This window comes from Dermacentor andersoni, chromosome 5 (assembly GCF_023375885.2).
Source record: "Dermacentor andersoni chromosome 5, qqDerAnde1_hic_scaffold, whole genome shotgun sequence".
NCBI classification, from domain to species: domain Eukaryota; kingdom Metazoa; phylum Arthropoda; class Arachnida; order Ixodida; family Ixodidae; genus Dermacentor; species Dermacentor andersoni.
In genome coordinates, this window is record NC_092818.1 from 63,645,564 (window position 1) to 63,933,921 (window position 288,358).

General features: G+C 50.0%; 1 protein-coding gene across 5 annotated transcripts; it reads right to left on the minus strand.

Moving 5' to 3' along the window:
* Positions 1-48,681: 48,681 nt before the first annotated feature.
* Positions 48,682-235,512, minus strand: LOC129384989 (uncharacterized). 5 transcript variants are annotated; one of them, XM_055070753.2, is made up of 9 exons: positions 235,372-235,510; positions 217,330-217,463; positions 213,587-213,687; positions 169,424-169,613; positions 148,736-148,790; positions 139,817-139,908; positions 93,852-93,937; positions 61,703-61,943; positions 48,682-48,799 (listed from the first exon to the last, which is right to left on the minus strand). In XM_055070753.2, the coding sequence occupies exons 2-9, from the start codon at positions 217,423-217,425 to the stop codon at positions 48,773-48,775; spliced, it is 888 nt and encodes a 295-aa protein (XP_054926728.1). In that variant the 5' UTR covers positions 217,426-217,463; positions 235,372-235,510; the 3' UTR covers positions 48,682-48,772. The 5 variants fall into 5 exon arrangements, with proteins under 5 accessions (XP_054926728.1, XP_054926729.1, XP_054926731.1 ...); XM_055070754.2 differs by lacking the exon at positions 235,372-235,510 and adding an exon at positions 234,124-234,246; XM_055070756.2 differs by lacking the exon at positions 61,703-61,943 and having other exon boundaries at positions 235,372-235,512.
* Positions 235,513-288,358: the final 52,846 nt, after the last annotated feature.

Sequence of the window (288,358 nt, forward strand, 5' to 3'; positions counted from 1 at the left end):
AAAAGCCTGAATGCAAGCCATATTGGGCTTCTAAGATAATGTCATGCTCGCATAGAATCAGTTATTTCGGGGTAATATAACCTTGCAGTTTACATGGTGTTGTTGCTAAATAAAGTGCTCCGTAATCGTTACCTAGCAAGGTGTCCTATCAATCGTTACCTAGCAATAAAGTGCTCCGATCGTTACCTAGCAAGGTGTCCGACTTGGCTAGCTGGTAATCAAAAGTACTGCGGAAAGAGCGCAGATGTGACACAAGGACGAGAACGACTCGTGAACAAGCACTGACCTCAAATTGACAATTTATTCGTAGCCAAAGAAAATTTACACGCATACACACTGATATCAGAACATTGGTTGCATGAAAACGTTAAGAAACATTAGGGCGGTACTCATCCACGATGAGTATTCAGGTATGCGAGTAGCTCAAACAATTTGTCTGCGAGGCACGTACTTCTGCCGGGATCCTCTCTAGCGCTTCCCTGTGGACACGCTGCATCATCTAGCGGCGCCGCCCATGCATAGCATCCGTGCACCCGTACGCGCATAGCCCGTGGCCTAAGTTGGCGTCAAAGAGATCGATTGAAGAGGGCCACCTATCAAGTGGCATACACCCAGTGGCGCATACACACGGGAACAGTCCACATTTTTGGGCTGCCCCACCTCCCCGTGTCCACTACTTTCTTGGGTACATGCATATATAGTTAGATGGCCTTTCTATATGGAGAAAAAAAATGGTCCACCAATGACATGTATGCTAATCGCATCAAACGCCGGTAAAATTATAATCGCCTGCTGCGGGTGCGGATCTGAATACTGGCGACCATCACTCGATGATCTCTATACTGTCATATCATTCCCGTACGTTTAGTGTAAGAGGTACAATCAGTCGGGAGTACTGGAACGAAGAGCCAGAAGACGTTGGTTCCTGCTACGGACATTTTTCGCATGCGCGCGCAGACGCTCACTGGGGCATCTGCTGTTTGGCTCACATAACACGAAACGCAAGACATGGGAAAAGTTGCCCGTAGGGATAAGACGCGCTGAAAGTGTCGAAGGCTTAGCAGTGTCGTCAGTGCTCACTTTGCTGTGTACTCTTGCCTTTGCTGGTTCACGTTTTATTCCTAACTTGTAACAGCCTGACAAAGTCTTACCTCTTCTTATTGTGGCTGTACAATATCTTCGTCCTCTTCAAACTTTCACCACTGCCGTTCTGCGTACGTATTCAGATAAAGTGGTAATACACGTATGAATCTTTTTCGGATAAGGTTTCAAATCATAACGGTGGAAGTAAGGGATAAAACTGGGACACAGAGGGAAGCTCTTAGAAGCATCAATTTATTAGGGATTCCGTCTATTTTCTTTAAGCAACTCGGCCGAGGCGGCTAAATTAAGCAACAATATCCTAAGTCAACATTCAAGCTGAGAAAAAGTATGAAGGAAGTAAAAAGTAACTCTTTCAAACTGTGAAAAATAATGGCAAATTAGATTCGTCATTTACTTAAAAAAATTATCTGCCGCATTCTATACATGGGCCTTTTTCAGTTCCAACGCCTAGGCCAGACTATATTTGTGATCTTAATTTGCGCCATACTACCACCGCAAGCGTACAAGAAACCTCAAAATAGAGGAGTGGGGGTGCAGGGTTCAGCACCATTTTACCGAAATGTCGCAGTGGTTTATAAATTCACATGGTCGTCAGCCGATCGTCAGTGTTCTTTTAATAAATTTCTAGATGAATAAAACGACTCCTACTTCTTCAACATGCTTACTAGCTATTTAAAAAAAAAAAAAGCTATCCGAAGGTCTATTTCACATACTGCTGAATGAAAGTAGTGTTCCGTCAGCGGTATTCAGTGCCGCCTCTGCTCATTGGAGAGGACAGCATCACTAACGCGTGCGCTCTGTAAACAAGTGAATTCCATATAGAGTCGCGAGTGTGACGGCCGGAGCAAGGGAAGAAGTGGCCGGGAAAGGAACAATAGGCAGCGCAATCCACTTACGAGGACAAAAGGCCTTCTTTCGGCCGGCGTGCTGAGTCACAAACAATGCGGGACCCAGGGATTCGGCTGAGCTGCGGGATCAAATAAGGAGCGAAAACTAAATCAACAACAACGAGAGCTATCGTGCAGGATAACCGGAAAGTGGTGAAAGCGGGTTACTTGGTTAGTGTGAGGGAAGTAGTGGAAAAGTACGAAAAGATAGCGAAAAGAAAATACAAAAGCGAACGTGTACAGTCGAGAAACGGCTAAAGTTAAGTTGTAATTTGCTACAAGAGCTACTCATTTGACAGCGTTCAAGTGGTACCTTGCAAAGAAAACAGCAAGAAATAAAACACCGTCAGAACTGGAGGGCGGGAGAGCGTTTTCGAACAGCGGAATGGCAAACTGCGCGGATGTACTCATGGTTCTCGTTCTAATGAAGCATTTGCGCTTTTCTCATTATCTCGTATCCGACGTTTGAGCCAAGTCGTTTATACATGAAGGTAATCCCGCTAAATTCTTATCTTTATTTCTTTTAACTTCTTTTTTCAAATGTGCAATGTCTGTTTGAGTTTGTTTTTACTTGTGACGAGTCTACCGATGTATAAAAAGAAATATCACGGGACCAAACATTATTGTTCAAGGGCTTTCACAAAACATACGATGGGGCATACGCATTAATAGCGGAATACGAACGGCCTACAGTATCATTTATACATTTTAAATAAAACCAACGGAAAATGATATGTATGGAGAGAAAATGCACACTAAAGCATGATTTTAACACAAGAAACTGCAGCATTCGTTAAATATTAGTTGTTCATAAGCGGACATATATAAGTTTACTGGAACACAGTAAAAATACGCTCATGGGACGCTATTATTTAAATAATTCCAGGTTGTTTTTATTATCGTTCTTTCAGCAGAGATAGGTCCCTATATGTCGCGCCGGCCAGGTCCCAAACCTCTCGTAGCGCTTATCCTTGATAAGTACAGAAGTAGTCTGATGTCTGACTATCATAGTTAGTGTGTATAATAAAGAAGAAACTTATGGCGCTGCGAAGTCTGAGTTGTTCGAGAAGAACAGACGAGGGATATTGCATTTAAACGCAATTTGTCATTGTTTAAAAAGTGAACGTTGCAATGATCAAGATCATAGATGTTATGCATATTCGAAACTGAAAACCGATTATTTGGGGTATGTGTCTGCACACTTGGGCCTGATTCGCTAAGTTCTTTTCTGATAATGCCCATCCTCCCCCCCTCGCCCCCCAAATCTTTTCCTTGGAGGCTAACGCACGGAGACGCTGGCACTTTGTACCACCATTGGGATCGGCGCAGGTCCAAACGAAACGGATTCCGGCGTCCCTTCGCAAGAGATTGCTGTCGCCGTCACACGATAGTCGTTCCCGTCGTCTTGCCGTAGCTGTCGTCTTAACAGACGCTCGCCTTACGCAAAGGCGTTAGTCCATCTCGTAACGTTTTGCAGAACCCCAAACCAACATTTGCTCTGCTTCTCCACCTGCTATGACGCCCTGCACCTTCTACTGAAATATTCTATTATAGAGCAAAACAATCGCCATGCATAAAAATGAGAAACTTACAACTGAAACTAAATGCTCTAAAACAACTTATTGTCTGACTCACTGATAATTCGCTCAACATTTGAGGAATGGGATATTTTATTAGTCAATACAACGTTGTTCGCCATTGTTATTCAGAGTAGTCCTGAATTCCATAGTTTTGCTTGATGGTGCTGCGGTAAGCGTTGTCCCTTGGCATTCTGAGCTATTGGTCAAAATTTCCATTGTTACTATTCTTGTGTGGAAAATGAACAAGTTTACCGAAAGCAGGTAATTGTTTCGAAAAACGTTATTGGCTGCGAGGCATATCTACATTTGACGCACGAGAGGGAACGGCAATATATGAACTTCTTTGAATAATGACATGGATTGCGTATACAAGTTCTGGAAGATAATTAAACGCAGAATTAAATTCATTTAAGCGCATAATCTATAACTCTTTCCTAGATGCGTATAGTAGGTCCAAATATGTTTTCGTAGTAGACATCCATGATTCGCCAGCATTTGGCCAAAAGACAACAAAACACGATAGATCAATTATTTTAAGAACACAAATACGAAGAGCACTCCCTTGTTCTAATCGGTGCGATGAGAGAGAATGTAAGTTTAATGCACATGTTTGTTATGGTGTAATTTTCATTGTAGAAGACAATCTAGTGTAACACCCAGATACTCAATAGACTGTATGCCTGTTCAAGTGAGCTTCCCTTGAAGTGTAGCTAAGGCTCAATCGAGAAATTGTAATTAGAAAGAAACATAATCGACGATTACGATACTTCCTGATGCAAAACTTGAGCAAATCTGTTTAGGCGTTTTGAATTCCCGACATATTCAGGCAAACAATTTGAATATGAACGGAAGGTGCTCTAGGCGGCGACGCTGAGCTTCTCCTCGGGCAGGTCGTCAAGCAGCAGCGGCGGGCGAAGCACTTACTTGCGTCGCTCATTGTTCACAAAGACAGCGTGAACACGGGCGTACGGGGCTTGGGCGGCGCGCATTCTACAGCGGCGGCAGCGCAGGCGAAGTAGCGCATGCGCAGGGGGTCCGAAGTCCACCTCAGAGCTTTGTTTCCATATATGGTACCAGCGTACATGCTCGCCGCATGCCTTAGTGATGATGTCATCGGCAACCGGGTGACGGCACACGCTACTCTGGCGCCATCTCGTAATGAGTCTCCACCGTGGAGCGCGTCTCGTGCGGCACTCCGATTTCCTACTCACCCTTTCGCCATGCTCTCCTCCTCCGCTTTCCTCCTCATGTTGTGCTCTGCCATGCCCCTCCACTTCCCTCCTCGCGCTCTCTTCGCTGTCGCCGTCTTTGTTCCTCTGTTGCGCTCCGCGTTCGCTCCTTTTTTTTATTTTTCGGTCGTGGAGCACGTCTTGTGCGGCACTCTGCTTTCATCCTCTCGCTTTCGCCATACTCTCATCCTGCGCTTTCCTCCTCAAGTTTCCGCTGTACCCTCCTCCTCCGCTTCCCTGTAAGCGATCTTTTTGCTGCTGTCCGCGAGTCTTTTATTTTCCTTATCAATAAAGTTTTCTACTACTACTACTACGCGTTCGCTCTCTTTCTTCAGCCTTCGGTGGGCCCACTGGTTGTGTCGGTTAGGCAGACGCCGAGGCGGACGCTCAACGCAGGAACGGGTGCCCAAAAGCTGCGCTCTAAAATCTATCTATACATATATTTTTTGTTTAACGTTAATTTGTTTCTTCGAAACTGCGATAGTGACGCACTTGATTGTTTTGCTACAGCAACACTTTATAACTAAAGGCAGGCCCTTATTAGAGGGTCCTCTTTGTGATTAGCGTGTACCAAGATTAAATGGTGCGCCCTACCAGGCATCTTTACTACCCCTACAAAACGGCGATTTATGATTCGCAATTATGGGAATCCAAGTTGCTTTTTCGGCTGCTTACGTCCAGCTTCAGCATTAGAAAAGGGTTTAGCGGTCTTTGGCAGTGCAGAAGTTGCCAGAAAGGATCACGCACATTTTAAGACAAGTTTATAAGGGAGTTGCCAGCACCCAACAGAAGCAGCATCGCGTCTGCATTGTTGAGTGGTGGTTAGAGAATCTGGCCTCCACGCCAAATTGCGGGGTTTGAATCCATATCCGCACGTCTGCTTTAGAGTGCAGTTCTTAGGCGCCCGTTCCTGGGTTGAGCATCGACGTACTTGTAACCACGCGAGCGTACTATAGCTCGCGCGTTCGTCGTCTACTATCTACCACGGCTGGCTCGTTGGTGCCCCTCTAAGTAACCGTACGAACGCGCTCCTGCCACTTCTCGGGCGCACGTCTTCTTTCACAGCTTGCTTCGATGCCGCTCATCATGCCAGCGTTCCCACACTGCCCCTCACGCTCTTGCCACTGCTCTCTCCTTCGTCGTCGTCGTCGTCGTCTTCCCCAGCTGGCTCCAATGCCGCTCAGCATGCCAGCTTTCCCGTATTGCCTCTCCGTCTGCGAAGGTGCCGACGGTACTGACCCACCGTCAGTCGGTGCGGTGATTTGGGTATCAAATCCTTTGCCTCACTATATCGCCAAATAAAAAAATTACCGACGATTACGTTACTTCCTAATGCGAAATTTGAGCGCAGCAAATAAGCTGTTTCACCTTTTCGATAGATTGAGGCAAAGAAATCGAGCAACACATGTATGCGCTATCACAGAATTTTTTTTTTATTTTTCACACGTATTCCTTTAACAAAGACTCCACTAACAGTTCTTGACAGTCATGAAGGAAGCTTTGTGGTCGGAGAAATAGACTGATATATGTTCGACTTGGTACACCAATGCTTGATTCTCAAAGACGAGATCTTTACAAGTGCCTCGCGAGGTTGTCACAGCCGTGGGACGCGTTACGAGCGAGAGGAACGGGATGTTCTCCCGCATAAGTGTTAGGAAATTGCTGTTTGTCTTTATGTCAACATTAAAGTCCCATCGGTCGTCTCGCTCATGGCTCAGAAAGAACTGGCAGATAATTTCGCAGTGGCGAACGGCAGCGGCAATTTCGGCTCGGGCGGTGCACATATACAGATCCGCCGCCACCGATCTGGCTCTCTGATTGCCACCGCACAGGGCGAACGGCAGCGGCAATTTCGGCTCGGGCGGTGCACATATACAGATCCGCCGCCACCGATCTGGCTCTCTGATTGCCACCGCACAGGGGTTGCATTGGAGGAGGAGCGAAGAAAGGAATTAAGTTCGAGCCGGCGCTTTGACAACCGGAGACTCGCAGGAAGAGGGGGGAGGGGGGCGGCGTGTACACCCAGCGGCAAACGATGGGGGCAGAAGCGCGCGCAGCAAGCGGACAACACGATAAAGGGAGGAGGGAAGAGATAGCAGCGACTGACTGATGCCGCTGACGCCGATAGTGAGTCAACCCCAGCTGCGGAGTTGGTTTCAGGGACAACGCCGCCGATGCCGACACAAACAATAAGATACCCTCGCTTCCGCAGCGCTAGGAACCAGGTCTAGCCGTGGGAAGGTGGTCACGTATTCGTCGACGTGCCGGGGCCTACGTGAAATAACCGGCGCGTCGGCAACTGAAGAGCACCCTATCCGCCACACAAGAACAGGGGGGGGGGGACCCTTTCCTCCTCTTTCTGCATGGCGGCGACGGTGTTCTATGCAGTCACGTTATCTTGACTCTCTAGCGGCGTCAGCGGCATCCAGCGGTATCAGTCGGTCGCTGCTAGCGCTGGGGGGATGAAAGGGGGGCGGAGCTGGTTACGAGGGCGACGACAACGCCGACGACGACGCGAAACCCAGGAACGGACGCCAAAGAGCTGCGCTCTAAAACACGTATAATGCTGCGCTCAAATTTTGCATTAGCGAGTATTGTAACAACCAATTTTTTTTTCTTTTTGCTTTTCTTAGAGCGGTGATTCCGTACACACACAAAACGACGCATCGCTTAAAAAATTTTGTATTGCAGGTGCGATGTGAATGTACTTTTTTTTTTTTCTGAAAGAAGTGTCAATCCACTCCGTGAAGGTGGATGACCAGCGAAGTTGTGTATGTGGGTCCGTTAATGGCGAAATGTTCATTGCCGTGTGTCAAATTCCGTACGCACTTAAATGTAAGACGAGGCGCAACTAGTCGCTCCTCCACAATGTTGAGCCTCGGAAGATGATGAATTATCGCCGTGTTGTGTTTTATTTTTTAATGCGTTAGCATTTATATGCCGACCCAACGACAAAAACCATCCATCTGTCCGTCACGTAACACGATCACTTTCAATATAAAGCCTGCAGCAGCGTGCGAATTTATTTTCGTGCTGCCTGTCACGTGAACGCGAACGAAGCAGCCAGAACACAGCGCTCGCGAAGCTTTCAGCACACGCCGCACCCTGCCACTTTCACAGATCGCTTTCGAGATATGGGCCTACGCGTCTCTCTTCAACGCGTAGCAGCGAAAACACAGCGCACAGAGCTATCAGCAGTTGGCGCCCTCTGTCCGCATCGCAGATTGCCGTCAAAATGTGGTCAGCGCGGCCGTACCATAAGCAGCAGCCGCCTGAGCACGTTTGCTCACGGCTCAAAATGGTTCGGCGTGGGCGGGTAATGCGCTAAAGAGCGATAATGGACTATAGTGAACGGAACGCCATCAGCACACCTGGCATTGGCACCTGCAGCAATTTTCCTGCGTTATCAATGCATCTTGCACCAGTTCGCGTCGCCGCAGCGCTGACGTTTGTGCAGGTAGGATCAAGTTTCATAACAGTGATAGTGACACCGGGATGCGCGGAGATTAGCAAGTGGCACAATACTTACGCATACTTAGACAACTCCAAGAGGAGTTTCTGCGTAAATTATTTCGCTTTGTACATGCTGACTTAGCGTTGTTACAAAATGTATGATGAGTACTAACCAACTCGTCAACCTTGCTATCTCGCTTCAGTGGTGAGCGGAAAATTGATGATCGTTGCAGGTGTCCAAGTACTCACGAAGCAATGCTTCATCCTCCGCGTCTCTCGAAAAGATGCGCGTCCGATTTACCACTGTCATCACGAAGCCATGTCCCAGTTGAATGTTACAGAAGAATAAGCGAGCATCGTTAGGAGGACTTACTAATTTTTGGCTTGTTCTCCAGTTTAATTACTTCCTAGCTAAATACGAGCACTCGAAATGCCGCGTGTCTGGCGTGACATTTATTCTGCGAAGCGCGTTCAAGCTTCAACAAGATTGCGGCGAGGAGAGAAGAGGTAGCAGGGGACGCAGAGATCCCGAAGGACCGAATGAGCACTCTCTCCAGTCCAGTCGCCAGCATAAAAGCCTCGAGGCGTCATCCCGCGAGACAATAAGAGTGCCGGCTAATTAAGGCGACGGCTGCACGTTTCACCTCCATCCAGGCTCAACGTCAGTCCGTGCTCTCTGCGTACGCGTGCCTTCGCTCCTCCTGATTAACCAAACTGCGCAGAAGCACACGCATTGAGGAAATAAAACGACAAAGAGCATGACATCGCGACTTTGGTCTTTGTCTGATACCAACATTGTCACATTTTCGAAGCGACTCCTCCTTTGTTAATTGGCGTTTCTTCATAATATTTTTTTCTTCTTGCACATCGTTTGCTGCTTTTTCGAGCGTTGCTTACTGCCAGACCAAAGTACCACAGCGTAAGTATGCGCTGTGCTGCTGGGTCACGCGCGAACCACTTTGTTTAGTGATTGTGGTTTCCTTCGTAGCATTCAACTTCAAGCCAGGCGTTCGATTCGGTGTGTTGTCGGACGCGGTGCTGTAAGTTCATGACAGCTTACCTTCCGCAAGTCGTTGCGTGTTTTCCGCATTGAGCGTAGACGCGTATTCACGGCTCTTCAACGTCAGAGCCTATTCCCGTTGGCCGCCATTTTGCACGATGAGCGGAAGAAGAAGTAAAATGTATTGCACGACGAGTCTAGTCCGAATCGTCCACGCTTGTAAAGGTGCGGCACTCTGCGGTGTTGGCCCGTCGATCAAAAGCGTTCCGACAATTGTAGCTAGCGGGTATAGCCAGTCCGCAATACAACTTGGTCTCACTGTTGAGAAATATTTTTCAATACAGTGGCCGCTGCGCTTACAGTTGTTCTCAACAGCACTCGTGCTGCTTTACTTTTTCAAATACAGGAAGTTTCGTCATAATAGACAGGGGTCCTTTGCGATTACTTAGACTTGAAATGACGCGTAGTTTGTCATTACTTGCGAGGAACTTCCTTGGTAAAGCACATCGAAAACAATTACACCGGCAAAACTTCATGTCGGTGGGATTTCACTATCTCCAAGACCAATAAATTGTGAACTTTCCTTCAAAGATTCGGGTTCCAAATCCATGAAATAATCAGCAAAACTTAGACTTATACACAACTTTGAGTTTTTCCATTATAGTCTTGTAGCGTTTATTTAAAAAAAAGTAACCTATAAAAATAAACCGGACCCAATTGTCATTGCATACTCCATTATTTAGTAGCAAAGTGATATTAAAAGCGATACTACCGTTAGTAAAAAGGTAAAAGTAAAGCATTTCTTAAAGACTTCAGTTCATAAAAGAATAGCTATAGAAGGAAAGACGGGCAGATATTACGCCTATATTTGACGGCGATGTGGAGGTTTGCATTTTGCAGAAAATAGAACATATGTAACCAACAGCAAACATAAAATGCTGAAATGTTGAATGTAATGTCAGGAGTCGCAACAAAGCCAATGGCACCATAGGTATTTTAGCCCAATAACTCATCTTTCACGTGCAAGACTCGTCAGTCCTTCAGCAGAAATATTGGAAATAGTCATTGTGCGTCCGTACACAGACACAAAAGGAGACAGTCAAAAATATTACAGCGAAGCCGTATATGCCTAGGCGAAGCACTTGTGGTCCGACCACAGAAACCCTACTGCGGGGGCATAAGCCATTGTTCAGGGAAGGTATGAGCCGTTGCATTGTCAGGTGATGGACGGACAAACTTCTCGTTGGGTAGGCATAGAAATGCTTACGCATTTAAAACATGTATATTTATCTACGTATTATTGCAGAAAAGGGACACGGGGGGGGGGGGGGGGTTAAAACAATGTAATGATGATATAATTATCTCGCAGCAGAGCGCGCGCGCAGCAGCCTCTCTCCAGCTTCGTAGTAAGTTCAAAAATGTGTCCCTTTCTTTAATTAAACAAAATGTGCGGTCCCATTGTGTGAGTTAGTAACCGGAGTGCATAATCGACTCATAAACACTATGATTAAGGCATTACAAAACACAAATGCGTAACATCATTCAGAAAGACTTTGATAAACCCGCTGAATTAGCACAATGAACCGTTCATTAAACCCCTCCGTGATGGTGATGATGGGAAACGTAATGTGTCACATGTCAAATAAACGATGTGATAAACCCAAGCCAAACGGGTGCGTAACCGCATTAAGAAACACATAGAACTAACCAATAATTGAGAAAGAGTTTGATATAACGTCGGAATTAACACAGCGATAAACACCGGGGCCGCACATTTCAGCTTCGATGGTTTACCATCTGTGCGGGGTGCATGGACGTTTATTTTCTTTTGTGGGGCTCTTTAAGGTCATTCTAAATATTTGTAAGTTGAATGCCCTAACGTTCACTTTAGCGAAAAGCACTGTCGCCCAATGTTTTCTTTGATATGCATTCGTACAATAGATTGCATACGGCAAAAATGTACCAAGTCATCTTTAGTTATCTCAAATTCACAAGCCAAGCTCAGTGCTCTTGAATGAAGGTGGCTGACTGGGCTAGTTGAAGATTTATTCTTAGTTAATGAACAGCGCAAAGGCGTACTCAGAAGTAAACTGGGACGAAGGAGAGTGCTGACTTCCAATTGAGGATTTGTTATTAGCTGCACCGAATTTATACAGTCAGTTGGCAATGTCAATCTCAGAAACGTTTCTAGTGACAAAGAAGTAGTAGAATATAGAAAATGGAATAAGCTTGAAAAAACGTGCATCATCAAGGTCACTTGCCGCCCTATGCTGGCTTCCTTCACAAAATCCAGTTTATATACCCAAAAAGAGAACGGATGGCTTGCGTCGCGGTACAAGCTCGGAAGGGTAAAAAAGCTTCGGCTTTGCCAGTTCAAGAAAGCTACAGAAATTGTGAGAATTGTCTTCTCGTGCGTAGGCATTGTTTGGCTCCGCTGTGACTTGGTATTCGCTCAGTTTTCCTTACTTGCTTTTCGTCGCTTATGCTCATCTACCCATGGCCTTTCCGGTGGCAAGGAATGCTTAGGCTTTAGTGGACGATTATCAGATTTTAACGCAACAGCGCCAAGAGCCCCGTGTAATAGAAAATGCGGTGTCGGCGTGAGGCGTCGGCGCCGGGGATCCTGTGAGCGAAAATGGTCGTTGTTGTTGTTGTTGTAGCCTGTGGCACGTGTGGCTCCTACCCACGATGGGGGATTGGAAAATGGTCGTGCATATTTTATACGAAGCTACACTTCTTCTACCACTAAACTTGCTCATACCTTGTCTTGCAGTTATCACAATCTTATCCCTCGGAATTTCGAGAATGACAGCCCACAAACAACCGTCATGAAACAAAGCGTTAGGCTCACCTTTGTATTTAATTCAAGCAAATGGCATTCCCCTATCACAGACACGAAGGCAAAAATTTAGATTAGAATTTGTTTTCCAACTCGGGGAAAACAAACTAGCTCTAGATGCATCAACATATTTGTCACCCTTAACTAGCAGGCCTACCCGACACCACAATGAAAATGCTCTAACCCCATATTTTGCTCGCACAGGCCTATTTAAGTTTTCTTATTTCCCGAGAACCACTAGTGTATGGAACTACCTTATCAAAGCAAGTGATCAAACAGTGAAGTAACCTATCTGAGCCTGTATTATTGTTGCTATTTTTTGTTGCTGTTTCCTTTGTATTTGTATCCACCACCCTGCTTGGACCATGAATCCGCAGTACTGTATAAATAAAGATATAAATAAAAAAACACTGACAACGCGTGCTTTTCATGTTAAATCTTCTCAGGCTGAAATATTAAAAGTGCTAAACAAGAACAAAAGATGGGCCCACGCCCGAGACCGCATTTCTATCAGCTTACCTTCGTGCACAGCTTTCGCTGCCAGCGTTAATTTACCGTTAAACATTACGGTTACAAAAGCTGCAGTTGCCGCGAAGCATGAGACGCAGTCAGGGGTCTTTGAATGCTGTCGCGTTCCACTCATAAAGGCGAAGCTTGAGCGTCCAACACATTTTTCTCGCCGCATCTTGCCCCATCAATGCAAACGTACCACTCAGTCGGAACGCCAGGCACAAGCGCGCTTCGACGCCGCAGAGCGGTCAAAAGGCAATACCAGCTGCCCCTGTAGCGAGTGAGGCGTTGCGTGAGGGGAGAGGGCATCACCGTGACGCGGTGTCACCGTCGCTGTCACTCTCACAAGTCTGTGTTAATTATGCGCGCGTTCCTTGTCCACGCGAGTTATCGCCTGCTTATTGGGATGCGTTCTGTAAGAGTCCACCTAGTACATGTCCATTACGTCTGCTGCTGAAGTGCTGATTAGCTGTGGCGCCTCGCTGCCGTGGTTGCGCAACGCAGCGCAGCCAATCCGAACTTCAGCAGCAGACTGAATAGACAAGTCCACTAGGTGGACTCGTACAGAATACCTCCCCTGATTGTGCCTCGGCAAGGCACAATGAAAACGCGCCAAGCATCTAACTGCGCTATCTTCCCTGTGAGGTGCTCATAAATGGAAGGTCGTTCAGCAGAGTTCATTTGGACATTGGGCCACTCCAAAATCTCTAGTTGAAGAGATTTTGGAGTGGCCCCTAAATTTGAAGTTGGCCCAACTCCACATTTCAGTTGAGCGAACCAAATTTCGAGTAAACCCGCCCCCAAATGTAAGTTGGGCCAGCCCCCACCCTCACACTTCTAATTGTCCCACCCCTAAATTTAGGTTGGCCTACATGCATACTTCAAGTTGACGCACCCCCAAATTTCAGTTGGCCAATCCCCAGATTCAAGTTGGCCCACGCCCAAATTTAAGTTGGCACGTCCCAAAATCTTAAGTTGGCTCATCCGCAAGTTTAACTTGGCCCACCCTCAGATTTAAATTGCCCCACTTCGAAATTTCAGTTGTTCCAACCCCAGATTTCATCTTGGTCCACCACCAAATTGCAGTTGGCCTACGTTCACATTCCAGATTGGCCTACCCCTAATATAAACTTGACCCACTTTTAAACTTAAATTGACCCACCCCTCAAATTTCTAGTTGGCCCACACCCGAATTTCCATTGGCCCAGCTCCAAATTTCATGTTCAGCTAACCCCAATTTTCAAGTTGAAACACGCCCAAATTTCAGTTGGCCCACCCCTACTATACGCATCCTTTGTATTTTCGAATGAATCCTACGTATCTGTATGGGTATTCTAAACATAAAATGCTTTTAACTCCCGTTGTCGGCGACCCTCACGTGACCTTCAGCCAAAAACCAGAGCCGCTATTCGGGCACTCAAACGAGAACACCCTGGTAAGTTGAGAGAAGAAAACGAGGTCATCTGGGCAATCAGTCAAGACAAAAGATTATGCGGTCTTTGTCCCCGGACACTTTTGTCTGTCTGTCTGTCTGTCTGTTCTACCCTCAAGGCTTTTCGGCATTATAGAGGGGAGTGGGGAGTGCAAGAAACTGGGAGGAAATATATTACGAGCTTACACACAACATTTCCAAATTATGCAATGGGAGCTGAAAGTTTGATAAATGTAGTAATAGAACATGGTATAATAAAACATTAAAAATAACCAACAGCAGTTCGTGGAAATGCTTGCTGTTATACAGTGTTAGTTAGCGCTTTTCGAAAATGTACATTGTTAATATTATAAACCTAAAATTAATGTAAACCCACTCCCAACACACATTTGGGGTTGGGTTTACTTGAAATTCGGGCTGGACCTACACAAATTTGGGGGTGGGCCAACTTGAGATTTGGGGGTAGGGGGGCAATGCCTAAAGGAACCCTGCTGAATGACCTTCCATTTATGATCAGCTCACGGGAAAGCGAACTCATTCGTTCCAATCTTTTAACGTACACGGCAAACATGAGTGCAAAACATATGTCGTGTTACATGCACCAATTGTAACTTTATGCTGATGATTAGTACGGTGAGATAAGTAATGTGGTCGCGACATGAATTTCTGATGAAGAGTGGGGTGGTGATACAGCTTATGAAGAAAGGCAAGCAATCCTTCAATGAATTGCCAGTGGCTGAAGACTCCGATTTGATTTCATTAAAGATACGCTCGCAGCAGGGTTGCAGTTCCAAGAGATAAAACGAGTTGCGTTGTTTCGGATTGTTTAGAAAAGTTTAATAGTTCAAGGGAAAGCATTAGGTTTCCGTAAAAGCGGTCCCAATAGCTGCAGCATAAGGTACTTTGTACAGGACCACATTACATACGCCAGGTACTGCCCAAACAAGTTACAGAAAATGTTGCTTCCGAGTTCTTCTTTATGTTTGTTCACAATAGCACTCAAGCTGTAACTTCTAGTTTGCTGAAGTTTTATTTGTCATTTCCAATAGGGGCGACATTCAAAAGGCAGATACAGGGCACCATACACTTGATTGTCATCTATTGGCGCTGAGAAAGGGTTGTCTTTTCAAAGCTAGCGGTACGCGACTTCCGTGACTCGAGAGATGACGCCACGCTGCGTGACCAAGCCGGCAGCGTCCGGCGCTGCAGGTGGCTGTTTCGCCGAGACGACACTGGCGTTGAGGTTCAGATCAAAACAGGTTCGTGTACTATGGTGTATTATGCTGGGGTGTGCAGTTGTGGACATGCGCTATGCCTATTTTAAGATTGTGGCTAGTATTATCACCTCCAACCAATGTGCTTTGCCGGCAGCCATTTCGGGCTCACATCTGGCGCCGTATTCTGAAACGATCCGCTTCGGCTATGCTATCGCCCCGGTGATAGTTTCGCCGCCAGGCGCGCGCTGATTGGCTGGTTGAGCAAAATCGGATGGCGTAGTTCATTCGACTTTGCTAAAACAGCCAATCAGTGCGCAGAGATGGCGAAGGCGTGGCCGAGGCATTAGTATCGCCGAAGTGGATCGTTTCAGAATATGGCCCCTACTCTCAATTACGGGTGAGCCAGCAATGTTCTTATTTTTACGCGCACGCGTTACTGGCCAGCTAGCGCAATCGGCGAATGTATGTTCGAAGACGTCTCGAGGTGAAGAAAATTGCGCAGCGGGGAAAGCACGAAGGAGCGGGCTAACACATCTAAATGAAATAAAAGTTATACCATCTTTTGAATATTGCCGCCGTCCTCCTCCCTCTGCGCCTTCCTTCGACTCTCGGCCCTACCATTTGCCACGCGCCATCACGTGCTCTAACGCTTTTTTCTTGTTTGTTTTTTGCTTCCGCCGACATCGCTGTGCCAGACATTGCGAGCGTTTCGTTCCTTCTTTGTGCTTTTCTTGCGCAGTTCCGTGTTCGCGACGCTCTGTTGTTGTACCTTAGGGTACAGCACACGTGCAACTGATGGCAAACGACTATTCCGAATTCCCCATGCCAAACGAGACATGGCGCGGAGGAAGGTGTGACTTAAAAGAATCAGCCGGGCTGATTTCAACCCAACGCGATGGTCCCGGATTCCCGGCTCAGTGAGGTAACCGAGCGATTCTTCGCTCATCACTAATCTCATATGCGTCCACTTTCTGTATGCGGCATCGTTAGTTTTTCGCTCTCCTAAGTGCCGCATGTTAACGCTGCGTTTATTTACGACTTTCATGCCCGAGTTCAATCAAGTCGTCTTCAAACGCACCTGCTTATTGTCGACTCAGCAATAGATTCCATGGCGTTGTCTTTATGCGGCCTGAATGTATGCCAACAGCCCCTTTTGAGTGCATCGCCGTATATGTTACGAAGCGGTAGTGGTACGTAGGCAAAAAGGGCCGCTCACCTGCGGAAAGACAAACTCATTGGGGTAACTTTGCTCCTTCGTTCTTGAGTTGTATGCGACTGTATACGCTGAAAAAAATTCACCCAGAAACACCCCCGGGAGTTCTTTAAGCGTGCGTAAGCATTGTGCCACTCGCTCATCTCCACGCAGCCCAGTGTCATTATCAACGACGTGAAATTTGATCAGGCCTGTAAAACGAGAGCACTGTGCTCACATGACCGGATGCGGACGGCATGCAGCGTCAGGTGCGCTGATGACGTTCCAATCATTATAAGCCGTTCTCGCTCTTTAGCGCCTTATCCACCGGCGTCGAACCATTGACAAAACGTGCGCGGGCGGCGGTCTGGTAGGGAACCGCCGCCCGGGCCGCACCTTGAAAGCGAGCTGCAGTGCGGACAGAGTGCCAGCTGCTGTTAGCTTCCGGCGCTGTGTTCTCGCTGGGTTAGCGCTGAAGAGAGACGTGGGGGCCCGTATCTTGGAAGCGATCTGCGAAAGTGGCATAGTGATGCGTGTGCTGAGATCTCCGTGAGCGCTGTTTTCTCGCACTCTTCGTTGGCGCTGAGGCGAGAGGCTGTACAAAGGTGAATCCACTCGCTGATGCGGAGTCTATCTCTGAAGCGGTCATCTTACAGGACGGACGGAGGGACGGTTTTCTCGTCGGGTAAGCAAGAAATAGTCACGCATTTAACAGAGCAGGAGAAGTGCTGTGTGTGACGTAAGTACATCACAGTGATGTCACATCCTACACCGAACGCTCATGCGCATGTATGAAGAAAAGAAAATATTGGCTCCACGTTTGAGTTTCTACAGCACAACATTATGTCACATAATAGACGATATAAAGAAATGTGGAAAGCGACAGCACTAAAAACAAATTATTTCAAAGAAAGGTTATCCTACTTAATGCCTACACTACATTTTAAATATGCGAAAGCCGGTATAGATTTTCTGCAGCGTACACCGATAGAATTGCAAAATTCGCATATGCTATGTTTTCAGAGTGCATTGCTTCTTTGACCTCACTAATACTCGTTGCTGTGCTTTGTTTGTTTATGAAACTGAGATATCCGCTGTATCTTTTGTTTCTTTCCATTTCTGTACGTTGTATATTAATGTAATTGCCGCTGTTGACTGTGTTGCGCAAAGGTAGCTGTGGGCCTTTGTCAAGCTGCCTCTACGTAGAGCAGCTTTTACCTACACCTTCTTTTATCAGTGCGATGACGAAAAATAAGTATTATTATTGTAACTGTTATTATATAACTGGGATCATAATTCTATCAACTTGCTGCTTCACTTTATATATATGACAGATTGCGTGTTGCGGGCGCGTTCATTCAGTTATCCCGTACTCGAAAACGAACAATCCCTCAGAAAAATGGCTGGTGTAATGAAGCAGACGCGCCCCTGCGTATGTGCCGTCTGAAGAGGAAGACGAAGGGCCGTGCCGTGATCGCGAGCGAGCCCCGTGCTACGGACAGCCCTTGCAGTGCTTTGATTTATCTAGCGTTCCACACCGTTGTGAACGACTATAAACCTCATCGCATTTGGTGGAGGTTGCTGAGATCCTTCGCCTCGTCCTGGAGCTCCGCACTCGAACCCTGCCAACAAGATCGCCCAGCACAATGCCTGATCCCGCCGCCTCGTTGCCTGCGCCCCCGGCTGCCACTGTCATCTGCGCCGGCGTCCCTTGTCAACGCGACCCACCCATTTTCAGTGGGACCGCCGAACACGACGTGGAAGACTGGCTGTCATCGTAGGAACGTGTAAGTGCCCATAACAGATGGGATGACCAGTCTAAGCTTACCCACGTGCCTTTCTACCTAGCCGACGTAGCCAAACTTTGGTTTTTCAACCACGAATCAGACTTTACGAGCTGGTCCGCGTTTAAGACTCTGTTTGCTGAAGTCTTTGATCGCCCAGCTGTGCGTAAGCTACGCGCTGAACAGCGTCTACGCCAGTGCGCACAGCAGCCTGGAGAGACATTCCACAGCTACAGCGAGGATGTTCTCGATTTGTGCAAGCGGGTAAATCCCAGCATGTCAGAGGATGACAAGATTAAACACATCCTCAAGGGCATCGAGGACAGCGCATTGCAGATGTTGCTGGCCAAAAGCCCAACTAGCGTATCAGTCCTCATTAACCTCTGCCAGAGCTTTGACGAGCTGCGCCGCCAACGTTCCATCGCCCGCCAGAACATTCAGCACGCCGATTCCGTCTCGAGCATCGCGGTTTCTACCGAAAAAACCAACTCGACCCTCTCGCAGCATATTAAAGATTTTATTCGTGAAGAGGTGGCCAGGCAGCTCTCGCTGCTCCCTCACAGCGACGCACCTACGGCAGCTTTGCCTCCAACACTGCAGCAAGCCATCCGAACTCAGATATCTGAAGCGCTTCCTGCAGCTCCTACAACACCCCTACCCAATCCTGTGAGTGTGCCGCTGGCCCATACCACCTTTGCCACTCACCCTACGTCGCTGCCGCTCAGTTATGCTGCCGTGGTTGCGCGGCCACCTGCACAGACAGCTTCCTTTTCATCGCCCATGCACCCGGCTTCATTTCCAGTTGCCCGACCGTCACCACAGTTTTTGCGTCCCACTGAGACGTGGCGCACTCAAGACAACCGGCCTATCTGCTTCGCCTGCGGCATTGCTGGTCATGTAGCGCGCTTCTGTTGCCGCCACGCCCCAACTGAGCGTACCAGCTTTGACACGCCCAGCTACGCGCCACAATACGCCGCCCCACCTCCATTTTCACCGCGACGTCTCGACAGTGATCGCCGGTCGGAAACTCGGCGCTCTTCTTCCCCTCGTCGGCGTTCGATTTCGCCCCTGCGTCGTCGAGTTCCCACTGAAGAGGGAAACTGCTGCAGTTCCTGAGGCAAGAACTGCAAATACATCGACGTTCTCAAGACCTCAATCTTCGCCGCAAAATGTTATTAGCATTTTTATAGAGGGAGTACCCACAGTCGCAATAGTCGATACCGGAGCAGCCGTTTCCGTCATTCACGAGAGCTTTTGCCGCAAGCTACGAAAAGCAGAGGGTGCTAAGAATCCCTGGCTCCGGACAGGCCGCCATTGGAATATGAACCTGGCAACGTTTAACGCTAGAACGTTATCTAGTGAGGCGAGTCTAGCAGTGCTGTTGGAAGAATTAGAGGGCAGTAAATGGGATATAATAGGGCTAAGTGAAGTTAGGAGGCCAAAAGAAGCATATACAGTGCTGAGAAGCGGGCACGTCCCATGCTACCGGGGCTTACCGGAGAGACGAGAACTAGGAGTCGGATTCCTGATTAATAAGAATATAGCTGGTAACATAGAGGAATTCTATAGCATTAACGAGAGGGTGGCATGTCTTGTTCTGAAACTTAATAAGAGGTACAATATGAAGGTTGTACAGGTCTACGCTCCTACATCCAGTCATGATGACCAGGAAGTCGAAAGCTTCTATGAAGACGTGGAATCGGCGATGGGTAGAGTGAAGACAAAATACACTATACTGATGGGCGATTTCAATGCCAAGGTAGGCAGGAAGCCGGCTGGAGACAAGGCAGTGGGGGAATACGGCATAGGCACTAGGAATAGCAGGGGAGAGTTATTAGCAGAGTTTGCGGAACAGAATAACATGCAGATAATGAATACTTTCTTCCGCAAGCGGGATAGCCGAAAGTGGACGTGGAGGAACCCGAACGGCGAGACTAGAAATGAAATAGACTTCATACTCTGCGCTAACCCTGGCATCATACAAGATGTGCACGTACTCGGTAAGGTGCGCTACAGTGACCACAGGATGGTAAGAACTCGAATTAGCCTAGACTTGAGGAGAACGGAAGAAACTGGTACATAAGAAGCCGATCAATGAGTTAACGGTAAGAGGGGAAATAGAGGAATTCCAGATCAAGCTACAGAACAGGTATTCGGCTTTAACTCAGGAAGAGGACCTTAGTGTTGAAGCAATGAACGACAGTCTTGTGGGCATCATTAAGGAGTGTGCAATAGATGTCGGCGGTAACTCTGTTAGACAGGATACCAGTAAGCTATCGCAGTAGACGAAAGATCTGATCAAGAAAGGCCAATGTATGAAAGCCTCTAACCCTACAGCTAGAATAGAACTGGCAGAACTTTCGAAGTGAATCAACAAGCGTAACACAGCTGACATAAGGAAGTATAATATGGATAGAATTGAACAAGCTCTCAGGAACGGAGGAAGCCTAAAAGCAGAGAAGAAGAAACTAGGAATTGGCAAGAATCAGATGTATGCGTTAAGGGACAAAGCCGGCAATATCATTACTAATATGGATGAGATAGTTCAAGTGGCTGAGGAGTTCTATAGAGATTTATACAGTACGAGTGGAACACACGATGATAATGGAAGAGAGAATAGTCTAGAGGAATTCGAAATCCCACAAGTAACGCCGGAAGAAGTAAGGAAAGCCTTGGGAGCTATGCAAAGGGGGAAGGCAGCTGGGGAGGATCAGGTAACAGCAGATTTGTTGAAGGACGGTGGGGAGATTGTTCTTGAAAAACTGGCCACCCTGTATACACAATGCATCATGACCTCGAGCGTACCGGAATCTTGGAAGAACGCTAACATAATCCTAATCCATAAGAAAGGGGACGCCAAAGACTTGAAAAATTACAGACCGATCAGCTTACTGTCCGTTGCCTACAAAGTATTTACTAAGGTAATTGCAAATAGAATCAGGAACACCTTAGACTTCCGTCAACCAAAGGACCAGGCAGGATTCCGTAAAGGCTACTCAACAATAGATCATATTCACACTATCAATCAGGTGATAGAAAAATGTGCGGAATATAACCAACCATTATATATAGCTTTCATTGATTATGAGCAGGCGTTTGATTCAGTCGAAACCTCAGCAGTCATGGAGGCATTGCGGAATCAGGGTGTAGACGAGCCGTACGTAAAAATACTGAAAGATATCTATAGCGGCTCCACAGCCACTGTAGTCCTCCATAAAGAAAGCAACAAAATCCCTATAAAGAAAGGCGTCAGGCAGGGAGATACGATCTCTCCAATGCTATTCACAGCATGTTTACAGGAAGTATTCAGAGACCTGGATTGGGAAGAATTGGGGATAAGAGTAAATGGAGAATACCTTAGTAACTTGCGCTTCGCTGATGATATTGCCTTGCTTAGTAACTCAGGGGACCAACTGCAATGCATGCTCACTGACCTGGAGAGGCAGAGCAGAAGGGTGGGACTAAAAATTTATCTGCAGAAAACTAAAGTAATGTTTAACAGTCTCGGAAGGGAACAGCAGTTTACGATAGGTAGCGAGGCACTGGAAGTGGTCAGAGAACACATCTACTTAGGACAGGTAGTGACTGCTGATCCGGATCATGAGAGTGAAATAATCAGAAGAATAAGAATGGGCTGGTGTGCATTTGGCAAGCATTTTGAGATCATGAACAGCAGGTTGCCATTATCCCTCAAGAGAAAAGTTTATAACAGCTGTGTCTTACCAGTACGCACGTACGGGGCAGAAACCCGGAGGCTTACGAGAAGGGTTCTACTTAAATTGAGGACGACGCAACGAGCTATGGAAAGAAGAATGATAGGTGTAACATTAAGGGATAAGAAAAGAGCAGATTGGGTGAGGGAACAAACGCGCGTTAATGACATCTTAGTTGAAATCAAGAAAAAGAAATGGGCATGGGCAGGACATGTAATGAGGAGGGAAGATAACCGATGGTCATTAAGGATTACGGACTGGATTCCGAGGGAAGGGAAGCGTAGCAGGGGGCGACAGAAAGTTAGGTGGGCAGATGAGATTAGGAAGTTTGGAGGGTCAACATGGCCACAATTAGTACATGACCGGGGCAGTTGGAGAAGTATTGGAGAGGCCTTTGCCCTGCAGTGGGCATAACCAGGCTGATGATGATGATGATGATGACGAAAAGTGACTACAGTTCGCTCTGGCCTGGTGCTCGCCACTGCCAGCGCGCAGCGAATTCACCCTTCAGCTGTATGCACGGCCCGTGTCGTCATCAACGACGTTCTGTACATTATCGAGTGTTTCGTGCTATCATCTTGCTCTCACGACCTCATCCTTGGTTGGGATTTCCTGTCACGTCATCATGCTGTCATTGACTGTTCGCGTGCAGAAGTGTCGCTTTTACCACTATGTGAATCACTTCCGACCAGCTCTCCTCACTTTGCCGACAAACTCACTGTTGATGCTGTCACAACCATACCTCCTGAGTCGTCGATGGCTGTTGTCTTGTCGTCTGATGCCACATCTGATGCCACTGTGGTGTTCACGCCATCCGATGTGTTTACTCAACGCAAGGGCATTGTTCTTCCGTTTGCCGTGCTTACTGTAACATCTGGGTCAACTGTGATGCTGGTCACCAACTACTACCAGTACCCGAGCAGCCTACTGCGTGGAGAGATCGTAGGATACTTCCAGGCGGTCGACTACGTCGACGACCTCGATGTTCCTACCGACTCCCTCCGTCATGTTGACGCCATCGCTTCGGCGTCCGGCTCATCACCTTCAGTGGTTTTTGACAACGCCATCGGCCCCGCTCTTTCCCCACCTCATCGCCGCCAACTTCTCGCTCTCCTTCATCAGTTTGTCAACTCCTTCGACTGTAATCAGACGTCACTGGGCCGTGCCACCGGTGTTTCTCACACCATCGAAACCGGTTCCCACTCCCCCTTGCGACAGCGCCCGTATCGTGTCTCCGCCGAAGAGCGCCGACTCATCACGAAGCAAGTGGATGACATGCTCAAACGTAGAGTCACCCGTCCCTCTCAAAGTCCTTGGTCTTCACCTGTCGTATTGATGAGAAAAAAAGATGGCTCCATTCGCTTTTGTGTCGACTACAGACGCCTAAACAAGCTAACGAGAAAATACGTTTATCCACTGCCTACGTTGAGAAATACGTTTATCCACTGTTTATCCATGTCGTGAATGATTTGACACTTAATGAGCTTCATCACGTCTTGCGATGACAGGGCTGGACCAAAGCCGATCATGTTGTACGGAAACAATCCTTGTTTCTCGATGTGCTCGGACATTCGATTGTGTATGACATGTTCCACTACTTTCCCCATGCAGGATGTGACGGAAATGGGTCTGAGGTTTGAGACACTCGGGGGCTTGCCAGGCTTTGGAATGAGGATGACCGAGGCCATTTTCCAGGACTCCGGGACAATCACTCGTTCCCATATTCTATTAATCCCCTCTGTCAACCATTCTATAGAGCAGTCGTCCAGGTTTCTGAGGGCCCGGTTGGGGATGCCATCAGGACCAGGGGCCGACCTGCCATTTAGATTTTGTAGAGCTTCCCCTACTTCGCATGCCTTGAAGGGGTTATCTAGCTCGGGGCAAGATGAGCCTTTGTAGGGGGGATAGTCTTCGTACTCGAGTTGCCCAGTGGGAGATACTTGCGAGCGAGTCTGTCAAGTACGGTCTGCAATGTCTCTGATTGTGATGCCTGGTGTAGAACCTTCTCTATCACTTGTCTTTGGTTTGACTTGATATTGGTATCATCGAGCAGATGCTTGAGTAGGTTCCGTTTAGCTCCAACTCTCATCTTGCCATTCACGGAATTGCAGACCTCATCCCACTGTTGTCTGCTCAAAGTTTGGCAGTGATCTTCTACAGTTTTGTTGAGCACCGCGATCTTTTTTCGGAGCCTTCGGTTGAGTTTCTGCCCGTTTGATCTGTTCAACAGTGACGTTTCAGCTCCTAAAAGATGAGCGAGGCGGCTATCCATCCTGTCCACCTCCAGTTCAGTTTGGATTTTCTTTGTCGCCGCGCTGATATACTCCTTTCTCTGTTCAGCCCACTGCTCTAGGCTAAATGCTGAAGCATGTGTTTGTGCTCGCTCTTTCCTAATCTTGCGAAAGTTATCCCAATCTGTAATAGCGAAGAGGAGGAGGAAGTAAACTTTATTGCCCTAGAAAGAGTAATTCAGCGGTCGGGCTGGATGTCTTCATCTTCTATTGGTTGATGCCGATCTCCGGCCTGCATGGTTGGCGCCCCTATTCCAGGGCACCACTGAGCGTGGCTGCTCGTCGGGCATGATCCACCAGCCTCCGTTGGAGGCTAGGGTCGCCGCTGGAGAGCACGCTCTCCCACTGCTCCGCACTCGGATTTTCTATTTTGTGGAATGCCTTATTCGTATTGCACTCCCATGTGATGTGATAAAGTGTGGGTATTGCGCCACACCACGGGCATGTGTCCCTGTATTGACCTGGGAACATTTTGTATAGTTTATGTAAATTTGGGAAAGTTCCTGTCTGCAGCTTTCGCCAGTAAACTGCCTGTTCTTGAGTGAGTGTATTGTGAGGCGGGGATATCTGATCCTCGTCCCTCTATGGTAATTTAGTATGCCAGAGTACGTTGGTATCACTGTCATGAAGTCCTCGGGATCTCTGTTTAGGTCCGCTCAGTTTGTATGCTCGCGAGCGATCCTATCTACCCTTTCGTTGCCCTCAATCTCAGTGTGCCCCGGTACCCAAAAGATGGTGTGTCTAATGCGTTTATTCTGTTGGCCAGCGCGGAGGAAAATTTGGAGCGCTTTTAGACCGACTCTGCCGTTAATGTAGTTTCGGCATGCTTCCTTGGAGTCTGTTGGAGGTTGGACCAAGATGCCGATTCCACATTCCGTATGAAAAAGAGCTCAGGTGTGGTATCCCTAGAGGAGAAGTTGCCGATCCTGGTCGGAAAAGCCGGATCTGTTATAAGCGTGAGGTTATTATTGACTGTAGTTTGCCATAGCTCAACGCCCTTGCGGTTAGCTTATTGATACCTCCATGCTTGATGCGGGGCGTTGAAGTCTCCGGCCACCAGGAGTGGGAATGTCTTGGCCTTGCTTGTAGTCCTGTTGATAATTGCCGCGCATATTTGCCTGAGGTCTTTGGGTGTACTGTATATGTTAAGTATAGATATACTTGTCTTGAACTGTACACTGGGAATGATTTCAACCAGCGAGTGTTCAACCTTATTGAATTCAAGATTCAGATCGTGGGCTATGAACGCAAATTCGTTGGTGACTAATGTGCTGATTCGCCTCTTCCCATCACCATATTGGGTATGCGATCTATAGCCTGGTAGGGTGGCCGTATCCGTGAGCGTTTCTTGTAATAGGATTACATAAAGCTTTTCCGGGTGGGTCCGAATGAACTTTTGGGGGACATTCCTTTTACGATGGAATGCCCTACAGTTCCACTGCCAGATATTTTTTACCCTGTGATGTGCAGCCATGGTGGGACGTAGCAGTTAGCTTGTATTATAAAATGCTGCGGAGCGCAGCCGCTGCCGAACTTTCAGTGTTGGTATTATTCAATTTGTCCAACGATGTAACTGTAGCCATTGCAGAAATGTGGCGCTCCAGATTATTGCATGTGATTCCTAGTGCTCTGACCGCCTCCGCGAGTTTGTCAATAACAATTTGAACTTTTTCGAGAGATTCATCAATTTTATCTATGGTTTTTTCCAATTTACGAACACTGGCGCTCTTGTCTGAGGCATGAACTGCCAGCGCCCTCTTCTTGGGTAGGCCATTGGCAGTCGGTTCCGCTACGGGGATTTCCATGGGCGTTTCTACTGCAGGGGCCTGAGTGGGTTGAACTGTCTCTCGCTTGCTGGCTTTTTTGAGTTCTGCAATTTCTGCTGTGAGCTGCTGCATTGCGTATTTTAACGAAGCGTTTTCTCTTTCCAATTGTGCAATCCTGTTGTGCTCTGGCGATTGACCCCCGTTATCTTTTTCGGTGATTCTTTGACCCCGTCAGCCCATGTGGTACCACAATCAGCAGGCTCCTGGATCTGAACTGCAAGTCCCCTGGAACTAGAGTGGCCCCTGTAGCGGGAGTGGGTCCCGGGGGCCTTGCGGCCCCTGGAAGACGAGAGTTCCGTCGAGCGACCCCTAGAAGGGGCACGGTCCTGGTAGCCGTCATCCTCGCCGCCGGCGTTTCGGGATCGGCTCCTGGATCTGTGTGAGCTCTTGAGGGCCGGCTTGAGAGGGGTTGGCGACCCAGTTGGTTGTTTGGATTGTTCGCGGTTGCGCTGTTCTTTTCTCCGTTGTCTAACTACAAACGGAATTTGGAACCTTTGCTTGCAGGTTCTGTCAGCCGTGGGATGAGGGCCACCGCAGATGGTGCACTTCGGTGTACATTCGTGCTTATCGTCCGGTTTGCTAGCGCCACAGCCGCGGCAGATTGCATTTTCAGGGGCTGGGCAAACGTCAGCTCTGTGGCCAAGCTTTCCACATGCATAGAAAACGTCAGTTTGTCTGCGATAAAAGAGCATTTAACCAAACTGGGACCGCATTTTACGTAGTCCGGGACTTTGAGTCCATCAAACAGGATGACTACCGTGCTTGTGTTCTTGATTCGTCTCACCTCGAGGGCGCTTGGATTCTTGGGTTGAATGATGAGGCGTTTGAGCTCTTCTCGATCAATGGTGGGATCAATGTCACGAATAACTCCCTTGCATGAGTTTTCGGGGGCTGCGATATGTGCACTAACTTCGTAGCTTGCTTGTCCAATAAGTATAGCTTTCACATTGGCGTAGGCCATGGCGTTGCGCTTTGATGGTGTGCTTGCCACCAATATGTTTGGCACCATGTTCGGATATATGATATCCTCCGCCATATCCGCCTCCGTAAGTCTAGCAGCCGTAGTGAGGGCTTGGGCAACTGTGAAGTGGCCCATCTTCTTGATGTCCAGTCCTCCACAGGAACGGATTATGATTCGAACATGCTCTTTCGGTAGTCGAGGCAATCTCGAAGCAGTCGTTAGCCGTGACTTGACAATCGCCGGACCCTGGCTTTTATTCTTTCGGCCGCTCTGCCCGAGCGGTTCCTGGATGATGGGTTTTCGCTTGTGTGATGCCGTGGTCCACCCAGCGCTTTCACTGACTTCGTCGAGAGAGATATTCTCACCCTCAACGGTGATTTGCATAGCCGTAGACACCGTGACTTGAGCGTGCGGAACCGCGCTGAGTTCGCCCGCGGAGCCTCTGCCGAGCAGAGGTCGCATAGAAAAGTCCTCGACCGATTGGGAAAATGTCCACCCTCCGTTGAAAACTTGGTATTGGCGGAATCCTTGCAACTTTAGCCGTCGATTGGTGCCGACATCTTGAAGATTGAAGCAAGTCCTCGACCTTAATCATATAGAGAAGTAAGAGAAGCAGATATTCACGCACGCTATCGTTTCTTCTTCGTCCCCCCATCCTCACTACCTAAGAGGAAAAAACGAAATCAGGAAAGAAACAATCTATGATAACTCAAAGGAAAGCTTATTACTTTTCGAAGCGAGATCGGGATGCCTTAGAACACGCACCTATAAAGCGAGGGATAAGAAGGAACAAGAAGCATGTGCTTGCTGCGGTAAAGTTAGGGAAACTATGGAGCATGTTTTATTAGGATGTGAAGACGTCTACCCAGAGGTCGATTTAGGCACTACTGGCCTCCTTGAAGCCCTTTGGTTCAGCGGGAGCAGTGGAAAAGTAAACATGTCCGCAATAGGCATTAGTAGGAGGCGATTGGTGGATTGGTGGACAAAAAGTAGAGAAACGACAAAAAGCGGAGACGTACAAAAGCACAGTTAGCAATAGGGGATCAGAAAATTTGGGTGTGGGAGGTCATAGTGTTTATTTTTTTATTATTTAACTTAGGTAGGACATTAGGCAGAATAATAGCAAGAGCTTGGTGGCGTAACCCACCGCCCCGTTCCAAAGGGGATGCCCATAACATCCATCCATCCAATTGTGGACGACTTCCTCCGTTCTTATTCTACCAAGCAAAAAATTACTAATGGATGCCATCCGCGGACGAATAGTCTTACGGAGCAGCTTAAACAAACAATTCTGATGACCAACAAACAATTTCTGATGACCATGGTGACTAGGATACTGTTCTCCCTCTTGTCTTATTCGCGTACAATTCATCACGCCACGACGCTGCACGTTACTCACCATTTTATTTGTTGTGCGGCTGAGATTCAGTATTGATTTTTAATAAAATACTGCCTACCGCTCAAGAGTCCATCACGTCGTTCAGGTCAGCCGCCCAAAACGCTTCAAGTTTTTTTCTGCCTGAAAAGCAGTGGGGCGGCGCTTCCACGCCAAGTGCAAATATGTTACGCAGCTCTGCACAACGCTGACGAAGATAAGCACGAGCTTAGCTCTGAAGAAGTGTACGCTTCAATGACTAGCCCGCTGTAGGCCTGGCTTTGTCAATTACTGTAAATTATTGTACATTCCGTAAATTAAAAAAATAAATTATGCAATTTTGTGTGCCAGAACCACGATCTCGTTATGAGGCACAGCGTAGTGGGGGAATCCGGAAAATTTCGACCACCAGAGTTTCTTTAACCTGCACCTAAGTCTACGTACACGTGCGTCTTCGCATTGCGCCCCCGTCGAAGTGCGGCCGCCACAATGTAAATACGCTACCCGTCTTGCTTCTTCTCTCAGCAAAAATATTATTATAAACCGAACTTAAGGGGAAGCTTTAGCTCCTACATGGGAAATCAACAATCCTTTCTTCTGACAATCACTGCACCAGAATTCATGAGTTATGTTTAACTTAAAAGAAACAGGTAAATTGAGATTTCAGAAAGCGAATTTTTATGTAGCTTCCACTTATTTTAATTCTCAGAAAACGCAAAATTTTAAAAAAACAATAATTTAAGTATACGACTCTGTCCATGAGGAACTAAAAACGATATCGGAATTCTGTAAACTGCACCTAATATGTAATTTATTGCGGACAAAAATGATATATCATATACCACCCTGGCATACACCTCTAACTGCTGAAAATGGCATTCGCAAAATCTTTACAGGCATTGTAACAACTTCACATAAGTTATACCAATTTGTCCGATTGTGATGCTCCAAAGGATGCAGTTCAAAGGGATGCGATATCAGTTTTTGATACAAAATAACGGATTTGTAAACTTCGTACTCCTATACTTTTTTCAGATTTACAGACTTCTGGTAATTGTTGTCAATTATGCCATTGCCTAAATCAAAATTATTTTTGCAGCGATCACTGTGATCTAACGTTCTCTCTAGAATGCATTCATTCTCATTCAGGTCGGTTGAGCGGTTGACCGACTTTCTCATAAAATCATTTATGCGTTTTACATGTGTTTGAGCAGCCGGCATAGAAAAAGAGCCCATGCTAAAGCTTACTTTTATTGCATCACAACGGTTTTATAGGAAACCCACGAAACATAACGCTGACTCTACGGAAGCCCGCAGCCGCAGTGGTGTACAAATAAGAAAAAAAAAGAATGAAGAAAGGAAACCCAACGAAAGATTCGCGGGCACCGTTATCTCGGCCAGACATCTCAGCCGGAATGCCGACGAGCTGTCTGGTAAGGTGTCTAGCAAAATCGTCGATTCATTGCAAGTCGAGGAAGTAGCAGGCTATCTTCAAGATAAAGCTGATACATAATCGCGCCCATTTCCAAGTACCGAGGTGAAGCAACGTCTCAGGGTGTGCTTCTTTATATTATGTTTTCTTTAGTTGTGCATCATGGCATAAGTCACGGCGCGAGTTTCAAATCTTTAAGGTCGGCATGCCACGTGGTGGCGAAAAAAGAGACTAAACGTGCATGCCCAGAATTCCTGCCTATGTGTTCTTATAGAGGAAATTTCCGGGCAGTCCCGTTGTGAGCACGAGTTGAAGCGAGGCGATCAGCCTCTACATTTCCAGCAATACACATGTGTGAATGTATCCACTGACCAGTGAAGGACACCCCACGAGAAGTTATTTTTCAGCGGACTGTATTATATACTGCGTATAATTGCACCATTGGCATCCTTTCTCAACAGCCTGCTAAGGGCAGCACGGAGTCAGCAAGGATGACAACCTTCGACGCGCTGATTTCTTCCTTTCCGTACTTCAGAGCAACATTATTCTCTGCCAGCTCCGCAGTTGTTGATTAGGATGAATGAGGTATTCGAAACCGCCTTCTTATGCCAGTCGAAGGGCAGAAGGAAGCTGCTGTAGCGCAGTGAGCGTCGCTGCTTACCGATGCGTCCGCAAATACACTAAGACGGTCTCCACATTTTTTCAAATAAGTGCAGCTTGGCCAACCGGAATAGTGCGGAAAGAGGCTGGTCAGATTTTCTGCGTATATCGGGAATTGCAAGATGAATAGGGAAGGGGCATTTGTTGTTGTGTTCTTTTGGAGCTGTCAGTGAGGTTGTATCTTCTGAATTGCCAGCAATGGCAACGAACAATGCCGCCATTTTCCCCATGCGGGAGAACCGTCACTGAATCAGCCGATTAAGATGTGGTTGTCCATCTGATGCTCGGTGCAGACGCTGTAGGTGATATAACGCTCTCCGGTTTGCTTGCAGCCCCAGGGGCAGCTGGCGTGCTGCAGTGAGTAATGGAACAGGCTGCGCCTCTCGAGGTAAGCCAAGAATGACTTGGAGGGCAATATGATTGTACCGTTCCAACTGAGACATCAAACTAGGCGGCACGTTCAGTATTGACAAGGCATATACCGCGCCAAAAAGTACAAACGATTGATATACCTGTACCGCTGTCATCTCGTCACAGCCGTCGCCCTTAGTAGTCAAGGTGGCCACATATCTGAGTAGGGACTATGATTTTCGCCGCACAGATGTGACAGCTGGGCGCCATGATAGGCGATCATAGATAGTTACGCGCCCTGGTAGCGGTGTTGCGGTACCCAATCTATTGGTGTATCTCCGCGGTATTGCCGGCTTATGATTCGACGTGCACATTGTCTAGAATGATAAGCAATTGCGGCTGACTTAGCGGGTGAAATCTGCAGACCAACTTCATCTATGCACTCTGATGTGACATTCAGGGCTCTTTGCAAGATTTCACGAAGGCATGGACCGAGGTGCGGAGGACCGCTAATCACAAGTGCGATGTCATAGCATAAATTGCTATGTCTATTGGAAAGTCAAATTCTTGAGGCAATCACCTTGGAAGTCCAGCAAGTACGCTGTTGAAGACAAGCGGCGATGAGACGCTGCCTTGCGAGACACGATTCTTAACAGCGCGAGATTCACTTGTTGTTTATCCAATGCGCACTTTAATTTTGCGCTGCGGTAAAAAATGGCGCACAAAACAAAACAAAGGACCCGGTATTCCCGCCGTCATAAGTGCGAAAACAATCGCTTTATGTGGTACCGAATGAAATGCTTGCTGTAGGTATTGGAATGGTATATATGCAGAGTGTTTCTTTTCTAGAGCAGTTTCCAGCAATGGCCAAAGCTACCGTGCATTAACCCCTAACACAAGTGCAAAGGCTGATGAGCTGATTAGACAAGAATGGAGGATAAGCATCGATGAACTGGCAGAACATGTGAACATCAGTCACGGTACGGTTCACACGAGAATTCATGAACATCTCGGTTATCGGCTAGTGTGTGCGCATAGGGTGCCCGAGATTTTGAGCTATTGCCAGGGACAGAGAGGTCCGGCGCTGCCTTGACTCATCTGACCCGCTATCGCAATACCGGTGACAACTTCTTGTCTGAAATTATCACCGGGGACGAATCATGGTTCTACTATTATGAGCCAGAAACACCACGGCAATGCTTACGGCGGAAATAATCGAATTCATCACCACCAAAGAAAGCAAAGGCCGTCATTTCCGTCAGAAAGGTGTTGTTCGCACTTTTTTATCTTGAGAGGCTATTGTTGACTGAATTTGCCAGACTTGGAGAGACTATCAATTGTTTCCGATATTGTGAAACCCCGGATCGGCTGCGTGTCGGAATGAAAAACAAACAATAGAAAATTGACGAATCGGGTCATCATCCTCCACGACAATGCCCGTACCCACGTCGCAGATGTTGTTAACACAAAACTGGCCAACATTAAGTGCGAAACGCTGCAACATCCGCCGTACAACCCAGGCCTGTCGCCTTGGGATTTCTACATCTTGGGGCAATTGAAGAAAACAGCTCAAGGGAACCTTATTCGCGTTGGACGACGACGTGAAAGAGTCAGTTACAGACTTTTTGAAGCTGTAGGATAAATGGCTAAACGTTCATGGAGACTACCTTTAAACAAAGTACCCCGTTTTTCATATATTCGCGTTGGCTCACTTCCATTTGACTCGCCCTCGGAGATTTTGCATAACTCCTGCTGTTGATATGTGCGCCCGGTTGCGACTATTTTTTAAGTGAAATTATTCAATACACTCCTGCGCAGTACACATGAACAAAGGACAGCGTCAATTAGATTTTTTTCCTGGCCGTCGCACATGTACGAAAAAGTAAACATGCTTCTTGAATGCCAAAATTTCATTGAAATATTTGTCCTCAACTTATTAATTTCATGTCTTACCCATTTTTCATATCAGCGGCATGCTGTGCTTTGCTGATTTCGAACCGATATAGTTCAAAAGTTCGTGTGAAATTTCCTTTACTTATTACATGGACAGAAAACATGGAAACATTGATATCAGTGATTTCGGGCAAAAGTTTTTGAACGTAGGAGTATATTCATTTATGAACAAATACATATTTTACTTCTCTTGAAAGTGCGTTGGGTTGAAGAATAGACTTGCGGCATATTTGGCTATGGCAATGCAGTTATTATTCATGTACTTGATCCCTCGACAAATATTATAAGGAGGGAGCCCAGCTGCAGCGTGAGCCTCCCCCCACCCCTGAACGAAATTTCTGGCTACAGCACTGGAATGCCACTGCCTCAAGGGGCGTTTGCAGATGTAAATGATGGCATGCGACACCCTTAACTATTATACCAACACCGCTTGACGAGGCGAAAGCGTCGTGGCGGCATATTGTCTGAGAAAGTTAGTGTGTGAAGGATTGGGGTGTGTCTCTGGCACACACAGTACCCTTAAATTGAACTTGCGCATGAGTTCCTTAATGTTGTCAGCATTGTGTATTAGACCTCTCCCATTCCGCTGCATTATCTGTGTGGCATATTGGAGATGTTTTGTTGGTAGTGTCAGGAGAAATCAATTAGGTTAGCTCACGAGAATTTTCCAGACGCCATGATACGTGATTTTTTTTTCTTGGCGCGCTCCACAAAGCTACGCCGTTCCTTCGGCGTCTGAGACTCCGGGGTACTGTTTGTTACAGCCGTCGCCGCTTCAGGGGCGCTGGATGACACCCGCTCGACGGGTACGTTGGGGTGTTTTTCGGGCTTGTTTGCTCGAGCACTGGCCCTGCGACCGGCAGGCCCGGAAGTCTGCTGGCCCTACGTGGCAGGGGGCGGAACACGAGTGGCTATTCCTGCCAGGGGGGTCGGGTGCCGTAACCGCCGTCACAATTCATGTGACTCGGGCAGCCGCCGGAAGATGTGGCGCTGCCCCCCTTCGCGTCACATCACTGTAGGACGGATTCGATTGATTGCGAGCATAAAAACACTTACGCGCTACTGGCAAAGAAATGTTTAGTTTGACCGTGAGTTTGATTATTTCCTTTTCTTTTTCCCATGACAGGCTTTGCACGGGCTGGGAAGCCGCGCTGCTCAGCCCCGCAGTAAAGTTTTGTTCGTCCTCTGTTGTCCTCGCTTTTCCGTTGGAACTTGAAGCTTCTCGGACGATGATCGGTAGTTGTTGATCAAACGCAGACAGGAAGCGATGGAGATGAGATGTACAAGAAATATTTATAGTTAAACTTTTCTATATACATGGCAGGTAAAACAAATACATTACAGACTTGAAGAATTGAGAAACAAAGTCTCACTCTTCGACTGTCTCAATGACTGTTAGAGCCCAGACTCATTTTAACGTACCTAGTACGGAGGCTCACTGATCTATCTGCAATTCTGATCTCAGCCAAGTCTAACGTACATGGTAAGGAGCCTCACTGATCTATCAGCAATCCTGATTTCAGCCAAGTCTGAGGGACAGTATGTCGTCCTGATTTTTATAGCTCAAATATACAAAGAAAACAAGGCGGTAGGGCCATTGGCCCGTCCCACAGGTTCAGTTGCCAATCAGAGTCAACCATTTGTTAAGCCACAACCCAAAGGGTTGGGCTTACTCTTAAAAATAAACATATTGGAAAACAAAGCCCTTTTCCTTCTTCCCTAAAACCCCGTTGCCCTCTCATTTCTACGTAGTTAGTGACGGGCTCAGCAAAACACGCCAGGCCCGAACAAGTTATCGCTAGACCACCTCAAACCGCAAGGGCATCTCTAGGCCGCAAATGTCTCGGAAGCAGGGGCATCGACACCCCGTAGTGCAGCTGCACTCAAGGTTTGTCCGCGTGGGAGGCTGATGACCGTCCTTGTCCTTCAAACTTATTGTCTACAAGACAAAGTTCTCCGAGTGCGTGTTTACAAGACGCCGCCGTCCGAATTCACTCCGCACGTGCGCACCGCATCTCTACAGCGTACACTGTAAGCTGCCCTTCGACACCACACAGGCAATCGCACCCAACTACCAAGGTTGACGATTGCCTTGCGGACGCGTAGAAGAATAAATCCCCGCTCCGTACATGCGGCACGTGGTCAAGGTTGCTAAGCCCTTCTTAACCTCGGCGGCTCCTCCAATTAGTCAGGTATTCGGGAGCCAGAACAACAATACCGCGTACAGCGGTCCCCTTCAAGGCTGGTCTGTGTGGACTCGTGTGACCATCGGCGGACTGCCAACACCGTGCGCACAATACCGACTTCCCGGAATCGGCATTCGCCCTCCTGGCGCCTACCGCGACGCGTCACCCAACACCGCGCGGTCTCTCTGACCCCTCATAACACATAACGGTTGCCCCGCTGACATGGGGGGGGGGAAGTGAACCCCCTCTCTATCCACAAAGCACGTGGCCGATTCGTGACACTTAAGAACACGAACAATCAGAGTGACATTACACCCACCCTCGAGGATCAACTATGGGCCGTCCAGCGGTCCGAGGATGCCGCCAGGACCCATGAACTCCTGGCCGTCACCTAGGCGGGGCCTTTGGCCCTCCTCGCCAACTCGCCAGGCACGCAGTAATGTTATTTCCTCCTCCTCACCCCATTATTGGCGTGACAGCGAATGGGCGTGGTTGTCTCCGTCACAGTTAGCACAGTGGGTTCGAGAAGCACATTTGTCATAGGTGTGTTCTTTAGATGCACATGTTGAGCAAGTGACACGCCCTCAGCGGCTCTTAGACCCATGGCCAAATCGCTGAACCTTCAAGCATCACCGCGGAATGGGAATGTACAGCCGTACGCGAAATTTGCAATATCCAGGCTCTATTGAATCAGGCAGTTCACTTGCTCGAAACGTTATTGCTACATGCTTTGCTGGAATTTTCTTGTCAACGCGTCTTAACTTAATCCGTTGCATCCTTACCACGTTTTGGTCTTGCCATCCATACAAGAGCTCCCTTTCAATGAGTTCAAGGAGGTCGTGGTCAGAAATGACACCACGCACAGTTTTCACGGACGGTGGGGGCCCACAGAGACAGGAATGTCGCCAAACGCATCAAGTTTTGTCAGTTTGCTGTATTGAAGCTTGTCACGCACTTCCAGAAGAATCTCGCCGCTTTCTATCTTAGTTGCTTTGTAAGCAGAGGTGATTGCTTCTGCGACATTTTGCGACAACAAATAGGGACATTGTACGGACTGTCTTGGCTTTCTGTTGTCTATGTATTACATGGTTATTTGGAAATATTTTTTTTTGTTTCATGAGAAAGTTGGTTTCATCGGTGCGCCTAATCTTCAGGAAGCAATGAGCGAGTGGAGGGAAACTAGAAGTCGTATATAGCATTACTGTATTAGGCAAGAACGCCCGCCGTCCACCTAAGAGCGCAACCTGCGGTCGTCAAAGGTTTAGAAATATCCTATTCTGCGTACGCCAGCGGTACGTTCCCTCTTTAACCTAACATATATACCCAAGACTGGATATATTACACAAGGTTAACCCTTGCCGTCCAGAAAATAGAAAGGTAAAGAATGCATAGAAAGCCGGAAAGATAGAAAAGTGGGTGAGGAAGACGAAAATTGGAGAGTAGGACAGGAAAAGTCGACTGCCTATCCTGCAGGTGGGTCAGTCTGGACGTGCTATCTACGTGAAAAAGAGACCTAAGAGGTGTGGTACCTCCGCTGGGGGGCCTTAATGGTCCCAACACCCGGCATAGGCGCCCCCTTTCCCCGGACACGGCTTAGCCCCGCACGGCTACACGCGGTAGGGTCTAGTCCTCGTGTGTTCGAGCACGTTGTGTCACAATACACTAAACGCCTGCTGGTGCAGGCGCCCCTGCGGGGGACCGATCAGTGTTGGACTATACCCGACGCCAACAGAAATACGACAACGCTTCGCGTTTGTCTGCGCGCGTTGGGAATCGTCGAGCATCGCTTTTCCGCTGGCAGATGAACTCTGCGTGATGAGAAATATCGAAGGTTCAACGCCTAACAACTGCTGCGCCTCAGTTGCGCTGGCACTTATCTGATTGGGAATAATGTGCAAGTGCTTTCTTTTTGAAAAAAAATAAGAGCACATGCAACAAATGGATCCGAGCCATTACTTGAAAAGATTTTGTACCAACATCGTACACCAAGGCAAAACTCTTTTGCAATCCATGAGCTCCGAAGAGGAAAGAAATAAAATAAGACAGGTCCTGTCTCAGGTTTTTTGTAGCCTGAAATGCAGGCATGCTGATGTGCCTTAATATTTTGCCCCTCCAATCAGCTCGCCGGTGTAGGTAGGCGCGAGATTTGAACTTGTGTTGTAGCGAGCCGCAGAAACTGCGGGCTGCCGACGCGCATCACAACAAAGCTACGAATCTTTTGTAACAGTTTTAGTGAAGCAGACGCGCCCCTGTGTTTATCGGTGGCACGTTGAAGAAGTTGACGAAGACCCACGCCGTGATTATGGGAGTGTCCCTGTTGTTGGCTCACACTGACACACACCGACCGCAAACACAACTTTCAAGCTTACACGCCACATGCAAACGTTAGATTATCCCGAGAACAGAATGGACTTCGATAATGACCATGGTCGAAAAATCTGGTCTCGCTTTCCGAAGGCCAAGACCGACAGCGAGATCTTCAGCTGCGCGGTTGTTCTGGCATCGTTGACGTTTGGGGTATGAGTCCCAGTCATGGAGGAAGGAAAAGAAAGAGGAGGGAGCATACCGCAACGAGATTGAAGGTTAAGACTGGTAGGCAAGCGGTGGCCCAACACGTGATCACACGTCGAAGAGCGCGGTTGGTTTTAATGTTCCCACTCTGCAGGCAGAGCCACGGCAGGAGAGCTGAACAAGCACGCACCAAATAAAAATTACTGACGTAGCTACTGGGAACCAAACGTCACAGCAAATCGTGATTCTTGCTCTTTGATCTCGACGCAAGAGGTCACGTTTTGGGGCACCACTGTGCCTTCGCGCAGGGTTCGCGTTCCGGCTGTCTGCGTGACGTAATGCTCCCTCCTGTGTGCCTTCCGCCATGGTCCCAGCGCTCCTTTGCGAAAAACAGCACATGACTTGAGCCACACTACTCAAATAATCCTAAGCATTCCTTCCTTCATGATTAGCGCTAACTATGGCCGTTCATATTATCCGTTTTAACTTCGATGTTTAGAGCAATCAGAGTTAAGGTTGTTTACGAATGAAATAATAATTTTGTGTTAATTAGCGTCACGCGCATAGGAATTCCTCCGATGGTACATACGACGTATACAGCATCGGATGAAGAAGCGCCGGAGGCGTCTTGTGAGGATTGTCACTTCGACGCAACCCGAAGCGTCTACTATATTGTAATTAAAAAGCATGCTGATATTAAAAACAGTCAGAGAAAATTAGTGGTGAGAAACAGCCTGAAGATGACCTTCAAACATGCCACTCGAGAAGGCAAACGTCGCATTTCAGAACGTAGCATTGCTACATACCCATAGCGAGAATATTAATCGTGGTAACTTGCTCCTCATTTACGTCGCCCATTATGTTTTCGCGTAGGTACGCGTTAAGCTTTTTGCCGCTTCATGTTTGGAGCAGAAAGCATCTTATGCTGATCCGCGGCCAAAAAGAATTCTGGAAATTATGTTGCCTGTCCTTTTCGTACTTTTCCAAGCGAGGACAAAGCCGAGGTGAAGCATCTGATGTAAAAACGAGGCGGGAAGATTCTTGAGAGCTTCCTCGGGCCCTCGAAGAATCTACGACAACCTAGGAGGTGCATCAGGAGAAGGTGGGCTTCTCAAAGCTTCATGAACTGAATGTTCGCCCCCAAACAACGTTGCAGCCTGAATTGTAGATTGTCACTGAGAAGAAGACGTGCACTATGTTTTTGAACTTTGTTGAGGAGTGCACGCCATGTCTGGAAACAGCTTTGACAAATTTAGATACCATTTAATACCCTGCTACTATGTAGCCCAGATTTAGCAGAGTAGGTTAGGCGGCGCTGTTTTGTCAAACAGTATTCGTTATATCAATAGCTTACTCAATTTGTTAGAAAAACTGCGCATGCTTTCTCATCAACCACAACATATTTCTCGGCTCATTGATTGAGTTTTACCTCTTGCTCAAAAGTTAGGAACTTCTCTTGATTAGAATCGAAACAGAAAGTGGAGCTGTTCAAAGAGCAGTTACTGCTCCCTAAAAAAGAATGCCTTCAGTACAGCTCACCTGTCATGGTACTTGCATATATCTGCGCACAATAGTAGCGCACGCCTCTAACTTTCAGTGAAGGACCAGTGCGCTTGCCTTGCCTGATTCCCGTAAACTAAGCGTATGCTTGTCTATAAAAATGTCCCCATAAAGAGAGCGCTTATAAAGCAGCTTTCTTGCTTATGTTGCACGAAGAATCAAGCAGCTAGGGACCCATAAACACTGTGTAACCATAATGCTGAATCAAATTAACGTCAAACTATTCCTTTCAACTTCCAGTTTAATTTGTTCTATACACGAACGCCATTCTGCTGCCTAATCGCAACTGAGGCTGTTCACATATCCAATCAACCGTTAACTAATTAGGCCGACCAAATATGGAGCGGTTTCCACTTGCTTGTCAAGCAGTAGATTGGGTGCTAGACGCAGACGACGTGATACCCTGGACCACAACAGCATCCCTCATTGAAAGAAAGAACGGCTACAAACTGCAGCTCACCTCATCCAAGAATATATCAGCCAATGGGGACTACAATGCTCCCCCAAGGAATCTTAACTCCTACGAGTCTGGCGAGGCCGGGGTAACTCCACGGTCCCCACAGACACAACAGGAAAACTCGAAGTGCTCCTGAACGGCGCCCTCATATTAGAGAAGGGATTCCTCAGGGTGCGGCGCTAGTGGCTGCAGTCTAAACAACAGGCAACCCCCACCTTTACGCCTCTCAAAATCAGTGTGAAGGCAATATACCACATGATGTCCCGCGCAACCTCCAAGAACAGAGGCATGAAGGAATTAAATACCCTGCGACTGGTCAGGAGCTTGGTCGTGAGCCGATTCAAATGCAGCCTGCCCTACTACCATCTCACACTCAGACATGAAACAGGCCGACACACTCTTGAGGATGGCTTTCAAGACCGCTCTCCATCTGCCGATTAGTGCATCGGCTGAGAAATTATTGACGTTGATGTTACACGACCCCCACAGCGAACTGACAGGTGCCCTTTGCGTCACGCCACAAAAGACTTACAGGGACTCGCACGAGCTCACAGATCCCACGAATTTAGGCTGCCAAGTTACAACACGAACCCAAGAAATCTGCTCGATACCTCGTCACGTCCAGGACAGGTATCACGTTTCCCCGATACACGCGTCACGGAACATTACGCGCGTCACGGAATGCCTTCCCGGCCGTCACCATGGGTAGGCCGCGGGTGCAGTGCACGGCAGAAGAGGCTGCCCTAAGCTAACGTAAGCTTCAGCGCGATCATGCCCGCAAGACCCGTCCTGTGTATCGGCAACGACATCCAGAAGCCATGAGACACACTTGAGCAGCCGAGATGCCTACTTGTCTTGTGATCGTCAGCGTGTACATAAGACTGTAGACGTCTCGTTGTGACGCGGAAACGTCTCTGGCAGAAACGATGAAGACCTTAAAGCCACATAGTACGATAGCAGAGCATCTGACCATCTGCCACAGTGATCACAAGGCTGGCACAAGTGTAGAGTCGTCCTTGAAAGTGTGATTGTATGTGCATAATCAACGGAGGTACAAAGTGAAGGTTATACAGGTCTACGCCCCTACATCCAGTCATGATGACAAGGAAGTCGAAAGCTTCTATGAAGACGTGGAATCGGCTATGGGTAAAGTCAAAACAAAATACACTATACTGATGGGTGACTTCAATGCCAAGGTAGGCAAGAAGCAGGCTGGAGACAAGGCAGTGGGGGAATATTGTATAGGCACTAGGAATAGCAGGGGAGAGTTATTAGTAGAGTTTGCGGAACAGAATAATATCCGGATAATGAATACCTTCTTCCGCAAGCGAGATAGCCGAAAGTGGACGTGAAGGAGCCCAAAAGGCGAGACTCGAAATGAGATAGACTTCATACTCTGCGCTAACCCTGGCATCATACAAGATGTGGACGTGCTCAGCAAGGTACGCTGCAGTGACCATAGGATGGTAAGAACTCGAATTAGCCTAGACCTGAGGAGGGAACGGAAGCAGCTGGTACATAAGATGTCCATCAATGAGTTAGCGGTAAGAGGGAAAATAGAGGAATTCTAGATCAAGCTACAGAACCGGTATTCGGCTTTAACTCAGGAAGAGGACCTTAGTGTTGAAGCAATGAACGACAATCTTGTGGGCATCATTAAGGAGTGTGCAACAGAAGTTAGTGGCAACTCCGTTAGACAGGATACCAGTAAGCTATCGCAGGAGACGAAAGATCTGATCAAGAAACGCCAATGTATGAAAGCCTCTAACCTTACAGCTAGAATAGAACTGGCAGAACTTTCGAAGTTAATCAACAAGCGTAAGACAGCTGACATAAGGAAGTATAATATGGATAGAATTGAACATGCTCTCGGGAACGGAGGAAGCCTAAAAGCAGTGAAGAAGAAACTAGTAATTGGCAAGAATCAGATGTATGCGTTAAGAGACAAAGCCGGCAATATCATTGCTAATATAGATGAGATTTGGATGAGATAGTGACCGCGGATCCGGATCATGAGACTGAAATAACCAGAAGAATAAGAATGGGCTGGGGTGCGTTTGGCAGGCATTCTCAGATCATGAACAGCAGGTGGCCATTATTCCTCAAGAGAAAAGTTTATAACAGCTGTGTCTTACCAGTACTCACGTACGGGGCAGAAACCTGGAGGCTTACGAAAAGGGTTCTACTTAAATTGAGGACGACGCAACGAGCTATGGAAAGGAGAATGATCGGTGTAACGTTAACGGATAAGAAAAGAGCAGATTGGGTGAGGAAACAAACGCGAGTTAATGATATCTTAGTTGAAATCAAGAAAAAGAAATGGGCATGGGCAGGACACGTAATGAGGAGGGAAGATAACTGATGGTCATTAAGAGTTACGGAATGAATTCCAATGGAAGGGAAGCGTAGCAGAGGGTGGCAGAAAGTTAGGTGGGCGGACGAGATTAAGAAGTTTGCAGGGACAACATGGCTACAATTAGTACATGACCGGGGTAGTTGGAGAAGTATGGCAGAGGCCTTTGCCCTGCAGTGGGCATAACCAGGCTGACGATGATGAATCAACGGCAACGTGATCTAAAATGAAGGGTATGAAACCTAATAAAATGTGTCTTTATTCAAGTGCAACGTTCAAAATATACAACCCTGAACACGCAATCAAATCACATGTGCATAGCATCGGGTCGCGCAGCGTTTCTTGGTTTCGTCGCGTGGTCGCTGGTTTTGGACTTAGAATTTGATTAGTTTACATTGGGGAAAGTTTCTCGTTCAGCTTTCTTTAAGAAAGAGGCTCTGACTTTGTCACTAAGGTTTCTTGCATAAAATTGCGAGAGTTCTGGTGAATAAACAGTTGGAAGTTGGCACTGGCTTGTGTCCTAGGTGTCTGACTTCATCGCCATAATCTTTGTTTTAATTGCCACAGAAGGGGTCGATTGCGATACCAAGCATCCCATGGAAAACGAATGACGTAGGATGCAGCTGCCTGGCGTAGGCTTCAGACAGGCATTTACACAAACCTAGACATATTACATCACATGCACTCCGCAGCCTACATGTGCGAATGCTCGTGGTGCGGGGCCACGCCAATCCTACATTAAATCACATGGGAGTGCTCGATACACAACATAGAACACTACAACAAAAACACCACGAGGCAGCAATGAGAGGCACTGCTGTGCATATTGGCCCTCGACGAACAGCTCCAGCTGATCCAGCCAGCTGAGAATATCGCAAGAGCCAGCTGAGCCCTGGATCAGAGACGCCGACAATTAGCGATTATTCTGAGGATTCTTTCTTTAAAGATTAATCTATCCTATCGCGGCAAAAAGCGCAATATTTAATAATTTGCTCGCAATCCGTTCGTGATGTAAAATTTAGAGCATTCAAAACGAAAAACAGATACTTTAAGAAAGAAACTGTTTATTATCTTGCTTGATGTAATGAGGTGTTCAATTGAGGGAAAGTGTAGGTACAATATTGCCCCGCATGTTGCCTGTTCGCATTCTACAGGGGACAGAACAACAATACCTGAAAGAGGAGGCACGCTGTTGACGCGCCCGAGAATGGCATGGCAAGCAGCTCGCTGTAAGTGCGCACATAGACAGCCGGGCAGTAATGGTATTGCTAAATTGCGATGATACGTTGATAACAATACGCGGCGCTGGCGCGTTTCGCTGCGCAGGCTCCTGTGCTTTAAACGCGGAAGCACTGTGCTGCTCAGGGAGCGCTTATGACGCCAACACCAGTTTTTCTGGACATTCTTTTTGCATGCTGTTTTTGGGCATTTCATGCTAGCTTCCGTTCACTGATTGCCATCGAGCAAACTCGGCTAAAACTGGGCGTATCTTGCATAGCGCCACGTGTAATCATTCTGCATGAGTAAACCATTTCTATGCGTGCCTGAGTGGATCACATAAGAGCAGTATCGTTTCACTCATTCATAATGCCGATAGTCCATCTGCTGTCAGTTAAAGACTTGTAATGAAGGGCTTGAGTGCGTGTTTGCTGGGTGGTGTATTTTAAACACTCTTTACATTGTCGGGGTGACATGTACAGCCAAGGCATGTAGTACCAATAATGAGACCAATTATAGGCTACTTCCTGTTTATGCATATGCATGTTGTCAAATTAAAACTATGCGGGTTAGCAAATAATCTGAGTGAAATACATGTATCGTACTCAGCCTTCTATAATATACAAAATATGTGCACCGTCATAATAGATGTGACAGAACGAAGTTCCGTATCCAGCTCGTGATGGTTAATAGTTTTCGCAATGATTTGCACCTTCTACAGTCGTTCGCTTACGATGTACAAATTTGTGCTGTTAATTCAAATTGCTTCTGCAGATTGATACTTTCGCAACGCGTGAAATCATCCTGTTCCCAATAAAAATATGTGAATAAATTCAAAAGCGTTGAACTTTTAGTGGGTTGAGTCTTGGCTGACTCAGAAATTGGCCATATTTAGTTGATCCATGTCACAACACATGAACAAAAATTACGAACGATGGTGCCAGGAAGTTATTTTCTTCATGCTAGCCGCCACTGCATCTGCGGAATAGTTGAACTGTGGTGCTAAAATTAACCACATGTTAGATATTTCAAAACGACTAGTATCTCGAAATGATGAAATGTAACACTTTAACAGCGAGGACTGGTAGTTAGCAACGGCAGTTTGCTACATAAATACTTCTCACTATACTTGCTTGGCGCTGTTGTTCACACACGATGTCCCAGCGCTTTAAAAAATGAATAGAAGTTGACAAGGTAAATGTCGCAGAAAAAAAGCGCTTCGTAAACACGGCACAGGTTCTGCTCCCTTGTTTGACCAATGCAGCCGGGCCGCCAGCGGACTTGCAAGAAAGCACGAATACATCCCACATGCATGCGAAGGCGGAAAAGAGGACTACCGGGGCAACACCTCTCCCCGGCGGGCACCCTCTCCCTCTACCTTACGACCTTATCAGTGACGTCACGAAGGCATTGTTTCGCTTAAGAATGTTTCACAGTTGAATACACGGCATTCGTCAGGGGTGGAAACGGCGCCGCCGCCGCATATCGGCATGCGACCGAGCGTATGAAGGGAGGTGGTTTAAGGAATTTGTTCACTGTGGTAAATAGTGTGACACTGGCATGGAAGATTGAGAAAGAGAGCATAAAAACCTGCAGTAACGGCAGATTTCATTTTCACGAGCACGAACGATACCAAGATCGCCCTAAAAGAGAGCCCACAGCTCCGTTCTGATTATTTTGGAGAAACAAGAATTTTCTCCTTCAATTTACCAGAGCTCTCGAAAGCAGGCATAAAGAAGCTACGCCCAAAACAAATGGATACGCCTTCTTCGCCTGCGCCACCTGAACCAGTGCGTCGCGAGGTGCTGCACTCTGCCCTTCCTTTCAACGGTGCGCCAATGGTGTTATGTGAACCGCGCCGTTCCTTTCAAAAGTTGCTGCAAATGTGCAGGGCTGGTTCACGATTTTGTTAATGTCGGTGCCGACTTTGTGCAGATGTATAGATGCGCAACAGCAGCGCAAGAGGCGACAAAGCACACATGCGCAGGCACCGTTGAAACCACGCCTACATCCGTCTTCCGTGTCTATGCAAGCACGGGTGTGTTTGTGCCTGCGGAGCCAATAATAACAGCGGTTCAGAACTTCTCAAACTTACGCATTCTGTGCACATTAGTCTGAAAAAAGAAACGCCGCCACCGCGTCTGCACTCTAGCATTCGTTCAGATTATTGCACCCTGCCCGCACCAAAAACTCGAGTTGGACAATTTTTGAACTTGTCGCGAACCGCCGTGAACTGGTACACAGTGCTGCAGGGGAATCGAACAGACCTAATAACAGCGGGACCCTCTGCCTTAAAGTCGGGGGCAAGGCGCCAGTCGGCGCCACTATCCAACTTGCGAAAGCGCTTGGCCATACTGAGCGAATTAGTCCTTTTACTATAGATGCGAAGAGAGCAAAGAGACTGTTTACAGAACAGTGCGAACAAAATTGTACAGCAAATGGTGATAACAATAGTAATAAAAGAATTTTTTAGCGAATGCACCGCATCGCGAACGAGGGAAGAAGCTCGCTGTGTGTCATGTTTTGTGTGCTATTAAGACTATTTGAAAGTCTTGGTAATCTGCCGCCGATAGCTTGCAAACCATAATTTGTTTAGAGAGTCGAATTTCCGATGGTTCTGTGCTACGTGTCTGATCACTTGTAAAGTACGTGTTTTTGTAAATTGCTAAGCGTTGTGAAGAAATGCTTCCGTGCTTTCGCTGTGCGTCCTAACTGTCCTACAAAAATATACTCGAACGGGTGTGTCGCAATAATACATTATATTTGGTCAATAGGGTGTTCGTCGGCTAAGGCACAGGTACCTCGACAATAGTCCTTAAGAATCCTCTTTTGCAACGCATCTATCGTATGTAAGTTTTCATGCGCCGTGGTTGCCGAAGCTATGTGAAAATTCTCCAATCTATAATAAAAGATTGTGTTCTGTATCATCATAATGCTAGATGGCAGTATGTGTCAATTACAGTCAGTAAGACCAAACGTTTGCGCCATCTTGGTCAGCAATAGATCGGCGGGGACATTCCCTGACATGTTTTTTTTTTAAATAGGACGCCTATCACGTCTCGAAGTAAATGAATGTCAACGTACGGTGATGTAAAGTAAGTATATTTATTTCCATATATACTCTTTTACTGGTTTACTGCATCATATAAGTCAACTTATTAACTGGTTAGTTGTTATTACTGGTTTAATGTTTGCGTAAATGCTTAATTTAAAGGTTGTATTAAGTTGCACGATATTCATTGTAACATATTAAATAGAAGTGGTTGCAAAAGCTTGCGTGTAGTGCCTATGAGAATAAAGAAAGGGAGTTGGAGAGCGGGACAAGAAATCGGACTGTTTCCGTCAGTTTTTCCAGACAATAACTTTTGAGAGAAGTGGCCTTCTGGCGTATGCCACATCGTTCAAGTTCTCTTAACAAGAGATTGTGAATCATAGCATTATAGGTTTTTGACAGGTCTACAAATATTCTGGGCACATCATTTCCGACTTAAAAGTGGCAAAATATTGGTTATTTCTGAGAGAGCAATACGTGCTGAGAACTAGGCATTTCCGGAATCCTTGTTCAGAGTTTGATGTCGGATTACGTTTATGCTGAACTCTTTCCAAAACAACTTACTTCTTCCAACATATTAAAAAAAAAAAGCCGAGCTAGTACATAACTCGGCCGATATAGCCTCCCATTATATTTTTACTCCCTTCTTTTATCAAAGCATTTATATGTGCTACAAAAAGGTGCAAGTGCGCAGACAAGAACGCGTGCAGAAGGAAACTGAAACCATAAACGCGAACTATCGACTGAAAGGTCGCACCATGGCGCATAAGAACGAAGCCCATGATTGACCTTTGGCACTGTCATTCATGATCATGAGCAGCTAAGTTTTGTGCCTACAGGCGTTTCCGTTACTCTGGTACTTTCGGTTCATAGTGGGCAAAAGTACAGTCCCATTTCCCTTACTTGAGTCTGTTTCGGTACGCTTGCCTTTTGCAAAGTTGAATCCCTACCAACTAGCTGGACTCTGTCGTTCTAATGTTGTACATGAGCTTTCGGAAAAGCATCCCAAAGCATATACCAATCTGCATCCTTTGGGAAAGATACCCTTGATCAACCTTGTATAAGCAATGCGTGTAATACAGGGTGCTGTTAAGGTACTTACGTGTTCATTCAAATAACTTTACTGAGTGCCCCGCCATCAAAACAGCTGAAGGAAGAATACTAATTACAATATCTATCTATCTATCTATCTATCTATCTATCTATCTATCTATCTATCTATCTATCTATCTATCTATCTATCTATCTATCTATCTATCTATCTATCTATCTATCTATCTATCTATCTATCTATCTATCTATCTATCTATCTATCTATCTATCTATCTATCTATCTATCTATCTATCTATCTATCTATCTATCTATCTATCTTCATCCCACTCCCGTCATACCGTTATCGTCATACAATTCTTGCTGTGTCATTGTAGTCTCGCTTTCGTTTTACCATCATCCTCCAGTCATCCACTCACTTCATCCCACTGTCGTGTTGCTGGTGTCGTCACATCGCCTTTGTCGTTCCATCATCCTTATTCCTCGTTCTATTGTAATTATTTTGACGTCATTCCACCGTGATTGTGCCACCATTCTCCTGCCATCGTCACCAATGCGTCGTAGACAGAAAGTCACTGCATGCATCTATTGTGATGCCATCACCGCCGTGCATTCATCGTTATTCCATTCCCCTCCCACAGCCCCCACGTCAACGTCATTAGGAATGTCGTTGTACCGTCGTCGTGATGCCCCCGGGGTCCTGCAATTGTTGTCGTTCTAGTTTCAACCGCTTACTCGTATCATGTTGTAGACACGCCATCATTTCGACACGCAGTCCCCATCATATCATTGTCGTCATAACATCACCATCACACCACCGTTTTACCGTCGTCTTCGCTCCAGTAACGTTGGCACATTCTCGTCCCAAATTTTCAAGCCACTAGACATTCGCAGACATCTACGACCAATTTGACATGTTTAGCAGCAATGAACTTATTTTCTACTTAGCTTTGAAGTGTTCTTAGCCCCACGACAAATCGAGGCCGGAGAATCTCTACGCTGTATGCCTAGACCTAGTCCAATTCTTTTTTTTAGTGGCGCTGATAGCGTTCACGTCGCGCTTACGTACTGTACTGGCATTTTTCTGAGATGAATCGCTATTCAGTTTATCAGATACTCCTGTGTGCAACCTTTTGCCTCGTTAGCTCATCCAGTGGATTTTGTTGCTTCAGTGCTGTGCCGATGTTGTTTTTTCTATGCACGATGTCGAGTGTACTCTGTGAATCGATTTGCGAGTTAATTTCTTTTCTTGTAGTGTACCTGCAAATTTCGTTTATATGTGCTATCCATTTCCCCTACTGTAATGCCGACGCGGCACTGTTTGGTATGAATAAATAAGTAACTAAATAAATAAATAAATAAATAAATAAATAAATAAATAAATAAATAAATAAATAAATAAATAAATACGTGGTATGCCATACATATGTACGCTTACCATTATGTGAGGCCATTGGTGAAATGTTCGCGTTATATTTCGCATTGGAGACAAGAACAAGCCAGGTTGTCTTTCATGCATGTTTATTGCAGAGAAACCGGAAGTATATGAATTCAATTAAGTTTAACGTTTAGTTGTATTTGTTTAGTAATGAACGCTAAATCTCCGCACCAAGTATAATGTACTGAAATATAAAAAAAGCACAAGATAATTATTGAAGTGGTTTATTTCAGTTATCTTTTGAAATATATTGCTGTTAGGGCACTGAAAGAAACAATACAAATACATACCTGTACCTTTTAGTACAGGAGACGTTGCTACAGAACTAGAAGATGTGTCATATCGAACCCACACCATTAAAATTTGCGTCAAGCGAAGCTTCGCTAAAATATTTGAATAAAAGTCCATGAAAATTGCCCATTATGCCTGCAATTTTATTCCCCTCTACGCGTAAGGAACGGTTCACGTTCTTCTTAAATCGCAGAAGCAGTCTAGTTTGCTTCGCGGTAACACTTAGAGCTGTTCGTAAGCCTGTTGTAAGAGTTCTAGCTTAATGCTACTTCTGCACATACCCGTTAACGCTGGTTTTTACGATCTCCGTACTAGCTCCCCCTCCCTTCACCACCGCTTCCGCCCAAAAGCTCGTATAAGACATAAAGATTGTGTTGGGCAATAAAAATTATTGAAAAATAAGAATAATTAAAAAAAAACTAAGCCCTGCCTGCTGCACCTAAGTATTGCAGGCTACGCGCATAAGACAGCGGATACAAAGTCTTCGTGATCTGCTTAGTTTTTGTTAAACGTATCCGGAATCGGCAAACATGATTGCACTGTCTCCAGGGCTGACCAAATTTGCATTTACACGTACGGCCCCATTTGGTGTGAACATTTACGATGTTTACAAGGTTAGCCTCTCGCTTCATTTATGAACGCTTCAAATGCGTAATTCGTCAACCAGTGTGCTGGAACCTGGAAACATGGAGCCACTATCTGGCCGAATAAAAACTGCCACAATAAATTTCTCTCACCAGCTTTTCTAAGGAAAGGAAATGAGTACAACCGCGCGACTATATAATTAAGGACACATCTCAAATTTCCCGCCTCAAACATAGCCAGTATATTAAACTAACAAATGCGCGAACAAATTTTTAAATGCCAATTTTTTTCCGAAATAGAACACTGATTGGAATGCCCTGGCCGGAAATTCTCGAAGGCTACAACCAACCATTTAGTGTATTTTGTTGACAAGCTTTTCGCGATCCTTGTATATTTTTGTAAGATCGCTGTTTATTGTATTTACTCATGTGGTCCCCTCCTGCTTGGATAGATGTTCGCAGTATCTTGAAAATAAGTATAAATAAAGTAACACCGAATGACAGTAAAATGTTGCGCGTGAGATTAGTGTCTGCAGTAACCATACTTGCACGTAACCAATTACATGTACAAAATTACATCCAAGATGGCTTCTGACTGCAAATTGCATCTGTTTTGCATAGGTAAGCGCTGAACACTGATTTATATTCTGTCCGTGCTGAAACTTGCGCGGCTACCAAACTCGGCGTGATTCCTGTCACTGTATATATTGAATGCGAAACCCTTATATGCGCCATTACGCGAAAATCTGGCGGTCTTACCAAAGGATGGTACCAAAAATCGCCGATGGCGTAAACAGTAAGAACAAGCCAAAAGTGCTCGGGTTGACATTACAGTACTCAGGTAGGTTCTTGTAAACAACGTAAGGAAATGGCTTTGAAGAGAACATTTGGTACATTTTGGTCTTGGCGGGAATCGAGCCCGGGACTCTGGGGTGGGACACAAGATCACCTCCCCGACTCCTTGGCGGGTCGCCGTTTCTGGCTGACTAGAGGTGGGGCCTAGTGCGTGCGACATTAGGCACTTGATGGTGCAGCCAATGAGAAGGATGTGGCGCCACGTCATGAGTGTATAAAATTAGCGTATTCGTGACGTTCCGAGGTCTACAAACAGTATAATGCTTTGGCAATGCCACACGTGAGCAGTCTTCAGTGTCGCTGCCGAATTTTTTTTGCCAATATGTATGGATAAAGAATCTGCAATAGCTTTTGAAACATTAAGACAGTAAATTAAATTTGAAATACGCAATTTCTAAAAACGCTAACATCCAAAATGACACCTGGGTCAAAGTGAAAAACTAGCAAATGCAATCAGGTCATAGCGCGATAAAGTGAGGGAAGCACGGAAAGTGAACGAGCAGCTACGAAGGAAAAGAAAGGAACTCCGTTAAAATATCGAAGAGATAGAATGCACACAAGGTCCAATAACGTAGAAATAAAGGGTGTTCCTAATGAAGGCGGTGAAACTAAAATTGTGCAAAACGTTTGTGGTGCTGTCGTTGAACAAACGATCAAAATGATCGGCCATCAGGGAAGAACTTGGGCGTCGGAAATCCAGGACTGGTTCTTGTCAATGAGAGGATTACAATACCTGTGGATTAACTGCTGGGTGGCGCAATACGAAAGAGAATAGAAGAGAAATGGTTATTTCTGTGGCTAAATATAGAGAAAATCTGTGTCCGCAAGCCAGAGCCCTGTGGGTCGTTAAATATCAATGACCTACGAGATATTTAACCCGAAACAAATAAACTGCTTTCATAGCTGCGGAAAACGGCTGTCTCTATTTGAATGCAAATAGATTTGCTTAGGCTTTTCTTGCCAGGAATAAACATTTTAGTGCATTATACCTAATATTCGCAGTTTCAGAAACGAAATAGAAAGGTTAGACATGCTTCTTTGTATGTTGGCTCTAAATTTCATGTGTTATCATACTGAGAGACATGGGTAACCATGAATGATGTTCTCCCACGATTGGAAGGTTACAGATATTATCGGCTACACACATATAAATCGCGGTAGCTCCACCACAATTTTCAGTGCATTACAAAAATAAAATACTTCTGCTCCATATTCTTCTTTAATTCAACGACATTTTGGCGAAATTTTGCGATTTAACGCTTGATTTGTTTACTAGGCAACGCTCAGTGTAAGTCAATCACATTGGCAGTAACCGGGGACAGTTAACAACTTACTTTATTGACGAGACAAGCTGTAGCACGCGAGTTAGCTTTAAGAATATGAATTTGGCGCGAACTGCAGTAGAACGACCCTACATCGTATCATGCAGCAGCCTCACGAGTTTGAATTACAAGACAAGAAAACCCGAGTGCTCAGTGTTTGTTTTCTCGTCCAAGCGCTCCACGAAACTTTCCGAATTAAAAATCAAATGATGCGGTTTTACGTGCCAGAACTACGATCTGATTATGAGGCAGGCTGTAGTGAGGGACTCCGGGAATTTGAAACACCTGGGGCTCTTTATGCTGCACCTAAATCGAAGCACAAGGGTGTTTTCGCATTTCCCTCCATTGAAATGCTGCTGCCGTGGTCGGGATTTGATCACGCGACCTGGTGCTAAGCAGCCAAGCACCGTAGGCACTAAGCAACTGCGGCGGCTCCACCAGGTGTCGGCCGATGAATTGAGCAAGTTCTGATATGTCTCATTGGCTGAATCAACTGAGGACATCATATAGGAAATATCACACAGACGATTTCGGAAGCATTTAATTGTCTCAATCGGGAAAGTGTTCTCCAAGTCCTTGCTACAAAGAAGCGCTGCGCGTTAGAGGATATAGTTGCTGATCGACCACGATATTCTGCTCAAGATCTCTGTACATAACAACACCACCCTACTACCCCTTCCCCCACCCCGTCATCTCCAGCGCACACATAAAGCGAACTGGAGAATTTCCATCCTTTCCCCTTTTTCCTCCTAGAGCAAGTTTTCCGAGTCGCTTCTGATGTCCTCACAACAAAATAGAGCAATGATGACGAACGAAATTCACTAAAAGCTATTGCTAGCGCAGATCAGCAACGTATAAAGGGCTGCAGAGGACAGACTTGCTCGTTCGTATTGCCGTATTTCTACGACGCTAAAGAAATAGTCAGGGGAAAGTAAGGAAGAAGTAATCAATCGCTTTTGTGTAATTTATTTTCGTGCGGTAGTTATGGGTAACTGTTATCAATTATATTTTCCAATGAAGTAATTCTAATATCTTGTTTTGTAATGTGTAGTGGATTGGCGTGCAAAGCTGCGCATATCTAGGAATCGCGACTGCGAGGTACCATTAGTAACCCCCGACGCCCGTCGGGGTTATAATTGGGCCGGTGAAGCAGGTTGTCGCGAAAGGAGAAAGTGGTGAGCATGACGACGCAGCGTACGAGTGGTTGGTGGCACTGATGAACCAGAAATCACGTCTATAAGAGAGGTGATCAAATGGTCCTTCCGCTGCTCAGACGCGATGGTGGTAAGGCCGAGCGAAGGAACGGTAAAGTGGGATAGGGAACAGCAGGCATTGTCGTCAGGCAAGGGAGAGCGCGAGAGGGCATCGGCGTCAGAACGCTGGAGTCCGCTGCAGTATGTAACGCGGATATCGTAGTCCTGCTGGCGAAGTTCCCATCAGGCAAGTAGGCCTGAGGGATCTTTGATGGACGACAGCCAACATAGTGCATGGTGGTCCACGACAGGCATGTCTTCCATTTTAACCACGCAAGACGGTGTTCAATATACTTTCAATTGTTGCTGGTGCATAAATTAGGCCGAAGGGCATAATATTGAATTCGTGCAGCCGATCCAGAGTTACGAAGGCAGTTCTCGGGCGATTGAATGGTGCCATAGGAAGTTATAGGAATATATAAGAAAAAGGTGGGGAGAAGTAATTACCATAGCTAAGTGCTCCTGTGGAGAACTTAGCTACGTTAGGGTGGATGTCTCATTTTCTCTTTATTAACTAAGCTGCAAGTGGTCCGTAGCGTCAGGGCGGAAGATGGAGGATAGCTCGAATGCCTGCATTATACGTTTACACTCTCCACTTTATAAGGTTGAGGGAACTGGCAATGGATTCGTAACAAACAAGGATGTAGTGCCGCTGGGCATGTCGATAACGACAAATGGCAACGCGAGATTCCTGCGGTGCTGAACGGCCTCAGAGGGTGTAAATAGCTCTGTGGAATCACCAACACCGGCCCAAGACTCGGGGACGAACGCCTTACTGCTGGGTGGTATGTGCGACTTGACAGCGACAAACAACTTTGCCAACGCGTGTTCACAAGACGCAGAACAGAACGCACAGAACGCCATCTCGGCACCAGCATAACCGATAACAGCATGAGGGCAAGAGAGAAGGTGCCAACCGAGGATGACATCGTGCGAACAGGCCGGTAGCACAAGAAACTCAATCGGATAAATGACGTCTTAAATGACGGCGCGCTTTGCAGGCGGCTGATGGCTGAAAATGGTGTGCGCTGGCGGTACGAAGGAACAATCCGTTTGTCGTTCTGGTAACCTTCCTAAGCAAGCGGCAAAATTTTCTTTCTGTTACTGAAACGGCAGCACCAGTCTTCATAAGCGCAAGGGTACGAAAGCCATCTGCAAAAACTTCGACGAGGTTTGCTGGAGAAATGTGAGGAATTAAATTTTTCTACAACGACGCAGTTCGTGCCTCGGGAACAGCAGCATCTAGTTTTCCGCGTCAGAAGGGCAGGGTCAACGAATTATATATATAGGCGAGAGCAGACGTTCGGGCGAAGAGGATTGTTTTAGCCTCGCTGAATGGTTAGAGCGTCTGGATCGTACGCAACGCTTACTATCAGTTTGAAAAGGAGGGCTGCAGTGACAGAAGGGTGCCACATGTGCTGCATAACTGCGAAAATAACATATGGGGCGATTGTCCGCAGTGCGCTATGGATTCGAAAACGTGGGGACTGGTCGGCCTAACCGAACTGCTGGTGGCCGAACTGGTCCTGACGCGGAAGGATAGATTGGGTGACGGGGCGACCCGGCCGCGACGACTTGGGCGTACGACAAAGACGCAGATTACAGAGCTGGTGGACGAGTGAAAGGCAAAGTGTCTGTGACGTCTTTCTGTATGCCTTTTCGTGTGACTGGGGCCAGATGTTGTGCCTCTGCTGGCTCGCTTGTGCTCGATAAAATGAAGGGCTGTCGGGCGACCTCCTCACGCACGAACAACTTCATCTGAATCAACACTGCATTATGGTCGCCCAGAGGCCGCGAGCGAGTCGTGCTGTTTCCGAAGGCGCTGCGTTTGGGCTCGTTGCTTGCGAACTTCGTCGAAACTAGGGCACATGCTGTCAACATCTGTGATGGTTTTTGAGCCTTAGGCTAATAACTGTTGAAACGTGTGACTTGCTATCCAATTGATGATGTGCTTTATCTTATCCGACTCGTGTATCGAAGGGGTGAGACGCTTACACAAGTCGACGACGTCACGAATATAACCGGGTTCCTGTTCCTGTTCTGCGCGAAGCTTGCGTACCGCGAGGCGGCTGAAGATTTGCGAAAACGTCTTGAATGACGCCGAGTTATTGATCCCCGCTTCGTGATTTCGGAACTAGAGACTGGCGACGCGAGTGAAGTAAAATAATACTTTGGTCAGCCTAGTTGCACCGTCCCATTTGTTGACTGCGCTCACCCTCTGGCAAGTTGCCAGCCAGTCTTCGACGACTTGGTCGTCCGTCCCGCTTAATATCGGTGGGTGACGCTGAGGCAGCATGTCGGCAGAGACGGTGGCTTTACTCTGCGAGCCTTGTGAAGTGGTTTCTTCACGTTCCGAGCAGAGCAGTCACACGCCCCGGAGTATCACCCACACGCTTGTGAAGGAGGAAACACAGAAACCTTAAACTTATACAGAGGGACGAGAGCCAAATATCCCCCACCGCACAAAGCTCTAACGAAGGAGGAAGCAACGAGTTGGCGCAGATTGCAGACAAACTCCTTCCCAAATTTATACATCTTAAACAAAATGTACCCAACTCAATACAGAGACACCTGCCCATGGTCAGGCGCCACACCCACACTATATCATGCCACATGGGAATGTAAACACAATCAATCATTCCACCAACACAATAACCCGAGTGCGGAGCAATGGGAGAGTCGGCTTACCAGCTGCGAGCTCACGGCCCAAAGGGCCTTAGTGCAGCACGCAAGTGAGGTAGCTAGGCTCATGGAGCCCTGGAATAGGGGCCCACCCTTGCCGGAAGAGGCTCCAAGTCGCCGGCGTCCAAGAAGAGGACGGAGACCTCGAGACGCTAAATCCTTGAAGGAACCAAATAAAGTTTTTCTCTCTCTCTCTCTCCGGCACACCTTCGTAAGTCCAGGTTGGGAAACTGCGAGATTACCCGGCACCTTTCACCGAACTATAAGGGGGTTTATTTAGAAGCAGGGCTACGCAACCAGCTTGGCCCAAGATTGTGGGTCGCTATATGGCCCTCTCCCTACAATATATTGTCGCGGCACAACGAAGATGGGAGACGAGGACACATACAACAAAACAGCTTGTTTTAGTAGTCGAGCTCAGAGATTATTTCTTCGTCTTCTAATCTCCGCTAGGCCAATGCACGAGATGTAGCCTACTAAAACTCCCGTCGTTGTCTTTTTCGTCGACATAGAAGAGACGCGACATTTCCCTCCCTCTGAAAAGGCGCATTGCCCCGATGCTAGAGGAGGTTACTGGTATGAAGTTCCTCGCACAGTCACTCGCTGACATACCGTTTCATGCGTACTACATGCGTCATTTCAGGCCGGTGTTGGCGGCGCCTCGTACAAAAGGAGCTGTCTGTGACCACCTCGTAGGTGGCGTCGCTTAGGTGACGTAGTACTCGATATGGTCCGAAGTATCGCTTTATTAGCTTCTCTCATAGTCCTCGTCTTCGGATGGGCGTCCAAACCCACACTCTGTCGCCCGTTTCGTCGGTTACTGTTTTATGGCTAGCATTGTAGCGGCCTGCGTCGTAGTCCTGCTGTTGACAGATGCGTATGCGTGCGAAGTATCTAGCTTCTTCGGCGCGTTGTGTAAAAGCATCCGCATCCCTGTCAGACCAATCGCATTCGTGTGGGAGCATTGCATCCAACATCGCCCGTACTTCTCGCCCGTGAGCAAGGCTTAACAGAGTGATCCGTGTTGTTTCTTAGAAGCCTTGTACGCAAAAGTAGTATGAGGCAAGATCTTGTCCCAATTCTTGTGTTCGACATCCACATACATGGAAAGCATGTCTTCTATAGTTTTGCTTAGGCGCTCTGTGAGTCCGTTAGTTTGTGGATGGTAGGCTGTTATCCTGGGGTGAGTCGTTCCATTAAGTATGAGTACATTACATAAAAGCGCGGCCATGGATGCGATTCCTCTTTCAGTGATTACGAAGGTTGGCGCACCATGCCTCAACACAACATTATCTATAAAAAATCTCACCCCTCTGCTGCTCTGCCTTGTGGAAGAGCCTTTTGTTTCGGCGTAGCGAGTCAGATAATCAGTCGCGAAAAACACCCAGCAGTTTCCTGCATTAGACGCAGGAAGTGGGCCCAAAAGGTCCATTCTGATCTGGTCAAATGGTGTGCGTGGGATCTGAGCGGGTTGTAGCAGGCCGGCTCGTATTGCTGGGGGTGACTTGCACCTCTGGCAATCGAGGCAAGTCCGTACATGATGTTTCACGGCTACGGCGAGTCATGGCCAGTAGTACCTTTGTCGTACTCTGTTCAATGTCCGCGTGTACCCCAAGTGGCCAGAAGTTACCTCATTGTGACATGCTTCGAGTACTTCAGTCCGAATGGGTGTAGGAGCAACCAGTAAATAGTTTTATACGATGGGTGAAAAGTTCCTTTCGTAGAGACCATCGCTACGTAAACAAAACGACGACAGTCCTCTTGAAAAAATTCTAGAAGCCTTGGGCGTTCGTCCGTCTAAAAAATTATTAAGGGTGGCCGGAATAAATGCCCGAATCGCCCGACATCCCTCTAGTCACGTTATCTTGATGCTCTTTTAGCGTCTCGCTGATGCGTCTGCCAGTTTGACCAACCGACGTTCTTACGCACCATATTCTAATTCATATTCTAATTTAATCGGCGCGCGATTGGGTGTGGGAGGGGGGGAGGTTCAGATAAAGAAATCAGCCGCGCCCAACGATTCTGTGTCTTACGGCATGAAATCATTGAATTATAGGTTGCTTAAACTATTTATCTCTGTCTAGAAATAGCCTACATACCGTTGAATTCTCAGCATCTCATCATCATAAAAAATCTTATGAACCTCTTACAGGTATCTGTCGAATTTCATTGTGTTATCACGAGTGCAACCCTTGCAGGAGATGGTAGCCAGACTGTAAACAAGAGCCCATGTGCTTGACTCGTATGAACACCTGATGGCAGAAATGAAAATTGTCATGAAACAGTGTGATGAGGGTGCAAGAGGTCGGCTGGGCATGAAGCAATATGGGATCAGGAAGGTGGCTCTTCTGATTATTGAAAATTCCGACTATTAAAAACGCCGACTATTAAAACATTCCCTAGTGTAAGTTTGAGTGCAGCAGTGAAGGTGTTTCATTTGTAGATATATTAGCTGGCACGGACAATCTGTCTGGTGCGGCACGTTGCAAACGGAGCGAAGTAGAGAACAACTTCTTCGCTAATCGGAAGATCGCGAGAGGCGGCGCGCGGGTGACTCGTGGGCGCGATTCAATACAGCCGCCGCCGACAGACATCCACTGAAGCAGCGCTGTTTCCATACAGATGGCGCTCGCTACTATGGCGCCATCTCGTAGACATCATCACCGCAAAACCCGCCTTGAGCGGAACTACGCTTTTCTTCTCACGCTTTCGCCATAACTTCTTTCTTCAATTTCCGCCTCATGGTTCAGCTGCACCCTCCTCCTCCGCTTTCCTGCCCGCGCTCTCTTCGTTACACTGTATTTCATCTTCCGCAGCGCTCCTGCTTCGCTTTCATCCTTCGCTGCGTTCGTTCACTCGGTTACGAGAGAGAGCACCGACGCTCGCTGCAGGAACGGCCGCCTAAGAACTGCGCTGTAGAAAGCGAGTCGTGCCCCCAGACATCTGAAGCATTGTGGCGACACTGAAGTGGTCATTGCTTCCTGGGAAACAATAGGAAAAAGGAGGCAGCAGTGCTTTTGATGGCTCGAGCTAGTGTTGCGAACTTGCTAATGTTGAGCACTTGCTAGCGTTGAGTAGTGTTTGGTGAAAACAGTGGTGACGCGGAGGCCCAGTAGGGTCGGAGGATTTGCAAGCTGAGGCCTCCAGAAGTTGCCAGGGTTAAAAGAGACCCCACAATCTAGAGGCCAATTGCAACGACACCATCCTTATTACGAATGGCCATGAAAGACCTGAAGTCACGGCTACCATGAGCGGAGGCTACAGGTGTTCAGCGGGAGTGACTCGTGGGCTACCGGCCGGTGTGTCCTTTTGAACACAGCGGTTTGATATTTACTCAGAGCGTAGAATTTGTGCTCAAGACAGGAAGCCCGCTGTACGAAGCCTTCATCATCGCCAAGGCACATAACTGGGTGGACCGCGAGATCCTATGGGTAATGCTGGAAGAGTTAGGCGTGGCCGTTGAAGACCTCAGGCTACTCAAGGCCATCGGCAGCAATGTGGTAGCAGAGGTGGAATGGGATGGATATAGGACCACGCAACTAGCTAGGCGACGAGGCTTTCTTTATAGCTGCCTACTGCCGCCACTACTGTTCATTGCGCATGTTACCCGGTGGTCGAACAACTAGAAGATTAAGGATGTGGTTTCACTTTCAGACCACGATAGGAGAGACAGCTACTGGTGAACCGTGTACTGACTCTGGTGATTGTCGACACCGTTAACGTCCTTGCTGGTTCGACAGGAGAGTCTCAGATACGCGTGAATGTACGCGACAGGAAGGTGGGGCCACCGCGATGTGCTTTAGCCCTACCAAGTGTGTGTTGTTGATGTGAGGGACACTCGTCGTGGGGCCAGACACAATGGGCTGCCTACAGGACGAGTTCATCCACAATACCAACTCGATAAAGTACTTGGGGATACGCTTGACTACAAGCCCAGGCTACCTCTCGGCATAGGAAAGAGAGCTAGCGGAGATGGAGAGCAGCCCCTTAAAGGGATTGCTATGTTAGGTTACTGTGGTCGTATAGCCAGTGTGAGGGGATTCGAAACCTGAGGAGGATGGTGGCATTGCGAGGCATCATGCTCGGCAACCTTGTGCTCTGCCTTCCATCGGGCTTACGGGAGTTTTCAGAGAGCCGTCAAAGGGAAATAGGCAGACTGGCACTGGGAATTTACAAGCACGCGCCAATAGCAGTGATACTGGGGGAGATGGGGTGGTCATCTTTCACTGCGAGAATGGCGGTGGAGCAGGCGGCATATATAAACCAGCTGTTCAGAATTTTAGAGAAAAATTTCGCACTCCGGGTGTAGCTACAGCATGTTGGCAGACGGGTCGACGCGATGTATAGGGTGAATGGCCGCACTACGTCGGCTCCTTGTACTCCTGAAGGTTTGTCTTGAGAGTGGCAGAGTAGCCTAGAGGCATGACGAGCAAGGAGGCGCGGCTCGAAGTACGACAGATATAGGCCGCGGCATGGCAGAAATCTGCCAAAACGGAATTTCCCTCGCAACGTGTTGCATCTAGAAGCTCGCGAACGCACTGAACTTTGCGACAACTGGAAGGGAAGTGCGCTGCAGGCAGAGGCGAGAGCTGGCGTTCTTCATACGTGTATATGGAGATCGGGCTTCACAAAAGGTATTGCAAGAAAGTGCGCCGTCTGTGGAAGGTCTGACGAGGCCGCTCAGTAATGTCCTCCTCGAGTGTTCAGGTATTCCTCAGACAGCCTGCATACCGGCTCTGCCAGCTGCTATTGGTGCCCACACGGGAGAAGAATGAGCTATCATTGATGCGACCAAGCGGCGCGTTGAGTACTGGTAGGAGTATCGAGCGCAGCGTGGATGAATCTTTTAGTTTTCGTTTTTAGTTTTGCCTGTGTTATCTTTTTTATGTGATAGTGTGCTTCTTTCGTTTTCCTTTTTTTGGTGGTGACGCCGGTTTCAGCACTTACTGCGGCTCGATACAAAGGGCTCGACCACATTTACCGTCATCAGCGGTTTATGTTCCAGTAAACGGGAAGCAGGAACATAAGAACGTCGAACACGCGAACAAACACGGAAATAAACAGATAAACCACAACGGTCCTTTTTCGTGCATATCTCGTACACCATCGAAATTGTACGCCTGCAGCGCTGCAGGTGGCATTTGTCTTAATGTCAAGGGCTCGCGGGCCTTGGTTCAATTGGTTCAAATCCCGGCCGCGACGGCCGAATTTCGATGAGGTTCAACTACAAAACCGGCCCTTACAGCGCAGTGACTGCACGTGTAAGAAGCTCCAGTGCTCTAAGGTACTCTGGAGTCCAGGCGTGCCCCATATATATATATCGCTGTGTTGACATCTAGCACCCAAGAATGAAATTATCATTCATGTTTAGCGAGCCAGCAATCAACTTTCGCGCGCTGGTTTCCTTAGGACGCCAGCGTTGCGAAATGTGTGACAGGTGGTAGGTCGCTATTGTGCTTACGGAACGACGATTGTAGCACCTGCCGCTTTGCGCCAACGTTCTTCGTATGCTGCTGGCCAGACTACATGTACGATTAGCACCGCGAGCGAGCCTATGTGGCAATAATAATAACAAAGAAAAAAGTAATCGTCCCCGAAATGCTTATGCCAGATATACTCGCCACAGGCTGCCTATGGTTACAACGGGATAGTCATCCTTTGGTTAGTCTCCGGCCAGTGTGCTATAGAATAGCTGTTTGGTCTACTCTACATAGGTGCATCGTAATTGGTTCGTTCGAAATGCAATATGTTTCTGTCTGAAAAGTGGAAAAAAACATTTTGTTCGTTCTCATCAAACGTAAGTTCTCAGAAGCGCTGCACTCATGGCTTGGATAAGCCAGAAGAGCCGTCGATGGCCACACATTCACCCTTCTCTGACACTGACAGGCAAATAATTTTGTAGGCCGTCTGTATCTTGCTTAGTTTTTAGAGAATCAATTTGTTACTTCATTTTGTATGATTTCGCGCATCGTAATGACGACATAACATGACAGAAAAATTTTCAGCTACGTATTTCTTAGTTAGCCAGTTGCAGGATTACAATGGGCATTTCGAAAGAAGTTTGCCAGAACAAATTGTGCATAATTGGAAGGTTACTTACCTGTGTCAAACGTAGGGTAGAGCAGTTTTCGGGGCGATAAAGATATATACTGTTCCTTGCCGCCTTATGGGGTATCTTTCTTGGTTCAGGGCTGAAACTTGTGGCCACCGTGTAGCCTTCCGGCAAGTTCCGGGCATACACAAAGAACGTCTGCATTTTCTTAAGGGCAGCAACTTTTCCATAGTTCACAGAATCTAAGCCACTGGTACCGCTGCCCTCAGTGTCAATAGACACCTTTGTTCTAATAAGAAAAACAAAAGTTTGATTAGTTAGGCACAATCACTCCACTGTGTTCCTTTGCAGATAAAAACTTGTTATAAAGAAGGAGCTATTCAGTTTGTATTTCACGCTGTCTTTTTGAAAGTCACACGTGCATCGTCCAAAGAAATAACTACACCCGGGGTCAATCAAATGTTTTTAGCAAAGAGGCCGGGTCTGTTCAAGAAACAAAAACTCCCTTGTCAGCATTCCCACATAATATGGCTTATATCACACATTTTTTTCAATACACCGCAGGTTAACTGTAATAGCATTCTGCACAAATGAAACAACCTATTTAAATAGGAAGAAAGGAGTATTGTGCAGCCTTACAGAGTCACGACCATGTTTCGACTGATACCTTTTAATTGAGCAGTTGCAGTAGGAATTGCAGTTGCCTCTCCAAATAAATCCCACAGGTATATGAATGGTCCATTTGAAACACTGCGCACATACAGCGCCCTTGAGCACGTTGCAAGAGATTTTTACAAAACGTAATTCTTCCAAACACCAGTCACATCGTCAAAAGCCCAACCATTATTGCCCCCTCCCTTTATTCTCGCTCAATTTGGTCTTGGCTGCGATCAGAATGCCTTCAGGGCAGCGACTATAGTTCTGTGCTTTCCATAAAACGCACTGATAAAGGTCAGGATTGCTGGCATACGAAATTTACTTCCAAGTACCTTATTAGCTTTCACACGTTAAACACTGCATTCACATTACGCACATTGTCTGTTCGCAGTTTCGGGCCAATACAAGGGGGCCTTTTAGTCAACCGTGTTCACCAGTGAAATCTGCTACAAACATTGTGTAATGCATAAAAAACAAGGACCTCTCCACAATTATTTGCAAGGCTTTTTATTATGCTAAGAACATTACAGTTTTGACACAGATTGCAATTATGTCTCCTATTTCAAGTGAACATAAAGTTGGCATAACGTAGATATATATCAGGACATTGCGAAACATAGCTGGTAGCGGCCACATGACACAAATTATAAAAACTTGCTTAACAAATACTTTGCTAAGGGTGTGCTTCTTTGAGACGAATTTCACTTCGCAGTGACATTCCCATTAAAACTGCTGGATATAGAACCAACGGCCGAATATCCTGTCCTGTGACGCATTGGGATACGTACAGGCACGGCCTAAACGAATCATCTGGAGACCTCTTCGCGGAAATGCTACGTAGCAAGAGATTGGCTACCGCTGAGCTGAAGCTACCCGACCACTTCCCCGCTCCGGATCTAAAGCTCAAAAATCTATGTGCTGCCCGTAGAAGAGCGGAACGGAGGCTGATGAGGACGAAGGGCTACCCACCACTGAAGACTATATATAACAGGATTAACGCAGTGATTCGACGTTATACAAAGAAACTAAGAAGAGGTCAATTGGCATCATTTTGTGCAAGCCTATCGGTCTTCACGCCAGTTGCAAGGATATGGTGGGTCGCTAATAAACTTTCTGGAAACTTTCGACCAAACAAGCCATTTGAAGCCCTAGCATTGAAGTTAGGCAAGACACACGCTTGTCTTGCGAATACCTTCGCTGAAATATACTCTTCCGGCAGGTCAGCCGGCACAACCAACCCGCCTCCGCCGCTATCGTCGTCTCTAATGGATGCTCCTTTCACACTCAGAGAGCTGGAACTAGCTATGAGCAACCTCCGACGTCTCTGTGCGGTGGGACCTGACCTTATCAGTAATCAGATGCTGACTAACCTACCGGTTGAGAGACGGCGTGATTTGCTGGTATTTTTTAACCAAGTCTGGGCCAGTGGGGCTATCCCACATTTATGGAAGGTAGCATGGGTGGTACCGGTTCTGAAGCCTGGAAAGAATCCTGCAGCTCTGGACTTATACAGACCGGTATCACTGACCTCGTGTGCAGCGAAGCTAATGGAGAAGATGGCGTGCACAAGACTCACTTGGTATGTCGCGCAGGGTCGAAAACTACCATCGTGCATGACTGGGTTTCGGCAGCGTCTAAGCGCTCAAGACAATGTGCTGGAGCTGCTAAGCCACATAGGACAATACAGTGCGGATGGCCTGTCGACACTTGCTGTTTTCATGGATGTTTCTAAGGCTTACGACTACGTGTCTCAAAGAGCCATCATCAGCCAGTTACAAGTTATAGGCGTCACAGGTCATCTCTTGCACTTCATACATACGTTCCTCAATGATCGTCGCATCAGAGTTCGTCTTGCCGACACTTTGAGCGATGAAATACGTATATTTCGCGGTGTGCCACAGGGGAGTGTTTTATCTCCCTTATTATTTAACACTGCCATGAGTAGCCTCCCAAGAGTACTAAACCATCGAACACCAGTGAAGATATCTATATATGCCGATGATATCTGCATATGGGTCTCCGGCTACCAGCATCGCCGCCTCACACGAATAGCCCAAGGAGCAGTAAAAGCCATTCAGGGCCACTTGGCAACGATTGGATTATCACTATCAGCAGAGAAATCATCATTCGTACTATTTCCTAGAGCGAAAAGAAAATCTACAAGCTTGACACTGAATTTGGACGGATACCAGATTCGACAAGTCACCAACGTCCGATTCCTGGGTGTCACCTTAGACCACAGGCTACTCTGGCCCCGCCGTGTTGACCACGTTGTGGCGTCATCGTCACCCAGGCTACCTGTGCTCAAGCGAGTCGCTGGCATACGCTGGGGCAACCACCCGACGTCAATGCTATGGCTACATGCAGCGTTGGTTACCAGTCGAATCCTGTATCAGCTACCTCTGATGTCACCCTGAGACAGCCAATACGAGCGCTTAGAAGCCATCCACAGAAAAGGTATCCGGCTTTGCCTTGGAGTCCCTCAGCCAGCGTCAAACAAGAAAGTGCTCTACGAAGCTGAGTCACGCCCTCTACGACTTCAGGCTTCCCAGGCTCTGATGATCCAGCTACTACGACTGAGTGAGCCTACGCCCGGTAGAGCCCTCTTGCGACGTACAGGTAACAGGCCGCGCTCACATTTTTATGCAGCATTGAGCACGCTTCGCGTATTAGGATTGCGCTGCTCGAGACAGAGAGAAAGGATAGAACCACTCAGGACATTCGAGGACATCACCTGCAACTTAAGTGTACCACGATTGCAGTCAAAGAGCTGCATTCCATCTGCAGAAGCCAAGTCATTAGTCCTGGAACACCTGAGCACGACTTACCCGAATCACCTACAAGTATACACAGATGGCTCTGTCACGGCAGACGAAGACCACTGTGCAGCTGCATTTTACATTCCCTCTCTAAGATATACGTGGTCGGGCCGTCTGGACTGTATAGCCTCGTCGATAGTTGTGGAAGGCGTAGCAATAGCTTCTGCTCTGCGCTAATTAGACTTTGCCGCCGCAAAATGTGGTTGTCCTTACGGACTCAAAGGCCGCATTACAAGTATACCGTGGTTTGCCATCCCTCAAGTTCCCACGCAAATCACTGGCCATCGTGAAAGAACTCAACAACAAAGGCTTCACAGTAAAGTTTCAGTGGATTCCCTCCCACATTGGTATCTCAGGAAACGAAAAAGCTGATGCGCTTGCATACGCAGCGCTCTATCATCCTCCCAAAATCAAGGCTCCAAAGAGTAATCAAGTGCAAAAATCTGACATTCGAAATCACTTTGCGTCGCTTTGGGTTCCAGCGCATATGCCCTGCGTAACCAAGAGATTGCACCGAGAGGAAGACACACTTCTATATCGAATAAGGACAGGATCAGCTGATACACCCGCCTGGTTATTTAAAACGGGGTGAGTCAATTCTCCGAACTGTACGGCATGCAACGAGACAGGAGACATTGAGCATGGTTTGTGGTCCTGCCAGCAATTCCAAGATGAAAGAGACACTCTCCTGAAGAATCTGCAAAACCTGGACCTTCCGCATGCGCGCCTGCAACACCTTATATTTCCCGAGGTATCAGTTATAGCCCACAAAGAAACTTTACGTCTCCTCATCGAATTCATAAGAGAGACTGGTTTGATGGACATATGGTGAAACCCTTCAGCGGTATTGTGCGAGACGCTCGGGCGGAGCAATTGCCGACCTTGTTCGCCAGGCTAAACCCGCCTGTTGCGACAATTCACTACCACCACCACCACCGTTAGCGTCCTCAAATGTTGGCGAGGTTTCATTTTTGTGCCATTTGCAGTTTTGCTAGGGAAACAGCTTGAATTCTCGCCACTCAGAAGACGCACTCCTAAGGCTTGAACACTTGAATATTATTTATCCGCAAAGGCGGCCAATAGCTTGCCAGCTTTGAGCTCTTATTCTGTCCATTACTTGGAACACTTCAACCTATACTACCAGATAGATACGTCCGTAAGTGTCATTCACCTTTACCGAAATCCTCGTCATTTAACTCGAGCAGCGCCGTGTCCTGTTGGACGTGGGCTACCAGGCATAGGGATGCAGTGACTTGGAACGTTTCGATTTTCTTCGTGCGATGCTCTCGGCTCGGGGACGGCGTTAGGCCCTAGTCATGTTTCTGCTCGCGAAAAACACACCATGCGCAGATTTTCCACGCACAGACGAAACTTTCGCGTCGTGTACGAGAGCGGGTTGCTTCCGAGGTGCCCTTGGCGACGCGACGCAGCAAAGACTTCGGGTGCTTGCTATCGATGTGTTGGTTACGCCGTTACAACGAAATTGTAATGAATTAATTAGGAGCTTTTTTGTGAGGTTTTATGTGCCCAAAGCAATTTCTGATTTTGAGGCACGCCGTAGTGGAGTACTCCGGAAATTTCGACCACCTGGGGTTCTTTAACGTGCACCCAAATCTAAGTAGAAGTATGTTTTCGCATTTCGCCTCCATCGATCTGTGGCCGCCGTGGCAGCGATTCGATCCCGCGACCTCGTTCTCAGCAGCCCAGCACCATAGCCACTAAGCAACCACGGCAGGTTAAGTGCTGTGCACGTATTGGGACTTACCCGCCATGGTTGCTAAGTGGCTATGGTGTTGGGCGGCTGAGCATGAGGTCGCGGGATCGAATCCCGGCCATGGCGGCCACGTTTCGATGGGGGCGAAATGCGAAAACACCCGTGTACTTTGATTTAGGTGCAGGTTAAAGAACCTCAGGTGGTCTAAATTTCCGGAGTCCTCCACTACGGTGTGCCTCATAATCAGAAAGTGGTTTTGGCACGTAAAACCCCATAATTTAATTTATTATTGGGACTTCCGTTTGCGAATGTTCAAAGAACCTGCCAGTGCTTCTTAGAATGCGTGCATTATTTCGTGTATTCACCTCTTCTCCTGGAAGAGGGATACAGCAATTGCATTTACCAGGCGATTTAATAACTGAATATTTTTGCCTAGTAAGTTCCAGACCAACTCTTACGCTTGGACGGCTAAGCCTGTCAGTCTTTTGGCGAAAGTCATTTACGTCACAACTCACAAAGACGATGTCGTCTGCAAACCGCATGTTGCCGATATATCCATCTGTCCCATTCTAACAGCCTAAACTTCTGAACATGCAGTGACTAGCCCACCGGAAAGAGACTGTCTACTTGCCTGAGCTCTCTGTAGATAAGAATTCTTTCGCTTGGCGTGAGGAGAATAAAGGCAGGTGTGCAGTCTCTACAGGCATCTTCTAAGTCAGTCGCGTATCGTTTCGGAGCTCAGTTGGCTACACAACACCATGCATGAGTGCAGGTATCCCGACTTAATAACATGCCTGTTCGTAGTATATCAAACCAAGATAGGAATGTAGGCTGTAGACCGCAGATTTTTCAGTTACTTCATTTGTGACATAGATGAGATCCACTGCATACTTATTTAGTATTACACTTACATTCAACCAGAGGGCACTGCAGTAGGGCTGTTATTGAGCGCTCATAGAAAAGAAAATATTGCACATGTTACTGAACGTGTCAGAGTATTAGCAAAAGCACGGGCCGATAGCTTTTCAGAAGTCCAACTCTTGCATTACCCGTCCTTTAGATATCCGTCAGTTTGATCAACAGTTCTATACATTGCAAATTTCAGTTGAAATTCTTGTACAAGAAACATCATGCACCGTCCGAAATGACGAATCAACTTTAACAACTTGCCAGGTTTTACAATTTCTCGCAGACTGGGGAGTCTAGAAATGTAAAGCTTTGTCGGGAAGTATCGTTGCAGTTCATCTCCAGGGGCCCTAGGACTTATAGAAAGACCCCGAATGTGCACTTTGGTATACTCGGCAACATAATGTTTAAGCGATAGCAGAAGAGAGGATACGTAAGCTTATCTTGGGCAGCTAACGTTGCGACCCATTGTATAGGCTACCTAAACAATGCCTCAAACAATGACAGGTGCTATGAGAGCATGTTATTCTAATAATTGTGTTCGGCTTGGATCGAGTGAACCTTCATTTTCGCCACCCAGGGTTGTTTTTGTCCATCGGTGCTTCGGCTGCGTACGTACAAATTATTACGAGAAGGGCTTTCCGATGGGTGGTGTTTTCACCAAGACAAGGATACACATTCAGTGACAGACGGACCTTCAACCGAAACTTGACTGCCTAATCCCTTAGATCTTGAAAATTGCCTGTATAAGTGCCATAATTCGTTACTGTACGGTATTGTGTAACACTGCCCATTACAGCACGGCATTGAACATGCACTGAAAAAGGGGGTGCAGGCTTCAGAGCCTGTTGAAGAGACACTAGACCAGCTTGCTTGCATCTAAAAGCTGGTCGAACGCAGTGACAAAATATGACAAGGCTACTGCATGCTTCCTGGCTTGACAACCATCGCTTCACGAACTTAATGAACGCAGTAAAAACAAACCAGATGCCTACTGCAATCCTACCTCTACAACAGGAACCCAAGTCTTCTCCCATTTGTGAAGCTGCTGCATTCAAGCATAGCCAGAACATCACTATGACTATTATTGACGCAAACTGATGTTAATAATTTCACTTACGGGATCTGACTTACAAATTTTGGGAACTAGGAACCAGGGGTGATATGCAGGATGCGCCGAAGTTCTCGTTCGCGTGGGTTTTACCCGAGTTTGCTCGAAGGTAGTCAGTGAACGAAGATATCATGGAACATGCAACAACAGCAGACAAAAACAGAATCACCCCCCTTTCCAGTCCGTGAACATGGTCGCACAGCGAAGCTGTGTTAGTTACACCGACTGTTACACCATGCAACTCAAGAGAGAGAGAGAGAGAGAGAGAGGAATATAGGAAGGCAGGGATTTAACCGGTCAAGAGTCTGGTTGGCTACCCTACGCTGGGGGAAGGGAGAAGGGGAAGAGAGAGAAGGGAGATAGAAGGTGTAGATACGTGTACGGACAGTACTTGAGTTAAAGCCGCTCTCGCAAACCAGACGTTCTGAGAAAGCACAAAAGTGCCTTTACTGCCTTCTGAGCCAAGGTGGGGACGGTGTTCTAGTACTGTCTGTTCACTCAGAGGACGATTATCGAATTTCCTGAATGTGTTGGACGAAAATTGTCTCTGTGCTTGAAATTGAGGTCAGTGGCACAATAAGCGGTCAATGTTCTCCTCGCATCCGCAAACGCCACATATAGGACCATCAGCCATTCCAATTAGTTCTGAGTATGCATTCGTGAAGGCAACTCCAAGCCACAAGCGACACAGAAGAGACGCTTCGCGTCGGTGCAGACCGGCCGGAGGTCTGAGTTGAAGTGACGGGTTTAGTCTCGCGTTGTGCGTAGATGTAGAAATGGAACACCAACATGCACAAAGCTACGTTATTTCAAGTAAAATGATTTAAGAAATGCGGCCTATGAAAACATGCTGTTCGGTGTAAGTGATTTGCGTTGAATAATTAAAAAGGTTGTGCTCAACAGCTTATGAAAAACCATGGTGCCCCAGTTGTGCAAATGAATGATGGCTATATCTAAAGCCGTCCACTCGCCTTCGTTGCACCGATAATAATCAAGACGTTGGGACTCTTGTAGCATACACTGATGCCTCCGTTAAGGACACCATGATTCATAGAGCTCTAGTGAGCTTATTGATACCAGAGGCAGGTCAGACGTGCTCGTACGTTGCCGATCCTGCACCATCGGCCTATCTTGCTGAGATTGTCGCCATATGGGAGGGCTTGGCCGTGTTGCTTCCTTCTGTTCAAGCTGCTCGATATACTCAGCTCATCATTCGCACGCGCTCGACTCAAGCCACCCACGACATACGTAAGGTACCTCGGTCCACTCTACTCCCAGATAGCATTCAAAGCGTCTCGCTGCCACTACGAATATCCTGATACCCGTCCAGTGGGTGCCTCGAACGGCCCTACCGGGTCTCTTTGAAGCAGATTTGGCAACCCACCAACAAATTACAATGTATCCTCTGCCGCATTTTCCTAAAGACGGCCGCGCAAAACTGACCTGGGAAAATAAAAACCTCCGACGTACCACACAAGCTCTGATGGCCCTGGTGGGTTAACCCGCCGAGAGGAGGTTACGTTAAGGAAGCTACGTGTTTGAGTCACGCTCACCCTGTCTGTGACCGCTCTTTGGCAACAACTGTACCACGGTCCTTGCGAAACATTTTGGGACTCCAAATCCGAAATGTGACAGTGACACACCTACTGTGGACGTGCTCAGAACTTCATTTAAACCTTCTCTGCCACGTCGGCGCAACAGGTCTTTGGCCTGGCCACCCACCCAACCTTGAACGTTGGATTCATGGACCATTCCATGGTTCACCTCCACATCTCTTGCACGAGTGAAACCTGTTTGTGTATTTCTAATATGCTTTGTATTATGCCTAAGGGCAAGCTTTCGAATTAAGAAGAAAAAGCCGTACACGTGCCACATTTGCATTATGGCAATAACGTGCTCTCGCACCTCTGTACGAGGATTTGTGCGCTCTAGCGTTGCTAGCTGTATTCCATGGGGTTGAAGACACTTGTTTTCACGTTTGAATTGTGCATGGATGGAGTCCTTACTGTAGAAAGTTTGTTGTTACAGTGCTCTCCTGACAGCCATTCTTTTTGTTCCCATGCATTATACCAGAGACAGTCGCTGTGTTAGATCAGCAAAATATGCATTACGCGAGGGAACGTAGCTTCCCCGTTCAAAATCTTTGAAACGTCCAGTATCGCTTACCTTCTGCATCTCTTATCCTACGTATTGCAGAAATCCCCACTTTTCCTCCCCCAAAATACACTCTGCGGCCAAAGGACATCATGCATATTAAGGGCACATTTTCAATTATCACAAGACGATCGCAACGCTTGAAAGACAGCAGGTGAAGACCGCAACACTGTCGAAGTGCATAATTGGCTGAGATGCCAGTATCTTGCAGCTGTTAAGTGAGGGACTGACTGCATTACGCATTAAAGATGATGATGTTGGATCGTGTCCCATTCTTCATATAGCCAACTTGGCTTACATAATTTGGCTACCTGAAATAACCCTCCTTCGTAGAAGTAAAAGAAAGCGCCATATCCCATTTTGAGTAAATTATTTGCTGGCTTATGTGTGTCTTTTTTTCATTATCTGGATCCTTACAACACATTGTGTGTGTTGTTATGCTTCTTAGTTTATTGCCATCACGCTATTAATTTCCGACTATTCTCCATTATACCGGTGTCACACGACTACTTTAGATCGCGGTCAAGCCCGATCCGGATGGAAATTTTCAACTGTGATTGGCTCCCTCGCGCACCTTGCACAAGGGAACCAATCGCGACCGACAAATTCAATCTGGATAGGCTTTGATCGCGAATAAAAGGGCACCTGCGACACCTGTACTGCTTGCATTTCGCTGTTTCTTCCAGTCTTCACGTATCTGCCACTTTTCCTACAATCTTGCTGTAATAAATTCTTGTCTGCTATTTTCATGTTCTTGGTGTTCCGGCCATCTGATTGATAATGAAGGAACAGGACAGATTTATTTACGATACTCATTTTGGTGTGAATTATTACAGGTACATTCTCACAAACTATCGATAAAGTTCTGCTTCCTCATAACAGTTGGCATGATTGTTGCGCTATGTAACAGTTTGAAACATACGAATATGAATTTAAATAAAACTAACATTAAGTGAAACAGCTGTGTGCGCTCGTCGTCGCAACACATAAAGAGCGCCGCAAGCGCTTGCATAAAATCACTCGATGCAGGCAACGTTACTGGTCCCACAGGAACATTAAAAGAAACGAAAATGAAATTGTGGCCTCCGAGATTCGGCGGTATACAGCAGCCATCTTGGAGGCTGGTGAGTTCCACCGATTCCGCTAGGACCACTGAGAGCCGAAGTCGGCCCCAGGGGCCTACGGGAGTGTCCACTTTTTCCGTTTACTATATTACACTATGGTCTGGCTGTCTACCTGCACACTTGCTGTGAGGCGCTTGTCATGCCGTTCTCGGGCGCGTCAAGGACGTGCCTAGGTGTTGAAAAGGTGCTGCGCGACTGGGAGCGGAGAAGAAGAAACACAAACCAAAGCACAAGCGCTAACAACTGGTTTTATTTACACCGAAACCAACCTTTTTATGCACAAAGGCTTGCCATGGAATACAGCAGTTAACACAGTCACACATGATCACAGGTCACACATGATTAGCCCAAAATCAGATACCGCAAACGATTTACATGTTCTAAATCCGCAGAAAGTGTAAAAAACAATATATGGTCCCCGAAATTGGTTTGCTATCACCACGTGTGCCAATGCTTACGGCTAAGGCGAAGTCATTATGCAGAAAAAACAATGAAAAGTGGAAACATGTGCACAGAAGAAGAGATCCATCCACTTGGCTAGAGCAGGCCTCTGCGACGAAAATGCAAAAAAAGCTTTAAAATGGGGTGAACCATTTAGGACCTAAATAAACCTTTCAAGAAACTCGATATTGACACGTGTACTTATCTTTATCGGGCGACCACGTTTCGCCGCTTAACAACTGTAATCGCACAGCGACGGACGCGCCTGCATGTATCCGACGTTTCTGGAAAGTTATCGATGATTCTACCCGGCTGTCTGTTGTCGCCGAACCTTGTGTTATCTGATTTCATCGCCTGACGCGAATGGCGTAGAACATTGTGGAATACGCGCGGGTCCCAGCGATTAGTCTGGAACATTCGACGACTGCTGTATAAAAGCCGACGCGCTTGACCCGGTGAGCAGATTTTCGACGATCGCCGAGCGTGTTCGCCGCTATCGTTGTGCTATAAGTGTAGCCTGTTTTGTGGGCACAGGTTCGCCCAATAAAAGTTAGTTTTGTCGTTCACAGTACTGCTACTGTGTTATTCAACGTCACGACCACGTGACATCTGGTGGAGGTGCTTGTGCGTTCATGTACCGAACGCCCCCGCACAGCCGCGATCCAAGCCCGAAGCCCGAGGACAAAACCAACGTCGCCCAAGACCAGCGAGCTAGCCGCCGGCTGCAAGGACTGCCCCCAGAGCACGGACTCCTACCTGAGACGTGCAGGAAGATTGCCACCAAGTCCTCCCCAATGGCAGCCCCAGCATCCCCCGTCGTGCTGCAGCAGCCCAGGGAGCCCCCCACGTTCCGCGGTTCAACATTCGAGGACCCGGAAACATGGCTCGAGACGTACGAGAGGGTCGCTGCATTTAACAGCTGGAACAGCGACGACAAACTGCGACATGTCTTCTTCGCATTGGAAGACGCTGCCAGGACGTGGTTCGAGAACAGAGAAGCCACGTTAACGACCTGGGACCTTTTCCGAAGTGGCTTCCTGCAGACATTCACAAGCGTCGTACGCCGAGAACGAGCCCAAGCACTACTGGAAACCCGAGTGCAGCTGCCCAACGAGACCACCGCGATTTTTACAGAAGAAATGAGCCGCCTATTCCGCCACGCCGACCCGGAAATGTCCGAGGAAAAGAAAGTCCGGCTACTAATGCGTGGTGTTAAGGAGGAACTTTTCGCCGGTATGGTACGAAACCCACCGAAGACTGTCGACGAGTTTCTTCGCGAGGCCACTAGCATCGAGAAGACACTCGAGATGCGAAACCGGCAATTCGACCGCCGCACCAACGCTACAAACTATGCCGGAGTTCAATCACTGGCCTCCGAAGACCTGCGCGAGGCTATCAGGGCAGTCGTACGAGAGGAGCTTCAGAAGATCTTCCCGTCGTCGCAGCCTCAAGTGCCCTCGATCGCTGACATCGTCAAAGATGAGGTTCAGCGGTCGCTTGGAGTTCCGGAGGTGCAACCTCAATTACCGCAACCCCAACCCGAAGCGATGACCTACGCCGCCGTCGTACGCCGTCAAGGCCCTCCTCAGCGAACGCGCCAGGGCCCTGTAACGCCGCAATTCCGTCGACCACCGCCGCCGCCGCCGACAGCGCGCCCACCCGTCGCCCAGCGGAGCTACCCGAGGAAGACCGACGTTTGGCGCGCTCCTGACCACCGCCCGCTCTGCTACCACTGCGGGGAAGCGGGTCACGTCTACCGACGATGTCCATACCGGGAAATGGGACTGCGAGGTTTCGCCGTTAACGCTCCGCGCCCGCAGCAAGGTGAATGCCCTCGCGATATCGCTGACTACCTCGCGGCTACTCAGTGGAGTTCTCGACGACCGTCGCGTTCACCATCACCAGGCCGCTACCTGTCGCCGCAGCGCCGACCATACACTGGCCCAGCTCGGGGCCGGTCAGCGAGCCCATATCCGGAAAACTGAAAGCAGCAACCGATGGAGGTGCGGTTGCTGTCCGTCGAACTGTCGAAGATCCTCCGCCGCCGACGAAGACGCCGAAGAAACTACCTCGACGACATAACGACACGCCGCCGTCCCGACGAAGTCTGGAAGGAAAGAATGCGACGACGAAAGACGACCTGACGACGTCACATACCAGCCACAAGTCAACGCGACGCAGTCGTGATCCGACGCCAAGACCGAACTGTAATGCAAGACAAAGAGCCACCGACCTCGACGTGCTTCTCGATGGCCACGCAGTCACCGCCTTAGTCGACACAGGGGCTGATTACTCCGTCATGAGTGGACACATCGCCGCCCAGTTGAAGAAAGTTAAGACTACGTGGGAAGGCCCTCAAATTCGTACCGCCGGAGGACACCTCATAACGCCGACTGGAATGTGCACGGCAAGAATTACCATTCACGACCGGACTTACCCTGTCACCTTCGTTATCCTCCAACAGTGTTCACGAGACGTCATTCTCGGCATGGACTTCCTCAACCAACACGGCGCAGTCATCGACCTGAAGTCGAAGTCAATAACTCTGTCGGAAGACCATGCGATACCGTCGGAGAACCCTCGTAGTCACCCCGCCTTGAGTGTGCTCGAAGATCAGGTGAGCATCCCGCCTCGCTCCAGCATTGTTATTTCGGTCGGCACCGAAACACCCGCTGACTTAGAAGGTGTCATCGAAGGCGACCAACGTCTACTGCTAGACCGTGAAATTTGCGTCGCAAGAGGGATCGCTCGACTGCACGGAGGAAACACGAAAGTGTTGCTGACAAACTTCAGCCAGGAGTACAAGCACATCAACAAGGGCACGACGATCGCATACATCGCAGAAATTCTGGAAAACAGCAATGCGTTTGTCCTCTCGGATTCCGCCGCATCTACCCCGACGACCATGGTTGCCGAACCAGACTACGACATTAATCCAAGTCTCCCCGTGGTTAAGCAACAGCAGCTCAGAAGTCTGCTCCGGCGATACAAAGGCTGCTTTTCGACGTCATCGAGGATTCGACAAACACCAGTCGCCAAGCATCGCATAATCACCGAGGAGTACGCTTGACCACTTCACCAGAGCCCTTACCGAGTTTCGCCGCGAGAACGTGAAGCTATAAGAGAACAAGTCGACGAAATGCTGCGCGACGACATCATCCAGCCGTCGAAAAGCCCGTGGGCATCTCCTGTTGTGCTGGTGAAGAAAAAGGACGGAACCCTTCGTTTCTGCGTCGATTATCGTCGTCTGAACAAGATCACGAAGAAGGACGTATACCCTCTCCCACGGATAGACGACGCATTGGATCGGCTCTGCAACGCTAAATACTTCTCCTCGATGGACCTCAAGTCTGGCTATTGGCAAATAGAAGTCGACGAAAGAGATCGTGAAAGGCCGCCTTCATCACCCCAGACGGCCTCTACGAGTTCAAGGTTATGCCATTTGGACTGTGCTCGGCGCCTGCAACGTTCCAGCGCGTGATGGACACGGTTTTAGCAGGATTGAAGTGGCAGACCTGTCTCGTTTACTTGGATGACGTCGTTGTATTCGCCGAAAATTTTGACGATCACCTTAGGCGGCTTGCCACAGTACTAGAGGCCATCAAGTCATCAGGGCTCACTCTGAAGCCAGAAAAGTGCCGCTTCGCTTACGATGAGCTTCTATTCCTAGGCCACGTCATCAGCAAATCCGGAGTACGCCCCGACCCGCAGAAAACAGCTGCCATCGCAAAGTTTCCGCAGCCCACCGACAAGATGGCAGTGCGTAGATTTCTTGGCATGTGTGCCTACTACAGGCGATTTGTCAAGAACTTTTCACGCATCGCTGAGCCGCTGACACAGCTAACTAAAAGTGACGTCGAGTTCAAGTGGGAAACGCCACAGGCCGACGCATTTCAACAACTCAAACGACGCATGCAGTCGCCGCCCGTACTTGCGCACTTCGACGAGCACGCCGATACCGAAATACACACTGACGCCAGTAGCCTAGGCCTCGGTGCCGTCCTAGTCCAGAGAAAAGATGGACATGAACACGTGATAGCTTACGCTAGCCGATCATTGTCAAAAGCAGAAGGCAATTATTCTACAACCGAAAAGGAATGCCTCGCCATCGTTTGGGCCACAGCGAAATTTCGCCCTTACCTATATGGCAGGCCATTCAAGGTGGTCAGCGATCATCACGCGTTGTGTTGGCTAGCTAACCTAAAAGACCCCTCAGGACGGCTGGCACGATGGAGCCTCAGGCTACAAGAATACGGCATCACTGTAACCTACAAGTCCGGACGAAAACACTCAGATGCCGATTGCCTATCCCGCGCCCCCATTGACCCGCCGCCGCAAGATGACGAGGATGACGACGCCTTCCTTGGAATAATAAGCGCGGAAGACTTCGCCGAACAGCAACGAGGAGACTCGGAGCTAAAAGCCCTAATCGAGTATTTGGAAGGGCACACCGACGTTGTCCCAAGGGCATTTAAGCGTGGATTATCTTCGTTCACGCTTCAAAACAACCTACTCGTGAAGAAGAACTTCTCACCAGTCCGCGCCAACTACCTTCTTGTTGTTCCGTCGGCGCTACGTCCAGAAGTACTGCACGCCCTACATGACGATCCGACCGCTGGGCACCTCGGTTTCTCCCGGACGCTATCGAGGATACAAGAAAGGTATTACTGGCCGCGCCTAACCACCGATGTCGCCCGTTACGTCAAGACATGCCGCGACTGTCAGCGACGCAAGACACCACCGACAAGACCAGCGGGATTACTACAGCCGATCCAGCCTCCTTACCGACCTTTTCAGCAGATCGGGATGGACTTGTTGGGACCGTTTCCGACATCAGCTTCCGGAAATAGGTGGGTTGTCGTGGTGACGGACTATCTCACCCGCTTCGCTGAAACTAAAGCTCTACCGAAAGGCAGCGCAGCCGAAGTGGCTAAATTTTTCGTCGAGAACATCCTGTTGCGACATGGTGCTCCAGAAGTCCTCATCACCGACAGAGGAACGGCCTTTACAGCGGAGCTCACTCAAGCCATTCTTAACTACAGTCAGACAAGGCACAGGAGGACAACGGCCTACCATCCGCAGACGAATGGTCTTACGGAGCGGCTGAATAAGACCCTCGCCGACATGCTAGCGATGTACGTCGACGTCGAACACAAGACGTGGGATGCCGTCCTGCCGTACGTAACATTCGTTTACAACACGGCGGTGCAAGAAACAACACAGATCACGCCGTTCAAGCTGGTCTACGGCAGGAACCCGACGACGACGCTTGACGCCATGCTGCCGCACGTAACTGACGAAGAGAATGTTGACGTCGCTAGCTATCTCCAGCGCGCCGAAGAAGCCTGACAGCTCACCCGCCTGCGAATCAAGAGCCAGCAGAGGACCGACAGCCGACACTACAACCTCCGACGACGCTTCGTCGAGTACCAGCCTGGCGACCGTGTTTGGGTCTGGACCCCGATACGCCGACGAGGACTCAGTGAGAAGCTACTCCGACGCTATTTCGGACCCTACAAGGTCATCCGACGTATTGGCGCTCTGGACTATGAGGTCGTGCCAGACGGCATTTCGCATTCACAGCGGCGCCACGCACGATCTGAAGTGGTCCACGTGGTGCGCCTTAAACCCTTTTACGGACGCTGACGAACTTCGTCATTTTTGTTCTTTTCTTTGCTACGAGTGCTTTTGTTTATTAACTTCGTTTGTTTGCAGCATCGGGTCGATGGTTTTTAAGAGGGGGTATTGACACGTGTACTTATCTTTATCGGGCGACCACGTTTCGCCGCTTAACAACTGTAATCGCACAGCGACGGACGCGCCTGCATGTATCCGACGTTTCTGGAAAGTTATCGATGATTCTACCCGGCTGTCTGTTGTCGCCGAACCTTGTGTTATCTGATTTCATCGCCTGACGCGAATGGCGTAGAACATTGTGGAATACGCGCGGGTCCCAGCGATTAGTCTGGAACATTCGACGACTGCTGTATAAAAGCCGACGCGCTTGACCCGCTGAGCAGATTTTCGACGATCGCCGAGCGTGTTCGCCGCTATCGTTGTGCTATAAGTGTAGCCTGTTTTGTGGGCACAGGTTCGCCCAATAAAAGTTAGTTTTGTCGTTCACAGTACTGCTACTGTGTTATTCAACGTCACGACCACGTGACAATATCAGCCTCTTTAAAGAAATGGATGGCTCGCTCACACAGTTCCCCACCCATCTTTCAATACAAAAAAGCTTCTTCGAGTTCTCTCTTGGTTCTGTCTCTTGCTTTCCTCAGAAACTTAGTGTCGTGAAATTTTGACTTGCAGCCACACAACTTGAAATGTTCGGCCAGACAGCCACCTGTCTTATTACGTACATTAGGATTATTTTCCTTGGCCCTCTAACTGAAACATCTCCCGGTTTGCCTTATATACCAGGGACCACAACCCAAGGGAATTTCATAAACAACATTAGCCGTACAGTCTGTGAACTTATTTGTGTGCTGAATAGTGATATAGGGCAACTTCTCTTTGTTTGTCATAGCACACATTTTTGACAAGTTACACGGCGCAGAAAACAAGAGCGGAAGAAGCAATCTTCTTGATGTGGTTTGAAGGTTTATGAATATGCGGAATCACCGGCACCAGCCTATATTGGTTTCGAGGCTTACTTTCCAGATTAGGGCTCTTAATCTTTCGAAGCAACGCTTTTTAAACCGCTGCAATTAATATCGATAGGCTTCCGGCTTCTTTCAGCTGCGTCACCTGGAGGCCGAAGCTTTCGCTCATTACGTGGAAGCACATCTTCGTTATCGCTGAATGAAGGAAGTAATTAGAATTAGGGTTTCGACAAGATTGGAATCGGCACTGTTAAACGGCAGCAGCTCCTTCTTGGACCTCGCGTTATATTACGAGCATGTACCGTCGTCATTAAATAGCAACATTAGGTCTAGGAAGTCTATTGGCACTACTTTGAAGTTTCCCAAGTGGAGCTAAACGCAACACTGTTGGAAGAGAATACCTTAACAATTTCATGGACAAGAGCCTGCAGATCATTTTCTGGAACATTTCTTAATTTTACGAGAAAATCATCAACGTACCTGTATATTTTAACAACGCGAGGATCCTGCACATGTGAGCGGATGCGTGTCCCGACTTAGGCAAAAACACGTCACAAAGAAGCGGAGGCACAGCTGAGTCAATACATATTCCTCAATTTTAGAGGAAAAACTTTCCCTCAAACTTCACAGCGGTCGAGTTCAAATAAAATTCTAAGAAACTTAAGAATGCGTCATTGAGAATTCCTGTAGCATTCTCACAATAAGTTTATTCCTAGGCCGCTAGCTTTTCTTCGAAAGCGCTTAGCAGCCCTTGATGCAAAGCAGAGTAAAGCGATTTTTCCACATCAAATGAAAGCACAATGTGCAACCCAAAACTCACCCCGAAAATTTCACAATGTCTGAAGAATTCGGCAATGAGCTACTTAGCACAGAGATAAATTCACAGACTATATGGCAAATGTGTATCGAATTCCTTTGGGCCGTTGTCGCCGACATATAGGTCAAATGGGAAGATGTCTCAATGAGCGGGCCAGGGAGCATAAACATATCGTAAGTAATAAAACAGGTAGATTTCTTGCTGAACAATGCAAGCTGTGCGGCTGCAAGGAAAGGCTTCACGGCACTGAAGTTTCTGACGAAAGCAAGAGACAGGAGCGCGAGAGAAATTGAAGGAGCTTTTTTTACTAAAAGATCGGTGGACCACTGCGTGAGAAGGCCATCCATTTTTGAATGACACTGAGATCGAGTTTCTTGAAGGTTTTGTTTACGCCATAAATGTCTCATCCCTTTTTAATGGTTTTTTTGTATTTTCTTCATAGACGCCTACTAGAGCCAACAGTTTGGTTACCTTGTTCTATGGGCATGTTCCTTGCCTTCATTATTACAGGGAAGCTGTAAATGGCTAGCCGATTAATCCGTCCGTGCGCCCGTCCGCCCGTCCGTCCGTCTGCCTGTCCGTCGCATGTGTCCCGAAAAAGAGAGAAAAATAGGTGCCCGATTAGCCAACTCCACCTAGATAGCACAAGGCCTGCGTACTCCAATCCATGCCGTCATGCTACCTGGCCCTAAATTTCCTGGTAGCATCCCCTTTAGATTCTATGTCAGTCGAGCCAGGTAACATGATCTCATGGGTCGGACTGAAATGGCCCTTTTCTACTTGGGTGGTGTTGGATTAGCTGCGCCAGTCGTGACGTCATTGCTCCACGTCGCAGCCGTGCGCGCGCCCATCAATTTCTCTCCGGCCCCTGAATGGGTAGGCCACACGTCATACGCATTCTTGAGCAGCAGGCAGCTGTCGATCAGCAGCGCCGCGATCATGACCGGGAACGCGCTCGTCTGCTTCGGGCTGATGCTGCAGCCCTGGCACAAGAACAGCTTCGTACAGCAGAGTGCAAGCCGCAACTGCGTACCGAGGATCCGGCAGCCTACGAAGCCGTCCTTTAATGAACAGTCGGGATTAACCCAGTGAGAAACAACGGGGCCGCACGTTTCAACTTCGCTGATTAACCATCAGTACGGAGTGCTCGGGCGGCGATCTTTATTCTTTTGCATAGTGACTTCGCCTTAACCTTAAGCATTGAGACACGTGGAGATTGTAAACAAAGTTCAGTTAACATCATCATCATCATCATCAGCCTGGTTACGCCCACTGCAGGGCAAAGGCCTCTCCCATACTTCTCCAACTACCCCGATCATGTGCTAACTGTGGCCATGTTGTCCCTGCAAACTTCTTAATCTCATCCACCCACCTAACTTTCTGCCGCCCTCTGCTACGCTTCCCTTCCCTTGGAATCTATTCCGTAACTCTTAATGGCCATCGGTTATCTTCCCTCCTCATTACGTGTCCTGCCCATGCCCATTTCTTTTTCTTGATTTCAACCAAGATATCATTAACTCGCGTTTGTTCCCTCACCCAACCTGCTCTTTTCTTATCCTTTAACGTTACACCTATCATTCTTCTTTCCATAGCTCGTTGCCTCGTCCTCAATTTAAGTAGAACCCTTTTCGTAAGCCTCCAGGTTTCTGCCCCGTACGTGAGTACTGGTAAGACACAGCTGTTATAAACTTTTCTCTTGAGGGATAATGGCAACCTGCTGTTCATGATCTGCGAATGCCTGCCAAACGCACCCCAGCCCATTCTTATTCTTCTGATTATTTCAGTCTCATGATCCGGATCCGCAGTCACTACCTGTCCTAAGTAGATGTATTCCCTTACCACTTCCAGTGCCTCACTACCTATCGTAAACTGCTGTTCTCTTCTGAGACTGTTAAACATTACTTTAGTTTTCTGGAGATTAATTTTTAGACGCACCCTCAGGCTTTGCCTCTCCAGGTAAGTGAGCATGCATTGCAGTTGGTCCCCTGAGTTACTAAGCAAGGCAATATCATCAGTGAATCGCAAGTTACTAAGGTATTCTCCATTAACTCTTATCCCCAATTCTTCCCAATCCAGGTCTCTGAATACCTCCTGTAAACACGCTGTGAATAGCATTGGAGAGATCGTATCTCCCTGCCTGACGCCTTTCTTTATTGGGATTTTGTTGCTTTCTTTGTGGAGGACTACGGTGGCTGTGGAGCCGCTATAGATATCTTTTACTATTTTTACATATTTTATCTTACTGTTTCTGTGAGTTTAGTAGGATCCTCTTAATCATTTGCGTTATCTTGTTTCTGGGTCATCATGTATGACAATATCTGTGTTAACTGTGGCGTTACATGCAACGCATTTAGGCATTAATAGGCTGGTTTCCGTGCACAAAAAAAACCCAATTTTGACAGCGCTTGTTATGTGATTTGTGTTCCTTTGTCTCCGTCCCTGCTGTGCTACACCTTTTGAATAGCTATGAATCAACTCACCGAAACCAAAGTATTGCTGCTGTTCTTTGGAGCATTATCTTTCTACCTTCCGTCGCATGGGAAAAGGGCGCATGCGGCGTATTCTTGCGTCTACACTATCCCTTAATGGAATATGTTAAAATACAACAATAAAGTAACATTTTGTTTCTCAACATATGCATTTTTTCATTTTCAGTGTTACAATTTTCTGATGACAGAAGGATATCGAGGAGATTATTAAATTTTGGACTTTTTGCCGTGAGTGGCGAGAGTGAGGTTAAAGCTTACGAGCGAATACGTTCTAGAGGGTCCCATGCACGAGGGAGTTCATGAGGTGAACAGCCGCTAGGGGCGATGCAGTGCTATTCTTGATTAAGTTGTTCTTTACAATGATCTGAACATTCCCTGTTCTTTAGGGAAATAGCAACACAGCGCCGCGGGATGGCTCCGGCGATTAACTAATAGTGGCGCTCAGTACAACACCGATGACATAGCGTTGTGCTCGTTCCATTTTGCCGATCAAGGTTGTTGAAGCCTCTCAGCTGAGTACCGTTCCGCTGTTGCCGAAAAATAAGTTCGGCGCGGACGAATCGTGATGGGTGTGCGCACAAGGGTTAAATGTCCCGCGTGGGGCCTCACCTAATGTTTTTATTGATAGGCGAACTCGTTCCAAACTCGTACATCGCGAAACCCTCCCAAGTTGAACTCGGGAATATGACGGTGGCAGCAGGAGCCTGTGTCAGCGCATCCAGCGGCAGCAAGCGTCATTATGACTGCATCGACCCGATCACCTACATGACCGGCGTAGAGTTTCAGCGTCAATTTGGCCTTTCGAAACGTCGGTGCGCTGGCTGTGCGACGACTTAGGCGGAGACTCTCGTCCGTGGAGACAGCTTGGCGGGTAAATTACTCTTTAGGAGCACAGATTGGTTTGATTAGGCTGCAGAGGAAGAGTTCGTGCGATGGCTTCGGTTCCCTCCGGATTCAAGTGCTGTGCGTCTATCACAACGGAGCTCCAGGCCAAGTCTGTCGGCGTCATCGAGGTACTGGGGCACCTGCAAGGACGTGGGATTCAACCTGGACCAAACAACCTCCAAAGTGGTCACATTATATAGTGTTACAAGCACGGGGAAAAGGGGTTTATTTAGGCGTGCGAGAGCAGGAACGGCAGGCTACGAACAACAGGAATGGCCGCTGCACAGTCTTTGTATTTCTCTTCTCTTCTCGTCTTGGTCCCCGCGTCCCTTTTACGCGCTTGGACGTAACATATACCTCTCCTCGCAGACAAAGCCCACTGGGCGAGTCAACTAGCTTGTCGTGGCGTGCATGATTTCAACCGTGCGACATGCGCGACTTGTGTCCTAGCAGAACGTCTACCAGTGTTCGTGAGGCGCGCGAGAGTATAGTTCACTTCGCTGACTTTGTCGATGGCAATATACGGTCCATCGTAGTTTACCAGAATCTTTTGGCACAAACCGCGCTTCCTTGTGGGAGTCCAAAGCCAAACGAGATCACCAGGGTGATATGTAACAGGCCGATGTCGTGCGTCGTAGCGGGCTTTGGTGTTTTCTTGTGATGCCAAAGTCTGCAGACGCGCAAGTCTCCGAGCCTCTTCAGCGAGGCATAGCGTATCGGCCGCCGTAGGATTATCGGGGTGATAAAAAGGGAGGACAGTATCGAGCGTATACCGGGGCGGCCGAGCATATAGAAGGAAGAAGGGGCTGTAGCCGGTTGTCTCGTGCTTGGCGATGTTGTAGGCGTAAGTAATAAACGGTAGAACTTCATCCCAATTCTTGTGATCGGACGCAACATACATGGAAAGCATATTGGTGATTGTTCGATTAGTGCGCTCAGTGAGGGCGTTCGTTTGCGGATGATACGGCGTCGAGTGCCTGAGGTGCGAGTTACATAAACGCACAAGCTCTTCCACGATATCCGCCGTGAATTGATGTCCCCGGTCGCTTATAATAACACCAGGTGGTCCATGTCGCAGAACAATAGCGTGAAGTAAGAAGAGCGACAGTTCGGTGGCAGTGGCTGATGGTATAGCCGCCATCTCGCAATAGCGTGTGAAATAGTCGCCGCAGACAATTATCCAGCGGTTCCCCTTAGATGACTTTGGAAAAGGGCCTTACAAATCAATTCCAACTTGCCGAAAGGGTGAGCTGCGAGGCGGCACCGGTTGAAGGAGACCAGATGGGGCAGTGGTTGGGCGTTTCCGACGTTGGCACTGTATGTAGCTGGCGGCATACAACTCAACCGAATGACGCATTCGGGGCCAGTAAAAGCGTTCTTCAATGCGATAAAGGGTGCCCACAGTGCCTAAGTGACCGGAGGTAGGGACATCGTGCATAGCCTGAAGGATTGCTGGACGGAGACGCTCCGGCACCACTAGAAGCAAGCGTGCACACGTGCTTGAGTAGTTCCTTTTGTACAGGAGCCCGTCGCGTAACCAGAAGCTGCTTGTTGCACTTGAATGGGCAGAAGTGAAGAGTGGCTCCAATTTCGTGTCTGCCCGTTGTTCTGCTTTGAACGCATCGATATCTGGAAAAGCGGATGTCACAGAAGCGACGAGATGATCAAAATCATCTGCGTCGCAGTCCGTCGTGGTAAGCGGCATGCGAAAAAGGCAGTCTGCATCAGCATGTTTTCGGCCACTCTTGTAGGAAACAGTGTGCTATATTCCTGCAACCTCAAAGCCCAGCGCGCAAGGCGACCACAAGGGTCGCGAAGGTTCACAAGGCAGCACAGGGAATGGTGGTCTGTGACGACTAGGAATGGGCGTCCGTACAAGTACGAGCGAAATCGCTGAACTGCAAAGATTACAGCGAGGCATTCATGCTCTGTCACCATGTAATTTCGTTCAGGTTTGCTTAATGAGCGGCTTGCGTGAGCAATCACGGGCTCATGGTCGTCATAACGTTGGACCAAGACGGCACCCAGACCGACGCCACTAGCATCTGTGGGGATTTCTGTCGGCGCAGTAGGATTGAAGTGGCGAAGGATAGGCCGGGAGCACAGCAGGAACTTCAACTGACGAAATCCAGACTCGCACTCGGGTGTCCGCTCAAACCGTGCGTCTTTATGTAGCAGATTCGTCAGAGGATACGCGACGTCATCAAAACCAGGAATAAATCGGCGAAAGTAATAGCAAAGACCCAGAAAACTACAAAGCTGCTTCACTGACTGCGGTGCACTGAATGCCTCAACAGCTTCCGTCTTGAGGGGATCAGACCGGATACCGTCTTTGTCAACAAGATGACCCAGCACAAGGGTTTGACGGTCACCAAACTCACATTTCTTGGATTTCAGAACCAGGCCAGCGTTTTTGATGCAGTCGAGGACAATATCGCGGCGCGTATTGTGCTGATTGAATGTGCGCCCGTATATAGCAACGTCGTCAAGATAGAACATACAGATGTTCCATTTTAACCCACGCAGAATGGTGTCCATGAACCTTTCAAAGGTTGCTGGAGCGTTGCAGAACCCAAATGGCATCATATTGAATTCAAATAATCCATCCGGGGTTATGAAGGCTGTTTTCTCCTTGTCTGCCGGGTCTATCGGGATTTGCCAATATACTGAGCGCAGGTCCACTGAAGAAAAATAAGAGGCCGAATGAAGGCAATCAATTGCATCATCAATCCGGGGCAGCGGGTAGACATCCTTCTTAGTCACGGCATTTAATCTTCGATAATCGACGCAAAATCTCCAGTTACCGTCTTTCTTTCTACGAGTATGACCGGAGCTGCCCAAGGACTCGAGGACTCTTGTATTATCCCATTTTTCATCATATCACTCACTTGTTCCCCGATTATCTTGCGCTCGTTAGGCGACACGCGATAAGGCTTTTGCCTGATCGGGCGCGCAGATCCCGTATCGATAGTATGGCGTGTTCGTGACTCGAGAATCGAGAACGCTTTGTCCGGCTGCGCAAAGTCAAACACTGACAGATGCTTAGAAAGCATATCCACCAAGGTATGGCGCTCCCTTCTACTGAGCGACTTGTTTATCATCGACAGAAGCTTTTTGTCTGAGACGTGGTGAAGGTCAGCAGGTTCACACGACGGGTCAGCTGTTAGTACGGCTACGGACGAAGACGTGCATTCTGTAAAGTAGGCGAGTTTCAAGCCGTCTGGAAGCAGGACGGATTCTGCCGAGTAGTTGGCCTTCCACAAGCCAGCACGCCCGTTGCCTATGGATACTACACAATGAGGGACAAAAACGTTCTTCTTCACACAATTTAGATGCATTGGCTCTACGGAGGCATCGAAACTGTCTGGAACTTCACCGCGGCATACAACGGGCACGCACACAGAGGTGGACGCAGGCACAACAGTATCTGCAGACACACAAAGTTCACCTTGACTGCAAGTCTCCTCTAAGAGCGCGGATGAAACATGGCCATCGACGCAAACTTGCCCCGTGCAACAATCAACGGTCGCACCACACAGCCGCAAAAAAGTCGATGCCCAAAATCACTTCGTCCGTCGATCGGGGAATAACTACAAACTCCGTCGCGAAAACTCCACCCGCCAAGGATACTTCAGCAGTGCACACACAAACAGGGCGCCACGGCTCGCTGCTCACTCCACAAAACGTTGCAGCCTCGTCCCACGGAAATACAAGCTTCCGCCTTAACCGACATTTAAAACCGAGACTCATTACGGATACTGCTGCTCCGGTATCCACTAAAGCCATTGTAGGGACACCATCAACAAATACATGTACTTTGTTCTTAATCATAGCAACTGCAGGGGCATTTCTGTCGATAGCACGTGTCGAGCGACCTCACCCCAATCGGCCGCGCTAGCTAGTTTTCCGGTTGTGAAGGCGAGGAGCGGCACACTGGCGATGGAGATTGACGTAAACGCGGTGCACGAGAAGTTGGCGGTGGCGTTAAACTCCTGTCAGATGCCGGCGAGCGGCTCCGACAACTTCTCTGCCAGCAATAGTTGCCGGGAGGGACGCCAGATGACCAAGCGGTAGTGTACAGCTACTGAGTTGTCCTCATAGGAGGTATGGTCCTTGTTGAAGACCCCGATCGACCATTCCACGCTGTTGGGTGACGATTGCAAAACCTCGCTATGCGGCCTGCGACACCGCATTGGAAACACACCGGCAGATGCCGCAAATTTCGATGTTCTTCCACGTAGTCACGCATGTTGCTGTCAACTGCATAGCCAGCAAGTAGGTGACATTCATGGCTAGGCACGAGCCGTCGGGAGGCGTGCGTGCGGCGAGGGCGTTGGTCGTAGTCATGATCTTGATAGCTTATGGTCCCTCTCGTTTGTGGGGTAGACCTATACTCGACGGTCGCTGAGTGAATCGTGGGTTGCCATGCGGTCGAAACGGCCGTGTTTCACATATCGTGTGGTAGGTACGCACCAGTGATGCAGGGTGTGCAACGGTAGATCTCTTCTCGATGGAGCAACTCTTCGCGAACAATCTGCCGTATTGGAGATGGAAGGTCCACACACGAGCTCAGGTCTACACTTGCCACCGTTGTGACATTATTCAGGCGACCAAACTTCGGTATTATCCGTCACATCTTCAGCGTCTCAAAAGTCCTGCAGTGGCGAATGACGTCAGACACGGAATCCAAGCTTTCCTTGCCGATCGAAAAAATTGTAGAGCCGTCTTCGGCTATTCCGTTCAACAAATGTCCAAATTTGTCATCTTCAGACATTTGGGAGTTGACTATTTTACACAGTTTCAGCACTTCGATATAAGTCGTACAGGTCTCGCCGGGAATGTGAGCTCTTTGCGAAAGCGTCTGGTCAGCGCGTTTCTTTCTTGCGCTAGAGTCTCCAAAACACGCTCGGAGCTCCTGGACGAAAAGCTCCCATGAAGTGAGCGTGTTTTCGTGATTCTCATACCAGACGAGCGCTGTGTCGGTAGGGGAAAACGCAACATTGGACAACTGTGCGGTCGAGTTCCAACCGTTAGACCGGCTCACCCTTCGGCAGTTCGTGAGCCACTCGTCGACATCTTCTCCGGCTTTTCCTCCGAAAGTGAGTGGCACCCGGTAGTATTGCCACGGAACACCAGGTGCTGGCCTTGAAGCCGCGTCAGATCCTTCGGGAATCTGGCAGGCGTATTCAGGCATGTCAGGTGAGGGTGGCGGAAGTCCGGCAAGTCGACGGCTTCGACGAAGTTGTAGCAGCGTAGGCTCCGTGGTTCCGAGGTGTAACCCGCACCTCCACCAATTTGTTACAAGCACGCGGAAAAGGGGTTCATTTAGGCGTGCAAGAGCAGGAACGGCAGGCTACGAACAACATGAATGGCCGCTGCACAGTCTGCGTTTTTCTCTTCCCTTCTCTTCTTGATCCCCGCGTCCCTTTTACGCGCTTGGACATAACAATAGGAAGACTAAGTATAGGCGGTGGGCTGCCTTCCGGTGCAACAGGTGACGAAAGCAGTTGTCGCAAGTTACACGGTACCGGTTCACTGCAGGGGCAGAGAGGCGAAAGTTGTTGCTTAGTCCTTAGCCCCGTACGGCCTGTGCCGTCTGTGTCTCCAGGCGGCAAGTGATTTGGCTTACCTGCACTGCGTGAGCAAAAATTGGAGAACGTTTAAGCTTCGCCTTCAAGAGTGGAACGCGAAAGCGTTATCGCACCCCGTTCGCACCACCAAGGGGTGTAACACTCATCGACCCGCCAAGGGGTGTAAGACAATTCACTACAGCGCAGCGATAACTTATGAGGCGCCCCACATCGGACTTTGCACCAACAAATCACGCGGTGAGCGCCGAGCAACGCAGCGTTCGGTACGGCAACGAAATGTGCGCCTGAGCAAGCGGAACGAACTAAAGAACTCGGTGTCTCGGAGGGACCAACTATCTACGCGAGCCAAACATCGCGATCGGCACGGACAGCCGGGCCGCGACGTGCCGTGAAGGCGGACGCGATCATGTGGCTGACGCCTCGATGAGATCGTCCTCTATCTCGCTTGGGAGCAGCACGCAGACGCATCACTCCTCGGAAGCAGCTCGGAACACATCGCAGGGGACGCTTTCCCATCAGACGCGCTACGGCGCAGCGATCACGGCAGAGGCGTCCTGCATCGGACGCTGCACCTAGGAATCGCGCTGTGAGCGGAAAGAGGAGCCGCGCCACCTGAGCACGAGCGTTCGAGTGACGCACGCTGGAAGTTGGAAGGGGACAGAGCGAGAAAACTTATTAAACGCAAGGGTATTGGGGCACGCATGGGTAAAGGGGACCTCGCACCATTGCCCGCACGGCCGAAAGGCGAAAAGTGGGCGAGCGGCGCGCCATGTGTCGGGGCAGCGCCGCAGAAATCGAGGAGGGGGTCTTCTGTGTTTGCCGAAAAATGGCTCTGCGTGTGCGCAGAGCGCAGAAGAAATGTAGTGGAAACGTACTTCGCTACTCGTGTAACTGCGACTTCTGTAATTTACATGCTCATAATTACCGATATACACCGCAGTATAACTTTCTACGGGAAGTTTCTAAGGCAACACCGCATTTACTAGAGGCGCTTTTGTCACGTTTCGAATCATCGAACTCGTGGCTCAGTGGTAGCATGTCCGTCTCACATTCCGGAGTCCCTGGTTCGATTCCCACCCAACTCATCTTGCAAGTTGTTTTTTCTTTATGAAGCGCCTTCCGGGATTTATTGCTCACGGCCAACGCTGCCGACACCGATGACACCGGCTTTTCTGCGACACGAGCTCCTTAACACTGTCGCGTTAAAAGCGGACACTTGCGGCTGTGGACTAGCGACAATTGCTTCCTCTGTCGGAGCCCGCCATCACCGACTAGAGGAATTCTATACCCGTGTGGTCGAGCGGGACGAGCTCCTTTCGCGACCCCTATCAGATGGCTCCGGGATGGAAGTGCAAATTGACGAGCGCCTTCTACACGGCAAGCGAAATTACAATCGAGGGCGCTAATGACGAGCGACAATGTTACGCTGAAGCGCCAAATTATGGCGGCGTTGCAGCCCGTGGACCATGGGCTTTCGGCATGGTCGGCGCGATCAAATGGAAACTGCAACCTTTCAAGGTCCACCTACGCGGCGATGCTATGCCCATTATGGCAGCCAATATTAAACCGGGGACCATTATTCACAGATTCGAATCGGCCGCATACAACTGTATCCCAAATTTGGTGGAGGCTTACGTGGCGAGCCTCAATCGGCATTGGAGGACGGTCAACCGCAGCCTGAACGTTTCGGACCTCATCACGGGCACTGAGACGCAAAAAAATAAATTTATTGTTAAAGAATTGCCTGTGGTTACCCTTTGGTTAACCATAGTTGAACTGCAAATGCAAGAGCTGCATGGCTACGCTTATGGTGTTAGCTTATGGTTGAGCGTTTGGTTTAGCTCTATTGTATAGACGCGACAAGACACACTGTTCAGGTAACAACTAGGCTAGGTAGCGACTAAGGCAGTATCTTATTCCGACGCTCTTCAGAACTCAAACCGGTCTCTTCCGCAGTTGGAGAGTCACTCCAGGACGTAGGACGACTTCTTCTAGCCGCATCTTCCTTACGACGCTTCTCGAGTCGTGAGGCGCGTTCTTCTGGCGTCTCTTGAGCGCGTTTTCTCTTGGCTTTTTTCTATAGTTGATGCGCCACTTTCGCGCTCTCCATAACGACTAAATACACTGAGGCGAAGCGCATATATATACACCCCGCGAGGCAACACCTCCTCTCCCTCTAGCCCAGCGGAGCACATCTGGTGGAGCGAGAGGCGACGGCAGCGGCGTCTACGGCAGTGCCATCCGTGGCAGCGGCGTTGCTAGGCAACGGCGGCTCAAGGTAGTTCGTCGGCCACGGCATACGGCTTACGGCGCGACGAGCCGAAATGGCTCGCTGGCTGGCGTAGTAAAGCTTTCGCTTTAAAAGTGAACAGTCACCTCGTCTGCGGCGCGTACAGGGTAACTGCACCGCTGCTGGCGCCCAACGTAACTTGGATGTGGCGGCGGTTAATTAAAGGCCACAAGCGCTGCAATTACCAGTTGTTTCGTTTCTTATAATCCATGGATCGCTCGAGGCTACCCAGTATGAATACACTTTCCTGCGGTTGTTAAAAGCCATCGTTCGGTGCTACCCAGCATGAAGGTGCTCACAACGTAAAAGCGAATAACGCGTAGTTTTCTGTCCGTTCGCTTGTGTGAGTGCTTTCCGGCATTCCTGCGTGCTTACATGGTAAGTGCGCGGCAAAACCATTTCTGCCGACGCTCATTTGGCCTTGCAGCCTTACTTTAGCGCGAGCAACGAGTGATCTGTTGAAAGCCCAATGCGAAATCCAGGCGCACACCAATCTGTGCTCGCAAATACGAGCGCAAACACATAACGAACTGCGCAAAGCCAGACGAAAGTGGAGGGGGAGCGGTCCCTCGTGGAATAACGCGAAACGTAATAAATAAAAAATTAGTCAATATAACTTCTGTGTACATCTGTTAAGCCCTAAAATGCTTGTAAACCACATTAAAGGGACTACTGGTATTTTAATAAATGCAATTATTTTATAACTTGGTTGTGCATGTAATGCACTCGGTGGAACGACAAACAAGTGAATGAAGGCACCGACCATGCACCGATGGTACGATCACGTCAGCCCCAGTTTCTTGACCACCTATAAGACACCGCCCAAGGAAAGATGGCCACCCACAGTGAATGCACATAAATCAACAAAACAGGAGGCGTGCTGAGGGAGAAGCTTTCTCTTGGTACCATTAATTGATTTTTTTTTCTTTGGGCGTCGCCTGTTCTTGCGAAGACACCGAGTTTCGCCAATCTCAGCGCCTCCAGCATAGCACCCCAGGTGCATATGTGGTATTTTTTAGATTCTCTTACTCTCAGTAAAACCCGCAAATGTTTACTTTCATTCGTATGCCTTGAGGTGCTTGATCGAACTTTCACATTATTCTCAGAAATCGTCTCAGCAATTACTACTCCAATCATGGAAATTACTCCAGTCATTAAAGCAATAACACAGCTTAAAAGAAATAAAACAGAAAGTCAAGTAAACAAGCTAACACAAAATGCAAAGCAGGACTTACCCTTCCTCATCCTTTGTCTCTGCGTTGCCCCTATTTTAATTAAAATTACCTCAGGTTGTATTTTTCTTCTACACTAATAGCTAGCATTTTTCTTCTACATTAAAAGCAAGCAGTGGTTCTGAGGCTGCTATGCCATTTTGTAGAGCCCTCCTATGCTCATGTAAACGGCTAAGAGAAATATGACTTAGTACGTTTACCGGCTTTATTCTTCCTGGCTAAGCATAATAGCTGGCAATGTCGCTAGCATTGCCACAGGAGAAAGAAACCGCCACCAAGAGACTGACACCAACAAACGCAAAACGACGCAGCAACGCCATCAATCCTACTTTAGACAGTTAACACCAACTAATCTACATCAATAGGCTGCATTGCGGAAATTCCGTCTTGCGCTTAGGTCAGTTGCTTGATGGTTTTTCGACTGGATAGAGCATGTCAGTCCCGTATTAATGGTGATGATGCTGATAGTTTATTTGAATCACCTTTGAATAGGAGTGATCACCCGTACTTCCGAAAAATATGGTTCCATCTAGTGATACTTTCTACATTGTTTTAAGGGCAAACAAACCGACTTTAAGGATGTTTCATTTAAACGCTGCTTTTGTTTAGGTAATTTCCGTTTACCGCGATCCTACTATGATACGTAAAGTAAAAACAGTGTCAGTGATGAGCAATTTCTGGCGTAATTGTGCCAAGTGTAAAATTTCAATCGCATAAAGTGCACTGTGCCCTTTAGTTTACTGAAGCCACTGTGACCTCTTGCTGTGGACGTCACAGCTTTGTCTAGATTTGACCAGCCACTCTATTTCTTGTTATTTGACCGCGAAGAAATACGGTGACTACAGTCAGTGTTCAGTGTAAGAAACAGACGGAAAAGCGTAGTGAGAGTGGAAGGAATAATGAACGATGCAAATGCAGCAATGACTCACATGAATGTCAGACGGGCATTGTAAATACGCGTTAATACCGCACCTCGTCGCAGCTGTTTTGCTAATGTCCTCATCAATGAAACGCGACATTCCATTACCGTATGCATTAGATGTACTGTATCCCCGTCTACGACGCGGCGCGTAGTAGTCAGGGCGAACCCGTTGAGCTGCTGTGAATGTTGTGCACAATCCCGCAAAAAAACAAACAAAAAAAAAACACATTCTTGGGTTCTTACTGCGAGGGAGCCGGCAATAGTAAAATGTTTCCACCAGAAGAAAATGTTTTCACTGACTCGCTACAACCAAAAATAACACTGGCACCTGTACAATTCCCCATAATGAATTGATACAGGCCATTTGGCAGCGCTGCATTTAATTTCTGGCGCGAATTTGTGGCAGCTGTATTTCACAATTAGAACCTAATGAGAATACTTACTCTTGCTCCGGTGTTTCGCACTCGAGGAGGGCAATTATGCTGGAGCCAGGAGGTTGGCTAGAGTAAGGTAGGTCGTAGTGCCATGGCTGCCAAAACACAAACAAAGAACACGTGCTTTCATACTGAGCAGTACTGCGTTGACAAGAGGGAAAGTAAAACAACGGTAAAGACATGAACAAAAAAAGTACATGTATCAAATTGCAAAGGCACAGAGGGCTTGCAACCTGAAATTATAAAAGCCAAGCTTAGTTTCCAAACATCCCCCTGGGTAAACATGCCGTCCTGATCACTTTTTGTGGCATGTCTCTATGAGCAAATGCAGCTTTCATTGCCCGACGACCTTGTGGAGAGTAGAGGGAGCCCAGCAAGCGCAAAAGTTAAAGGGAAGGCAGTCGTGTGAGAGTTGGAATTACAATCTTCGGCTGAAATTCGAAGCTGCCCGTGTAAGATTTCAGCCCGCGCTACCAGTTTGAACTCCCATTCCACCCTGCATCTTCTTTCACTCTTTGACTGATGCTCGCACGTGGTTCTATTTCTCGCTAGACTTACTCTACAGTTCGACCGGGCCAAGAACTTCGCCTCCGGCTGCTCGTCAAGCTGTTCGGTCGGAGCGCAGAATATCTGGCGAGCCAGCTGTTAGAACAACCGCCCGGCTGTTCCCTCGACAGCTCCGCCTTCAAGCACCTGCTAACGCTCTTCGAAGATGCGGGGATGTTGTGCAATTTGTAAATGCGCAGACTGCCCGCATCTGACAGCCAAGGGTTTTGTGTCCACGTCTGCTTTCTTTCTCTGCTCTTCTGTGCCTGCTATGTACGGCTTGGCCTTTCCAAGGCGATGAGCGGCGATCCCTGAATGGTTGCAGATAGTATCACCATTTCGTCTTCATCAGCACTCTCTCGATGAAGATGTCTTTTCCGGGATATGTCTCGAAGGTGACGCATCAACAGGGGCCATCGCTCGAGAATATCGCCCCTGAATAGGACGTACCTCTGCTTTTTGTAAGGCGTTCGCTTTTGGTGGTCTTTCCGAGGAAGTACAGGACGCATTGGTCATTTTCTTCGTGGTGCGTTGTCTTGCTTTGTCTCATCAGAGCGTTGCTTAGATCAATTTCAACCGTACACGGGATCAGCAGCCTATTTTTACGTGCAAGTGTGCGTGTTGTTTTAGTTGCTCTGCTCCATTTATTATATACACCGCATGCCTTTAGAAAGCTCCACATAAGCGTTATACTTATTTCCCGTGAGGCACCTACGGATAGAGTGCTTCCTTGGAATTTACTAAAAAAAAAAAAAACTGCGAGCATCCCGTACCCAATCTGGCTTTCTCCCAAAGAAGATTTTTGTTTGAAGACTAATTGCTAGTTCCTTGTTGTCTTTAAAACCTTGGAGATAGTTATTTCTATGACGAAATAGGAGGCAGTGACATTGCAGTGCACCTCCAATATTTAGATCTTGAATATACCTCCTAATGGCTGATTGCCGCAACTGCACATCATTATTCAATCTACAGATATCACAACCTATTACACGAGCAGCCGTGGTAGGGGCAGGCTCCGTGCAAGAGGCGAGTTTCCCGGCAGTCAAGGCCGGTGGTGCCATTTCTATCGAGCGACTTTGTGGCTGCCCTATAGGTATCGCGACAAACGCACGATCTCATTATTATGTTCGAACGTCACATGTACCGAAAGTTCACTAAGATGCGAAATGGAAACGGGAGCTGAGCGAGTGTACTCCCATTTGCACGCTTCCGTTTTCGCGATCAGCTGGATGACGACTCATCTCGGCAGAAACTTCGACTGCACGGAAGGCTGACACGCGGCCAATGGCTGATGCGAATGGCAAAATAAAGCATTGTAGCATCCGAATATTTATTCTATCGCCACACTTCGACGTGAAGTTGGAAATCGAGGTGTCAGTTGTAGGCGGCTACCTGACGGGTGGGCTAGAGAGATGGGTTGAAACGGTTTTAATGCGATTACCATTTTCCCAGTACTTCACCCGCTTTTCGAGGGCTGTCCGAGGATCTATGTCCCTAACCGTTTCCTGCCAACTTGAGTCGCTGGATATGTGGCATTGCGTATGTGCCGCTGCTTGACGAACCTCTTTGACATCAACTTGAAGCACTGGATATGTGCTACATGGCTTGTGTGCAGCCCTTCAATGAAGCGGGTGCTAACTTGGGTCAGTGGTTATATGGCAATAGGTGTTTGCTGATCTTCGATGACTCTGAGACCGACTCGGTAAACTGAGCATGTGTCACTGCGTATACTGTGCACTTTTATGACATCACTCAATTCGTTTCACAGCAACTTGTGTTACTGTTTAGGTCCGAGTGCTTAAGAGCCACCCTTCAATTATTCTGTTTCGCCCGAGCTTCGGTCATTGAGCACGTGAAAATAGGCATGTGCCACACTTCAATTACCATGTTTGATGTCGATGGCAGCAGTTGGGAATGTGCAAGTGGGTATGTGCCACTGTTACACGAAACTCTACAACCACTTCGGTCAGTGCAGGAGGCCAAGGAGGAAAAGCATTTTTTGGAAAAACTGCGCCAGAACTCATGTCACGGTGACTATGTCTGGTATTGCGTTAGCATTCAGTTTCTGGGGGAGCAGGAAAAAAAACGCTGCTGAAATGCACGTTAAAAAATGCCTTGTTTAAATGCAAGAACAACTGCTTTATTTTTCCAACAGCCAAACGCTCGCTCCGCTCGCGCCTTTGCGGCCTTCGTATTCGTCGGTGCGTCGTCACATCGGTACTGCGACAGTGTCACTTGATTTTGTGCGCACAAGTTTGCCCTATAAATGTTAACTTCTTCGTACATAGTTTCTCTTACGGTCACTACAACTTGACATCTGGTGGAGCAGCTTCTGTATTCATGTACTGGACGCACCCGCAAAGCCTGGATCCAAGCTCGTAACGCAAGGACATCCTGCACGTCACCATGGACCAGCGTACTATCGGCTGGCAACCACAATTGCGGTTGGAACACAGTATTCTTCCTGATCTGACGAGGGAGATCGTGAGCAAGTCAACTGCCACAAAGACGGACAAAGCATTCCCTGAATCCATCGTACTGAAGAAGCCCTAGGAGCCACCGACCTTCCGTGCAGCTTCGACAGAAGACCGGCAAACTTGGCTCGAGAGTTTTGAAAGAATCAAGGCCTTGAACAACCGGAATGCTGAGGATAAATTGCACCATGTATACTTGCTCTCGAAAGATGCCGCGAGGACTTGGTTCAAGAACCGCGAATCGAACCTTACAACGTGGCACTTCTTCCGCAATTACTTCTTGAGGATCTGCACTAGCATTGCCCGAAAAAAAAAAAGCTGTAGTTTTAGTGGAAGCACGAGTGCGTCTACCTAACCAGAACGTTATCTTTATTGAAGAAATAACTCGTCTTTTCTTCCACGCGAACTAAGAAATAAATGTTAGAGAAAAAAGCTCGTATACTCATGCGTGGTGTGAAGCAAGCACTTTTGGCCAGAATAATACAAAATCCACCCATGACCACGGAAGTATATTGTTGTAAGACCACAAACTTCAAGAAAAAACTCGTAATGCGGAACTGGCAAATCAACCGCTGCACGCTGACAACGAAATCAATTGCCACTGACGAGACGCGCGAGACCATCAGAGCCGCCGTGAGGGAGGAACATCAGAAGCTGTTCCCTTCGTCGAAACTTCAAGTGACTTTGATTAGAGCGTATTTTTGTAAACGTAATCTTGAAATGTGATCTTTGTAATTAATGAGAATGTGACCCATTGTTCTTGTATATACTAATAGATCAGCGTTTCCATATGTTGAGTTACTGCTGCCATGTGGTAGCCTTCGGACACATTCAAGCTGTAGGTCGCAGCATCTCGCCTGGTGGTCCCCCAACAAGTTTTGTTGGAAATAAAACATTTGATTGATTGATTGATTGATTGAGTTGATTACCGACCTCGTACGCGACATGATCAAGCAGCCGCTAGGAGACCCTGAGCCCACGTAGCCAAAGCCAGAAGCGCTGAGCTATGCCGCTGCCGCACGCCGCCACATCCCTCTTCAGTGTGTGCGTTAGGTCGCGCTACAATTCCGCTGCCAGACGCCGCTTCCACCGCCACTGCAGCCAGCCCACAAATCAGTCAGCCATAGCAACTCCCCTTGGAAGATGGATTTGGCGCGCCCTGGACCATTGCCCGCTATGCTATTGCTGGGGGGAAGCAGGCCACATCTACCGCCGATGCCTAAAACTGCGATATGGGCCTACGAGGGTTAGGAAGAAAGAAATACCTATTTTCTTTTGTATCTCCACAGAAACGATGAGAAGTGCAAAAGGCATCGACAGCTGACAGAGGCCCCTGCTCTGTTAAAAACTTCGCTGTTACCGCACTGCGTCCCCATCTTTCCGAATTACCACTTGGCATCGCCGACTATACACCCTCAACGCAGTGCAGACCCCGACGTCCTTCGCGTTCGCCGTAACCAGGACGCTACCTGTCGCCAAAGTGTCAACTGCACACAGGAACAGCCCGTGGTTGATCCGTAAGCCGATATCTGGAAAACTAAAAGAAGCAACTGATTCATGTGCGGTTTGTGTACGCCGAAATGCCGAAGATCCTCCACGGCCGAAGATGACGCTTCAAAATCTATCTCGACGATGTATCTACGACGCGCCGCTATCTTGATGAAGCTTGAAAGCCAATAATGCGCCGACAAAAGAGGACCTCCGGATGCGGCGTACAGGTCAACGCGATAAATCCGTTATCCGACGGCAAGACTTAACTGCAACCCAAGACACAGGACCACCAATCTCGACGTGCTTCCCGACAGCCACACAGTACCCGCTTTAGGGGACACAGGAGCCGACTACTTCGTGATCAGTGGGTCCTTTGCCGCCAAGCTGAAGAATTTCATGACTACATGGGAAGACCCTCGAATACGGACACCTGGAGGACACCTGATAACGCAGACAGGAATCTGTATGGCAAGAATTAGCGTTCATGTTTGATGGGGGTTGTACGCGAATAAGTGCCGTGGTAGGAGAAGAGAAAAAGAGAACGACAAAGAGTGTACTTGCGGAGGCGAATCCAGTGTTGAATGGAAGACGACGACGTCAAGGAGCATCAAGCACGAGAACGCATGACACAAAAAGATTAAACAAAAAGAAAGGGACCTAATAGAGAAAGTACAAGGAGTTCCTAGGGGCCAATGAGGCAAAGAGAAATCGGCCAGAGTGGCAGAAAAGCGACGCGTGCTAGCAGAAGGGCGGAGTCTTTCAGTATGCAACGCAAGGCTGAAGAACGGCCGCGAAACCGCGAGTTGAAGGCGGGCCATCGGGTTCCGCACCTGAGCCTCCAGGGCTCCACCCATCCGGGGCCCCCTGCGAGTCAGTTTTCTGGCGTTTCTGCTTTACCCGAGCGTGGACTGCTACCCGAGGCCGACAACTTCGGCGCCCGCAGGCAGAGTGCGAGCCGTGAGGCTACGAGCCCGAGTTTTCACCAAACTGCCTGCCCGGAATACCACTTCCGTCTGCCCATTCCGCAAGGGCGCCTGTGTTCTCTGTCCAAGCCGCAGCTGTCACGCTCTGGTTGCTCGCTCATCGGTCAACTACACCGACACTGTGGGGAGACAAACGCCACTTCTTTCACCGCCTCGTATTCCCCCCTCCGCGTCAAACATTTTGGCGCGTTCACACTTATAGCGTGCCCCTAACTGAAGTGATATTGGTACTTTCATAACTCTGAGTGTATGTTATTTCTTATTGTGAATCTTTCATTGAGTGTTTATTTTACGCGTTTGTCTCCGCACCAGCTGTATTAAAAGTTTTGAGTGCTGTTTGCAAGAAGACAACTTTGTATTCAATTGAGATCTCGGATACACAGCCTCAGGGAATCATCTGCTTAAATTAAGCAAAGAATGCATCGCAACATGATCGCACGTGCCCTGTAGCTTTCGTTGCCCTTCAGCAGTGCCTGTGCGATTTCATTCTCGACATGGACTTCCGGAATCAACACGGCACGGTCATCAAACTGGAGTCCAAGTTTATAACACTATCTGTAGACCAAGCCATACCGCCAGAGAGCTCTCTAGGTCACCATGGCGTGAAAGTCCTCCAAGATCAAGTCCGCATGCCGTCTCACTCCAGCGTCATCATTTCTGTCAGCACAGAAACAGCCGCAAACATAAAAGGTGTCGTCTAGGGCGACCAACATCTACGCCTCAACCGTGAAATTTAGTCCCAAGAGGCATTGCTCGACTGGACGGAAGAAAATCGAAGATGATGCTGGCAAAGTTGAGCTAGCATAAAAAACACCTCAAAAAGGGCACGATGATCGCACACATCTAGGAAATTGTTGCAAGAAGCGATGCGCTTGTTATTTCGAATTCTGCTGTATCCACCTCGACGGCCTTTGTTCCTGAACCAGTCTTCTACATCAATCCAAGGCTTTCAAGGCATAAGGAAGAACTAATCAAGAGCCTCCTTTAGTAGTCAAGGGCTTCTTTTTATCGACATCAAGGATACGACAAATATCAGCTGCTAAGCATTACATAATAAGCAAGGAATTCGCCCGACCACTCCGGCAAAGCCACGGACGAAAAACATCGCGACTTCAACAGCGGTTTCGCGGGATACAGATTTGTTCTGGGCATAACGAGTTAGATAGTCGGTTGCGATGATTATCCATGTGTTTTCCGAAGCTGACGCAGGGAACGGACCTAGGAGATCCATTTCTATTGGTTTGAATGGCGGTGGAGGTGGGTCTATAGGTTTGAGCAGACCGGCGAGTTTGACTGGTGGTATTTTACGCCTCTTACAGTCACGACAGGTCTTCCTATAGTGCTGAACAGATGGAAATAGCAGTGGTCACTGGAATTTCTTGCGTGTGATCGCAAGAAATACCAGTGACTACTGTTGTTCTGGTGAACCCTAAGTGTCCGGCACGGAAGTCGTCGTGACATGCCTGCAGAACTCCGCGCACTGCTGCAGAGAAGACAAGGGACGTTTCCTTGCTCTTTTCAAAGGTCTTCTCGTGGGGTAGAGTGCTCCGCAGGCTGTATGATGTCAGTCTTCCTGACAGCAGGTGTGAGATGAGAACGTCATCTCCTTGAATGTTCCGAATAAAAGGAAGTAGTTCTATGTATACACATTGTCGGTAAGCCATCCGTACAGCGTCCGAAAGACAAAGAAACGGTAAATCTTGTTCTGTGTGTGATGACGTCAGTAGAACAGGAGCATATGTCAGGCAGTCAGCATCGCTGTGGTTTGGTGTAGATCTGTAGACGGCAGTTATGTCACACTCCTGATGGTGGAGGTTCCGACGAGTGAGCCAGCCTGATGGATGCCTGACTTTGGTAACCAACAAAGTGAATAGTTGGGCGCTGTAACCTAAAGCTCTTCTAAACTCTTCTATGCCAATTCTGCAGTCGGTCCTCGACGATTGGTCAGAAAATTTTCATGCCACCCACACTGCACTTGTCTCCCACGCGACGTCACCAAAACCGCGAAAACACCCCATATGATAAGGTATGTGCACGTTGATTATCATTGAGTAGGCCGGTCAAAAGAAAAATAATAATTTCTGAAGAATACTTGTTGCTGGGACATAGTTGGTTTATGTTATTTCCCGAAGACGCAACCAAGGAACGATAAAAGCTTTAGGATAGGAGAAAGCGCGGAAAGAACGTGGACGGAAAGCTCGCTATTTCCGGTCCTAAAGCTTTTTCCACCCTTGCTTGCGTCCTAACGTCGAAGAATAATTTCTGATCCGACGCATGTTTCGCCATTAGCGAAAAGGCCGCGTTTGACGAATTCCTACAGCTCAAGCGTTTTCGTGCTAAGACCACTACGCCTGTCCATCAAGCGACGTCCTGCAACCGCAACAACTCGCCGTGTAAAGTAACGGGTACGCGTTACAGGCGCAATAATATGCCGAACAAAACTGCCTTTTATTTCTGAATAGCCGTGAAGTACCCCGCTCCGAAAAGAACAGAAGATAGCTGCCCGCGGATCGGCCTGGCCCTGGCTACTGGGAGCTGCCGGAAAGCATGAATTTATTTGTACAAAATAAAGAAATTGGCTTGTCACTAAACGTTATCAAGACCTTTCGGCACGTTTAGAATATCGCTGTGACAAGTCTTCTTTGTTGAGCGCCCCTTTTAGTGGCAGCCTAAATTAAGGGAAGTGGACCAATCGCAGACGCCCGTACCACCCTCCTCATCCGGTTATCTAAATTCACACTGCTGGATCGGTCCTATCGAAGCTCTCTCTACTTCAGCGGGCTCCTTGCCTCTTGTCAGCCCGTTAGATAACAAAAACTGCTTAATGACGGCAATGCTAATCGCTTTGAAAACAAAAACGTGACACGCTGTACGCAAGAAGCGCATTTGATTGGTCTTTTCAAGCAGCGCTGCTGTTTACCACCCGATCCTTTCGGCGGTAATTACGTAAATTGGACGTCAGAAGATCCGAATAAAAACAGATTGGAAGAGTTTTGCGTTAAAGGGTCCATGGTCGCTGACCGCTTGAAATGGAGCGCCGTACAGGGATGGCTGAAACTTGCTTATCCTCCAAACGAATGCTAAGCACTCCATTCAAATGGGCGAGTAGTTAGCCTCTGACTTTATGAGAGTACGGCTGGCGTAAGTGATTGTACGTTCTGTACCACCTTGCAATTGAACAAGAGCGGTTTCTAGTCCATGGTTCTTGGCGTCTGTGTGAATTTCAGTTTCAGTAGCATCGTCAAAATGCGCGAGCACCGTAGGTGTTTGAAGTCGTTTGCATAATTCTGCGAACTACTCTTCTTGGACTTCCGTCAGACAAAAGGTACATTGTGGCGCGTTGATCCCGTGAAATGCTCAGCGATTTTGGAGAGACCTTCAACGAAACGACGGTAGTAGGCGCAGAGCCCCAGAAAAAGTTCTATAGCCGTCATGCTCTTAGGACCAGGAAACATAGAAAAGCGGACAGCGTCTCAGGATCCTGCCGAAGGTCTAGGCGGCTGGCCACGTTTCCCAGTAACTTCTGTACGTGAAAGGCAAAGTCACATTTTTCAGGCTTGACGGTGATACTTGCCTTGTAGGTAACACAAAAATGATCTTCAGTCGTGCCAGATGTTGATCAAAGCTGCTTGAAAACATCACGACGTTGTCCATGTAGACCAGGCATGTCTACCAGTTAAGTTGAGTCAGTACAGTGTCCAGCACTGGTTGGATTGTTTCGGGAGTGGAACATAGGTCAAATGGGAGGACTTTGAGTGCGTGTAGTCCGCCATGGGTCACGAAGGCAGTTTTCTCGCGGTATCGCTCGTCGACATCGATATGACAGTACCGTTACTTGAGATCTAACGAGGTAAAAATACTTGTTAGCAATGAATAACTGGCCGAGAATGGGGTAGCCAGAACAGGCGCGAAGTGAAACCCTCCGCGCAGAAGGTTTTACTGCCTCTACGCAGAGACCGTAAAAACTAGAAATGAGGAGTGGGCACATTTTGAAAAATGGCGGGCCAGGTTAGGTGGCGTTGTGCCCGTAGAACCAGCCCGGATTCCGAATCTACAAGATGCAGAATTTATCCTGCGAACGCCCTTTGGACAAACCCGGTGCTGCGCCGGAAGGCACAGCGCCCTAAAGCTCCCTTGACAAGTCAAGATGCTGCGCCGCCAGGCAGTGGCATCCTGTGGAGGAACATCGGCGAGCGACATGTCCAAACGTGCAACAAAGTGCTAGACAGCCCGGCGCCATATTTCCTTTCCCCTGGAGGTCACCGCGCGCGGCAAACTTGAAGCGGGTGGCCAGCGCGGTCGCTGGTTGGACCTCTCGGACGACGGTCGAGTGCTGGCTTTGTATTGGGCCGTTTGAGTGACAACCATTTCTCGGGGCTTTATAAGCCCCAAAGCTGCCGCCTGGAAAACCGGATCCAGCGAACCACCGTGAGCCGAGTGCCGCTCTCGAGTGGAGTGAGATGTGTTACGCGTTGGAGCCTCGCCGGACGTCGCCGTGCGGGAACAGTCGCGTTTGCTGTTAGCTCTCGACCCCCGTGCTGATCCGTTCTTGTCCTGTATAATGAACTGTATATAGTGTATAAAGTACCTTTTGCTATTCTCACCGACGCCTCACTCGGAGGCTTCGCTACTGATTAGATAGCTGGCAACGCTCTGTCACGACCGGGTGACGAGCGCTACGGGACCACCTCAAAGTCGCAATAGTGGTGTGACTTGAAAGATGGTCTTCGATGGCAGCTTTGACACGAGAAATGTCAGTGATGAGGGCCATGTCCGAAGGGAGGATATATATTCCATTCTCGGGCTGTCTGTAGAAAAAAGAACGATGATACGTAGCGTAGTGGGCGCGTGGTAGATACACAGCATTTGGATGCGTGTGATGGAAGAAGCAATGAGCTGGAATGATAGTTTGGTTACCTATTGACAGTAAATAAAGAATGACGAGCACTTTTGCAGCAGGAGGTGAGCGAGGGGAGACACTGCGGGAATCTTAAGGCTAGAACACTTGTGTTATAGCAGTAGTTATAAAGTATGAATCTGGCAGCACCGTTCTGAACTGATTCAAGAAAGTTAATCATATTAACTTGCTGATTGTCATAAATAGCACAGGCATATTCTACTTTAGATCGCAGTAAATTAAAGATGCTGAACACAAGTTCCAACGTAGCTAACCTATTAATTAATTGAAGGAAAAAACTGATTGATATGATGTGTCTAAAATAAGTCACTCGATATATGTACTCCTTGGTATTTAAATGCCTCACACTGTGTTAAAGTGCAGTTGTTGAGGGAATAGGAAGGTACTGCTTAACCACGTCGTTGGTGAAAGCACACGTGACAACACTTACTGACATTGAGAGAAATGCATAATTTGCTGCACCATGCCTGCATTTGGCGGAGGTCTTGCTGAACAGCGGAGCAGTCTAAAGCATTCGTTATTTCGCGGTTTAAAACGCAATCATCTTGAAAAAGGCTATGATGGATGAAAGACCAATAATACGAGTATATATATGATATTTCTTTGTGTTCTGGCGTTATGTAGCACTTAGGAACTTGAATGGCTTGCGTTATTTCGTCTCGCACCATCTCGTCGCGCTGTCTCGTCGCACTATCAAGTCTCGCTTGCCTTATCTTGTCTCGTCATAGAGGGTCGCGCGACCAAGCCATCAACCGCCTGCGTTTTCCGGAGTTCGTCCCTCATGACAGCTCTCAATCAGTTCTGTAAGGTCGCCTCCCAGTATCAGGTTATAGATGCCACTCTAAAGTGCAGTCGCGTTTCAGCTGTACTGTCTGGGGCGTTGTTGTAGTGCCTTTTCCATTGCAGTGGCTTCAACAAGAAAGTCCGCAAATGTAGTCGTTACGTTGCGGATAAGGCCGGCAAGGATTTCCGGCTTTATAATTCGCATTAGGTGTCGCAGTTCTTTGACTTCGAGCAATGAAGCGTCTGCATGCCTGAAAAGCCGAGCCAAGTCTTCAATGTATGTGTTGACGCTCTCTTCGGGAGCTTGAATTCTTGCCTGGATCGCCAACTCCGCTCTCTCCTTTCTGTCCGCGCTGGATTGTGCTGGGAAATGGGAGTGTACATATATATACAGTGTGCAGGCATTACCAAAGTGACCGATCAGGGGGCGGTGTTTGGATTGCCATTTCTGAAGGCATAAATTCTTACGTTGTCCCGATCCAACCAGAGCTTGAATTTCTCTGTGGATGCGATACGTTAAACCATCACGATGTCATTGTTTGTGCATGCTATCGGCTTCCGCTTTCTGCCACGATGTTCTGTGATGAACTCTACTATTGTTGTGTCTCGATGCCCGAAAGCGCCAGTTTTTCTTATGGGTGACTTCAATTTTCCAGGTATTCAGTGGAACGATTCCAACCCCATTGTAACTACTAATTCAACCGAGTGTATAGCTTTCATTGAACTCTGTTCTACATTGAATCTTTCCCAGCTCGTACAAGAACCACCTCGCGTTACCCATTCATGTGCAAATGTGCTCGACTTTGTGCTCACCAACTATGCCGATTCTGTCTCTTCCCTAACCCTGCTGCCAGATTTAAGTGATAACCTTACAATCCACTTTACTACGCCATCGCGCTCACGCCGCACATCAAAACATTCGAAAATAATCCGCGATTACGGGAGAGCAGCCTTTCAAGCCATTAATACTCCTTTGGAAAAGTTCGTTGACGAGTTCTTTCCGCAGCTCTGGGAACGCACAGTGAAAGAGAACTGGCGTTTATTCCAAACGCAAGTCAAAGCGCTCATCGATAAATATATTCCGCTGCGAAGAATATCTAGCAAGAGACGTTCGCCGTGGTTCAACCTATCGTTAAAACGCTAACTAAACAATAAAAAGCGCATGTTCCGCTGCTGCAATAAATTTATGACTGTCAGAGCAAGGTTGGCTTATCAATCTACTGCTGTGGAATATAAACGTTCTCTCATCGGTGCTAAACACAATTATTTTTATTCAACCATTCCTTCTTTACTTACTTCAAGTCCACGCAAATTTTGGAATGTTATCGGCATGCCCGAATCTGAAGAAGCTCGCTTGAAGAGCGATCGAGGATTTTTTGCCTCAAATAAACAGTGCTGTATCTTACTCAATCACACATTTTTATCATCTTTTTCACGTGTTGCACCAATAACCATTCCTATTATTTCTGCGCCTGACTCCTTTCAAATGGACCCTATCTTTATCGACTGGGTAGGCATCTTTAAACTCATTCATGTTGGGAAACTTTCATCGTCAGCTGGTACCGATGGTGTTAACTACAAGTTTTTGAAAGACACCCACATTTATTCATCCATTATACTGTCGTGTCCTCTCGCAATCATTGCAGAGCGCCACGTTGCCGGACGATTGGAAGGTGGGAAAGGTGGTTCCGGTGCATAAATGTGGTGATATTCATAGCCTCCAAAACTACACGCCTATATCATTAAGATCAATTCCATGCAAGCTGCTTGAACATATAATATTGTCACGTGGTGGTGACGTAGAAGAACACAGTAGCAATACTGTGAACGAGAAAACTAACTTTTATTGGGCGAACTTGTGCCCACAAAACAGGCTACGCTTATAGCACAACGAAAGCGGCGAACACAGTCGGCGATCGTCGGAAATCTGATCAGCGGGTCAAGCGCGTCGGCTTTTATAGAGCAGTCATCGAATGTTCCAGACTAATCGTTGGGACCCGCGTGCCTTCCACATAGTTCTACATCATTCGCGTCAGGCGATGAAATCAGATAACACAAGGTTCGTCGACAACAGACCGCGGATAGAAGCATCGATAACTTTCTAGAAACTTCGGATACATGCAGGTGCGTCCCGCGCTGTGTGATAGCATTTGTTAGGCGGCGAAGCGTGGCCGCCCGATAAAGATAAGTACACGTGTCAATACCCCCCTCTTAAAAAAAAGCATCGACCCGATGCTGCAAAGAAACGAAAGTAATACACAAAAGCACTCGTAGCAAAGAAAACAACAAAAATAACGAAGTTCGTCAGCGTCCGTAAAAGGGTTTAAGGCGCACCACGTGGACCACTTCAGATCGTGCGCGGCGCCGCTGTGAATGCGAAATGCCGTCTGGCACGACCTCATAGTCCAGAGCGCCAATACGTCGGATGACCTTGTAGGGTCCGAAATAGCGTCGCAGTAGCTTCTCACTGAGTCCTCGTCGGCGTATCGGGGTCCATACCCAAACACGGTCGCCGGGCTGGTACTCGACGAAGCGTCGTCGGAGGTTGTAGTGTCGGCTGTCGGTCCTCTGTTGGTTCTTGATCCGGAGGCGGGCGAGCTGTCGGGCTTCTTCGGCGCGCTGGAGATAGCTAGCGACGTCAACATTCTCTTCGTCAATGACGTGGGGCAGCATGGCGTCGAGCGTCGTCGTCGGGTTCCTGCCGTAAACCAGCTTAAACGGCGTGATCTGTGTTGTTTCTTGCACCGCCGTGTTGTAAGCGAAGGTTACATACGGCAGGACCGCGTCCCACGTCTTGTGCTCAACGTCGACGTACATCGCTAGCATGTCGGCGAGGGTCTTATTCAGGCGCTCCGTGAGACCATTAGTTTGTGGATGGTAGGCAGTTGTCCTCCTGTGGCTTGTCTGGCTATATTGCAGAATGGCTTGGGTGAGCTCTGCTGTAAAAGCCGTTCCTCTGTCGGTGATGAGGACTTCTGGGGCGCCATGTCGCAGCAGGATGTTCTCGACGAAAAATTTCGCCACCTCGGCTGCGCTGCCTTTCGGTAGAGCTTTTGTTTCAGCAAAGCGGGTGAGATAGTCCGTCGCCACGACGATCCACTTATTCCCGGATGTTGACGTCGGAAACGGCCCCAACAAATCCATCCCAATCTGCTCGAATGGTCGACGAGGAGGTTCGATCGGCTGTAGTAACCCTGCTGGCCTTATCGGTGGTGTCTTGCGTCGTTGACAGTCTCGGCATGTCTTGACGTAACGGGCGACGTCGGCGGTAAGACGCGGCCAGTAATACCTTTCATGTATCCTCGACAGCGTCCGGGAGAATCCGAGGTGCCCAGCAGTGGGATCGTCGTGTAAGGCGTGCAGTACTTCTGGACGCAGCGCCGACGGAACAACAAGAAGGTAGTTGGCGCGGACTGGTGAAAAGTTTTTCTTCACGAGTAGGTTGTTTTGAAGCGTGAACGAAGATAATCCACGCTTAAATGCCCTAGGGACAACGTCGGTGTGCCCTTCCAAATACTCGACAAGGGCTTTTAGCTCCGGGTCCCCTCGTTGTTGATCAGCGAATTCTTCCGCGCTTATTATTCCAAGGAAGGCGTCGTCATCCTCGTTATCTTGCGGCGGCGGGTCAATGGGGGCGCGTGATAGGCAATCGGCATCTGAGTGTTTTCGACCGGACTTGTATGTTACAGTAATGTCGTATTCTTGTAGTCTGAGGCTCCACCGTGCCAGCCGTCCTGAAGGGTCCTTTAAGTTAGCTAGCCAACACAACGCGTGATGGTCGCTGACCACTCTGAATGGCCTGCCATATAGGTAGGGGCGAAATTTCGCTGTAGCCCAAACGATGGCGAGGCATTCCTTTTCCGTTGTGGAATAATTGCCTTCCGCTTTTGACAACGACCGGCTAGCGTAAGCTATCACGTGTTCATGTCCATCTTTTCTCTGGACTAGGACGGCACCGAGGCCTAGGCTACTGGCGTCAGTGTGGATTTCGGTATCGGCGAGCTCGTCGAAGTGCGCAAGTACGGGCGGCGACTGCATGCGTCGTTTGAGTTCTTCAAATGCGTCGGCCTGCTGCGTTTCCCACTTGAACTCGATGTTACATTTAGTTAGCTGTGTCAGCGGCTCAGCGATGCGTGAAAAGTCCTTGACAAATCGCCTGTAGTAGGCACACATGCCAAGAAATCTACGCACTGCCTTCTTGTCGGTGGGCTGCGGAAACTTTGCGATGGCAGCTGTCTTCTGCGGGTCGGGGCGGACTCCAGACTTGCTGATGACGTGGCCTAGGAACAGAAGCTCATCGTAGGCGAAGCGGCACTTTTCTGGCTTCAGAGTGAGCCCTGATGACTTGATGGCCTCGAGTACTATTGCGAGCCGCCTAAGGTGATCGTCGAAATTTTCGGCGAAGACAACGACGTCATCTAAGTAAACGAGACAGGTCTGCCACTTCAATCCTGCTAAAACCGTGTCCATCACGCGCTGGAACGTTGCAGGCGCCGAGCACAGTCCAAATGGCATAACCTTGAACTCGTAGAGGCCGTCTGGGGTGATAAAGGCGGTCTTTTCGCGATCTCTTTCGTCGACTTCAATTTGCCAATAGCCAGACTTGAGGTCCATCGACGAGAAGTATTTAGCGTTGCAGAGCCGATCTAATGCGTCGTCTATCCGTGGGAGGGGGTATACATCCTTCTTCGTGATCTTGTTCAGTCGACGATAATCGACACAGAAACGTAGGGTTCCGTCCTTTTTCTTTACCAGGACAACAGGGGATGCCCACGGGCTTTTCGACGGCTGGATGATGTCGTCGCGCAGCATTTCGTCGACTTGTTCTCTTATAGCTTCACGTTCCCGCGTCGAAACTCGGTAAGGGCTCTGGCGTAGTGGTCGAGCGCATTCTTCGGTTATTATGCGATGCTTTGCGACTGGTGTTTGTCGAATCCTCGATGACGTCGAAAAGCAGCCTTTGTATCGTCGAAGCAGACTTCTGAGCTGTTGCTGCTTAATCACGGAGAGACTTGGACTTATGTCGAAGTCTGGCTCGGGAACTACGGTTGTCGGGGTAGATGCGATAGAATCCGAGAGGACAAAGGCATCGCTGGTTTCCACAATTTCCTCGATGTGTGCGATCGTCGTGCCCTTGTTGATGTGCTTGAACTCCTTGCTGAAGTTTGTCAGCAACACTTTCGTGTTTCCTCCGTGCAGTCGAGCGATCCCTCTTGCGACGCAAATTTCACGGTCGAGCAGTAGACGTTGATCGCCTTCGATGACGCCTTCTACGTCAGCGGGTGTTTCGGTGCCGACCAAAATAACAATGCTGGAGCGAGGCGGGATGCTCACTTGATCTTCAAGCACACTCAAGGCGTGGTGACTACGAGGGCTCTCCAGCGGTATTGCTCTATCTTCCGACAGCGTTATTGACTGTGACTTCAGGTCGATGATTGCGCCGTGTTGGTTCAGGAAGTCCATACCGAGAATGACGTCTCGTGAACACTGTTGGAGGATAACGAAAGTGGCAGGGTAAGTCCGGTCGTGAATGGTTATTCTTGCCGTGCAGATTCCAGTCGGCGTGATGAGGTGTCCTCCTGCGGTGCGAATTTGAGGGCCCTCCCATGCAGTCTTAACCTTCTTCAACTGGGCGGCGATGTGTCCACTCATTACGGAGTAATCGGCCCCTGTGTCGACTAAGGCAGTGACTGCGTAGCCGTCGAGAAGCACGTCGAGGTCGGTGGTTCTTTGTCTGGCGTTGCAGTTGGGTCTTGGCGTCGGATCACGGCTGCGTCGTGTTGACCTGAAGCTGGAACGTCGCGTCGTCAAGTCGTCTTTCGTCGGTGTAGTCTTGGCTTCCCGACTTCTTCGGGACGGCGGCGTGTCGTCATTAAGTCGTCGAGATGGTTTCTTCGTCGTCTTCGTCGGCGGCGGAGGATCTTCGTCAGTTCGACGAACAGCAACCGCACCTCCATCGGTTGCTGCTTTTAGTTTTCCGGATATGGGCTGACGGACCGGCCCCGGGCTGGGCCGGTGTATGGTCGGCGCTGCGGCGACAGGTAGCGGCCTGGTGACGGCGAACGGGAAGCTCGTCGAGGGCTCCACTGAGTGGCGGCGAGGTAGTCGGCGATATCGCGAGGTCGTTCGCCAATCTGTGGCCGCGGCGCGTTAACGGCGAAACCTCGCAGTCCCATCTCCCGGTATGGGCATCGGCGGTAGATGTGCCCCGCTTCTCCGCAGTGGTAGCAGAGCGGGCGGTGGTCAGGAGCGCGCCAAATGTCCGTCTTCCTCGCGTAGGTCCGCTGGGCGACGGGTGGTCGTGCTGGCGCTGGCGGCGGCGGACGACGGAACTGCGGCGTGACAGGGCCCTGGCGCGGTCGCGGAGGGGGACCTTGACGGCGTGCGACGGCGGCGTAGGTCATCGCTTGCGGCTCAGGCTGGGGCGATACAGGGGCTACTCCAAGTTGTTGTTGGAGCTCTTCACGCACGGCGTCGGCAATCGAAGCCACTTGAGGCTGTGATGGTGGGAACAGCTTTTGTAGCTCCTCCCGCACGACCGCTCGGATAGCCTCGCGCAGGTCGTCGGTGGCCAGTGATTGAACTCCGGCGTAGTTCGTCGAGTTTGTGCGGCGGTCGAATTGCCGGTTTCGGATCTCGAGTGTCTTCTCGATGCTGGTGGCCTCGCGAAGAAACTCGTCCACGGTCTTCGGTGGGCTTCGTACCATTCCGGCAAAAAGTTCCTCCTTCACACCACGCATCAGCAGGCGGACTTTCTTCTCCTCGGGCATTTCAGGGTCGGCGTGGCGAAAGAGACGGCTCATTTCTTCCGTGTAGATCGCGGTCGTCTCATTAGGCAGCTGCACCCGGGTTTCTAATAGCGCTTGGGCTCGTTCTCGGCGTACGACGCTTGCGAACGTCTGCAGGAAGCCGCTTCGGAAAAGTTCCCAGGTCGTTAAGGTGGCTTCTCGGTTCTCGAACCACGTCCTGGCCGCGTCTTCCAAAGCGAAGAAGACATATCGCAGTTTGTCGTCGCTGTTCCAGTTGTTAAAGGTAGCGACTCTCTCGTACGTCTCGAGCCAGCTTTCCGGGTCCTCGAAAGTTGAACCGCGGAACGTCGGAGGCTCCCTGGGCTGCTGCAGCACGACGGGTGACGCTGGGGCTGCCATTGGGGTGGACGTGGTGGCCATCTTCCTAGTCGTCTCAGGCAAAAGTCCGTGCTCCGGGGGCAGTCCTTGCAGCCTGCGGCTACCTCGCTGGTTCTTGGCGACGTTGGTGTCTTCCGAGTGAGGGCTTGGGTCACGGCTTTGTGGGGGCGTCCGGTACATGAACGCAAAGCACCTCCACCAGATGTCACGTGGTGGTGACGTAGAAGAACACAGTAGCAATACTGTGAACGAGAAAACTAACTTTTATTGGGCGAACTTGTGCCCACAAAACAGGCTACGCTTATAGCACAACGAAAGCGGCGAACACAGTCGGCGATCGTCGGAAATCTGATCAGCGGGTCAAGCGCGTCGGCTTTTATAGAGCAGTCATCGAATGTTCCAGACTAATCGTTGGGACCCGCGTGCCTTCCACATAGTTCTACATCATTCGCGTCAGGCGATGAAATCAGATAACACAAGGTTCGTCGACAACAGACCGCGGATAGAAGCATCGATAACTTTCTAGAAACTTCGGATACATGCAGGTGCGTCCCGCGCTGTGTGATAGCATTTGTTAGGCGGCGAAGCGTGGCCGCCCGATAAAGATAAGTACACGTGTCAATATATTCTAATCTAATGCCGTATCTCAAATCGAACTGTTTGTTCACACCGAATCAGCATGGTTTTCGCAAATACCACTCCTTCGAAACTCAACTGGTGGCGTTAACCAATGATTTGTTTTCCATTTTGGATTGTTCATCATTTGTAGATTGCATTTTTTTTTAGATTTTGCGAAGGCATTTGATACTGTGTCACATCAACTACTACGTTTCAAGCTCAGTAAACTAAATCTTGATACTAATCTGATCAAGTGGATCGAATGATTTTTGCAGGGCCGTACTCAGTACGTTTCAAATAATGACTGTGACTCACCTGTATCCCCCGTAACATCCGGAGTTCCCCAAGGCTCCGTACTAGGTCCTCTGCTTTTTGTAATTTATATTAACGACTTTCCTTATTCCACTGACTCACAAATTAGACTCTACACTGATAACTGCGTATTATATAGACAAATATCTAAACCTTCTGATGCAGCCACTCTTCAATATGATCTGGATAACATCTCCACTTGGTGTCACACCTGTTCTATGAAACTAAATATTGGTAAATGCAAAGCACTGAGAATAACGCGGACGCCTAACCAGTCTTCATGCACATAAATCCTTAATAATTCTTCGTTAAATTCAGTCTCTGATTATAAGTAGCTTGGCGTGTATATTACTGCCAACCTATCATTGAAAACACCCGTTGCACATACATCTAATAATGCTAACCGCACACTTGGTTTCCTTCGCCGTAATTTTTCCCTGGCTCCTGTGTTCCCAAAACTACTTCTATATAATACACTTGTGCGCCCGTAACTAGAGTATGCCTCTTCCGTTTGGGATCCCCGCCCCAAATCACTCACACAAGTCCTCGAATCCATACAAAATCGTTCTGTTCGTTTCATACTTTCTAATTATTCTCGTTCAGCCAGTGTAACGCTTATGAAGAAAACATTAGATCTTCTTGACCTTTCCTTACGCCGTCGTATTTCTCCTTTATGCCTCTTTCACAAAATATATTTCACCAATGACGCTCTAAAGCGATCACATTTTATTGCTCCCACTTACTTTTCATCCCGCATGGACCATCGGTTCAAATTTGGCGTGCCATCTTCAAGACTAATCTTTATTTTGATTCGTTTGTTCCGAAGACACGCGCAGACTGGAACCACCTTCCTGCCTCCGTCGTGTCCATCGCAGTACCCGAAGCCTTCAAGTCTGCTGTATATGATCATCTTCATTAGCCTGCCTACTACAAATGCCTACTACAAGGAAAAGAAATGGGCATGGGCAGGACATGTAATGAGGAGGGAAGATAACCGATGGTCACTAAGGGTTACGGACTGGATACGAAGGAAAGGGAAGCGTAGCAGGGGCGGCAGAAAGTTAGATGGGCGGATGAGGTTAAGAAGTTTGCAGGGACGACATGGCCACAATTAGTACATGACCGGGGTAGTTGGAGAAGTATGGGAGAGGCCTTTGCCCTGCAGTTGGCGTAACCAGGCTGATGATGATGATGATGATACAAATGTATTCTTGCATACACAGTTGCATTCTTCTATTCTTGTATGCCCACTCCTCCCTGCAACACCGAACGGCCCTGAGTGTAAATAAGTGAATAATTGAATGAATAAATGAACAACCTCAGGACCCACCAACCTTCCATGGATCATCGTCTGATGACCCCGAAACCTGGTTGGAGAGCTATGAATGGATTGTGACTTTCAACAACAAGCTGAGGCATGTATACTTTGCCTTAGAAGACGCCACAAGAACTTGGTTTGAGAATCAGGAGTCGACGCTGACAACATTATGATGATTTCTGTTCCTGGGCCACGTCATCAGCAAATCGAGTGGCCGCCCCGACGCGCAGAAGGCAATTGGCCTCGCGAATTTCCAGCAGCCTATCAACAACGCAGCGCCTGGATTCCTTGGCATGTGTGCCACGGGCGATTTGTCAAGGACTGTTCACGCATCGGTGAGCTGTTGACAATCTAAATGTGATGTCGAGTTCAAGTATGAAACGCCGCAAGCCAACGCCATTTCAAGAATTCAAAGGACACATGCAGTCACCATCGGTACTTCCGCACTTCGACGAGGAAACCGATACAGAAATCTACACTGACGCTGGTATAGGCCTCCGTGCCGTTCTAGCCAAGAGAAAAGACATACTTGAACAGGTGATTGCTTACCCTCGGCGGTCGCTATCAAAAGCACAAGACAATTAGAAAAGGAATGCTCTGCCGTCATTTGGGCTAGAGAAAAATTCCGCCCTTACCTATATGGCACCTCAACCCACGGAATCTATATATGGGCTACAGCAAGATTCCGCCCTTATCTATATGGCACCTCAACCTACGGAACAATTGAGGATGCTCGCGTCACGCCTTTACCTGTCTATCTACGATGCGAACCTCTTCGAGTTTTCCTGCGACTGCTTTGCCGTCATGGACGCCATCCTTTATCGACATTACCCGATATACGGCCGGACTCCACTTTTTCAAGAGCCGTTAAATGCCAAGAATCTGCGATAGTAGCATACTTTGCCCCGGCTGACCTTCCACATATGCCCCCATGGGTAATGTCCAAAATACCGGTACGTCTATATATTCCCGGAATTTCTAAAAAATTGCGAATACCTACCGTCGGCCTCAGACATTTAAAACTTGAGTATATGTCGAAAGAATATGACTCCTAGGTGAGGGTGTATACAGACGGATCGGTCTCGTCGTATGCGTCTGGTGCGGCTTTCGTCATGCCTGCGCATCAAGTCATTCGACGGCTTCATGTGTACAACAAGACGATAACAACATCTACGGAACTAGTGGCAATCAAAGAGGCCGTTCAATATATTTCGCGACAGCCTCCTCAAATATGGACAGTCATCAGTGACGCAAAATGGGCTCTCCAACTACTTAGAGTGGTGTTGAAAGAAAGCGCTTACAGAGTGTTGGCTCTTCAAACTGCCGAGCTCTACACTTTAGCGCAAGAAAACGGCCACCACATCACATTCCAATGGATTCCCAGTCACTGTCGTATACAGGGCAACGAACTGGCCGACGTCGAAGCGAAGAAAGCACTCGAAGAACGAGAGTCACTGCTTTCAATTCCCTTTTCAAGAGCGGACGCCAACTGTTTCCTCTCCAGTGTCATGCGAAAATTGACAGCAAAGCACTGGGACAATCCGGATAATCGCCACAGACGACTCCAGAGATTGGACCCTACCATGAATTTTAGGGCTACCACCGCTGCTTCGAACGCTACTCACTAAGGCGGGTCTTCGGGCCCGGTGGCTGACAGAAGCAACCAGCGCCGACAACCAACGGTGCTTGCGGCATTTTTCAGTGCTGCACTGAAGAATGCCGAAAGCGAGGCTCTGAACTGAGGGCCTTTCCACCACACTACGAAACATGAAAATGAAGCTTTTCTGTCTCTGGTAGAAACGCAGCCTCTTGCGTGGTCCTCGACGCGGTGGAGGCGAGCACCTTCTCGAAGTGTTTCAAGGAAGCGGGCACGCCGCTAGGTGCACTCCAAGATATTCACGCACCGGTGCGCATAAATGGCGGACGCTATCGTCGGTCTATGACATGTAGAAACGCTGGAAAGGAGGTATCTGAGTTTTCGCGTAACATGAATTATATTTTTGCTGCTATTGAAATTAAAATAGGAGAGCTATCATGCCCATAGATTGTGTGTAAGTCGTATTTAACGACTTACACCATGGGTGATGGTTCAACCTTCCGTATGCGTACATGTCCCCGGCATACTAAAGAAATCATTGGTTCCCGTCAGTGGACTACAACAACTTGCTCTCGCGTACATCTGGTCAGAATACCAGACATATGTTCATGTTTACACAGACGGCTCCGCGTCACCTAAGGCATCGACAGCAGCTGTGGTGATACCAGCCCAACAGATGACTCGAGGTTTCATACTAGACCATAATTCAACATCAACCGCTGCAGAGCTTGTGGCTATTCGGGAAGCGATTCGCCACATCTGCGGGGAAAGACCTCAAGAGTGGTGCATTTTCACGGACTCAAAACCCGCGCTGCAAATTTTGGGATGCTTCCTGCGCCACACCGCATATCAGGTTCTGGCCCTGCAGATCACCGAGCTACTTTCATACGCTCAAGAAAAACACCACCGCATAGTGTTCCAATGGATCCCGGGACACTGTGGGCTCAACGGTAATGAGATGGCCGATGCTGCAGCAAGGCGCGCCCTCAGCAATGGCCTGCGAACTGTAGTGCCATTCTCCAGACCGGACATCACATGCCTCCTGTCGGAATTAATGAGGAGTGCGACGAGAAGATACTGGGCCCAGCCAGACGCTCGTCACGTCCGCCTTAAAAGCCTGGATCCCGATATGAAATTTCCTATTCTGCGTGGAATTCCACGCCCCCATACATGCCTGATACACAGACTGCGATTAGGCGTCGCCTTCACGCGCAAATATTTGCACATTATTGGACGGACAGACTCCCCGGACTGTTCAGTGTGTGGCGCTGTAGAGACTATAGAACATGTGCTCGTGGTGTGCCCTGAGTATGCGCGAGAAAGACTGATATTGGCAGATACATTGAGACATTTACACAATGGACCACTGTCGGAGGACCTCTTGCTAGGCGCGTGGCCTCAGAGTTGGCAGACGACAGAGACAATGCGTGCACTTTCACGTTTTTTAGGTGACACGGGCCTGGACTCACGCCTGTGATACCAGTTGTGTAACGTGTCATTCACCTCGTTCCTCCCATTATCATCCCCCATTGTGACCCTTTTTCTTCCCCTCTTCCCCTTCCCTTACGTAGAGTAGCAGGCCAGATGCTCCGTTATCCGGCCGACCTCTCTACATTTCCAATCATTAAAATACTTCTTCCGTATTTAACGATTTTTCTACGTACTTAACTTGAGAAATTCAATTACTTCAGCAAGTTGCTTGCGCCACACGGATGGCCTCGGTATGGGTGGTTCGAATATATTTTTGCCGAAACGACGTGCGACGCCGACACCGGATTCTCTGTGACACGGGCCCCTGAACGCTGTCGCGTTAAAATGCATTCCGGAATGAAACGGTAACTCATGCAAAAGAGGGGTTCCCTTGGAGGAGTGATTCGCATAGGCTGTCACACAACGGGTCGTTGTAGGCCCATAATATCAAGGTTCACATTCCACAAAATTCAAGATGACATTCTCTGAAACGCGCGCAAATAAGAACGAACGCCTTAAATTCAAAAGGAATTCAACGAAGCTGTGCCAGTCTTCTGCACAGACTAAGGCTGGGGGTAGCGTTTACGCGCGGATACGTGCACCTCATGCGACGCACCGAGTCTCCACACTGTGAGGTGTGTAATGTGACTGAAACTATAGGTCATGTGCTTTGTGACTGCCCTAAGTACGTGGAAGATCGTAAAAAGTTGGACAACGACCTTACGCGTCTCGACAGCGCACCGTTGTCGGAGGATGTTATTTTAGGCCCTTGGCCAGATGCTCAATCGAGTTTCAAGGCCATCCAGGCATTACTGAACTTTCAAAAAATTACGGGCCTGGATTGCAGACTTTGAGCATGCCAAATTACTTGCCATATCTTCTACATCTTCCTTCTATCGTCATCGTCACCCATCATGCACCTCTTTCTTCCCTCTTTCTTTCCCTCTTCCCCTTCCCCCAATGCCGAGTAGCTGGATAGAGGAATATACCTCAGGCCGACCTCTCAGCATTTTGTATCATTAAACTTCTCTCTCTCTCTCATTCAAAGTCGTCAGCGACCTACTAAAAGGCCTCGTAGAGTATTTCGAAGGGAACACCGACGTTGTTTCTAGGGCGTCTAAACGTGAATTCTCTTCGTTTTCGCTTAAAAAATCTACTCGCAAGCAATAACTACCCACACTCTGCGCCAATAACCCCCTTGGTGTACCCTCAGCGGTGCGTACAGAAGTACTGTATGCCCTACGTTGCACTTCGACCTCTGGGCACCTCAGATTCCCCCCACACTGCCCAGGATACAGGGAAGGTAATACTGGCCGCCCCTGAACGCCGACGTCGCCCGTTACGTCAAGACATGCCGAGACTGTCAGCGACGAGAGACACCACCGACAAGGCCAGCGGGATTACTACATCCGATCAAGCCTACTTGCCGACAATTTCAGCAGATCGGTATTGATTCGTTGGCTTCCTTTCCGATGTCTACATCCAGAAATAAGTAGCTCGTCGTGGCGACGGATTACTTACTCCGCTTCGCTGAATGAAATAGTGAATGTTTGATGTTTGTGGCGCAAGCGCAATCCGCTTCGCTGAAACCAAAGCTCTGTCGAAGGGAAGTGCAGCATTTGTGGCGAAACTATTCGTCGAGAACATCCTGCTGCGGCATGGTGCCCCCGAAGTCCTCATCACTGAAGGGAGAACGGCCTTTAGAACAGACTTAACTCAAGCCATTCGGAAATATTGCCAGACAAGCCACAGGAGACAACTGCCTAACACCCGCAGACGAGTGGTCTTACGGAGCGCCTGAACGAGACCTTTGCCGACATGCTAGCAATAAACGTTGACGTCGAGCACAAGAGGTGAGATGCGGTCGTGCCTCAAGCAACCTTCGTTTATAATATGGCAATGCAAAAGACAGCTCAAACGACGTTGTTTAATCTGGTTCCATCTGGTACCGCCATTCAAGCAGGAGCCTGACGACTAGCGACGCCATGTTGCCGCACGTCACTGACGAAGAAAATTTCGACGTCGCCGCCTATCTCAAGCACAACAAAGCAGCCAGACAGCTTGCCCACCTGCGCATCAAGAATATTAGGAGGATCAATAGCCGGCACTACAATCTTCGACGACGATACGTGGAATACGAGCCTGGCAGCCATGTTTGGGCTTGGACCCCGATATGCTGACGAGGATTTAGTGAGAAGCTTTTACGCCGCTATTTCGGACCCTACAAGATCATCCAATGCATTGCTGCACTCGACTGTGAGGTCGTGCCAGACGGCATTTCGCTATCACAGCGGCGCCGCTCACTACCTGAAGTAGCCCATGTTCTGCGACTGAAGCCTTTCTACCAGCGCTAACGAACTTTGGGACTTTGCATAGCTGCACTTTGGACTTTTTGTCTATTACGTTAAGGTGCCCATGTCGCAGAAAATCCGGCGTCGGCGTCGGTGTCGGCGTCCCGAGTCAATGTCCCGCGTCGGCGCTGGAAGTCGCTTCGGCAAAAATAATTTCGAACCAAATTCCCCACCACGCACACACAACCGCTTCTTTACCACCAAGGTTGATCACAGCTTGTCTTTCATTTTTTATAAAGGGATTCCACGTAATTTTACGAACGGCAGCCCACAAGAAAATGTAATGAAAAAGCACCGACAGAGCATGTCCTTTGTGTTAGCTCTTCCAAGACGGACATATTAAAAGTGTGAAAGAATAACAGGTGAACGACCCGTGCAGCAGGCCGCGTTTCTACCAGAAAGCTCGCCTTCGTGGAAAAGCGTTCGCATCCAGGCCTTCCCTGTAAACATTACGGTGACTTAAGCTGTAGCTGCCGCGAAGCATGATAACAGTAAAGGGTCCTTGAACGCTATCGCGTTCCACTCTTAATGGCGAAGCTTAAGCGCCCTCCAAAACTCTTTTTGAGATGGATGAATTGACACGTGCACTTGTTTATCTTTTTCGTATGACCATTTTCACAGTCTAAAAAATGTTACCGCTCTGGACGGGAAGCGCCCGCATGCATTGGAAATTTCTCGAATGTTATCGATGGTTCTATCTACTGTCTGTTGTCACCGCAGTTTGCGGAATCTGATTGCATGGGTGACGCAAACTGTGTAGCTCATTCTGGAAGACACGCGGGCACGAGTGATTACTCTGGAACCTTCGATGACTCCAGTATCAAAGCCGACACGCTTGACTGACCGATCAAATTTTCGATGGGTGTCGCCTGTGTTCTCCGCTATCGCGCTTCTGTGACTGTAGTGCGTTTTTGAGGGTACTAGTTCACCCAATATAACACTAGTTTCTTCATTTCCAGTTCTGGTGCTTTCTTCACTGCCATTACTACATGACTGCTGCAATGAAAAAAGTCGCTGACACAGTGTGTAATGTTTGAGTAAAATTGGTGTTATTGCGCAATTGTAAACGTTAGTGCATTCTATGTGCGAAATAACTTCTCTCGCGTATTTAGCAAGAGTACTAGTACTTATTGCTTCTGAGTTAATTGCTTGCAAAAATTTGGAACAGTTACAATTTAACACATGAGGCAATCCATTGTTAAGGAATGGGAACTTAGCGCTGCGTATTTGCTGCAGAAAGGGTTTTCCGGCTGTGCAGTACTTTTCCTCTTTTGCACATCTCCTTTCAGTTTAGAAATCGTAAATGCATACTTATTCTTGTTAGCTTGGTGGTGAAATGGTTCGTTATACCGTGCTTTCCGCCTCTTAGAACGAACAGTAGCTTTTGGAACGAGCATATGTACTAGTTGAGTTATTTTCTGTTTGAACGTGAGTCAGTTTTCCCGAACTGATTGAGAGTGGAAATTCGCTTCAAAATGTGGTATGTTCATTATTATCACATCAAAATTATCTTTATCTTATAAGGTTATCGTTTCCTTGCACGCGTATCGTGCTACAAAGGAAATGAAATTTAGATGAATAACTTCGTGGTGAATAATTTAGGGAAGATAATTAGTGGAGGAGTAGCTATGATGATGAGTTGTCAAAATTACATCTAGTATATTAGGAGAATGACATGTCACACGCACTTGTTGCGATACAAACTGTGTAAGATGGTGGTTAAGACAAGCGTCAAGGTAACCGCTGGTTTCTGTGAAGTTAGCTATCGAAACTTCACCATTCCAAATAAGGCCCGCGAAATTAAAGTCCCCAGAAAGAATGAAGCTGGCATTAAAATGCCACAAAACATTGAGGTTTAAAGCATCCTTTAGTGTCCTAGGAAGGAGACGGTTCTCATGCGGGGGCTATAGAAAACACCTAGTAAAATAGATTGTAGGGAAGCTTCAATAATTAGCGAGAACATTTCTACTTTTGTATAAATGTTAATTCAGGACACTGCTGTTTGATGACTTGACAAGCTGGGACACATGTTCTTGCTTTGGAAACTATGAATGCACGTGAACATAACGGAGAAGGAAAGGTTAGCTATAGGTGTAGGTTGAGGATTCGCGGTTGCGGCTCGGCGAGCATGCGATTTCTATTGAATGTATTTCAGTATTTTTAAAGTTTGATCTAATAAGTATGGGTTTGAGCGAATGTGTAACGGCTTGTAGCGTGAGAAAAATGGGGCAGTCGTTCTTTAGCAAAGCTGAGTAATTGCCTTTTCGCATTCTGAATATTCTCGCCAACGCTGTAAAGCATTCTTTCTTATTTGTGCGCGTTTCAGAGAATGCCATCTTGAATTTTGTGGAATGTGAACCTTGATATTGTCACGTGGTGGTGACGTTAAGAACACAGTAGCAATACTGTGAAAGGCAAAACTAGATTTTATTGGGCGAACCTGTGCCCACAAAACAGGCTACACCTATAGCACAACGAAAGCGGCGAACACAGTCGGCGATGGTCGAAAATCTGATCAGCGGGTCAAGCGCGTCGGCTTTTATAGAGCAGTCATCGAATGTTCCAGACTGATCGTTGGAACCCGCCTGCCTTCCACAAAGTTCTACACCATTCGCGTCAGGTGAATAAATCAGATAACACAAGGTTCGGCGACGACAGACTGCGGATAGAAGCATCGATAACTTTCCAGAAACTTCGGATACATGCAAGCGCGTCCCGCGCTGTGCGATAAGATTTGTTAGGCGGCGAAACGTGGTCGCCTGATAAATATAAGTACACGTGTCAATATTATGGGTCTACAACGACCCGCTGTATGACAGCCTATGCGAATCACTCCTCCAAGGGAACCGCTCATTTGCATAAGTTACCATTTCATTCCGGAATGCATTTTAACGCGACAGCGTTAAGGAGCCTGTGTCACAGAAAATGCGGTGTCAGCGTCGCACGTCGTTTCGCCAAAAATATTTTCGAACTACCCATACCGAGGCCATCCATGTGGCGCAAGGAACTAACTGAACTAATTGAATTTCTCAAGTTAAATACGTAGAAAAATCATTAAATACGACCTACGCACAATCTACAGGCACGATATCTCTCTGATTGTAATTTCAATAATCGCAAAAATATAATTATGTTACGCGAAAACTCGAAGATACTCCCTTTTTAGCGTTTCTACGTTTCATAGACCGACGATAGCGTCCGCCATTTATGCGCACCGGCGCGTGAATATCTTAGAGTGCACGTAGGTTGCGGGGTGCCAGCTTGCTTGAAACACTTCGAGAAGGCGCTCGCCTCCACCGCATCGAGGACCACGCAAGAGGCTGCGTTTCTACCTTCATTTCAAAAGCATCATTTTCACGTTGCGTAGTGTGGTAGAAAGGCCCTCAGTCCAGAGCCTCGCTTTTGGCATTCTTCAGTGCAGCACTGAAAAACGCGGCAAGGCACCGTTGCTTGTCGGCGCTGGTTGCTTCTATCAGCCACCCGACCCGAAAACCCGCCTTAGTGAGTAGCGTTCGAAGCAGCGCTTGCTGCTGTCGCCAACGGAATTGGGGGTACAGCCGCGTGAATGCTCTTTATTGGCAGGGCCGAAGCCGGAGTCTGCTGCGGTGCTGCCCCTTAACGCGCCACGTCAGCATACCGTGCTTTTCGAAAAAAATGAAACGTGCCCTGGCTTTTCGAAATGAAAGGTTCTCTTTCAATTTCAGTGTAATTGTCTCTCTTAATGATTGAGCCTTGCTTTGGAACCCCGGGTTATTTCTGGGGCTATGTTCCAGTCCCTTTCTATCTAATCATACTTTCTCCTACCTGGGTTTATCATATCAGTTCAAAGCATGCAAGCTATCTCTGGACGCTTGCCTGCCACGTGCCCCATTGCTCTTTCCCTCTACCTGCACTGACACCTTCCACCTACTGCTATAGATAACAGCCTGGAATACGCCACGATATTCATTGTTCTCCTGACACACTGGCTGCCTGTTGTTGGCGTCCCACTCGAGAACGATACATGGCGTCACAAATAGGATCAAGCTGACCAGCCGCAACGAAAGGTTTTGGGGCTAGCTGAACGTGAGGGCCTAAGGTATGGAGCACCTAAGGCCGCCTGAACCACTGCGTTTGGCCGCTGATGGAGGAAGAAACTGGAAGCTATTTCGCCGGTAGTTCGAATTTTTTCTTCATGGCACAGCATCCACGGACAAGCTAGGTTTGGAGGCGGCAAAGACTCCTCAGCGTGGCCGGAGAAAAAGCCTTGGACGTGTTCAACAACTTCGTGCTCATCGAGAAAGCAAACGAGAAAGACTACGCCACCGTAACTCCACCAGATGTATGTCCTCCGTTCTCGTCTTCAGGGGAGGTGGAACCATTCGAACGTCCCTAAAGAGACAAGCACAGCGCCGCAAGCGCTGCATATGGTGCACGACCAGGTGGAAATTGGAACCAACTCACCAAAGCTCCGAGAGCACATGCTCAGCGATAAAATCCGGACTTTAGGAAAGGTTGTCACCCTTTTCAAGGCGGCAGAGACCTCAGCTCGTCAAAACGTAGTCGGGCGTAAGGCAAACGAAGAACTGGCTGTGGGCGCTCTCGCGTCCAGTAAGGGAACCCCCACGAGGCCTAGGCGAGACCCGCAGTGTACGCGTTGCAACAGAAGACACGCGCTAAGGCGCTGCCGAGCCTACGGAAAAACCTGTTACACGTGTAATTGGCAAAATCACTTCGCATATCGTTGAAGCAAACAGGACGGTGTTCGCCAATTGCAGCATGAGAAGGATGACTTCGAAGTGCTGGACGTAGCTATCGGCACCGCTGACAGAGAACGCGACTGGTGAGTGGACGCATGCATTCACGGCCAAAACGTTAGGTTCAGAGTGGATACAGGATCACAAGCAAACGTTTAGTCGCTCTTCGTGTTGCGGAAGCTTAAGGCTGTTACTATGAAGCCAAGGGGCGCCGTTCTGAGAATTTACGCTGGTAAAGTAGTCAAACATATCGGAATGTTTTCAGCACCCGTTACGGTTGCCCACCACAAGGTGCGCGCTGCATTTTTTGTTCCAAAGAAAGACCACAGCGAAATCTTGGACTTAGTAACCAGCGAGAAGCAAGGGATCGTCCAGCGCGCTGTTTAAAACGAGACTACGAACAACTTTGGAGCAGTCATCGAGAAATTCCCACGGCTCTGCCACAGAGTAGGGCGCACGCCGCGTGAATACAAGATCGTGCTGCACAATGAAGCTCTGCAATCATCCAGCCAGCCCGAGGGGTTCGTGTGTCCCTCAGAGAGCCTCTCCGCACTGAACTTTATTGGATGCAAAAGGAAGGCATCATCGAGGTCAGCAGCCCGGTCGATTAGGTGAGCCCGCTAGTCATTGTACTAAAGTAGATGGAAAGTTAAGAGTTTGCATGGATCTAAGACGCATAAATGAGAACTTGAAGAGAGGACACTATCAAATGCCTCACCGAGAGCATATTGAAGCGGATTTGGCAAGCGCGAAATTTTTCTCTCCTCTTGACGCAAATTCTGGATTTCACCAAATCCCACTAGATGAGGGATTATCCAAGCTTTGCACATTGGCAACGCCGATCGTTATCATTTTCTTAGCGTTCCATTCGGCATAGCTTCATTTAACCAGGTGTTTCGGAAGGCCCTCAACGAGGTTTTTGGAGGCCTTCCAGGTGTACGCGTGTACATGGAAGATGTACACACGTACACACCTGTGGTGTACACACCTGTGGTGCGACATGGTGGAACACGAACAAATTTTGCGCTGTGCACTAAAAGCAGCTGATTAAGCGGGCATAACGTCTAATGCATCCAAATTTCGGTACGGCGTGCAAGAAGTGTTTTTCTTGGCGACATTATTAGCCAGAATGGCATTAGGCGCAATTCCGACCTTTGGAGGGTCTTCTGAAAACGCCAAAGTCTCGAGACAAATTGGTAGTAGAAAGGTTACTCGGCATCGTTAACTACTTTAGCAAATACCTTGTGTCACTTTTCCAGCCTACATCGACTCTACGTTCCTTCATCAAACAAGCCGCAGTCTCGGATTGGACGCTGAACCAAGAAAACGAATTGCAAGCGATATTCAAGAATTTGAACAAAGCGCCAGTGCTTATTATATTTGACCCAAGTTGCAGACAAAGTAAGTGCAGATGCTTCTAGAAGTTGCATAGGATAGATGCTCCTACAGCGTCACGGGGTTCCTGGAAGCCGGCAGCAGACGCAACAACAGCGCTGACCAAGTCGGAACAAAGGCACTCTCAGATTGAAAACGAGGCTTTGGGTTTAGGATGTGGGTTGCCAAAAGTTCAATAATTTTGTTTATGACCGGCCACTCCTCCTCGACAGTGACCGCAGCCCGGTGATAAACATATCAAGGAAAGGCATAGCTGATATGCCGCCCAGAGTGCAACGTGTTTTTTCTGAGGTGGTCTAAATATGATTGATGTGTATGTTAATAGAAAACAGATGGCCTTAGCCGACATGCTGTACCATTCTCCTGCTCCTGAGCACAAGGTGGCTGCAGACAGGTGCGACGTCGAAGTTCATGCCATCACCGTCGTATCAGCACTTGTGAGTGAAAAGACAGCCGCAACACTTGCGGAAGAAACCGCTAACAATCCACCCCTTGGTCCCTCGCTACAGAAACTCGCAAAGGGAGAATATGTGGACGGTCCGCTAAAACCCCTGGCTGCCGAGCATGCGGCGGTAAACGGCAAACTTTTGAAAGGGTCGGAAATAGTGATACCGACCAGCATGCGCAGGGAGATGCTGAAAGGGATTTATGCAGGCCATCTTCGTCAGGTGAAGTGCAAAGCTTGGCCAAGACATAAGGTCTATTGGCCGAACATTAACTCAGGGATTCAATTCATGATCGGAAATTGTCCTGCTTGCAAAACATATGTATATAAACAGCCACCAGAGCCTTTGATTCTTCGGCCAACGCCTACTCAACCATGGTACTGTGTCGGTGTGATTTCTTTCAATACTTGAGACGATATTATCTCTGCGTTTACGATTTGACGTCCAATTTCCCAGAGGTACAGCTGATGCCCGACATCACTGCCAGTTGGGTCATCGATAGGCTGGGTGCAATATTTTCAAGGTACGGTTTCCTAGCCGAGGTTAGCGCCGACAACGGCCCACCATTCAACAGATATGAGTTCGCTCTTTGAGCACATCTTTATTATTTCAAACATGTGACATCAAGCCCGGAATAGCGCCTATCCAACGGGCTCGTGCAATAGGGCGTAGAAATTGTGAAGTGCATCCTAAAGAAGAGGAAAGATGCAAACGAGTGATTTTGGCATTACACGCTGAATTACAGGGTATATCCCACTCAAGATGGCTGGTCCCTAGGTGAGGTGCTGTAGGGAAGGCGGCTGCGCACACCAGTGCCAGATTTCAATCCACTGCCTGCGATACGCGTGAAGAAACACCGACAGGTGAGGCACAAGCAGCGGGTTCTGTCTCGTCTGAGCCACAATGACCTGATACGTTTGAATGGAAATTCGTGATCACCAAAAGCCGAGGTGGTCAGAGCAGCAGGGCCGCGGGCCTTTGTCGTGCGAACCGAACACGATTCAGTTCTTCGGCGCAACCATCCCCACCTTTTGGCGATGAAAGAACAGTGTGATGCCGACTCATCAGATGACGAAGTTTCGGACGGCGACCGGGCCTTGTCACAAGAGCTAGAGTCAACCGCCCCTACGGTTTCATCAACGGCTGCTCAGCCGCCATAGCTGCGGCCGCAAGCAGTAGCCGCAACTTTCACTGCCGCTCCATCGGCCACAGACGAGCAGTGATTGATTCAGCCTCCATGACAGACAACACGACAAACGCGACTACCTGAGTGTCTAGGTTACGACCAATACTTCCAGAAGACAAGCCAGCGGTGTTGAGCCTGGCGGCGAACAGCTTTTGAGAAGGAGGATGTATCATATCAGTTCAAAGAGAGCAAGCTACCTGTAAACACTTCAATGCCACGTGCTTAACTGGTCTTTCCCTCTACTTCATTAAGCCCTTCCACCTACTGCTATACATACCAGCCCAGAATAAACCACGAGATTCAATGTTCTCCTGACACCCTGGCTGCTTGTTCTTAGCCTCCCACTTGAGAATGATACACTGCGTTAGTGCGTAGTGCACGATCGAATGAGTTACGCATCGGGCTGCTTGTCCAAGGGAATAAAATTTCAAACCAGCCGTTGCACCAGCTTGGGTCACTGAATATGTGACAAGGTGTACATAATTTCACTCTTCAACGAACCTCTTTGATGCCGACATCGACCACTGTCTGATGTGGGAATGAGTAGGTACCACTGTGTGAATGAACTCCTTGAAGCCAACTTGCGGCACCGGATACTGCCACTCGGTTTTTGCTGGACCTTAAGGAACCTTTTTTCATATTCTCTTGGGTCTGTGAGTGTGTGCCAGTAGGTGTGTGCCGCCCTTAAATGAACGTCCTTCACGGCAACTTCGGTAACTACGTATGTGCCAGTGAGAATGTACCACTCTACAGTAACGAAAACGATCCTTCAAAATTTCTTCGATGTCGTGTGTAACCAAACGCACGTCACGATGCGTTCTCAGGGACATTTACCGAGCTGCGTCTTAAATACACTGGGTATGTGTCGCTGTTCGCTGAACATCCCGCTAAGTTAGGTCAACGAGTAAGGTCTGCTCGATATGTGACAAGCGAGCGAAGAATTCTCAGCGTTCGTAGGCACACACACACCACGGTTCTTGTTTCGGAGGGCATCTCGGCAGTGCCACCACATGGTGACGTGCGTTCAGAAAGAAGGGCAATAGAGGAGCCCGGTTACCGCTTTACGCGTACCTCAGCATTTTGGCGCAGTCATGCGCCATGCATTTCGGAGGTCACTCGGAGAGTTCAATGCGGCTTCACTAGACAGCACCTTGTGTTTCTGACAAGCGCAAGAGAGAAATTTTACTGCAGTACGGGCCACATACACAACTAGCTTCGACGGCTGGAATACGTTGCGTTGCTATATCATACGAAGTCAACAAACACTGAAACAATAGACAACATAGGGCAAGTTACTTGTGCGTAATAAATGAAATAAAGAAACAATAAATTAACGGAAACGAAAGTGGATGAAAAAAGAATTTGCCGCAGGTGGGGAACGATCCCACAACCTTCGCATTTCGCGTGCGATGTTCTACCAATTGAGCTTCCGCAGCACCGTTTGCCTGTACACTTTCTTGGGTAATTATGTTTCCTAGTAGAAGCCTGGGAGTGTTAGCCAGCGCCACCACTCACAGACCTTGGCGGTGGATCTCGAACATCGTTTCTGCCGCAGGCGTCACGAGAACGTGATCTTTTTGGGTAAAGGCAACCAGACAATAAACCCACACATGCTAACTTCATGAATGCATCAATGTTGCCGGATTCGAGACCCTCGTTATGTAACAAACGAGAATAAAGCGGGTTAACCTAGAGGCCCGTTTTTATTAGTCATATTGACACATGTATTCTATGCAGACGACAACGAAGATAGGGACATTAACGGACTTCGTCTTGTGGGTCATTGAGATTCGGCGAGGACGAAGAAGATGTGTCTCCGGCCTGTTTGTTTTTGAGCAAGTTGTCCTGCTGTTCTCCAAGAACGTCTCCCTGTCTACTGCCGGCGTTGTACTGTCACACTGGTGGAGGTTCGGGGTGCTAACCGCGCCTGATGCTCCGGAGTCCTTCTGGGAGTCGTTCATCTAGACCGGACGCGTTATCACCAGCTACGGCACCCGTACATCGCTTTAGTCGTCGACTGCTAGGCCTTGCCCCGGAGTTCTGCCCTCTTCAACCACCTCTCTCCGGGAGCTCCACACATCTCGAAATGTCCGAAACCAGCCCACCACAAGCACCGCAAAGCAGCCGGTTTTCCAGTCCACAGCAGTAACCGTTCTGCATCCTCTGGTTCCCGATCGCTATCGCGGTGCAATCTTCGAAGACATTGAAGACTGGCTTGACAAGTGAGAACTCGCGCAGAATAACCAGTGGACTGAACAGCAAAAGCTCTCCCACGTCTATTTCGCCCTCGACGACAGTGGCCCTGCTTGGTATGAGAACCGCGAAGCTAGCCTGACGACATGGAATGACTATCGTCAGAAAATCACGGGTACCTTTGCGAGTGCCGACCGACGCGACCGCGCCCAGTAGAGGATGGAGCTGCGGGTACAACAACCTAATGAGTCGGTCACAGTGTTCGCCGAGGACATGGCGTGCCTCTTCCGTAGAGCCTACCCGAACATGGCCGAAGAAAGAAAGTTGCGCCGCCTCATGCGAGGCGTAAAACAGCAGTTGTTCGCGGGGCTTGTGCGGACTCCACCAGTCACCGTAGCTGACTTTATCAAAGAGGCTACGGCTATTGAAGGGGCGCTTTATTCGAGATGCAGGCCGTACGATCGACTGTACAAACAATCAATGCCACCGCAGTGACTGGCGAGTATCAGAGTCCCTTCCGTGAACTGATCAGAGAACTCGTCAGACAGGGAATTCAAAAGATTCTGAGACCGACAGTGGATAGACCCGTAGTGCCAATGGCCGGAGTGGTGCGCAACGAAATCAGGCAGGCGTTACCGGCAGCCGATATTCAAGATCACCAGCGGCCCATGATTACGCCGCCGCTGTCCAATGTCCACCACCCGTAACAACGACACCGCCGTACCACCAGCCTTCGAAAGCAGCTCCATGGTCGCCACCACAAGGGGAGGCTCGCACCCGTTGTGCCACTACAGTCACACCACCAGCCGCCGTTCACCGCGCCTTGGTCAACGCCGCAAAACGACACTACGGGACGGCCGCAATTTCGGAGAACCGACGCATGGCGCACCACTGATAGGTGCCCACTCTGTTTTCACTGCGGAGGCGCCAACCAACTTTCGCGTCATTGCTAGCATCGCGGCACATCATTTCGACCTTTTGGTCCGTGGTCCTATGGTCGACGTGCAAATGACGACTCCACGCTACGCCGCAACCAAACTGCTTTTCAGGGAAGTCCAATAGCGCACCCGATTGACGAATCCGTGCCGCATGGTAAGTCCAATTTCGGCCGTCGGTCGCGTTCTCCAACCCCTCCACGTCAAATGCCTTCCCCTGCTGGACGTACTTTTGCTGACCACAGAGGACAAAAGTCGCCCATCCTACGCCGGGGAAATGAAGGCGGTGACCTCTGTGGTTAAGGTTGCACGCCCGCCGCAAGACAATAAAAAGCCCCCAACACTCTCGCCGCAGACAGACGTGAAGCCGATAAACACCGACACCGCCGAAGAAATTGTGAGCGCAGACATTGATGAGTGCCGACATCCATGAGAGAAGTCGACATTGGTGCCGACTTCTCTATAATGAGTCAGGAACTCGTCCTGCGCCTGAAGAAAGTGAAAATGTCATGGACGGGACCTCACATAAGGACGGCAGGCGGGCAAAAACTGATGCCCACTGGAAGATGTACTGCTAGAATTAGCATCGGGGATTCTTTTTTCGTGGCCGCTTTCATCGTTCTTCCTGCGTGCTGTAAAATTTGATTATTGGAATGGATTTCGTGAAAGAATATGGCGCCGTAATGAAAATTGCGGTCTGCATGGTGTCGTTTTACAAGAGCCCTGGTTCAGTCCATTGCTTATCACCGCAATGTAACTCCTTTCGTCTAGCAGAAGATAACGTCGTCATCCTAGCTGGATCATGTACCCTTGTTTCGGTAGCATGTGGCTCACCGTTTCATTGCGAGGGAGTTGCCGACCAAATGGCCCCGTTAGCTTACTCACTGTATCTCGGTCGCACGAGGGATCGTAAATGTCACCGACGGGCTCACGAACCTTTTGCTAACCAATTTTAGCACAGAGCGACTGTGCCTTTCGAAGGGCACGGGTGTGGCTTATTTTAATGGTGTTACGGATGTTCGCGGCTGCTGTTCACTACTCGAGGGAGCGCCTACGCAAGGCCGAGCGTGTGCACTTGATGTCAGCACTGCTTTGTCGCCACACGAACGAGAATGTCTTCTTTCGCTATTGCCCAACTTCAACGACTGCTTCACGTTGACGTCCATCTCCGGTTGGACGCCTCTAACGAAGCATCGAATAATTACAGAGGATCCGGCAAGACCAATTCACCAAAATACTTATCGTGTGCCTCCCAGAGAACGTGAAGCCACACAACAAGTGACAAAAATGCTCGAAGACGACGTGATCCAACCATGAACGAGTTCCTGGGCATCTCCTGTAGTTCTAGTCAAGAAAAAAAAACCGGCAACTTGCGTTTCTGTGTCGCTACCGTTTCTGTGGCTACCCAAAAACTAAATCAGATGACAAAGAAAGACGTGTACCCGCTTCCGCGTATAGACGCTTCACTCGACAGGCTTCATCACGCACGAACGAGGTGACTTCTGGCCACACAGGCTGCACGAGAACATCGGTCAGAGTGCAGAAGAGGTACTACTGGCGGACACTTACCACCACTGCGAAACATCACGTTCGCACTTGCCTCGACTGCTGGAGGCGCAAGTCACCTCCGTCGCAACCAGCCGACCTCCTACAACCGATCCAGGTTTCTCGAAGACCATTTGATCAAAGCGGAATGGATATTGACACATGTGCATGTTTATCTTTGTCGGGTGACACGTTTCACCGCCTAACAAATGTTCTCTAAACAGAGCAGGACGCGCCTGCATGTGTGGGAAGTTTCTGGAGGGTTCTCGATGGTTCCATCCGCTGTATGTCAACGAACCTAGCGTAATCTGATTGCATGTATGCACGACGCGAATGGTGTAGAACTTTGTGGAGGAACACGCGGGTCTCGGCGATTACTCTGGTACATTCGACGACTGATGCATAAAAGCCGACGCGCTTGACCCGCTGATCAGATTCTCGAAGATCGCCGACTGTGTTCGCCGCTTTCGTTGAGCATTGAATGTAGCCTGCTTTTTCTGGGCATAGGTTCGCCCAATAAACTTAATTTCGCCATACACAGTTTTGGTGCTGTGTCCTCAACCATCACTTCCACGTGACATCTGGTGGAGTTGCTTTCCGTTCGTGTACCGGACTCCCCCACAAAGCCGTGATCCCAGCCTGAACGCGGAGCACAACACCAAAGTCGCCAAGAGAGAGATAATTTAATGGAAAGAAGCCAGAGAGGGTGGCCTGAGCTAAGACGCTCTAGCCTGCTACTCTGCACAGGGGTAGGAGTAACGGGGACCTAAAGGTGTGATGAGGGATGATGATGACATAGGAAGGGGGATGCGCAAAGGTGAAAGCAAGTTCAACACTCTGATGATAAACCTTCACAAATGGCATCTATGAAGCTACTATCAGGTTTTGTGTCAAGTCTGTCGTCACCAATTCAAGGGAACTTACTTAAAAATAAAGGCGCTAGGACGAAGCTGGTGTGTGAGCCTCCCCTGCGTGAACAGCACAAGCGCCAAACAAAAGCTTTATAGCATATAAAGAGCTGCGATAAGTGGCTCCAGCACGGCGATCAGTTGTAGGGTACTTTTGGCGGCCCGATTCTCGAGACCACCGAGAATTACGCGCATTGACTCTACCAGCTGCTTCAGATATTATTCTACACTCCCTTTCTTATTATGCTCATCTCTTTGCTTGCCTGTAGTGTCACCGGTTTTATTGGGCCTATAATTCTTGGCTTCGTGGCGCAGAGGCCCACTAGGGCCCGCTGGCATGGCCGTGGGCCTAGAGGGCAGCAAAGGCCATTCCGTGTCTGTATCAGCCGGTGGCGGTGAATGTTTGCATCGTGCTCTCGTTGACCTTAAATTATCAATAGACGCCGTTACCGTCCTCGATGCACGCATAGGAAGAGATGGTCGTGGTACCTCTGCCACGCTAGGTAGTTCTCCTGAAATGGTTTTGTGATGCTTCTGTCGCGAGCGTTGGTCACTTTGGAGAACGGAATGAGTAGCCTTTTTACGTGAAGATTGGTCTCTTGCCATTTTTCAAAGAATACGAACCTCTTTTTTCATCTTCGGGCATTCCTTCGAAGTCGCTTCATGAGAGCCAGTACAGTTGGGACATTTAAATGAGGACGCCTCACAGTCGGTGGTACCATGCTCTCGGCCGCAACGCGAGCAGGTGGCTTTGCTTCTACAAACAGCGCTCACGTATCCTACCTTATGACATTTCGGGCACTGAATAGGCCTCGGAACAAATGGTCGTACTCGGTGTATCACGTAGTCCACTTTGGTAGACGCTGGTAATGCCGAAGAAACAAATATTAACTCGATGCATCGGGAGGGCCCCAAGGGGTGAATCTCAAGAAGGCGCACCGATGACCTCAAGAGACTCTTCAGGTCCGCGTGCTTGATTTCAAGCTCCGCGTCGGAAATCACTCCACTTGTCTCCTTCCCGTAAGTAATAAATGAGCGGACGGGGATTGCGCTTAACTGTGGAATGGTCTTTAACTTCTCAAGTATTGCGGAATTTGTCACATCTATTGTCAGGATGTTCTTGCGAGCGTTGATCCTGATCTCGTTGATTTGTCCAGGGGCCACACATTCAAAATATTCGGTTAAAAACTACCTGCTGAGGGAGTTCATGCTGTGTGACGTCGAAAGCGGCACTTAGTAAACCATGAAGGATTCCTGATCACTCTAATTCGATGAAGTCACCTCATTCGACATACGGCACATTTTCTTCATACGGCGGCCCATGACTACGGTGTACTCACTGTCAGAGTCCATGTCTTCTGGCGTTGAGCTCTCCCAGGAATCGAGCTGGTCCGAACTTCGAAAGGCACGTCGTCCAAAAATGAGCGATAAAGTAGACGACTAACCTTGTTCAGGTGGTCGTGGGAACATCTTCTTGCTCATGCTTGATGAAATGACTCTCACGAAAATGGCAAGAACGTAAAGAAATGCATAACAGCGAGAGGCCCAGAGCACGGATTTTTGCCTGAGACGACCAGGAAGATTGTCGCCAAGTCATACCCAATAGGAGCCCCGGCGTCCCCCATCGTGTTACAGCAGCCCAGGGAGCCTCCGACCTTCCGCGATTCAACATTCGAAGATCCGAAAGCTGGCTTGAGACGTACGAGAGGGTCACTACGTTTAAGAACTGGAACAGCGACGACAAGCTACACCGTGTATTTTTCGCATTGGAAGATGCCGCCAGGACGTCGTTCGTGAATCGAGAAGCCACCTTAAAGACGTCGGAGCGGTTCCGCAGCGGCTTCCTGCAGACATTAACAAGCGTCGTGTGAAAAGATCGAGTCCAAGCTCTACTAGACAACTGAGTGCAGCTACCTAATGAGAACGTTGCCATATTTACGAAAGAAATTACCCGTCTGTTCTGCCACACCGACCCAGAATTGCCCGAGAAGAATGTCCGCCTGGTTTTGCGTGGTGTAAAGGAAGAACTTTGCGGCGGATTGATCCGAAGCCCACCGAAGGCCGTCGACGAGTCTCTTCGGGAGGCCACCAGTACCGAGAAGACACTGGAAATGCGGAACCGGCAATTCAACCGACGCGCGAGCTCAACAAACCACGCCGGGGTTCATTGAGTGGCCACTGATGACATGAGCGAGACTATGAGAGCGGTTGCACGGGAGGAGCTTCAGAAGCTGTTCCCTTTGTCGCAGGCAAAAGTCGACGTCGCACGCGAGGAGCTCCAACATTCACTTGGAGTAGCCCCTGAATCGCCGAAGAGTCAGTCGCAAACGATGACATACGCCGCAGTGGCCCGCTGTCACGTTCTCCCTGCGGGTTCGGGGCAGGGCCAGTGACGCCACAGTTCCGTCGTCCACCACCGTCGCCGCAAGCACGCCAACCCATCGCTCCGCGCAGCATTCCAAGGAAGACAGACCTCTGGCGCGCTCCTGACCGCCGCCCGCTCTGTTACCACTGTGCGGAAGCTGGTCACGTCTGCTGCCGATGACCATACCGGGAGATGGCACTGCGAGGGTTCGCCGTTAACGCGCACGACCAATGCTTGGCGAACGACCTCGCGATATTGCCGACTACCTCGCCGCCACCCAGTGGAGCCCTCCACGACCGTTCCGTTCTCCGTCACCAGGCCGCTACGTGTCGCAACAGCGCCATCCATACACTGGCCCAGCCCGGGACCGGTCCGTGGGCCCATATTCGGAAAACTAAAAGCACCAACCGATGGAGGTGCGGTTGCTGTTCCTCGAACTGACGAAGATCCTCCGCCGCAAACGAAGACGCCGAAGAGACTACCTCGACGACATAAAAACGACACGCCGCTGTTCCGACGAAGTCTGGAAGCAAAGAATACGCCGACGAAAGACCACCTGAAGATGGCACGTACAAGCCACGCGACGCAGCCGCCATGTACCACGCCACGCGACGCAGCCGTGATCCGATGCCCAGACCTAACTGTCATCATCATCCTCATCATCATCATCATCATCATCAGCAGCAGCAGCAGCAGCAGCAGCAGCAGCAGCAGCAGCAGCAGCAGCAGCAGCAGCAGCAGCAGCAGCAGCAGCAGCAGCAGCAGCAGCAGCAGCAGCAGCAGCAGCAGCAGCAGCAGCAGCAGCAGCAGCAGCAGCAGCAGCAGCAGCAGCAGCAACAGCAGCAGCAAGCAAAGCAAAGCAAAGCAAGCAAAGCAAGCAAGCAAGCAGCAGCAGCAGCAGCAGCAGCCTGGTAACGCCCACTGCATGGAAAACGCCTCTCGCATACTTCTCCAACTACCCCGGTCATGTGCTAATCGCGGCCATGTTGTCCCTGGAAACTTGTTAATCTCATTCGCACACTTAACTTTCTGCCAAGCCCTCATACGCTTCCCTTCTCTTGGAATCCAGTCCGTAACCCTTAATGACCATCGGTTACCTTCCCTACTCATTACATGTCTGTCCATGCCCATTTCTTTTTCTTGATTTCAACTAAGATATCATTATCTCGTGTTTATTGCCTCACCCTATCTGCGCTTTTCTTATTCCTTAACGCATCATTCTGCTTTCCATAGCTCGTAGTGTCATCCTCAATTTAAGTAGAGACCTTTACGTAAGCCTCCAGGTTTCTGCCCCGTAGGTGAGTACTGGTAAGACACAGCTGTTATAAACTTTTCTCTTGAGGGATAATGGCAACCTGCGGTTCATGATGTGAGAATGCCTGCCAAACGCACCCCAGCCCATTCTCATTCTTCTGATTATTTCAGTCTCATGATCCGGATCCGCCGTCACTACCTGTCCTAAGTAGATGTATTCCCTTACCACTTCCAGTCCCTCGCTACCAATCGTAAACTGCTGTTCTCTTCCATGACGGTTAAACATTACTTTAGTTTTCTGCAAATTATTATTTAGACCCACCCTTCTGCTTTGCCTATCCAGGTCCGTGAGCATGCATTGCAATTGGTCCCCTGAGTTACTAAGCAAGGCAATATCATCAGCGAATCGCAAGTTACTAAGGTATTCTCCATTAACTTTTATCCCTAATTCTTCCCATTGCAGGTCTCTGAATACCTCCTGTAAACACGCTGTGAACAGAATGGGAGAGATTGTACCTCCCTGCCTGACGCCCATCTTTATTGGGATTTTGTTGCTTTCTTTATGGAGGACTACGATGGCTTTGGAGCCACTATAGATATCTTTCATTATTTTTCCATATGGCTCTACACTCTGATTCCTTAATGCCTGCATGAGTGCTGAGGTTTTGAATAAATCGAACACTTTTTAGTAATCAATGAAAGCTATATATAAGGGTTGGCTATATTCCGTACATTTCTCTATCGCCTGATTCATAGTGTGAATATTGTCTATTGTTGAGTAGCCGAACACCTGTTCTGTAGCTTGATCCGGAAAATAGAGGAATTCCCGATCAAGCTAGAGGGCAAGTATTCGGCTTGAACTCAGGAAGAGGAGCTTAGTGTTGAAGCAATAAATGGCAATATTATGGGCATCATGAAGGACTGTGCAATAGAATTCGGAGGTAACTTCGTTAGACATGATACCAGTAAGCTATCGCAGGAGACGAAACATCTGATTAAGAAACGCCAATGTATGAAAGCCTCTGACCCTAAATCTAGAATAGAAATGGCAGAGAGAGAGAGAGAGAAACTTTATTGCAATTGTAAAGATTTGAAGGAGGGGTGGTCGGAGCCTCCCAGTCCAGGGCCCCACTGGCCTCTGCCGCCTGCCTGACCTGGCTAATTAAGGACTTTTATCCTGCCAGGTCGGAGCGGGCGAGCTGTGCCTCCCACTGCTGCATTGTCCTACTGGTATTTGGCCTATGAGAGTGCTTAGTGCACTCCCAGGTTATGTGTATTAGGGTAGGTGTGCCACCGCACCAAGGACAGTTGGCCTATAACGAGTGGGATACATGGCGTTTAGCAATTTTAAATGGGGGAACACCCCGATCTGTATTTTACGCCAACCGGCGGCCTCTTCCCCGTTAAGTTGTGGGTGAGGCGGCGGGTATTTTCTGCGGACTCCACGCTGATGAGCAAGGATGTGTTTGGCATTTAAATTGGTGGAATTTTGTGAGGGATAGTGTGGGTGGTTGGGGTTAGAAGAGGACGCCGTCGATCGGTTAGTGAACCCTCGAGCTCACGCGTTAGCCTTTTCGTTCCCCTGTACCCCCGCGTGGCCCGGGCACCAGAATAGGCGACGATGGTGGTTGCAGGATTTGAGAATTATCGCGAGGCTAGTCGCAGTCACGTGGCCCTTGAAAAACATGCGACATGTCTCCTGGGAGTCCGTAACCACGACCGAGTCCCTTTGCGAACGCTCCGCGTGAGCGAGTGTGATCGCCACTGCTAATATTTCCACAGAACTGGCAGAACTTTACAAGTTAATCAAGCAGCGTAAGACAGCTGACATGAGGAAGTATAATATGAATAGAGTTCAACATGTTCTCAGGAACGGAGGAAGCCTAAAAGCAGTGAAGAAGGAACTAGGAATAGGCGAAAATCAGATGTATGCGTTAAGAGGGAAAGCCGGCAATATCATTGCTAATATGGATGAGATAGTTCAAGCGGCTCAGGAGTTCTATAGCGATTTATACAGTACCAACGGCACCCACGACGATAATGGAAGAGGGAATAGTCTAGAGGAATTTAAGATCCCGCAAGTAACGCTGGAAGACGTAAAGAAAGCCTTGGGAGCTATGCAAAGGGGGAAGATAGCTGGGGAGGATCAGGTAACAGCATATTTGTTGAAGCATGGTGGGCCGATTGTTGTAGAAAAATTGGCCACCCTGTATATGCAATGCCTCATGACCTAGAGCGCAGCGGAATCATGGAATAAAGCCAACATAATCTTAATCTATTAGAAAGGGGACGCCAAGGGGTTGAAAAATTATAGACCGATTAGCTTACTATCAATTGCCTACAAAGTATTTACTAGACTGAGCGCACCGCCCGGCTAGAAGAAGCAAAACGCCAGAAGGAGACTCTCCGCAGCGTGGCGCCATCGCTCAAGGCGACGCAAAACACGTGCCGCGGAACTCACGGACCGCTGACGTTCAAAAGAGCACAGGAAACCCTGTCTCAGCGCCAAAAGATGACAATGAGGTGTATGGTGCCCTGTATCTCCATTTGGGTCTCGCTATTGCAAATAACAAATAAAACTTCAGTGCACTAGAAGTTACAGCTTGAGTTAACTGTGAACCAACGTTAGGAAGAATTCGGAAACAATGTACTTTTACACTCGTTTATGCAGTAACTAGCATATGTAATGTGGTACTGTACAAGAGTGGGGCCGAGAGAAAGTATGTTTTTACGTTTTGACTGGTTACCGAGATTATCTCGCCTTGTTCTCGCAACTTACCCAGATGTTCTCGTTTCAGTGCTCGGATAACGGTTCTGGCTTTTGGCTCCAGGTCACTTAAAGGTCACCGACAACGGAAGTTAAAAGCATTTCATGTTTGAAACAGGCATGCATAGCGCTAATGGAAAAGAAAACTAACCTGAAGCATGTTGAAGCATCTCTTCAGCTATTTACGTCTCAGATCATTCAACAAATTTTTCGAAACGCTTGGAACATCAAATAAAAATGCAAGACATGCACTTACCAGCCTGTAATAGTTGTTTTCTATTTCTTCACTCATATGTATTGATAGTATAACGTCTTCTCTTGACCAAATTTTGAATTTATAGTCAGAGGCTGAAAAAATAAGAAACAATGAAGACAATGATATTCATGTTACGTTGCTTCCCAAAACGAGCTTTTGTCGTCTCTGTATTGTATCTTCATCAAATTTGACAAATAGCAGGTGCGCCATGTGTTTCGTTTAAAGATATTATTGGTAAGCAGCCCAAATCATAAATGCTTTGAACCATGTAGAACGAAAAATGTGTTCCATTTGGTTTGGACTCCGGACCTTAGCTTTGTGCGAGTTCACCTCAAAAACGAAAATGAATATGAATGCCTGGCGGTTCCTGCGTGTCTAGACCGGTTTATCATATTTGATAGAAGATGAAAAACATGTTTATAAACTTTCGCCTACTTCTCTTATAGCGCGAATAACTATAACGATGAAATAAACAGCAAATTTTTTCCTGTAATGACAACAAAATTTGTAGAACAATTGTAATTTAATGCTTGTCTGTTTTAACACCTTTATATGCAACCGTTTTTTTCGCCTTTGCGTATAAAACGTTTTTGCCTGGTCTCCCAAATTTCCTCCTTCTGCATGTTCAGCTTTAGAAGGGGATGACAAAATCTAACATGACAAAAGGATGACAAAAGGAGCGACCGGTACAAGAAAACTCGCTAAGAGAATTGTACTTGCCAATCTAACCAATAAACACAACGTAAAATCAGTCCTCCGACGATACCCAGTTTTCTCAAAGGCCACAAGGCTTTGGCAGCGTAGAAAATGCTAGAGGCGCTGTCGGTATCTTTTGGGAACAACACGAGAGAGCGACTCACTTTCATTCACGCAAGGCAAGCAAGGCTCCAATAACTTAAAGTTATGCCAATCTCTTTCTGTTGCAATCTTTCGCCGGACCTCCTCAATTTGTCATACATTACTGGGGCCGCGTTAGCTTCCCCTGCCTGTGTGGAGGCGCCACGGAAACTGCGAGACCACACGATCACAAGGTGACGTGCACTTGCTGATTATTAACGATTCGGGCGCCCAAAATAAAAAGGCTTCTTTCTGATTCTACACCTTTCTGACCATTAGCCTCCAGCAATTGGCGAAAATGTGTTCGGAGCCACGGGTAGCTTGCTAGTCTGTCACCCGATGCCACAAAATCGAAGAAACTCACTACTTTAATGTCACGTGCACGCAGTAAAGATGTATTATTGTGTCCCGCGAAACTGAAGTCGTTTCAAATAGTCGGAGACTGCCCCGTTCCGAAAAGAATTGAATACGACCCTCGTTCTCCCAATGAACGCAGTTACACATAAGATCTCGGATCGTTATCTCGCAGCCCGAGAATTCTGCGGTTAATATTGAGACCTGTTTCGTCCAAAATAATACTATATTGGCCTTGAATTGCTATTAGGAAAAACATAGGCCAAGGTGATATAGTTTTTCTGATTGCCTAACATTTAGCGGAATTTCGTTTTCCTTCCAGGTATGACGATCGCTTAGAGGTCCATGAGTTATCAAGACAAATAATTGTGAACATATAGCAAGGGTATCTGATGCATTGGAGATGACGAAGCAGTTATGGCAATATGATATACATACTTTAAGAGGCGTTTTGTTTCTCATTTCCGATGTATACATAAAGAAACTTCCCTTGGATCTCTCTGTAAAGAGCCAAACTCTGCGACATGTATACGGAATGTGCTTCGCAGGACAAAGAAATTTTCTGTTCCTTGGCTTCGAGAAGAATTCTTCAGTTCATAAACGTAAATTTTTAGGCAGCACTTTCATTCATTTTTTTTTTCATGCTAGTCATAGTTACCTCTATTTTCATTAGAGCTTCGAGAACTTAGCTGTCTAATTTCCTCATTAGGTAACTTATCTGCAGCATACGTGACCTTAGAGTGAAGTTTAGGACGTATGTGTCTTTTGTTCCTGATGTACTTATCTGCTATCTTAGATCATCTTGCTACAAACAAAACTTTTTTTAATGAACGAGAGAACAGCGATCTGAGAGGCCCAACTTTTTTAGGTAACTGCATGATGTTCGTGCAAGGTCACGTGTGGTGCTCGTTTCAAATGTTAAAAGTTGTAAGCACGAACACTGCCCTTGTGCTATTGTATTTCCTGTTGCGGCTGGTCTTTTATTTTTTATTCTCTGAGCTTGGTATATATGTCCCCATTCTGTGTTAAAAAGCCACAGTGAAACTATGGAGAGCACTTTCCTGTATTCTACAAAAATTATTCGCCTTTGAAAAATATGTTATGTGTCTATGTAAGCATGAACAGATCTGCATGAATGTACAGCATGTTTTCAGATCGCATAACAGAAGTGGATATTACCCTAAAGCATACTAAAGGTGGTAGGAGAAAATCATATGCTTTTAACACTTATGTATGTAATGCGCACTTGACATAACGAAGGCAGACGCATTCAAGTAATCTGCAGGATGCATCTTTCTAGATAATGGGGTATCTCTCCTGCTTGCAAGCGCTTCCTGGCACACCTTATTTCTTGTGAAATGGGGTTTATTGCAGCTCGTTCGAGGGATCGCAGGTAGCTCTAGATCACGAGTCCTAGCGCTTCGCATCAACAGCCCGAGCTCGGGTCTCGCGCCACAGTGGTGGCAGTCCGCACTGTGCCACATGCATATTACCCACTACAACTTCCCCCGCGGTGAAGAGGAGCCATCCTGGCGACCTAAGGTGATGATACGATGAGGGGGTCGTGGTACGGCTTCAGGCGGCTGACGTGAACGGTCTCGCGGCCACGGCGGCGTTTGTCCGAAGATGGCGTCACCGGTTCGACCACATAACTAACAGGCGAAGTACACGCGACGATCCGGTACGGACCTTGATATTTCGGAGCAAGCTTTGGGCTAAGGCCTGGAGCTTGGAAGGGCAGCCGAAGCCAGACGTGAGAGTCCACGGCGAAGGACTGTGTGGGCTGATCGTTGTCGTGGCGATCTTTGTGGACTCCTTGGGTATCCGACGTGAACGAGCGAGCCAGTTGGCGGCACTCTTCAGCATGGCGAGCAACTTCGGAAAGAGGGGTGAATTCAGAGGCATCCGGGTGATATGGTAGTACGGTGTCGAAGGTAGTGGATGGTTCACGTTTATAAAGAAGGAAAAATGGTGAGAAGCCTGTGGTAGCCTGAACGGCGGTATTGTATGCGTACGTCACAAAAGGGAGGACATCGTCCCAATTGGAATGATCAGACGCAACACACATGGTGAGCATGTCCCCAAGAGTGCGGTTGAATCGTTCCGTTAGACCGTTAGTCTGTGGGTGATACGCCGTAGTGGTGCATTGAATAGTGCGGCACGCGGTGAGTAGATCATTAATAACTTCGGACAAGAAGACACGGCCTCGGTCACTGAGCAGTTCTCGCGGTGCGCCGTGCCGTAATACGAAATGCCGTAATATGAATGCGGCGACGTCGCGAGCAGCAGCCGAAGCAAGTGCAGCAGTTTCAGCATATCTGGTGAGGTGGTCTACTGCGACAATTATCCAACGATTTCCGTTAGCGCTGCATGGAAGAGGCCCATAAAGGTCAATGCCAACCCGATCAAAAGGACGTGCAGGACACGGTAAAGGTTGCAGAGGGCCTGTCGTATGAGAACTCTTGCGTCGCTGACAGGCCGCACATGACCGAATGTATTTGCGGACATAACAATACATGCCGCGCCAGTAGTACCGCTGGCGGAGCCGCTCGTAGGTTTTCAGGACGCTAGCATGAGCTTGTTGTGGGTCTGCATGGAAATGCATGCATACGTCGGAACGCAAATGGCGAGGGATGACTAGCAGCCATTTGCGACCGTCTGGCTGATAGTTTCGGCGGTACAAGATGGCGTTCCGTAGCACGAAGTGGGTGGCTTGGCGACGAAGGGCTCGAGGGCATGTAGACGTAGAAGAACTGCTAAGAATGCCAATGAGAGACACAATCCACGGATCTTTTCTCTGTTCAGACGGCATGTCACTAACAGCAACCGTAGCAACCGGGCACTCTATGGATGAAGGTGGCGTTTCGTCGGATCACATGGGCGAACGGGAGAGCGCCTGTGCATCAAAATGTTGGCGCCCAGATCGATAAATGACGTGAATGTCAAATTCTTGGAGCCGAAGAGCCCAACGTCCAAGACGCCCCGAGGGGTCTTTCAGTGACGCAAGCCAGCAGAGCGCGTGGTGGTCTTTCACAACGTCGAACGGACGGCCCTACAAGTCAGGGCGAAATTTGTTTAGGCCCAAACTATAGCCAAACATTCTTTTTCCGTGACAGAATAATTAGATTCTGCCTTCGTGAGAGCACGACTCGCATATGCAACCACATATTCTGGAAAGCCAGGCTTTCGTTGTGCAAGGACGGCTCTAAGACCAACGCCGCTGGCGTCGGTATGAACTTCAGTCGGTGCACACGGGTCGTAATGGCGCAGAACAGGCGGTGAGGTAAGCTGACGACGCAGAGTGGTGAAGGCTTGGTCCCATGCCGGAGTCCAGTCGCGAAGGTCACTAGGGCCAGCCAGGAGCTTCGTCAGGGGAGTGATGATGCAGGCAAAATTGGGCACAAAGCGTCGAATATAAGAGTAAAGACCGACAAAACTTCGGAGCTCTTTCACTGTAGTCGGCCGCAGAAATTCTGCGACAGCACAAAGGTTGTCAGGGTCGGGAACGATGCCGTCTTTGGACAAGACATGGCCAAGTATGGTCAGCTGGCGGGCTCCGAAGCGGCACTTCTTCAAGTTAAGTTGAAGGCCGGCGGTGGTAAGGCAAGTAAGGACTTCGCGTAGACGAGAAAGGTGAGTAGTGAAATCAGGGGAGAAAACTACCACGTCGTCTAAATAACACAAGCACGTCTTCCATTTGAGGCCTCGTAGAATATTGTCCATCATCCTTTCGAATGTCGCGGGTGCATTGCAGAGGCCGAATGGCATTACTGTAAACTCATACAGGCCATCAGGCGTAATGAAAGCTGTCTTCGAGCGGTCGGATTCATTTACTGGCACTTGCCAATAGCCCGATGGCAAGTCCAAAGAAAAAAAGAATTCGGCACCATGAAGACAATCCAGGGCGTCATTTTTGCGCGGTAGAGGATGGACATCTTTTCGTGTAATCTTCTTGAGGCGACGATAGTCCACACAGAAAGGAATCGAGCCATCTTTTTTCTTAATGAGTACTACGGGAGACGACCAAGGGCTGCAGGATGGCTTGATAACGCCACGTTCAAGCATGTCTTCAACTTGCTCGGCGATGACACGACGCACGGTGGATGACACGCGGCACGGACACTGGCGTAATGGTGCGTGATGTCTCGTATAAATGTGGTGAGAGACGGTACTTGTGCGGCCTAATGATGCTTGGTTGCAGTCAAAAGAGGCGTGAAAATCATTTAAAAGAGTGATAAGCCGCTCACGTTGTGTCGGCTCGAGGTCATCAGCAATAGAGCGACAAAAAACATCCGGTGATATTCGGTTAGATGGCACATGGGGTGTCAGTGCCGTGACGTTGGCAGTATCCACGAGCAGTATTCACGTCGTCGGGAACAGGGAAATGCAGAATAACGTCAGCGTCCACAGTCTCGATGGTACCAATAGTCTCGCCGCAGTGCAAAACCAAATTGTACGAATTTGGGTTAGAAATCAGTATTTCTGCAGCCCCATGGTGAACCGTGAGGAGGGCGAAAGGCAACAATATAGGCTGGCGGCGAATGATTACGGCAGCGGGTGAAAACATGACCGTCGCTTCGGCAAGCGATGCGCATGAAAGAGGGACAAATACTGCGCTGTGAGGGGGAAGGTCAGTATCTGAAGCTACACAGATCCTGGTAACATCATGAACTTGAAAGTCGTGAGACGGCAAATCGCACAGAACGGTGAACTGAACCTCAGCACGTGCAGAGTCAATGACGGCGTGATGGCGCGACAGAAAATCCCAACCGAGAATCACATCGTGGGAGCAACAAGTTAACACAAAGAAATCAATCGAATACAAGATGTCTCGAATGAGCACCCTGGCAGTGCACATAGCGACTGGCTGAACTTATTGTGCAGTGGCTGTTCTAAGCAATACTACCGAAGGCATCATAATCACTTTCCATAATTCACGACAAAGTATCTCACTAATCACGGATACAGCAGCACCTGTGTCGACGACTGCAAGACATTTGATGCCATCAACGCACACTTCAATAACGTTAGTGGGGGAAAAACGAGGACTTTGATGTTCCGACGATGACGCAGTTCATGCCTCAGGAACTGCGGAAATCAGTTTTCCGCCTCAGTAGTACTGGCACTGGGCCTACGACGCATGGGTGAGAGTGAGCGCCGACGAGGGGAAGGCGAGCGACGAGTACTGTAGAGGTGTGACTGCGGTCTTGGTATGTCATCAGCAGCGTATACTTTCAGTGGTGGTCGCTGAGGCATACGGAATGGTTCGAAGCCGGAGCTGGGTGGTCGTGCGGTGCCCACGAAGGCCGGCAAGCGCCGGCGGCAGAAGCGCGCTACATGTCCCGGTGTACCGCAGGCATAGCATATCGGGCGGTTGTCAGCAGTGCGCCAAGGATTTGTACCTTGCTGCTGTGCGCTGACAAAGGGAGCCACCGGCTGGCGAGGCGAAGGCGGTGTAGAGAACACTGGCTGGAGAGGCGCTGAAGGCGGAGTAGAGAATCCCGGCAGACGAAGCGCCGGTGCAGCGGCTTCAGCATACGTCATGGGCGCGGCCACAGGAGCCGGCTGACACGGAGGTGGAAGAGCTTCGGTGACTTGCTCTTGAATTACCTGTCGGATCGCCGGAGCCAAATATTGAGAAGGCTTCCCCGTGGTTGGCGAAATCGAGAGCTGTCGCGCGACCTCCTCGCGCACAAATTCTTTTATTTGCGTCAGCAACGTTGTGTGGTTGTCGTCAATAACCAATGCTGCTAACGAATCTTCCGTAGGCGGTAGGTGCCGAGCTAAGATGCGTAGTTTCCGTAGCTCGTCAAAACAATGGCACAAATTGATAACTTCGGCCAGGGTACGAGGATGCTTCGCTAACAACATTTGAAATGCGTCCTCATCAATGCCTTTCATAATGTGTTTTATCTTGTCCTGTTCCGCCATTGACGGATTCACGCGCTTACACAGGTCAATGACATGTTCGATGTAACTTGTGAACGTTTCACCGTGATGGTGCGCACGCCCCCGTCAGCGTTGTTCTGCGCGAAGCTTGCGCACAGCGGGGCGCCCGAACAATTCTGTGAAACTTGTCTTGAATGTGCTCCACGTTGTGAAATCGTGTTCGTGGTTTCAGAACCAGAGGTTCGCGACGCCGGTTAAGTAAAACAGCACGTTGTGCAACTTGGTGACGCCGTCCCACTTGTTATGCTGGCTCAACCGTTCGTAAGATGACAACCACTCCTCCACGTAATGATCACCGGTGCCGCTAAAGATGGCAGGATCACGCTGGCGCAATGCACCGGAAAGGATGATCGTCGGCGGCTGTGGTGCATCTTCCTGGGTGGTTTCGTCAGGCATGGTCGCAGCAGTCGGTAGCGTCCGGCTTCGGAGTTCCAGTTTTCAAGGTTACCCCGCAGCTGCACCAAATGAAATGGGGTTTATTGCAGCTCGTTCGAGGGATCGCAGGTAGCTCTAGATCACGCATCAACAGCCCGAGCTCGGGTCTCGCGCCGCAGTGGTGGCAGGCCGCACTGTGCCACATGCATATTACCCACTACACTTTTGACAATTCAGTACAATAGCGTCGTGTCGGCTTAATGCAGCGCGTGTCCTTTAATACAGTCGGCAAAGCACATTTTTCTACATTGACATAACGAAAAGTTGTTAATGCATGAATGCGGCCTGTTTTCCGCAGAAGAGGAGAACTGCTTGCACTCTAGGCAGCAGCAAGTGGTCATTGCGGTGTTGTTGATCGTACAAACGAAGCGCAAGACACAATGCTCAAATCGCGGTTATTCGACATTTATTTTTCATTGAAGCCATCAACTTGCAAGGCTAGGAATGCAACCGGTGTCGCCTTCGACATGACGTGAAAATCCCTGGTTATTCGACATTTTTCAGCGGCTTAATCATTCTTTCGATGGCAGTCGCCTTAGTAACAAGGTGGCTTTAGCGTTTCGGCAGCGCCTGTCACATAACGACGGAACATCAGAAACACTTGTGTCATTTTTTGCGTGCGCGTTCAATAACTATATGCGACCACAATTCATCCGGAGCCCTTCATTACTGCGTCCCTTATAATTCACAGCAGCTTCGGGATGCTAAGCCTCAATATATAAATTTTTTTGCCACGCGTCGATTTCTTTCCCCCCTTCGTTTCTTTAACCCTGATGGTACTGCTGATATAGCCACGGTAGCTAGACGCAAGGTCCCATGTCCCTGAAAGGTGAAGATGTGAAACCAAGGTGTAGCGTGTGCAAGGCAGTCAAGCTTGGGGTATTTGCAATGCAGTGACGGTAGGCTCACGGACAGAAACACCTACGCGCCTCGCTGCTTCACAATAAATGCTGAATGAATAACTACAATTAAGTTTTTCAGTGCATCGAGGGTGACTACAATCACTTGACTTTAGACAGATGTATTCGCACTTTTGTACCATTGTGTCCACAAGCTGTTTTCCATATATCATTCTGCTAGTTTTAGCCTTTCCTGCATGCGCCACGTACCCACATTATGTATTAAAAAAATAAATTAACAAATATATAGCCCCTTGCTTCTAAAGTTTTTTTGTTAGCGTGAGGCCTGCATATAATACAGCTCGCTTACTGAAAACGCATTTCTCTGTAGTGACTATGGAATAAACGTCAAGCTTGCCAGTTACCCGAATCTGGCTGACTGCGTGGTAAACAGCCCATACTAAGAATCAGGAAAGTTTGCTTAATTTTGGAAACCAGAACTCACATTTTATTTCTGACTTCATATTCATCCAGGCGCCCGCTACTTCGTTTGCTACACTCTGAAACAAAAAACACAAATAATGTTATTAGTGCTGTACGACTGTTTATGTGCTCTTTTTACCTCAGCGGGCACACCAAGGTACATATGACAAAAATACGTTATGAATAGATGACACAACACATAATGTAAAATAAACGTGATTTGTTGCATATTGCACAAATTCTTAGGAAGCAGTAACTTTTTAGTTTTGCACACTGGAGACAATAAAAATTCATAATCTATTCGACTCTGCGAAGAAGCACGAGCAGCGAAGCCGTGTTGCGTTTCACCTCAATCGACGCATCTATTAAAAAAGAAAATTATAGGGTTTTACGTGCCAAAACCACTTTCTGATTATGAGGCACGCTGTAGTGGAGGACTCCGCAAATTTCGACCACCTGGGGTTCTTTAACGTGCACTTAAATCTAAGTACACGGGTGTTTTCGCATTTCGCCCCCACCGAAATGCGGCCGCCATGGCCGGGATTCCATCCCGCGACCTCGTGCTCAGCAGCCGAACACCATAGCCACTGAGCAACCACGGCGGGTGTCGACGCATCTTTGCATGTATAGATATAACAACAACAATAATAATAATAATAATAATAATAATAATAATAATAATAATAATAATAATAATAATAATAATAATAATAACGTAACGATGTTTAATTAAGGGCGAGGAGCAGCAGATAAACAGCAGCCTAGGAGCAGCGAGCAGCCCGAGCTGATGATGATGATGATAATGAAGCCTCAATCAATGGCACAAACCCACTACGGGGGATAGGCCACGAGTAGGGTGGTAATATGATTGAATAAATAAAAGAAATTGGTTGAGCTCTCTTGCTAAACACAGCACGGGTCGTCGTCGTCGTCTCTGAGCCGCTTTCGGAAACACGAGGCGCGTCTGCTTCACTACGTTGGCTCCGGATGTGAACAAGAGCCATTCTGGCGACTCAGGGAGCAGAGAAGATGAGGGGGTCGAAATAAGGCTTCAGCCGGCTAACACGCACTGTCTCCCGACCTCGGCAATGAAGCGATGGTGTGACGGGCTCAACGATATAGTTCACAGCGGAGGAGTCATCGATGATCCGGTACGGACCATGGTACCGCGCAAGTAGTTTCGAAGAAAGGCCGGGCATGTGAGGTGGTATCTATAGTCACACAAGGGAACCAGCAGGGAAGGTGGGCGTGGCCTGATCAGTGTCGCGTCTTGTCTTTTGACGACCCTGATCCTCGCTGGTCAACGAACGAGCCAACTGGCGGCAATCTTCAGCGTATCGGGCGACTTCTGAAATGGTTGTGCACTCGGAAGCATCAGGTTGGTAGGGCAGGATAGTATCCCGAGGACACGAAGGCTCACGCCCATACAAGAGAAAACAAGGCGAAAAACCGGTGGTCGCTTGTGTCGCGGTGTTATAAGCGAAAGTAACGAACGGGAGTACGGCGTCCCAATTGGTGTGGTCGGACGAGATGTACATCCTCAACATGTCGCCCAGTGTCCGGTGGAAGCGCTCTGTGAGAGCGTTCGTTTGGGGGTGATACGCGGTCGACTTCCGGTGAATCATCTGGCACTCGCGAAGGAGGGATTGTATTGCTTCTGACAAGAAGACACGACCCCTATCGCTGAGTAGTTCTCGAGGAGCACCGTGGCGAAGTACGAACTTGCGGAGAATGAACATCGCAACGTCGCGCGCGGTCGCGGAGGGAAGAGCCGCGGTCTCGGCGTAGCGAGTCAGGTTATCGATGCCAACAATAATCCAGCGGTTTCCACATCCGCTGTATGGAAGCGGGCCATAGAGGCCGATTCCTACGCGGTCAAACGGTCGAGCAGGGCACGGTAGCGGCTGTAGTGGGCCAGTAGGGCGCAGTGGGGGAGTTTTGTTTTGTTGGCAAGCGGTGCATGATCGAATGTACTGCTGCGCAAACAGACACATGCCACGCCAGTAATATCGTTGACGCAGCCGGGTGAAGGTATTTAGGACACCGGCGTGGGCGCTTTGAGGGTGAGAGCGCATGTGACGAAGGATAGCCAGAAGCCATTTCCGACCGTCAGGCATATAGTTGCGGCGGTGGAGGTTGTTGTCTCGCACGGCAAAGTGGGCTGCTTGACGGCGTAGCGTTCGTGTTGAAAGAACGACCGATGGAACGGCAAGGTAGTCGAGCAGCAGGGCAAGCAATGGGTCGTTGCGTTGCTCGGATGGCATATCAATAGCGGTCAGTAGCGACGGCTCTGAGGTCGGAGAAGGAACGGAAAGAGAAGGCAGATCAGGTGTCATTGGCGAGCGAGAGCGCGTGTCAGCGTCGGAATGCTTTCGACGAGAGCGGTATACGACACGAATGTCATATTCCTGCAGGCGAAGCGCCCAACGGTCGAGGCGGCCCGCCGGGTCTTTCAATGAGGAGAGCCAACAAAGGTCGTGATGGTCAGTGATGATGCTGAAAGAACAGCCGTAAAGATAAGGACGAAACTTGCCCAATGTCCAAATGATGGCTAAGCATTCCTTTTCTGTAACGGTGTAATTAATCTCAGCTTTTTTAAGGGTACGGCTGGCATAAGCCACGACGTATTCTTCATTCGTAGCTTTCCGTTGGGCCAAGACCGCACCAAGGCCGACACCACTGGCGTCGGTGTGAACCTCTGTCGGCGCAGTTGGGTCGTAATGGCGAAAAATCGGCGGTGAAGTCAGCAACTCGCGTAACTTGTCAAAGGCTTCATCGCATGCTGGTGACCACGCGGAAATGCCCTTGCTAGCGGTAAGCAACTTCTTCAAGGATGCCACAATAAAGGCGAAGTTCTGCACGAAGCGTCGAAAATAAGAGCAAAGGCATATGAAACTCCGCAGGGCCTTGATAGATGTGGGCTTTGGAAACTCGGCGACTGCGCGAAGCTTGTCGGGATCAAGAAGGATACCGTCTTTCGAGACAACGTGACCCAAGACAGTTGATATTCGGGCAGCGAAACTTCACTCCTTGAGGTTGAGCTATAGGCCAGCTGAAGTGAGACAGGTCAGGATTTCATGCAGACGAGCGAGATGTGTTGGAAAATCCTGTGAGAAAACAACTACGTCATCCAGCAACAAAAAGAAATCTTTCACTTGTGTCCGCGAAGGATGGTATCAATCATGCGCTCGAAGGTGGCGGGAGCAATGCAGAGCCCAAAAGGCATAATGTTAAACTCGTACAGGCCATCGGGAGTGATGAAAGCTGTCTTTGGGCGGTCAGCCTCAGCCATGGGAATCTCTCAATAGCCAGAGCGGAGATCTAAAGACTAGAAGTATTCGGCACCTTGCAGACAGTCACGAGCATCGTCGATCCGAGGCAGTGGGTAGACGTCTTTTCTTGTAATCCTGTTCAGGTGGCTATAATCGATGCAAAACCGAATGGTGCCATCTTTTTTTCGCACTAGAACGACAGGTGACGACCAAGGGCTTTGAGAAGGCTGAATGACGCCGCGCTGCAGCATATCGTCCACTTGTTCCGTGATAACTCGGCGCTCTTCTGCGGAAACGCGATATGCACTCTGTCGCAAGGGGGCATGGGAACAGATGTCGATAGTATGAGAGACACTTGTTGTGCGACCCAAGCATGGTTTGTTGCAGTCGAACGAGGAAACGAGTTGAGTGCGATGAGATGGGGAGAGGTCTGCAGCGGTGGCATTGTCCAAAACTGCTGAAGGCGGTGACGATGAGACGGAAGTTATGGCGTTCAGATGCAAAAGGGGGCCGCCATCGCGAACGTCAAGGTCTTAAATACACGTGACGGGTTGCACAAATCCCAAGGTATCGCCACGCAGTATGGTCACTGGATAGCGGTGCGGATTTCAGATGGGTATGAAAGCGGATTCAGACGTAACAGTGAGGATGGCGAACGGGAGAAATAATTCCTTGCGGTGAGCAAGCATGTCAGATGGCGTAAACACCAGAGTTGAGTCTGGCACGGCAGTACACGACAAGGTCGCAAGCACTGACGTCTCCGGAGGTAGATCAATATCATCACCAACGAAGACATTGTGAACACTGAAGTCGGCGCCGACCGATGGCGAGTCACATAGCGGCGAAGGGCCACTTGCGCGCGAGAACAATCGATGATGGCACCATGACGTGACAGGAAGTCCCACCCGAGGATGAGATCATGAGAAAAGGAGGGCAACACAAAAAACTCGATGCTGTACAAAACGTCTTGGATGACTACACGGGCGGTGCGTACAGCTGTAGGATTAACGCGCTGCGTGCTGGAAGTGCAGAGTGCCATGCCAGATGGAGAGGTCGTGACTTTTTTCAGCTTGCGACAAAGATTTTAATGGATGACGGAAACTGCGGTCCCGGTATCGATAAGCGCTTCAGCAGATGTTCCCTCGACATGGATGTCAATGACATTCTGTGGTGAAAATTGAGGCCTTAGAAAGTTCGATGAGCTTGCAGTTCTCACCTCCGGAACTGCGCTAGTTATTTTCCCTCGGCAGTAGGTCGCCGACGACGCACATGGGACAGCGACCGTCGACGTGGAGACGGAGAAGGGCGACTGTCTCAACGGCGGTCGTGATCGAAGGGTCTCAGCGGCGACTCAGCGGCATCTGGGCGGCATATTTCGGCGGCATGTTGTGGCGCGTAGGGAAACTGGTCGAAGGCGTCATGGTGCGACGGCATGTTTCGACGACGAAAGGGCGCAACGTGGCCAGCAATGCCACAGGTGAAGCAAATAGGCCTGTTGTCTGGCGTGCGCCACGTGTCGGCTCGACCAAGAACCTGGGCGACTGCCGTGGAACAGGAGCAGGAGCGTTGGTGGTGGGACGGAATATGACGGTGGGGGTGGCCATGCGACAGCGGCAGCATAGTTGTGCGGCGGAGGTGTGACTCGCGACGGGTAGTCGGCATAAGAGAGCGGTGCCGTCGGAGATGCGAAGAGCGGCGGGTAGTCAACATAGGAGAGCGATGCCGTCACGGGAGCTGGCGGGCGAACGGGGGTAAGTGCGTAAGATACTTGGGCACGCATGGCTTGTTGTACGGCGGGAGGTAGCTTTGGTGCAGTGTCCTGTCTGTGAGGGGGCAGCGACACCTTGCGGGCCACTTCCTCGCGAATGAAAGCCTTCAGCTGAACGACGAGAGCAGAAGGATCAACATGGCTAGTGGCATCTGCAATGGCCGAGACCGAGTAAGCCTGTGGGACGTTTTGGCGTACGATGTTACGTTGGCGACGCAATTCGTCGAAACTCTGACACAGGGACGCTGGTCTCTTGGCCTGGACTCTTGGCCAGCAGCATTTGAATCGCGTCGTCCTCACTACCCTTGAGAATATGGTTGATCTTCTCGTCCTCCACCATTATTGGATTAACATGGCTACAGAGATCCAAGACATCCTCAATATAGCTGGGGAAAGTCTCGCCCGGTTGCTGTGCTCGCTGGCGCAGACGCTGTTCGGCGCGTAGCTTGCGGACGGCGGGGCGGCCAAACACTTCGGCGAAATTTGTATTGAATGCGGACCAACTCGAAATGTCAGATTCGTGGTTCTTAAACCTGAGAATGGCGACGTCGGCAATTCTATATTCGACTCGTAATTTCTTACAGTGTTTTTGAGTCGCTGATGACCACCTTGGCCCCCCTTTGGCCGACGGCCAATGCAATGGCCACTTCCTCAGCAGCTACCGTGTGGACACCACTGATTGTGCAGCACGCGGTCGCGGTTCCGCCTTTCCTAACCGCCACTGCAGCGTGTGTCACTTTGCCCTATTATTCTGCAGCTTCCGTATATAGGACGTCCTGTCGACCGGTATACCTAGTGAGTGCTGCTCGGGGTGGCGTTAGGACAAGGAATCCACCAATCCCATAAAAAAACTACGTCCAGCAGTAGGAATAAAGGAACTAGCATCTATTTGACATAAGCTACATGGCCGCAGTTACGGAACCACACTCCATGCAGGAGCATGTTGAGCCTCCGAGTTCACATCAGGACATATCGGCCCTAATCGTCGAAAAATCTACGCTTTTAATACCGTCGTCTTTCCCTAGGCGACTCGACGAGGGAGTCTGATGACTGTATTGCGGTCAATCACAAATGTCGAATCGGTTGCAATACCCCGCGCATGCTATAGCAACGCTCCACAGTGCCCCCCCTTCCGTGGAAAACTCCCTCCGTCCGAAGGCATATAGTAAATAACAGAATAGCAACCTCCGTATCCAAGCTTGGCGCCGTTCTTCGGTAACATTTCACGTTGGTCCTTCTCCTCATTAGTTGAGGCTGTCAGGCAGTGGTGGGAGTAGCCATTTGTGGACCCGTCAACAGTCGGTGTAAACGCTGTGTTGACTTCTTGGTAGGCGCTGATGAATGGGTGAGGGCTGCCTCGTAACAAACGTATGATTAACGCCTTTCCTCGTGTTAAGACGTAACAAACACCTCCGCTGCCACGAAATTCGACCTGAGGCTGACCAGCTGTAGGTTGCCCGAAGCGTCGTTGTTCGGCCGGGGTCTCGGGGATTGTTCTAGAAGTGATGGCTCATGTCACACTGCAGCTCGAGGGCCCTCGCTTCGTTGTGCCCATCTCCCTGGGAACACAAACACACAGACACACACACTGTTGTGCGTGCCCGACCGACACGACAACGGGACGCTACAATCTCCGCATCTGATGGCGCGAGCAACTTGTTGGAATCCAGTCGCGTAGAGCCCACGACGTCGCGGCGATCGCTGAGCGACGGAATTCGCTCTGTCGCTCAGTGAAAATTGCGCCATGTGAAACAGCCTTACGTGTATGGTTGCGGTATGGTTGGCTAAGAAGGTACCTATGTAGTCATGTCTTTCCGTCAACCCCAATGAGATTAAGCTCCCGGAGGACGGCGGAATGTGAAACGTTATTGAAGGCTCTGTGATAGTCCAGACTCAGGATTGCTTGCGTATCTAGACTGCTATTGGGTTTAATGATGCCATTTCATTCGAAGCATGACATCTTGCACGGGAGATAGAGAGAGACAACTTCATGTAGTCGCCTGCAGAACGACACCATGACTAAATGGCGCCGTGACGCGGGCCCTGACGTCTCAGTGGGTGGTCTCTACTCAACTCCAGCGCGTGTTACTCCCGCGGTCGGTCACCCTGAGGGGCAACATTCCGTCGGTTTCACTCGGCCTTTGTCTTTCAAGAGCCGCCGAGACCTACTGGAAGGCCCAGGTTTGGCTTTCGTGGTCGTAGCATTCCGCCGCAGCCGCGAGTCGCGGCGGAATCGTTGTAATTGTCGAAGCCTCATTGGGGAACTTGGTGCAATCCCATAGGATGGGCGTCAGGGTGGCCCTCTCCCGCTGGCACACGCGGCACACATCACTCACATCACTCACTCACTCGCTCACTCATATCATAGATGAGTCATTAACACTGGGATGGGTAAAGAACCAGTCTGCAATTGTCTGAACAGCACCGCCTCCGCTCGGCTCAGCCCCGGGTGCGGGGGTGGGAAAGTCCTTCGAGCCAGGCGGTGGAACTGTGTAAGTTCGTTGAACGTCGTCATGCGGTCCTTGGCACTACACGCGGTTGGTTAGCGCTCGCGCCACTGCGTGTGCCGTCTCGTTGTGGTTATCGTGCTTCTCGGACGCATCGTTGCCCGCGTGCGCCGGGAACCACTTGATTCTAACATACCGATTCTGTCATTGCAGGTCAGCCGAGCACAGAACGCGCACAGCCTCACCACACACTTTGCCCTTTGCATAATTCCGCACTGCACTTCGCGAATCGCACAACACTGTCTGGCACCCGGGGTCGGCAATGGCCAGGGCAATGGCCACCTCCTCCGCCTGACACGCCTCGCGGACCCGTGGGCTCGCCGATGCCCTCGTCGCGCCGGACGACGCCTCGATGACTGTAGCTACGAACGCCGCGCAGTCTCCCTGGTATTCTGCCGCATCCACGAACCTTGCGTGCTCGTCCTTGGCGTGAAAGTCGATGAGGGCCTTGGCCCTGGCCGCTCTTCTCTCGTTGTTATACTCCGGGTTCATGTTTCTTGGGATGAGGTCCACCCGAATCCGGCGCCGGGTTCCGTCCGGGACAGAAACGTCGCTACTCGCCGCTTTCGCTCCGGCCGTGAAGCCCAAGTATTGAAGTATTGAAGCCCAAGTATTGCCGGCTTCGGTCATAGAGAGCCGCTCCAGCTGGGCGGTCCGTTGCGCTTCCGCAATTTCCTCGAGGGTATTGTGTACCCCCAGGCTCAGGAGCTTGTTGGTGTTCGTACACTCGAATAGTCCGAGCGCCGCCTTGTAAGCTGGGCGTATCAGGGCGTTGATTTTATTCCTTTCACATTGCATCCAGTTGTAGAAGGCTGCAACGTAGGTGACGTGGCTGATTACGAAGGAGAGCACAAGCCGAATCAAGCTTTCCTCCTTCATCCCGGCCTTGCGGTTGGCAACCCGTCTGATGAGACGGGTTGCCTACCGGCAAATAGTCTCACCGTTGCCCCGTCGCTTGTCTATAATCATGCCGAGCACCCGGATTTTGTCGACCTCCGGGACCACGTCGCCGTTCCTCGTCACGCTCTTGATGGCCTCGTAATCCCTCGCTTCGCTCTTCTTACGTCTGACGTACTTCGGTTGTAACACCAGCAGTTCTGACTTGCTCGGCGAGCAGATCAAACCGGAACCGTTCAGCTGGTCAGCTGGGTTTGCACGGGAGAGATTTTCGGAAACCTACCATTTCTGATGGATAAATATTCTTGTCTTCCATGTATTTGCTGAGTCGGTTGAGGATGACGTGTGCAAGTGTTTTACCTAGATAAGAGGTTAGTGGCAGAGGTTTTGGTTCAGCTGGGTTTGCACGGGAGAGATTTTCGAAAACCTACCATTTCTGATGGATAAATATTCTTGTCTTCCATGTATTTGCTGAGTCGGTTGAGGATGACGTGTGCAAGTGTTTTACCTAGATAAGAGGTTAGTGGTAGAGGTTTGAGATTACAAGTTGTCAACCGCGTGTTTGGCTTTGGGATAAAAATTACCATGGTCTCTTTCCATGAAGTAGGCAGAGGCCAGGGTAAAAGCAGTGATTGATGTACGCCATGGCTGTGACGGAGCTGTCGTCCAGATTGCGATGTTGTTTGTTGTTAAAAAGGTCCGGGCCTTATTCATATACCAATGTATTTATATTCTTTTACGCGAAGTATTTCCTGGCCCTGTATTGTCATTGTCTGTTCGCTGTTTAATTGAATACCTTAACACATGATTTTTAGGCTACATTTAAGACCTGATTTGCCCCTTACTCTCCACATATATTGGCCGGATGTGACATACCGCTCTCTCGTTAGCGAGCAACTAAATGTCGTCCACATAAAACAAACCTGGAAGCTGCTGCTCTACTGATGTACTCACCTGTTTGTATGAGAGATTAAACCTGATATTACTTCCTTCTAGCGTCGTTTCCATCCTTACAATGTTCATCATATGAAATAGTGGGGAATAAAACGCACCCCTGCCTCAGTGCCTTGTTGATATCAACGTTCTTATCGCTCCTCATCCCTTCCCCTTCAACGCAAATGGCATTTTCGAGGTAAATCTCTCAAAAGCAGTAGTCAATCGTTGCGTAAGTGTTACCTGTTAGCTCGGAGTGCTTAAAGTCCCTTGATAATTTGAAAGTACCGCCATTCTTTGAACTCGGCCGCCACCGCGCCACCTGCTCACCTCCTCCTCGCCCCTTTTAGCGTCCCCCCGCCCCTCACGGCAACCAGTTTTGCTCCCGTTTTCTGCACGACGTTTGGTCTGCCTGCTGTTGCCCTTCGAAAAGCGCGGATCTTGCGTTTTACTTCTCTTTTTCTTTTTCGTCCGCGCCATTTTTCTCCTCAGCTCGGTGGCTCGGCGCTTTAGCTCGTCGTAGCGAACGTTGTAGGCTTTGTTTTCGGCTCTATGCGCTAGCGCTATGCCGTGCTGTTGCCCATGTAACTGCAGCAAGAAGCCTGAAGATAGTTATGCCATTTATATAATACAAGTGAAGCGTGACGGCTTGCGCGTCATTAGGGTATGTTAAGACGAATTAGTATGAAATAAGGTAAATTAGGGTAGATGGACGAGTATTAAGACCGATTAGTGTGGACTAAGGTGCATTAGGGTGCATGAACAAGGATTGAGGAGGATTAAGGTGGAGGAAGGAGGATTAAAGTTGATTAGGGTAGATTAGGGCGAATTAAGGTTGATAAAGGTGGATTGAGACCTATTGGGGTAGTTTACGGTAGATTAATGCGGATTAGGATTGGTGGGAGTGGGTTAGGGTCTTTTAAGGTGGATTAGGTTGTATTAAGCAAGATTAAGGTGGATTAAGGTACATGAATGAGGATTAAGGTGTATGAAAGCAGATTAAGGTGGATGAAGCAGCATTATGTGGATTAGGGCGGATTAAGGTTAATTAGGGTTGATTAAGCCGTATTAAGACCCGTTAGGATGGTTTAAGGTGGATTAGGTTGTAATAAAGATGATTAATGTGAATGAACAAGGATTAGGCTGGATTAAATGGATGGAGGAGGATTAAGGTTGTAAAGCCAACTGTAATAGAGCTTAGTCCATACCAATCCTTCGCCCACCTTATTCGGCCCGAATCCTCCTAAATGTACCTTAATCCACCTTCATCGACCTTAATCCTCCATAATACACCTTATTCACTTTATTACATCCTAATCCACGATAATCCTCCTTAATCCATCTTAGTCCACCCTAATCCACCTTCTTCGACCTTTATCCACGCTAATCCTCGATGGATCTTATACCTCCTTAATCCATCCTAATCCTTCATTCACTTTAATACACCTCACTCCATCATAATGCTCCCTCATACATCGTATTCCACCTTCATTCAGCCTAATCCACCTTCATCGACTTTAACTTAATGCTCCTTAATCCGCCATAATACATCTTAATTTATCTTATCCAATCATTAATCGATCATTGCTTTGCTAATCAGTAATCATCTCTTATACACGGCTGCACTTGCTTTGGCTCGCTTCCGGCCTTCCTGCGGTCACATGATATTTTCTGTAGCTAACAACGCAACCTTGGAACAGGCATCTAAAGCTTTCGCTTAATAAGCCCCACAAAAAGGGATGTGTCACCAGCAATACTATATCAGACGCACAATGTAAAACATCTCATCATGTGGCAGAAAAGTTATCTGGAGTATCGAACTCGCCTCAAAGCTCATTTTACATCAGCATGCCCCGTCCATACGGCTGTAAGAAAAAAAACAACCTCCTCATAAACGTTGCCTTCAGCATTATCAATGCGCTTACCAGATGACACCTATTTATGCCTTAGGAATAGATGCCTGTCTTTCTATACTTTGTTTCATTTTATTTTTGAATGCCAGTCGATCATTGCGCGCTCATAGCGGCCGCTGTGTCGGCTTTTATTCTACTATGTTACTGTATGGTCGATATTGGAGGAGGAGGAAAGAACTTTATTGTGTGCCCTGCGAATTGGTGGGGAGCGCCAAAGGCCCCGCCTAGGTGACGGCCAGGAGTTCGTGGGTCCTGGCGGCATCCTCGGCCCGCTGGACGGCCCATAGTTGATCCTCGAGGGCGGGGCTGAGCAGCGTGGCTTCCCAGCGCGTGCGAAGGCTGCTGCTATAGCCCGCGTTTTCTTTATTGTTATTTATCCCTCGGCATTCCCATAATATATGCTCCAGAGTGGCTCGGGATTCTCATGTTTTGCATTTGTCCATAGGATATACATCCGGACATATGATGTCCGAGAGCGCAGGATTCGGATACGTCCTAGTTTGTAACTGCCGCCATGCGACGGACTGCTTTTTTGGCACTTTTGCGTGAGGTCGCGGGAATATGCGCCTCTGTAACCTATAATGTTTCGTAATGTCATTATATGTTGCCACTCTGTCCTCCCATTCCCACTCATTTACCGCACCGTCACGCCCGGAGGGTGTCGGGGTGTCACTTGCGACTGCGGCTCGGTCCGTAAGCCCTCGAGCCGCGTCGTGTGCCACCTCGTTGTTGCCGTCCTCCGCGAGGGTGTGAGCGGGTGTCCAGGTGACGTCTATCTTTCTTTTTGTAATTTTGGCCTCCTGCAAGAAGAATGCGTAGTGCCTCCGGGGAGATTCGGCCGTTGGCAATGTTTCTTATTGCCGTCTGAGAGTCGCTGACTATCACGGTTGCGTTAGTCTGAGCTACTGCGAGCGCTAAGGCTACTTCTTCCGCTATCTCGTTACTTGTGGTGCGTATCGTCGTGCACGCCTTGCACCGTTTCTCCCTATCGATTACGGCTGCCGTAAGCCGCCGTCTGCGACTGTATGGAGCCGCGTCTACAAACACAATGCGTCCTTGTCGCTGCCGAATTTCTTCAGTATTTGCTTCGCTCTGTTTTCTCTTCTGTCCTTATTGTGTTCTGGGTGCATGTTCTTTGGTATGGGAGGTATTACCAATCTTTCCTTCGTCTCTCTCGGGATGTCCACCTTGACACTGTGGTGTGTGTGGTAACCTATGTCTAATATCTCTGGGATGTGTCTGCCTGCTCTAGTCTTAGAGAGGCGTTCATATTGTGCCGTACATTGCGCTTCAATGAACTCGTCTACCGTGTTGGGTAGGCCTAACTGCAGCAACTTGTCCGTGATGGTGCTAATCAGTAGTCCTATGGCAAGTTTGTATATTTTCCGAATGAGGCATTCTAGTTTGATCTTTTCCGCGACCTGCCTTTTTAAGTCTGGCGCTACGTATATTGGAGAAAAATATTTTTCTTGCTCTTCAAGCAGCATGTGTCTCTCATGTGTATTTTTGCGCATATGGCTTTCCATTAGTAGGTCTTGCGAAACACAGACGGAGAAGCATACCTAAACTTCCTGCTTCCCGCTTCAAACAACTAAAGCGTACCTGCTCCATCCCGCTCCGTGTACTCAAATTCACGAGAAGTACTCTTACAGAAAAAGAGCAGAAAACTGCAGTGCACCTATAATATTCCATTCATACTTCCGTCTTCCTTGCGTAACAGAACGCGGAGTAATTGTTAAGTGTTCTTCTACTACGCTCAGACATCGGGCGGTGAAAATAGTTTTAGGTAGCCATTATATATGCTAATCTGTAGTCCGAGAGCCCTGTGACTTTTGTTGTCCAGTCCATGCATAACAAAAAAGATAACGAAAGAAAGAAAGCGGCACCATAATTAGCAGCTACATAGTGGATATGATGTTGTGCAGCTAAACTAGAGCTCACGGGGTCAAACGAGGTCGATGAAAATTTGATGGGAACCAAATGGAAAAACGCTGGTGTACTTCTACTTAGGCGCACGTTAAAGAACCCATGGTGGTGAGAACTCGACACACTACCTCATAATCACATCGCCAGACCTAAAACGCCAGCATTAGTTTAATTAAACAAAAATAAAACGAAAAGGTAGCTCCGTACTTCGGCTCTCTTCAAGGGTTGTAAATGAAAAAAAAATCTCGAGTCAGATTCTTGAGAACACATGTTACGCTTATCTCATATTTCGTTCCTAAATGCAAGGCCGTTCCCAAGTGTACGTCTGCTAAACTAAGCAGCTTCTGTATGATAAAGGACTGTTTTCAGTTATCTGGCGGACTATCATCAGGACAATATTGAAGCAATTAAAGGAACGGCACGCCTGATATGCACGTAGAGAGATTTATAGATATGCTGTGTTTGTTGAACAAGACAATTGTGGTACAACATTGGGCACCCAGGTTTGATGGGTTGCAGACGTGGCGAGACTGAAAAAAAAATATTTTCCTAGCCTGAATAAAGTTAGCAGATTTATAGGCTGCTCGAAAACGGGGCGTTTATATTGAAGGATAGCTATAAACTTGTTTCGCACAACCAATTAGCACCGACGCTTTAATTCTCTCAGGAACTGGTGCGCCTCTGCGCAACAGCCACCGCTCTTCACCAACACAATAAATCGGAATAAGAGTCCCCACTGGCATCGACCCCTCACCTTCGAGACTTTTTAAAAGTGCTGTTATGCATTGCATTCGAACGGAAACGGCTTTTCCATCATTTTTAATTGTGAATTCCGAAATCAAATGCAATCTCAACAGCAAATACCATTCGATTAGACTATATGACTTTGCTTCATTTCGCCTGATGGTACGTTGAAGATGATCGCCAGACAAGCCACGGAAATTACATTGGTAAAGATTTCCCGATCTGGCCCGATTTAGTCTGACTACTTCATCATCATCATCATCAGCCTGGCTACGCCTACTGCAGGGCAAAGGCCTCTTCCATACTTCTCCAACTACTCCAGTCATGCGCTAAATATGGACATGTTGTCTCCGCAAACTTCTTAATTTCATCCGTCCAGCTAACTTTCTGCTGCCCCCTGCTACGCTTCCCTTCTCTTGTAATACAGTACGTAACCATGAATGACCACCGGTTATCTTCTTTCCTCACTACATGCCCTGCCCATGCCCATTTATCTTTCTTGATTTCAAATAAGATGCCATTAACTCGCGTTTGTTCCCTCACCCGATCTGCTCTCTTCTTATCGCCCCCTTAACGTTACACCCATCATTATTCTTTCTATAGCTCATTGCGTCGTCCTAAATTTAAGTAGAACACTTTCCTATGCCTCCGGATTTCTGCCCCGTAGGTGAGTACTGCTAAGACACAACTGGTATACACTTTCCTCTTGACGGATAATGGTAAACTTCTGTTCATGATCTGAGAATGCCTGATAAACACACCCCAGCCCATTCTTATTCTTCTGATTATTTCACTCTCATGATCCGGATCCGCCGTCACTACTTGTCCTAAATAGATGTATTCCCTTACCACTTCCACTGCCTCGCACCCTATCGTAAACTGTTGTTCTCTTCCGAGACTGTTAAACAATAATTTAGTTTTATGCAGATTAAATTTGACCCACCCTTCTACTTTCCCTGTCCAGATCAAGGAGCATATGCGTTGCAATTGGTCTCCTGAGTCACTAAGCAGGGCAATATTATCAGCAAATCGCAAGTTACTAAGGTATTCTCCATTAACTCTTATCCCTAATTCTTTCCAATCCAGGTCTCTGAATACCTCCTGTAAACACGCTTTGAATAGCATTGTAGAGGTCCTACCTCCCTGTCTGACGCCCTTCTTTATTGGGATTTTGTTGCTTTCTTTATGGAAGGCCACGGTGGCTGTGGAGCCGCCATAGATATCTTTCAGTATGTTTACATACGGCTCGTCTACACCCTGATTCTGTAATGCCTGCATGACTGCTGAGGTTTCGACTGAATCAAACGCTTTTTCGTAATCAATGAAATCTATATATAAGGGCTGGTTATAGTCCGCACATTCCTCTATCCCCTGATTGATAGCGTGAATATGGTCTATTGTTGAGTGGTCTTTACGAAATCCTGTCTGGTCCTCTGGTTGACAGAAGTCTAAGGTGTTCCTGATTCTATTTGCGATTACCTTCGCAAATACTTTGAAGGTAACGAACAGTAAGCTGATCGGTCTATAATTTTTAAAGTCTTTGGCGTCCCCTTTCTTATAAATTAAGATTATGTTGGCGTTCTTCGAAGATTCCAGCACGCTCGGGGTCATGAGACATTATTGTGGATACAGGGTGACCAGTTTTTCTAGAACAATCGGCCCACCATGCTCCTCCCGAGCTGCCTTCTCCCTTTGGATAACTTCCAAGGCTTTCTTTACCTCTTCCCGCTTTACTTGTGGGATGTCAAATTACTCTAGACTATTCCCTCTTCCATCATCATCGTGGGTGCCACTGGTACTGTATAAATCCCTATAGAACTTCTCAGTCACGTGAACTGTCTCATCCCTATTAGTAATGATATTACCAGCTTTGTCTCTTAACGCATACATCTGATTCTTGCCTATTCCTAATTTATTCTTCACTGCTTTTAGGCTTCCTCTGTTCCTCAGAGCATACTCAATGTTATCCATATCGTACTTCCTTACATCAGCTATCCTACGCTTGTTGATTAGCTTTGAAAGTTCTGCCAGTTCTATCCTAGCTTTAGGGCCAGAGGCGTTCATACATTGGCGTTTCGTATTCAGATCTTTCGTCTCCTGCGATAGCTTACTGGTATCAAGTCTAACAAAGTTACCACTGACTTCTTCTATTGCACACTCCTTCATGATGCCCATAATGTTGTCGTTCATTGCTTCAATACTAAGGTCTCTTCCTGAGTTAAAGCCGAATACCTGTTCTGTAGCTTGATCGGGAATTCCTCTATTTTCCGGATCAAGCTACAGAACAGGTATTCGGCTACTCAACAATGGACCAACAACATTCATCTCTGGGGCGTACAACAACCATCACTCACAGGGTCCACACTGCTTCCCATCCTCCTTTACGCCAGCGACCATACCGCGTGTCGGCAGCCGAGCGACAGATCATTAACGAGTAGGTCGACAATATGCTGCACCGTGACGTCATTCGCCCTTACCACAGTCCTTAGGCGTCTCCTGTAGTATTAGTACGCAAGAAGGACGGGTCAATACGCTTTTGTGTGGATTACGGTCGACTCAACAAGATCACTCGTAAATATGTCTATCCGCTGCCTCAGATAGATGTCGCCCTCGTCGCCTTACAAGGCGCGGAGTACTTCTCATTCTTGGATCTTCGCTCCGGTTATTGGCAAGTGCCGATGGCAGAAGATGTCTGTGAGAAGACAGATTTCTTCATGCCCGATGGCGTGTACGAATTTACCGTAATGCCATTCGGGCTGTGCAACGCGCCCGCTACTTTCGAGCGTATGATGGACACCATCCTTCGTAACTACAAGTGGAAAACATGCCTGTGCTACCTTGATGATATTGTGGTGTTTATTAACCAGGAATACAACTCCTAGTTCTCGTCTCTCCGCTAAGCCCCGGTAGCACAAGACGTGCCCGCTTTTTAGCACTGTATATACTCCATTTGTCCTCCTAACCTCAGTGAGCCTTACTATATCCCATTTAATTCCCGCTAATTCCTCCAATATCACTGCTATACTCGCCTCACTAGATAACGTTCTAGTATAAAATGTTGCCAGGTTCAATAGTTGCCTGTCCGGATCCAGAGATTCTCAGCACCCTCTCTCGCGTCACAGGTCTAACCGCCGCCGTGGTCAGTTGCTTCGCAGCTGCTGGGGACTGAGGGCCAGGGTTTGATTGTTGTATTCATATAGGATGTTGTGGCCAAGTACTGCACCAGGATGGCCAATTCTGCTCTGGTGAGGGAGTGCGTTACCGGTTCTGGTCGCCGGGATCAGGCCCCACTCCAGGTCTTTTTATGCAAGTTTGTCAACACGCGGATTGTTTTTCTTTTTTTGAATTCGGTGGAAAATTGCGCGGCACCGGGATTCGAACCACGGTCCTCTTCCACGTGAAGCGCATGCTCTGCCTCTACGCCATCGCTGCGTTCCTCTTAGGCATCCCTGTGACTACTTAGGCAGTGTCTTTTCGCTAATACTGTTGTTCACGTTAGCGTCCAGTAATTGCCTTGATTCCTTTCCTCAGAAAGTCGACTAGCTCACATGGGGCTGGTGCAGCTTTGAAAAGGAACATGCTTATTGCGGTCAGGAGTTGTCACTTTTTAGTCAGTGCAATTAGAATATTTAATAACTTTTCTCTTGCATAAATGGCGGGGATATCTATCTATCTGTCTATCTATCTATCTATCTATATATATATATATATATATACCTCGAAGTGCATTAGTCATCTGCATGTCTTCGCGCCACGAAGTTAATGAACTTCGTTTATTTCACCATAATTTGGTTATCTTTGATCATATCTCCTGATCAATATTCCACTGACAAGAAGCACGCGTACACCGACACGATTTCACTAATGTTTTCTCACGTAGCTTCGTGTTGCACATAGGCGGCTTCTTTGAAAAAATTACGTGTCCCGTTTAGAAAACAGTGCTAAAAATAGCAGTCCACCGGGCTCAAACTACAATTGGTGCCGGCCGACAAGAGTCGCTGGCGCACCAAAGCAAGTAAAAGCAAAAAAAAAAAAAATTGCTACAGGGGCTTTCTGAAATAAAGACTGGGCGTCCGCCAGCGTCCGCTTCACAAACGCGCGCTCGCTAGCAGACGGCGCCCTTGACAACAACAGCACCAATTAAAACGTCATGTTGTATACCCATGCTAACATAGGCATGCGTAGAAACGAGGTGTCAATATACATTTGCAGTTGAAATAACGCACCATTATATGAGGCTACGCGCGCAATCGTTCCCAGCGAAATCAACGAAATTACGTTGAATATGCGGCGATGCGGGTTTGTGCCTCAATCCAGTTCACTCCCAATGCTGTCGCACAGTTATCCCACACGCGGCGCCTCAGCGGGAGTTCCCCGTTGGGCTCAATCGCGCATTGTGTAGTACAATCTGCATACAAGGCACGCTTCTTCCTCTCCGCTCCAGCTGCATTGCAGCATTGCTCACGGCGCCCTTCTTCTCCCATGATGTCAGGATTCTCTTCCCCCTCCGCCTGCGTCGGATTCCTTCTCCCTTTAATAGTACCCCCTTTTTTTACCCTGGACAATCCGACAGACGAGTTCTAACACGATAGCGTTAATGAGCCCGTGTCGCGGAAAATCCGGCGTCGCGCGTGCGGCGTCCAATGTGGGACATCGAATCCCCAAAAAGATTTTTGAACCACGTATACCCACTCCTTCCATATGATGCAGGCGATTGACTGACCTAATTGAATTTCCCAAGCTAAAATACGTAGAAAAATCGTAAACTATGACTTGCACACAATCTACAGGCATAATAACTCGCGGATTGTAAGTTGAGTATACGAGAAAACAAAAATATTTTACGCAAAAAGTCAAAGAAACCCTTTCATACGCACAAACCGGCCGCGGCGTTCACAGACCCGTCCGCCATTTTGGGCACGCCGGTTTGATGGGTGTCTTAGGGGCCACGGAGTGGTGCGCCCGGTTCCTTACATTAACTCAGCTGACACTCGCCTCCGCCGCATCGTAAAAACCCTCAATTTTCCTAAGGTAGCGCCATTCTTACATCTTTCCGCCACCCCGCGCTTCCCGGCGTTTTCCCCTCCACGCCTTCTGTCGTCCCAGTCTCCTCCGCTCTTCCATTGGCCAATCTGTGTCATGTGGAAGCACTTGACGCGCTTTTGTATATTTTTTTTCTTTCCAGCGCGCTCCTTCCACCATCGCCGGCGCATTGCGACAAAGCACGTCGGTAGCAAAGCACGTCCGGGTCGGCCGCATTTCGATGGGGCAGATATGCAAAGATGCCGATGTCCCGTGCATTGGGGGTACATTAGAGAAACCCAGCTAGTCAAAATTAATCCGGAGTCCCCCATTACGGCATGCCTTATAATCAGGTGGTGGTTTTGGGTACGTAAAACCCACGAATCATTTTTTTTCTCTGTCTTGTTTGGCTTCGAGTGTTTCAGTGAAAGCAACATTACTTGCTTGCGAAAACTTACAACGCATAAGAATACAGAAGCACGTAGTATACGGATATTAAGTTAGCACTTCAACAGAAGTGTTACTGGTGCTAATGAGGGAGGGGGATAATTATGTTCGAAACCTCTGTCAAGTTGTCCCATCAAAGTTTCTTCTTGCTATCAAATCCCACCCACTTGAACTGTAACAAAGAAATAAAAGACTACTTCATGTTCTGGTACGTTGTTTAAGGTATCGAGAGTGCCTACGTGTGAATACGCTGCTCATGGCTGCCACAACCCGTGCATGAGCTACAAACATCTGTAAAAGGCACGGAGCAGAAGCGTCCCTGTTGCTAGGTATTACTGGCCCCAGACAGTTGGAATCTCTCACGTGCAGGCCGAACAAAAGTATCCTACTGGTGCGTAAATGAACCTACGAAACCACTTACACATAGTTTCGCGCAGGAAAAAACCTTAAACTGAGGTAATTACGCGCGTGTTTGACCACACCATGTGCATGCGCCGTGCTTCAGCAACACGAAGTCTCAACGTGCGGCCGCTTTCCGCCTTAAATAATTGTTCTCTTTCTGTTTTTCTGGGCAATTCCAACGCGACGTTGGAATTGTTACCGACTGACGAAGCAAAATATCGCCTCGAGAACTGCTCCGCAGGGCTCGTATGAACATTTTCGCGGATTTCGTCCGGTAGCGCGTTAGCCGTCGTCAGCTACGGCAGGGCCAGCATAGGCGGCGCCACTGTCGAACCAACGCCGAGCGCGGGACTGAAGCGGAGGAGGAGGCAAGTGGTTGGCGCTACTCTAAGCTATTGAGGGGTTTTACGGCATCGCGGCCCCACGCAAGAGGCCGTGGCTCCACCACAAAGTTCGCCTTCGTGCATAACGTTCGCAGTAAGTAGTAGTAAAAGATAAATACCCCAGAAAGTGGATGGCGAAACGGGGCCACGGTAGCTCACTTGGTAAGAGCATCGCACGCGTAATGCGAAGACGTGAAATCGTTGCCAGGAAACCTTATGGTTAGATACACTCCGGTTGCCGGAAGCGTGAGGAAGCAGTCAGAGATCTTTGAATGCTGTCGCGTTATACTCTTCAAGGCGAAGCTTAAGCGTCCTCCAAATTTTTCGTTTATTCAGTGTTCTGATGATATCCCATTGAAACTAAATATCGTACCTCGCAGTGGACACATGAATTTTAGTGCGAAATTATGTATACGTTCGTTAATATCTTCAATGAAATTTTCATGTAGAGCGCCTAAATGGCAAGAGAAGCCACAAACTCAGCATGTCTACTCACCACGAAGTATTTGTCGCTCACTATTCGAATACCCATTGAATAAATGTCTCCTGCCTTTGCTACTGGGCCCAGTGCCGTATCATTAGGTGCATCAACACCCCTTTGGCTGGTGTATATGCCGGTCCCATTTGCAGGAATTTCAGTCTTGCAGAAGTACTTATCGTCATATATAGTGTGCACGCCAACAGCCCTAGAAAGGAAAAACGCAGTGAGAGTCAAAAACTTGTGCAGTGTAAAACCCTTTGCAAGTGTTATACAATACATTTATCACGTGTTATCTTGCCTCTTAATAGGAATAAGACGTTTGGCTTTCACTTTAGTCAAATTGTTCGAAGGTACAACTTTGCGCACTACTCACACTGTATATTTAATTTATGACTTCTAACGTATGTATCCGTTCTTACGTATTTACTAATGTATTTAATCAACATCATTGCTAATACAAGGGTAGAGCCTATCTCACCGAGATGTAGCATGTAAACTATCCTCTTAGCGCGGCAGTTTACTGCCCAGTGATAGCTACAAAGGAGTGACATTAGCCAGACGCTACCATCAGAAACATGTTGCGCTACCCTTTTGTTCCATTTGCAAATAATTGGTACGGCATAACACAAATATGTATATTTCTTTATGCAACGAGAAACCAAGAGCGTGTTGATTAGTCGCCAGTTTGATTTCCTGCAACGGCAGCCGCAGTTAGACTGGGAGAGAAAGAAAAATTACGCGACACCCAACCACCGTGGGAATCGTTGTAAGCGAAGCTTTCTGTGCAGTTTGCTTTGATTGACGAAAACAAGTGGTGATGTTGGCGTCGAATGTTCCATTTCCTAAATCTTTAGTCTAACACGATGGTGGTGAGGTGATGTTAAGCGTAATCTTGCGTGCACCACTGCTGTTTGTCTGCGTAGTTCACAGAATACTTAGGAGGAGGTGTCTGCTTGAGGCGTTGTTGTGTGCCATATTTCATAACTTCTAAGAGGGTTGAGAATATTAATTGCCTCACATGGCACATCGCATTGCGTCAGAAGTATTAAACATAATTGGATTATTGGGCAGTATGTGCCTAAACCACAATCGGATTAGGAGGCACGTTATAGTGGCGGAGACCGTATTAATTCTGAAACCGTGGTGTTCTTTAACGTGCCCCTAAATCTAAGTGCAGGACGGTGTTTTGGATTTCACTGTAGCCGAAATGCAGCTGCTGCAGTAGAGATCAAACTCACGGCCTCGAGCAATGCCAAACCCGCAAAGCTATTGCAGCCGGCACAGAAGTGTTCATATGACGTGGGAACGCTTCCGTAGTGTCGCCTAGAACATAGGATGCGCGTTAATGCGGCTCTGCTTCTGCACGCCCTGCGTAAGTTGCCTGCTTCACAAATTTGCATTGTCTTTAGTTTTCAGAACTAGCAGAAATGTTCCGCACTATTCCTCGAAAATAAATTATTTTCGTTTGCCCACAACCGGCTGTCGGGTGTTTAGCAGTACTATTTCGTTGCCTTATCACGCCGTTTCCCATCACCCCGCCTTCCTTGTATTGGGATAGTGAGCGAATAGTAATTCATAAGGACGAATAGTGTCCGTGCGATTCACTCGTTTCGCGACTACATTGATTCAATTCATTCTGTGCCTCCTCTCCCCTCCTCTCGATCATTCTGTTCAGCTTCCCTCTGGAATTGCACGCCAGAGAATGTTAAGGATTGCAATTTCTAGAATGCTTTTGCGGGGTCACAGATAATTACAGCTGTCAAGAAGCTAATGTGACGACGCGAGGGGAGTTTCGGAGGGCATTGTGAAGATTCGACGCCGCTCAAAGGTCCAAACGAGTTTCTCGCGTCTCCTTTCGTCTCTGCCACGCTCCTGTCCTGTAAACACACGCTATAAATCACCCGCCTGCGTGGCGTGCCAGACAACGGCAGTTGCATGCGCAGCGCGAAAGTGAAAGAAAGAGGCAACAAAAGCTTCGATTTAAAAAAAAAATATGTCACAGCTTCAACCGAAAGGTGAAGCATCGATTGCAGTATCAAATTATTAGGCAGCTTACGAGGTAAGGATAGCAGTTTCATCGGCCATAGGAATTTTTAAAATGTGCTTAATAACTAAATAAACATGCATGGTGTCCAGCGCGCACCGGCAAACATGAGCACATCTCACTCGATGACCGCGGAAGAACAACGGCGTGAGGAAGAGGGCCGCATCAGCTGGGAACTTGGATTCTTGCTACCTCTTGCTTCAGTGCGAAATAAGTGTGCGAGCATAGAGTTCGCACGAAGCCATCAGACCTCACCGGGCCAAGATTTCTGCCCCCCGAAGATTTCTTTCAACATCGTCACGTTGTAGTGACGGCGAAGAGCGAAATGTAAGTCGCAAAAACCAAATTTCTTATTGGGCGCACCTGTGCCTACAAAAGCAAGTGACACTAGAAGCACCACGACCGCGGAGAGCACAGTCGGTGATCGTCGAAATCTCATTTGCGGGGTGAAGCGCGTAAGCTTTTCTACGGGATGTCCCAGCTAACTTTAGCCAGAGCATAAAATTATGCGAATGCGACGTAGCTGTACAGAACCATTGTTGTTTGCCATGGCTTGGAGATACTGAAATTATATTTTTCATTCTGCTTAATCAGATAATGAGTCTTACATATTTATTTAACTTCTCAAATAATGTAGTTAGACAAAAAGGCTCAATGAGAAAATTGTACAGCAACATGAAAAACTCGCGATACAGCCTTCTGTTGCTCAATAGGTGCAACATAAATGTGTTTTTCCTAACGTGAAATGAGCCAGCGAAAATATTTTAGCACATTTTACGAATGCTTTTCTATCGATTTTTGAGAAAAACAGAGAACGAAAGAAAGTATCAATGCCTCCTTTGTAAAATCATCAACCCAATGCTACATACACTAGAGCAAAATACTACTAAAGCACATGAAGTAAAGAGAAATAATAAATAAAAAATAAATAAGTCCGAGGGTTCGTTAGCGCTGGCACAAAGCCTTAAGGCGAAAAAGATTTACTACTTCAGGTCACGTGCGGTGCTGCAGTGATTGGGTAAAGGCTTCTGGCACGACCTCACTGTCCTCAGTGCACATATACGTCGTGTTATCTAGCAAGGTCCGAACTAGCGTCGCTAGAGTTACTCACTAAGTCCTTGCCGATTTCTTGGGGTCCAAAACAAAATACCGTCGATTGGCTGGTATTCCACGTAGCATCGTCAGAAATTGTAGTGTCGGCTATCCGTGCTTTGCCGGTTTCTCATGCTCAAGCGGACGAGTTGTACTTTTTCGGCGCACCGAAGACAAATGGCGACGTCGAGAGTCTCTTCTCCGGTCACATGCGGCAGCACAGCGTCGAGAGTCGTCAACCCGTTTCTTCTGTAAACCAGCTTGAATGGTGAGATCTGTATTTTTTTGCATTAGCGTGTTTTATGCGAAACTTACGTACGGAAGGACGGCATACCACTTCTCGTGCTCGACGTCGACGTATGTGGCTAACGTGTCAGCAAGCGTCTTGGTCAGGCGTTCCATTAGATCATTCCTTGCGAGTGGTATGTGATTGCCCTCCTGTGATTTGTTTGGCTATACCGCAGGATGACTTGAGTAAGCTCAGCAGTACAATCCGTTCTTGTGTCGGCAATGGAGGCCTCAACAAGTCTATCCCCATTTGCTGAAATGGTCGGCAAAGAACGTAGTTTGGCTATAGCAATCCTGCGGGCCTTGTCGGTGGTGTCTTGCGTCGCTGGCAGTTTCTGCATGTCTTGACGCTACGGGTGAGGTCGGCGTTCAGGCGGGGCCAGTAATACTTCTAATACTTCTCCTGAATCCTCGCGAGCATACGCGACAACATGAGCTGGTCTTCCATGGGGTCATGAGACATGGCATGCAAACGCCAAGCCCCAGAGCTGATGAAACAACCAGGAGTTTGTTAGCGCAGACTAGCGAGAGAGCGAGAGAGCGAGAGAGAGAACTTTATTCAAAATTCTTGGTGCGCTAAATGAGGTGGGGGGGCTGTGAGACTAGCTCCACCAGGGCCTCCCTTCCTCAGGCAGCGATCAGATCTTGAGTATTGGCGACGTGTTCGCCAGTGACACAACCAAGATTTGATCTTTCGAGCAGTTACTGAGCTGCATGGCTTTCCAATGTTCGGACATGTGATTCTGAATGTAACATTAGTGCTGTGTTTAATGGTGTGTGGTACTGAGTGACATGCCCAGATAGTGTGGTCGAGATCGGCGCGTGGCATGTGGCATGGTTTGGAGCTCGGTGTGAAGGCATCGGGGTAGATGTGATGATACAGGGACGGTGCAGGAAAGGTGCGCGTCTGTAAGAGCCGTCACGTGATAGATTGATGTTTGTTGAGAGAGTTGTCGGGAGGGCGGTATTTGAAGCGGGCTTTGCAGTAGTACGTGAGGATCTCGCGATAGCTGATCATACGCTCGCTCGCGTGGCTGCGCCAGGACGCTACGGCTTCGTGCTTAGAGGCTTGCGGAAGCTGAGGGCATCCGGAAACCTGCTGGCCTGAAGGGGAGTAATGTGCCCGGTGGATGTTTGCTCGGTCGGAGTCTTGCGCGGCTTTGTTTTCGGTAAGACGGGCGTGGCTCAGGCCCCAGATAAGGTGGACGCTGCGGCGACAGGAGGGGTGTGTGCCTGTGCGAATGCGGTATGCTTGGGACAAGATGAGCCGCCTGGTATAGTCACGTAGGGCTATCTTGGAGTCAGTGGTGATGCACGATGCAGTATTCGAAGCATAGCGAGAGCTATAGAAGCATCTTCGCCTTCTTCAGGATGAATGCTTCGTATGCAGCTGATTTTTGTAATATCCAGTTTCGAGCCCGCGACCACGGCAAGTGGCTTGGTTAGTCCGCGGCGTCGACATAAGATACGTGCCAAGCGCCCTCATACCTATTGCCGAGTTGCCAAGCCCATGCGGTGCGAGGTGCTTTATTGTGGTCGGGGCGCATGTTCTTTAGGAGAGGGGGAATCAGGAAAGTGTCGCGAATGTCCGGTGGTATGGGGAGCTTGACTGCAACCTGCTTGATGTAAAGATGCTCAGGTTACTGAGGACTTGACGTCATTTCGCGGTGTGGAAGAGGCCTGCGTAGTGAGCTAGGCGCTGAGCTTCGATGAGGTCGCAGAGTTTTATGGAGCCTCAATTCAGCCAGCTTCACATTGGCGGTGTTGGGCGGAACGTGGAGTACTTGTTCATATGTTCCCTGATGATGATATCAATGTTGTGTTTCTCAGAATGTGTGAGGCATAAGAAGGGTACAGCATATGTGATGCGACTCATCATGAAGGCCCGGCCTAGCCGAAGAATGTTGTCCTCTTTAATACCAGTTTAGATAATACCAGTATGAGATAAGCAGGCCTACTTGTGGAGCGTGGTTGCTAAGATGATGTAAAGTTGCAGTATTCGTGCGGTTTTGCTGCGTACGCAGCCCAAGGGCTCAGAAGATTGGAACGCGAGGGAAAGGCGCGCTGTGGGGCTGCCAGGTCAATGGATGGAGAGTGAGGTTCTGACGGGTGGTGCCGATGAGCAGACTCGAGTATGAGCAGTTCGGATTTAGGCGAAGAGCACGAAAGAACGCGTGATTCAATGTATGCCGTCAATGTATCCATGGATGCTCGTAGGGTTCCTTGAATGTCGCTATCACTACCTTCTGTGGTCGAGAATGTAATGTCCGCATAGAGACTGTGATGGAGGCGGAGAATGGCAATGAGGCGCTCCAGGAGTCCGAGGAGTGCGACATTCAAAAGTATGGGCGAGTGTATGCTGACCCTTGCAGTGTAACCTTACTCCCTAGCGATATCACGTCCGATTTGAGGCCCTAGAATGTTGGAATGGCTGTACGACTAGGTAGGAAATCTACCACATAGCGGTACATGTTGTAACCGACGTACAAATGTGACGGCGCCTCCAATATGGCGTTGTGTTTGACGTTGTTGTCGAAAGCTTTTGCAAGAACCCAACCAAGGATGGCTTCTGTGTCAAGTTGAGGACCTTGATAAGGACCTATGATTTCGTGATATAGCTGAAGCATAATGTCTTGCGTGGATAGCTGTGGGCGGAAGCCAAATCATGTGGGGTAGTTACGCTTGTCTAAGTGTGCAGTAAGCCTTTGAAGACTAGTGTGTTCCATGACTTTCACCCGGCATGGCGTGAGGGCGATGGGGCGCATATTGTCTAAATGCAGGGGTTCGCTCGGTTTAGAAATTAGTACAATTTCGGCACACTTCCAGGATGACGTTAAAGAACCGCATTCCCATACCGCATTCACGTGATGCAGGAGGGTCGCGAGGGAGGCGTCATCCGTGGAGGCCTAGTTGGGTGTGAAGGTGTGAACCACTGCCTGCGGCTCCGCAAAGGTAACGGGGGCATCCATCTCAACGTTGTTCTGGCCTCTGTAGGGCAGTTGCTGTTGAATTGGTTGAGTACCAATGTACTTGACGGTTAAGTCCCGGAATAACTGATTACCAGAGTCATGGCCAGATGTAGTAGTTTCGGTTGATTCTGCCATTGTGTACTTTTACAAGTGCGATCGTCGAGGAGATTTTGGAAGGTATTCCAGGTATTACGGAGGGTAGGTTGCCGTCTCATACCGTCGCATACAGCATGTCATTGCTCATTGGTGAGCTGATGCACATAGTGCTCGATATGCCGGTTGAGTACCGCGATGCGTTTGCAGAGCTGACTGTTGAGTCTCTAATTCTGGTATCACCCTTGAAGTCCATCGAGGGCCTCTTACACATGCAGGAGACGGTTTTCGAGTTGGTCTAGGCCAGCCTCTTCAGAGACACTATTGGTCGCTTTCTGGACGTCCTCCAACAAACCGGCTATCCGGACCTCTACAGTGGGATGAGGGCCGTCCGGAAGGGTGCGCTGTGTGCGCCATGTCCATATGGCATCCCAGTCCGTGAGACCAAGCGGCCGTCCAACCCGTCTATTCGGACCGGCCGTGATTTAAGCCTAGAGGCAAAGTGGTCACTGCCGAGAGTATGTCCGGTATCCTACCAATCTGCCGCAGGAGTACGCTTGGTGAGAATTAGATCCGGCGTGGTATCTGTGGACGTTCTGTTGATAGTGTGCGTGTGGTGGGCAGGATCAGTGAGGGCGGCGTATCAGAGTTGCTTGATGTCTGCGCAGAGCTGGCGGCCTTTGCGTCTCTCGCGAAAACGATGGGGAGTGGGCAAAAGGATCCACTGGCTGCAGAAGGCGGTAGAAGCGATGTGATTGGGACTGCTGTAAATAGCGAGTTAAATAGGGTGGAGGAGTTCTTGCGCTGAGGCGGGATAATTTCGAGGAAAAGATGCGGAGGGCTGTGCGGAAAGGGTCGTGCGGTATGACCGTAATGTTGCTTCAGACGAGTGTGGTGAGAGATGGCTGATGATTGGTAGTGTGGGCGTGGAAGTGGTAGGCCGCGTGACTGGTGAGTTTTGCCGCTGTCATGTGACTTTGAAGGCGGATGACATCGGGCGGGACCTGTAACAAAGGTATCGGTAGACGCTGTCTTAGGACTCCTCGTTTCCGTGAGTATCCGCGCCAGTTCCTCTGCCAAATGCCGTACGTAGCATGTTGAGAGGCGAAGGTATCGTCCATGCCTGAGTGAGATTTCTTGAATATGACTCCTTTGAACGTGTCAGACCGTTCCTCAACGTCTGTCATACGTCATTTGAGTTTCGTTGTAGAAGTTAGGATTTTGTAGGCGAGCTCTGAATGTTCGTGGTCATGAGCTGATTTGAGCATTTGAGTCGCAGCGGCACTGGGCTAGGCTATGGCCCCTTGCAGACAATCTTCGGCAGTTGCACGAACTGCACTTGCTGACTGGGTGGAAATAGCGGTGTCCATGGAGCCATCGCGTTCTGGAGCACGGCGCTTAGGCAAGTGAGGAGGGAGATCATTGTTAGGTATCGGGTGCACTGCTCTAGTACATTCTTAGCAGCTGCTGACAGAACGTGTTCTCGCGCCTAAGGACCGATATTTTGGAGCAAATGGCCTTAAGTTCCTGCATGACTAGTTGCAGTGATAAATTGTCTGCGGACGAAGTCGACGGCTGAGGTGGGGGCTCAGCGAGGCGAGGGGTGTGTGTGTGTGTAGAGACGTTAGAGGGAGAGGACATGGCTGTTCAGCTTACCTGGGAGAGTTCCGTGGAAGCTTGTTCCGATGTGGTGTTGCATATTGATGGGGTGGTGCACGGTTTCGGGAGCTGCTCCTCCAACAAGCTCTGGAAGCGATTGCAGGAACCACTTCGTGATGACGTAGACGGATATCCCGAGCGCTGCTCAGGCGAGAAGGAAGGGGTGACAGCTTGTGCCGTGGTGCGATGTAGAGTTTGTGCTTGGTACCACTGTATGAGGAGGGGAGGGGTAATGTAGCGCCATGCACAGACCTTAAGGCCAATCAGGTGACCGAGGCCACAAAGAGAACATTATGCCTGGTAGGCGTGGCCGGGTTTAGGGCCTTCTTGGTAGCATGTGACACACGGGCTGCGGCGTGAGGCAGGGCAAACGTCGGCGCGATGTTGGACTGACCCGCGGAGTGTGCAGAATTAGGCTTTGCTCTCGTGGATATAAGATTTTTAGTTGGCGCCTCGGTAGTTGTCTTAAAACGGGACTTGTCCGTCGAAAACAATGAGCACCGATTTGGTCTTTCCGATCCCACGAGCTTGCAGTATAGAAGAGTTACGTTGGTAATTGGCTGGTCGTGATGGCTTTATGAGTGTCGTATGGTGGGATCTTGGGGATGGCCCCTTTAGTTGTGTCATCCGGGCAGGTGGTGCAGGATGCCGCGGGGTAGTTCTTGCCTCCGGTCTGAAGGGATGTGATCGTTCCCTAGTACTCGGCATTGTGTATTTTAGAGACGCAGGCCAAGACAATATTACATGCTGATTCGGTCCTATAGGTATCCTAATGAAAACTTAGAGCGCTAAAAACACAAAGGACGTAGAAGAAGAAACACACACACAGCGGGTGTAGTGTGTATTTCTTCTCCTTTATCCTTTGTCTTTTTAGCGCTGTACATTTTTATGAGAATGCATTACCAACTAGCGCACCTGTCCATCTTTTTGCACTGTATTCCTATACGTATCCTCTGCGGTATCGGTCGGAGTGAGGCCTGTAGCAGCAAGAATGGGATCGCGGATTTACGCTTCCCATATTATGGCGGCATTAAGGCCCAACCACACGCAGCCCGGGATACGCGTCTCGCTACGCGTACACGTAAGCGTACGCGTCTGCGTGCGCGTACGCGGGTGATGAAGGGAAGGGCGTCCAGCCACACGATACGCGCACACGTGCGCGCTTCGCTGCGCGTAGCACAGGGCTGACAGACCAGCGGCCCAGCGATGGCGGAAACGGTCGTCTTTGGCTTTGAGAAAAGTTTATCTTTAATTTCGTTATGGCTAGCCATTTTTATTTAATTTATCAATGTTAGAGCTAGTACATTGTTTTTAAGTTGAGAAATGCACGCTGTTCGTATCTATACATCCTTATGGCAAGAAAAGCTACATCAATTATCAACATCACGCGCGATAGCGTCTGCTTGCTCACAACTGCAGCTGACATCTGCGCGCGACCACGCACAACGTTGCTGCCGAGCTCTTGCTTAGCCGCTTGCTTCGCCGGCATCAGCGTTCTCTCCCCGCAATGTACCACATGAGAAAGAAGCTTTTGCTGCTGCTGCTCTTGCAAAGGCGGCGGGAGCGCAGAAAGCGTCTGCGGCCTCTGCAGCGACGTTGGTGGGTCCGGCCAGTCTTTCAACTGCGTAAAGAAGAAGGACTTTACGGCTGTGAGTAACTTCTTTCCTTTCGATGATCTACAGTGGTAGAACTAGGAGCCAGTGTTTGGACATGGGGACTTATCTTCGTTAGGACAGCAATTACTTATCAGCGTTTTTAAGTGCGCGCATAAGTGAAAGGGTTAAAGTAGTAATGCGGGGATCGTACTCGCAGCGCGCGAACGCCCAATTCGCAGAATAGCATCGTGTCGTCGGTGCAAGGTTCGTCCAGGTTGACAGCACCGATAGAAACGATAACGTGACGTACGCGAACAGAGGGAACGACAAGAGCAGGGTGTAGTTCGGAAAGCGCGAAAGCATAGGCGAAGATCGGGCTGATTAGCCGCTGGAAGCATACAGATAGTATATTCGATACGTGGTGACGACACCTCACGACGTTTCAACTGCCGCCTGTCTAACCCGTATATGCCGTACGACATACGGTCATTAACTGTTCAGCTTCAGAGGGGAAGAAGCGCTTGATTCTATTTAACAGACAATCTGTAATACTAATTTGGAGCTCCCTTCATTATTAACAGTAGACCATACTGTTTGCACAGAGCTTGTGTAAGACCCGCTTTTCTTGCACAAAATTTGTAAGGATTAAGTTTTGTAATACATTTTCTGCTATTCGATATTTTATTTGATATCCAGATTATTTTTTCTTCATTTGATTCGATTCTAAATCTACTTTTCGTGTGTAAGTCAGATAGTGGCGATCGTGCCTGCAAAGTATTAAACAACTGCAGAACAGCACGACAGCCGCAGAAATTTCTTAAATTTTTTTCAGCTTAAGAAATTTTTTAAAGCTCACAATGCTGTTCACGGCTCCCGTCAGGTAGCCCTGCTTCCTGCCAGAGAAGCAGGGTCATACGTATAAATGTCTCATTTACACACTGCCTTCAATGTCACTGATTACCTACAAAGACTTTGGCCAAACATCCAATGCAGAACATGCAAAACCAACTCTGGAACTGAGCCACAGAACACAAAGAAAAAAAAAATGCAAGGAATGTGGCTTGTGGATGATAGTTGTGGCAGAGGTAGAGGTTGTCTATGTTGGCAGTGAACCTCGCCTCCTGGCTATGTGGTGGCTAAGTTCTCCCTTTCTGCTACCTCTTCTAAAAATAATAAAACAATTTGAAAAATGCTTGCGCTGCTAGAACGCCCCGACAGGCTTTACAACTTGCAGCATATAACCGAAATTTTCAATGGGGTCTGGTTGAAGGTTCATTACATTTTTTTTTATTTACATGCATGTACAGGCATCTCTACATGCATGCACAAACTCTACATGTACAGGTGGTGAACTCAAAAAGGTTCATTGCTGCAAGACAGGCTGAATGAGTATAAACACAGATGAAAGCGATAAACATCTGTCTTGCAACAACAAACCTTTAGTTGCAAGTCAGTGCTTCTTTATCGTAGGTGTGTTGCTAAAACATGTTCACACATCTCTACAGCAGCAATGGCCAGCCAACCAGGCCCACAGATATCAACATTATGAAATTCTTGAATACCGCACAAAAATATGGATACAACACAATGTAAAATGAACAAGAAAGAAGAGCTGAGGGGCTTTGACATGACAACAACAGACAAGGAAACATATATAAAGCATAAAGGATAATAACTGTCATTTTATTTGTAATGTCAACATCGCAAGGAGAAGGGAAATGAAAGTGGACAAAATATAACTTGCCATTGGTGGGAGCTAAAACCAAAACCAATTGAGCTGGAGGCTATTTCACCATCAATTTCATAGAATGTTTATGTGTACTAGATTAGGCTCTTGGAGTGTTCTTGCACGAGTAGTGCTGGCTAAAACTACCAGGGTGATATCTAGTACATGCACATACAGGCCCAAGAAAGTTTGCAGTGGGATAGCCATTGCTGCAGCTCTACTGGTAAAGCAATGCAAGCATAATTCAAAGGTTGTGGGTTCGTCTCCCATCAGTGGGAAGCTACCTTTTCATATACTTTCATTCTCCTCCTTATTTTTCCATTTCGATATAAAGTAATTAAATTCATCAATGATTTCCTTTTGTTTCATTGTCTCTTGGCTTTATTATACAAAAAGTATACATTAAAAAACATTAATCTTTGAATTACTTTCCTACTTGCATCAATTTAATTTTCAAGTCGAGATGCGTATCCTCACTGGCCTCTCTAATGTGTTTGAGCAGAGAGACGGCAAAAGTTCAAGGTCGTCTTGTGGTTTGCATCTTTTGATTGCGCTTGAAACATTGCCTAATTCCTCCAATATTAACTGACTCTAATCTTTCTTTTTCCTTTTCCTCCCCCTTGACTTTGCTTCAGAAGCAATGCTTCCTAACGTATCCAGCCTGCGACTGCCTGCTGAAGCCAGCGATGCTTCTGACTGCGGACTGCTGTGGTGAGCCTCAGAATCCTCAGGAACCAGAACTTCTTGAAATATCGGTGATTCAAGAGATTCCAAAATGTCCTGAGACTCCACAGACTCATGCAACGCCGAAGACAGAGTCGAGGCTGGCGCTTGTGACTCTTCACTCGACGGTGATGGCACTTCAAGTGTTGCCAGATCGGAAAACTGGCACATTTTTTGTTAAGATGTCTGCAGCACTTCCCTCCTCACTCGATGGGGGCACTGGTGGAAGGTTGGCGGACATCCTGCATGTGAGCGTAATAAGGTTTGCACATACTGTCAATGTGTAAATAATGTGCCAGTCTGGATGCAAAAATATATGAAGGCTCAAATCCGTCCACACTTGTTTTAGTGTGTGATTTTATTAGAGTACACTGAAGCTCTGAATCAGTTTTGTAGGGACAAAAGTGGCTTGCCTACACAACCAGAATGAACAGTTTCTGCTTGCGCGTAAGTGTAGCTTTTGTATCTTTTTCTGTTTTTGCTTGTGATGCATTTAAGGAGTTATTACAAGATCTGCATGCCTAAAGCCTAGTGATTACTTCTACTCAAAACAGTGCATGATATTTGGAATGTCTCAGTTTTGAAATAATTAGCAGGAAGCATTCCACTACATTTACTCAGTAAAACCACTTCATAAATTTCATGTTGAAAGACCTATGCTTGCACTTTCTAAACATAGAGTAGTAGTACCGTTAGGTCTTGCTTTAGCATGAGGCTCTCTCCTGTTCTAGTTTTTCTACTTGAAACGTTCTTGGCTTGTAACTTTGTTTTCCTTTCACTTGTTTGTAAACTTCATCTCATTCTAAACTGTTTTTCTTAACTGAATGTACGTCTAAACACAGTGTGAAGCTGTGTACGTAGTAGTCAGTGCATTTGTTGTTTGTATTTAGGAAGTTAGTCTAATAATGTTTGTCTTCTTGCCATCTGCCTTGTAAAGGGTGTTTTGGCCCAGCAAAGCTGACCTTAGCGAGCAAGCCCTTCCAGAAGGTTCCTTACAGCCAAGCTTTTTTTGCCTCTTCTCTGGACTTTCCTACCGCTGCTCCTACTGTCTTGCCAAATAGCTCGCCTCATACTGATATTAATGTAGTCGTTGAACCATTGTCACCCCAGCTGACTACTGGCTACTGTGTTGCACGAGTGACCAGTACTGGACGTAATGCAAATACCAATTAAAATAATGTAACAAGATCGTGGTTTTGGCAGGTAAAATTTCAATAATCATTTTTTGCACAGTGCGAATGTGTTAAACTGGATCATCTAGTCCTTCCTTGGAAATTTTGCTAAGCAGGATCAGCGTTCTCCACAAACATTGTGAAAGCTTCGCTTAAACCAGTAACCACAGCACCTGGGATCTGCAGAATAACCGCAGGCTGATAATTAGGTAAGGACACTGCTGAGCAGACACAAAAGAATTATCAATTACACAGCTGACAATGTCGTCAGCACTATGGCGCATTTATTCCTACAGCATGATGACACTGAATGAATCCCTAAGCAAGCTAGCTAATATTTGAGGATCTGTGATGAAGCACCGATTTGCACACTGCTGGCAAGCAACAAAATGCAAAATTAAAACTGTGCATTGAAGTGCCCAAGGTACACGTGAATATAGCAACATTCAATACTCAGTTAAATACTGGCCATTGACTTGCACGCTGCCTTCTAGGATCAGTGCACAGAATAAAAAAAAAACTACTTGCATGTTTTGTGTTTTGTTTTTGTGTGTGCATCATGCAAGCCCTTTTCTTTTTATTCATCCTGCTAATTTGTATGTGATATTCTCTGTACTTCTGTCTTATGCTTTATTGTAAGGTTTTTAAGTGCTATTTTACTTGTTATTTTGTACCTGTATTTCTGCTTTCTCTGCTCCCCACTGCAAAGCCAAACTGGCTTTGCGGGTACCTAAATAAATAAATATACAAAGCTATTCTTGTACTGCTTGCATGTCCCCTTACCGGATCACATTTAACGAACTATGCGATAATCGGAGCGGCGATGCAGCACAAATATTTTATCGCCAATTAGACAAAGCTGAATATAATGCATACTGTGCGTCGACTTGCTTGCGTAAGCACAATTTTGACTCGATTCCCATAAGTGCGCTGCATTGCCAGCTATAATACAAACATATGGCATCGCCGGTCAACGTGGTAAAGGGAAAGCACTAAAATCTCGTGTTTCATTTTTAACACGTCGGCTTAGATGGAAACTTCAAGATCACTTACGGTCTACACTCCATTGTGTAGCGCAGAAACATCATTTGGTCGAAAAACAGCTAGATGACGTCGTCGTCAACGTCGACTGGCATGGCGCGGCTCTTTTCTTTCTGAAACGTCTTCCCAGGCGCCGAAATTTATTCCCCAGGGACTTCCATCACTTCTGCAGCGCTGTGATAACGTCATCTGCACAGATGAAACGCGTTTTCGACATCTGCGAGTCTGCTGATGAGAGAGGCAGCTTATACCAGTGCCACACAGCTAGGCTTTCGATGGCGATCGAGCGCGATCAAATTTCTCGATCACGATCGGTTCTACGCAGATCGCGCGGTACAGGCAATCGTGATCACAAAATCCGACCGCGATCGGGCTCGATCGCGATTGAAACTGCTCCGCTATGACGCCCGTATAAAATTCCGAGCACTCACCTGTTCGGCAGCGTTGGGCATGACGATCCATGACCACCTCGTCAAGTGCTTGTTCTAGTGGCGCTTATGTTTCGCCTGCTACGAAAGCGCAGGTCGAGCCTCAACGCAGGGGATCAGCGCTTCGTTGTTGATCGCCTCCATAGCCTCTGTGCTCTATCGACACGAAACCAGCAGCGACTCCCGGCGTCTCCGCACGATTCTGAAACTTCAACAACCTTTCCGAACCACCGGAAGTGTACATGCGGCCCACGTGACGTCGGTGCACAAGCTGCCACTTCCGTCGCGTACGCTCAAAATGACGCCCAAGATCAAGACCTCCTTGACGCGCGCGTTTCCTGCGCGTCTGCCCTCTCTAGACGCGTAGGACAGGCGCGTACGGCCTCGCAGACGCGTGACGCGCAGCCAGGCGCGCACGATTCACCGCGTGTGGTTGGGCCTTTAGAGTCGACTTGCAGGCGAAGGGGGACTTTAATGTCTGTAGGTATTCTGGGCAATCTTGAAGCACGCGGGCGATGGTAGAGTCGCAGTAGGCCCTGCTGCGACTGCGTGGTAGCGACATGTGCCGGCTGAGTGGATTGGTGCTGGCGTTGCTTGTGCTAGTGGCAAAGAAACCATCCGAATTCGGTGGGGGCGGGGGGGGGGGGGGGGGGTCAATCTCTGTCCCTTAGACTTCAACGACATCCATGACGATAAGGCTAGGTTCGAACAAGAAAAATGGATAATGGTCGCATCAGAGATGCATGGTCGCTAAGCGAGCCGATAGCTCGTCATTAGGGTTAGCGAGGCGGCGGCATGGCCTCGTAAGAAAATCGCCGAGAAAGCTACTTGCTTTGCACCAAAACGACGAGAGTGACCTCTGCGGAGAGCTGATATCTTCGCGGAGTCGATTGCAATGGTGTTTGGGTTCTAGAAGTCAGAATTTTGCCAGGAAGATTGAAGAAAGACGGAGCCTATTAGAGGTGCTCCACTGCTCGCGCCTTCGTCCGTGGACTGGGGTGAAGCTTTCCTTTACGAGGACAGAGTTTTTCAACAAAAACGAGGAAAATCTCTGCTCAATACCCTTGGGACAAAGTCGGTCTTCCATTTTAAGAACACGACAAGGCGTCTTGTCAGAACAACATCTTGACTTGTCTGCTCGCTGCTCTTCGGCGAAGTCGTCGGTGCCTATTGTACCTGATAAGAGTCGTCATCCTGTTCATGTTGCGGCGGCAGTTGATTACACTAAGAACAGTTGCACACCTCTTTGGGGTGTATATCTGCCACACAAAAATAATCGCCATGTGTCCCGCTTGCATTTCCTTTCATAAAAACGCTGCGCTCGATAATTTCCTGTCCAGAATGCTCTGTCCGGCTCATAACGCGCATGCCGTTCGTGACTTGAAAATACCGGACGGGGGCGTACCATTCTGGCGTTTAAACAGAGATGCTGTTTAAGCTGGTGGTTAGGCTGGCGGACGTGCACCGCAAAACCTCGCCGAGCGATGACGTCATCCCGCGCGCCGGCATCACTTCATCGTAGCTTCCTCGCCGCGCCGTACGGAAGCCGCTCATGTGCAGATGCGGATGTAAGCCGTGACGTCACCACGGAGCATAAAAGCAGTTCCGCTCGGCTGCCGCGTCGGCATAGCAGCCGGGTGTCCGACGAAGCGAGATTTGGGGCGAGAAAAGAAAAGCGTCGCTCCCGAAAAAAGGAAGCGTGGTGCGAAAGCCACCTCACCGCTACTCGAGAGCCAATGCGATGACTTCGGTCCACTCCCGAATATCGCGCAGATGAAGCGGCGGCGAATCTTCAGCGAGTTGCAGAAGATTCAGAGTTAGGAGCTCAAGTTACCGAGTAAAAGCGTGCGTGCAACTAGACGCGTCGACAAAACGATCCGGGCCTGCGGGTCACGGAGAAGTTCCAGCGGCAAGTTCGGAAATCCATGCGAGGTGTCGACGGACGCAGAAAACTTGACTGAGTCACCAAGCATCAACATAGCCAAACCAAGAATAACCTAGGTGGGGTAACCCGCTTCGCTGTTCGCCTAGTCTTCGTGTCACTATTGCAAAGCTGTCCCAAACTTTTTTAGAGTTTAGGAGCGCGGGAGAGGCATCCGGCATCAGTACTTTCGTCCGGACTTATATATTACGGTAATGTGGAAGTCTTGAAGTCGGAGGCTACAGCATGCAAGGCACCCTTAACTGTCCTTTAACTTGGCTCTCTAATACAGTGCCTTGTGGTCCGCTGAGCACTTTGAACGGCGTGCCACGCCGGTAAGGACGAAATATAGTGTTAGCGAGATTATGGCAAGGCATTCATTTTACGTGGGCGAATAATTGAATTCCGCTTCTGACTGCGAACGGCTTGCGCAAATTGTAACACTTTCAAGTCAGTGTTTCCTGTTAGGAATGACAGCGATGAGGCGTGCACTGCTTGTGTCGATTCGATTTCGGTATCGGCGTCTTCATTGACGTGGGTGAGTACTCGTGGCGACTGCAGGAACTGCCTCGACTTTAAGTTCTTCCCACTTAAACTAGACGTCGTATTCATTGAGAAGGGTCAGAGACGCGACAACGCTAGAAATGTTGTTGGGAAAGTGTTTAGACTAGGCATACAGACCAAGAAGCATATTGACACATGTATTTATTTATCCTTTTCTCTTGGACTGCACTTCAGAAACTCGAAATTACCATCGAAGTTCTTTGACTATATGAGTGGCAAACGCCACCTGCATATTGCCGCGACGCCATCTGTGCCCAACCACGTTGACGATGAAGACGACGACCTCGTGTGTGCAAGCGAGGCGCTACAGAAGAAGAAGCCTGGACGTGCCATAGGCTACAACAACAACAACAACAACAACAAGCCTGGACTGAGCGCTTGCTCTAATTCTTTCAAATACCGCTCTCCGCTCTTGTCTCCAGTGAGCCGTGACACTGGTTGACGTGCTGGGTACCGCATCATCACCTAATGATAGGGAAGACTCCTGCGAGTAGCCCTGCATCCAACCCTTCAAGGCATCATCCACGCGTCGAGACACCTGTGCACCGCGCAAGCCGCCGCCTGCAACGTCTGTGCCCGCAATTCGGCGTTTTCCAAGGGACTTTGTCAGCGACCTCACCGACTCAGGAATGGCGCTTGCAAGTCCAACGCAGGTGACTGTTCAAAACGATCGAGTCCCCACTAGTTTCCACGGTGACACGTATGAAGACGCCGAAGACTGGTTGGACCAGTACGAACGCGTAGCTATAAGGTCAATCAGTGGCGTCCGGACAAGAAGCTTGCCAATGTGTACTTCGCTCTTGAAGGTAGCGCAAGGACGTGGTTCCAAAATCGCGAAGCACATTTGACGTGGGACGAATTTTGCCGTCGGCTACTTGACGCCTTCGGAAGCACTGATCGCCGAGATAATGCACAACGCCTTCTCGAGTTGCGCATTCAGAAGCCCAACGAAAGTGTTTCGATGTTTGCCGAGGGCATGTCTCGTTTCTTTCGCCGCGCGGATCCCAGCATGCCTGATTCGAAGAAGCTGAGCCATCTCATGCGCGGCGTCAAAGAACAGCTATTCGCTGGTCTCGTGCGTAACCCGCCTACAACAGTGGAAGAGTTCATTAAGGAAGCCACAGCAATCGTGCGGGCGCTACAGCAGCGTTGCCGGCAATACGAACTCCTGACTAACGATGCACCTGCAGGAGCCGCAGTACTGACAGTTACAGACGAGACCTTGCTGCGTGAACTAATAAGAGACATTGTGCGCGAGGAGACTGCGAAGCAAACTGCGACACCGAAGGAGTTCACTGTTGCTTCGGTTGCTGAAGTCCGCCAAGAAATCCGGCAAGCATTTGCACCACCTGAGCCACTCCCTGATCCGTGTCCCGAGCCTCGCTTCGAGCCGCGCGCATACAGCTACGCAGACGCTGTTCGTCGCCCGCTTTCTACCGGACCAGTACAGCAGCACCACCAGCGGCCGCCCATTGCTGCCTGGGTACAGAGGGAGCATTTCAGGCGACCCCAGCTTCGCAGGACCGACGTATGGCGCACCGCTGATCGCCGACCATTGTGTTTTCAATGTGGCGAACCAGGGCATATTTATTGTTTTTGCCCTTATCGCCAGGGTGCAACCAGGAAATGTCACCTGCCACTCCGCGACAGTTTCCAGAGAGACATCGACGCTTCGACGACAGTGTCACTCGGGAACAAGGCAGCCCAGCTAACCTCCGGTCGCGCCTGCCGTCTCCATTGCGTTATTCTTCGCCAAACCGTCGCAGTTTCACCGACGTGGTGAGAGGCCGCTCTCCAAGCCCACGGTGGGGAAACTGAAATCGGTGACCTCCGGGGGGAAGGTTACAAGTCGTCGAACCGCCGAAAGTCCCCCAACATTACAGAAAAACGAGCAGAGCCACCCGGAGAAACGGAACGCCGACGAATTTGTGAGTGTCGACCTACTCTTAACGATTAATGGGCACGACGTGACAGCTTTAGTCGATACTGGCGCAGACTTTTCGATAATGAGTGAGCTGTTGGCAGACCGGCTCAAGAAAGTCAAAATGCAGTGGACGGGCCCTTATATTCGAAATGGCGGGGGCCAGATAATGACACCTACAGGAAAATGTAGTGCACGACTCCAGATAGGAAGTACAGCTTTTGTCGGCACATTTATGATTTTAAAAGAGTGCTGCAGATCACTCATCCTTGGAATTGACTTCTTGCGGGAGTACGGCGCCGTGGTTAACATACGGGACGGCGAGATAACCTTGTAAACTAGTACAGAGAGGAGCCACGACGAAGAGCGCCAACGTACATCGTTACGTGTCGCCGACGACGAACGTCTGCATACCACTACTATCATGCAGTCTTGTCTCCGTCAGCTGCGGAGAACAGTTTAACAAGGACGGTGTAGCCGAAAAAAACTAACTGCACTTATGTTCCATCAAGGTGTTGTCATTGCTCGCCGTATCGTCAGCCTAATTGGTGGTCACACAGAAGTACTTCTCACAAATTTCACCAATGAACGCCGGCATATCAGTAAGGGCGCCGCTGTGGCATACTTTGATGAAGTTGACCAAGTTCAATACTGCTTTGCTGTACAAGAGGAATCGACCACCGATAGTATGCCACATGCACCCGTCATCGACGTTGACCCAGGTTTAGCGCCGCAACAGACACAAAGTCTCAGGGAACTGCTTGACGATATTAAGGACTGCTTGTCTACAACGTCCCGAGTGCGTCAAACATCACTGACGAAACGCCGCATCATTACGGAGGAAACAGCAATACCCATCCGACAGCATCCATGTCGCATGGCTGAGAAAGAGCGTGAAGCAATGCAGCAAGTCAAGTAAATGCTAGAACATGATATCATCCAGCCGTCAAAAAGCCTTTGGGCATCGTCCGTGGTACTCGCTAAGAAGAAGGATGGTAGCCTGCGGTTTTGTATTGATTATCACAAGCTCAATCGGGTTACAAAAAAAAAAAGGTGTGTATCCCTTACCACGCATCGACGATTCCCTCGACCCACCGTGGTTGCTCAGTGGCTATGGTGTTGGGCTGCTGAGCACGGGGTCGCGGGATCGAATCCCGGCCACGGCCGCCGCATTTCGATGAGGGCGAAATGCGAAAGTACCCGTGTACATAGATTTAGGTGCACGTTAAAGAACCCCAGGTGGTCGAAATTTCCGGAGTCCTCCACTAGGGCGTGCCTCATAATCAGAAAGTGGTTTTGACCCCTCGACCGGTTACAGCATGCACGGCACTTCTCATCGATGGACTTGAAAAGTGGATACTGGTAAATAGAAGTCGATGAGCGGGATCGCGAAAAGACTGCTATTGTAACGTCTGATGGGCTCTATGAATGCAAAGTTCTCCCTTTTGGTTTGTGTTCAACCGCAGCCACGTTCCAAAGACTACTAGATACTGTTCTCTCAGACCTTAAGTGGAAGACTTGCTTAGTCTACCTACACAATGTCATTGTTTATTCTGCCAGATTTGATGAACATGTCAGACGGCTACGGTCGATTCTTCAAGCCATACGGTCCACGGTCCGCTGGGCTTACCTTAAAACCTGCAAAGTGCCACTTTGACTATGAAGAACTACAGTTTTTGGGCCACGGAGTAAGTAACACAAGTGTCAGACCTGAGCCTGAGAAAATCGCAGCCGTCACACAGTTTTCAAGGCCTACAGACAAAAAGGCAGTCAGACGCTTCCTGCGCCTATGCGCATGTGGCAACACACTCCGCGCATATTTCTGCGCACCCTCCGTCTTATCATCTGGCCCAGCATAACACAGCTGCACGCTGGACTGCATGGTCGATAAAACATAGCGCCACCTCCACGTCACCCGAGGTATGCGTCACCGGCGGTGGCTACAAAAACAGGCTGCCTGGCTGAGAAAGGCCGCCTTCTACCTTCCGCTACTGGGACGAACGTAGCGTTGGTATGCCCGTCCGCTGCTATCGTTAGTCGAATAAAGAAGCGTTACGTTTTTATGTTGGGATTCGTCCTTCGGCAGACACGACATCCCACATCTGGTGACCCGGACAACGAACAACAACGCATCGCCATGGACGAACAAGACGCCCTTCAACGACAGCTGGAACTTCTCAACAGACAGCTTCACACGCAGCAAGAGGTGATCCACAGGCAAGAGCAACAGCTTCAGGAACGGCACGACCAGCTCAATGGTTCCGTGCAGCAGCATCCTGCCGGCTCCACCGAGGACGTCACAACCTCGGCAGATGGCATCCCGCACGCTGCCCCGCACGGCGTCTGGCGTGTCGCTGTCAAGCTTCCGCCGTTTTGGGCCGACTCGCCCGAGGTATGGTTCGCCCAAGTCGAGGCCCACTTCTCCCTTGCGCACATCACACAAGACCTGACCCGCTACGATTATGTCGTCGCCCACCTCGATGCCCGCTACGCCAGCGAGGTCCAGGATATCCTTGCCAACCCACCAACGGCCAACCTTTACGAACACCTCAAGACGGAACTCATTCGCCGCCTGTCACTCTCGGAAGACCAGAAGGTGCGACAGCTTCAGTCCGCAGAACTTGCCGAGCGCAAGCCTTCGCAGCTTTTCCGCCACATGCGTGCTCTCGCGGGCAACATGGAAGTCCAGGATTCCTTACTGCGAGCACTTTGGCGTCAACGACTTCCACCGCACGTCCAGGCAATTCTGCAGGCTCAGCTTACGCTACCTCTCGACCAACTCGCCGGGATCGCTGATCGCGTCATTGAGGTCTCTTTGCCGCCGTTGTCGCCCACCGTCCAGGCTGTCGCCGCACCGCTGAACACCATAGAGCTTGCGCGGCCTATCGACGATATCAACCGACAGCTCAGCTCCATTAAACGACGCCTGGATCAACACTTGCCGACGCGCCACTCGCAAAGCCGTGGCCAGAACACTACCCCGTCGCAGCAGCCTGGTGACGACGGCCGGTGTTACTACCATAGACGCTTCGGGGACAGAGCACGGCAATGTCGACCACCCTGCTCCGCTAGAAATCGGAGAAACGCCAACGGCAGCTCGTAGCCACGGCTGCGAGCTGCCAACCTGGAGGCCGTCGCATCTTCGTCACCGACCAAATTACAAAGCAGCGGTTCCGACATTTGCTGCTACCCGCGAGCCCACCTTCAAGGTCCCCGTCCTTCTACGTCTTTCGAGCTCAGCGCGGCAAACCGGTCCACTATCAAAACTTACGGCTCGCTCCGCCTGCACGTCCAGCTTAAAAACCTACACCATGACCTTCATTGGAATTTTGTCATCGCCAACGTCAGAGCCAATCATCGGCTCAGACTTTTTGGCGCACTACAACCTCCTTCCGGACTGCGCCACGACCGTCTCATCGGCGCGACAACGGGACATTCTGCGCCAGGACAGCGAACGACTACCCACCAGCCAAGCATCAAAGTACTCAGCGTCGAACATAATTCACCGTACCACGCCATCCTCGCCGAATTTCCCGGTTTGACGCGCCCCAGCAGGTTGCCACGCGACGTGCAGCACACCACCTTGCACTACATCCGGACCACCCCAGGGCCCCCGGTTTTCTGTCGCGCCCGTCGCCTTGCCCCGGACCGCATGCGCATAGCCAAAGCAGAGATCGAAGTCATGCTCCAGGAGGGAATCGCCCGCCCCTCCGACGGCCGATGGGCCTCGCCACTTCACCTCCTGCCTAAGAAGACCGAAGGCTGGCGGCCCTGTGGGGACTACCGTGCCCTCAACGCCCGCACAATTCCGGACAGGTACCCCGTTCACCACATACAGGACTTCGCCCATCGCATTTCTGGCTGCCACGTTTTTTCCGTGCTAGACTTTGTCAAGGCCTACACGCAGATACCCGTCAATCCGGACGACGTCCCGAAAACTGCAATTATTACTCCTTTCGGCTTGTTCGAGTTTCCCTTCATGAGCTTTGGCCTGAGGAACGCTGGACAAACCTTTCAACGCTTCATCGATGAAGTCGTCCGCGGCCTCGACTTCTGTTTCGTCTATCTTGACGACATATTGGTCTTTTCCCGCAACGCCGACGAGCACCACAGGCACCTTCGTCTGCTTTTCCAATGCCTCGATGACCACGGCCTTCTCGTCAATGTCCCAAAGAGCACGCTCGGCGCTTCAGTCGTCAAATTCCTCGGCCATGAAGTTTCATCAGAGGGAACTCGACCCTTACCTGAACGCATCTCAGACATGCAAAATTACCCTCAACCAACCGCCGCTAAAGACCTTCGCCGTTTCCTCGGCATGCTGAACTTTTACAGGCGTTTCTTGCCACACGCAGCCGAGTACCAGCGTATACGAAGCAGTTCAGCACTTTCGCCACATTCTCGAAGCACAACACTGCACTATCTACACCGACCATAAACCTCTGACCTACGCCTTCTCTCAGCGCCGCGACAAATTCCCGCCGGTTCACCCGAACCAGCTCTCGTTCATCGCCCAGTTTACCACCGACATCCTACATATCAGCGGGAAGTACAACGTGGTCGCCGACGCGCTTTCACGTGTGGTAGCTATTAGCCCTTCGCAGATAACAGCTGATGTCCTCGCCGAGGCTCAGACTACGGATGCTGAACTGCAGGAGCTTCTTAAGGGCGGGTCATCGCTACAGCTGCAGCAAGTCCCCATATCTGAATCGACAAAGACTATCTTCTGCGACATGTCAACAGCACGAAGCAGGCTTTACGTGCCCATTTCCCAAATCCGTGGCCTCTTTAACCAGCTACATAATCTCAGCCATCCCAGCATACGCGCGTCTGCACGCCTCGTGGCTGACCGCTATGTCTGGCCCTCCATGCAGCGGGATTGGCGCACCTGGGCGCGCTCCTGCATTCATTGCCAGCGCGCTAAAGTCACCAGGCATGTCACTTCACCACTCGGCGCATTCCCCCAGACCTCTGGTCGGTTTCGACACGTCTACCTTGATATCATAGGGCCCTTGCCTCCAGCTGGACGCTATCGCTACTGCCTCACCGCCATCGATCGGTACACTCGATGGCCTGAGGCATGGCCCCTGTAGGGAATCACTGCGGAAGACGTTGCCTGGGCCTTCTTCGCCGGCTGGATTGCCCGCTTCGGGCCCCCTCGCCGCGTCACCACCGACCAAGGACGACAGTTCGAATCGCACCTTTTCCGGCTGCTCGGGCTGACCACCGGGTTCGAACGCTCGCGGACCACCAGCTACCACCCACGTGCCAACGGGATGATCGAACGTTTCCACAGACAGTTCAAAGCAACCATCATGTGCCACCCGGACTCAACCTGGCCTGAAGACATCCCAGCCGTCTCCCTAGGTCTTCGCGCCACCTTTAAGCCCGACATTCAGGCTACACCCGCAGAGCTCGTCTACGGGGAACCCCTCCGCCTCCCAGGCGAATTTCTCGCTGCACCGCCGTCCACCACCGCGACGTCAGATCCCACCGATTTCATTGCCCGGCTCCGACGCACCATCGCTGCCCTCCGCCCGTCACCTGCAGCTCACCACTGTAAGACCGCCCCCTTCGTCTTCAAGGATCTGGCAACATGCTCGCACACTTCTCTCCGCGACGACACCGTCCGCCGGCCTTTACAGCCACCTTACAGCGGACCCTACCCAGTTCTCCGTCGCGACGATAAAACCTTCACCCTGCGCATTAAAGGGAACGCCGTCCGCGTCTCTATCGACCGGCTGAAGCCGGCCTACGCCGATTCCGCCGAACCAGGGAATACCAGTACACCCACAGACGTCCATCCACGACCGCCGACATCGCAGCCTGCTTCTGTCACTACACGCAGCTGACGTCGCGTAAGGTTCCCAGATTTTTTCAAGCCCTGAGGGCTCTCCACTCCGCGGGGGGGTGATGTGGCGACACACTCCGCGCATATTTCTGCGCACCCTCCTTCTTATCATCTGGCCCAGCATAACACAGCTGCACGCTGGACTGCATGGTCGATGAAACATAGCGCCACCGCCACGTCACCCGAGGTATGCGTCACCGACGGTGGCTACAAAAACAGGCTGCCTGGCTGAGAAAGGCCGCCTTCTACCTTCCGCTACTGGGACGAACGTAGCGTTGGTATGCCCGTCCGCTGCCATCGTTAGTCGAATAAAGAAGCGTTACGTTTTTATGTTGGGATTCGTCCTTCGGCAGACACGACATCCCACACGCATATTACAAGCGATTTATGGCGGTTTTTGCACGCATCGCCTCACTGCTCACCTCCTTAACGAAAGATGTCACGTTTGTGTGGGGCTAGGAGCAGGAGGTGGCATTTAACGAGTTCCAGAGCCGTCTACAAACTCCGCTTCTTCTTGCCCACTTTGACGTGGATGCGCCGACAATGATCCACACCGATGCCAGCAACATAGGTCTTGGCGCCGTCCTTGTTCGGCGGCAAGACGGCGCTGAGCAAGTCATCGCTTACGCGAGTAGAACATTGTCCCGTGCCGAGCGAAACTACTCAACCACACAGAAGGAATGCTTGGCTGTAGTATGGACAATTACCAAGTTCCGCTCGTACATATACGGCCGCCCATTTCAAGTTATGTGACCACCATTCTCTCTGTTGGTTGACCAACATGAAAGATCCATTCGCGCGTTTGGCACGCTGGAGCCTACGGCTTCAAGAGTACGACATGACAGTGCTCTACAAATCCGGAAGGCAGCACTTAGACGCTGACTGCCTTTCCAGATCTCCGATCGAGTCGTCAGGCGGAGATGTTGATAAATCCGCAGGCTTTTTAGGAGTTGTTGATGCCTTCACCATCTCTCAACAACAGCAAGAGGACCAGGAGCTCGCGTCACTAATTGATTTCTTAAAAGGCCGCACCACACACAAGCCCAGATTGTTCTCAAGACACCTGTCATCATTTTTCCTACGGAACAGCGTTCTTTTTAGGAGGAACTTCTCTTCAACAGGGAAGAGATATGTACTAGTCGTCCCTAGAACTCTCCGCAATGAAATTTTGCAGGCCTGTCACGACGAAGCCACCTCAGGTCACTTAGCCTGCACAAGAACATTAGAACGGATCACAGAGAAGTATTACTGGCCACGGCTTGCAGCACAGGTGAAGCACTATGTTCGAACGTGCCTTGACTGTCAGCGACGAAATGTGCCACCTACGAAACCTTCTGGACTATTATATCCCGTTCCAGTGCCGGAAACACCATTTGTACAAATTGGCATGGACCTTTTAGTCCCATTCCGAATATCTGCTGCCGGTATAAGTGGATCATAGCCGCGTCAGATTACCTCACGCGATATGCTGTAAACAAGGCAGCACAGCAGGCGAGGCCGCACAGTTCTTCATCGAAAACGTCGCCCTGAGGCACGGTGCTCCAGCGGTCATCGTAACCGACAGGGGAACCGGGTTCACGGCTGAACTTTTGCGAACTGCACTCACCCTTAGTGGCACGGCACACAGAAGGATGACAGCCTATCACCCGCAAAGCAATGGACTTAAGGAGCGCCTCAACAAGACTCTCACAGACATGCTGCGCATGTATGTCGATGTGGAACACAAGGCTTGGGACCAAATATTACCCTACCTAACGTTTACTTATAATACGGCTCGTCAAGAAACAAGAATGACACCACTGAGTCTCCTCCACGATCGAGAAGTGACTACGATGCTGGACGCTATGCTTCCTCATGATTCCAGCGATTCCGAGACTGACGCCGCATATTTTACAGAGCGCGCCGAAGAAGCAAGACAGCTCGCGAGCGTTCGCATAGCTAGCCAGCAAGACAGTGATGGCTGACGTTACAATCAACACTATCGATGCGTCGTCTACCAGCCCGGCCAGATACTGGGTTTGGGTTCCAGTACGCCGCCGAGGCATCGCAGAGAAACTTCTGCGCCGATAATTCGGACCGTACAAGGTTCTACGACGCCTTAGCGATGTCAACTATGAAGTTGTTCCTGACAGCCCATCCTGCTCGAAGCGCCGTCAGGACCTGCCTGAGACTGTGCTCGTGGTGCACATGAAACCTTATTTTTCTGAGTGACATGGGCACACTCTGGTTTGCTAGACACCGGATGCTACCCGCCGAGCATCGGGAGGATGCTCCTTCAGGAGGGGGGCAAATGCCGCGACCCCATCTGTGCCCTACCATGTTGACGATGAAGACGACGACCTCGTGTGTGCAAGCAAGGCGCTACAGAAGAAGAAGCCTGGACTGAGCGCTTGCCCTAATTCTCTCAAATGCCGCTCTCCGCTCTCGTCTCCAGTGAGCCGTGGCAATATTGTGCAGTTCTTTCCGCACAATCGCCCTGATGGTTTCTCGGCATTCGTTGGCGACCGGTGTCTGAATTTGGCACTACGACGGGAGTACTTGGTGGGAATAATGCATAGTGCGCAATTGCAGAGTATTCCCAATTGTGGTTGACTCTGTCAAAAACTCAGCTACGGTCATTGGCGGGTTTCGGATCAGTGCAGCGAAGAATTCTTGCTGTACGCGCGCCATCAGGAAGCGGACTTTTTCTCCTCGGACATTTACATCAGGCACGCCGCAAAAGATGGCTGATGTTTTCTCTGAAGATTGCGACGGTCTCCTTGGGCAGCTGCACTCGGGCTTCCAGTAGTAGTTCGTCCCTCTATTTTTGACCTACGCACGAAACCCTTTCCAGTACGTCGCTTTCAAACAGTTCCCAGGCTGTTGGTGTACCCTGCCGGTTGGCAAACGAAGTCTCAGCGGTGCCCTCCTGGGAGAAGTGTGCATGGCGCAGCTTCTCAGAGTTCCGGGTGTTAAAGCTTGAAACCCTTTCGAAGGCTGTAAGCCAGCTTTCTGCGTTGTCGCACGAAGCTCAACAGAATATACGCGGCTCCCTGGGTTTTTGTGTTACGACGACTGCAGGCAATGCTCCGTCAGTCATGGTGGTAGTTGACTTGGCTATGAACTTCTCGGTCATTTAGCGTATAATCACATGTTCCCAGGGCAAAGTGTGTAGCCTGCGGCTAGTTCGATTTTAGGTAGTGACGGGTGCGTACGCTTCATGCTTTCCACTAGGCATCCGGTTAGACGAAAAGCACCTCCACGAGATGTCACGTTCTAGTGGCGGCAAAGAACGTAGTAGCGAAACTGGAAATTACGAAACCTAACTGCTTAATGGGCGAGCCTGTCCTTACAAGAGCCAGTGAGACTTGAAGCACAACAATAGCTGCGAGCGCAGTCGGCGATCGTCAAATTGCGATCTGTGTGTAAAGCGCATCGACTTTTTTTGCATGACTACTCGAAGCTTCCACGATAATCACTGAGGACCACGTTTCTTCCAGAAAGTAGTCGAAATTCGGGTGGCGCAATTAATCTGAGTGCTCAGTGCTCTGCAACAACATACAAAACAGATGGAATGAACAATACCATTCGAGTAAGTTCCAAATCCTAAAGGCGCGTGTTGCATTGAGCGATAACTTTGAGTTGCTAGCGTGTGGAAAGTCGTCCACCAGAAAAGGGTAAATAAGTACACTTGTCATTGTAGCACCCACGCAGATGCGCTCAACTGCGCCATACGAAACCACGGCGGGAGTAGAACGCCCCTGCTCTGCTCCCGTTTCCTTGCGCGCGTGAGATCAAGCCACCAGCCTTACCGGCTCACTCGGACAATTTCACTCGCACCTACAGCGTAACATGCGTGGCAACAATCTTACAGCACTTGGAGTTTATACGGAACATCTCGGCGGCGCCGACGCCGATGCCAACGACGGCGGTGGAAATTCGCGTGAAGTGTTCATATAATTTCCACCACAATGAAACCCACATGTATCGGGACTTTGTCCTATTGGTTAAATACCCCTGACATTCGATACAATGTGGGTCTGCTTGTTCAACCTTGCCTCTCAAAGCATGATTCTTATTCATTTCTTTACTTTCTAATGAAGAAGAAAGCTCTAGCATCGCTCCTGCACCTTGTCAGGTGAAGTGGAAGGGGATTGACGCATCAGAGCTGCAGCTCGCGCTTGCGCTTACCTGGGCCTCGACGACTGCTCTGGGGCTCCGCGCTCTACCCTACGTCACTGTGCTTACGGATTCCTGCTGTCAATAAACGCTGCAGAATTTGGGGGAGGTGCGCGGGTCCCATCCAACTCGTCATGGAACTACGCAGCCGCGCTCTTCTCGCCACGACGGCCGCCACCACGCTAGGGAATGCCTGTGAGCGACCTACTCGTAATTCATTAACTGGTCCAGGCCCCTGCAGCGCAGTTCGTCAACGTGAACCAATTGCGTTCAGAGGCACTGCCAACACTGACGTCAACAACTGGATTTCGTCGTACGAATAGGTGGGCAGTCCGAAAAAACAGGATGGGCTAACCATGCTCACCAACGTTAACTTTTATCTAGCACATGTCGCCAAGGGCTGATCCACACGGCGGACAAAGTCTGGGGGCGGATCGGTCACGTGATGTGACGTCACGGCCTACCGCGGTCCGGTCCGGCGCAGAGTACATCCACACGGCGGTCCGCCACAGCAGACGGCAGAGCAAACCAACCAGCTACACTAACGCTTTTTGGCGTTATCATTGTAATCATTCCGGCTGGAGTCCCACAAAGCCGGGAACTGCTCAACGAGGGATAGAAATTAAAAAACTTCGTAAATTGAGGAGGATATGGTGTTTAAAAAATATATCTGCTGCACGCACGTGTAGGCGGAACGGCGGACATGAAACAACTGGCTTTTGCTGAGAGGAAATGAAATTTCATTTGGCTGAAGACACTCTGTTGCCGGACAACAATCGTTAGCTACGCCAGAATCGCTGCGGTTTGCATGCGGTCCGCCACTAAAACTGAAGCAGGAAAAGCCCCGGCGATTTGTTGAACCGCGATGGCCGCGGTCTTCCGTGGGCTAACGGCGGTCCGCACGAACTGGTGACGTCCTATCACGTGATGCTCGGACCACGGTCCAAAAGAGCAATTTGGTCCGTCGTGTGGTTCGGCGTTAAACAGTGGGTCCCTAACACGAGGCATCCTTTACAACGTAGACCAAATTTAACAAAACCTGTGCGAAGTTATCGGCCGACTTGCCTTGCGAAAGCTTCGTGCCGGGCAATACTTCGGTCAATGAGAGCAACAACCAGCCGAGAATTTCTTGAGCTATACTGAGGACGGTATCAATCTCTGGAGAGAAAGAGAGAATAAACATTTTTATTGGGTGAATGCAGCTTTCGAGAAGCGTCCTCATTCCAGAATGCCTTGAGCTCGGGCCACGTCCTGGGCCCTCGCAATCAGCCGTTGCTGATCCTCGAGGTCGGAGCTGGCCAAGGCTCTCTCCCAAAGCTCGTTAGTGGGGTAAGGGTTCGGAGGATTTAATGGTGCCGCTCTGCAACCCCCCTACTATGTGCCTGAGGGACCCGGGCTCTGCGCAGAAGCGGCATTGCGGAGAGAACTGTGTAGGGTCTGTGAGGTAATTTCTGGTTGGGTGGGGGAATGTATTAACCTGTAGAGCTCGGAGGAATCGCTCCTGCTCTCTAGGTAGTGACTTGAGTGGGGGTGCATATGTTCTGCGGGTTAGCTTGTAGTGTTGTGTGATGTCTTGGTACGAGACTAGAGGGGGCATGCGCTCGGGTTCAGATTCCTCGGCGTCGGCTTGGTGGGCCAGATCTTGAGCCACGCGGTTGGCGACCTCGTTGCCAGGAATGCCTTGATGAGCTGGCGCCCAGATGATCATGACTGATCTCGTTGGCGGTTTTCGATTGATGATCCGGAGCGTAGTGGTATGAATTCTGCCGCTAGCAAAGTTGCGGCACGCCTGTTGAGAGTCGGTCACTATGACTTCAACCTCTGTTTGGGAGAGCGCGAGGGCTATGGCCGCTTCCTCGGCTTGGAGGGGATTGATTCGTGGGAGCGAAATCCTGCTCCGATGCTATTTGTCGACGACTACGGCGGCTGTTGTGGCTGAGCGTCTTGGGTAAGAAGGCGCGTCCGTGTAGGCTGTAGAGGGTAAAGTCCTGTATCGCTTGTGTATGGCCAGGGCGCGAGCCTCCCTTCGCTCTGCGTGGTGCACTGGGTGCATATTGCGAGGTAGAGGACGTACGGTGGACTTGCTCCGGATGGCATGGGGTAAGCTCACAGTCTGAGGCGGCGGATGGCTCAGAGGGGCAGAGAGCCCCAGGCGTAAGAGAATGGACCTCCCTGCTTCCGTAACCGCCAGCCTTGTTCGCTGATTGGATAAATGTGCCTCGATCAGCGCCTCGGCCGTGTTGTGCACACCTATTCATAGTAGGCGTTCTGTGGACGTACTGATTGGCAGGCCCGTCACCTGCTTATGGGCGCGTTGCAAGTGCTAGGCGGCGCCCTGTCTTTCGGACCCCTAGCGCCATCTGACGAATAGTTGCTCGAATGCAGTAGGATTACTCACGGCGTAAGCAGCTCGCGCTGCGTGTTTGGCGCCCTGTCAAACGGCAGTGATGGTGCGAAACAGCGTGCCGATATTAATTTTAGCCAGGTTTCGGGAATTACACGATCTTCACAGCTTTTTTCGTGCACATAATTTAGAGAAAGGAAGTCGTCTATTTGAAGTGGGGCACGTCTACGACGTGAGGGAAGCGTTGAACTCGCACTAATTGGAAGTGACTTCTAGGTGTATTCCGCAAACGAAAAATTACGCATCAGCGAGATGCGTGAAGCTCGGCGTAAATTACTTCGTTATCTACGGTGTGGACGCACGAAATTATAGGTGACATTGATTCTTGAAGGTCGGCAACAGACGACAAATGCTAGCGGGGAGCTGCGACTGCCGTGCTGGCATCGCAGGGAAGTTCAAGCACGCCGCGGTAGTTTCCCTGTACATACAGGATGGCAAATGCGAATCCAAAACATCTCATCCAAGAACGTGGGGCGTACAAACGACTCGTAAGACCTACCCGAGGTATTCTAACGTTGCTCTCCCCTAACACAAGAAAAGGTGAGGAACTTACCAGCCGTGTTAGACTACGCTGGGAAAATATTTTCGCCCAAGTTACTGGAAGTTCGATACTTTTATGTTGCTGCAATTTTTCAGTGCGTGCAAAGCAGGTTCCGATAAACAACGTCGTCAAATTTTTTGGTGATCTCAACTGTCCCTTAGTTGATATGCGGGGCGCAGAAGGGTGTATGCCAGCTGAACCAGCTACAACCCGTCCTCGTAGCTGGCGCTGTTTGAATGAAACCCTAGTACGCAGTGCAGGTGTCCCGTTGCTGCCATCGTTGCTGTAGAAGCAACGAATTTAGTGTTAACGCAGTTGGCATACGCCGGAACACAAAACAGTCTGCCGTCGGACAAGCGCGATCCAGCGTTGACGCCGTTCTACTTCATACGGTTCGCTCGGAAACCTGTTAAACTTTGTTCCTCGTGAGTTGGTGCACGTGCTGTTGCAGCCCACTACACAGCAGCTCGGGTTGCACTTCAAGATTGCTCAGAATAGGCAACAGCTACGCGCCAAACAGTGCACACAAAGGCTTTCCGAACGCAAGCGGGCCGGTCGTATCCTGCCGGGTGCGCGCTCGCCGCCGCTAGGGGCGCCCTAGTAGGCGCGGGAACTACGTTCGCAACCTGCCTATATGCCTTTCTGATCATTGTGTTGACTTTCTCGAGTTCCGTCGCGTTGAGTAGTGCGTATGAAACAGCGTAAGTTATTCTAGACACGACGAAGGCTTGGACAAGCCGAAGTGTGTCCGCCTCCCCCATGCCTGTCTTGGTTGTTATTCGCCGGATCATGGGCGTAACTTGGGCTGTTGTATTCTTAAGCTTTTGAATTAATAATGTATTGGTGCGATCCGACTGGAAAACCGTTCCCAATATCTTTACGCTCTGAGATGGAACGATGGTGTGTCCCTCCAGTTGTATGTTGATAGTGGGCGAGTCGGATGTGTGCTTCTTTCGCGGGGAGATCAGGAGTAGCTCCGACTTTTGGGGGGCGCAGCTGAGCCCGCATGACTTAGCATAGTCGCTCACCACGTCTGCACCTTCCTGCAAGCGGTTGTCCATTTCCCCGATGGACCCTGTGGACGACCAGATGGTAATGTTGTCGGCATATAGGCCATGCCGGATCCCTGGGATGTTATCGAGGAGCGGCGGTAGGCCTATTAGGGCGATATTGAAAAGGAGAGGGGATAACACTGCGCCCTGTGGTGTGCCGCGCCCACCCAGTAGGAAGGGGTTTGTGGCTTTGTCCCCGGCCTTTAGGATGGCTTTTCTATCTGAGAGGAAATCTCTGATATAGGAGTACGCCCTGGCCCACAGCCCAACGCGTTTAGCCTCTGTAAGATTGCTGCATGCTTGACGTTATGGAACGCCCCTTTAAGATCTAAGGCAAGGATAGCCGTGGGGGAGTTGCGTGTCGCTGGTACAATCACCTCCTCTTTCAGCTCAAGTAGGATGTCTTGAGTTTAGAGGCGTGGACGGAATCCTATCATCGTTGTTGGAAGTTTCCCCGAGTTTTCCAGGAATGGTTGTAGCCGGTTGGGAACGATGTGCTCTACGAGCTTTCCTACACACGAATTGAGGGAGATCGGTCGTAGGTTCTCAATGGCTGGTGGCTTGCCTGACTTCGGTATCAGACGGACCTCGGCTATTTTCCAGTCCTCGGGAAGGTTTCCTTCCCTCCATACTTCGTTAAGATGAGCGGTAAGCTCTAGTAGCGAGGGGCTGTCAAGATTTACAAGTGCCTTATTGGTAATGTGGTCTATTCCCGGGGCTGTGTGGCGTCTCAAGCCCATTATCGCCACTGTTACTTCATGTAGATGAATGTCCTCATCTAAGAGCTCCTTAGGGGTACCGGTGTAGGGTGGCAGAGGCTCCGATGGCTGTGTGGGGAAGTACTGGGCTTTGAGAGTCAAAAGGAGGTCCGCCTCGTTTCCAGGAAATTGGTGAATTACTCGGGCCATATTGTGGTGGGATTCCGTTTTGCTGCTGCCCGGGTTGATTAAATACCTCAATAACTTCCACGTCTTGGAAGTACTCAGTCTTCCTCTCAAGCTGTCGCAGAGGGATAGCCAATTCTCTCAGCATAGCGTGGTAGCGTATTCCGCAGCCTCTTGTGTGAGTAGTGCTATTCGCCTCTTGAGCTTGCGATTTAATTTTTGCCTTTTCCAACGCTTCCGCAGGCTACGCCGGGCTTCCCACATGTGGAGCAAGCGAGCGTCGATGCTCGGAGTGGTGGTGGAACCCTGACTCAGGCGCCTGCGTACTGTCCATCCTGCATCTGATGATATCTCCACCGAACAGCGACGAGACGCTTCCTTACAGCTCGTCACTGACCGTCTTAAGGCCAGAATACATGGAGCGAACTTTGACGACGAAGTTGGGGCGGCAGAAAATCAGCCGCGGCGCGACGCCATATGTTCGTCGGGCTGCGCTACATGGAGCGACGACACGGCGGCCGTCGCCGGCGAGCCGCTGCATTGTTATCAGTGTGGCCAGACGAGGCAAATGCGCTGTAGTGAAACACATGACACAAAAAAAAAAAAAACACTTTAACGACAACTATTATCGCATTTGAATTGCGGAACACTCTAAAAACGCATAAAATTTTGTTTAGAAATGATTTCTAGTGTTTTTTTATATTCTTGAGACATTCATGTGCCGATGTAGTTTAAGGAAAGCGGCAATGCTTTGCGTTGTGGCAACACTGGGCGGGTAAACAACATTCGGCTCCTCCAACTCCGCGGCTCTGTTCTGTTGCTCAACGCGGGCGCGGCCTCGCCGAGCCGCGCCGCTTTGGATGCCATGAATACGAAAAGCGGGAGACCGGCGTGAACGATGGAGCGGGATGGGGATACACGGACAAGCGGGGAAGCCTAGTCGGAAGTCGGTGCGGATAGTGTGACCTGACTGGCTCGCTTTGGGGTGCCGCTCGTTTGCCGCTTCCGGTATTGTCGACGCCCGACGAACTTTTCTGCGCCAGCTAGATCGGCGGCGAACGACGTTTCCTCCGCCGCCGCGCGTCGCGCGTACGCCGCCGGGCGTCGACTATTCGTCGCATATTCGCTCCATGTATTCTGGCCTTTAGCGCTCCGTCACCAGAATATTCTGTTAGCCTGTTTGAGCTACACGTCAACGTTCTGTATCATCGTAATCTCAGCTGAGATGGCCCAGAGCTTGTGCTTGTCCTACCTCGCCATCTACGTTCCAGCGTTCTTCAACAGCTTCACGACGTACCCACTGCTGGTCGCGTAGGTGTCTCGCGTACATGCGCGCGCACCCAGCGTCGGTTATTATGGCATAGCATATACCGCTCTGTGCGCCGCTACGTTGCTGGTTGTGAGCGCTGCCAACGCAGCGAGCACCCTTTAGCGCTGCCTGCTGGCCAGCTACAACCGATTGATATCCCTGCAGAGCCATTGTTCCGTGTTGGTCTTGAACTTCTAGGCCCTTTGGCTACGTACATTTCGGGAAATAAATTGGTTGAGGTGGCGATAGATTACGCCACACGTTTCTCAATCACCTGGGCATTGCATCAAGCTCTTCTGCCGACGCCGCTGACTTTTCTACTCCCCAACGTAACTCTACATAACGGCACCCCCTCGGCAGCTCCGCATCGATCGCGGCAGTTGCTTCCTCTCACCAGTGGTAGATGACCTTCTTCGTGCCTGAGCCACTGAACACGGCTCACCACCGCTTATCATATACAGACGAATGGACTGGCCGAGCGCCTGAACCGAACGCTAGCTGAGATGCAGGCTATGTATGTTTCTCCTGATCACCGGGACTGGGACAGCACGTTACCATTTGTTACGTTCACATGCAGTTCGACACGGCATGACACCGCTGGATATTTCCCGTTTTATTTACTGTTTGGCCGACATCAAGCATCAGATTTCGAGACTCTCCTTTCGGCGGCTCCTCACTCGCCTACTGAATACGCCAGTGACGTCGTTGGTCGAACCCGTTCCGCTCGCCAACTTGCCCACGACCTACTCTGTGCTTCGCAAGACACCCAAAAGTCCTCGTACGACAGCCGACACAGAAGAGTGCACTAAATGGCTGGCCCTCTGGTCCTCGTATGGTCGACATGCCACCGCGTTGGCGTATAAATGAAGCTTCTCCCACGTCACACCGGGCCCTAGAAGGTGCTGCGTCAACTCCGTGACGTAAATTACCAGATTGTGCCACTGGGCCTTCTTCGTCAACCTCGTCGCTACCAATTGATGTTGTTCACGATTCCCGGCTGAAGCTCTATTGCTCTTCTAGCTTTTCACCTTGGTAGCAAGCGTCAGGGCGGCGCTTCTGTCACCGGAGGGTGATGTTACGAAGCGATTGATAGATGAATGAACACGAATTTGGTAGAGCGATGAAGACGACGATGAGGTTGGTTGCACGTGCGCTAAACGAGATATCTTCTCTGGCCCTAGCTTTCTTTGTAAATATATCCTTATCCTGCATCTCACCTCCATCACAATATTGCCGCTAGGTGTCACGAACCAGCGCTGAGAAAGAAGTTGGGACTGCAACGCGCCCTCGGCAAGAGGCGGGCGCTGAAGATGAAGAAGTAGAGGCCGAGGACGCCGGCTTGAGTTTTTGCACGCCATCTTGCACAACTGTATGTCTCGCTGACGCCAGGTACATCTTCAATTGTCTTTTCGTGACAAAACTGGTGGATGTGCGGGGTACGGTTCATCCGGTCATAAACCCCTCGTGGTAGCAGGAGTACCAGTCCTATATTAATGAACAGACCTGTTCACCGGGCCAGCAGTAGAATCTGAAGATTGCCTCCGGAGCTTTACCATCAATCTCCACGCCACAATATCGATGCCCCCACGGACTGCTATGGAAGGAACGTTGACGTCTCTACCGACCGTTATGCAAGGTTCGGCCACAATGGCAACGCAGTACCTGCTGCAGAATTTCCCAGTGCCGAAAGCGTTGCACAGGGATATCTTCGAGGATGTAGAAGACTCGTCAGCTCAGTTTGAGTGCATTGCCGAGATAAACGAATGGAGCGACGAGGCGAAGTTGAGAAACGTTTACTTCAGCTTGGAGGACGGTGCTCGCACGTGGTACGAGAACCGAGAAGGGCTGATCAAATCGTGGCTCGACTTCCACCGTGCCTTGCTCAAGACTTACACCAATGATGACCGCCGCTAACGAGCCGAATGGGCGCTCGAATCCCGTATTCATCGGCCGAATGAGAGCGTGGCGTCGTACGTCGAGGATATGACGCGCCCCTTACGTCGGGTGGACCCAACCATGTCAGAGGAAAAGAATCTGCGCCATCTAATGCGGGAAGGTAAAGAACAGCTATTTGCTGGCCTTGTTCGAAGCACGCCGAAGACCGTGGCTGAATTCGTCACCGAAGCCATCACGATGGAAAAGATGTTACACCAGCGCTCAGCTTGCTATGAAAGGCAATTGAACCCTACTTCACCTTCGGACCAGCGCTCAGCTCCGTATGACAGGCACGCGAACGAACGCTGCTTCACTGACGGACTAGATTGCCTTTGGAAACATGGACGTTCTCCGAGACCTTATTCGCTCTGTGGTGCGTGATGAGCTTGAACGCTCAGCTGCCCGCCTCAGCCCACGCTGGGTTCCATTTCTGCCCTCATGAGAAATGAAGTTCAGCAAGTGATCCAAGGTCCCTTTGCAATGAGCAATGCGCCGCCTGTGACAGCACAGTTGCAGCGGCCGTCGTAAGCGGAAGTTTTGGGGCGAGTCCCTGTCCCCGCTAAGACCCATTTCGACCCCGCCACGTCTTATGCCGCCTCATACGGGCCGCCGCTCCTATCAGTGCAACCGATCCAACATATGGAGGATCGGCGCCCACTCGGAAGGAAATATGACGTCTGGCGTACCCGGACAGAAGGCGTCTGTACTATCTCTGTGGAGAAGCCGGTCACCTATACCGGGAGTGCCCATACCGCCGCCTCGGACTGTAAGGTTTTGCTGCGGATTCACCAAGGCTGAGATATGGCGGAAGGCCTAGAGCGATTGAAGAATACCTGAACCAGCAGAGTATGCCCTTGTTCCCGCGGTGGCAGTCGCGCTCGCCGTCCTCGAGGCGATGTTCCCCAGCTCCTAGAGGCCCTCCAATAGCAGCACAGGAACGATCACCAAGACCTCGCCGGGAAAACTAAGTGAAGCGACCTTCGGGGGCCAGGTCGCTGATAATCGCCCTTCCGAAGACCTCCCATCGACGCGAGCACGGTCTATTCTGCACAATTCAGATGACAGCAGCCGAACTCCGCGACAGACTAGCTACACATACCTGTTGTGCTGGATGGCCGCCAGGTTAGTGCATTATAGGACACGGGTGCCGACTACTTAATCTTGTGCGGAAAACTAGCGACGGAACATAGACAAGTTATCGCGCCTTGGTCTGGAACACAAATTGGTACTGCTGGCGGGCATATCGTAACACCGTTGGGCATTGTTAGATACGGGACCGTTTCCTGAGCCTGCTTCGAGTTCACCAGACCAAACCGAATCCCACCACAGCTAATTAAGGAGCGCAGCAGCACGGATACCACATTCCTGAGGCGCGGCACGTGCAAACAAGTTGGCGGCCCCCACCTCGTGTGCCGCAGGTGGAGCTATTCACTGCTTGACTCTTCCCGAAAGTGAAGCGAGAGCCTGGCACTGTTGCAGGTAAAGTGGGTCCCGAAGCAAGGCGGCTGTAATGCACCCTGAAAACCTGGCAGCGTCGCCCCCATCTGCGTATTGTGACGGCGCATTGCAAGTCAGCAAGGCAAGACCGCAGAGGAAAGTAAGCCATCGGACAATTGTGGACCACGCAGCGACCCTCTCCGCCGGGTGTGACACCATCGCACGAGCGCCTACCATTGGCCGAAAATGGCGTCATCTGAGCGGGCTCGCCCATTGGCCGAACGTGACGTGTCTTCGAGACACCGAAGGGCTTAAAAGACAGAGACCGAGGGCATTGCTTGATTTCATCTCTTTCGAGCTTCTTGCCACGGGCCGCAGCGTCCGAGTTGCTGCCGGCCCGTAATGACTTCTTCGACTGTTAATTTCTCGGTCGCCTCACTGAAAATAATGTAAATAAACCTCCCAAGTTTTCATGCCAAAGTCCTCCTCAACTCTTACAGCACGTGCACAGTCAGAGTACAAATTCGTGGGTCTACGTTTCCAGCCAGCTGCCTTATATTCCGCGATTGTTCTCGGTACATAATCTTGGACGTCGACTTTCTGCGAAAGTATGGTGCGATTATAGACCTCCGGCAGCGCGCAGTGACTTTTTCGACAGAAAGAGCAGCGAACAGCCGCGACAGTTGCCGACGTAACGCGCTTCGGGTTTACGTCGGCAGTGTAACTTTACCACCACGCGCAAGGGTCCTGGTAGCGGTCGTATGTGACGATTTGGGTGACTGCCAAGCTGTTGCAGAGGGCAATTCCTCTCTTATGCTTACTCATGGTGTATGTGCAGCCCGCAGTCGCATTATGCTTCTAGGTGGACTCTCTGCGCTCCTCGTGACGAATTTCAGCTAGGAACATCACCACCTATTTCGTCGAAGTACTATTCCTTTCGCTGAGCCCATAGCAGACGTTGCTTAATGCTTTCCGTCCAAGACAAAGGACAACCCAGCTCAGACATTCAGCAATATCGACATCAATTTAGAACTTTCAGAGGAAAAGCAGAAGGCGCTGCGCGAGTTGCTACTTCGGTTCAAGGAGTGCTTCGCATCTTCTTCTAAGGTACGCCAGACGCTCATCACGAGACACCGAATAATCACGTATGACGATTATCGTCCCATACGACAACTGCCTTATCACATATCGGCGAAAGAGGGCAGTGTGATTAATGCACAAGTGAAAGAAATTATTGACGATGACGTCATACAACCATCCCAAAGCCCATGGCCATCTTCGTGAAAAAGAAAGACGGAACGCTTCTGTTCTGAGTTGACTATAGAAAGTTGGATAACGTCAGAAAAGAAATTGCCAGAGGCTTAGCTTGGCTAAGCCTAGTGGATTGCGAAAGCAATCTTCTGTTCAGGTTGTAGAATTCCATTCTGCTCATCGAACGTGTAGATGCAGTCTCGTCGCCATTTAAAGCATCCACAAGGCTTGCTGTCGAACGATCAGGTGTCGCCAAAGTCGCGTCATCATTGAGAGCATGTATGATACTTGTAGATGCACCAAGATCAAGAGATGTTGAACGCATTCGCCTGGCTGCATAATATGCACGCCGTTTAGCTAAATGTTGTTCCCGCTCTTCATCCCTTTCTTCCGCACGCCGCCGCTTCTTAGCTGCAGCACATCGTTGCAGCTTCACCTTATACACATCATCCGACATACCGTGGAGGATTCGCTGGGACGACTGCGACGAGCCGATTTGGGGGCCGCTTTTTCACAGCTGGCATGACGTCACGTAGAGCGAGCGCCTCCCCCACGGCAGCGGCGCGTGGAGGATTCGCTGGAACAATCGCGAGGAGCCGAGTTGGGGGGGGGGGGGGCGCTTTTCCACAGCTGGCATGACGTCCCGACAGCGAGTGCCCCTCGCGGCAGCGGCGCGCAGCTGCAGCATGGAGGATTCGCTGGGACGATCTCGATGAGCCGAGTTGGGGCCCCGCATTTCCACAGCTGGTATGACGTCACACATAGGTCACGCTAAAGGTCAATGGTGGATTCTCCGGGACGATGGCCAAGAGCGGAAACCTCGAGCAGTATTGCTTTCGCAATAAAAGACCTTTATCTGGTTCCGCGGATCGATGACTCGTTAGATCGACTGTGGCATACCAGGTATTTTTCATTGATAGGTCTGAAGAGTGGATATTGGCAAATCGAAGTTGGCTAACGAGATCGCGAAATAACTGCCTTTGTTACCCCGGATGGACTGTACGAATTTAAAGTACTTCCATTCCGCCTGTGTTCTGCACCGGCCACAATCGAGAGAATGATGGACACTGTTCTGACGGGTCTGAAGTGGCACAGTTATTTGGTATACTTAGATGACGTCGTCGTGTTTGCGGCGACCTTCGAAGAATATCTGAAGCGTTTAGAGGCGGTACTTGGGGCGCTCCGCTCCGCTAATCTCGCACTAAAGCCAGAAAAGTGTCACTTCGGTTATGAAGAGCTGAAGTTTCTCGGGCATGTCGTGGACGCAGACGGCGTCCTGCCTGACCGAGACAAAACATCTGCTGTTGCTACTTTTCAGACTCCTCGTGATAAGAAAGCAGTTCGCCGCTTTCTCGGTCTGTGTGCGTAATATCGTCGCTTGATCGCTAATTTCTCCCGGATCACCGAACCATTCATACGCTTCACGCGAGAAGACACACCCTTCGTTTGGACGGATGAGCAGGACGCAGCTTTCACCAAGTTACGGCAGCGCCTGCAGGAATCACCCATCCTCGCTCACTTGGACGAGGACACTGACACCGAGGTGCATACCGACACAAGCAACATCGGTCTTGGCGCTGTACTCGTGCAACACCAGGAAGGCGTTGAGCGAGTGATCGATTACGCCATTCGCACCCTTTCACGCGCCGAAATCAACTACTCGACCTCCGAGAAGGAGTGTCTAGCGGTTGTGTGGGCCATCATAAAATTTCGGTCTTATCCCTACGGTCACCCTTTCAAGGTGGTGAAAGACCACCATTCCTTGTGTTGGTTAGCCAACCAACGAGAACCGTCCGGACGACTTGCTCGATGGAGTCTCCGTCTGCAGGCGTTCGATGTTATCTTTGGAAGATCATAAGGACTGCAACATTTTTCCTGTTTAAGTTTAGAAGCCTCCATCGGCGTCTGGTTCACTGAACTTTGTCATTTGTACATTCACCCTCGTTCTACGTAGGAAACCTTGTTACGAAGATGTGGTAAGGCACATTAAATTTCCGGCCTACGACACAAAAACACGTGCCTGCCATTTGAACGTAGCAACGACCAGTTAATGTCGTCTAGCCCATCGCAGTGATAATCGCAATGCATGCGCCATTGAGTACACTAGGGTTGAGGATTGGGCGAGTTGAGGCGCGATAACGTAAGGCTATTCCAAACTTTTCTGTTACAATTGTGCAATCAGCCCTCCGCGATTGGTCAAAAAATTTTTGGACCACCCCTATGTCGCCTGTCTGTCACGAGACGTCACGAAAACCGCAATAGCTCCTCATCTACTATAACGTTACACACTGATTATGCATGACTGGACCGAAAAAAAGAATAACATTGATTCAAGTTGTGATCCGACGCCTTTTCGCCATTAAACCTCGGCTATGGGTAAAAAGATTTAGGGCTACACTTACTTCACCTGCCTGTCACGTGACATCACAAAAGCACGAAAACTCATCGCGTCAAAGTGACGTGTACGCGTTAAAAATGCAATAATGTGCCGAACAAAGCTGAATGTTTTTCTGAATAGCCGCAGGCTACCCGTTCCGAAAGGAATAAGAGATGGCTGTCGCCGATCGCTCAGGCGCTGGCTACTCGCACCTGCCGAAAGCATGAGTTTATTTGCGCACAAGAAAGCCTTTCCCGTGGCCATGTAATGCTTTCCACCGCTTTCGGCACGTCTACGACCTCACTCTGCCAACTCTTCTTTGCTGAGGATCCGTTCTAGCAGCATTCATTACCTTCCGTTGCATGCCACCGCGGTTTTCGACCAGCCACCTCAAGCTAAGTAAGCGAAAGCGGACTATTCGCAGGCGCCAGCACAACACTCTTCATCCGGTTGTCGATTTTGTGTACTGGCTCGGCCCCATCGAATCCCTCTCCACTTGAGCGGGCTCCTCGCCTCTTGTCAGTCAATTAGGTAAGACAAGCCGCTAAGTGCAGGCAATGTTATTCGTTTTTAAAGCAAACAAAATTGACCTCATAAAAATGAAGTCAGCGTTTGATTGGCTTCCTTAGACAACCCTGCGGGTCACCGCCCGATGCTTGCGTCGGCGGTTACGCAAATTTGACGTCAGGAGTTTGGAATAAAAACATTGGAGTAGTTTAACGTTATATGGCCCTTAGTATTGCATTGTAGGTAGGGTACAGCGCAACATAGAAAGGAAGGAACCAGCCGAGACGGCGAGATGAAAGAACAGAGCGCTGACTTCCAACTGGTTTATTGGCAAGTTGCACGAAATATATAGCTACAAGAAAGGGTATTGCTTAAAGCGTAAGCGCACTAATTTCTTTCACCTATATATTTCGTGCAACTTTGCAATAAGCCGGTTGGAAGTCAGCGCTCTGTCCATTCATCTGGCCAGCTCGGCTTGCTTCTTCCTGTCCATGTTGCGCTGTACCAGTTTTAGAAAGCCCTCGAGTAAGTGTCATTTATCGAACCTCAGGATAATTTACCGCTTCTTTACCTGAATTCTACAACTAGGGACTACCACCGGCATTAGTTAGAGGGCAAAGACAAGACATGATGGTTGAGGCTGTGAGCATAAGTTGACATATCGACAAAGACATACTTGTTAATATACAGGGCTTTATTGTTCTTCATATACTTTCCCTCTCCACCCCTCTTCGTACAGTCCTAAAGTAAAAACAAATTCGACGCCATCAAAAACCTGCACGAGCTCATTGAAACTTGTTTCCCACTACTGTGTGGCTGTTTTAATCAACCAACTAAGATGTTACACGTATTCGCCGACGGAAAGTACACATGCTCGCTCGCGAGAGCTAAAATAAAATGTTTCTGCAATAAAAATAATTTCTCCGAATCCAGGGCATGCCGGCATGATTTGATAAGTGCAGCACGTGCGCACTTGTATCATTGAAACAATGATGTTGAAATGACTCGGTATTGCGGAGGTGTGCTACAAATAACTTTTTTTATGATGCTACGGCCTTCCACAGCGCATTTAAATATTAAGAGACCTTAGCGCAAAGACAAAGGCAACCATCTCTATTGAAGTCGATAAACGGAACCCCGCGTTTATTCCGTGCTCTCCACCTTCCCAAACCTTCACGCCACAAGATCTTTAGGTTCGCACATTGACGGCTATTAGGAGCATGAGATCATGGTACTCACGGTAGTGATTTCGTCCTGCGCATGAAAACACGAGCTGTCCAGCCATTGAAGAAGATGTTTGGAAGGTCTATTTCGTAGTCATAACCTCTTACGAACCCGTTCTGTTGGAGAAAAGAAGAATCAGAGTGAGAAAAGGGCGAGTGATGAACGCTAAACGTCTCTCCTTGTGTATGCACAAGCTCAAAAGCAGACGGAAACTTGAGATGATGAGGAGCAGTCGAACAGGCGATCTTCACTTACACCAACAGAACTTGTGTTCATCAAGGCAGCAACTGACGACAAGTTTCTTTGCCGCAATATTCACTTAAGGCCACATTCCTTCTTCCACAACTCCTCAACACTTTTCAATTTATAGGAAATAGACGCGCCTACAAAGGAAGCATTATTCTAATTTTCGTATGACGCTATGCGTGTTTGCAAGTCCCGCTTAAGATTACACATTAGGCTCCTTGCCTGTAGCAGATGTGAAGGAAAATTACGGTGATGAAAGGTACAAACACCTAAGATGATTATTGGCTTTTCAGTTTTTCGTTTCCGATGCGCAATCAACTTCAAAATTTGCAGCGAAATATTTGCAAAGTATATCCGCAAGTCTGCACTTATTAGCTTTTGGTAAAGAAATAAATAGCTCACCCTAGCTAAATAAAAACGCCAGTCGAAGATCTCAGCGCAGCGACGCGACCATAAGTAATGCAACTCGTCGGGTATTCAATAATGTGATCAGGATCAGTTTCCTTACAGATTCCAGATAGTTGCAACGTCTCAAAAGTGCGCAGTCCATTGCAAGGAACGTTGTGGCGAAGGGCTACGAAATTTTTTTGATCACGAGGAGTTCCTTAATGTGCACCCGAAGCACGGTGCACGAGCATTTTGCATTCGGACTTCGTTGGAACGCAGCCACCGCGACTATGAAGATTCAGCCCCTTGCTGGGCTGCACGAAGCCCGAATCACTAAGGCACCATGGGGGGTGTGCTTTAAGAGTGGTGTGACGCAGGGCTAGACAAATTGTACCGTCGTGGCGATTTTAGCATGTGGATTATTTATGGCGGAGTTGCTTTAGCGCTGAAAGACACGGAAACGCAAAAAAGGGCACTGGGGGCACCAATTCATCAGGTAACAGGTATGCCGGCCAAAGTGTGAAAGTCCAGCTGGAGCCTGTCCGAAAGAAAAATGACGATAATTTTGTCATGCACTGTAGGTGTCTGTCTTTAAACGAGGTTTGCACACTTGTTTAATCGTAGCCAGGAGCGAAATCGAAAGGTAGCATCAATGCCAAGGCAGTCTGACAGGCAGCACTTCTATCCCATTCCTTCGTTTTCTCAACAAACAAGTGCCATGACACGGCAAAAGCGGCGCCCAGAAACTGCGCATACCGCGCTAGGTGTGTAGGTGTCCGTTTTCCTTCAAATTTAGAACAAAATAAAGTGACGATTCATGGGTGATACATTATGCAACTCTGTTTCTAAGCACTCAAACAATTTCAATAGAAAATGTGTTGCCTTTGTACACATTACAGCGCGAATTCTTTTCTTTCCAGTTTTCTATTTTTGGTACTGAAGTCGAGCTTAGCCGTGCACATGGACAGATATGGGGTTTCTACATTGGAGGAAAATACTTGAATATGTGTTTCACAGAAAACACTCGTAAGTTGTTTCAATATCACGCTTACGAAATAAATGTTCAGTTACACCATACGGATGTTGACTTTCTTCCAGAAGTAATTGTTGCATCCACAAATATAGGCTCCAATAATTCAGCGCTTACACTCAGAAATATCATGTGCTTTACATGAATTCCGCATGAAAGCAACACGCCACCACGAAAATCAAAGTCACTCTTTCCTTAAAGTATGAAAGGAAACAACCTGATACATGGGTTTTGTGCAGCTGCAATTTCCCTCGCTTCTTCAAAGTTCTGTAAGGTAGCGAAAGACAAACACTACGATGGATAATGACTACTCTGATTTGCATTCATTCAGAGCCAATCTACCCTTATGGAATGGGCCCTAGAACCTACATGTAACACTTAACGGCACCCTTGATTTAGAGTTTTATTCCTTTAAGAGTGAGACATACGATACCCCCAAAATTCTAGGACGGTAAATGAGTGGCACCTTCTTCCGTCAACGTCACTGCTGAGCACGAAAGCGATCGAACATCTGGTCGCTCCTTTCATTGTAGTATTTCCTCCTACATTGGTGGGCTTTATATATGTCATTCCTATCCTAACCTTTCCTATCCTCACATTTCCTATCCTAACCTTTCCTAACCTAACCTAACCTAACCTTGCTATATTGTAGAAGTTATTATTTCCTTTCTCGGCTGTAGTTTGTTTACGTCATAACTGGATTTTATTCTAGAATTTATTTAATAATTGCTGCTACAGAGAAGTTCGTGGTTGATGTGTTTGCTGGTTTTTGTTGTTTTATCTGATTTATTTTGCACATGATCTGCTGTATTTATCGCGTATTTTCTCCAACTTGTAACTATTACCACTCCTGCTAGGGCCCAAAGTAGGATCGGCAGTATTTCATAAAAGAATAAATAAATAAACAAATAAATAAATAAATAAATAAAAAAAATAAATAATTTAATTAACATATGTCGGAAACGCTCGGCCAAACACTTCAAGCGGTTTCAACGCAGACCACATTGTTGCTTTGTTCGTAATTTATAGAGACAGCTTTCTTCAAAGGTAAACCAAAGCTGCACGTTTGATTTGCTTTATATTATGGGGGGGACAGAAGTGGGCAGTCAGCGAAAACTGCATCGACCTTCCTCTTCACAAGAAAGTGAGTCGCGTGCCACACTTTTAGATGCTTATTCTGTTTTCTTGTTCTAACACAATAAATGACGCTTGGAGCATGTCATTCAGTGTTGGCCCATGAAATCTAGCTAGCAACTTCGAACTCCTTATTGAAATTTGGTAAGAGAAAACTTTTGTTGTCTTGTATGTTGCTTGTAGGAAATGCGTTCTTGAACGGTCATGACTAGGCTTAAATATATCAAGTGATACTTCATCCGAGTCTCTTTCCTTCCTACAGCAATAATCGAAATTTTCTAGTACATTTAAAACTGATGTCTCAATGAATGAGTTATAGGGTCGCCGTTTATCACTGGGTGCCGGCTTTTTTTTTGTTGTTGTTGAAGTTTACTACATGCCACACACCGGCGTGCGCATCATGCCAGCCACTGCGCGTCTGCACCGTAAATTTTACGGTAGCTAACAATTATAACTGAAAGAAATAAATACAGTATGCTGCACCATTAACCTGACGCGACCGTGTATCTTCGCGGCGAAGGTTTAGGGTATTCCACGCGTTCCACAAAGAAGTGCAGGGATTGCTTTCAGGTTTCCCCTTCGCACGCTGAGTGCACGAAAAATTAGCGGGATGAAGAAGTATCCAGTTATGCCATTTGTCGTACGCATGACGGCGTGCTATATCCTGCCTTCTCAACACAGGTTGATGCGATGTAGAGCACCCCGCATATTCCTCAAGGATTTGATGTGACCTCTCACATTCTGTTGCGGAAAAATTACATGCCTGTGAGCCGGAGACAACCCCCTTCCTCCCCTCCCCCCACCCCCTGAGAACAAAATGCTTGAATAACCGACTGAAGTAACCATTAGTTCGCGTTATTCGTCCTCGCTCTGATATTAGTTGCTCTATAAGGAAGCAGCCTTTTGTCAAGACTCTATTAAACAGTCCTGAATGCTGGCCAAGGCATGTGTGTTCACTTACCGGGTATATTTGATGATAGCCTCGATTCTCCCGGATTTTTAGGAACTGTGCCAGTATAGGAAGCGGCCAAGGCTCGTTGGGATCGTAGTCCACCATCTTGTCTACAAAGACCTTCGCACCAGTGCTATGCCTACCTGCATCCATAAAAAAGTAGGCCTCATTCAAGACCGATAGTTTTGCTGTAATTCAAAGACGCGTCTAATGATGTGAATGCCGAATACGTTATGGCGCACACACCTCGGCAGCATAAATTAATAACTGTCCTTCTGAACAGTTGCATTCGCGCAGCTAATCGAGAATATGGATGTGCTACTGAACATGAACGGTGCCATTTTAGCGAGACCTGTCCGCAATATCAGGCATAATAGGAGCAATTTTTCCGGCGTTTTTGCATATTGGGTGCTCGCGTAAGTGAAAGATGTGGCTCGTAACCGAAAGATGTGGAGAAACTGCTCACATAATTAAATTAAATTACGGGGCTTTACGTGCCAAACCACTTTCTGAACATGAGGCACGCCGTAGTGGAGGACTCCGGAAATTTTGACCACCTGGGGTTCTTTAACGTGCACCTAAATCTAAGTACACGGGTGCTTTCGCATTCTCGCCCCCATCGAAATGTGGCCGCCATGGCCAGGATTCCATCCCGCGAACTCGTGCTCAGCAGCCAAATACCATAGTCACTGAGCAACCACGGCAGGTGACAGTTGAAAGTTGACATTCGCTCTATGTAGATTGGATTTGCTCTGTGGCAGTATTCAATACGGGATATATGCAGAGATGCAATGCGAACTCTCGGAGAAGAACCGCTGGTACAGTTCCCGAATTCCGTCGCGCCGCCTTGCTGCTGAACGGCTATTTCCACATATTATATATTGTGACATTGTACTAAACAAATGTGTCACTTAAGCTTCAGTCGCAGTGCTTTGCAGTGCTTCTGGTATGAATACATTAATAAACTAAATCTGAGTCGGTAAACAGAAAACGGGAGCGCTTTACTTTTACCTCATTCCTCTTTGCAAAAGTACTGCTTTTGTCCCAGAGACCGATGCGGCTTCCAGCTGCTTGCTTGGGCGGGCTCAGTCACTCGTGCCGATTGTAGGTATTGTTGACCGTTGTATGCGTTGTTGGCATTGACAATTTCCAATATCACTGGGAGTCGGACGGTGAGAAACTTCGGAGTTATCCTAATTTGTGGGGTGTCATGGAACGACTGTTGCAGGCAAGCTCGAAACAGGCAGCGAGATGGCTATGGCTATGGCTTTGGAAATGGCTACGGCAAGGTGGCTTCACTAACCCAGACGTTTGTGGCACTGATTTTGGATGGTTGAAAACTGATACTCTCGCTTAGTTTTGACGAAGCGAATTCAACAGTCGCCATTGATCGCGGTCGTCTGGCACCGTACTGCCCTAATCTAAGAGTACGGGAGATACCATCGTCCGAGAGGCTAAGATTGAAAACACTAGAGAGGACGTCGCATACCTGTTGTTCAAATTGCACTCACATTTACGATGAGTTGCCTATGAGGCCATAGGAGATAGGCTTATGTCACAGAGTGCATGCCCGCGTCCTTCTCGGGATGGCCGCCAGTGCCGCCCCAGCTACAGCGCCGCTTGCACGGCGATGGGGGGAGAGCGGTCCCCATTGTTCCCGTCTCGCCCAACCGTTTGGTCACGTGGGTCCCCTGAGCTCGACGGAGGGACGAGGCAGCTCGGGGAGCGGCAGAGTGGCTTGGAAGACGGAGGAGGGTGGTCGTGCACCGGGGGACAGCTGAAGATGTGGTCGGCAGGCTGAAACCTCCAGGCCGAAGTCTTCGCCGTTCGACCGACAGACGGTGCAAGTCCGTCAGGATCTTCGGCAGCGAGGTTGCAGCAGCCCGACGCTCTTCAGATCGGGACCTCGGCAAGCACGCCCCAGATAAGCCTCGTGTTCCAGCCCGCTCTCAGAACTTTCCGCCGGACTCTCTTTTCTAATCGCGTTTAATCTTTCATTTGTTTATCCATCGCGTGTTAATTTTTGTATGTTCTGTTAGTGTAGTGTTTGCCGTATTTATTGTCGCGTATATTTTTCATTTGTGTCGCGGATTTTTTGTTATTTCGCGAGTGTTAATAGTTCCCACGTGGTGGTCTTAGTGTCGCGCGAGTGGCGTCAGGGCGTGTGTTGTGTGACCCGCACGCCTTCCGTGAGCTAGGACCCACTACTGGAAGTTTTCATGTTTTTTTTTTCCATTATGTCTCGGACATGATTTTATTTTATTAAATTGAACGTGTGTGTGGTACGTCGCCTCCCGTCTCATGCCTCTGGTTCACGGTCGATCAGGCGTGGACCTTATCGCCGGTCAGCAGTCGAACCCTCACTAAACGCACGCGGGGTGGGTTTGTTGTCGCCCCATCCCCTCCGGTTCGGAGAGTGCGACTAGCTCACCACCACTCTTTGACAGCTGTGGGGTCTTAGGGTCTCACAGGAGTACCGACCACCGCGGGTTCGAGCTTAGCGAGCCACAGGGCCGCGTCAGCCGTCAGCCTCTAGCGCCGCTGCGCGCGAGCTCAGGCCACGAGGGGCCACCGAGCGACGCACGCAAGAACACAGTATTGCCCTAAATTGACGGAAACCGTTTATTGTCTCCAACGGCACCCAACACTGCACGAACGCCCGGTCCCGGGACGGCGGGGAACCAAAGGGGTCCCGCACCAAGGGCGAAAAATACAGTCAGGGGCGCCTGTAGCACGTCGCTGCGAGAGCACAGGCTCAAGCTGGGACGCGCCGCTAGGAAAAGTCCCGGCGGCTATGCTACTCGCTCTCGCGATAACCGATGGGCCAACTCGCGAGAGCTCGGGCAATCTCCTTCGGCTTGGGCCTCCGATGAGTGCGGCTCGGCGTGGTACGACCTCGCGCGAGCACTAGGCACCCGTTCTTCGGCTTAGCGTCGGGATAGGAACAACACGAGGTACGCGCTCCCCGCACGGGCAAAGGCACCGTGCGTGAGCTCAGTCCTAGTCACAAAGGTGTCGGCGGACGAGAGGAAGCATGTACGTACCGGGCGCTGTCCCAAGGAGCAAGATAGTCGCTACCGTCACGGCAGTAGCCACCAGGGGCCGCTCCGTGACGTCACTAGCTCCGCCCTCACCGCGAACCAGCGCAAGTGGAGCGCCACCGCCAAAACTGGTTCGGAGCAAGGACGACGTGGCAAAAAGGATTGCAGACATGGGTGAAATGCGCCCGCGCAATGGCGCGTCGAATTCCCCAAATCCCCACATCCTCCTCTCCTTAATTGCCCCCCTACCAGTCTGGCGAAGAAGCTGGTAGGGGCTAATGCACCAAAGACAACTGAGCCTTTCATGCACTAGCTAATTGCTACCTCAGCCCAGCAAGCACTATGCGTACAAAAAAAACATACATACAATGATAATGGAAAAATAATAAATAAAAGATCATACACTCTAAAATACAAGAAAATGACGCCGCGAAGGGGGGAAGAAATATTAACAAAAGAGTCTGCTGCTAGCGCGGGGCAATGTCCAGGGGTGCGAAGAGAACGCGGCGCGTATAGTTCTGTGGCTAGGGCGGTGGCCGAAGTCGCGGGAGCTGCGAGCGTAGGCTTGATTGCAGGCCACGTTAACGCAGGAACGGGCTCACCGTTGTTCCGTCGAAGTTGCCGGCGAGCCCGATGAGTGCCGCTTTTGTGGTGGTCCCGAACTCCAGGTGGACGGGGCAGGACACTGCCAGGTCTGCTGGCCACGCCGCCGTATGCAGGATGGATGAGCAGCCACGGCGGCGGTTGCAGGGCGTTCGCACGGCGTCGGCGACTGCAGAGAGCCGAGCTCCTGGCGTGATGTCATAGGGTCCCGTCCACCATCGGTATCCGCGGCGATCCGATGGAGTTGGTGCGGCAACGAGCAACGGCCTCCACGCACGCACGCACGCACGCACACACACACGCACGCGCACACTCTCCTCGTGGTACCGCGCATCACTCCTCAACGTCCGCCATACCGCCCGTTGTTCACAACGCGCCGCGCCGATCCAGGGTCGAAGCTTCCCTCTCCCCCGCACCAACGAGGCAACGTGACCATTGTCACCCCCGCGCTGCACGACACGCCAATTACACACGACACGACATGACCCCCTTCTTGGCAAAAGAAAAAGAAAAAAAACGAAAACGGGAAGAGAGAAAAAAACACAGAAGAAAACAAGAATGGTCAAAGTCTATGTACAAATAACAAAAAAAACTATACCACTGTACACCTAAAGCATTAACACAATAATTACACTCAGCATGCTCACCAAATAAAAATAAAAAGAAAAATGCACACTGCTACAACACACTGCTAACAACATTAGCAGAAAGCTGGGCTGGGGCCAGCTTCTTTTCGTGCACTGGCCGCAAAGAAGCTAACCCACTGAGGCTAAGCAATATTACTGAGGGCCTTCGGTGGCGGAAAGAGTCCGCCGTCAGGCGCGATATCACACAGGTGACCGTTTCCTCAGGTTGTACCGGTGCGTGGTCCGAATGCGGTCCTTCGCGCCGGGTGTGCCCTGTTGCTTGCGCGTGGTGCCACTGGGCACCGGCGCGAGCTCGTCGGACCGCGACGCAAAGGCTTTCAGGTCGGCGATATGGGCACGGCTGAGTTTTCCCGAAGGGGAATCCTTCAGCAAGTACGCGAGCGGAGACCAAACTTTCTCTACTCGGTACGGACCAAGCCACTTAGGAGCGAGCGAGGCTGAGAACCCCTTGCTCGCGTCGCTAAGAGCGTGGTTGGGCTTCAGGACTAAATCACCTACCTTAAATGAAAGATGGCGATGCTTCCGGTCGTACTGAGCCTTCTGCTGGGCGCTGGCCGAAGTCAAACTCTGCCTTGCTCTACAGAGAGCCCGACAAAGCCTGTCCCGAAGTGATGAAGCGTACGCAGAACAGTCTGCCGGCGCCTCCTCATCCCCGAGCTGACATTGAATGACACTGGTCACCGGATTTGCCAGCTCCCTTCCAAAATTGAGGAAAGCGGGAGAGAAACCAGTCGAGCGATTCTCGGCGGTTCGGATTGCGAACGCGAGCTCACTCAAGTGGTCTGCCCAATCCTTTTGACTTACGGCAAAGGCCGCCAACATTGGTTTGAGGGTTCTATTGACCCTCTCCGTCAAATTGGACTGGGGATGGTAGGGCGACGTGGTGCAGTGATTAATTCCCAGGGAACGGCACGTAGCACCAAACACCCGAGCAGTGAAATAGGACGCGTTGTCCGTAATTAGTCTTTTCGGAAAGCCGAACCGACAAAAAACTTCCTGTAGCCTCTCCAGCACCGCTCGCGCGGTCACTTTTCGAAGCGGAAACAACTCCACCCACTTCGAAAAATGATCGACGACTACCATCAGGTGTGTGAACCCCTGCTTACTGCTGGGGAAAGGCCCCATAAGATCGCAGGTGGCCACTTGCCACGGACGCTCACTGTCAATTGGTTTCATCAACCCGGGCGGCTTGCCACCCCTTGATTTCACCGTTTGACAGACATGGCAGAAACGGCAATAGCGAAAAATGTCACGCTTGATGCCAGGCCAGGTCACAGTTTGGCTTAGTTTCGCAAAAACTTTGGAGCCACTCAAATGACCGGCCAAGGGTTCGTCATGAGATGATCGCAACAGTGCGCTTCTCAGACTCTTGGGGATAACCACCTTAAACGGGTCCACAGCCTCGTCATCGGTGGCTATGTATTTCAGCAGGAGCCCATCGTGATCCAGCAAATATGAATCCGCGGGGGACCCAGCGACACACGCTGGTTGCAGTCCCCCTGCGCCCGCAGCACTACCAGCAGCGTCTCGGCGCTCCGTCTCCCTGAGACCGTCGCTCACTCCGCGACAAAACGGATCAATTTGCTGGGCCTTCAGTAGCTCTTGTCTGCTGAATGCGATTCCAATTCTCCCAAAGGGGAGTCTGGTCTCGTCCCCACTCAGGACTGCAGCCAACGGCGTTGTAGGTTCGCTTTCGAGAAGCTCCCCCGCTCGCTCGTTTTGCGGCGCGCTGCTTGCCTGGAGAGCGGAATGAGTGGTTTGCCCGCTTGCGGACTCACCTCTCTCTGCGCTCGTTTCGCCCCCGACGCTTGCTGGCGCAAAGGCACCGGCAGTGGCTGTAACACCTGGAGGAATGCTCTTGGTGGACAATGGGGCATGGGATAGCGCGTCAGCTACCACGTTCGTGCTCCCCTTTCGATACTGCACTGAAAAGTCATAATGCTGTATCAGGAGAGCCCAGCGCGCCAGCCGGCCCGCAGGCTCACGGAGCCGCATCAGCCAACTGAGCGCACTGTGATCCGTCTGCACTACGAATTTCGTCCCATCAAGGTAAACATCGAACTTACGTAGTGCAAACACGATAGCGAGGCACTCCTTCTCGGTCACGGAATAATTCCTCTCTGCCGGAATCAAGGAGCGGCTGGCAAAGGCCAACGGCTGCAACACACCATCGTATTCCTGTAGGAGGACTGCTCCTAAACCCAGATCGATCGCATCGGTCTGGACAATGAACGGTCTGGTCAGGTCGGGGAGTCTGAGCTGCGCTGTCTCCGCAATGGCGCTAGACAGTTGGCGAAAGGCCAGCTGCTGCTCAGGTCCCCACTGCCACGCGGCCGACTTACCCAAGAGCTTGCTCAAGGGTGCCTGCACTCGGGCACAGGACGGAATGAATGACCGGTAAAAGTTGGCCATTCCCAAAAAGCGGCGAAGGCCACGTACGTCCTTGGGCGCGGGGAAATCGAGGATTGCCCGAAGTTTCTCCCGGTCCGGCTCAATGGAGCCTCCGCCCAGCGTAAACCCCAGTAACTGAACTCGGGTTTGCGCTAGTTGGGCTTTCGCAGGATTCAAAGTCATCCCGGCGGCCCTCACCCTCTCGAGCACATCGGCAACATGGGCCAAGTGTTCTTCGAAGGTTCGTGAATAAATCACGATGTCGTCGAGGTAGCACATGCAGTATGACCACTTTGCTTCCCCGAGGACGCGGTCCATGAGTCTCTGAAAGGTCGCAGGACCGTTGCATAGACCAAAGGGCATACGAGTAAACTCAAATAACCCTCTGTGGGACGTGAACGCGGTCTTGCACCGGTCACGTTGATCCATCCGGACCTGTAGGTAACCTTTGGAGGCATCCAGCGTAGTAAAGTACCTCGCACTGCCCAAGGTTCCTACGATGGAGTTAATCGTGGGGAGGGGATAGGCATCCTTACGAGTCACTCCGTTCAGACGGCGGTAGTCTACGCACAGGCGATGACTGCCATCTTTCTTAGGCACCAACACAATTGGAGACGCCCAGGCGCTGTACGAGCGGCGGATAATGTCGGCCGATAGCATCTCGTCCAGCAAGCCATCGATAACCTGCCTCTTGGCCAGGCTGACGGGCCGGGGGTTACACTTCAAAGGAAGCGCGTCTCCAGTTTCGATCGCGTGGCTCGTCAAATCGGTACAGCCAGGTTGATCGGTGAAGAGCTCTTCGTGCTGGCATAACAGTGCCGACAAGCGAGCCTTCTGTGTATCATCCAAATGAACCGCACAGGCGGCCAGAGGATGTGGTGCCCCTTCGTGCCGTGTCGCTCGATCCCTATGGGGATTTTGAGTCGACAAGCGCATAGCGCAGGGGCCTGCCCCCGAATTCTGCGCGCGACGCGGTTCGTGCCGTGCCTCTCGTTCCCAAAGGGGAGTCTTAGAAGGCGAGCGCACAGCTCGAGGGCTTGCCCCCGAACTCGGCGCGCGGCACGTTTCCGACGCCCCATCTGCACAGGCAAGATCGGACGCCGGCGGGCTGATGAACGGCTTTAGCAACGTGAACGGTCCGTCGCGATAGCCGCCATTCGCAATGTCCACAACGATTCCTGTTTTAAGGAGAAAGTCCCTTCCGAGGATCACAGGAACACTGAGCCCGGGCAGATGAACGAAACGCGTGCGTCTCATTCGCTCTCCCCACCTGACAGTCAGCCTTGCGGCGCCCGCCGAATGGGCCACGCCTTTCGCAAGATTGAATGTCGTTCGGCAATCCCGCAAGCGCACTGAGTGCTTCTGCAAGTGGGATAACACCTGTTCGCCGAACAACGAAGCGCTTGCGGCCGACAATGGTCACCGGAAAAAAGGGCGCGTGCGCACCAGCAACACAACCTGCTCGGTACGCCGAGGGAACAAGCAAGGTTTCGGTCACTCGTGCCTTCACGAGCGACCCGCGCTCCCGTTTCCCGACCTCGCAGGAGGCCTGGGCGCGGTGCAGTCCCTTGCTATATGCCCTCGTTGTTGGCAGCGAAAACAGCGCACTCCGCCGCGGTACCTTTCCCGAGGCGGAGCGGCCTCAGCTCCCTGCCGGGGTCGACTCGCTGCATGACCAAAGGGCCTGTTGTCACGAGCGTCCGCATCTGCGATGCGTTGGGTCGAAGAGCGTCCCTGCGCATGCATTTCGGGTAGTGGTGCAGCACAGGCTGCCCGCCTCCCGTACGTGTAGGGATCTAGAGCGCGCGCGCTCAGCTCCCATGCACACCCGCTTGTAGCCGCAAAGGCAGCTTGGGCGGGTTGTTGCCGTTGGGGGAGGGGCACAGGCCCTCCCCACGCGCAGCGTGGCTCAAGGGCCTCGCTGGCGGGCGGCGGTGGGCGATAGGCTCGCGCGGCGAGAATGTCGCCTTGAATGCGCTTTGCCTCGGCGGCCAATTCTTCTAAATCTCGGAAGCGGCCGCCGCGCAGGTACGCCGAAAAGGTCGGATGTGCCTGCCTGATCACCCGTTCGACGCGTTCCTCGTTCGAAGCTTTGGGCTCGGCGACTAAGAACAGGTCTTGCATCGCGCGTACGTATTCCTGAAGCGACTCGTCAGGAGATTGTGTACGTAGCTCAAGCTCTCGCCGCATCCTACTCTGGTAGTCAGCGGGTAGGAATTCGCGCAGGAATGCCACGCGGAACTCCTCGAGGGTTGTTGCACGGTATCCGGAAAGCCGGTACCACCTAGCCGCCGTGTCAGTAAGTGCTACGGGAACGACGCGTTCCAGCACCTCCTGATCCTCCAAACGATTTGCCATCTGGTAGCGTACCAGGGAGTCACAAAAATCCCTGGCACTGAGCAGGTCACCGTATCCGCTGTAAGTCGGGACTGCCAACCGTACAGCGGGGTGCGCGCATATCGGTACAGCCGAAAGCGCCTTAACTGCCCCCGAGAGTGACTGAATCATTTCGGCGGCGTTTTGCAACAGCGTCTGTGCGCCTGCTCCAAAGGGAACCGTTGGCGCGTTAGCGGCGTGGCCGAGCAAGGGTGAACAGTCGTCCAGCTGGATTAGCGGCGCGGTTTCCACAGGGATACCGGCCGCGGCGCCGCCAGCCCCAGAGCAAAACGGGCTCCTAGCGGGGTGCGCCTGCTGTCGTTCACAGCCGCCACTTGAGGCAGCTATACGTGAATTGCTTAAGCCGCTTGCAGCCAGCGTCGACAAAACAGGTGCGCGCTCGAAGGTTGCGCCACTGGGCACAACCGAATGCACTCCAAAGGGAGACGAGTGAGCGAAATTCGTGGCTGCAGCATTGTAATCCCCACAGGGGGCCGTGGCAGACCACTGGTTTTGGCTGCTCATTTGAGGAGCAGCCAGCGGGCAAACGTCGGAGAGGGCTAAGGCCCCGTTTCCGTGCTGCGCTCCGTAAACTCCACAGGGAGCCGATCGAGAGCGCTGCGACATCGCACTGCCTTGCATTCCGAAGGGAATCGTGGCAGAAGAATGTGCTGGTGTGCACTGTTCGGGGAGGGCTCTGGCCCCGTTCCCAAACAACGCTACTGCTCCAATGGGAGCTGGTACGTAGCGCCTCGTGTTGTCGTCCCCACAGGGGGCTGCGACAGGTGAGGGTGCATAAGTTCACTGCTCAAGGGGAGCACTGGCCCCGTTATAGAGCAACGCGGCGTCTGCTCGCGGTAACAAAGGGCAAAAGTCACCTAACAAATGACAAAGGTCACTAGGCCCAGCAGACATAACGCGGCGAGTACAATATGCAAAGGCGTACTGACTCGGCTAAGCACAGACAAAAGCTTAATGAGCCTTTGAATCCGCGTTGGGCGCCAGTGTGGGGTCTTAGGGTCTCACAGGAGTACCGACCACCGCGGGTTCGAGCTTAGCGAGCCACAGGGCCGCGTCAGCCGTCAGCCTCTAGCGCCGCTGCGCGCGAGCTCAGGCCACGAGGGGCCACCGAGCGACGCACGCAAGAACACAGTATTGCCCTAAATTGACGGAAACCGTTTATTGTCTCCAACGGCACCCAACACTGCACGAACGCCCGGTCCCGGGACGGCGGGGAACCAAAGGGGTCCCGCACCAAGGGCGAAAAATACAGTCAGGGGCGCCTGTAGCACGTCGCTGCGAGAGCACAGGCTCAAGCTGGGACGCGCCGCTAGGAAAAGTCCCGGCGGCTATGCTACTCGCTCTCGCGATAACCGATGGGCCAACTCGCGAGAGCTCGGGCAATCTCCTTCGGCTTGGGCCTCCGATGAGTGCGGCTCGGCGTGGTACGACCTCGCGCGAGCACTAGGCACCCGTTCTTCGGCTTAGCGTCGGGATAGGAACAACACGAGGTACGCGCTCCCCGCACGGGCAAAGGCACCGTGCGTGAGCTCAGTCCTAGTCACAAAGGTGTCGGCGGACGAGAGGAAGCATGTACGTACCGGGCGCTGTCCCAAGGATCAAGAGAGTCGCTACCGTCACGGCAGTAGCCACCAGGGGCCGCTCCGTGACGTCACTAGCTCCGCCCTCACCGCGAACCAGCGTAAGTGGAGCGCCACCGCCAAAACTGGTTCGGAGCAAGGACGACGTGGCAAAAAGGATTGCAGACATGGGTGAAATGCGCCCGCGCAATGGCGCGTCGAATTCCCCAAATCCCCACACAGCTTATCTCGACGCGATCTCTGCTCTAGCTGATCTAAACGTGAATTTAGAGTAGCAGCTTGGTCTTTGACGGCTTCGTTCATAATGCTCGGCAGCTTCATAATATTTTGGGATTCTTCGATGGACTAGGCAAGGGACTCAATGGCAACGATACGGGTAGCCAAACGGATACCTTTTGCTTGAGTTGCTCTTGTTTTTGTTTCTTTTTTGGAAGTTTTAGCAATCTTATCAGCTCAGCATTACGAAAATTCGACTTTACCGGTGGGGCAATAATTGCGGCGAGCACGCTCTTATTTGGGACGGGACCATCCTTCAGACTGGTGCTCAATTCTACATCCCCATAGAGTAGTAATAACTTGGCTAGACATACATATACGCTGGAATAGTCAAACAAAAAAAGCGGGCGAGGAAAGTGCAGCAAAAGCAATTGCTAGAACGTTTAGCGTGAAATTATTGCAAGTGTCTGCGGACTTGCAGAATGTATCAGGAGGGACGGAAAGGCGACAGCATGTTTGCCGGTCCTCCCAGTTCATTGAGGGAAGACGAAGACTTCGAGACTCCTGCATGTGTTTCCGAAGCCGCATCCGTCGATGACGATGCAATCTCGTGAATTTCAAGGAAAGGAGTCTGCGCTCGATTTCGATACACATAAACGGCAATCGGGTATGTGACCGCACTTGTTGATGTGGATCCATGACGTTTGACACCGTGAACACAGACGGAGGAATAATGCTCGGCAGCTTCATAATATTTTGGGATTCTTCGATGGACTAGGCAAGGGACTCAATGGCAACGATACGGGTAGCCAAACGGATACTTTTGCTTGAGTTGCTCTTGTTTTTGTTTCTTTTTTAGAAGTTTTAGCAATCTTATCAGCTCAGCATTACGAAAATTCGACTTTACCGGTGGGGCAATAATTGCGGCGAGCACGCTCTTATTTGGGACGGGACCATCCTTCAGACTGGTGCTCGATTCTACATCCCCATACAGAAGTAATAACTTGGCTAGACATACATTTACGCTGGAATAGTCAAACAAAAAAAGCGGGCGAGGAAAGTGCAGCAAAAGCAATTGCTAGAACGTTTAGCGTGAAATTATTGCAAGTGTCTGCGGACTTGCAGAATGTATCAGGAGGGACGGAAAGGCGACAGCATGTTTGCCGGTCCTCCCAGTTCATTGAGGGAAGACGAAGACTTCGAGACTCCTGCATGTGTTTCCGAAGCCGCATTCGTCGATGACGATGCAATCTCGTGAATTCCAAGGAAAGGAGTCTGCGCTCGATTTCGATACACATAAACGGCAATCGGGTATGTGACCGCACTTGTTGATGTGGATCCATGACGTTTGACACCGTGAACACAGACGGAGGACGGTGAAAGAGGCGACAAGCGAAGACAGGTGCTCATGGTGCCACGTGGTGCCACCGCCTGTGTGCGTTTACCGCCTCTTTAGCCGCCCTTTGTCCACGTTCGCGCTGTATAACCTCATCAACACAAAAGGCTGGCGCAAGGAGATTAACCAATGTATCAGTAGGTGTGTGTGACTCTAAAATGAATTTCTTTTACGATATTTTGGGTGACTAGGAATCGGCCGCTGGTAATGTCCCGCGCTGCAATGATAGGAAAGATCAATTACATTTCTGCAATGGTCAGTGGTTTCTTACCCATGTCACAAAGTCTCATCAACAGCAGCAACCTGAGGCTTCACCGGGATGCACCGGAAATGCACTGGGTATGTGACGCTTTTTAATGAATGAATGAATGAATGAATGAAGAGCGAGCGAGGTCTAAGTACTCTAGTGCCAGCAGGCGTCCATCGCCACATTATGTGGCTAGACGTCCGTCTACCAGTCGTGGTAGGCCTCCGCTACCTCCTCAGCCCCCCTCAGGACTCGGTCCTGTAGGGTGGCATACGAGCTGCGCAGGGCTGTCTCCCACAGCTTCTCGCTACTAATTAATGTTATGAGCGTGGGGAGGGCGGAGTTTTGTAGGGGCATTTGCCACATGATATGGGAGAGATCTGCTATAGGGACAGGACAAAAGCGACACTTGGGTGTCGGGTATGTGGCAGGAAAGATTAAGTGCAAGGTGCGCGGGATAAGGAAAGGGCGAGTCTGTAGTTGGCGCCACAGTATTACTCTCTAGCGCGTTCTAGGCACAGAGAGAGGTGGATCTATAAGGCGTTGGTGTCTGTAATGTGTGCAAATTTCATGAAATGTGACGAGTGTGTCTTTATGGGTGTGCTGTTGGGGGTCATTGGGTTCTAGATTTAGGCCCAAATTTGCGAGCACTCGGTGCGTGAATCCTTGAGCAGCGGCATGAGCCATTTCGTTGCCTTGGAGCCCTTGATCTCCCGGAGTCCAGATGAGAGCGATAACGTTTTCTGGTGGGTGAGCGACAAGTAGAGAGTGCGAGAGGTTGTTAATGTAGCTGTTACTGAAGTTCCGGATAGCAGTCTTAGAGTCACTAATGATGACGTCGCAATCAGGTAGCCCCAATGCGAGTGCCTCTTCCGCGTCGCCCGCCGTGGTGGTCCTGACTGATGCTGAACAAACAGCATTTCCCTGGTTGTCTACGACCGCTAGAGCATAACAATGTCTAGTTGTATAGGCTGCAGCGTCCACTAGAAATTTCTCGTCAACTTGGGTCATTGAGTATGTGCCACTGATTGTACCGGAAGCGAGGGAAGAATTAATCGCGTTCACAGGCACCTACGCGTCACAGCCTTGGTCTCGGGTGCTATACGCAGACTTCTCTGCAGTTCCACTAGATGGCGCATCGTGTCCAGAAAGAAGCGCTATAGAGGATCCCGGTTGCCGCATGACATGTTTCTCAACGATCGTACGCTCCACAACACCATGCATTTCGGATGCCAGGCGCAGGCTTCGTGGCGGTGGCGCAAGATGGCTCCGAGGGCTCTTAGGGAAGCCAGTGTTCTTAGTCCCGCTGCAGTAGACGCCTCATACATAACTCGTTTCGAAGGTGCATATAAGCGGTGCCGGATATCCTTTCAATGCTTACGCGTTACGTCGACAGTCACCGTGAGATGGGTTCTTCCGCAATTTTTTTCTTTAAGTTAGGGGACAATTAACGTAAATATAGTGCACTCTGTTTTATTCCTATATTGTGACGTAATATTTACCCAAGCGCTGATGTAAGAATCGGGTGGTCAGTCGCAGCATCGTTTCAATCTGCTAATAAAACGCTGTCTCCATTTACAGACGGTCACTCTGGTTTTCTTTAAAAGCAAACAGCATCATCTTACTGGCTTTTCTTGTCAAATTGGTTAATCAGAGTCGAGGGGCATGTAGAAGTAGAGACGGTTACGGTGAGGTCGGGGAGCGCAGTCTATAGAACGCAATGGCGGTGCAATGCGATGCATGACGTCATGCTACCATGCCCGATTGCCATAGAATATAACGGGGATACTTCCGAGTAAGTCACAGCGACCTTGACGACACCATTTTCGTTACGCAGGTTTGGCGAAGAGTGCATAGGCCTGCTATCTAGGAGGTGTTGGGCCGAGCAAGCGCAGAGAAAGGAGGTAAGCTGATAAGGAAGGTGGTGCCAGCGTCTCCGATTGGTCCGCTTTGTCTTGCTTAGCTTGCGGTGTATGGTAGAAAATTGCGGCGGCGCTCAATCGCAGGGTGAAAATGTTGCTAAAAAATTGGAGGACGCTTAAGCTTCGCCTTCAAGAGCGAAACGCCACAGCGTTCCCGCCGACCCGCCAAGGGGTGCAATACAATGCGCTACGGCGCAGCGATCACTTACGAGGCGCCCCGGATCGGACTTTGCACCCACCAAACACGCGGTGAGCAACGAGCAACGCAGCGTTCGGCGCGGCAACGAAACGTGCGCCTGAGCAAGCGGATCGAACCAAAGTAATCGGTGTCTCGGAGGGGGAAACGATCTACGCCAGCCAAACGTCGTGATCGGCAAGGGCAGAGACATATATAGCTAGTGATCTAAAGAAAGGAAGGACGCTTGATTCTGCAACCCGTGCGGGAGCACGGCGAAGCGTCGTCAGGGGAGAGGGAGTCAGGGGCCGCGACGCGCCTTGCACCGGTCCCCGCACAGCCCGAATGCGCGCGCGGCGCGCCACCTGTCGGGGCAGCGCCGTACATTGAGAGGAGGGGGTCTTCTGTGTTTGCCACAAGATGGCTCTGCGTGTACGGAAAGCGCACAAGAAATGTAGCGGAAACGTACTTCGCTACTCGTGTAGCTGCAACTTCTGTAAGTTACATGCTCGTAATTAGCGATATACACCGCAGTATAACTTTCTACGGCACGTTTCTAAGACAACACCGCATTGAGTAGAGGCGCTTTTGTACCGCTTTGAAGCATCGAACTCGTGGCTGAGTGGTGAAGCTCTCCGGAGTGTGAGGCGTTCCGCCTCACACTCCGGAGAGCCTGGTGCGATTCCTACGCAGCCCATGTTGCAAGTTGTTTTTATTTTTGAATTGCCTGCCGGAATTTTTCACTCACGGCCAACGCCGCGGACGCCGACATCGACGACACCGGCTTTTCTGCGACACGAGCTCCTTAATGCTGTCGCGTCAAAATGAATCCTCAGCCAACAAACTTTGGCAGGTCGCTGTGATGTACCGTTCAAAGGGCTCGACTACGTTATACCGCGACACATTCTTTTATTATTGGCAAATGAGTACATTCTCCCCAGTGCGTATGTGTAGCCACTGCACAGCAATCGATGTAGTCATCTCTTATTAATAGTGGAGCGGGGCTGTCTGTTGCTATTCCCCCCCCCCCCCAAAAAAAAAAAAAACAATACTTAGTTTGGTTCGGCATATTATAATGCCTCTTTAATCCGCACACGTCACTTTGACGCGGTGAGTATTCACGGATTTGTGACGTCGCGTTACAAACAGACGAAGGGGCACAGCCAGAAATTTTGGCCAGTTGCGGAGAGCTAAGGGTGCAGAAGGCCTATGAACCGAAACAAATATGTTTATTCAGTCTAACCGCGTCAGATGAGCTCAGGAGATTTCGCGGTTTTCGTGACGTCGCATGCCAAGTAAGTGAAGTGGAAGTAGCATAAAAAAATCTTCACCAATCGTGGAGGGCTCATGCAGAGAGGCCATGGAAAAGTTTGGAATATCTTTATCTTATAACGTCCCAGGGTCGTGCAATGCCGAAACACTTGCTCTAGAAAACCTAGAGTATCTTAAAGATCACCGGTTCCAGACCGTCAGCAATGGTATCGATATGAGAAGAATAACAATCTCTAAATAGTATGGTTTAGAATGACTAGGCTTAAAATTACGGGAATCATAGACCTTATATATCCTATATATAAATCTTATATATCATCATCATCATACTTTAAAGCCGTAGTTGCAGAACTGTCTCCTCCAAAGTAACAAAGCTCGATTGGTACAATTTTTCATAGGAAGCAACCCATGATGCACAATTAGCAATAGAATCAGATTTAGAAAAACAAAAACAAAAAGACTCAGTGCCCTTCCATTCTGAAAAAGGATGACCAATGAAGCTGTGTATGTGGGCCCCTTAACGGCGAACTGCACCTCCGCCGCGGGTCGGCCCGGCATTGCACTACCTTCGGGATCGGTTCACATATGGGGAGTTTTTTGTCTACGCACCGATGCGACCCTGGGGGCACTAGCCTTTAACAGCTTTGCTATAATTCGCAGTAAAATTGGTTACGTCTTTGCATTCCTTAATGCATAATTAATTAAATATTTAATTTTTGACGACGACCAACGGGAGACCAGTGGCACGAGCGCGTTCGTGCGCTGGCGCCGAGGGGAGCCAACGAGCTAGCTGTGGAAGAAGACGATGATGCTGGAGCCAATCCTGATGATGATAGTTTTGTGTCTACACACGGGCACCATTCTGGGAGAACTTGTCTTAAACAGCTTCGCTTTAAAAAAAAAAAGCAATGCTCACGCAAATTGAAGATGCCCCTGCTTGGACTTCTTTAACCTTCTTAAGCTTAAGCTTCGGCTGACGGCGTTCGGACCACTTCAAGCGAGCGTTGGAGGTCTTCTGTGGCAGTCTGTGTTCTGCGATTCTAAATTGCGATATTCGGAAAAGACTTTGATTGGCTCTGGCGTGTTGCTAAGGCCATTGTTCTTGGGGCCATCAGCGTTGCGTAGCAACGTCCACATGACATTACAATACCAAATATTTCTCTGCCTTACGAATATATGGCGGCTTTATATGTACATAATACCACAATTAGAGGAAGCCATTGATTTATTAGTACGCTGTCGAATAAGTGATGGCGTCGTTATCTTTTCGAGAACAATGAAGCAATGCCGAAACTTCCTGAAAGAACTACGCGCAAGCAGGTCCCTTTGAATTGTGCCCAAATTCTGTCTGAATCCACTCAGCACATACCAATGCAAAGCGAACGTATTTGCGCATTGGTACTCGTAGGTAACGTACACCTTAGGAGCTCTTTGATTTAGAGTGGATAGAAACATCAAAGGGTCAGCAGATAAGCAAACGTTTTCGAGCACTGGTAGAAAAAACAGCAGTGAGCGTATTGATACGACTAAATCCGTTACAGCCATAAGTAGCGGCTCGAAGTAGATAGAGATTTTGAGGAGATATACACGAAAACGCATGGAAAGCACAGCTTGTACAGATTAACTCAATCAGACAAGGTCACTGTTTGTCATCGCACCGTAAATGGAAGACAATAAATTACGATCCTGATCGTGTTCGAGACAACAGCCCGGTTGCATATACGTTTCATTAATCTCGCCTGTGACAATACGGTTGCAATGCGGCCTGTTGCTAAGTTCCTTCGGCACAAATCGGAATACCGTTCCCATTTATCGCGAGGCCAGCTGCGTCTCGTATTTTCTTCAGGGGCGATGATTTCCTGTAGATATTTCTTAAAATTCGGAATGCGCAACGACAAGGCACTTGCTCGAGGAACGCAATAGTCACTTCAACATCCACTCTACCCGGCCGTCCGCGATGGTATTGCATTGTCGGATATAATAATCGCTAAACTGTATGATTGAGAATGACTGAGTTTAAAATTACGAGCATCGTGCACAAGTGGCGCTGTCCGAACTGTCCACACCAAAAGTAGCATTTATCGATCGGTAAAATTTAGCGCATTAATGAACACATGATTTACAATACGCTGTAATATCATTTTTCGAAACAAAAAATGCTCACGCAAATTCAAGACGCTCCTGCTTCGACTTCTTAGGCCTATCTCATGCTACCGCTGAAGGCGTGCGGTGTGCTTCAAGTGAGCGTTCGTGGTCTTATGCGGCAGCGGATATTTTGCTATTCGGCATTATGCCCTTCGAAGAAGGTTTTTTATTGGGTCCGGCGCGTTGTTATGGCGATTGTTCTTTGGGGCATCATGATTGCGTAGCGATTCACCCGTGAAAGCCGTATCTCTTACGAATATATCGCTGCTTTGTATGTGTATGGAACCACAATGGGACTAAGCCATTGATGTATCAGTGCGCTTTCGAATCGTGACGGCGTCGTTAACTTTTCGTGAACAATGACGCAACACTGAAATTCCCAGAACAAACTACATCCAAGCCGTTTCCTCTAAATTATGTTTTCTGATATCAAGGAGATCATTAACTTTTCGTAAGCCCCTAACTTTGCGTAACTATCAGATGTTCTGAAAGTTGGGTGCAATAAAATCGCTTTCACTTTAAATAGGTGGTGAACACATTTTCAAATTTGGAAGAACATTTTAATTATTTATTTCCGTTTAGAGAATACCTGGTAACACACATCCAATTTAGCCTATATATTATTGGCAACAATAGTATTGTGACTTTCGATTAGGTCACCAAACTTAGAAAAATGCAAAACAAAATGAATCGTTTATGGGAAACGCAATTATTTACAATGTAACACGCGCATACTAGATATGAAAGAAGCTGTGGAACTCTCGGCTGCACTATCGCTACAGAGATATAGTTCTTAAATATTTTAGTAGAACGCGACGATTAGCCTAATAATTAGGGAAACTACAAAACGGGAATTTCATTCATATGTTGTCAGCGTTACTGCGCTAATTATTTGGGAGCAGGGAGTTTTTAAGGAGACCAGCACTCATAGGATACATAAAGCACTTTCCTGGATGTTGCTATGAATGTATGTCTTTTTATTATCGTTTTGAGGTCAATTTTCGTTAAACGGTAGTCGATAGCAAGCTGTTCTGTGGCAACAGTGTTGAAAACTGACATTGCGTAAGTGCCGATCTTTAATGAGTCTCGTTGACACCTACTTGAATCCGCTGTTTTGCCCATTTCATTGAACCTAGTCATTCACACAACTTGGGTGTATCGGTATGTGCCACTCTTCAATGCACTGCTCTTCCTCCAAAATGCCTAACTGGGAATCTCTCACTTAATATCTGCCACACTTAGACAATGAAAGTCCTCGAAGCTGTTGCGGTTCGTAGCTGAGTCCAGCCTGACTTGATGGTGACGCCTTAGATAACGCGCTTGTGCAGGTAACGCGCGTGTGTATATTTGGCGGTGTCGTGGCGAGGAAAACACGTTTTCATGCGCATGCTTTGAGCTGACTTCCATTTTTTTATTTGCTCTTTTTTTTTTTACTTTTAACTAGAAATTCACTAGTTCACTTTTTTCCTTCTTTTTTTCGTGGTCGTGGATGTGCTTCGTGTTTAGTTCGTTTGGTAGGATAGTCAGAGCGTCCTTTCGTGCCAAGTGCTTGAACACGTGCCATCGAGTGGGGCGTCGACCCTCTAAGGCCTATAAATAGTAGTTTGAAAGCGGCAAGAAAATTAGCGATAAGTGGTTATAGTGTGTATCCAGCAGTGTTAGGAATATTGCTTTCGCAGGACAATCAGAGCATGGCGGCGTGTTTGAACATGCGCGAACGCCTGTCATACCTTATCTTAGCGCGGCATTTATTGCTTTTGATACCTTTTTTCTTGCAACGAAGCTGTCTATGGATAATATCTGTCAGACAGGAGACCGACAATTTTTCATAAGTGCGCGAATCCCGAAGAAAGTGCAATACCGGGCCCGCCATCGGTGGAGGTGAAGCAGGCGTTAAGCATTCTCCATACGTGGGCCGGTCGCGAAGATGGTGCACTACCGGGCCCGACCGCGGCGGAGGTGAAGCAGGCGTTAGGCACTCGCCATACGTGGACCGATCCCGAAGATACTGCAATACCGGGCCTGCCCGCGGCGGAAGTGAAGCAGGCGTTGGGCAATTCCTAAACGTGGGCCGATTCCGAAGGTAGGGCCACACAGAACCCACCTGCAGCCGAGGTAAAGCAGGTGTTGGGTAAGCCCCATAGGTTGGCCGATCACGAAGGTAGGGCCATACCGGGCCCGCCCGCTGTGTAGGTAAAGCAAGCGGAATACACTCCGCATGCGTGGGCCGATCCCGAAGTTGGTGTAATACCAGGCTTGCCCGCGGCGGAGGTGAAGCAGCCGCTTAGCACTCACCATACGTGGGCCCTACCCGAAGATTGTGCAATACCGGGAGCGGCCGCGACGGAGCTGAAGCAGGCGTTAAGCACTCCCCATACGTGGGCCGATCCTGAAGTAGAGCTATACCGGGCCCGCCCGCGGCGGAAGGGAAACAGGCGTTAAGCACTCCGCATGCGTGGGCCGTTCCCGAAGTTACAGCAATATCGGGCCTGCTCGCGGCGGAGGTGAAGCAGCCGCAAAGCACTCCCCATACGTGGACCCATCCCGAAGATAGTGCAATATTGGGCCGGGCTACGGCGGAGGTGAAGCAGGCGTTAAGCACTCCCCTTCCGTGGGCCGACCCCGAAGCTGGTGCACTATCGGGCCCGCCCGCGGCATAGGTGAAGCAGGCATTAAGCATTCGCCATACGTGGACCCATCCCGAAGATAGTGCAATAGCGCGCCCGGCCGCGGCGGAAGTGAAACAGGCGTTAAGCACTCCGCATGCGTGGGCCGTTCCCCAAGATAGTGTAATACTGGGCCTGCCGGCGGCGGAGGTGAAGCAGCCGCTAAGCACTCCACATGCGTGGGCCCAACCTGCAGAAAGGGCAATACCGGATCCGCCCATGGCGGAGGTGAAGCATGCGTTAAGCGCTCCCCATATGGGGGCCGATCCCGAACATTGTGCTATACCGGTACCGCCGGCGGCGGAAATGACGCAGGCGTTAAGCACCCCCATGCGTGGACCGATCCCGAAGTTGGTGCAATAACGGATGATTGTGCGGCGGAGGTGAAGCAGGCGTTAGGTGCTCCCCATGCATGTGCCGATCCCGAAGGTAGGGCAATACCGGGCCTGCCCGATGCGGAGGTAAACCACGCGTTAGGCACTCCCCTTACGTGGGCCAATCCCGATGATAGTACAATACCGGTCCCGCCCGCGGCTGAAGTGTAGCAGGCGTACGGCAATCCCCATACGTGGGCCCACCCCGAAGGTAGGCCCAAACCGTGCCCGCCCGCAGCATAGGTAAAACAGGCGTTCGGCAATTCCCATACGTGGGCCGATAACGAAGGTAAGGCCAGACCGCGCCCGCCCGCTGTTGAGGTAAAGCAGGCAGTAGGCACTCTGCATAGGTGAGCCGATCCCAAAGATAGTGCCATACCGGGCCTGCCCACAGCGGAGGTGAAGCAGGCGCAGTGCGCTCGCCTTACGTGGGCCAATCGCGAAGTAAATGCAATACCGGGCTCGGCCGCGGCGGAGGTGAAGCAGCCGTTAACCACTCCCCATACGTTGGCCGATGCCGAAGATGGAGCACTAACGGGCCCACCCGCTGTGGAGGTGAAGCAGGGGTTAGGCTCTCCGCGCACGTTGGCCGATCCGGAAGGTAGTCCAATATCGGACCCGGCGGCGGACGAGGTGAAGCAGGCGTTAGGCACCCTCTTGCGTGAACCGATCCCAAAGATAGCGAAATACCGGGCCCACCTGCGGGGGAGGTGAAACAGGCCTTAAACACTCCCCATACGTCGGCCGATCCGAAAGCTGATGCGATACCGAGCCCCCCGCGGCGGAAGTGTAGCAGGCGTTAGGCACACCCCAAGCTTGGACAGATCCCGAACATTCTCCAATATCGGGCCTTTATGCGGCGGAGGTGAAACAGGCGTTCGGCAATCCCAAAAGGGCCGACCCCAAAAGCAGTTCTATAGCTGGCCCGCGCGCGGCGGAGGTAAAGCGGGTGCTAAGTACTCCCCGTACCAGGGCCGATCCCGAAGATAGTGCAATACCGGACCCGCCCGCGGAGGAGGTGAACCAGGCGTTGGGTAATTCCCATACGTGGGCCGATGCCCAAAGCAGGGCCACACGGGACCGCCCGCGGCAGGGCCATACCGGACCCGCTCGCTGTGGAGGTAAATTAGGCGGTATACACTCCGCATACGTGGGCCGATACCGAAGATAGTGTAATACCGGGCCTGCCGCGGCGGAGGTAAATTCGGCGCTAAGCACTCCTCATACGTGGGCAAATCCGAACACGGTGCAATACCGGGCCCGCCCGCGGGGGAGGTAATGCAGGCGTTAGGCACTCCCCATACTTGCGTCGAACCCGCACATAGCGCAATACCGGAGCCGCCCGTGGCGGAGGTGAAGCATGCGTTAAGTGCTCCCCATAAGGGGACCGAGCCCGATCATTGTGCTACACCGGAGCCGCCGGCGGCGGAGGTGAAACAGGCGTTAAGCGTTCCCCATGCGTTGACCGATCCCACAGTTGGTGCAATACTCGGTGAGCGCGCGGTAGAGGTGAAGCAGTCGTTAGGCACTCCCCATGCGTGTGCCGATCCCGAAGGTAAGGCAATACCGGGCCCGCTCGATGCCGAGCTAAAGCACGCGTTATGCGCTCCCCGTACGTGGGCCAATCCCGAAGATGGTGCAATACCGGGCCCGCCCGCGGAGGTATTGTAGCAGGCGTTCGACAATACCATACGTGGGCCCATCCCTAAGGTAGGGCCATACCGGGCCCGCCCGCGGCAGAGTTAAAGCCGGCGTTGGGCAACCCCTTACGTGGGCCTATCACGAAGGTAGGGCCATAACGGGGCCGCCCGCTGGATGAGGTAAAACAGGCGGTATACACCCCGCAGGCGTGGGCCATTCCCAACGATAGTGGAATATTGGGATTGCGGTGGTACAAACTTTATTTAGTGAAGGGCAAAAAGAAGAGGAAATTAAGAAGCCGCCGTTCCGTGCGTGGCCTTATGGCTACCGGTCGTGGCCACCAGATCATGGCTTCCGCTGCCCAGATCGTTAGCCGTAGCTGGAAATCCGGCTCCGAGCTGGCCAAAGCAGCCTCCCACAGCTGCGGACTAGATACATGCCAAGAGGCAGGGGGTGAGTGTGTAGGGCATGAATACAGAATATGAGCATAGTCTGCTCGTGGGTGTCTGCAGAGCGTGCATTCAGGTGAGAAGCACCGCGGTGAATAAGCCCAAATCGGGCAGGAGAGAGGAAAGTGTGAGCCTGTAAATGGCGCCACGTGCTCTGTTGGAACTTAGACAGGGATCTGTCCGCGGAAGGGAGGGATAGGCGAGTGTTCCGGCAATGAAGGGAGATGTCATGGAAGGTGAGGAGGGAGTCACGCGTGGTAATCCCGGAGTGGAGGGGGCCAGCTCGGTCTGTCATCTCGCGAACGATAGAATTTGCCGCCTCATTGCCAGGGTGCCCCACGTGAGCCGGAACACAGAGGAGCTGGATACGACGAAAAGGGGGAGGGGAGTGCTCAAGGATGCTAAGAGCCGAGGAGGAGATGCAACCCTTCGCAAAGTTGTGGACTGCACATTTGGAGTCGCTGAGTACGAAACAGGCTGCGGCAGTGGCAATGGCGAGCGCAATAGCTGCTTCCTCTGCGGCAGTGGAGGTGGGAGCAGGTATAATGGCAACAGTCAGGGGAGAAAGTGTATGAGAAATGGTGGCAAGGGCGTACGCGGTGTGGGAATTGTATGGCGCTGCATCGACATACAAAGCGTTAGACTGTGTGCCGTGCTGGCGCCAGAGGGTAGAGGGACGGGCAGAGCGGCGGGCGACGTGATGCTCAGGGTGCATATTCTTGGGAAGACGGTTGACAGTGAGCATGAAAGATATAGAGGAGGATAAATGGTGCGTTACACATGCAGGAGATACAGGGGCCAAGCGGAGAGAAAATAGAAGGGGTCTACCAGATGGCGTGCGAGAAAGGCGGTTGAGTTGTGCCGTGCGATGGGCCTCCACAAGCTCTGAAAGAGTATTGTGAACGCCCATTGCCAGCAGAGGAGAAGTGGGGGTGTAGGTGGGGAGCGCAAGGGCTGACTTGAAGGTTTGCCGGATGAGACAGTTCACCTTGTCTTCCTCGGCGCGAGGGAGAAAGAGATACGGGATGTCTTGCCCGCGGCGGAGGTGAGGCCGTCGCTAAGCACTCCCCATTCGGGGACTCATCCCGAAGATTGTGCAATACCGGGAGCGGCCACGACGGAGGTGAAGCAGGCGTTAAGCACTCCCCATACGTGGGCCGATGCCGAAGATGGTGCACTACCAGGCAAACCTGCGGTATAGGTGAAGCAAGAATTAAGCAGTCCCCGTACGTGGACCGATCGCGAAGCTAGTGCAATACCGGTGCCGCCCGGGGCTTAGGTGAAGCACGCGTTAAGCGCTCCCCAAACGCCGACCCATCCCGAAGATAGTGCAATACCTGGCCTGCTCGCGGCGGAGGTGAAACAGGCCTTAAGCACTCCCCATACGTGGGCGCATCCCGAAGGTAGCGCAAGATCGGGCCAGGCCGCAGCGGAGGTCAAGCAGGCGTTAAGCGCTCCCCATGCGTGGACCGATCCCGATGATGGTGCAATACAGGGTCAGGGTGTGCCGGAGGTGAAGCAGGCGTTAGGCACTCCCCATGGCTGTGCCGGTCCCGAAGATAGGGCAATACCTGGGCCGCCCGCGGCAGGCGTAAAGCAGGCGTTAAGCCCTCCCCGTACCTGGGCCTTTCCCGAAGATAGTGCAATACCGGTTGCGGCCACAGCGGAGGTGAAGCCGGCGTTCTGCACCCCCCTACATAGGCAACCCCGAAGATAGTGCAATAGCGGGCACGCCCGCGGGGGAGGTAATGCAGGCGTTAGGCACACTGCATACGTGGGCCAATCCCGAACAAAATGCAATATCGATCTCGCCCGCGCTGGAGGTGAAACAGGCGTTAGGCAATCCCCATACGTGGATTGTTGTGGATAGTTGAAATGAAGAAAAAGAAATGGGCATGGGCAGGACATGTAATGAGGAGGGAAGATAACCGATGGTCACTAAGGGTTACGGACTGGATTCCGAGGGAAGGGAAGCGTAGCAGGGGGCGACAGAAAGTTAGGTCGGCAGATGAGATTAGGAAGTTTGGAGGGTCAACATGGCCACAATTAGTACATGAACGGGGCAGTTGGAGAAGTATGGGAGAGGCCTTTGCCCTGCAGTGGGCGTAACCAGGCTGATGATGATGATGATACGTGGATTTATCGCGAAGACAGCGCAATACTAGACACACCCGCGGCGGAGGTGACATAGGCGTTAGCATCTCCACACGGTGGTCGATCCCGAAGGTAGGGTAATACAAGGCCTGCCCGCGGCGGTGGTGAAGGAGGCTCAGTGCGCTCGCCTTACGTGGGTCAACTGCGAAGAAAATGCAATACCGGGCTCAGCCGCGGCGGAGGGTAAGCAGGGGTTAGACTTTCCCCGGAAGGTAGTCCAATACCGGACACGGCGGCGGAGAAGGTGAAGCAGGCGTTAAGCAGCCCCCTTGCGTGGACCAATCCCGAAGTTAGCGCAATACCGGGCCCCCCGCGGTGGAGGTGAAACAGGCCTTAGCACTCCCCATATGTCGGCCGATCCCGAAGATTATGCAATACCAGGCCCGCTGCGGCGGAAGTGTAGCAGGCGTTAGGCACACCCCAAGCGTGGACAGATCGCGAAGATTGTGCAATACCGGGCCCGCCAGCGGCGGAGATGAAGCAGGCGTTCGGCAATGCTTATACGTTGGCCGACCCCAAAAGCAGTGCTATACAGTGCCCGCTCGGGCGGAGGTAAAGCAGGTTTTAGGCACTCCCCGTACCTGGGCCGATCCCGAAAGTAGGGCAATATCGGGCCCGCCCAATGCGGAGATAAATCAGGCGTTAGGCGCTCCCCGTACGTGGACCGATTCCGAAGGTAGTGCAATACCGTGCCCGCCGGCGGCGGAGGTGAAGCAGGCGTTGGTTAATTCCCATACGTGGGCCGATCCCGAAGGTAGGGCCAAACGGAGACCGCTCGCAGCAGAGTTAAAGCAGGTGTTGGGCAAGCCCCATACGTGGGCCGATCACGAAGGTAGGGCCAGACCAGGCCCACCCGCTGTGGAGGTAAAGCAGGCGGTATAAACTCCGCATACGTGGGCCGACCCGAAGTTAGTGTAATACCGGGCCTGCCCGTGGTGGAGGGGAGCAAGCGCTAAGCTCTCCCCATTCGTGGGCTCATCCAGAAGTTTGTGCAATACCGGGAGCGGCCGCGATGGTGCACTACCGGGATCGTGCACTACCGGGCCCGCCGGCGGCATGTGTGAAGCAGGCATTAAGCATTCCACCTTCGTGGGCCGATCGCGAAGCTTATGCGGTGCCGGGCCCCGCGTGGTAGAGGTGAAGCAGGTTGTGTACTACCGGGCCCGCCTGCGGTGGAGGTGAAGCAGGCGTTCGGAAATCCTCATACGTGGGCCGATCACAAAGGTAGTGCAATACCGGACGAGGCCGCGGCGGACGTGAAGCAAGCGTTGAGCACTCACCATCATCATCATCATCATCATCATCATCATCAGCCTGGTTATGCCCACTGCAGGGCAAAGGCCTCTCCCATACTTCTCCAACTACCCCGGTCATGTACTAATTGTGGCCATGTTGTCCCTGCAAACTTCTTAATCTCATTCGCCCGCCTAACTTTCTGCCGCCCTATACTACGCTTTGCTTCCCTTGGAATCCATCCCGTAACTCTTAATGACCATCGGTTATCTTCCCTCCTCATTACGTGTCCTGCCCATGCCCATTTCTTTTTCTTGATTTCAACTAAGATATCATTAACTCGCGTTTGCTCTCTCACCCAATCTGCTCTTTTCTTATCCCTTACCGTTACACCTATCATTCTTCTTTCCATAGCTCGTTGCGTCGTCCTTAATTTAAGTAGAACCATTTTCGTAAGCCTCCAGGTTTCTGCCCCGTACGTGAGTACTGGTAAGACACAGCTGTTATAAACTTTTCTCTTGAGGGATAATGGCAAACTGCTGTTCATGATCTGAGAATGCCTGCCAAACGCACCCAAGCCCATTCTTATTCTTCTGATTATTTCAGTCTCATGATCCGGATCCGCAGTCACTACCTGTCCTAAGTAGATGTATTCCCTTACCACTTCCAGCGCCTCACTACCTATTGTAAACTGCTGTTCCCTTCCGAGACTGTTAAACATTACTTTAGTTTTCTGCAGATTAATTTTTATACCCACCCTTCGGCTTTGCCTCTCCAGGTCAGTTAGCATGCATTGCAGTTGGTCCCCTGAGTTACTAAGCAAGACAATGTCATCAGCGAATAGCAAGTTACTAAGGTATTCTCCATTGACTCTTATCCCCAATTCTTTCCAATCCAGGTCTCTGAATACCTCCTGTAAACACGCTGTGAATAGCATCGGAGAGATCGTATCTCCCTGCCTGACACCTTTCTTTATTGGAATTTTGTTGCTTTCTTTATGGAGGACTACGGTGGCTGTGGAGCCGCTATAGATATCTTTCAGTATTTTTACATACGGCTCGTCTACCCCCTGATTCCGCAATGCCTCCATGACTCCTGAGGTTTCGACTGAATCAAACGCTTTCTCGTAATCAATGAAAGCTATATATAAAGGTTGGTTATATTCCGCACATTTTTCTATCACCTGATTGATAGTGTGAATATGGTCTATTGTTGAGTAGCCATTACTGAATCCTGCCTGGTCCTTTGGTTGACGGAAGCCTGAGGTGTTCCTGATTCTGTTTGCAATTACCTTAGTAAATACATTGTAGGCAACGGACAGTAAACTGATCGGTGTATAATTTTTCAAGTCCTTGCCGTCCCCTTCCTTATGGATTAGGATTATGTTAGCGTTCTTCCAAGATTGCGGTACGCTCGAAGTCCTGAGGCATTGCGTATACAGGGTGGCCAGTTTCTCTAGAACAATCTGCCCACCATCCTTCAACAAATCTGCTGTTACCTGATTCTCCCCAGCTGCCTTCCCCCTTTGCATAGCTCCAAAGGCTTTCTTTACTTCTTCCGGTGTTACCTGTGGGATTTCGAATTCCTCTAGACTATTCTCTCTTTCATTATCGTCGTGGGTGCCACTGGTACTGTATAAATCTCTATAGAACTCCTCAGCCACTTGAACTATCTCATCCATATTAGTAAAGATATTGCCGGCTTTGTCTCTTAACGCATACATCTGATTCTTGCCAATACCTAGTTTCTTCTTCACTGCTTTTAGGCTTCCTCCGTTCCTGTGAGCATGTTCAATTCTATCCATATTATACTTCCTTATGTCAGCTGTCTTACGCTTGTTGATTAACTTCGAAAGTTCTGCCAGTTCTATTCTAGCTGTAGGGTTAGAGGCTTTAATACATTGGCGTTTCTTGACCAGATCTTTCGTCTCCTGCGATAGCTTACTGGTATCCCGTCTAACGGAGTTACCACCGACTTCTATTGCACACTCCTTACTCACCATACATGGGCCAATACCGAACTTAGTGCAATACCGGGCGCGCCCGTACTGGAAGTGAATCAGGCGTGAGGCGCTCTCCGTACATGGGCCGATCCCGAATGTAGTCCAATACCGGGCCCGCCCGCGGCGGAAGTAAAGCAGGCGTTGGGCAATCCCTATACGTGGGCCAATCGCGAACGTTGTGCAATACTGGGCATGGCCGAGGCGGAGGTGAAGCAGGCGTTAAGCACTCTCCATACGTGGGCCAATCCCGAAGACAGTGCAATACCCGGCCCGCCCGCGGGGGAGATAATTCAGGCGTTAGGCACTCCCCATACGTGCGCCGAACCCGCAGATAGCGCAACACCAGAGCCGCCCGTGGTGGAGGTGAAGCATGCGTTAAGCCCTCCCCATACTGGGGTGATCCCGAACATTCTATACCGGAGCCGCCTGATGCGGAGGTGAAGCAGGCGTTTAGCGCTCCCCATGCGTGGACCGATCCCGATAATGGTGCAATACCGGGTCAGCGCGTGGTGGAGGGGACGAAGGCGTTAGGCACTCCCTATGCTTGTGGAACAGGCCTGGAGTGTGGCCTGATCCCGGTGACCAGAACCGGTAACGCACTCCCTCACCAGAGCAGGATTGGCCACCCTGGTGCAGTACTTGGCCACAACCTCCTATATGAACACAACAATCAAACCCCGGCCCTCAGTCCCCAGCAGCTGCGAAGCAACTGACCACGGCGGCGGTCAGACCTGCGACGCTGCAGAGGGTGCTAAGAATCCCTGGCTCCGGACAGGCCGCCATTGGAATATGAACCTGGCAACGTTTAACGCTAGAACATTATCTAGTGAGGCGAGTCTAGCAGTGCTATTGGAAGAATTAGAGGGCAGTAAATGGGATATAATAGGGCTCAGTGAAGCTAGGAGGCCAAAAGAAGCATATACAGTGCTCAGAAGCGGGCACGTCCTGTGCTACCGGGGCTTAGCAGAGAGACGAGAACTAGGAGTCGGATTCCTGATTAATAAGAATATAGCTGGTAACATACAGGAATTCTATAGCATTAACGAGAGGGTGGCATGTCTTGTTCTGAAACTTAATAAGAGGTACAAAATGAAGGTTGTACAGGTCTACGCTCCTACATCCAGTCATGATGACCAGGAAGTCGAAAGCTTCTATGAAGACGTGGAATCGGCGATGGGTAGAGTGAAAACAAAATACACTGTACTGATGGGTGATTTCAATGCCAAAGTAGGCAAGAAGCAGGCTGGAGACAAGGCAGTGGGGGAATACGGCATAGGCACTAGGAATAGCAGGGGAGAGTTATTAGTAGAGTTTGCGGAACAGAATAATATGCGGATAATGAATACCTTCTTCCGCAAGCGGGATAGCCGAAAGTGGACGTGGAGGAGCCCGAACGGCGAGACTAGAAATGAAATAGACTTCATACTCTGCGCTAACCCTGGCATCATACAAGATGTGGACGTGCTCGGTAAGGTGCGCTGCAGTGACCACAGGATGGTAAGAACTCGAATTAGCCTAGACTTGAGGAGGGAACGGAAGAAACTGGTACATAAGAAGCCGATCAATGAGTTAGCAGTAAGAGGGAAAATAGAGGAATTCCAGATCAAGCTACAGAACAGGTATTCGGCTTTAACTCAGGAAGAGGACATTAGTGTTGAAGCAATGAACGACAATCTTGTGGGCATCATTAAGGAGTGTGCAATAGAAGTCGGCGGTAACTCTGTTAGACAGGATACCAGTAAGCTGTCGCATGAGACGAAAGATCTGATCAAGAAACGCCAATGTATGAAAGCCTCTAACCCTACAGCCAGAATAGAACTGGCAGAACTTTCGAAGTTAATCAACAAGCGTAAGACAGCTGACATAAGGAAGTATAATATGGATAGAATTGAACAAGCTCTCAGGAACGGAGGAAGCCTAAAAGCAGAGAACAAGAAACTAGGAATTGGCAAGAATCAGATGTATGCGTTAAGAGACAAAGCCGGCAATATCATTACTAATATGGATGAGATAGTTCACGTGGCTGAGGAGTTCTATAGAGATTTATACAGTACGAGTGGAACCCACGATGATAATGGAAGAGAGAATAGTCTAGAGGAATTCGAAATCCCACAAGTAACGCCGGAAGAAGTAAGGAAAGCCTTGGGAGCTATGCAAAGGGGGAAGGCAGCTGGGGAGGATCAGGTAACAGCAGATTTGTTGAAGGACGGTGGGCAGATTGTTCTAGAGAAACTGGCCACCCTGTATACGCAATGCCTCATGACTTCGAGCGTACCGGAATCTTGGAAAAACGCTAACATAATCCTAATCCATAAGAAAGGGGACGCCAAGGACTTGAAAAATTATAGACCGATCAGTTTACTGTCCGTTGCCTACAAAGTATTTACTAAGGTAATTGCAAATAGAATCAGGAACACCTTAGACTTCCGTCAACCAAAGGACCAGGCAGGATTCCGTAAAGGCTACTCAACAATAGACCATATTCACACTATCAATCAGGTGATAGAAAAATGTGCGGAATATAACCGACCTTTATATATAGCTTTCATTGATTATGAGAAAGCGTTTGATTCAGTCGAAACCTCAGCAGTCATGGAGGCATTGCGGAATCAGGGTGTAGACGAGCCGTACGTAAAAATACTGAAAGATATCTATAGCGGCTCCACAGCCACTGTAGTCCTCCATAAAGAAAGCAACAAAATCCCCATAAAGAAAGGCGTCAGGCAGGGAGATACGATCTCTCCAATGCTATTCACAGCATGTTTACAGGAGGTATTCAGAGACCTGGATTGGGAAGAATTGGGGATAAGAGTAAATGGAGAATACCTTAGTAACTTGCGCTTCGCTGATGATATTGCCTTGCTTAGTAACTCAGGGGACCAACTGCAATGCATGCTCACTGACCTGGAGAGGCAGAGCAGAAGGGTGGGACTAAAAATTAATCTGCAGAAAACTAAAGTAATGTTTAACAGTCTCGGAAGGGAACAGCAGTTTACGATAGGTAGCGAGGCACTGGAAGTGGTAAGGGAATACATCTACTTAGGACAGGTAGTGACTGCTGACCCGGATCATGAGAGTGAAATAATCAGAAGAATAAGAATGGGTTGGGGTGCGTTTGGCAGGCATTCTGAGATCATGAACAGCAGGTTGCCATTATCCCTCAAGAGAAAAGTTTATAACAGCTGTGTCTTACCAGTACTCACGTACGGGGCAGAAACCTGGAGGCTTACGAAAAGGGTTCTACTTAAATTGAGGACGACGCAACGGGCTATGGAAAGAAGAATGATAGGTGTAACATTAAGGGATAAGAAAAGAGCAGATTGGGTGAGGGAACAAACGCGCGTTAATGACATCTTAGTTGAAATCAAGAAAAAGAAATGGGCATGGGCAGGACATATAATGAGGAGGGAAGATAACCGATGGTCATTAAGGGTTACGGACTGGATTCCGAGGGAAGGGAAGCGTAGCAGGGGGCGACAGAAAGTTAGGTGGGCAGATGAGATTAGGAAGTTTGGAGGGTCAACATGGCCACAATTAGCACATGACCGGGGCAGTTGGAGAAGTATGGGAGAGGCCTTTGCCCTGCAGTGGGCGTAACCAGGCTGATGATGATGATGATGCTTGTGGTGGTCCCGAAGATGGGGCAATACCGGGTCTGCCCGCGGCAAGGGTAAAGCAGGCGTTAGGCACTCCCCGTATCTGGGCCTATGCCGAAGATTGTGCAATACCGGGCCTATAGGAGCCACCCGTGGCGGAGGTGAAGCATGCGTTAAGCGCTCCCCATACGAGGGCCGATCCCGATGATTGTGCGATACCGGGGCCGCCCACGGCGGTGGTGAAGGATGCGTTAAGGGCTCCCCATACGTGGACCGATCCCGATCATTGTGCGATACAGGGACCATCCGCGCCGGAGGAGAAGCAGCCGCTGAGTACTCGCCATACTTTATCGATCCCGAAAGTATGGCAATACCGGGCCCGCCCGCGGGGGAGCTGAAGCAGGCGTAAGCACACCCCATACGTGGGCCAATCCCGAACAATATGCAATATCGGGCTAGGCCGCGGTGGAGGTGAAACCGACGTTAAGCACTCCCCATACGTTGACCTATCGCGAAGACAGTGCAATACTAGACCCGCCCGCAGCGGATGTGACGTAGGCGTTAAGGGCTCCCTATACATGGGTGGATCCCGAAGATTGTGCAATACCGGGCTCCCCGCGGCGGAGGTGAAGCAGGCGTTACGCACTCCACGTAGGTGGACCGATCACAAAGATGGTGCAATGCCCGTGCCGCCCGCAGTGGAGGTGATGCAGATGTTAAGCGCAAGCCATACGGGGGCCGATCCCGAAGATTTTGAAACAATGGGTCCCCGCGGCGGATGTGAAGCGGGCCTTAAGCATTCCCCGTATGTGTGCCGATACCGAAGATAATTCAATAGCAGGCGCGCCCGTGGCGTTGCTCAAGCAGGCATTAGGCACACCCCATGCGGGGACCGATCCCTGAGATTGTGCAATACTGGGCCCGCGCGCGGCGGAGGTAAAGTAGCCGTCAGGCGCTCCCCATTGTTTTGCCGATCCCGAAGGTAGGGAAATACCGGGACCGCCCGTGGCAGGGGTAAAGCAGGCGTTTGGCTTTCCCCGTACGTTGGCGGATCTCGAAGGTAATCCAATACAGGCCCGGACGCGGCGAAGGTGGAGCAGGCGGTAGGCACTCCTTGTACGTGGGCCAATCCAGAAGATAGTGCAATACCGGGCTCGGCGCGGCGGACGTAAAGCAGTCGTTAGGCACTCCCCATAGTTGTGCCGATCCCGAAGGTAGGGCAATACCGGGCCCGCCCGTGGCAGGGTAAAGCAGGCGTAAGGCAATCCCCGCACATGGGCCGATACCAAAGATAGTGCAATACCGAGGCAGCCCACGGCGGAGGTGAAGCAGGCGTTAAGCGTTCCCCATGCGTGGATCGAACCCGAAGATGGTGCAATAGCGGGTGAGCACGCGGCGGAGCTGAAGCAGACGTTAGGCACTCCCCATGCGTGTGCCGCTCCCGAATGTATTGCAATACCGGGCCCGCCCGATGGGGAGCTAAAGCACGGGTTAGGCACTCCCCGTACGTGCGCCAATCCCGAAGATAGTGCAATACCGCGCCTGCCCGCGGCGGAGGTGAAGCAGGCGCAGTGCACTCGCCTTACGTGGGCTGTTACGTTTCGCCTACGGCGCGCGGTATAGCCGGCGCGGATGCAACGGACGCCGGGGCTTCGTTCAAAGCGGCGGACATTTTGGCCCGTTCGGAGCTGCCGCAAAGCGTCCCCGCCAAGCGCGTCCAGGCGTGTTTCAGTGCCACGTCTCTTCATGTGTGCGTGTGTGTGTGTGTGCCCACGCTTGTCAAAGCGCGGCAGCCGGGGAGAGGAGCTCCCCAAGTGTGAAGCGAGGAGGTCTGACCGGCGCCGGGTTGGCGGATGCGTCACTACACTCGTCTCAACATGTCTCTCAGCGTGTCCGTGCCCGCCGTCACGTGGCCTCGTCACGAGGCCTTCCTTCTTGCCCTCAACTGCGAAAGTATAAGAGCAGCTGCCCCCGGACGCCAAGAGAGAGGCTCCGATTTCTTCTGTTGAGTAACGTGCACTCCCGTCTCTCCACTTCGGTCGACCTGACCGGCCGCTCTTTTGCGATGTTAGAATAAACAAGTTGTTCTGTTACCAGTCGACTCATGCTTTGCCGGGACCTTCGGATGCTTCCAGTTGTGCCCCAGGCCGCCAGGCCAACGCTACCCTCGGGGCTTGCGACCCATTTGCAATAACGGGCGTCAGCACTGAGATACCAACAACTGGTGCCAGCGGTGAGATCGCGGCAACGGAGGCCAGCAGCGAAGATATGCGGTTGACTGTATGCTGAGCAGCACAACGACCATCCGGGAGCAGTGCAACGAGCCCTGTGTGATGACTGGTTGCCTGCAGCGGAACGACTGCGCGGAATTCTTGGCTGCGAGGTTTGGTGAGGTCGGGACTTTCTTCTTCTGAGTTTTGCCAGGCTTTTGTTAGTGTCAGAAACAGAGCTGGTAATTGTGGTTGTCGTTGCTGCCGGGTTAGTTTGCGGCAAGACAATAGTAGGCAGTAGAGAAAGCAGCATTCAGAGCAGCCATGGATTTGAAGTCGTTGCGCAAACCGAAATTGCTGGAGCTTGCAAGAGAGTTGGGTCTGGATGTCTCAGACAAACTCAGAAAACCAGAACTGCTAAGGGCTATTCTTGAGTTAGAAGCTGAGGATGACGAGCTGTCGGAATGCCTTGAGACCATTGAGGAGAGGGAGACGGCAAAAAGACAAGAGCGTGAACGTAAAGAACAGATAGAACGAGAGCAACAACAGAAAGAAAGAGAGCGCGACCGTCAACACGCTTTGGAAATGAAGCGTCTCGAGTTAGAGATGGAACGCGCTCGTAATGGAAGTCAGGCACACGGTGCAGGGGAACGAGTATTGTTCAAAATGACTGACCTGATGCGGCCGTTTAAGCTTGGAGAGGACATTGGTTTGTTCCTGGTTAACTTTGAGCCAACGTGCGAGAAGCAGGGGTTCTCTCGGGAAACGTGGCCACAGCGCTTGCTCACTTTGTTACCCGGCGAGGCGGCCGACGTAGTCGCTCGCTTGAATAGAGAGGAGGCAGAGGATTTCGACAAAGTGAAATCGAGTCTGCTAAAAAAGTACAGGCTGTCAGCGGAGGCGTTCCGTCGGAAGTTTCGGGAAAATGAGAAAGGCAGAAGTGAGTCATATACAGAGTTTGCCTACAGGCTTATGTCAAACATGCAGGAGTGGCTCAAAGAAGAGAAAGCGTTTGGTGACCACGAGAAAGTTCTGCAGTGTTTCGGGCTGGAACAGTTTTATAGTCGGTTACCTGAGAACGTGCGGTACTGGGTCTTGGATAGGCCAGACGTTAGTACGGTGGCTAGAGCCGCTGAGCTAGCCGAAGAGTTTGTGACGCGTCGGGCTCGTGGAGCTAAGGACGGTCAAAAGGGTGAATTTGGCTCCAAATTTGAGAGGCCGAAGTTCACGCCCATGAGAGCAAAGGGGGACACACGTAGTGCGGATGCGAGTGAAAGCAGTCCGACCGAACGTAAGGAGACGGCGGCAGCCGAAGCCGAACGCAGAAAGCGGTTCGAGACGAGGCAAGTGCGCGTGTGTTATACGTGTCAGAAGCCGGGTCACTTTTCGGCGCAGTGTCCAGAAACAAAAACAAAAGTCGTGTTTTTGTCATTATGCAGCACTGACGAGAACATGAAGCTTCTCGAGCCTTACATGCGAGACCTCCTCGTGAACGGGAAAGAGTGCCGAGTGCTTCGCGATTCCGCAGCTACAATGGATGTAGTTCACCCCTCCTACGTAGAACCCGATATGTTCACGGGCGAGTGCGCATGGATCAAGCAAGCCGTGGAAGCTCATAGCGTGTGTCTGCCCGTAGCAAAAGTGCTTATTGAAGGACCTTTCGGAGCGCTTGAGACGGAGGCCGCAGTGTCATCTATGCTGCCCCCCCAGTACCCGTACCTATTTTCGAACAGGTCCGATCACCTCCTGCGCGAAAAGGGGCTTTTGTTTGGTGAGGCTAGCGTTCAGGCCTTAACCAGATCGAAGGTTCGGGAGCTCGCTGCAAAGGCGGTAGTTGCGGGGCCGACGTTGTCGAACAATGAGAAAGGGTCAGAGACGCAGCAAGCTGATATTCAGAGCACGCCCGAACTGAATAAAATTGAGCCTGTAGCGTTAAAGGCACCAGATACTGGAGAGGAAATGCCCGACACGGGAAAGTTAGAAGAGCTATCTGCAGATTTGCTCATCGCGCCTACGTCAGACGGACTTAATAGGTTGCTAAAGGTCAGCCGGTCGGCTTTGATAGCCGAGCAAAAAAAGGATGGCAGCCTAGAAAACATACGCTGCATTGTCAAGGAAGGTATCGCCAAGAAAAATGCTCGCTTTGTGGAAAGAGGTGGGGTCCTGTACCGGAAGTATCTAGACCGCAGGGGAGTGGAGTTCGATCAGCTGATCGTGCCTCAGTGCTACCGTCAGGATCTGTTGCGCTTGTCGCATGGGGGTTCGTGGTCCGGACACCTAGGAGTTAAGAAAACTAAGGACCGTCTCTTGCAAGAGTACTATTGGCCAGGGTGTTTTCGGGACGCAGACCACTTTGTGAGGACATGCGACACCTGTCAGCGGGTAGGCAAACCAGGGGACAAATCGAGGGCGCCGTTGAAGTTGGTACCTATCATTACGGAGCCTTTTAGACGGCTCGTTATTGATACAGTGGGACCTCTGCCAGTAACAGCCACGGGGTACAGACACATTTTGACTGTGATCTGCCCAGCGACAAAGTTCCCTGAAGCAGTACCGCTTAAAGAACTCAGCTCAGTTGAGATAGTCAATGCACTACTGTCCATATTTGCGCGAGTTGGTTTTCCTGCGGAAATCCAATCAGATCAGGGCACAGTGTTTACTAGCGCTTTGACGACAAATTTCTCGAAAGGTGTGGGGTAAAGCTGTTACACAGCTCAGTGTACCACCCACAGTCGAATTCCGTTGAGAAGCTCCACTCCGTCATGAAGCGCGTGTTGAGAGCATTGTGGTTTGACCAAACTGACTGGGAGCTGTATCTGCCTGGGGTGAAGTTTGCATGCCGCTACGGGGTTTTCGCCAGCAGAGCTAGTGTACCGTCGCTCGCTGCGATCTCCGCTTCGCATGCTTCGAGACGGATCACTGCCCTCTCCAATGGCTGCAGACAATCTCTTCCACAAATGGCCGCCTCCTGCGCTGGAGCCTCGCTTTGCAACAACATTCCTTTGAGGTGCGTTACAAAAAGGGGAGTCTCAACGGTAACGCCGATGGCTTAAGTCGAAGCCCCTAACGTAGGAATCAGCCTCAAAGTTATTTGTTACTGATGTTTTTCTTCCTGAGGCAGGATTTTTAACATATTGCTTTTGTGTAGTGTTTCAAAGTGATGATGTGCTTTCTAGTGCAATTTTCCGATTTGTGGACGCGTTCTGAGTGCTGCTAGACTACTGTAAGGAACTAGGCAGTAGTATAAAAGGGGAAAGAGCCTGGCATGGCTTAGTGAGGGTTGTGCCGTGCTTGCTGACTGAGCGGCTGAGTTTCGGCGCAGTTCTAACGCTTGCTGGGAACGAGAACAAAAATGGCCACTCTCCCGAAGTCACTTTGCAGTGTCCTGTGTGAACCTGAACGTGAGAACGAGGCCTTCTCGGGGCGCTGCGCTCAAGAAACGCCGAGGGACGACCGACTTCGGTTATGAGCATCATCGAGCGACATCCCTCCGGACAGCGGATGCAGTCCGCTGACCATCGGGATCTCCTTCCCCCGGCGGGGCGGTCTGTTACGTTTCGCCTACGGCGCGCGGTATAGCCGGCGCGGATGCAACGGACGCCGGGGCTTCGTTCAAAGCGGCGGACATTTTGGCCCGTTCGGAGCTGCCGCAAAGCCTCCCCGCCAAGCGCGTCCAGGCGTGTTTCAGTGCCATGTGTCTTCATGTGTGCGTGTGTGTGTGTGTGCCCACGCTTGTCAAAGCGCGGCAGCCGGGGAGAGGAGCTCCCCAAGTGTGAAGCGAGGAGGTCTGACCGGCGCCGGGTTGGCGGATGCGTCACTACACTCATCTCAACATGTCTCTCAGCGTGTCCGTGCCCGCCGTCACGTGGCCTCGTCATGAGGCCTTCCTTCTTGCCCTCAACTGCGAAAGTATAAGAGCAGCTGCCCCCGGACGCCAAGAGAGAGGCTCCGATTTCTTCTGTTGAGTAACGTGCACTCCCGTCTCTCCACTTCGGTCGACCTGACCGGCCGCTCTTTTGCGATGTTAGAATAAACAAGTTGTTCTGTTACCAGTCGACTCATGCTTTGCCGGGACCTTCGGATGCTTCCAGTTGTGCCCCAGGCCGCCAGGCCAACGCTACCCTCGGGGCTTGCGACCCATTTGCAATAACGGGCGTCAGCACTGAGATACCAACAGGGCCAATCGTGAAGAAAATGCAATACCGGGCCCGCCAGCTGTGGAGGCGAAGCAGGGATTAGGCTCTCCTTGTACGTGGGCCGATCCCGAAGCTAGTCAAATACCGGGCCCGGCGGCGGAGAATGTGAAGCAGGCTTTAAGCACCCCCTTTGCGTGGACCGATCCCGAAGTTTCTGCAATACCTGGTCCCCCATGGCGGAGGTAAAGCAGGCCTTAAGCATTCCCCGCATGTGCGCGGACACCGAAGATTGTGCAATACCGGGCCCATCTGCGCCTGAGGTGAAGCAGGCGTAAACACACCCCATACATGGGCCAATCCCGAAGAAAAAGCAATATCCAGCTCGGCCGCGGTGGACGTGAAAAAGGTGTTAAGCACTCCCCATACGTGCACCTATCGCGAAGACAGTGCAATACTAGACCCGCCCGCGGCGGAGGTGATGTACGCGTTAGGCACTCTCCATACGGGGGCCGATCCCGAAGGTAGGGAATACTAGGCCCGCGCGCGGCGGAGGTAAAGCAGCCGTTAGACACTCTCTATAGGTGTGCCGATCGCCAAGGTAGGGCAATACCGGGTCCGCCCGTCGCAGGGGTAAAGCGCGCGTCAGGCTCTCCCCGTACTTGGGCGGATCATGAAGGTAGCCCTATACCGGGCCAGGCCGCGGCGCAGGTGAAGCAGGCGTTGGGCACTAGAAGATAGTGAAGATAGTGCAATAACGGGCCCGCGCGGTGGAGGTAAAGCAGCCGTTCCGCACCCCTCATAGCTGTGCCGATCCCGAAGGTTGGGTCATACTAGGCCCGAACGCTGTGGACGTAAAGCAGGCGTTAGGCTCTGCCCATACGTGGGCCAATCCGAAAGTAGTCCAACACCGGGCCGGCCCGCGGCGGAGTTATAGCAGGCGCTGAGCAATCGCCGTACAGGGGCCAATCCTGAGGATAGGGCCAAACCAGGCCCGCCCTCTGTGGAGTTAAGCAGGCGTTAGGCTCTCCCTGTACGTCGGCGGATGCCAAAGATAGTGCAATACTGTGCCCGCCCACGGAGAAGGTGAAGCAGGCGTAAGCATTCCTCATACGTGGACCAATCCCGAAGATGGTGCAATACCGGGCCCATCCGCGGCGGAGGGGAAGCAGGCGTTAGGTAGTCCTCATGCGTGGGCCAATCCCGAAGAAAATGCAATACAGCGCTCGGCCGCGGCGGAGGTGAAACATGCGTTAAGCACTCTCCATACGTGGGCCGATCCCAAAGTTAGTGCAATACGGGGCCTGGCCACGGGGGAGGTGAAGCAGGCGTTAAACACCCCCTTTACCTGTACGAATCCCGAAGGTAGGGCAAAACCGGGCCCGCCCGCATGGAAGCTGAAGCAGGCGTAAGCACCCCCATACGTCGGCCAATCTCGAATATTGTGCAATACCGGCCCTCCCGCAGTCGAGGTGAAAAAGGCATTAGGCACACCCCATACGTGGGCCCATCCCGAAGATAGTGCAATAGCCGGGCCGCGCGCGCCGGAGGTGATGCAGGCGTTAAGTGCTCCACATACGTGGGCCCATCCCAAAGATTTCGAAATCCCGGGCCCCGCGACAGAGGTGAAGCAGGCCTTAAGCATTCCCCGTAAGTCAGCCGATCACGAATGTAGGGCAATATCGGGGGCGCCCTCGCCGGAAGTGAAACAGGTGTTAAGCACGCCCGATACGTGGGCCGATAGCGAAGTAATTCAATAGTGGGCACGTCCGCGTCTGAGTGAAGCAGGTGTTAAGCACGGCCGATACGTGGTCAGATAGCGAAGATAGTTCAATAGCGGGCCCACCTGCGGCGGAGGTGAAGCTGGCTTTAAGCGCTCCAGATACGTGGGCCGAACCCGAAGATAGTGCAATACCGGGCGCGGTCGCGGGGGAGGTGAAGCAAGGGTCAGGCCCGCCCCAAACGTTCGCCGAAACCGCAGATAGTGCAATGCAGGGCCCGCCCACGGAGGACGTGAAGCAGGAGTTAGGCAATCCTCATACGTGGGCAGATCGCGAAGGTAGGTATACCGGGCCTACAATTATTACCAATGGCCCAGTTCCTTTAAAACGAATCAGATTTGTCGGCGCGCGAGGTGTTCAGGGCCAAGAGTTGTGACAGTAGCTGGTGACAGGACCAGCGCCGTATAGCCCGCGGTTCTGCGCTCAGTCGGGTTGCGATAACGCGGAGGGAAGCGTCGGGGTGTAGCAAAAATAGTAAAAGGGCGTTCGTTGGCTCTGGGTTTGGTGACAGCAAAGATAGAATGTGGCCTAAAGTTTTCAAATTCCCGTCTAACGATGGCTTGCACGAGGGGAACTGAAAAAGGGGAACATCAGGCCTACGCGAAAAGAAAGCTGCGGGCGCCATCGCGTCCAGTTCACCTCGAACGATTCGCACCATGTCCTCTGATGGCGACGCATGCTGCTGTGCGGTCTGATCTTCTTACGCCGACGTTGCAGCAGTATTGTGAATTCCAGTGAATGCATGCACGACGCGTCGGCTTTTCGCCTGCTCGAATTGTCGGCCCTCTTTAATGATGACATCAACTGTAAAACAGCTTTTGCACATGAGCAAATTAAAGGCGGCGTCTGCAACGCCCTTAAGCTCACGCCCGATCTTCTAAGCTTCTGTCATGTCATGATCGGCTTGATGATATAGCGCCAGCACGTCCTGGATATACCAAACATAGGTCTCTGTGGGGGATTGTGCACGAGAGGCCAGTTCCTGCTTTAATGCAATTGTACGGCAGGCTGGTTTGTCAAACAACTTTGTTAACTTCTCTTTGCATTTGTCCCAGCTGGTCAGCTCCTCTTCATGGTTTTGGAACCACACCTTTGCTGTGTCATTTAGGTAGAACACAGGTTAGCTAGCATAAGTGTAAGGTCCTGTCTGTTGATTCCAATCAGACGTTCGTAAATAGCCAGCCACTTTTCAACATCGGCACCATTGTTCCGCAGAAAGTTCCGGGATAATTACGCTGCACAACCACAACCGAAGGGGACAGCGTCGTAGCGGGTGATGGTGAGGTTGCAGGCGGCAATGACGTTCATCCCGAGTGTTCATCATCATACATGGCGAGGACGGTTTTGCGATGGACCCTGAGGACCTCCGTTTCCAGCTGCGGTACCCCGCAACTACCACCAATGTTATGGAGATGTTGGGCGTATGGGCTGCATATATTTAGAGTCTATATAGAAGAAAAGTCAAGCAATGAACGTCGAGCACAATGTGAGAGGCTGAGATAATCTCATAGGTGTCGGCAACGGAAAATAAACCTACTATGAGTAACTATTTAAGAGGGAAAAACAAAATCAGTAAAAAAACTATTTATGATATATCAAAGGTAAGCTCATTACTTTACGAAGCGAGATCAGGATGCCCTAGAACACGCACTTATTAAGCGAGATACAACAAGGAAGAACAAACATTTCCTCGGTGAGGCATAGCTAGGGAAACGATGGAGCATGTTTTATTAGAATGTCAACAGATCTGCCCTGCAGCCGGTTTAGGCTCCTCTGGCCTCCTGAAGCCCTTAGGTTCAGGAAGGGCAGGCGAAAAGAAAACATCTGCAATAGAGATGACTAAGAGGAAATTGGAATATTCGTGGAGGAAAAGTAGAGAAACGGCACACATCGGAGGAACACAAAACTCCCAATAATGGTTCAGAAACATTGCATATAGGAATTCTTCGTGTGGATCTTTTTTTTCTTTTTTTAAACACAGGCAGGACATTAGCCAATCTAATTGCAACAGCTTGGTGGCGCAACCCACCGCCGCGTTTCAAAGGAGACGCTCATAGCCTCCATCCACCCATTCATACTCGATAGATGGGCCCGGTGGCGCAGTCGTCTTACTAATGACCCCAGTGACAATATGGGGGCAGTATGGTCCGTCGCTAGATTGCTTGGGCGGAAATCGGATTAACGCCAGCATTCATCCTGAGGCAACTTTCATATACACTTTCTCCTATGGACCCTAATTTGCTGTACATGTTTCTGAACATTGGGAATGCGAAATGCCGAGACACATGCACTTCGAAATCTGGAGTCTGCAAAATTTATTGTTCCCTGGCGTTAGCGCAGGTACTACGTTGACAAAGATAATAAGTGGTAAATTGTATGATTTAGAATTATTATGTTTAGAATAAGAAGGATAGCGCATAAGTGGCGCTGTTTTAAAGCCGTAGTTGTAGAACTGTCCCCGCGAAAGGTAATGCTTTTCGGTTGGCACAAGTTCGCGTCTGAAGGAAACCATGATGCACGTGCGCTGTAATACAACATTTAGAAGAAAAAAAACTGTGCTCATGCAATTTCAAGGTTTGGGTTTTTCGAATTTATAGGCCTATTTTGTGCTCATGCCGAAGTCATGTGGACCGTTTCCAGTGAGTGTTTGATGTATTTTGTGGCAATTTATATTTTGCGATTCGACTTTGCAATAAACAGAAAATACTCTGGTTTTCGTCGTCATGTTGTTATGACCATTGTTTTTGGGGCATCAGGGTTACGTAGCCCTTGGCTCATGACATCAGAATAAAGAGACGCCTCCCTCTTACTAATATATTACGGCCTTGTATATATAGTACCACAATGAGATGAAGGCGTTGATGTAGTATTGCGTCTCGAAAAAGTGACGCTGTCGTTAACTATTCGGGAACAATGACGCAGCACGGATACCGTCCATTATGAACCACATCAAAGCAGCTCCGATTCAATTCTACGGTTGCCAAATTAGGGAGATTATTAAATTACTTTCAGAGCATGAATCTGTATGAATGCCTAAATTGCAGAATGCTATATGCATATAATTCAACGCTTACAAAAATAGTTGATGAACAAGTACCTAAATATGGAAGGACGTTGTAATAATGGATTTCAGTTTGAAGTTCCTAAGTTCCTGTTAGTACTTTACAATTACGAATTATTTCGGCTATATCCCGAAGGCAACAACGGTTTGGTGCCGCTGGAATGTGCAACAAAGTGCAGGAGATGTAAAATCAAATGCAGTGTAATCGCGAAAAACTATCGTTAGGTATTAATCGTCAGGTAGATTATGGTAGATGTTAAAACACTATGGACAATTTCTCTGGACTATCGCACGCAGAGCCAATTTCTGCTATTTTAGGCAGAACGTCGAGAATAGCAGAACAGAATTAGCCAAATACAATACCATAGCTTGAGAGCATTTCCTATTTCATAAAGTACGAAAGGAAAATCAAAATATTTCGCGCGTAAATCTATCTACAATATATTTACAAAGAGCGAACACTCGCGGAGACGGGAGAGAGCCCAGCAAGGCTGGGTCCACTTTGCGTTGGCTTCACGATCGTGTTCGTTCTCTTCGTCTAATCGTAATGCGACCTCCGGCTGAAAAAACACCTACCCGGTGCGGTATATGGAACGACCATGAAAGGCGTGGAAGCCACGATAGCATCATTGAAAGTAGTGCCTGCCTTTTAGAATTGTCCCATCTCACATTTCTGAAAGAAGTTAGGTGCTGCACTGACTGAAGTGCCCCATAATTAGTGTGCGTTTATTTTCACTAACTGTTTTATAATGTGGTTTTATGTCCCGCACATTAGAAAAATGGCGAAATGGACAGAGTATTGCTTGGAAACACAAACATGAAAGAGGCTTGTCTATATGAAATCAAATTCATATTTTAATCCTCTTCACCACTCATGAATTTTTTGAGGAAAATAGTTATGATTGTCATACGTCAAATTGTTTCTTGACCATAATTTGTTATAGTTGAGATGTGAGCTTTTCTACGGGCCACAGTTTGTAACGCAGCCATTTGATAGCAGTTACAGGTAGCAATTTAGTATGTATTGTTATGCTGACGCTACTTTCATCATCATCATCTTCTTCTTCTTCTTCTTCTTCTTCTTCTTCTTCTTCATACGCCTGTTTTATGTCAACTGCAGGACGAAGGTCTCTCCCTGCGATCTCCAATTAGCGCTGTCCTGCGCTAATTCGCACATCGCGCACATCGCGTGTATTGTGGAATCCCACAATACACGCTGCTGCCCTGCATTTTGTTTCTCGGTGAATTGCTGAACTTCTTCAAGCCCAATGGAAGCCAAATATAATCCCCATACAATCAAGGATAATTATATTTCCGGCCTTTATAATTATTCCTAAGCGGCAGTTTGACTGCTGTACTGAGGGATTTACTACTGCATATCGTCGGATGCCTCACCAGACCTGCTACTGTTGAGAACAGGCATGGTGCATTATTGTAAAATAAGTCTTCCAGCAGTACTAGTGCTTGTTACGGTAGAATCCGAATTCACGCTGTTTTTGCGATCCTATTCTAATAGGTAGAATCTCAAGCTGTTTGGCCTTGGGCACTGTGTTCAAAACTGACACTGCCTATGTGCCAATTTTAAAGAGCCTCATTGATACCTACTTGAACCAGGCGTTATGCCCATTACACTGAATCTCGTCATTCGTGCAACTTGGGTATCTCGTTATGTGCCACTCTTCAAAGGACTGCTATTCCTCCAAAATAGCGGACTGGGAATCTCCCATTAAAGATCTGCCACACTTCTACAATAAATTTCGCCTAAGCTGTTGCGGTTCGTGGCTGAGTCAAACCCGACGTCATGGGAACGCCACTAGATAGCGCACATGTGCAGATGTCTTTGCGATGATGGTTGAGACGTGTGAATGTGTTTTTTTTTTCATTGTTCCGTGGCATCGACGAACACACAAGTTTTCTTGCGCATGCTTCGGGCTTTCTTCTGTTTTTTGATTTGTTGATATTTTTTACCTTTTAAATAGTAATTTCTAAGTTTTTTTCTTCTCCTTTTTTTCGTGTAATTGGGTGTCCTCCGTGTTTATTTGGTTTGGCAGGCTAATCAGAGCGTCCTTTCGTGCCACGTGTTTACACGTGCCACCCTGTGGGACGTCGAGCCTTTGCAGCCTTTAAAGATTTCTTTGGAAGTCATAAGATTATTAGCTATTGGTGGTTTTAGTGTGTATGCATCAGTACCACGACTATTACTTTTGCCGGACAGTGAGGGCATGGCCGCGCGTTTTAACACGCGCCAACGAGTGTCATACCTTAAGGCAGTCCGGCCTTTCTTGCTCTTGTTAGTTTTCTTTTTCACAGCGAAGCTGTCTCTGGCTAGGATCTGGCAGGTCGCGTCCGCGCGCAGGCCAACATGCTTTAATAAGTAGGACAATCGCGAAGATGGTGCAATACCGTGCTCGCCCACGACGGAAGGGGAAGCAAGCGTTAACAACTCCCAATACGTGGCCCGATCCTAGCTCGCTTTTTTCCTGCCTGCCTAGTTTACTAGGTTATCCGTGCACAGATGCATTGCGGATCGGGCTGCTCTGCTGAGGGAATCGGGTTCGCAACCAACCTTCGTACCAACTTGGATCACCAAGTATGTGGCAATAGATACATACGTTCCTCTTTAAAATGAAGCTCTTTTCACGTCGACATGTGTCGCAGTAGATGCGGGAGTAGATAAGTAACACTGCTCGAAAAAAATCGCTGGAAACTCCGAAGAATGCTTAAGAGGAACACAAAAGCATTATGGTCACTTTAGCTTGATCTGCGATCACGACTTGCTGATGATAGCAAACCAAGACGAAGAAGTCGGAAGGGCAAGCAACGTGCAAAGAGGCAGCACTCTCCTTTTCAGCACGGATGACGTGACGGTACCTATTGTCGATTGGCTGCGCCGTCATGTGCCCAATAATGCACGCAATTGGCCACACCTTCTGTCTGCCAGGAGGCTTAGACGGGACGTGCGCAGTCACTCATACATCCGGCACACCTTTGGTCAGCCTGAGCCGCCGCGCTGCCGGTGAAGCGTGTGTGCTGATAAGTTCTTGTGCGCTGTTATCGCGCATGAGTTGCATTACGCTGGTGGTGGTGGTGGTGATAACTTTATTGCACACAGGGGAGTTGCGGACACGCAGGTCCTTGGGCCCCCGCACGGCCCCACTGCACTCAAACGTTCATGTCCCGGAGGCTCATGACGCTGGCAGCCCGGCCTGTGGCGATGGCTTGCTTGGCCGGGTCCTCGGAGCGCAGTAGGGTCTCCCAAGCCTCCCAAGTAGTAAGGTGCTCCAGGCCCCGCGGGGGAGGATCCGCCGGGCAGAGGAAAAGAATGTGATCGAGAGTGGCTTTGGGGTGGTGGCAGAGGGTACAGGAGGGGTCGGTGTGGACGTGGTGATAGCGCGAGCGTATATAAGGGGAGGGCAAGGTGCGTGTTTGGAGCCGCCTCCAAAGTGTCTGGTGATAATTGTCGAGGGAGGGATGGGGTGGGGGGTAGAGCCTACGCTCAGTTTTGCAGGCTTGCGTCAATTCAGTGAATGAATGCATGCGCTCCCGTGAGAACCCTGGATCGGAGGCCGCCGCTGCCCGGTTGAGAAAACCTCGGGCTAAAGCGTTGACAGCCTCGTTTCCAGGATTCCCAGAGTGGGCAGGCACCCATATGAGCTCCATGTGGCGGGGCGGGTATGCAGCGAGAGAGTTCAGTATGCGAAATGCAGGGACGTGAACTCTCCCGCGAGCAAAATTTAGTATCGCAGTTTTAGAGTCTGATAATATATACCGGGCCTCCGTGCGCGTAATAGCTAGGGCAATGGCAGCCTCTTCAGCCTCCTCCGAAGTGGCAGTTGGGGATATGTGAAGGGTGGTAATCGGTTGTAGGGAGGGGTTCGTGATGGCAACAACCGCGTCCTCACCTGTGCATGCGGCATCCACCCACACAGCATCCGGTTCCGTGCCATAGTGTTTGTGTAGCGCCCGTGCGCGAGCTCTGCGGCGGGGTTCATGGTAGGTGGGGTGCATGTTTTTAGGGAGAGGTTTAATAAGAAGTTCGCGGTGAATGTGGTGGGGCACTTGGAGCTGTGTGGGATCCGTGGCTGGTATCCTGATACCGAGGGTGTGTAGTATGTGTCTGCCGGTGGTGGTTCTCGCGAGACGTATGTACTGTGTCTGTCTGTGGGCCTCAATAAGCTCACCTATCGTGTTATGTAGGCCTAGCTGGAGGAGTTTCTCGGTGGAGGTATTTAGGGGTAGGTGTAGTGCTGTCTTAAATGCTGTTCGGATCATGGCATCCAGGGTGGAGATTTCTCTGCCCTGGAGTTTAAGGTAGGGGAGCGTGAAGAGAAAGCGGCTGAGGACGAAGGCATGAATGAGACGACATAAGTCATGCTCCCTCATACCCCGGTGGCGTGCAGAAACTCGACGGATTAGGTGGGATATCGACACCACCGTCCGCTTGAGTTTGTGGATGGTGAGAGTGTTTTTCCCGTCATTTTGGATGTGGAGGCCCAGTACCCGGAGAGTGTGTACCTCAGGGATGTACCGGTTTTCCAGTGTCACGGTTATAGGGGTGGTGGGGCAGTTTCGGGTTGTGGGGCGAAGTATGAGGAGTTCCGACTTCTCCGGAGAGCATGAGAGTCCGATACTCCGTGCATGTGTTTGGGTGAGGGTAGCTGCCCACTGCAGAGTGTTCTCTATGTCTCCATCACTGCCATGGGTAGTCCATAGAGTGATATCATCAGCATAGAGTGTGTGCCGAAGGTGAGGGATGTTTTGTAGTTTGCGGGCAAGGGGAATGAGAGTGACATTGAAGAGAAAAGGTCAGAGGACAGATCCCTGGGGGGTGCCAATCCCACTAAGGGTGTATGGGCGGGATGTGTGGGGACCGAAGTGAATTTCGGCTGTGCGGTTAGTAAGGAATGCTTGAATATAGGTGTACATACGTTCACCTATGTTCAAGGGGGAGAGCGCCGCCATTATCGCTCGATGGTGTAGGCGATCAAAGGCCTTGGAGAGATCCAAGGCGAGGACGGCTTTTGTGTGGCCCGGTATGAGGGGGTCGAAAATATCCTGTGTGAACTGGAGCATGGCGTCCTGTGCCGACAGGTGGGGACGGAAGCCCACCATGCTGTGCGGGTAGAGGTCGTGCTCCGCCATGTGTTGTGTGAGTCGGGCGAGTGCGACATGTTCCAAAAGCTTGCCCAGGCATGAGGTTAGGGAGATGGGGCGAAGATTTGCAGGTGTAAGGGGTTTGTGGGGCTTGGGCATGAATAAGATTTTGGCGTGACGCCAGGATTGCGGAAGGGTGCCCTCCTGCCAGCATGTGTTGAAGTACTCCGTGAGCTGGGCAATCGACCGATCGTCCAAATTGCGGAGCATGCTATTGGAGATACGGTCAACTCCTGGAGTGGAATTAGAGCGGAGAGTTAGGAGGGCCGCTCTGACTTCTGCTTCCGTAATCTCCGCGTCGAGATTGGCATTCGGCGTGCCTGCATAGGGGGGCAGGGGGTTTGAGGTACCGGGAGTTGTGTGTGTGTTCCTAAGTATGTCGATGAGTGCGTCGGGAGAAAGGTTGGTCTTGTGTATAAGGCGTGTGACGTGATGTTGTGTGGCTGTTTTAGATTGCGTGGGGTCAATTAAGTGACGGAGGAGTTGCCAACTGCGCTTGGAGGACAGATTGCCAGCCATACTATCGCAAATCTGTCCCCAGTTGGATCGGCAGAGCTCCTCAGAGTGTTCAGTAATTTTTGTTTGCAGTGTAGCTAGCCGCTTTTTAAGGGTCCGGTTGAGCTTTTGCCCTTTCCAGCGCTCTAGGATGCTATGATGGGCCTCCCATAGGTGCGCCAGGTGAGTGTCGAGGGTGGGCGTATCTGGTGTGGTGTCAAGGGTTCGAGTGTGTGCGGAGACATCGTTCATGAGTGATGCCACCCACTGGTGGATGTTTGTAATGGGAGCGTCAGGAAGGGCCGCCCGTGCGGCGCGGACTGCATGCCAGTTGGTGAGTTTGGGTGTTAGGTGAGGGGTCGTTCTTTGTTTGTAGGGTACTGTAACGTAGAGGATGTAATGATCGCTCCCTAATGTGTGATGTGTTGCGTTCCACGTAATACCCGCAACGTTGCGGCTCAGTGTCAAGTCCGGGCTGGTGTCCGCGCTGACACTGTTGCCAATTCTCGTGGGGGTGTAAAAGTTGTTGTGTATTGTGAGGCGGAGCTCTTGTACCAAGGACCAGAGTCGTCGTCCTCGTGCCGTGGTGGTGCGGTAGCCCCAGTCAGTATGCTGACTGTTGAAGTCCCCTCCGATTATCAATGGATGCTTGCCTGCAATACGATGGAGATCTCGCAGTAGCGTTTCCAATGAAGCCATCGGATGAGACGGTGGGTGGTATATGTTTGCAATAAAAATAGATGGTGTGGAGTGTGTATGTTGTATGATTTCTGTGATCACGCAGGGCGTCTCGGAGGTGATCTGATGCGTTTGGTGTGTAATGGAGCGATGTATGAGTGTGGAAGCCCTGGGTGTATTCGTTGCGTCCGAGTGCGCGGATGTGTAACTGGGAAGTGTGGCAGGGGCATGTGTGTCCTGAAGGAGGAGGATGTGCGGCGTGGGAAGTGTGGGGAGGAGGAGTTGGAGGGGTGCGCGCTTGCCCCGGAAGCGGCGGCAGTTCCATTGCAGAATTGATAAAGAATTAGGTGGTAGCCCCGCCATACTGTAGCTTGGGTGGGGTGAGTATAGGTGGGTTGGGTAGGGAGTCCTGTGGGGTAGGTGAGCGGGATTGATAGGGGCGATTGGGCAGCTGCAGCGAGGGAAGGGCCTGCTCGATTGTTTGGAGGCGGGTGTCGTACCGTGCAAGGCCCATCTCAAGGGTGTGTACCATGCGCGTAAATGCCGCTTCAATTTGTTTTTCAAAGCGTTGAGATAGGTGGTCGGTGAGCTGAGTGAATTTTGCCTCTAGACGCGCGTCCATTTCGGCGAGTTTAGCGTCCATGCGGGCCTCTAGAGATTGAAGGTCGGTCTGGGTGACGGGTGGGTGCTCTGTTGTGCGTTTTTTCTTGGGTGGGGGTGAGGTGGCGGTTTGGGAGTCAGATTGTTCCATGTTTTCACTGGGTGTTTGGGGTAGCGGCGTGGGTTGGGTGGGAGGGACGATTGGCGGAAGCGGTAGAGGGGTACAGGTGGGAGTCTTGATGAGAGAGCTAAGACGACTCACCTCCTCTCGCAGGGCCTGGAGCTCCCGGTGACGGGGGTCCTCCTGTGTGGGCGGGGGGATTGAAGCCTTGCTGGGAACGTTCAGTCTTTTGTCTGCTACTCTGTCCGCCCAGGAAAGCTGTGGAGGCTGTTGGTCCTGGCGGCGACGAGACGATGAGCGAGACGTGCTGGAGCGACGGACGCTGGAGCGGTCCGCGTCTCGTTCCGGTGTGCGGGAGATGTGCTGTTGTCGTGACGCGGGCGGTGAGCGGCGTCCCCTCGCTTTGCAGCCTTTAGTACCGGTCATGTGGGCGCCTCCACAGAGTATGCAGGCTGGGGTGCATGTCGGGGTGTCCTCTCGGGGGTGCGGGATACCGCATCTTGAACAGTTGTGCGTACGCTAAAGGGTACACACATCCGCGCGATGCCCTGGTTTTCTACAGTTTGTGCAAGCGTCCAGGTGTCCTCTGTACAGACTGCAGCTGTGGAGCCCGCCTCCGTAGGAGATGGTTCGGGGCACCGGACCCGTCCGGAAGGTGATAAGGATCGAACGGGTCTGTCCCATGCGGCGTGCGTCAATGATGGGGATGCTAGGGTTGCCCGTGATGAGGTCGTCCAGAATCTGTGCTGGGGTTTCTTCCCAGTAGGCGTTAGTAATTACTCCTCTTGCTGCACCATCCGGGGGTGCGATGTAGGCGGTGACGGCGTAGACTTGGGTTCGGATGGAGAGTTGTTGGATGGCGACCAGGCGTAGCGCGTCGGCTTTATGCGGGGTACTCATCGTGCAGGTATTGTTGAGGGGGTGGATAATCAAGCTGGTGGCGTCTGGTGCTTGGAGGTCGTTGGCTGCAGTTAGCAGGGCCAGGCGAAGCTGGCGCGGTTGAAGGTCGGTTAAGGCAAGTCCCCCGGTTGAACGAAACACTATCTTGTAGGTATCCTCAGGCAAACGCGGCTGGCGTAGCGACCTTTGCGCCGCGAGACGCGTCGCGCGCAGCTGGGACGCTTGGTGTACGGAATCCGCAGGTCGCGAGCCGGTGGCGGCGTTCGCCTGGTCCTGGATTTTCGGTGTTCCTTTCTGACGGGTGGGTAGGCTCAGGATATGATTCCAGTCCCTGGGATCATAGTCCTTTGGGTCGATGGTCTCTCCGATCACTTGGGCCTCCATACTTGACGAACGGTGCAGTGAAAAGATGGGCACTGCGTGGGTGGAAATCCGAACGAAATCGCCGTGTTTGTACAGAGCCGATGCGAAGCTCGTTCGCACTCGCTGGCCCCCTGGCGGCCTCCTGCATTACGCTGTTGCATCTTCTGAATCGATGCCTGTGGAAGCGCCGGGGCGATGACGTGACGGATCTTGCATTTACGGCTAGGAATAAAATTAGGGGACTCTCTTGCGCTCGGGGGTACTGGGCGTGAGCTGCTTGTTCTTTCATCGCTGATAGCGGGGCTGCTTGTCCGCCGCAGCACACACGTACTCGCATTCAAGGGTCGTCCAGCACGATATTCGATTTGGTTTTAGTTAGTGATTATTTTTCATCAACCGCAACAGACACTGAAATACTAGAAGCTTTGTCAGACCATAAGCTTGTGTTATGCACTCTGCCTTTCCCTGTTCCTATGGCTGTCAAAAAGGTAGTTCTCCGATATTAGCATTTGGAAAGACTAATGACGCAGCCTTTATAACCTATCTTGTTCGTGAACACGCCAATTGCCTTGAACTGTGTATGGATGATTCGTCAACCATTGATCAGGTATGGGTATGTTTTAAGGGTAATGTCAGACATTGCATTGAGTATTTCATTCCCACTGTAACACCATGCACAAAGAAGAAGAATCCATGGATCACACGCGATGCATTTCACCTCAAGCGTAATATCTAAAGATTGAGAACATAAAACAAAATACGCCCGGTTCCAAACTACCTTACTCGCTTTCACTCTCTAACTAGCCCATTAAAATGTAAAATTAAGACTGCAAAACTGACGTATTGTTATAGCACGCTTATTGGTTTCATAAAATCAGCACTCAGCAAACTCTAGAGATACCTAAGTTCCCAATGCACAAACAGCAACACAAGATCCACCGAAGGAATTGACGCTGACACCTTGAACACTCACTTTTAGTCAGTGTTCACACATGACAACGACTGCTCTGACCTTACCCTCGAATTCGAAGGCAAGACCACGCTGACAGGTACTCCGTTAGTATCCGAGGCGGGAGTGCTTATGATGTTGTTAAACATCGATGATAAGAAATGTTTTGGACCAGATGGAATCCCGAACAAATTTCTCAAGCAGTATGCCGAGCCTATAGGTAAATACCTCTGCCTCATATATCAAACATAAGTCGGATGACTGCAGCCCCCCGACAATGCCACGCTACCCAATAAAAACGTCGGTCAAGCTTCGATAAACAGGCGCCGCTACAACTCGGCAGCAGTACGATACGCTACCCTAGAGAGCGCAACTTGGACGATATCTAGGAAATCGTAGCCTCTTTGTCCTGTTGACAACGTTCGGAAGGAAAGTTTCTTGATTCATGGCTGCATATGATGAGCGCGCGGCTTTTATTCACTAAGATATCACTAGGCTTTACGTACTTTTGGGGGGAGTATAGAGCAGTGATCTTTCTTTGTACCGTTGGCGGAAACTTTGAGTACGTCAAGGTTGTTATAGAGTGAAGAGTTAGCAGCACTAAGGGCAGCCATGAACTTGAAGGCACTAAGCAAGCCGAAATTGTTTAGCTTGACCAGAGAGTTGGGCCTTCAAATTGCTGAATCAAAAAGAAAGCCAGAGATCATTGCGGCAATCGGAGCGAGAGTGGCAGACGACGATGAACTGAGGGAATGCCTAGAGAGCATTGCAGAGGAAGAGGAAGAGCGTAAGCGCCTAGAGGCGAAAGAAGAGCGTAAGCGCTGAGAGGAAAAGGAAGAGCGCGAGCGTGTTTCACACGACGCACTTGAAATGAAGTGCTTAGAGATTGAGTTGCTGAAAGCTCAAACTACTGAAAAACCTAGCACATAGGCACGTGAAAGCGAGCGCAGAATGACGGACTTGATGGCACCCTACGCAGTAGGAGGGGACATAGGTCTTTTTCTGGTACAGTTTGAGCGCACGTGTGAAAAGGGAAAATTCGCGAGAAACACGTGGCCGCAACGCTTGTTTACGTTACTGCCACGTGAGGTAGCTGATATCATCGCCCGCAAGGGGGCAGAAGAAGAGGACTTTGATGAACTGAAAGCGAATTTGCTTAAAAAGTATGGATTATCAGCGGAAGCATTCAGGCGAAACTTCAGGGAAGTCGGGAAGACCAAAAGTGAGTCATACTCAGATTTTGCATACACCTTGGAGGTAAACCTGAAGGAATGGCTCAGAGAAGAGGGTGCACTCGGCGACGCCGAAAAGGCAACGCAGTGCTTTGCTTTAGAACACTTCTACGGCTGCCAGTAAACATCAAGTATTGGGTTCAGGATAGACCAAGCGTAGACACTGTCACTAGAGAGTCTAATCTCGCTGAGGAGTACGTAACTCGCCGTGCGTTCGAAGGCAACGAAACTCCTAAGAATGAGGTGAATACAGACACGACAAGCCATAGCGATGGTCGAAGTCGAATTAGTGCAAATCAAAGGAAAGGTCAGATTCGAAGAAAAGTAGTGACGAGAACAGCAAGGGAAGGAGGAGTCACCCGAACAGAGGGCAGAAAGGCAAAAGAAAAAGCTTTCGAGGCCGAGAAACCAATAGATTGCTACAACTGCCTACAAAGGTGGCATATCTTCATGGGATGCAAAAATCCCAAACTTGTGTTGATGTCACTAACTAGTAATGAGGAAAATCCCAAATTGCTAGAACCATACATTCGAGACCTCGTGGTAAGCGGCAAACCGTGTAGAGTACTTCGCGACTCGGCAGCCACAATGGACATGGTGCATCCGTCGTACGTAGAGGAAGGCCAGTTCACGGGAGAATGTGCTTGGATAAACAAGCCGTGGAAGCATCCAGTGTTTGTCTCCCTGTGGCCAAGATTCGTATCGAAGGCCCTTTTGGAGTACTGGCCACTGAAGCCGCCGTCTCGGAACATCTCCCCCCACAGTATCCATATTTGTTTGCTAACGAATCTCAGGATTCGCTGGGACGCAAGGGAATCGGGTTTAGTGAAGGAATAGTGGAAGCCCTGCCTCGTTCCAAGGCGAATGAGCTCGCGGCCAAGGCAGTGTACGAATGTCCAGTGGAGGAGTAAACAGGTTGGATGGAGGTTTCGGCAACCAGCACCAAGGAGGACAGCTTTATAGGGGATAATACGGAAAGTAACCTAACTAATGAAGAGGTCAGGCAACCGCCGGAGTCTGAAAGGTCTCGCGAGGCAGAATGCAGACAAAAGTTATTGAATGTAAGCCCTGCCACATTGATTGCTGAGCAGGAAAAAGATTCTACCCAGCGTAACCTAAGGCCAGACGCTAAAGAAGGTGTGGCCAAACAGAACGTAGAGTTCCTCAAGAGGGCACGCGTCCTCTACAGAAAGTGCCCCAGTCGAAAGGGAGTGCAGGTGGACCAACTCGTGGTGCCGCATCGCTATCTTGAGCAGCTCCTGCAACTGGTTCACGGGGCCTTTTGTACCGGGCATCTGGGCATTCGTAAAACAAATGACCGCTTATTGCAGGAATTATACTGGACCGGCTGCTTTCGAGAAGTAGAAGCATTTGTAAGAAGCTGCGACGCATGTCAACGCATAGGCAAACCAGGAGATAGGGCTAAAGCACCAATGAAGCTTGTGCCCATGATCAGAGCAATTTCGCAGGCTCATAATAGGCAGAGTGGGACAACTTCCTGCAACGCAATCTGGCTATCGACATATTGTTACTGTACTATGCCCCGCAACAAAATTTCCAGAGGCGGTGCCCCTCAAATAACTACGCTCGGTGCAGATCGTTAACGCGCGTTTGTCTACGCGCGAGGAAGGTTTCCCGCAGAAATCCAGTCAGATCAAACATCCGTCTTTACGAGCGCACTAACCTCGACGTTTCCGAAAAGGTGCGGTATTAAAATCATTCATAGCTCAATGTACCAGCCACAGTCAAACGCGGTAGAGAAGGTCCACTCAGTCATGAAAGGGATTTTGCGAGCCCTCTTTTTTTTAGCACAAAGCCGATTGGGAGGTGCGCTTGCCTGCAGCAATGTTCGCGCTTCGAACTGCACCGCGCGAATCAACAGGTTTTTCACCTTCAGAGCTCGTTTACGGACGCGGCCTTCGCTCCCCTCTTCGCATTGTTCGAAAAGCCTGGGAAGGCCGGGCTGACGATCCTTCGGTTGTGGAATACGTGCTAGAGCTGTTGGACTGTCTGCAAACTTAAGAATTAGGAGGGCAGGAAATGCGTAAGGCACAAAGCAATGCTAAGCATTACTATGACCGAATGGCTCGGACGCGACGCTTTGAAGTTGGGGAAAAGGTAATGATCCTGAAACCTTCATCGACAAATAAACTAGAAGTTCAATGAAAAAGACCGGTTGAAATAATTCAGAAATTATCTGAAACAAACTACGTAATCATGGTACCGGAAATATGAAGGGTACCACAAGTGTACGTTAGCAATCTAGTTAAACCCTACCGGCAGAGGGAGGCCATTGTGAACAAGTCCCTTAACCAACCTGAGGCGATGCCTGTCGACTTTCCGAAGTAACATCAGTAACGGAGGCCAAAAACATTCGCGAGACCATTGACAAGCTAGTAGAGCAGGCAGAGTTGAATCCCAATCAAAGGGCCGAACTGATCAAGGAAGTCGTGTTGGAATTTAAAGACGTATTTTCAGACACACCGGGCAGGACCACTGCGATGGTTCACGACATCGAGTTAACGTCATCAGACCCAGTTTGTTTGAAAGCTTATCGCGTTTCTCCTCGTCAACGTGAAGTCATTGCCGCTGAAATAAAAACGATGTTAGAGCTAGGTGTAATGAAGCCAGGAGAAAGTGATTACACCTCGCCTCTTATCTTGGTTGACGTCCCAAGAAATGAGCCGCGACTGTGTATCGACTACCGCAGCCTCCACTTAATCTAAAAATACCAGACCTACCCAATACCGCATATCGAGGAAAGGCTTCAGAAAGGGAGCAGTGCTAATTTTATGCCTACGCTCAATTTAGTCAGAGGGTACTGGCAGGTTCCGTTGGACGAAAGGGAAAGCCGGCTTGCGGCGTTTATTTCCCCGATGGGAACCTTTCAGCCGAAAGTCCTGAACTTTGGATTGAAGAATAGGCCTTATGTAAAAACTGTGAACCGTGTTGTGCCGTCTACGAGGGGCGAACTTAACTGTCAAGGCTCCCAAATATCAATTGGGGCCCGCGGAGATAGCCTATCTAGGTGATGTAATAGGGCAAGGCCATCGTCGGCCTTCCGAGGTTAAACTGACCACAATAGACAACTTCCCACAACCACGCACCAAGCGGGACATCAGGTCATTCCTTGGCTTCGCGGGTTATTACCAAAGATATCTCCCGCCTTATTCCGAGATTGTGAGTTCTGTAACCGATGCTCTCAGAAAAACAGAACCACAAACGGTAAAGTGAGATGACGCGAAAGAAAATGGTTTTAGTATGCTGAAGAAAGCATTAACGAGTCAGCCAGTGTTGAACGCGCCCGACTACTCTAAGCCATTCAATCTTCAGTGTGATGCCAGCGACAGGGGTACGGGGGTGGTGCTCTGTCAAAAAAGGGGTGGCGAGAAAGAACACTCTGTACTGTACGCCAGTAGAAAGGTTTCAGTTCGTGAGGAAGCATACAGTGCATCAGAAAAAGAATGCGCATGCGTAGTATGGGCGGTGCAGAAGCTAGCTTGCTAGATCGCTGGTTCAAGGTTCACCACAGAGACTGACCACTGTCCCCACACATGGCTGCAGTCCACATCCACGAAAAACGGTCGTCTTTTGCGCAGGAGCTTGGCTCTTCAACAGTCAAGCTTCGATATTCGCTACAAGAAGGGTAAGCTTAACGGCAATGCCGACGGTTTGAGTCGTTGCCCCTAGAGTAACGAAAGCCTCGTGCTTACTCGGGTTTCCGTGGCATTTTTACGTTCGTTTATACGCTTTTTTTTCGAAGTGTAGACGATTGTTAGCTGATTTTAATAACCACGTCTGAACGCTCTCAAGAAATGCCTGTTTTTACTGTTAAAGGGGGGAGAACGCGCGAAAAGAATGGGGAAGGAGTAGCGTTTTTTTTAAGAACTGGTGTGTTTTGGAAGAGGGTGGCCTTGTGCTCGCTGCTTTGTGGTTGTGGGTCAGGCACTGTTCTGGGGTGATTGATTGCCCACACAGGAGACGAAAAGTCGCCAGACCTGTTTTCAGGCACAGTTTCACCGGACCAGACCAGGGAGAAAAGTCACAAGAGCAACACGAGGACTGATGAACAACTCCCAGGAATCTACCAGCTACGAACCAAGGGTTCGTCACCTCTGAGGGGAACTCTGCTATTGAAACGCCGATCCTTCGCACAGCGGCTGCTGGCCCCTACGCGTCGGGATCTTCCTCCCCCGCCCCGGAGATACTGTTAGAGTTGGCGTCTAGCACCCCGTGCAAAAAAGACTCTCGCCCGCCATGCCTCGTCGCAGCGAAGTGTGACTTCCTAATTCGCCATGGTGGTCTCGTGTGTATGCCGGCTGGTGGAAGTCCCGCAGTGTTTATAGACCCCTTTTGTGTCTGTGCGACTTTAGAAGGACCCTTTCCTCGAACTGTCAAGCTCTGCAGGAGAACTTCCGCGAACCAGCAACGCGCGAAAGAGAAGGGTTCAGCTGTCTACTATTCCCGGGACCGCGGACTGCCGCCTACAGAGGCGCGCTCGCGAATACGTCAACTGGGAGAATGAATCAGTAGCCCTTCCGCAACTAGACGCCCTTTCGGCAAACCAACGCTGCCTAGAAGAGGAGAAGGAACAACTTTATTAAAAACACCAGTCAGTGAACGTCAGGAGAAAAATGCTTCTCCCCCTTCGCCTGTAGCCGTCGGCCGGAATACCTTGAGACATAGCAGCAGCAAGGGCTTGACCGATGATGTCCTGCTGGACGTTGGGGTCTGGGCCGCGGAGCAAAGCCGCCCAGGATTCTAAAGTGTTTGAGCAATGGCACTTAGACGGGCATGTCCACACCATGTGAACCAGATTGGCTGCCTCATCAGAGAATTCGCACTTTGACCTGGATACTCCTGTATGCCACTTGCTGTAGAGTATGGCTTTGGAAATACCCCGTCTGTAATTTACTCCACATAACCTCATCTTTTTTATTGAGCGTTCTGTCCTCTCCCGGGTAAATTTGTCGATTTAGTCTGTAGTGTACTGTGATTTCCTGGTATGTGCGCATATCCTCTCTTCTGAGTATAGTTTCGGTGATTTGGGAGCTTCTGGTGGTCGACCGGTAAGTGAGACCTCCGGCGACCGAATGAGCCTCCTCGTTCCCTCTAAGTCCCTGGTGAGCTGGTGCCCAAACGAGCAGAACAAGCTGCCTGGGTCCTCCTTCCCTGTTTAATATACGGATGGCAGGGTCCGCTACCCTCTCCGACTCGTAATTTCTCGCACCGTTTTTAGAGTCGCTGATGACCACATTTACTCCCCTTTGGCTGACGGCCAAGGCTATGGCTACTTCTTCAGCTTCAACCATCTCGACGCCACTGACTGTGTAGCACGCCATCGCTGTTCCATCTTCTCTAACCGCCAGGGCCGCGTTGCCGCTTTGCTGTCATATTCTGGAGCGTCCGTATATAGAACGTCCTGTCGACCAGTATATCTAGCTTGTAATGCCTCTTCCCTGTCTTTATGTCTGCCGTCGTGAAAGGCAGGGTTGATGTTTTTGGGTAGCGGAGGTATTTTTATCTTGGCCATGATCTGTCTGGGTATGTCTCTTCAGCGCACTTCCTCATGTTTGAGCTGGTAGCCTAATTTCTATAAAATTTTCCTCCCCATTTCAGATCCAAGTAGCCTTTGATGTTGCATGGTAACGGCAGCATCAATCAGTTGCTCGAGAGTCCTCGACACACCTAGCTTCATAAGTTTGTCGGGGGACGTATTCGGGCGAATCCGAGCGTGACCTTGACACTGTTCCTAATAATGATTTCGAGCTTCTTCCGATCCACAGAACTGAGCTTGAGGTAGGGTGCCGCGTACACTATCCTACTGATTACGAAGGCTTGTGGTAGCCTGAGGAGATTCGTGTCCTTCATCCCAGCGTGCCTGTTCGCTAGTCGTCTGATAAGACGATACGTTTGATCTGAACTGGCTTCTAACCTAGCAAGCGTTTTATAATATTTCTGGTTTGCCTGAATCCTCAGCCCGAGGACGAGGATACTGTCAACCGCGGGGATCTCTGCGCCATTGAAGCACAGGTGGTTGCCCACCTCGCGCTTTTGGTGGAGCCGCCGTTTTCCGGGGGCAATCAGGAACAGTACTTCCGATGTTTCGGCCGAACATTTAAGTCCTTTGGTTTTCAGGTACTCCTCGATGACGTGAATTGCAATTTGCAGGGAGCTTTCAATTTGCCCATCACTGCCCTTGTTTATCCACAGTGTTAAGTCATCCGTGTATATAGTGTGGTTTACATTCTCAATTTCTGCCAACTGTTCGGGGAGTCTCAACATTGCAGTGTTGAAAAAGGTAGGTGATAAACCGAGCGCCGCGGCGTCCCCACGTAACCCAGTTCAATGTTCTGTATACATTCTTCCCCTATCTTGAGAGGGGCTTTCCTGTTGGTAAGAAAGTCCTTGATGTAATCGTAGACTCTCTTCCCGACATTGAGTGAGTTCAAATTCGTCAAGGTGGACACGTTCCTCGCGTTGTCAAATGCCTTTGCCACATCTAACCCCATGATAACTTACGTGTCTCGCGTTTGCTTGTGTATAATTTGGTCTCTGAGCTGCAGCATCACGTCGTAAGCCGACAGCTGCGATCACAAACCGATCATGGTGTCCGGATAGAGTCCATTTTCCTCCATGTACCTATTGAGCGGCGTCTGAAAGACGTGCTCCATAAGCTTACCCACGCAGGAGGTGAGCGATATAGCCCTGAGGTTCTCGAAGCCCAGCTTTTTTACCCGGCTTGGGAATGAAAATAAGGTTGGCGAGTTTCCCATCCTGTGGTATCGTCTCCTTCTCCCAGCACTCCTGCATGTACGTTGCGAGGTTAGCGATTGAGCTGTCGTCTAAATTGCGCAGCATTTTGTTGCTCACTCAGTCCCGCCCTGCCGCTGACTTAGTCCTTAGCCGATTAACCTCCGGTCTGACCTCAGCCCGGGAGATCGGGGCGTCTAATTCCGGATTCTCTCCCCCTCCGTAGTCCGGGAGGAGATCAGGTCCGGCGAGATTGATGTACATATTCCTAACATCTTCTAAGAGTTCCTTCTTAGTGCCATCACATTGATGCGCCATTCTTTCCAGCTGTTGTTTGGACGCTGACTTTGTGCTATCCGGATCTAAGAGGTAACGAAGAAGTCGCCACGTCCCGCGGTACTCATATTCCTCTCCATCTGATCGCAGACGTTCCCCCAATTTCGCTTCGTGAGCGTGATTGCCTCCTCTTCAATTTCCTTGTTTAAAGCCGCCGTTTCCTGATATTTCGATCCCATTTCTTCTGTCGAAGTCGGTCCTCCAGCCTTTTCTTTTCTTTCCAGAGATTAACTAATCTCCTTTCTACCGCTTCGTTGTCTCCCTCAGCTTCCACAGCTTCGGTGGCCTCTTGAACAGTGCGCACTAGGCCATCGCTTCACTCCGCAGTATCAGAGATGGGAGCCGGGTCTTCCCTGAGTTAGAAGAAAGGAAGAAGCGTCTACATTCCCAGACCTGCGGCTTGATATTTCCGTAGGCGGGACGCTCATTCCTTGCTGCAGGCTTGGTATCTACGGTGGTGGGACGCCCGTTCCACGAAGAACCAAGGTCGCCTTGAAGAAAGGAAATGCGTCTACATTCCCAGACTTTCGGCTTGGTATAATAAGAGGCGGGACGCTCATTCCTTGCTGCAGATTTGGTATCTGCTGATTTTGCTGCGGATTTGGTATTCCCAAAGAAAGTGTAATATCGGGGTTGTGGTGGTACAAACTTTATTTAGGGAAGGGCGAAAAGAAGGGGAAATTGAGAAGCCACCGTACCGTGGGTGGCCTTATGGCTACCGGTCGTGGCCACCAGATCATGCCTGGCGGCGACTTCCGCTGCCCAGATCGTTAGCCGTAGCTGGACATCCGGCTCCGAGCTGGCCAAAGCAGCCTCCCACATCTGCAGACTAGATACATGCCAAGAGGCAGGGGGTGAGTGTGTAGGGCATGAATACAGAATATGAGCATAGTCTGCTCGTGGGTGTCTGCAGAGCGGGCATTCAGGTGAGAAGGCACCGGGGTGAATAAGCGCAAGTCGGGCAGGACAGAGGAAAGTGTGGGCCTGTAAATGGCGCCACGTTCTCTGTTGGAACTTAGACAGGGATTTGCCAGCGGGAGGGAGGGATAGGCGAGTGTTGCGGCAATGAAGGGTGATGTCATGGAAGGTGAGGAGGGAGTCACGCGTGGCCATACCGGAGTGGAGTGGGCCAGCTCGGTCTGTCATCTCGCGAACGATAGAATTTCCCGCCTCATTGCCAGGGTGCCCCGCGTGAGCCGGAACACAGAGGAGCAGTATACGACGAGCAGCGGGAGGGGAATGCTCAAGGATGCTGAGCGCGGAGGAGGAGATGCAACCCTTCAAAAAGTTGTGGACTTCACCTTTGGAGTCGCTGAGTATGAAACGGGCTGCGGTAGTGGCAATGGCGAGCTCAATGGCTGCTTCCTCTGCGGCAGTGGAGGTGGGGGCAGCTATAGTGGCAACGGTCAAGGCAGATTGTGTATGAGAAATGGTGGCAAGGGCGTAGGCGGAGTGGGAATTCTATGGCGCTGCATCGACATACAAAGCGTTAGACTGTGTGCCGTACTGGCGCCAGAGTGTAGAGGCTCGGGAAGAGCGGCGGGCGACGTGATGCTCTGGGAGCGTGTTCTAGGGAATACGGTTGACAGTGAGCATGGAAGATATAGAGGAGGGTAAATAGTGCGTTACACAGGCAGGGGATACAGGGGTCAAGCGTGGAGAAGAGAGAAGGGCTCTACCAGATGGGGTGCGAGGAAGGCGGTTGATTTGTGCCGTGCGATGGGCCTCCACAAGCTCTGAAAGAGTATTGTGAACGCCCATTGCCAGCAGATGAGAAGTGGGAGTGTAGGTGGGGAGCGCAAGGGCTCACTTGAAGGCTTGGCGGATGAGACAGTTCACCTTGTCTTCCTCGGCGCGAGGGAGACAGGGATAGGGGATGTCTTGACCGCGGCGGAGGTGAAGCCGTCGCTAAGCACTCCTCATTCGTGGGCTCATCCGGAAGATTGTGCAATACCGGGAACGGCCGCCACGGAGGTAAAGCAGGCGTTAAGCACTCCCTGTACGTGGGCCGATCCCGATGATGGTGCAATACCGGGTCAGGGCGTGGCGGATGTAAAGCAGGCGTTAGGCACTCCCCATGGGTGTGCCGCTCCCGACGATAGGGCAATACCGGGCCGGCCACGGCAGGCGTAAAGCAGGGGTTAGGCACTCCCCGTACCTGGGCCTTTCCCGAAGATAGTGCAATACCGGGTGCGGCCACAGTGGAGGTGAAGCCGGCGTTCAGCACCCCCTACGTGGGCAATCCCGAATATAGTGCAATAGCGGACACGCCCGCGGGGGAGGAAATGCAGGCGTTAGGCACACCCCATACGTCCGCCAAATCCACAGATAGCGCAATACAGGAGCCGCCCGTGGCGGAGGTGACGCATGCGTTAAGCGCTGCCCATACGGGGGCCGATCCCGAACATTGTGCTATACCGGAGCCGCTGGCGGCGGATATGAAGCAGGCGTTAAGCGCTCCCCAAGCGTGGACCGATCCCGAAGTTGGCACAATACCGGGTCAGCGCGCGGCGGAGGTGAAGCAGGCGTTAGGCACTCCCCATGCGTATGCCGAACCCGAAGGTAGGGCAATACCGCGCCCGGTCGATGCGCAACTAAAGCACGCGTTAGGCACTCCCCGTGCGTGAACTGATGCCGAAGTTTGTGCAATACCGGGGCCGCCCACGCCAGAGGTGAAGCATGCGTTAAGACATCCCCATACGTGGACCGATCCCGATGATTGTGCGATACCGGGCCCGCCCGCGCGGGAGCTGAAGCAGGCGTAAGCACACCCCCTACGTGGGCCAATCCAGAGCAAAATGCAATATCAATCTCGGGCGCGCTGGAGGTGAAACAGGCGTTAAGCACTCCCCATACGTGGACTTATCGCGAAGACACCGCAATACTAGACCCGCCCGCGGTGGAGGTGACGTAGGCGTTAGCATTCCCCATACAGGGGTCGATGCCAAAGGTAGGGTTATGCTAGGCCTGCCCGCGGCGGAGGTGAAGGAGGCGCCGTGCGCTCGCCTTACGTGGGCCAATCGCGAAGAAAATGCAATATCCGGCTCGGCCACGGCGGAGGGGAAGCAGGGGTTAGGCTCTCCCCGTACGTAGGCCGATCCGGAAGGTAGTCCAATACCGAACACGGCGGTGGAGGACGTGAAGCACGCGTTAAGTAGCCCCCTTGCGTGGACCGATCCCAAAGATAGCGCAATACCGGGCCCACCCGCGGGGGAGGTGAAACAGGCCTTAAGCACTCCCCATACGTCGGCCGATCCCGAAAATTATGCAATACCGGGCCCCCTGAGGCGGAAGTGTAGCGGGCGTTAGCCACACCCCAAGCGTGGACTGATCCCAAAGATTGTGCAATACTGGGCCCGCCAGCGGCGGAGGTGAAGCAGGCGTTCGTCAATGCTTATACGTGGGCCGAACCCAAAAGTAGTGCAATACCGGCACCGCCGGCGACGGAGGTAAAGCGAGCGTTAGGCGCTGCTCGTACGTGGGCCGATCCCGAAGGTACGGCCAAACGGAGACCGCCCGCAGCAGAGTTAAAGCAGGTGTTGGGCAAGCCCCATACGTGGGACGATCACGAAGGTAGGGCTAGACCGGGCCCGCCCGCTGTGGCGGTAAAGCAGGCGGTATAAACTCCGCATACGTGGGCCGATCCCGAAGATAGTGTAATACCGCGCCTACCCGCGTCGGAGGGGAAGCAGGCGCTAAGCACTCCCCATTGGTTGGCCCATCCCGAGGATTGTACAATACCGGCAGTGGCCACGACGGAGGTGATGCAAGCGTTAAGCACTCCCCGCGTGTGGGCCGATCCCAATGATGGTGCACTACCGGGCCCGCCCGCGGGATGTCTGATGCAGGCATTAAGCATTCCACGTACGTGGGCCCACCGCGAAGATTGTGCGGTGCCGGGCCCCGCGCAGCGGAGGTGAAGCAGGAGTTAGGCACAACCCATGCCAGCACCGATTCCGAAGATTGTGTAATACCGGGCCAGTCTGCGGCGGAGGAGAAGCAGGCGTTGAGCACTCCCCATATATGGGCCAATCCCGAAGATAGTGCAATACCGCGCCCGCCCGTGGTGGAGGTGAATCAGGCGTGAGGCCCTCTCCGTACATGGGCGGATCCCGAATGTAGTCCAATACCGATCGCCCGCGGTGGAGGTAAAGTAGGCGTTGGGCAATCCCTATACGTGGGCCAATCGCGAAGGTAGTGCAATGCTGGGCACGGCCGAGGGGGAGGTGAAGCACGTGTTAAGCACTCCTCATACCTGGGCAAATCCCGAAGACAGCGCAATACCCGGCCCGCCCGCGGGGGGGGGGGGTAATTCAGGCGTAAGGCACTCCCCATACGTTCGCCGAAGCCGCAGATAGCGCAATAACAGAACTGCCCGTCGCGGAGGTGAAGCATGCGTTAAGCACTCCCCATAGCGGGGTGAGCCCGAACATTCTATACCGGAGCCGCCTGATGCGGAGGTGAAGGAGGCGTTTTGCGCTCCCCATGCGTGGACCGATCCCGATAATGGTGCAATACCGGGTCAGCGCGTGGTGGAGGGGAAGAAGGCGTTAGGCACTCCCTATGCTTGTGGTGGCCCCGTAGATGGGGCAATACCGGGTCTGGCCGCGGCAAGCGTAAAGCAGGCGTTAAGCACTCCCCGTATCTGAGCCTATGCCGAAGATTGTGCAATACCGTGTCTATAGGAGCCGCCCGTGGCGGAGGTGAGGCATGCGTTAAGCGCTCCCCATACGAGGGCCGATCCCGATGATTGTGCTATACCGGGGCCGCCCACGGCGGTGTTGAAGGATGCGTTAACAGCTCCCCATACGTGGGGCGATCCCGATGATTGTGCGATACCGGGACCATCCGCGCCGGAGGTGAAGCAGCCGCTGAGTACTCGTCATACGTGTATCGATCCCGAAAGTATGGCAATACCGGGCCCGCCCGCGGGGGAGCTGAAGCAGGCGTAAGCACACCCCATACGTGGGCCAATCCCGAACAAAATGCAATATCGGGCTCGGCCGCGGTGGAGGTGAAACAGACAATAAGCACTCCCCGTACGTTGACCTATCGCGAAGATAGTGCAATACTAGACCCGCCCGCGGCGGATGTGACGTAGGCGTTAAGGGCTCCCTATACGTGGGCGGATATCGAAGTTTGTGGAATACCGGGCTCCCCGCGGCGGAGGGGAAGCAGGCGTTAAGCACTCCACATTGATGGACGGATCACAAAGATGGTGCAATAAGCATGCCGCCCGCGGTGGAGGTGATGCAGACATTAAGCGCAAGCCATACGGGGGCCGATCCCGAAGATTTCGAAATAATGGGTCCCCACGGCGGATGTAAAGCAGGCCTTAAGCGTTCCCCGTATGTGTCCTGATACCGAAGATAATTCAATAGCGGGCCCGCCCGTGGCGTCGCTGGAGCAGGCATTAGGCACACACCAGGCGGGGATTGATCCCAGAGATTGTGCAATAACGTGCCCGCGCGCGGCGGAGGTAAAGTAGCCGTTAGGAACTCCCCATTGGTTTGCCGATGCCGAACGTAGGGCAATACCGGGCCCGCCCGTGGCAGGGGTAAAGCAGGCGTTTGGCTCTCCCCGTACGTGGGCGGTTCCCGAAGGTACTCCGATACAGGCCCGGACGCGGCGAAGGTGAAGCAGGCGTTAGGCACTCCTTGTACGTGGGCCAATCCAGAACATAGTGCAATACCGGGCCCAGCGCGGCGGACGTAAAGCAGCCGTTAGGCACTCCCCCATAGCTGTGCCGATGCCAAAGATAGTGCAATACCGAGCCCACCCACGGCGGAGGTGAAGCAGGCGTTAAGCGTTCCTCATGTGTGGATCGATCCCGTTGATGGTGCATAGCGGGTGAGCACGCGGCGGAGTTGAAGCAGACGTTAGGCACTCCCTATGCGTGTGCCGCTCCCGAATGTAGTGCAATACCGGGCCCGCCCGATGGGGAGCTAAAGCACGCGTTAGGCACTCCCCTTACGTGCGCCAATCCCGAAGATAGTGCAATACCGCGCCTGCCCGCGGTGGAGGTGAAGCAGGCGCAGTGTCCTCGTCTTACGAGGGCCAATCGTGAAGAAAATGCAATACCGGGCCCGCCCGCTGTGGAGGTGAAGCAGGGATTAGGCTCTCCTTGTACTTGGGCCGATCAGGAAGCTAGGCAAATACCGGGCCCGGCGGCAGAGAATATGAAGAAGGCGTTAAGCAACCCCCCTTGCGTGGACCGATCCCAAAGTTTCTGCAATACCTCGTCCCCCATGGCGGAGGTAAAGCAGGCCTTACGGATTCCCCGCAAGTGCGCGGATCCCGAAGATTGTGAAATACCGGGCCCATCCGCGCCGGAGGTGAAGCAGGCGTAAGCACACCCCATACGTGGGCCAATCCCGAAGAAAAAGCAATATCCGGCTCGGCCGCGGTGGAGGTAAAAAAGGCGTTAAGCACTCCCCATACGTGCACCTATCGCGAAGACAGTGCAATACTTGACCCGCCCGCGGCGGAGGTGATGTAGGCGTTAAGTGCTGCACATACGTGGGCCGATCCCAAAGATTTCGAAGGAAGGAAAAACTAGGCCCGCGCGCGGCGGAGGTAAAGCAGCCCTTAGACACTCTCAATAGCTGTGCCGATCGCGAAGGTAGGGCAATACCGGGTCCGCCCATCGCAAGGGTAAAGCGGGCGTCAGGCTTTCCCCGTACGTGGGCCGATCCTGAAGGTAGCCCTATACCGGGCCATGCCGCGCCGCAGGTGAAGCAGGCGTTCGGCGCTCCCCGTACGTGGGCCAGTCTAGAAGATAGTGCAATAACAGACCCGCGCGGTGGAGGTAAAGCAGCCGTTCCGCACCCCCCATATCTGTGCCGATCCCGAAGGTTGGGTCATACCAGGCCCGCCGGCTGTGGACGTAAAGCAGGCGTTAGGCTCTCCCCATACGTGGGCCGATCCGAAAGTACCCAATACCGGGCGCGCCCGCGGCGGAGTTAAAGCAGGCGCTGAGCAATCGCCGTACAGGGGCCAATCCTGAGGATAGGGCCATACCAGGCCCGCCCGCTGTGTAGTTAAAGCAGGCGTTAGGCTCTCCCCGTACGTGGACGGATGCCAAAGATAATGCAATACCGGGCCCATCCGCGCGGAGGTGAAGCAGGCGTTATGTAGTCCTCATGCGTGGGCCGATCCCGAAGGTAGGGCAATACCGGGCGCGGCCGCGGGGACGGTGAAGCAGGCGTAACACTCCCCATACGTGGGCCGATCCCGAAGAAAATGCAATATAGCGCTCGGCCGCGGCGGAGGTGAAACATGCGTTAAGCACTTTCCATACGTGGGCCGATACTAAAGTTAGTCCAATACGGGGCCTGGCCACGGGGGAGGTGAAGCAGGCGTTAAGCACCCCCTTTACCTGTACCAGTCCCGAAGGTAGAGCAAACCGAGCCCGTCCGCATGGAAGCTAAAGCAGGCGTAAGCACCCCCGTACGTCGGCCAATCTCGAATATTGTGCAATACCGGACAACCCGCAGTCGAGGTGAAACAGGCATTAGGCACACCCCATAGGTGGTTCCATCCCGAAGATAGTGGAATACCGGGGCCGCGCGCCCCGGAGGTGATGCAGGCGTTAAGTGCTCCACATACGTGGGCCGATCCCAAAGATTTCGAAAATCCCGGGCCCCGCGGCAGAGGTGAAGCAGGCCTTAAGCATTCCCCACACGTCAGCCGATCGCGAAGGTAGGGCAATACCGGGGGCGCCATCGGCGGAAGTGAAGCAGGTGTTAAGCACGCCCGATACGTGGGCCGATTGCGAAGTAATTCAATAGCGGGCCCACCCGCGTCTGAGGTGAAGCAGGTGTTAAGCACACCCTATACGTGGTCAGATAGCGAAGATAGTTTGATAGCGGGCCCACCTGCGGCGGAGGTAAAGCAGGCGTTAAGCGCTCCCGATACGTAAGCCGAGCCCAAAGATAGTGCAATACCGCGGCCGGTCGCGGGGGAGGTGATGCAGGGGTTAGGCACTCCCCATACGTTCGCCGAACCCGCAGATAGTGCAATACCGGGCCCGCCCACGGAGGAGGTGAAGCAGGAGTTAGGCAATCCTCATACGTGGGCAGATCGCGAAGCTAGGGAATACCTGGCCTACAATTATTACCAATGGCCCATTTCCTTTAAAACGAATCAGGTTTGTCGGCCTGCGAGGTGTTCAGGGCCAAGAGTTGTGACAGTAGCTGGTGACAGGACCAGCGCCGTATAGCCCGCGGTTCAGCGCTTAGTCGGGTTGCGATAACGCGGAGGGAAGCGTCGGGGTGTAGCGAAATTGTAAAAGGGCCTTCGTTGGCTCTGGTGTTGGTGACAGCAAAGGCATAATGTAGGCTAAAGTTTTCCAATTCCCGTCGAAGGATGGCTTGCACGAAGGGGACTGAAATAGGGGAACATCAAGTCTACACCAAAAGAAAGCTGCGGGCGCCATCGTGTCCAGTTCACCTTGAACGATTCGCACCAAGTCCTCTGATGGCGACGCATCCTGCTGTGCGGTCTGATCTTCTTACACCGACGTTGCAGCAGTATTGTGAATTCAAGTGAATGGGTGCTAGACGCGTCGGCTTTTTGCCTACTCGAATTGTCGGCACTCTTTAATGAAGGCATCGACTGTAAAACACAGCTTTTGCACATGAGCACATTAAAGGCGGTGTCCGCCATGCCCTTAAGCCAATGCTCGACCTTCTCAGCTTCTGTCATTTCGTGATCGGCTTTACGATAAAGCGCCAGCACGTCCTGGATATGCGAAATAGGGCTCTGTGGGGGGGATTGGGCACGAGAGGCCAGTTCCTTATTTAAGGCAACTGTACGGCCGACTGGTTCCAAACAACTCCGTTAACTTCTCCCTGCATTTGTCACAGCTGGTCAGCTGCTTTTCATGGTTTGGAACCACACCTTTGCCATGCCTTTGAGGTAGAGCAACAGGTTAGGTAGCATAAGTGTAGGGTCCCATCTCCTGATTCGACCCCCACGTTCGTAAATAGCCACCCACTTTCCAACGCCGGCGCCATCAGTCCCGCAGAAAGTTCCGGGATAATTCCGCTGCACAACCACAACCGAAGGGGACAGCGTCGTAGCGGGTGATGGTGACGTTGCAGGCGGCAATGACGATGATCTCGAGTGCTCACCATCATACACGATGAGGACGGTTTTGCGACGTAAAGTGAGGAGCTCCGTTTCCAGCCGTGGTACCCCGAACCTCCCACCAATGTTATGGGGATGTTGGGAGTATAGGCTGAATATATTTACAGTATATGTACAAGCAAAGACGAACAAAGAACGTCTAGCACAATGTGAGAAGCTGAGATAATCTCATGGGTTTCTGCAACGGAAAAGAAACCTACTATGAGTAAATATTTAAGAGGGAAAAACGAAATCAGGAAAAAAACAACTTATGATATATCGAAGGGAAGCTCATTACTTTTCGCAGCGAAATCAGGATGCCCTAGAACACGCACTTATCAAGCGAGATACAACAAGGAAGAAGAAGCATTTGCTCGGTGTGTCATAGCTAGGGAAACGACGGAGCATGTTGTACTAGATGGTCAATAGATCTGCCCTGCAGTCGGTTTAGGCTCATCTGGCATGCTGAAGCCCTTGGGTTCAGGAGAAGAGCAGGCGGAAAGAAAACATCTGCAATAGAGATTAGTAAGAGGCAATTGGAAGATTGGTAGAGGAAAAGTAAAGAAACGACAAACATCGGAGGCACACAAACTCCCAATAGGGGTTCAGAAACTTTGCATAAAGGAATTCTTCGTCTGGATCTTTTTTTTTTTTAAACATAGGCAGGGCATTAGCCAATATAATTGCAACAGCTTGGTGGCGCAACCCACCGCCGCGTTTAAAAGGAGACGCTCATAGCCTCCATCCACCCATTCATATTCGATAGATGGGCCCAGTGGCGCATGCGTCTTATTAATGACCCCAGTGACAATACGGGGGCAATGTGGTCCGTCGCTAGATTGCATGGGCACAAATCGGATTAACGCCCACATTCATCCTAAGGCCAATTTCAGTTACACTTCCTCTTATGGACCCTAATTTGCTGTACGTGCTTCTGAACATTGGGAATGCGGAATGCCGAGACACTTGCACTTCGAAACTTGGAGTCTGCGAAAT

What these genes read in the sequence shown, in the direction of transcription:
- LOC129384989 (XM_055070753.2), bottom strand. Translation starts at nt 217,425, where the DNA reads ATGGTGGACTACGATCCCAACGAGCCTTGGCCGCTTCCTATACTGGCA. An exon ending in CGCAGGACGAAATCACTACC is followed by an intron (nt 169,614 to 213,586) that starts GTGAGTACCATG and finishes TTTCCTTTCTAG; the next exon opens with GGCTGTTGGCGTGCACACTA. An exon ending in TATGAAGTCAGAAATAAAAT is followed by an intron (nt 139,909 to 148,735) that starts GTGAGTTCTGGT and finishes TTATTTTTTCAG; the next exon opens with CCTCTGACTATAAATTCAAA.